Raw genomic sequence first — 279,740 nt, forward strand, 5'->3', positions numbered from 1 at the left:
ACTCTGTCATTAATTAAATGCCACAAAGTAGAGCTCAGCTAAAGGTTTGGGGGAAGCTGGTACAATTGTTTTTGTGAGGCCCTGGCAGAGAGAGGTGATGAGGCGACTTTGCTCAAATGGAAAAGTTGATAACAATCACTGATTATTTAAAGGCCGAGAACCTGAGCTAGGAGCTAAGTTAAAATGACAAATCAATGTTTGTTTACAGTCTGCGTATTAAAAAAAAATGTTGGCAGATGTTTCTGGCTCAGTATTTCAAATTGGAAGAATAATAGTAAGCATAAAGAAACTGAAAATGTGCAGCTCAGCATCAGGTAGCTATTAGTGTGTCCCTACCTGGTGTAGGGAACCTGCTTTGGCAGAGGGGTTGGACTTGATGACCTCTTGAGGTCCCTTCCAACCCCTATGATTCTATGATTCTGCGAAAGGTGAAAGCTGATTCAGGTTACACATTCATTGCAATATGAACAGAAACTAAAGGTTTTCCTTCCATATCCACAATTTCTTTGGGCTTCACAGTGGCAGTAGGCAACCATGGGTTGCTTATCGGTAACAGCTCCTCCCATGAAAAGGTTATTATCACGTTCTAGATTGCAAATCCGAGGAAAAAGTGATAAGTAATTGGATGGCGGATACAAAAGCCTTTCAGAGAGAACCTGCCCTTTCTGATGTAACTGAGGCATCCCACTAAAACCATGAACATTTAGACAAGGAAGAAAATAACATGAGCTCCCCGTGACCTTTCCCATAACACAGTATCTCATTTCATTTCTTGAAGATAGAGCGTGATGGCGGAGTGAATGCTTGGTTGGATGGCAGGGAAGGGAGTGGAGGGCAGCGCTGAGCTCTGCTCTGTGCGACAGCGACAGGGCGACAGGGAACGGCATGGAGCTGTGTCAGGGGAGGGGCAGCTGGGGGTTAGGGACAGGGTCTGCACCTGAGGGTGGTGGGTGTGGCATCAAGTCTTCAGGAAGCATTTGGACACCACTCTCAGACTGAGGGTTTGATTCTGGGTGGTGCTGTGCGGAGCCTGGAGTTGGGCTCCATGATTCTTGTGGGTCCCTTCTAACTTTAGATGTTCAATGATTTTGGGCCTGGGGAGCACCACGGTGGGTCTGCAACAGCTTAGCTTCATGCAGCAATGGTCAGGACCAGCCAGCCACAGCAGCCAGGCATTGTGTGCACTGAGTTCTGAACTTGGGGTGCCCATTGAATATCAAATTGACCTCAAAGCATACAGACCTGTGACTTCAGGAGGACATCAAAACAGAGCAGAGGTGTGTGTGTGTAAAGAGCCGAGCTGTGCTGGGCTGTCCCTCAGGAGCAGGCCGGCTGTCATCTGCAGCCCAGAGCAGAGGCAGCTCCTCTGGCGGGCTGCCTGTGCTCACAGTGTGTGGGTGCAGGGCAGAGAGGAAAGTAGGAAGGAGGGCTCAGACCTTTGTATAAATAAAGCAACTAAAGTAAGCTTTATTTACCTGGAGCCGCCCTGGTCTGATGCCAGAAACCTGTGGCTCATTAGCAGTGCCTGTGGCAACGAGCGGTTAACCAGGCAGGTGCAGACCTAGCAAGTTAATGGTACACAGTACATTGTAAAATCACTTCTGCCTAAAGTGTTTTGTTTTTTTTTTTCCTCAAAACACAGCTTGAGGTCAATAGCTCATCGTTAAGAGTGTTTATTTCCAGCTCGTTCACTCTCCAATAACATTGTCTTTTCTGTAGCACCAGCCATATTCCCCTGTAATTTATTGCCAAGGAGGGGGGGCAAGCAGCCCCACACGAGTATCACTGGGATTTGGGTGCCCTCCCCAAGACCAAGGAGTGTCCCTGCTCTGCTGGGGTTTCCCCCTCTTCCACTTCCTCCTCAAACCCATCTTGCATCATGACAGCAGCTCTGCTGGTGTTTCCCTCCTGGGGAATGTAATGGGAAGCTGTTCTGTGACTGAACAGGGGAAGTGGAAGTGCAGAACTATGAGGAAAACGCATAGACCACTGCAAGGAGGTGCTGAAGGCCTTGATTTCAGACTTGGAGATGCAAGCATCTCTTCCAGCCTTGAAATACCCTTGTGGTCTTGCCCTCAGCTTCCACCACACGCCAAAAACAGCAGGTATGGAGTGCAAGCACTGTGCTGTGTCTATGCGGAGCACCAGGAGAGAGGCTGGGCAAGCAGAAATGCACTGTGACCCCAAAGCTGCTGCCAGCCCTTGGGCAATGCCCTGCTGGGCCAGTGGGGCCCGGTATGCCAGTAAGGGCACTCCCAGCAGCTGCATAGGGCAGGCAAACAGGAGTGCTGGCTGAGTATGAAGGGTGGCTGGTGAGGGAAGTAGGGCACAGCTGGGGAATTCCTAACGCCAAGCCTCGATGGGGTTCTTCCTACTGGAGGGAAACAAGCAACCTGGCAGTGTATTTAAGGAAAAAAAAAACCCAGAAGTGTAAGTGTCCTGCACTCATTTGGAATTCAAGCCTTTCCCTGTACAGTGTGTGACCATGGGCAGTGCAGGTTTGCTGAGTGTCATTTCTCTAACACTGCTCTTCAATGAATAGTTTGTTTACTTTGTACATCCACAATGATATTTTTCTTTGAAAATTCAGATTCATGTTGAGATCTGCTATCTCTGAGTGAACATTTGAGCTTTTCAGTCTTATCTTCTAAAGTTTTATCTTCAGCATGTTTGTAAACAAACCGTACTTAGAATTTTTCCTAAGGATGGCACATCAGAGTCTCACCAGGACAACAGCTGCAAAGACAGGATGAACTGTCTTGTAAACTTATGCAACCAGTCTTACAAAATGAATCATGATGTTGACAGAAAAATGCAAGTACAATTGGCATCTCTTGACTGACCTGTGTTTTGACTCAGAAACATGTTAAAGACTGACAGAATCATAGCATGGCTTGGGTTGGAAGGGACCTCAAAGATCATCTAGTTCAAGCCCCCTACCATGGGCAGGGTTGCCAGCCAGTAGATCACAGGGCCTGGGAATCCATCCAACCTGTTCTTGAGCACCTCCAGGGATGGGGCACCACAGCTCCTCCTGGCAGCCTCTGAGTGGAGAATTTTTTCCTATCAGCTTAAAGTGACCCGGTGTTTAGGAACTGACGTGATCTGTCTTAGAGTTGTGGAGATTACAGTTCATTGGTGCACACCTTGATAGAGATTTTTTTTCCCCACATGTAAGACTGGATGCTCACATTTTCAAGGAGAAACATCCTGTGACACTGTGCATCATTTTTGGGGTGGCAGTTTATGTTTTTTATAATACTGTTCAAATCAGAAAATGATACATTACTTTTGATCTCAGTGATTATATTCTTATGATTATATTCAGGGTTTGCACTTACTTGAACTTACTCAACCCGTATTCCCAGTTAAGGGAAGGTGTTACTTTGAAGAAAAAATAGACCACTAACTGCTTCTTGCTCTTTACAAAGGCTTCTGAGTTAAACACTTCCAATACAAAGGTAAGGTTAGGACATAACAGTATAAACAACCTAAAAATACATCATGTTTGCATACAATATTTCACAAACCTGTTCCTACATGTCAGAGAAAACATGTTGTGGTTTACCCCATCCCTCAGCACTGTCAGTTCCCCAAGAAATGGGAGTTCTTCTGGGAGGGACCGCTGAGAGAGAGAGAGAGAGAGAAACAAGGAGTGTATTCCTGCACAGAAATCAGAAATGGGGTTCTGCCTCTCCAAATGCATTCAGTGTTCGTGGTGGAAGAAGTCAGACCAAGAGGTGGCCAAAGTGGCCGATCAATCGAATGAAAACACCAAATACAACCACGGAAACAGCACATCAAGTGTGGTGTTGCTACAGACACCGTGTTCTGATTATCCGGTGCTACCTAAGAGATTTGAAGGTACAACTGAAGTTTCAGGAGACTTTGGAAATTACTCAGACACCTGCAGCTGCCCAGCCCTGGGCTCTCTCTCTCCTCATCCGTGGTTTGCTCTTCTAATTATTGGAGTTTACAGCGTTTGTAGTTCATTCTCTTCTACAGCTTTTCCCAAAGAAGCAAGCTTTACAGAAAGGGCTGTGGTAAGCCTGGTGGTCTCACATCCAGGCAAGTCTTCTAAGATTTCAGATTGCTAAACCTGTACAGCAGATACACTGTATACAGAAATATTTTCTATAATGGAAACAATCCCTCATGATGCAAAATCAATGCAAAGCAACATTTCCCAACAACTTATGTTGAAAAGCAAAGAGAAGGCGGGGAAAAGGCATGCAAGCAGAATAAATGGTGATGGTTTCATTTGTTTGGGAACTGCTGTGGAACAGACCAGCCCTGTGGTGCTCTCTTACACAAACAAGTGATTACAGCTGGCCCTGAGCAAAGCTCTTTAACACGCTCCTAGCAAGATATCGATAAAGCTCTAAAAATAGGCAGCCGAGAACGGAAAGGCAAGTTGTTATGGAAAGGCCGTAGGACACCTGAGCACTTCTGTAACAGGCTCTACAATCACCACCAGAAAAGCAGGGCAGTGTACGCCTCACGGCTCACTTGGGCTGGAGGGGCTGAGAGTCAGTTTGTGCATCAGAAGTTAATTTGGGTTTATCCCTGCAAATCCACAGATGTTTCACATGGAGCAAGTAGCAGTACAGAGCCCACTTCTGTCTGATTTAATACTGGAGTCAAACTTACATATTTCAAATTTAAATTTACAACCTGAACTTGCATCTTGTTGTGAGAACACCGACCTTTATCAGTACCAACTACTAGCACATTGCTATAATGTTTACAAATACGATACTGATCAGAAATGCTTTCTTTTCCAAGTCGTGATGCTGCTACAGTAATAGCTGATGTCTTGTCCTGAAGGAGAAAGACCACATCTGCACATTTGTTCAATCACAGAAACATTTGGCTGCGTCCTCTCCTTGAGAAGCGGTTACATTACGCTGTATCTATAGAATGGGCCCCTACATACTGACCTCCTTTCAGGTAAATTAGGTTACCTATTTATTCTTGTTTCCCCAAACAACCTTTCCTCTACTTACTGGTATGTCCCAATGGGAGACATCCATAGACATGTTCGTCCTCCTGTAGGGACTGACTGACTCTGCCCTCTCTTTGAGTGGACCAGAAAACATGGCCAGAAGACGAGGTGTCATCTTTATCCTCCTCTTCCACTTATGTACCGTTTCTGGAGAGAAACTCTGCAGTTCCTGTTTGTCATGGGTCCTGCCAAATCCAATTCCTCTTCTTACTGTTATCAGATCACACAAACTCATAATGAGACCTCCTGGTTTGGGTTTGAGTTTTTTTTTTTCTGTAGTGCTCAGTCTGAACTTCCCTTTTTTTTTGCTCTGAACCACACCATGGTAAGACTCTGGCTAAATGGCTTGCTTGTGGGGAGGACAACTGCTTTTTGGCCAGAACAAGGAAATGGAGAAGACTGAAAAAACAGCATTCAGAGACAGGGCATTGCAGGTGGACTGGCAAGCAGAAAGACCTGCAGGCAGCCTGCCTAAAGGAAGGCTTTACCCACTGGAAACCATGGCAGGGCAGGCAGGACCAAGGATCAAGCAGCACCTCAGAAGACAACGGCTGGGAACGACCCAGCACGTGAGTGAGATTGTAAAGCTGAAAGGTTAGTCCTGGCAGGAGGGATACACTGCTCCTTGCTTATCTCTTTTCCCTCACAGGGTGGAACATGCATTGTTACTTCTGCTGTTATGCAATGCAGCTGTATACATTATGAAACTATTGCCCCATTCTGCCAACAGGCACTGCCACATTTTGTATCGGGGTGAAGTTGGAGCCACATAGATCACTTTTAAAATGACTTGGGATTATGGAGTGCTATTAAACTGCCATTTAGCTTTAATAGTAGCATCTGGGTTTTATTTTGTACATCAGATGACGTATTTTACAGTCGTGAGACAGAAGATAAAATGTGGCCACCATTCTGTGGCTCTGCTCTTCGTAGCTAAGAGGTTCTTGGGAGACAAGACTTCAGTGAGGGGGAAGCTGAGCACGAGGGATGGTCAGGAATGGCACTGTGACTGAAACAATAAGTTTTCCACTTCTTATATCACCCACAAATACTTTATATAAGATATCTATCAGTTATTAGTTATATCTGTTGCTACCACTATTACACTCTGCATGCATCTGGTTTTCCAGAATGTTGTTATGAAGTAGCTATGAAATGGAGCTAGTTAATGGCAACTAACATTAGCTAAAAAGCACCAGTGATTTCATGCTAGTATTCAGAACGTAGCTTCAGCTAAACATGGACCTAAAAAAAGACCATCAGCTGTGAGCTAGTGCATGCAGCCTCAGCTTGGTACCACAGCCGACACCAAGAAGTAGTTCAGAGAATAACATCTGCTAACTGCAATGAGTATCAGACAGAAGATGTTAAGACCTTTGGGACAGAGCACAAGTAGTAGTGAATGCAGTGGTTGGAGTGGGATTGAGAAATGGTTGAAGGGGATTAAGAATCTTTATCTCAGTTTCTAATCTGAATTGGCTTGGCTTCAGCATCCAATTGCTGTTGCGTTCTTTACCCAGATTTTAAAAGCCACACAGTACCCACCTTGCTCTTTGGTCTGGTTACTTCTTGTGTTTTACACTCCTCAATTTTTTGCTTGCCAATCCAAATAACCTCTCCTGGATCCCAAGCCACAGAAGATTTTTTTTTATCCCTCAAAACAGTTCTATGTCTTTTTCTCCTTATGCTCAGAAATTCCTGGTTTCAACACTTAGAGACTGCGACCTTCATTTTTACACACTTTAAGTTGGCATGATTCTTATTTTGTATTTTTGGCACTTTCTGTACTACCAGTTCAAGTGTTGAATAGTACCGCTTCTACACCGATATTTACTAGCAGAGTTGTGTGTGATTTTCCAGCAATGGACTCTGAAAATGTTTGCCAGATTGTTCTCCTGCACCTCGATTAGAAAGGGCTGCAGGAGGGGGTTGTAGAAAAACCATTGAGAAGGGTGATTCCACTCACGCTTCATTCAAACCAAAGAGGAAGCACAAGAAGTAGCAAGGGTTGAAGCATGTACTGATAACAGCAATCGAAGTAGTAAATGCTGAGGAATGTGCTGTCCGCATCAAGACCAGCAGGCCTGAGCTCCAATAGGGCTGCAGCTTGGTGACTTGTCAGCAGAAGACCTGAGCTCTGATAACAGGAGGATGGTGGTAAGGTTACAGCACATGGCAGAATACTTCCTGCTGTCCCAGCAGGAGGAAAGGCTGCAGCCATAAAGATACTCAAATGAGGAAACAGATAGCAACCTCCCTTGGGGCTTATGGGGGATGAGGTAAGCAAGGCTGAGGTAGAAGATCACTCAGTAACAACTGAAGGAGACAGCATCTGGCTGAAAAACTTTGTCGTTGCCAACAAAGTACCCACGTGGCAAGGCACGTGGCAAGGCTCATGAGGTAGCATTCTTTGTCTTCCACAGCTCTCCACAGGGCTATGCAGCAGGCTGCCATGTCCACCTGGAAACACCCATCTTGGTGCTTGGTTTGAGAACGGCACAGGTGAAATCTGAGGGAACCCGAGTGACAGAGATTAAATACCACCTCCCCTTTCCTTGTGGTCTTAAATTCAATTTTGTCAACTCTTTTGTTGATGAAAATTTGAGTTTCTGCTGATGAAGACAGCTGTCCGAGCAGGCCCATGCTCTGTATAAGCCTATCTTCAGTTCCTCTTCATTTGAATCTCACAATAGATCTCCTAGTGTCTGGGTTCCCACCGGTACCATGGCAACAAGAACACAATCCTCCCACACGGCCTTTTCCGAATATTGTGGCAATGTGAAGGAAATTCTTAAATTTCTGTACTCTGAAACCTCTTTCAAAGGAACATTATTAGCAGACCAGAACCAGCCAACTCTCACTGCACTTGGCTTCAATTTTTATGCCTGTAGGTACTGAATACCTCATAGAAATAAAGCTCCTTTTGGACTTCGTGGGATCTATAAAATATTTCATCACCTTCTCATGAAAAGCGGGTTTTCTTGACTGTTTCCCAGACAGAACACAAGCGTTTTCAGCATATCTCCACACTTAACCACCTGCTAGAAATGAGGCTATTTCAAAGCTTAGCCCACATTTCAGACAAATGCCTGGTTACCTTCAGTTGTGCGAGACAGATTCTTCTACTGACATTCCTTAGTATTCAGTATTTCATTCAGTACTTACATTCCTTAGTATTCAGTACTTCAGTTTCTATTTCCTCTTCTTTCCACTTAAATATTCCACTTAAAAAAAAAAAAATCATTAATCTATAACATTTCTTTAAGGCCACCCTGTCAGTTTTTAAAAATGTGATTTATACCACTGTCCTTGATCAATGAGCTGTTGAGATTTAGACTCCTCTGAAAGCGAGCAAAAATCTTATTTTGTGGTTATTGCAGCCACTTGGTAATAAATACCACTGCACTCTGATCACAGGTTCCTATGCATGTATAGTAATTATTTAACAGTAATAATCCAAAACGTTAAGACACAATGGTTTTCTAAAGGGTACTAAATAAGTATATTTCACTGCTAAGTGTGTGATACTTCAAGCACCTCTCTCAAAATGAGTGGGTTCTCCCCTCACTCATCCCTGCAGTGCGCAGGGCAAGTTAATTATCCAGTGCTGAGCTTTAACAATACAGACATTTGTCAATATATTGCTACTTTGTGCTTTACTTGTTAGCACATGGCTTCATTTCTCTTCCCGTGGTTCTGAGTCACTAGTATCTATCTCCAAACAGACACTATATTTTAGCGTAGGGTGTGACCTCCTCTATTTTGTCTTTCTCAAGCAAACTGTAAGTGGTTTAAAAAAACAAACACATAAAACCAAGGCATATAACCACACTGGGCACATATAAATAGATAGTTTCCAAGTTTTATGATGTATTTTTACAGTTGACTAGCACACAGGGATGAGAAATGTTTCAAATTATCCATGCAGAAGAAGGGTCCGTCACTTGAGATGAGAGAAAGTTTTAAGCAAACAGAAATAAAACCCAAACCCAATCCTCAAGGGACTGTTAATAGATGAATAGTTTTCTTTTTTTGTCACAAGCTAAATAGTAATGTTGACAACTCTTCCACTTTATTATCCAACTTATAAAAGGTGTCTGTCCCCTTACGTTCCTTGATATTATTATGGTTAAGGTGGCTACTAAATCCTCACTAAATCAAATATAGCTCTGAACTTCCCTCTCAATACACAGCGTTCACAGACTTCTCAGAGTTGTGGAATGAGCACTGAAGTGCAGTTTTGCTTAAGTAAGGTTCTTTCTTGCAGTTATCTGTATGCCCTTGAGAACTTATCAGTTTCATTTATAACTCATGCAATTGAAAATAAAAGACTAGTTACTTAATAGCTCTATCAGAAGTTTCAGCTCCCTCCATAGCTGTTTGTTTGAAGAATGTTGACTGGTGCAGAAGGACGATGCCAATTCCTGACCAGACTTCTTCCAGGCCTCAAATTCAATTTTTTCCATACACTAAATGCGCACTCAGTTATACTTATTCAGCTGTTCAAAGCACTTTCTTGTATACAGACAAATAACTCTTCCAGACAGATGGATCACAGAATCACAGAACTGTAGGGCTTGGAAGGGACCTCCAGAGACCATGGAGTCCAACCCCCTGCCACAGCAGCTCCCTAGCCCAGGTTGCACAGGTAGGCGTCCAGGCGGGTCTGGAACGTCTCCAGAGAAGGAGACTCCACCACCTCTCTGTGCAGCTGTGCCACTGCTCCCTCACTGCACTGGGAAGGAGTTCCCACACACATTTGTGCAGAACTTCCTATGCCTCAGGTTGTGGCCACTTCCCCTTGTCCTATCACCACACACTGCAGTGTTTTTTCCTCAAGTGCCTGAAAAAACATCTGACCTCACACTTGCATTAATCTGAAAACTACTGGTGTGAAGCTGATTAAATCAGCTGGGAAAAACCTTATATGACTATTGGCAACATATGAATTTGAGGCCATGCTATAGGAAATGAAAGTAAACAATATCAGAAAGCAAGGTGATTGCTACTGTCACGTGACGAAGAGTTTTGAAGACGTCCCCATATTAACTGTAATGGTGAAAATATCCTTTAGTGATTATAACATGCTCCTTGGGTCAAACAAGATCGACCCAAAACTGTTGTTTTAACTGATGACCTACAGTCCCTTTAGTACCAAGAAATACTAAGTATACCCTAGAAGCATCTTAAGGTGCAGAAAGTTGTTTTTATTTTATTCAAGCTTTCGTCTTTCAACACCTTTATGGGTAAACCTAAAATAAAAACCAGAGCACACAGTGAGAAAAGTAACTACTTTTTTCCTTTTAATATAGATGTAGTACAGAATGTTTAATTACAGCAGGACAGTGCTTCCAGTTAAATAAAATTAAAAACCTTTATTTCCCCCAAATATAAAATTACTAAATTAATGTCTTAAAAGAATAAGAATATGGAAAAAGCTTTAAATTATACCACCATTTACCACAGTAACCATAATCACCAATTACATACTCCATTGCTTTGGCAAAAAAGTATTTTTTCTTTTAATAACTGCATATAAACCTAACATAGCAAAGACTGTATACATCTTTATATTGCACTTATTTATATACATGAATAAATGAACAGTAAAATCTGCATATACTTGGAACGAGCCAGTTTTCACAATAACCTGAAAGCAGGATAAGAGCTGGTATGAATATTAAAAATGCTTAGAAATGTAATACATTTATGTACAGACTGTATGGGCTGTATTAACAAACAATATGTACATAACAGTTTACTACTATTGATAGTTTAGTATAACTCCGTGTTCATTAATACAGACCTTTGGTTGTATTCAGTTGTTTAAGATCCAAGCTCACACACTTCCAAAATGCAACAAGGTATAAAATAAAGCACAACAATTTGCCAAATGGTACAAAAACTACTACTGTCAGTTGCATTAAACCCAAAAAACTAGTGTCTCTGTCTAGTCCCAAAATAGTTCCTGTACTTGGAATCGATCTCTATGTGCCATACACAAAAAAGAACACCTGAATGTTACATATCTGCAAAATTACATCCCACAACACGTTTTGTAATGTGCAATTCATCTTAATAACACTTTCTAATGCAAAAAAGAAATTAACTTCAACTTTATAATTTCTCAATACGCACATCTGTGATGACACTGTGAATACTTCTAAGTGTTACCAGTAAGATAAAAAATGTGTGCCTCCCTTACTTACTCTAAAGACTATCGCTGTCTGCCTTGATATCTAAGTGTGCTCAGACTTTTTAATGCATTATGCAGCTTGCACGTGCCCAACATTTAGCTTCAGTATCATCCTGAGTGTGCACACAGTGAAGCAAATCCACATACTGAAGAAAAACTTAAATCCAACAAAAAAGCCCCACCATACTGTACAAAATCATGCAACTGAAGAAGAACTGGGCATCCCATGAACTGTTGTGCTTGTTGGAGTTCCACTTATGGCGTTGAAAATGTGTATCGAATTGGGCATAACGTTGGCCTTTTCTTCAACTGGAGTAATCTTAAAATGGAAAACATGCTTTTACCAAAACGTTCCAAAATGACATAAGCGTTTATAAAACATGTTAACACAGCTTTCAATAGTTCACCAAAAGGACTTCATTTTTAACATCACAGAATCACAGACTGCTTGAGTTGGAATCCCCCTTGACCAACTTTCTTGGCTCAAGCAGGGTCATCTCATAACACCTACTCACCTACAGGATGAATAAAGAGAGAGAGAGAGCAAAGTTGCTCAGGACAAGGTACACTTTTTATGATGAACATGAAGACTCAGCCTTAGCTTAAAGGAATTACATAGCTATTAGACCAACTAGGAGCAAAAGTAAAGAATACTAATTACCATCCCATCTGATATTTGCAAGCAGAGGAAAAAAAAAAAGAAAAACAAGTTAAGATTATTTTATACAATTTTCCGTACCAAACTTTTTGCAAATCTTTATAAACCATGCTACTGTAAGACAGCTACTAGTTATTGCTTTTTTCAATGACAGAACAAACACTGTGAGAAGCCTTTTCTGATTTTCTCCAAATACAGCAACAGGCAGGCACATAAGGGTCATATTTGTAAAGGCTTTGGTGAAGGCCTCTGTGATGTGATTAATTGAATTCTTCTTTATTTTTTACACAGAAGGTTTTAATTATTCAACTGAATAAGACCCACAATAGTAGGCTAACAGTACACATCACTGCACTCAGTGCTGCACATTTCATTTTCACTCACACTGTCTTACAGTGTCAATTGTTTGCCCCTTCTATTTATTTTTATCCAATATGATGCACTCCTAGAGTTACAAGCATGACATCTTTTCTCCTACTATCAAATCTTTGAAAACTCACACATGAACATTTTTTAAAGATCAGCAACTTGCTCTGAGTTCAAAGTATTTCTTCCTGTGTTCATTATATCCTTTTACTTTTTTTTCTGCACCAGGGTAAGATTACTTTTTTCTTTCATAATCATTACCACTATCTGTCCAAAACATTTTCCTCTCTTTCTGAAGGGATCTTCTGCACAATTGTCTAATTCTCCCATACACTTCATTTATTTTGATTGGCTGTCCAATCAGTTATTCTCCTTCCTAAACACCACTACTACCTTCTGCTTTTCAATACATTAAATTAAAGTATAGTCAAACTATCCTGTATTTTGTTAGCTCTTTTCCTGTTTGAGGAATCATTCAACACTTCATATTTGAAATAACCTTTTTTTTCCCTAAAAAAGTACAAAAGTGTGTTCTGACAAAATGGCATCACTCCCTACAAACCTTGTCTCACCACATTCCCCATTACCAGTGGTTCAAATACAGCTGTTTTTGTGTAAGCTTTTCTTTGTCGTGGTGTAACAAAAGAATAAGAGAATGAAAACAAATCCTGTGTACCTGCTGTATTCTTGTGCTTCACCAGAATCTAAAGCACAGAGCTACTCAGAGCATAGTACTTGAGAAGAAAAGAAACAAAACAGGAAAGTATGTGAACAGAGATCCACTCAACTGACAAACTGCTGAATGGAAAAAAAAAACTACCATAGAAATTTCGGATACTAGGTAGGCAAGCAAAGAAGAAAGACAACTCCCACATATGCATAAACTGTTATGCAGGTATGCAGAATGACTTTTTTAAGCAGCTGCTTCTTGGATCATAATAGACTAATTTGGACACGTCAAAAATAAAAAATAGGTAAAATCACTGTACTTAAGGACATAATCCTGAAAAAAGTAGGAAGATTAATAAATTAAGTGCCAACTAGACTGAATGCTTCAGGTAGGTCTTGAGTTTGACTTTTAATATATTGGATGTAAGGTGTAAGGATAAAGGAAACAAAGGGCTCCTCTTTGCACTGTCTGTAGTGAAAAGGAAAATGTGTTGAAATAACTCCTGAAAGATGTTTAACTCTTACTTGTGGAAGTAAAAAGAAAAAGAAGTAAATGCTTGCAACTCCAAAATGTAAATAAAGAAGGGTAAACTTGCAGATGAAATTCCCCTACAGTTATTAGGAAACATAGACTAAAATTAGGTATCTGGATCACTGAATGAAAGACATATTAATTATTCTTGACATATGTTTTCACATTATGAAATTTGTTTTTTATCTTTACTGTAACCTTACTCTCCTATGAAAATCAGGCTGGTACAAATGAGATTTATTTTTTTAATGAGCAGAATTTAATTCTGAAGGTAAAGAAAGCAGTGTAGAAAATAAATAATAAAAAAAAAAAACACAACCTGATGCAGCTCCAAAATTTCATGACAGGAAAGAGAAATGAAAGAAAAAATGAACACAATTCCCTAAGTAATGGATAATACATGCTCTTCCTACCGGATTCACATTTCAGCTACATTTTGAAGACTGGAATGCATAAATTCATTTCAGCACCTACTTGCTCATGCATTATTTCAGAAAGCTCTTTTGCCATTTCTCTGTAGTTGGCTTTCATTTCCTCTTGATATTCCAACTGATCTTCCTTTATAAGTCGCTCGTTTACACCAAGAGCATGCCCACAAGCTTCAACAAATTGCCTGATTTAGATAAAATAATAACAAAGGTCTCAAATAGGAATACAAAAACCAGATGAGTAATTAAAAATGCTATTTAAAAGTATTTTTGAAAGCCTTGTGTCAGTCTTGAATTTGTATTTGTTTTATTAAATAGCAAACCATCAAACATACCTAAACACTTCCTTTAGTAGCTTCACTTTATTGTCTGGATATCTTTTGGTGTTTGTGTCATCTAAGAAAGCTCGTGCATATGCTAGTGGACCAGCATTAACCTAAAAACAAGAATTACAAAACATGGTCAGCTCTCTAACTTACTGTCTTAGCAATAACAGGTATCAAAAGTGTCCTGCCATTCTCAGGAGAACACAATTATATATATATATATATATATATATAACAAAACCAATCAAACAAAAAAAATGAACAAAAAACCAAAAAATAAAACAAGTAATCCTGGACTTACTTCATAAGAAATAATTCTTAAGACCTGTACACATTGATTTCTATTTGCTAAAATTCACACATAATGTATCCAATTCTGGTGATTTCTTTTTACTATGTTCAGTCTTGCTTGCCTTAGGTAACAACAACAAACAAACAAACAAAACCCCCAAAACGTTGCACAGTGAGATTTTCTTCTATTATCCTTCTCCTGTATTTCAGCTCCCCCTTCATCCCCTTAAGTATCTTACCGAAATACAAAACCAGCAACAAATACACTGAACTAATGTGAGCAGACCTACAGCTGGGTAAAAAGTGATACTTCCAGCTCAGATGGGAAGTCACTATTTTATTCTAGTTTCAGACCACCATAGTTTCCAGAAACATAATCTGAACCCTTTCATAGAACCAAATGTCAAGTGATCAGTGTTTGTATGAAATATTTCTATTGCTTTTCCTGTTCTGGGAAAAACTACAGACAACAAGTATCTTACTGACTTTGGACATTCTTGAATCCGCAGAATGGAAAATGCTGCTTTGATAGGTCTGGAGCACAGGCCTTATGAGGAGTGGATGAGGGAGCTGGGATTGTTCAGTCTGGAGAAGAGGAGGCTCAGAGGAGACCTTATTGTTTTCTGTAACTACCTGAAGGGAGGTTGTGGTGAGCTCTCTTGTGTAACTGGCGACAGGACTAGAGGGAATGGCTTCAGGGTGTATCAGGGGAGATTCAGATTGGATGTTAGGAAATACTACTTTCCTGAAAGAGTGGTCAGGCACTGGAATGGGCTGCCCAGGGAGGTGGTGAAGTCATGGACCCTGGAGGTGTTCAAGGAATGTTCTGATGCTGTGTTGAGGAACATAGTTTAGTGAGAACTATTGGTGACAGGTGGATGGTTGGACTGAATGATCTTGCAGGTCTTTTCTAACCTTGGTGACTCTATGATCCTATCATCCTATACTTTTTCAGCGACAGAAATAAGCAAAATAACTGAATGGCAAAGTGTATGGTCTTACCTGAACACTGACACTTCCTTGTAGCTTCAACTGAAGTTTGATCATATCTACTTCAGCTGAAGCACAAAGCTGCCTGAGTTCTGCAACTTTTTTGCTCATTTCATCAATGGCTACTTCAATGGGGTTTAAATCAGTGTGGTGCTGGTACATTACTGGAATGCGCTTCTTCACATACGGGAAGCAATGTATAGCTACGGACAAAATAAGTTTAATAATGTTTTCAAAAGATATTTGAATGAGGTGAACTTTGATAGAACTGTAAGTGAAAATCTCATTTTGACATAACTCATCACCTACCTTAATAATACGTTATGTAATTAGAAACAATACTTGCACAGGAAAACAACATACTGAAAATTTAAATAAGCATAGCTTTACATGTATTAAAACACAGCAGCCTCGCTGTTATCACTATTATTAACAATAAACAAGAAAAAAAACATTAGAATTTAATTCATAGGAGAATTGTAGAAAGAATTTCTTGTCATCCACATAGCTCAAAGAGAAGAACTAAAGAATGGCAAAACTACATAATTTCCTCTTAAGTATTAGCTATGTAAACTGATAATATGAACTGATATAAAAAAAAAAGCTGATATTTTATTTTAGATAAAAGGAAAAAATCTTTCATAGCGATGGTGGTGAGGCACTGGAACTGTTTGCCAGTGATGGGGTTGATGCCCTTGGCGACTTTCAAGGTGAGGCTGGATCAGGCCCTGGGCAACCTGATCTAGCTGTGTTGCCCCTTTTCACTGCAGAGGAGTTGGACTACATGGCCTCCAGAGGTCCCTTCCAACTCTAAGGATTCTGGACTGATTCTATGAACTCACATAAGCCCAATTTACCTCTAACATTAAGGCAGGGATACGCAAGCTCACACTTTCAACAGTTACAAAACACAAAATAATCTTTTTCCAAGAACAAATGAAATGATTCCACATTTGTGGTTCTTGGAGCCTAAAGAAAAAACTATTTGAGGATTATTGCTTGAAGAAACCAATGGAAAGCCTAGTTTGGGTTAAAATATGGAAAACATTTTAACTGATAGATTTCACTCTCTTTTCCCAATGCTTAACTGAGAAATTATAAAACCATTGTATATTCTCAGACGGTCATTTGTAAGCGTGCTTCTGTGCAACAACTTTGAGTATTAGTTTGAAGTGTATACTCATCTTAAGAATTGTTTTACAAAACACTGTTTAAAACATTCTGATACACTTTGCAATTCTTGTAAACTTCAACAGCCATGGCTGAAATCTTCTAAAAGACTTTTTCAGACAAAATGTAAAACATACAGAAAAGCCTAGTGTAAAGAAGCAAATATGTTTGAAGAAGAGCAGTTTTCTTTTAAAGGAAATTTCCACCCAGTGAGTACCTGTCAGGATAGTCCGTCGTTTACACTGTTCTTCTACCCCTCCTTGTCTTTTACCAGCTTGAGTAAAAGGCATCTCAAACATAAAGCGACGAATGTTATGAGTCCTTTCAAAATCTGTTTTTCTTTCTTGCAGCTCTTTTTCTTCAAAGTAAGGAACTACATGTGTAACCTGAATATATGCATATTTTGAATCTAAATCCTTTGGATTTACCTTAAAAACATTAAAAAAAATGAAATGAAGTTACGTTGTGAATCAAGTGGATTTGATTGTAGTTACACACATTTCAGATATTATATTTGGTCTCAGTTTGTAAATTGCTCAAACATAGCAAATGTTAATGCACTCATGGACTTTTCTGACTTCAATTTCTAATTATTAAGAAGTTTGATACATTCACTGTGTCTTTTTAACGTATATTTATATAATGCATATATTATAGAATTATATAGCTATAATTATTTGCCATATGCAAAACTACAAAAAATAGTTTTATTCGTGCTTTACAGTAAATAGTGTATTTCAGAAGTTGGAGAATTAAATAAAATGAAGAAACAAATACTGCTGGCAAATCATGATGGCTGATACAAGAGGAGACTGGAGACCAGAACTAGCAATACACAAGAAGTTAATAGCTGAAAATAAAAACATATATTTTAGATATTCATTCATATAGTTCAGATATTACCACCAGAAGGCAATTTTATCAACCTGGCTGTCCCAGTTGCAACATCCTATGAGGCTCCCAAGCTGGGGCATTCACTGTGGGCTTCCTGTTCAGTTCAGAGTGACAAATTTTTACCTTGTCAAAAACGGTGACTAATCTCCAGTACCAGTAGATAAGTCCTCCTATAATCATTGCCCAACAGGGTCCCTAAATGGACCAAGAATATTTTTTCCCTCCCTCATTAGATAAAGAAGGCACCCTAAACTTGTGCAACTTTCTAAATGTTGTCACTTGCCACTTTAGTCCCACGTCCAACATTTGTTATCTCCGCCTGATTCTGAGCCATTTTACTTTTATAAACTGGAAAGCACTGATGCAAATATACACCGAAAGTCAGTGTTTAAATGCTGGAGCATATGTGGACAGATCTTATGTCTCCCATCTGCTATCAGTTTTTAATGGAACACGCTGCTTGATACAAAAATCTGCAATATTTTCCAATTTTTCAGTGAAAATTAAGTGGAATTTAAGTGGTAATTTATGTATTCATTCCAGCATTGTTGATAGAAAGGCACCCTACCCTACAAATTATAATTATGTGTAAAGAATTCAGTACATTCAAAGCCTTTATTTAGAGTACACTGGAAGAACTGTGAAAAACAGAGTACAATATAAATTTCATCAGCACATGAAATTAAACCCTTGCATAAGTTCTCTTTTCCTTTAAAGTTCCAGTTGGAGTAGTAGTATTGAGAAGCCCACCACGTGGACTTACTGCTGCATGTAAATGGTCGAGAAGCACAGCACTTTGTGATCTTGCCTAAACGACCAATGAACAGAAGAGACAAGAAATTACACTATGAGAAAATCAGTGTAGAGTCTGAAGCCTTGAACAAGCTAAGGAAGGGAATGAAAGGAATGCAGAAAGGCATCTTGTGCCTACTCAGCCTACGGGTTACCATAATCCTCTTTCATTTAAAGGTTCCAGCTATTCCTATGACAGTCACAGCTTAAAAGCAGCGAGACTACAGAAGCCAAAGTAGTTGCACTTGATGATCTCTGAAGATCCCTTCCAACAGAACTATTCTGTTCTAAAAAAGCAAATGGGAAATTTTATCTTATTTAACCAGGCTGTGGCAAGGTGATGGTAGATAACACTTTTACAGCACTGAACTTTATTAGATCCTTGACTTAACTAAGAGCAAGTTACAGGTAAAAATGACAACAGATGAGAATCTTGGGAGACCCACAGTTTATACCATACTGGCAACAATAATATGAACATGGTAATAATATGGTCGCCCTTAATCACAGAATGCTTGAGGTTGGAGAGGATCTCTGGAGAGCATCTTCTCCCAGTTCCCTAATGAAGCAGGGTCCCCTACAGCATAACAGAATCACAGACTGGATGAGGTTGGAAGGAGATTATTCTTCTATGCCCTTCAACCAGCAGAGCTTTTATACATGCATGTTGTGTACCGGATGAGTAAATGACAGTGATCCCACATTATTTCAAGTGGATCAGTGGAAAGAAATGATACACTGGAATCCTTTAGAGAGAATAAAAAACATACTTTGCCAGAATCCTGAATCATTTTGACATTTTCAGATCCAAATTTGTCAGAGTAGAGTTTTTGGAGTCTTTGAGAAATTTCTGAAAGAGGTGTGAGTTTAGGCTCTTTATAAATATATTCCTTTCCATCTTCATCCTCAAAGAATCCCTGCATTAAAAAAAACAATAAAGTAAACAAAAAATTGGAAAAAAATAAAAAGCAACACTGAACAATGATTAAGATGAACATGTTTGTGGTTCAGAGGAAACCAACACCAAATATCAGGTTTCAAGCAGATGTAAATAATTAAATACAATCTAAATTTAAAAAAAGGTTTCCTAAGAAAACTAAAAAGAGAAAAAACAACAGGAAAAAGAAAAATAATTCTCGACTACAGAATGAATGAAAGATAATGGAAACACACAGAGTTAAAATTGTAAGGTTTGTTGCAATTTTATGGTGTGCCAAGCCCTTGCTATCGAAGTATTTTCTTCACTTTTATTTAAAAAGTGAACTTTTAGCACCGTTTCACTTGCCAAAACAGAGATTTTGTTGCCTCGTACAACTATGTGATCCACAAGCAAGGATTTTGACAATAGTTAGGAATTTGATGTATGAAAATGTCTTAGTGTTGTACTATTGTGGCATATACTTCGTTATTTTCGTGACATAGAGCTTTGATTTTGAAGCCATAGCCGAATGTTACAAAGACTACATGGAAAGTGAAACGGGTGACTGATTTAAAACAAAAAGCCATGTCTGAAGTCATGTTTGAAATCAGAAAATGAATATTTTTGTCATAAAGTGTAACAGACAAAAGAGAAAAGCACAACATATCATATGTAAACACAAGCTAGATTGACAAAAATACCCACATCAAACTACAGTGAAATGCAGTAGTTTTTACTGCATTGCTTGCTGTATAAGCAGTTACATAATTACCTCAACATCTGTTTCACTGTCTGTAAACTGGTATTGCTATAAAGTTATAAAAGACAACAGAATACATGTAAAGTTATACTGCTCAGAGTACTTTACAATTCTCCATGCTCAGCTGAACAATTAACGACTGGGCTATGCATGTAGAAAGTGTATTATTTGATACTGCGTGCTACCATACTGATACATATGCAGTGTAAACACATACTAGAGGATGTGAAGCTGTTCAATACACAGCCATTTGTTTGAAGCATGCATACTGATGCATAGACAGGAATGGTTTGTTCTCCAAATGGAACTTAATGTTTTGGTTTTTTTAATTGCAGAGGCTCTGAATGCATACCAATCTAAGAAGCAGCCTTGCCAATCACACTGTAGCACTACAGACATTAAGTCAATGCATTGCTAAGAACTGACATTACAGAAAACTTACCGCTGCCTTAAGGTAGTAAATAAAAGAAGAAAGGAAAAAAAAGCAAAACATTTACTGAGGAAAATAAGAAAGAACTGTATTGGAATTGACAAATATTTCAAAGTAAGTTACTGACAGTGTTTAACTACTTATTTTAGAATATATTTCTTGTGCTTTTTATGTCATGGTATCAGCAAAAGTGACGAAACAGCACATCTTATAAAATAAAGGTTTTTCTTACTGCATACTGCAGTAATGATAAGTAATACTCACCTGTCCAAAGAATGCTACCCTGAAATAAGTTCCCAGCAGTCTCTTGCCTGTATGCATAACTTCTGTTACTTTACTGTATGCACGATGAAGAGTGTCATATAAATGAGCAAGCCTCTAAAAATTAAAGAAAGTAACAATGGGGTAACAGGATAAAAGGAACACTCCCATCTTGCAACAACTATGAATGATGCTCCTGTAGTTAATAACAATTAAAACGACTACTCTGATGAACAGTAGTGTGTTTAGCACCTTTACAACAGGACAATATGCAAGGTTAAATTCTAATAATTTATATTTATTTGAAAATCTCAGATTTACTTAAAATTAAAACAGAAACATTTCAACACATTCACATTTCAGTTACAGTACTGAGAATTTTAATACTTTTGTTCTATTACATATAATATTTCATGTAGTTAGACTAAAAAAAAGGTTTTTTCTCACTCAAATTTAATTCTAATGAATTTAGTACCTCAAAATCTCTCCTTTTTTCATAAATGGGAATTATAAGTTTATATATATCAGCAATCAGTTCATAGCGTTCTGCCTTCCAGAGTCCATCAGCACACTGCTCCAACAATTCCATCAGCACATCCTATAATGGGATACACATTTGGAAAAGAAAAAAAGTTTGGTGGTCATTAAAAGCATGTTATGGTATTACACCAGAATTCTTCCCAATCAAAAATGGACATACTGCCTCCAAAGAAAATTTTGTAAATGAAAATTATTGTTGCAATCTCAGTCCTCTTATAAAACACAAGAGGATCCAATATCCTCCTCTAGAACCCAAGAGTGAGACCTCCTGGTACCACTCCTGCATCATGACAGTCAAGCTAGAAACTGAAAATAACTCCTTTTACTCTCTGAAAAGATCAATGCTTCTGTATATCCTTCTTCCCTTTGGTAGAGGACTGAGACAGCATAAACACATCACTAAGAAAAGCCATCTTTAATTTAAGGAGAAAAAAAAAAAGACTGAAAAATACTGCCCTTGTTCATGTGCTGAAAGGATTCCTAAAAGTCTCCTCCTTTCCCCCAAACCTTTTGGGGCTGTACATACCCTCCACTGTTTTCATCCTTAGCAGCCATGGGATGAAAACTGAAGGATTCATGCCACTCCTGGACTACAAGAGATATCCACGAGTCTTAACTCAGACACAAGATGGCATCCAAACACAGCAAAATTCAATATGCCCACAGGAAAGGATACAAAGATCAAAAGTTGCATATGGGAAGTGCTGTACCTCATGATGCAGATTGCTAATGAAGAAACAAACACCTAGAACCCCGTGCTGGCTGAGGAGGGCAGGGCCCTCTGTGTCCCTGTGTCGCAGCCCCTGCTCCAGCAGCACCACCCAGAGCAGGGTGCCCAGGCCATGGCCAGGCGGCTTCTGGAGAGCTCCAGGGAGGAGACCCCACAGCCTCTGGGCAGCCTGTGCCAGTGCTCCGGCACCCACACTGTGCAGCACTGCTCCTGCTGTTCTGGGGGAACCTCCTGTATTTCAATTCCAAGAATGGCTCCAGACATTCACTAATTTAAACCTCTCTTTGTACTGGAATCTACTGCCTGGTGAATAGCCCACACTCAATAGTCATCTGCCTAACTGCCCTTGATTCTGAGAAACCGCCCAGAGTGAGAAAAAGCAAGATAAATGGTAGATGATTTTACCCCACTGTATACAGATGAATGAAAGTCTAATTATCATTTTTCTTAATCTACCAAATCACTAGGGAAAAAAAATTCTTGTCCACAGCAAGGTTATACCTCTGAGAATGTGTAAATGAAGCAATATGAAAGTATTTGCTGGCTGTGGAAAAGCTTCCCTTGGAGTAATACTGCACTACAAATTTATTCGTCACATTTATGTTTATGGATTCTGTTTGGTAAGAATAAAAGGCACTCATCTTGCTTTGAGTTGCGCTATGGTTTTCATTAAATAGATAGACCACAAAGATGACAGGAAAATTTTCTGGCATTTGAGATTCTAAGTTAGTTTTCCTATGTGGAAAGGGCTGCAGGGTCACAAAATGGTCTCCTTTATGTAAGCCATGCTGTGAAGCATTCACTTTCATTTACTGGTCTGAAGCTGGAATAATTTTTCACATGAATAGCCATAGTTAACAAGGCATCAGAACAACATCATCATCATCAACAACAACAAAAGTAAAAAGGTAGATAATGACTTAATGTTTGTGGTGGAACACTATTTGGGCAATTTTTATTTTGGAAAAAAACAACAAATCTGAGTTAACTTTTTCCGAGCTTCATTCTTCACGGAGTCTGGCACCAGACAGCAGTCTGTCAGCCATAGCTCAGAACTCTGACAGATGAACTGTTTACAGCAAAGCCTAGAATGGAAAGGATAATAGCTTCCAGGCTTTTGCTGTGCAATTTGTGACATCTAAAAGATTGTAATTCTACAAGGAGAATCTGGCTCGTGCTGATGAATCAGCCTGTCTGGCTACACAGCTGTTTTAATGAAATACATACAGTAACTGTTAAAAAACAGATCCTCCCCCACTCCACCTCCATCCCACCAGTTGCTATTTTGGAGATTTAATCCTGAACAGCAGTTACCAGATAGAAACTTCAAGCACAGATTCATTTAGTTCAGTAAGTAGTAAAGCAGAGCTTGAAGTATATATTTGCATTTTCCCATTACTCTACCCAACTGATCTCTTATATTATTTCTCTTCCTTAGACTACTACAGATTCCCTTAGTATAATAACATAGTGAAGTAACATTCTATATGTGATATATTCCTATCCATGAAGCAAATAGAATTCTTGAAGAACTTCTGTAAAGTACTGAGCATCTTAATTTATCCACAATTTTTAGACTCTTAAGAAGACTTTTTCTTTCATATTATTATTCTTCTCAGGATAAACTATAAGAAGTTACTTGAAAAATGTTAAATTTTTGTTTTTCGCTATTTAATCAGTTACACTTATACATAGCTAAGTTTAAAAAAAGGACTCCATAGAGGGAAAATGAAATCTGGCAAGGTCTGAACTCTTTGCAAGAGCCACAGGCTTGTAATTTCACCCTTGGCATATTTTTGCTCCATGGAAATACTGAGAGATGGAAATACATCTGGGCAGGGCTCAATGACTCAGAAAAAGCTGTATATTCTTTCTGCACTGACTGACTAATCAGAAGAAGAATAAAGACATTCCAGTTGAAAAACACAAAAGAATCAAGCTCTGATAAATGGTTTGTCAGGTAGACAAATGCTTTGTCAGGTAGACAGTGACAAGAGCTTCCAGCACAAGTTTCCACTGACTGTACTCAACAAAAATCCAACTCTTGGCTCAGTTAGAATAGCTTACACTTTTCTTTGAGAAACATGCGACATTCATGCTTGTTGAGGAGAATCCATGTTTTAAAGTGTATAACACATAATAATAATACAAGCCCCAGTATCTGTTTCTGGATGTCTTTGGAAACAAAAAGCACTATGTTTCTCATTTCAAATAATTACGACTTCTATCCTCACAGAAAAAGGCAAGTCTATGATCTTTCTTAAAACTAAAAACAAAGTAGTACCAGAACTTGTGAGTAAACTGCAGGTATCCTAGCTCTAAGTTCAAGGCTTAAAACCACTATCTCTATTCCTCCTCAGTCTGTTAAAAATGCTCTATTTGCAGACAAATAATTTTGTCACACACCTTCACCATATACAAATTAGAACACAAACTATTTTTTGTTCGTATAATTATGCTTATACACCACAGATTTTTTTCAACTCAGTTACTGCAACTTGTTTGTCCCTCACTCCCTCAACTATACTAGTAAATACAGCACGATCACAGCAATTTTTATACTGGTGTTTTATATAATATATATACATGTTGTAAATTCCCTAGAGCCTGGACAGCTCAGAGAATTATTATTATTTTAATTTCTCTACTGGGATAAGAATAGCGGCTAAGAAAGTGATAACAGTGTCTCAGGACTGAAACACAAAACCTGGAAAAATAAAAGGCACTTCTATGTTCATCAATTCTAACACGCTTACGTTTACTTACTTCATTGAAGTGAACATCTTGCATTCCAACATCCTCCATCATTGAAGCTTCTTCATCTATATTAGGTGTGATTACCCTGAAGGCAGTACAACCTTGCCTAAACATCCCTATCATTGAAGAGGAAAAACAGACAAATTTACTTCCTAAAAATTTTACTTTACTTTCAGCTAAAATGTTGGTTTTTAAACATGCAAGTATGCTCCTGTAAGTATGCTATACTTAAGTCAGATTTTTTTGCCTACAACTTCCTCAGGGAAACTACTGCTATTCCTAAACATAATGAAGAAGAAAAAGAAGAAACCACATTTAAGTAATACTTCAAAATCATACCTTTCCGTGTGAGATATTCTGCAACCAGTGCTGCTACATGAACATAGCACATTGCTGCCTAAAAGCAAAAACAGGAAGAGATTTATAAATTACAATCATAATGCGACACTGAAAATTAAGTATATAAGAAGAGCCCTACACTGGGATAATTTCTGAGGTTCTCCTTGTTGGCTGCTTTGAAGATGACTTGTGTGAGAATTCTCCACCTCACTTAGACAAAACAATAAGTGTGCAAGAATGCTCCTTTTTCACCAGAGCACTGAGTAGCACTCAGCTGGAGACTGAGCACTGTCCACAAGCTAATGACCTCATGCTGTAGTAAAAATAGGCAAATTTATTTTGGAAATATATTTTAAGAATCAAGTGAAACAAAAGAGCTATAACTACTTCAGATTTGATGGTTCTTCTGATAATCGTATTTATAGCCAAAAGGCAGACAAAGAGAACAAAATGAAGGAAAATAACTGGATTCAGACTGATATAATAGAGACATCAAGGCATACAAAAATCCCCACTCTCGCTTCTCCTTTTTCTTAGAATTAAATATTTAAATAGCATGGAGAAATCAGTTTGCTTTCTGTTTTTTAGCAACAAAGTTGACATTCATCAATGTTAAGTATATCAGGAGTTTTCTGGTAAGGCTTTTTGAAGAAAATCAAGATAATTCTGCAAAAGCAACCAGATAGGAATTCAGGGCATAGCTTCATGTGCTTTAGGCAACTGACAGCTGAAGAATATTAGTAAGCAGAAGGCCTGATTCTTCAATTGTTTACACTGAGCATTAGTAGCTTACCTGCTAGAGCATTCAAACATATTCCTTACCTTAATAATCAGAGCTGACTTAAAGATGCACTTAGGAAAAAACATCATCAGCTATTGAAATTAATCAACCATACAAAATTAAAAATAATTATTGTACAGAAACATTCACATAATGTATTTTCAACTTCAAGACTGTTAAGCTTAGATTTATTAAGAAGCTAAAAACGGTCTGATCTTTCTCTCACCTCTGAAAGATCCCCATTTTTAACATGGATCCTTGCCATGCTGTCCAACCACGTCTTCCTTAGTTCAGGTGTACTAGCATAAGACTTTGCCAAACTGTACTGGAGGTCTACAAGCATTTCTGGATCGTTCTCATGTTCCTTCATCTGAGCAGTAGCCATCAGTACTGTACGAATACGTTTTGTTAAATCCTTTACATCAGAAGGGAACGTAGTGTGCTAAAACACAGAAAAGTTTGTTTAGATACTACCTTCACTACATAACAGTAAAAGTTAAAATGTCATTGCAAAAGGCACTGTGAAAGAGTTTTCAAGCAGCCTTTCTGTGGTACAGGAAGAAGAATAAAGCCAGACCTTAATAATTTTGTCATGATTGGCACAATTATTGATGATGGATAGGGACTGCTGAAATCTAGTTCCTCCAATTCCAACAACATCAGCAATTAACTGGCTCACTGAAATAATAACCTTGACAGAAAGAAATATCTAGTTAGTGTATGAAATATCTTTGAAATGTACCTATCAAGCAATTACAAAGAAAGTTTTGTATTTTTAAATTGAAAGATTATTCCTTAAAATCCTTAATTATTCCTTAAAATTATTCCTTATAATTATTCCTTATAATTATTCCTTAAGATTCCTTAAAAAAGTAAAATGCTATTTGATAGACCTTTTTTTTCCCCCCTAAACAAACAAACATACATTTGTACAGCAAGACAAGCAAGAAAAAAGAGCCTTAGATAAATTTAATGCACAAGCATCATCTGGTCTAAAGACTGACAGGTGGGTGAATGAGCAGAGGTCAGAAAAGTCATGAACTATTTGTCCCCGGACTTGTCAAAACAATTTTTTATTTTTTATTATTATTTATTTTTAATGTCCTTTTGCATTATTTTAGACTTCTAGGTGTTTGCTGCTCCATTCCTTTCTCCTTCAGTGATGATGCCATATGCTATTTAATCAAAATGACATCTAAATAACGTACTTCCTACTCACAAATTCCTACAAAACACAGGGCCATTGAAATGCTTCACATTATTTCGTTGTATCAGATACACTCTCCTTACTCTTGGAATTGTACAGATTCTGCTCGAATAAAAGAAATATTTCTGTCTTTATCCAACAGGACTTGGCACTCTAGCATGTAATTGCCCACCTACAAGTACTGACCACGCAATATTTTAAAGCATGAAAAAAACAAAGAAGAAAGAATGTATACTAACTTGCAGATGTGTCCTGACAAAAGATTTCTTTCCTGTGTAATCAAAATTATTTCTCATTAAGAAGTACAGTAACTGCGAAGCTTCAGTACGAATTGAGCTCAGTTTGGAATTACAGTACTTCAGAATCTCATAGCACAGGGCAGAACACATATCAGCTCTACCCTCATAAAACGTAGAAGGAAACTGAGGAAAAAAGCAGAAAAGAAAGGAAGTATTAATTAACATTCTGTTCCTGACAAAATAAGCATGTTAAGAGAAATACAAGCATATAAATAGTCCCAAACAATTGAAAAAACAGTTGTAGTAGTTCACAAAACAAAAAAGGATAATTATTCCATGCTCTTTATGAATTTTAATTCGGAATTTTTAGTATTCAAACTTCTACATGGTGTACTTCTAACTATAAATCTGGATAAGTACTTGGAGATAAATTATTTTAAAACCCCTTACCTTAAAAATAAGTGCCCTTAAAGCAATGAAAACGTTTTTCAGTGCTGTTTCAGACTGATTCTTTTGAAGGAAGCAGAGGTATACATCAAATACTTTTTTCATTAGTGGATTATGTCCATGATCTGTCAGAAGCTGATTCTTTAAATTAATAGTGAGAATTTAGCAATTTTTGTACTGCAATACATTTATACCATTCTAAAAACATACATAGATTTTAAAAAAGCAGGACACGAATAAAAAAATCTGCATAGTATTACTGACACATTTAATACAAGCATAACTCAAATTTAATTAGATATTTCTACCATTTCATTGATCTTGTTTTTAAAGAAAGTGTTAGCTTCGAAAAGATGTACTGAACATGGTAAGTTATAGCAACTGTTAGTTAAATCAAGTTATTTAAGAAGTACGTGCAAAGTACTGACACACTTTGGTTGGCTTAAGCCAAACAATATACAGATAACTCAAACCTAAACAGCTAAGTCTATGTCCTAAAATATGCTAGGCTTATCAATTCATGGCAAAGTTATTGTTTTCTAACAAATCCCTGTCCTTTTCAGGAAATTGGGATAATATCCTTTTCTTCAGATATCCCAGCATGAGAGGTAGGAAGTTCACTCAAACAATCTTGATCAGAAGGAATTCACATAGGATCATTTTTTAAAAATCTACAGAGAAACAGACATAACTTGTGACTTCTCTTCTATAATAGAAAACAGAAATATGATCCCCACTGGTGAAAGATGACTGTAAACAGAAAAAAAAAAAAAAAAAAAACCAACTGTCTGGATTTCTCTTTGGCATGCTAATTACTCCTAAAGGAAGCAGACAGGTATTACGTATATATTAATGCAGTTCACTGAATAGAAATTACCAATCCTCCTACCTGTTTTGTTTGGATCGTGTACATTATTCTGGTTTATTTTTCTTGTAAACTATTTCTGTCTACCTTCCTAACTATTCCTAAGTACATTTTGAACAGACTACATATAAATAACCTTAAGAGACAAGCGGGATGGACAGCTGACGACTATAAGACTAATGCTCATTCCTCTGATTTTAAAACTAGGTATCTTCATTGTAAATAAGCTCATGTTTTCATAACTAGATTAAAGATAAGGCTTCTGAATGCTGAAAACAAAACAGGCAGGAGGAATATGCAAGTTAAAAAACTGCAGTAGTTCGTAAAACTATAGAAGTTTAATTCATGGACAAATTGGAATAAAGTAAAGAGAAAACAAGCAGACATAAATTGCTGTTAACTGATAAATAATTTCATATAAGAAGAGATCAAGTTTAATACACAAACCTAAGCCCGAGTGTGTCAAAATATCAATTATGGAACTGATACAGAAAATAAAGTTTTACCACTCATATTACGCAGACACTACGTTTTCCAGAAATATTTTTAGAAAGTTAGGATGAAGAAGGAGCTCTTCCAACAGAATACTGACAATCAATAAGGAGTCTGTGTACAATGGGTAACTGAAGCCAAAGCATTTTGCTGCAACAGGTTATGAGCTGTTAAATGCCACAACAATGAAACACCATACCAGAAATGCTAAAAAATGCCAAGTTACTGTACTACTGAGTACGCTACACAACTTAAAATAAAATCCTAAAAACAGTTATTCAAAAATAATTTTTCTGAAGTACTATTATAGGAGATGTTAACATTAAGAACAAACCTTAAAAGCCATTGTGAATAATGATAGAGTATCCAGAATGGTAAGGCAAACTTCAGTGGCAGTATTTGCTTCGAGTAAAGACTGGTGAAGAACATCTGCATCTGAATGGCCATAGCCTACAAAAATGAAAATAAAGTTAAGTGCTTAGTACAAAAATTCAAATGTATCTTATTTCCAAAAGACTTGCTCAACTATGAAAAGATTAACAAATATAAAGCCTGACAGAAGTTAATATTCAACACAGAAAAGTAATTAATATCCATTTAAATATTTGGCAAATATGTGCAAATAATTATTTTAGCATAATTTGCACAAAATTATAAAATAAGGTACAACTGTCAACAACAGAATGAATAAATAGCAATGAAAACATTAAAATGTCTGATGTTTCATATATATGTATGTATATACACAGATGAACATATAAATATATGTAGTTACATATACATATATACATACATACATACATATATTCATGAAATAAATGCCTCAGTAGCATGGAGTTACACCTGAAAATATGTACTGGTAACTTAGTGATGTTATAATGATATCAAATTCAATCATTATAGAAGTACAAAGCACCAAAGAAATACATGCACTTATACACAGTTGATGACCCAAGGAAGTATGCTCTGTAGGAATAGCATGCAATAACTCCACATTTAACCAGAATATTTTACTGCCTTTAATTCTGTAACGCAATCAAATGATTTTAAAAACATTGCATGCTTCAGTGATGAATAAAATGTGTTGCTTATATTTCCTAACAGTGATCTTTCAGAACTAGATTGACAGATGTGTTCTGGCTGCTTTACACAAATTTGGTGTGGATCATATTAAAATGTTAGATCAACTTAGCATAACTAAATCAATGAGAAGCATAACATGAACTCAATGAGTCTAAGACAAGAAGAGATGAGGTTCTTGTAAGCAATTTCTTTCTGCACCCTTTGTTACCCTAGCTGAACTACACAACTAAAGAGACTTTCTTTTCCTTCTTTCTTTATGAGTAAGTAGATCTACCATCAGGTATAGCTTAAAAAGAAAAGCCACGGTGTTTGTTTTTAAGAACAGAACTACGAAGAATGAACTTGAATCAAGCAAATAAAAGAGCTACTAAGTGTAGGAAAAAAGACTGCTAGAACCTGCACTAGTGTTTTCTGCATGGAAAGGAGCCAGAATAACCACCATTTTTTGCAGATTTATACATGTTTTTCGTTAGGAGGTATACATTTCTTTCCTATATATATGTATATATATTTGATATTCTCCGTCTCCACCTCTTCCGTTTTCTATTTTCTTTATAATTTCAGTTCCATTACCTCCTTCACCTCCATAATGGCAGAAACCAACTAACATTTTGAACGAGTTTTAACATAACAGCCACTTGCCAATATTTTCCTTTTTGTAAAAGTATTCTTTTTCTTAAATAAGCTCAAGAAAATTCCCTTTGCACACCAGTCACCTTTAGGTGACAAGTGGTCCTATAGTTCCAGTACCATTGAAGGTACCAAGAGATGATGACTATTTTGAAAACTTCATTAAGAACAGGAAAAATACTCTTTAAAGAAATAATTCGTTTGCTTTTCCAGATATAAAGAAAGGTAATTATAAATCCTATGTTCCAGAATTGTTCCAGTTTTCAGGAAGAGTAAAGACTAAAGACAACCTTGGTAATTACAGGCCTATCAGTCTCACTCCAGTGCCTGGTAAAATCAGAGAAAATTGTCCTGGAAGCCATTGAAATACACTTAAAAGATAATGCAGTCATTGGTATTGGCCAAAAAGTTTTCCCAAGGGAAAAATTCTGATTAACTACCTCTCCTTTTATGACAAAATTACTCATCGAGTTGACCAGGAGAAGCCAGCTGATGTAATTTTTTTTTAATTTTACTAAAGTTTTCAGTATTCTCACAGTATACTTCTGGACAAAATGTCCAGCATACAGGTAGACAAGTACACGATAGGATGGGAGAACAATTGTTTGACAGGTTGTACTCAGTGTTGTAATGAGTGGGGTTACAGCAGGCTGGCAGTCAGCCACAAGTGGGGATTCAGCTGTGCTTCATTTTAGGGCCAGTTCTTGTTAATGCTTTCTTAAGTAAGCTTAACACAGGAATTGAATGTATACCAAGATAGCTCACAGATGATACTAAATTACAAGAAACTGTTGACTCCCTCAAGGTTAGAAAGGCCTTGGAGAGATCTAGATGAAATAGCAGGCTGGGCAATCTCCAACTGTATGAAGTTCAACAAGAGCAAGTGACAGATTCTCCATCTGGGGCAGGGCAATCTTGGATATATGTACAGAATGGGAGATGAGAAGCTGGAGATCAGCTCCACAGAACAGGACCTGAGGATTTAGATCAATGGCATAATGAATACACATTAAATACACATTGTGCCCTAGCAGCCAGAAGGGCCAACTGCATTCTGGAGTGCATCAGACACAGCAGTGCCAGCCAGATGAGAGAAGGGATTGTCCTGCTCTGCTCTGTGCTCATTTGGCTGCACTGTAGAGCACTGGGTGCACTCTGGGACACATAAGACAGGACATACAACTACTAGATAGCATCCAAAGAAGAGCTATAAACATGACAAAGGGTCTAGACAGCAAGATGTACAAGGAGCAGTTGAGGTCGCTTTGTTTGTTCAGCTCAGGGAAAAGGAGACTAAGAAGCCTAATGGAAGCCTACAGCTTCCCCAGGAGGGGTTCAGAGGGTCAGACACTGATCTCTGCTCTCTGGTGGCAGTGACAAGACCCAAGGGAATGGCATGGAGCTGCGTTAGGGAGGGTCAAGTTTGGCATTAGGAAAAGGTTCTGGACCAGAGGGTGGTCAGGCATGGAACTGGTCAGGACAGTGGCCATATCCCCAAGCTCCTGGGGTTCAAGAAGTGTCTGGACAAGCTATCAGACACAGCGTTTGGATTTTGGGTGGTGGCACATGGAACTGGAATTGAGCTTGATGATTCTTGTGGGTCCCTTCCAACTCATGATCTTCTAAATCTTCTGAGCAGAAGCTATAGTCAATCCACAGCATTTCGAACAGTTCAATTTTTTTCTTTCCATAAGTAATTTAGAGTAAACTAGCCTTTGATTACACTGTGTTATTGCAGAAGCTTTTGGCAGGATGCAAAGTAGAACTCAGTTGAGCTCCATTAGAAGACTGATTTACCATATATGATATGGAGATCTGCCTGGATATGCATATGAACATGCAATTAAAACCATCTTAGGACTCTAAGAATAGAACTTTTAATGACTGAGCTTGACCAATAACTGTAAATTGCTACTACAGATCAAGGTATATCTCCTCTTATGTACATTTGTATGTCACTGTGTTATACTTAGCTTCCTCCTCTTCTCCAACACAGGTCACAGAATCACAGAACTGTAGGGGTTGGAAGGGACCTCTAGAGATCACGGAGTCCAACCCCCTGCCACAGCAGCTCCCTAGCCCAGGTTGCACAGGTAGGCGTCCAGGCGGGTCTGGAACGTCTCCAGAGAAGGAGACTCCACCACCTCTCTGTGCAGCTGTGCCACTGCTCCCTCACTGCACTGGGAAGAAGTTCCCATGCACATTTTTGCAGAACTTCCTATGCCTCAGTTTGTGGCCATTTCCCCTTGTCCTATTGCCACACACTGCTGAGAAGAGTTCAGCCTCATCCCTTTGCATCCTGCTCCTTAGATATTTATAGACATTGACTAGATCCCTTCTGAGTCTTATTTTCTCAAGGCTGAACAGACTCAGGTCACTCAGTCCTTCCTAATAAGAGAGGAATGTTACACATATAGATCAACCTTCTTACTGTTTCTCCTGAGGCTTCAGAAATTTCAATAAAAGTCTTAATTTCTTTCACACTTAGTCACAAAACTATACTGAAATTCCTCAGAGATCTGAAATATTACCTCTACCATGATATCAGCTCTTTTCCTTCGATAAATAATTAGAAAGGGAGAAATTAAGTTTATAAATTACATTTACAATGTTGTTTCTAAAATCATGATCTTTTGGCACAAGAGAAATAATTTTCATCAGATACATCCTAATTGTATGTGAACATACATCTAAAAGATTTATTAAAGTTCTGAACAGCTAGCAGTGAGCCTGGGTGGCTGAGAAGGCCAACAGCAACCTGATTTGTATCAGAAATAGTGTAGCTAGCAGGATGAGGGAGATGTGCCAGCGCTGGTGAGGCTGCACCTTGAGTACTGTGCTCAGTTTGGGGCCCCCACCACGAGAAGGTCCAATGCAGCATTGGAGCGTGTCCAGAGAAAGGCAACAAAGCTGTTAAGGGACAGAGCACAAGTCTTATGAGGAGTGGTTGAGGTATCTGAGATTTAGACTGGAGAAGAGGAGGCTCAGAGGAGACTTTATTGCTCCCTACAATGACCTGAAAGGAGGTTGTGGGGAGAGGTAAGGATTGGCCTCTTCTCCCAGGTAACAGTGACAGAACATGAGGTAATGGTGTCAAGTTGCAGCAGGGGAGGTTCATTTTGGAAATTAGGAAGCATTTTTTCTGTAAGAGTTGTCAGGCACTGGAAAAGGCTGCCCAGGGAAGTGGTGGAGTCACTGACCATGAATGTGTTTAAGGAAAGGGTAGATGTAGTATTTAGGGACATGGTTTAGTAGGAAATATTGGTGGTAGGAGGATACTGGACAGGATGATCTTAGAGGTCTTTTCCAACTTTAATGATTCTATGACTGTATTCTATGTAAATAATACAGACGGACTGACAACAACAAAACTAAAAGTCAGAAAACAAGATACAAAAGATATAAAAATCAATTTAACATTTGTTATGGCTTTCATAGCAACACGTTTTCACCTTACAAAATCATGGTCAATACAAAGCCTAACATCCTTTTATTCACTGAATGTACAACATTAAAAACACTGCTATCACTTAACTCAAAACTAACTGAATGAGACACTGCTCTTTGATAATTCCTTCAAACTAGTTGGAAAAGAACAAAAAGTTAATTCTTACATAAGCATGCGTTTATTAAAATCTTTCAGCTCACTGTCCTTAAAAATCAGTCAATTTCGTTCAGTTTTGCACATAAGGTCCAGAAGCAACCAGGTGATTTATTTCCCTCATAATTTTTTTTTTAAATCAGGCTTCCAATACAAAATATTTTACCATATCAAATATGTAGTCATACAGTGTGAAAGCTCTTTTGTGTATAAAAAAAAAAAAAATTGTAGAAGCAGAACTGATGCTGCATTGATACAGCAGCAGTAGTCTCCTTACATGAAAAAATATTTTCCACAACTATATATTTTTGTGAAGTATTTAATTCAAAGAATTACATGCTTTATATTTAAAAAGATACTGAAGTGCATTTAGAAGCAGACATTTTTTGTTTTGTATTGTTAGTTTTCCACTAAACTGCATGGTAAATCTTGTGTAATTATGTTAACCGTTGCTTTATGTTACAAATAATGAGCTAAAAGATTTTAAATCTGTAGGGGACAGTTAGATATGCTTTGGGAGATGAAGAAATGAGTATAGTGAACATACAGTTAAGTCAAATAACTGTTTTACTGCACACCACTCTTTTCAGTCCCAGTGTTTATTTTACTGGATTAGTCAACCAGTTTAATTGGTTTTGAAGCTGAAGATTGCAAAATGGAGCTTCAGAAAACTTTACATACAGCATAATTTGCAATTTAAGAGCAGCATATTTTAAAAGATAGGACATAAGCAGATTTAGTTTTCAATACAGCAGTCTTATAGAAGCTGACTTCAACCTGATTAAATCTTACCATTGTCTACAGAAATTCCAAGAATACTTGATATCTTTCTCACACTGAAAACAGAAAAATCACTTCATTATTGGACGCTTTTTTACTTCCAGACAAACTATATTATGGGCTTCACATTCTCTGCAGAAATTCTAAGAAGCTTATTTCTCCTTAGGAGATGTCAAAACATGGAGATATGGTCAAAGTGTTAATTTTTATTTTCAGATTAATCATAAGACTGAGTTGGGGAAAAAAAATGAAGATTTATGAAGCAAATAGAAAACAAGTAAATTCTGTAACTATGCGTCCAACAGAGTAGAAGTGCATGTAATTGAAAAGAAAAAAAAAATTAACACATTGTATAGTTAACCATGCTCCATGTTATGGCATCAGCCAGCATTAACAGTTTCATCACAAAGCAGGGATCAGACCATCGACATTTTCCAGTTATGCGTCTGACCTAGAATAATAAAAGTCATTGAAGTGCACTGGTGTGGCTCTGGGACCTGTCTGGTGTAGTGGTACTGGTTGAAGATGATGAATGTTACCATGTCATGAGACTTACTGTGGTTAAAAGTGAGAGAGTTATCCAGGCTGCTCAGCTGCTGTAATCTGGCATGCATCATTCCTGTTCTGTTACGGGAAACAGGCAATGTCTGAGATTTTCGATCATGAACTATGGGTCCCAACCCCTCCTGGTTCCTGCAAGATGGGTGAAATGGGATAGAAGCAAAAGTTAGACATGTCAATCAGCAGCGAGATAGGAAGTGTTAGTTAAGCAGCTACAGCACAAGAGGTTTTACAGAAGGAGTCATAATGCAACCTATATAATGTTTTACGTACAAAACAAAAATAGGTAGCTCAAAAAAAAAAGCATCACAGCAAAAGTTTTCCTGAAGATCTCAAAGCACGACAGCAAAAGCACACAAGTAGTCGCTCTGAAAACGCTAGGCTTACTTCAGAGCAAATATTGGAGAACACAAAGATTCCAAAGATATTTGGAACCCAAAACCTTATGTAAAAATTGGACAAGAAAAGCTAGAAAAAGACACATGGTGGTAAAATTAGAAAGCGTACATGCAACAGGGGAGAAGGAATTAACTGAGGTATTATCATGGACATCTTACCCAAGCAGGAAGGGAGAAGAGCCATACACTTTGTTAAACTTGCAGCGATCAAGTGAAGAGAACAGAAAGGTGATCTGTGTTAGCAATCAGTACAGCCTAAATTCCTATCGTGTACCACCACCAGAGCTAATGAAAAATGAAAACCAGTGCCTCAATAATTCCCTGTTCCCTTACATTTTGTGTTATTTGTGTATTTTAAAAGTATGTGCATTGATTGCCATATACTTTAGTGTAACAACAACATGAAAGACTAGAAAGCTACACTCATTGTGGAAATTCAGTACTCCTGGAGAACACAAGATGATTTCTTTAGCTTAAGTCTTATTTTTAGCATGACATGCACTACACAAACTAAGCCATCAGTAAACAAAAAGGAAGCAGGGTAGTCTGTTCTAAAAAATTAGTCAAAGGAATTAAAGATTTTGGTTGGTTGGTTGGTTGGTTTTGAAGTTTGGCTTTTGTTTTGTTTTTCTTTTTACAAAAAGCCTAAAAATGACAGACCTCTATAAATCCAGAGTTTCAATTATTCTTCAATATTAGAACACAAAGGTTAAAATCAAAGCCTTAGGAAAGACAGATGTGTTTTGGTCACTGACTATTATTATTTATTTTATGGATGACATTTTTTTCTGAAAAAAATTCCAGGAAGGCAGTTATGTTTGTTGTTTGTAGAAACACATTCACATACCACTAAACTTAAACCAAAATGCTAAGCATCTTAGAATACTTTACCCTCCAAGGTCTGCAATTACTCTCCCACCAAGCTCAAGAGAACCAGTATTTGAACCCCAAAAATTTAGTTATAGCAGGACTCCCATGTACACCACAGTGTAACAGTTTATATTTTACTCTCAAAAAAATTACTTTGCATGAAATAACACACTAATGCAAATATATTCAAACACTGAAATATAAGGCCTGGTCCAAAAGTAATGCCTCGTATTTTGTGATGTTAGCCCACAACACGAGAGACACATGGTGGCTGCATGGCAGCAGAGGCTGAACCTTCCCACCAATGTTCCATTACATGATGTGACCGTGTGACAGTCTGACAGAATGGTATCCGACATGGAAATGTGTATGAAGCAAAAAGGCGTCACTGAATCTCCCCATGCAGAAAAAATGGCACCCAGTGACATTCACTGATGCTTGCTGAACATTTCTGGAGACTACATGGCAGATGTGAGTACACTGAGGCGGTGGTGATGAGTATCTGCAGAGGCAACAGCATATCACCTCCACTGGTGCAGATTTTTACAAGTAAAGCATGCAGGCTCTTGTTCATTGCTGGTGAAAATGCACAGCTAACGGTGGTGACTGTTGAAAAACAATGTTTGGTAGCTGAGAATTTACTCTATCCGTGCTATTGTGCTTTTTGTACCTATTGTAGTTTCCATGAAATAAATAGGAGGGCATTACTTTGAAGTAAATACATACTACATACATATTTCTGAGATCTTCCCTTAAACAGACGCCAGTACAGGACTTTGAATTGAAAAACAGCAGTGTAGGAATGTCTACTACTCACCTTTCACTGAATACACTTTTTGAAATTTCTGTAACATTTTAACTGACATGGTTTTATGGCCAAGTGAATAAAATATTTCAAATTAATTTATAATAAACACAGCACACACCAGTCTGTATCCTATCAAAACATCTGATATCTATTTCAGAACTGTTAATATGGTAACTAGTTACTTCAAATACCCATTATTATTTTAGTGGATACATTACTGTACAGGCTATTATTCTTAGTGGACAAGACAGTAACATTTAAATTCCACACAGTACCTGGCTATGTATCGTTTTCCCATGTACTGGAACTGATGTAAGCATACTCTACAGAGAACACATAAAAAGTCAGAGAAATAACACAGAAATCCTTTGTAAGTTTTTGTTCATTGAAATTACTCAACTTTTTGATATTGTGGTCTAACTTTAAACTCTTATGCCACAAAACTTTTATTTCTCCAACCCTTAAAATTACTTTCCAGTTCCCAGCCAAGAATATCTAGACACAGGTCTCATGAACAGTTGCTGTTATAGTCAAACTGGGATTAGTACAAAAGAGCACACCAATCTCAACTTATCTGCATCAAAACAGCTAGTATGAATTTAGCAATGACAAGCTAGAAGAGTCAAAAAATGAAAAAACAGAGCACGTTAGAAAATGATTAACACCAAGTTCAAATGTTACATCACACAATCACAGAACAGCTGAGGTTGGAAGGAACGTTTAGAGGCCACCTGGTCTAACCTCTGTGTGGATGAGGCACTTACATAATTTACAGTGCACTTGGACTTGATCTTAAGGGTCATTTCTGTACTATGATTCTCAGATGGGAATTTCATTTTGTTTTGTATTCCTTAAACTGATACTGTGATGACAATTTTAGATTACTGATTAAATAAAAAAACAATTCTATCTAGCCCTTAAACAAGACGTCATTAGGGGAAAAAACAATGTTCACTGATTTTGTACAATTTATACCTCATGCTTCACTTTGCTACCTGTGCTCATGCTTCAGTTTACTACCTGTGCTCATTTACCTGCTCAGTTCTGTTCCCAGTGCAATCAATATAATGCCATCTGTACTCGATGGTTGAATTGAAATACTATTTATAACATATTTCTAAGATGAATTTTGAGTATCACATTACATAACAAATTAATATTGATATTACAGTGACTGATAGTGTAACAATGGAAACGAAGAAAACCAGATCAATGAAACAACAAGACATGCAGAAAGGCTTCTGTGTTGCATCACTTCCAGTCAATAGCACTTTCCTCATTTTCCATTTATTTATTGGTCAGTTCTCATGAACAAATAATACTAAATGTGAATAGGCTGAAATGTACAGTTAATGAGAAATAATGGATTCATCATATATTTTGCTTTCAAGATGCAAGATGAAAGCTAGGAAGACAGTTAATATCCCTTTGTTTCCAAAGTTATGATTCAAATAATTTTCATATGCAGCCATATCATTCCAGAAGTTTGTATTGCAAGATGCATTTGAAGGCAGGCAAGTCAACAAGAGAGTACATTCCTCTTGCACAAGCAATGAAATTCTGAGTACTACTTACTGTTTAGGAACCTTCTGAGGTCATTTCTGCATAGCCTAATTCCAGAAACTGTTATGGAGTTGGACAGACATGCAATTGTGCACATCAAGTTAAGGATTTCTAAATCAAGACTTCCTATGGTATTGCTTTTCAAATAATAAAGAGTTAACACATATACATTTACATCCATGCTTGATATTTTAACAGCATACAAAAATGTATGATTTTATAATAAACTCATTTAAAAAAATCTTACTCTGTAATTGTGAAGAAGTCCATGAGTTCAGATTTTGTAGCCTTGTTCCAATAAGTAAACAATGCATCTAGGTAAATGAAAGATATGAAAAACAAGACAAAGGCAGTAAGACCAATAAAGCATTAAGCAAAGAGTTAGAAAGCTCTTCTTGATTTTCAGGTAATTAGGATCTCATTAATCTAAAAATGGCTAGTGGGTATAAATGGCTACAAAGGGTATAAATTCATGTACATAAATACAATACATCATTACACATTTATGAAAAATAGGTGGAATTACCTACCTTCTGACATACTTCTTAAGATATGAAGGAAACACATGAGCAGGCTCTTGATCTCTGCTTGGTCAAGTTTGTCATATCGAACTACAGAACTTCCTAAAGTGCTGCTCTGTTGGTTCTGAAAGGAAAATAAACAGTCTGGCTGAAAGGTTCCTAAACTGATAATGAACTAAAATGTTCTAAATTGCTTTCTGAATTCCTGCAACAGAAAAAGGATCTCAGAATGGACACAAAAATATTTTATGTAGAGATAGGGCTCTAAAACACACTTTACACATGAAGTATACAAAATTAAACCTCTTCACTTTTGTTTATTTGCATTTTCTTCTTTACACAAATTTTTCCACAAGAAGGATGAGTAAAAGTTACCTAACAGTGACTGTAAATTGAGGCATTCCCTTTTTGCTTAGTGTATATACTCTAGAAATACATGCTGTTAGGCAACACATATATGCTTCTTTGCTTTTGAAGACTGAATGCTGAAATGGAGGCAGATCTGACTCCCCAAAATTCTACTGAAAAATGAAGTATCCCAAGGAAAACATACAAGTATGGGAATAATGTGCATTCTGGAAGACCATTTACTGATAAATTATCTGCCCTTGCCTTAAAAAAAAACCAAAAAAACCCAATCCTTTCTTCCCTTTTATAAAGTTTCTACACTTGTGAGAAGCTTATCTACAATACTCAGTACTGAATAAAATCAGAAAATCTGTCCAAAAAGAAAGAAAAATACATGACAACTTGACAACTTTCAAAATATTTACTCCATGAAGAGCTAAAAAGGAAAAAAAAAGAACTGAGAATATAGAAATAGAGCTTTAGGCAATTACCTATTGGTAAAATATTCATTTTTACATAACCGAGTGTTACAAAATCCTCAATAGGAAGCTGAATGTTTGTTTAAAGGACATATTCGTCCCTTTTCAGTGCCTTATTCCTCCCTTCCAATATGAGGCCAGTTATCCCAATGGCGGATGAACCAGACATTTAAACAATTTTCTGGAAAGTCAACATTCTGGCATAATTGATCTGTGCAACTGTGCAACAGTTTCCACATAGAAGCTTGATAACGTTGGACTCATTAAGTTTTTAAGGTCATGTACCGGTGTAAGAGGTAATTCTTTATATCAAAGTTAGAAAAACAAAAATGAAAATAAAAACAAAGACTTGAGGGAGAAAAGCAGTTGGTTTCTCAAACTGAGTTCCAATATTTCAAGGGCATAACAGTCCTTCCAGGAACACTCCTCAGCGAAAGCAAGAGAAATGCTAATCCATAACACTTTGCAGCACATGGATCAATTGACTACTGAGCCCTTTGTGATATTCCACATAAAAGGAAAGAACCACTATCCTAGAACAATATATGCAGTCTCTCATATACTAGCCACTGAATGGATATGCTATGAAACCACATGATGTTAAAATTAATACTAGACAGAAATTACTTTAATTTAGGAGGAACTAGACACCTGCATAAACCCAATCACTCCTGATTCTAAATGCCCCACAAACTGTTCATCTTAAATAAATAAAGAATCTCTAGTGAATAAGGAAGTACTACTGTACAGTTTTATGCAAACTGAAATAGGGTAGGCAATTAATGGGTGACAAAGCAGAAACTGATTTTTGAGTTGTCTATAATTTTGATACTGTTTAGAGATAGAATTCCCTCCAAAATTTGAAAATGTACACATATAAAACTAGTACTACAGCTACTTACAAGTTTAGTTTAAAATAATCTCATAAGCATATAAAGACAGAAAATATTAAAACAGAAATAATTTCCAGCAAATTCTGTTTCCACAAGGCTAACTCTACAGGGTATTTCTGAATGAAAATTAAGATAAAACCAAGCAACAAGCAAAAATTTGAAGATACATGCAGTGAACAACTGATCTAACAGGAAGTTTGGAAAGCAGAGAATAAGAAGCCAGAATTAAGTATTATTCACGTAAGATACTAACAGCATGCAAAACATGAACTCTCTACTACCTAAATTGGCAGACCAGAGCAGGATTTTCAAAGAATTTTTACTCCTTTGAAAACCCTTTTACTTAGTGAAAACACTGCACGTTAGTAATTAACAACATAAAAACTAAGTAATAGATGACAGCATTTCCATTTAGCAACAGACTGTACCCAAGGCATTTCTGTCAGAGAAGGCATATTTATATTAATATTTAGACATATTAAGAAACATAAGACTCAAATTCTGCTAATAGTTAAACTGACTGGATAGTTCTGACTTAACTAAATTACATACACGGATTATTACAGGTTGGGAATTCACTGTTAATTTATGTGATTGCTTTGTACATATTTGCCTTCAGATTCAGCTGTTGCAAAAGAAGTGGCAAAACTAGTGATCACGCACTTCACTCAGAAGCTTAACCATATCAAGCACAAAAAACAAATACTTCTTGTAACTGAAGAGAGAAAGCAGCATGCATAATTTTCTCTGGCAAAACTGGAATTGTCAGAAGCGAAAAATCCATAGTGACACGGTTTTTCTTTGCAGGGTGAGAATTGTCTTCTTCTCCTCCATTAGGACGCATAGCATGAGCAGAGTGCCTTCTGAGAAGCTTCTCTCTCTGCCACACGAAGGCATGTCAGGGTCAAGGGAAAAAGTTATCATGTTGTGACATGCACAACAGGAGCTAAGAAAATGAAACGTGATCAGCATAAATACAAGCTCTAGAAAGACACGACTGAATAACTCATAGCAACCAGAAACAAACTTCTACTTCGTATCAGGTTCAAAGTGAAATGGTTTGGAAAAGCCAAACTAACAAAAGTCTCTTGGAGAATGCACAGTAATTGATTTGTTCTTTTTTAAATATTCCACATATTGCATTGTTGAACAGATAGAGTGATGATCTCACCTAACCAGAGTTCAGTTCTCACAAGCAATATGGAATGCTCTTAACCTCATGCCCTACCTAAGGAAAAAACAACTGAGTGCTAATGTTTCTAAATCGAAAATCTGATTGCATTTTCTGCAGAACTCAGACAGTGTTAGAAGAGCTCACAGGATGCATGTTCCCCAAAAGGAAAAAAGATTACATAAAGATATATGTAAAACACTGCTCTGAAGTTATTCTTGAAAGCCCAGTTCCAGTGGAGATAACAAAAGTCAACTTGAAATTTTAGGAGTACACTTTATTGGGTATTGTTCTTGTTGTTTCTGAGGGGTTTTTTTTTGTTTGCTTGTTTGTTTTACCTTGTCAAGGGAATTGCTTTTGTCACTGTGCCTTTCAGGAAGACTGTTTCCTGAGTCTGTACTTATAAGAGAGCCTCTCGAGTCAGCATTCCTCACACAATTAATATTTGGAGTAGAAGTGGTATACGGAGAAGCTAAACAAAACAAAAAATAAGAATCTCAAACAATGCATACACTGTAAAAAGTCACACTATAGCCACACTTCTAAATCTACTATATATGTATATATTTCTTAAGAAGACAAATAATTCCATTTAAATACACTTAACAAAGATCAACTGATACATTTTCAGCAGAATATGTACATGAACACACTCGCAGATCTATGTAGAAATATAGATGTATCTAACAGCAGATCTATCATTATATACATATTTGCATGAAATGTGTTTGCAGAAACTTTCTTTTCCTCATCTTTTTTTAACTGACTAGTAACTGGTGCAACTGATTATAACATATAACAAGAAACAGAAAAACAAGTAAAAGAAAAGAGGATAGACACAGGTGTGCACAATGAGTATTCCACATAGAGGTGCTCATTTACAAAACCACAGTACTCTTGCCATGACTAACACTAGTCTTGTCTTTGCAGGCTGCAGAGAAGTACCATCTTTAACAGGGGAGATGGGGGTGGAGAAGCAGTTATTTCCAAAAACAGCTTTACTTTCAAACAGAAAAACAAAACAAAATAATAAACACAAATATATCTCATTTTCAGATTGAATTCTGGACTGCACAGAATAACTGACTGCATTAGGTTTTCACACAAGTACATACTTAAAAGCAGGACAACTAGTAAGAAAAGGAAAAGAAAACAACACCCTTTTTTTAAGTGCTTACCAATGTTTAAGTTTTTTTAAGTGCTTACCAATGCCAGAGATAACACCAAACAGATCTTTAGGAAGGTTATTATCCAATGTGTTTACTGTTTTTTGTGGTGTTACTAGCTGATTTGCAGTTGGCAAATTAAGCCCATCATCCTTTGCACTCTGCTTGGAATATTAAAAAAAAAAGAAAAAAGGAAAATATGGTTATTGTTTTCCAACGTTAAGGATTTAGTTAGTAATACATACTTTATTTTCAAAGGCAAAATGTCCTATACAGAATGAATCTTTTTTTTTTCCTCCACGCAGCTTTCCTGCCACACTACCCCTATCCTATAGCATTGCCTAGGGTCATTGTCACCAAAGTACAGGACCCTGCACTTGGTCTTGCTGAACCTCATATAACTGGACTCAGTCCACTCATCAATCCAGCCTGTCCAGATCCCTCTGAAGGGCCTTCCTACCCTAAGGCAGACCAACACTTCCTCCCAGCTCAAGACCTTCCCCGATACCAAAGTCAGGCTAACAGGTCTGTAGTTCCCCAGATCCTCCTTCTGATCCTTCTTATAGATGGGTGTCACATTCAGTAGTCTCCAGTTGTCTGGAACCTCCCTGGCTGATAAGGACGGTTGACAAATGATGCAAAGTAGCTTGGCAGGCACTTCTGCCAACTCTCCCTCAGTACCCTCGCGTAGATTTCACTCATGGGGATGGCCTGCTGCTGTGCCTTCCTGAGGAATGGCCAGCCTTAGTGGACATTGCCCTTCAGGACTGAATTCCAAGGGATTCTCCCAGCCAATGTTCTAAAGTTCAAAGTCTGCCCTCTGTTAGTCCAAGGTAGCAGTTTTGCTGAGTCCCCTCCTGACTTCACCAATAACGGAGAACTCAATCATTTCTTGGTCACTATGTCCAAGACAGCATCCAATCACCATGTTTCCCACCATTTCTTCTCTGTAAACAGCAGGCCTAATGGGGTGCCTCCCCTAGTAGGCTCTCTTGCCATCTGTGTCAGAAGAAATCTTCCGCACACTCCAGGAACCTCCTACTCTATCTTCTTTCTTATTGAATTTCTATTATCTATGCTTAAAAAGCATGGAATGAGATGTTTGTATACTTCCACAAGCCTGAGATACCCTCTAACTTAAAAGGCACTGTTTCTCTTTCTTAACTGGCAAATGGTTCACAGTAAAATATGGAGGGAAAAAAAATAAGTTCTTTAATTATTAAATCTCAGATTCAATAATTGTGTACAACTGTAATATTTCAGTACACTCCTGTCTAGTTTTTGTGTTCTTTTTCGTTAGCTTTAAAAGTAAAAAATAAAAGAACTTCAACAACATACTTCCTTCAACTTCTTTAGCTGCTCTTGTTAGAGCAGTCAAAAAGACGCACCAGGTCCAACCCTGTGAAGTCTACAGTTTTTAACAGAATGATAGAAGCATACAGAAATAGCAAGATGTTACACAGTATTATGAGCACTAGAAACATACTGTGTAAGTCTGCGGCCTGACATTCTCCAAAAATCTTCAAAGGGTCAATTGAATAACAAGTTACCATGCATTTATTGAATGTAGCCAGTGATGAAGTCAGGCATACCTTAACTGGACCAGGGGAAGGGCAATCAAAATCATAAAATGTAACTAAAACTTTTAAGCTAATATAAAGCAAAGAAAACAGACTCCAAGAAATCAGTCAATTATGGAACTTTCTCCTGAAAGTATGCATTATTTTTTATAGATGTACCAAGAAATTATGATAAAAATAATCAGAATATCAAATAGAAAGGGTCGCTCACGTTGCTGGAAGGATTAACAGGAAATGGAGATACATCTTTAACATTGATTCGTTGGACATTTTCTATAAGCAATCCAAAGAGTGGCAAATACATAGTGGCTATTCGTGCTTGATGGACCTAAATAAGAGTTTGAAAAGAACATTAAATAAATATTTGTTAAGCCAGAGTCCACATTCGTAAGCTCCTTGAGTGGCAAAAGCAGTGGTCATCTCTGTATTCACTATAATTTGCACAACACATTTTATTTATTGTTTCAATACAACACAGAAAAAAACCCTACATTAATATGACTTCAGCTAAGACTACCCAGTAAATTAATTTTACGTTAACTTTATAAACTCAGGACATCATTTTTCTTATATTCACTTTACCTGTAGTAGATAATATCTGACAACTGCCCATATATCAAGAGCTAACAGTTTATGAAATTAAGAGCTTTAAAAACAGTCATTATATATCGAAACACATTGGTTACCAAAATATATTAAAAAATGGCTACCAAAATATAATAAATAAATATAATTATTCTAAAAAGATTCCTTGTGGTCTTCTTTGGTGAAAGTATTGGGGCGTGCAAATTGTTTTTACTACAGACACCACACACTTTCATTACAGATACAGTCCAAACTCAAAACAGCATAGCTACAAATTAAGAGGTTTTGTGAAAGAGGAAAAAACTCTCTAAATGTATGCACACAGCACTTTGTACTACTAACATAGAAATACACTTACCCTGGAAGCATATCTATCATCAAAAGAATGCTTTATCATCAAATTCTTGAGCACACTAATAGCAATCTGTCGCACTTCTCTGAACTCTTGCAATGCATTTCCCACCTCCCTTAGAAGCAGCCCCACTAAGAAGTGATTCTTACAGAACTCATCTGTTAATGAATAATCCAGTTGAAGGTCTGAAAATAAATCAGAAATTCTATGTACAGAATGGTATAATTTAAACTAATTTATCAATTAAGGCTGAACAGAAAGGTTATTGACAAATTCATGTTCAGACATCTGCATGCATCTCTAACCCCTACAGCTCTGTGATTCTGTATTGGAGGGGAAGCGGAAGCTCAGTATCATATTCACACACACCCAGTTAACCACATAATTATGCATTAAACAATTGCAATTTTTATTCCATCACTAGAAGATACAGAAATATAAGCATATGAATGTATATATATATTCAAATTACATGTTCTTAAAATACTATCCTATACGTAAGAGTCTTCCTTCTAAGCCTACCAGGACCAGTTCTTTACAGCTATATACTAAGTAAGCTTAAGTCTGTATTCGTGCACTGACAAGGCACACACACAGCATAAACATCCTATCCTTCAGGAATTTGTGTGGTAGAAGAATTTAGATTTTATTCTGTAGTTCAGTCCCAAGTTAGTAAGCTTGAAAGGCTGCAAGCCAAACATGGACTAAGCAGTTTTAGATTTCTGTACTGTAGCTTTGAGTTCCTTCTTCATTATCTATCTTCCAAATACATCTGTTATGAATATAGACAATAAAGCCTGCTAACATCTGTGATCTCAGTTAATTCTTACTTTCTAAGAAAATAATCCCCCAAATTTGCTGTGGATATTAAAAGTGTAAGAGACAACAGATGCCTCACCTATTTCAATTGAAGCATTTTCTTCTCAATTTACATAGAAGAACATAAAAATATTTAAATAAATTAGCTTAAATATAAGTATATTAGAAATTCAGTAACACAGTAGACTTTTGTTGCTACATTCAATCAGAAGCATGTTTCTATGATTCTATGAAATGTACATAAGAACCAGTCACACCACCTGAGATCTCTTTTTCATGGGATACTAAAACAGGGCCAGAAAGATTTCAGATTATTCTGGCCAAAACCCTAAGTCACCAGGCACCAGGATTCTTTACTGTGTAATCAGAACCACTATTTTCTCAAGTCCTGCTGTTCCTTCAGAAATAAAAGGAAAAAGACAAAGACAAACACAAGCTCTGTGCCAATGTCTAGCTCTTACTGCCAAATCTTGTTCTGTCACCTTGATCAAAGTTTAATTACTACTCAAAACTTAATATCAGAACAGGAAAGGAAGGCAAGTGTCAAAAACATAACTTACCATATCTTCTAATGACTTTGTACAGACTATTTTACCTAAATTATTCTCCGGGTTTGAAGGAAGAGATTAAAACTTTCGGCTTCTATTTAAAACAGTGACATCTAAGAAACACAGCATATGCATCTTTGGAAGAGTTTACCTTGATATCTCTGAACTCTGCCTTTTCCAAATGGCATTGGTAGATTCAAAGGTATGTAATGCTCATGATTACAGACTACACGGAGAAATTCGAATTTGAATTCAAAAAGTGTCTGCAAAAATAATTTTAAAGTATGAATTAAACAACTGATCCAGTGTTTTGAATAACATTAGCAAGTCAGCTTTCTTACACACAAATGTGATTTCTTGCAACCTTGCAGTATGACGGATTAGAGACCTGTCACTGTTCTGCAACTCATCAAAATATACTTTTAGAACAACTCATATTTGAAAGTTGGATATGTTCTAATTATATCCTACTATGTCCAATGTTCCTTGGACATACAGCATATTATAACATATTATATACTGATTTAAGAGAAGATTCACAGAGGAAATCCTTTGTACCACTGGTACATGCTCTTCCCTCTACAGTAAACTAATAGAAACTTATTAGAGAAATCAAAGATCACATCTAACTCTTCCAACTTTAGCCTTGTGCATTCATGCTAAAAACTTCTGCTTAGTGTTGCACACTATCCTCTCTTTTTTAGAGGGCAATACATGCTATATTTAGCAAAAATATACATGCTTTATTTAGCAAAAATATACATGCTTTAGGGTGGTGAAGTTGTACCTGGAGATGGGAATCAAATGATGAAAAAGTGACTTCATGGGGAAAATAAATAAATAAATAAATACGCATAGAGATTTCTAAGTAACATGTTTAAATGTAGTCAGACATAAATCTGAATTCTTAATGTAAGACTCTACCCACATGCAACAAGAAGCAGCTTCTAAAATTAGTTTGTTTAAAAACGGAATACCTTTGGATCTCCTGGGGCAAAGCAGCTGATGTAGTTATTGATTTGCTTGAAAACAAAACCTCTATCCATAAAAGTAAAACACCTCTGGGGAAAAAATGCAAAAAAAAAAAAAAAAAAAAAAAAAAAAAAAACAAGATAGAACTGATTAAATATTGCTTCAGTATCCAGAAATTATATTTCTGTATTTTACTAGTTAATTTTCTGAACACATTATTGATATTTCAGTCAGTTTGCATATAATAAACAAAACAAACTAAATACATATATACACATACACATACCATGTTTTTCCTTAGAATTGAGACTGTAAACAAGTTACAAATAAAAGAGCTGTGAGAAGATAGATTTCTTATCTTGGCATAAACAAAAACAGCATGTCACTAGCAGCTTTATCTATCATTTTATTTCCCATCCTTTTTTTTCTCCCAGCTGGTTCTTGCTGGTTGAAAAAAAAGATACTGTAAGCCTGTCCATACAAAATCTATGTAAATTACAGGCTCTATTCAGTGCATGAAGATTTTGTTGGATTAGAGAGTACCACAATTATTTTTGAATGGGGGGAACAAAACAAGAAATAAAGTTTTGATAAAATACAAATTAATTATAATCAATCTTCTGAACAGGCATCTGCCTGCTCCAATACAGAAGACAAATCATACTTTAGTGCATTTTAACTTGACCATAGAATTAAACTTCAAAAGCACACTTCAAACTGCACACTCAGTTTTATGCAAGCTGACTTTAAAGTTCTTTAAAATCTATGGCAAAACAGTATTATAATAGAAAAAGTAATCACAAAACCCAAGTCAGTCATGTACCTACTTTTATGAAGGCAGCAAGGCTATGGTTTGCATTTTTTGAAGCCTCTGGGTTGTCTCTGTACTTCTGAGTGATGTGTGGCATTAACATATTGACAACAGTTTCAACTGCATGATGGAAGGAAGCTGAAAATCTCTGGTTTCGCAACAGCTAGTAGAAAAAATTCAGATATGCACTTAATCTGGCTTATAATGATAAAGTTGTTCAGAAGACTTATTTTATGTAAGATATAAATAACCTGACAGGGAAGGGAGAATGAAAGTTTTCAATTTTTTTTCTCATTGTACCTTAAAATAACATTTTCATTAAATTCAAGATTTTCTGCAGGCATTTTAAACTGAGGGGAAAAAAAGCGTGTTTGGTTGAAAGTAAATAATATAAAAATATATTTTTTGTTAAAAATTCATACAAACAAGTCTTTCCAGCTTGATGGACAAACCATATACATAAAAGTTTGTAGGTGTAAAGTATTAATGCTGTTCTAAAATAAAATACTTCTGACAAAAGAAGATAAGAATAAAAGGGAATCTTACAATTTTGCTGTTTTTCTTCCCAAAACAGTACCAGCTTACTCATGTATAATAGTTGCATTTTAAGACTTCCTTTTCTGTCATGAAAAACATATTTTGCTGTTCTGCAACTACGTTTTCCATAACTCTCGTGGACTTCAGCCACTGTGGAAACTGTCATTCATGTTTTTTTCTCTTGCTCATCAGCCACTTGAAATCTCAGCTCTTCCAGCCTTCAGAATCTTTCTTTCTTTCTTTTTTTTTTAAGATTCCAGTCAGAATTGTTTTCCCCTGCTTTCAAGTTCTTTGTCAATTAGCTTACCAGATTTCTTCTACATTCATGATTTACTTGTTTCTGGTGACTGTGCATTATCTTCAACAACAGTTTTATCAACTATTGGTCATAAGTTCATAAGTTCATAAGGTTGGAAAGGACCTATAAGATCATCTAGTCCAACCATCCTCCTATCACTATCTCTACCCAACTACTAAATTAAGTCCTTTAGCACCTCATCTAAACGCTTCTTGAACAGCGCTAGGGACGGTGCCTCAACCACCTCCCTAGGCAGGCCATTCCAGTGCCTGACCACTCTTTCAGAAAAGAAATGCTTCCTCAGGTCTAATCTAAATCTTCCCCGGCGCAACTTGTGGCCATTCCCTCTCGTCCTGTCATTACTTATCAGGGAGAAGAGGCCCACCCCCTCCTCACCACAACCCCCCTTCAGGAAGTGGTAGAGTGCAATAAGGTCTCCTCTGAGCCTCCTCTTCTCCAGACTGAACAATCCCAGCTCCCTCAGCCGCTCCTCATAAGACTTGTGCTCCAGGCCCCTCACCAGTTTTGTTGCCCTTCTCTGAACACGCTCCAGGGCCTCAATGTCCTTCTTGTAGTGAGGGTCACTGAGGTCTCTTCAGCATTTTGCCACTGTAGAGCCTCTTTTTTTTTTTTTTTACATCTTATAGTCTTGACTAGACTGTATTTTGTCTGAAGGGTCTTAATGACTGGTGGGGTGGGGCTGAAGGAGAAGCTGGCTTAAAAGCTGTTTAAACTGTATAGTCATTGTGACTTTTCTTTCTGAAATCTGTGAAATAAAAATATCCAATTGTTTTGAATACTTTGTTACTTGTATATCTTCTTGAACTAAACGGAAAGTGACACTCCTAGGCAGAACAAGACATTGGCAAAGAACAAGAACTGCATAAATCAACAATTACACAATTTGCTGTATTTGTGTCTGAACTGTGCTCCAAAATCTCTGGTTCTATCTTTTGAAAAATCAGGTTCCTAAATGTTAAGGTTGAAAATGATCCCTGTATAAATATCAACAGCATTCAAGAATAATATAACATTTAAAAATTAAATATTTCCATTGGTAGGTATGCTAGTCAGTCAATATTTTTGTAACTCGGCTTTTAGTGGACAGCATTTTTTTTTAAATGCCATAAAAAACTTGCTATAGAAATAATCTTGCTACACCTATAAGTGCAGTATTTTATCAGATCTGATAAGCAGGAAATCTGAATAGGTTCTGTTTATTAATTTATCCAATGAGACAGAAAAAAGCTAGTAAAAAAAATGCTTGATAATTTCAAGGGGCTTGTAAAGCAAAAAGTGATGTCAGGGAATGAAATTACTTGCAAACAAGAGGCGAGTTCTGCTCATTTTTTTCATGTCACAAAGAAGATGACAGTGAGGTTAGTTCTTAAAGAGGTGAAGTTCCTTTTTTGTTGTTAACTCCACATTAGATGTTAAATCTGCAGTGAAATTCACTCCAGCAGCTTTTTAGCCAAGAGCCTTATTATGAAATAATACTGTCAAGTGAGGAATGAGAAAGAACAGCAGTTCTGGGCAGAATACAGGAAAGCAGTAGAATTTAAAAGGTGCACGTTAAGAGAATTTGTTCCTATTGTACAATTGAATAGTTCCTATTTCAGGTTTGCTTTTGAAGATATTATCAAAAATGAACTAAAAAAATCCATCAGGTTCCTACACTAAAAAAATATACCTAACCCTAAGAAATTCAGTAAGGCCATGTGCAAGATGTTGAACGTGGGTTGGAGCAATCCCAGATGTGTGTACAGACTTGGAGAAGTCATTGAGAGCAGCCCTGCAGAGAAGGACTTGGGAGCAGTGATGCACTTGCAACTCAGAAGGCCAACAGTATTCTGGGACGCAACAAAAGAGGGGCAGCCAGCAGGGAGAAGGAGGTGGCTGATCCCCTTTATTCTGCCCTTGTGAGCCCCAAATAGAGTACTATTACACAGATGTTGTGGACCACAACACAGGAAAGAAGTGGAGCTGGTGAAACAGGTCCACATGAGGTCCACAGACAATAATAGGGCTGGGGCATCTCTCCGTGGGGCTTATTTAGCTTGCAGAAAAGAAGGTTCTAGGGAGATCTCATTGCTACCTTCCAGTATTCAAAAAGAGCCTATAAACAGGAGGGAGATCAACTTCTTACACAAGCAGGTAGTGAGTGATAAGACAGCTGAAATGGTTTTAAATGAACTGAGAGAACTAGATTAAATATTTGAAGAAATTCTTCACTATGAGGGTGGTGAAGCACTGGAGCCAATCTGGTTGCTTACTGCATGGCAACCCTGATCACTTATGGTCCCCTTCCGATCTACTCTGTGATTCTATGATACAGAAGAGAAACAATCTGAACCTACATGAAGTTCAATAATAAACTGGTACAGCAAGGAGTATAAACAAATATAAAATGGAAAAGTATTTTCCAGTACCAAGTTTAATTAGTTTGTTTTAAATTAAGTATGATTACTACACATTTCTACGACAGTATCTGTAAGTCCTAATAAAAATGCAGCAACAATTTGGTAGTTTCAATGCTGCATAAGAAAATCTCTATATGAGCTATTATCATTTTAGATTTATATCTATAGAACCTATTAAAATCTATGAAATCACTGTGCTTCTTTATGGAACGAAGACTCTTAAAAAGTGCAAAGTGCCATTGGTACTTGGACATTTGTGTGGTTTACCCAATTCTTTCTGGCAACTTAGAATCATAAATAAAATGCAATTAGCAGTCAGTACTTTCTTGGTGTTTTTGTCTGTTTTTTTTTCATGAACAGTATTTGTTCAGTCTGCCTTATTTATGATCATGCTGTACCAAGTAATCAAATCTATGTATATCTGGCATCTGTTGCTGACATACTGTTCCTTTACCAATTTGTTTTCCCCAAAATGAAATGTTAAATTGAATTTGCTCCTCAGATGCATGTGCTGGTGCTCTCCAAATATAATTTGTTTGTAGGATCACATGGGGTAGTAAAGGTTCATCAGCTTTGAGCAGATGAGTCACATGTGGAAGAAATAAATAATAATAAAACTTTTAGTAATGTGAATGCATCAATGGTAGCCATGGTAGCTCACCATGTAAGAGATGCAGATTCATGAAGAGAATACTAATATCACGGATATTGGTTGAGTCATTCTGAGAAGTGAATTGCATTTGTTTTCAGTTTGTTTACATAGACTGTTTTAAAAAAGATTATACTGTACCATATTTGTATACCATCCGATTTCAATTTAAAAATATAATCATTCTTGAAATAAATTGATAATTAAATTAAGGGTGCATCAAGCACGGTATTGCTAGCAGGTAGAATGAAGTGGCTGTCATATTCTGCACTGCTCTGGTACAGCCTCACCTTGAGTACTGTCTGCAGTTTTAGGTGCCACAGCACAAAAAAGGACATAAAACTATTACGTGTCCAAAGGAGGGCTATGAAGATAGTGAAGGGACTCTAGAGGGGAAAATATATGAGCAGCAGCTAAAATTCCTTAAGTTTGCTCACTACAGAGCAGAAGATCTGAGGGGAGTCCTGAGGGTGGCTGCAGCTCTCACACAGAGTAGAAGGCAGCGCTGAGCTTTGCTCTGTGTGACTGTGAGGGCCTGAGGGAATGGCATGGAGCTGTGTCAGGGAAGGGGCAGCTGGGGATCAGGGACAGGGTCTTCTCCAGAGGGCACAGGACATGGAATAGGTTGCACAGGGCAGGGGGCACAGCCCCAAGTGCCACAGTTCAATGTGCATTTGAACCCTACTCTCAGACATTTGGTCTGATTTTTGTGCAGAGCCGGGACCTGGACTCTGTGGCACTATGGGTCCCTTCAAACTCAGAATATTCTTGATTCTATTATTTTAGTTACAGTATCATTTTTCAAATTAAACAATTCTAATTAAATACCAGACATCTCAGGAAAATTTCAACTTGCAATAAAATGAATGTTTTCTGCATTATCAATTATTCATTTCCATTTAATTAATTAAATATATTAATATAATTAAGAAATTATAATAAACTCAAAATACACTGCGGTGAAATAAGAAATACTCAATTCATAGAATGAACAAAGGCAAAAACTCCTTCCTGAAGGACCATCAGTAAAGGAAATCTGAATCTATAGATTCTACTGCCTTCTAAATTCTCTGAATGTATTCCACTGAATTAGAAAAGAACAAAAAGGAGAATATCTGAATAATTTGCTCACTTTTGTTTAAATTAACAGCATTTCTGTTGACTAGCAGTTGATAAGTTTTGTCTTCTTGCTAGAAATTTCAAGGAATTTCCTAACAGCTGTTCAGTTAACACAAGTAAGAATTCTGATATCTTAAATCCAGAAGGATTTACTACACTACACACAAGGAAGCCCTCTTGTGCATATATCTAAAAAAAGCCAAAACAAGATACTTGTCACAGTTGCCTAGAGAGTTTATTTTTAAGAAGCCAGTGATTAAGGCTTACTCTGCCAAAATATATGTCTATCTGTAGCACTAGCACCATGTAAATGTCTCGCTCCCCTACCCAGCTAAAGATGCATTTCTAGATTAAGCAGTCTTCAAATACAAGGTTTATGGTCTCTAAACAGCATTTTTCACTGTACTCAGAGTCATTTAATACCACAGCTTCAATGCAGCTCACAAAGATTACCGCATATTTTTGGGTAGCTGTAGGGGAACTTAAACTGGTGACTGAGAACTTGGTGAAGGGTGTCACTGCCCCTGGGAGCACAGCCAAACTGTTCTCATCTGTGCTCTCCAGGGAACCAGAAAAGCTGGACCAAGGGTGGGGTCATCCTGGGCTCATATGGCCAGCTGCTGATGGGAGAGCACCTTTTGGACCTAGGACACTTCCTGAGAAGGGGTGTTGCAAAGTCAGAGTCCCTTCACCAGTTGGGTGAGTTCAACTGTTCTTTCTATATATAATTATTGGCCTATCAGTGAAATACTTTGCTTGGCATCACCAAGAACCTATCAGAAGCAATTTTGCTTCTTTGTGAGCAGAACAGTAGTACTTACATCAAAGTTCACAGAGATTTGACTATTGCTTCCAAAGTCACTGCACCATAAATACTAAGTGATCTTACTAAAAGGTCTAGTGATTTATGAAGACCACTCTAATATATAGAATAAGAGACTTCTGTCCTTTTAGAATACTTTTCTACATAGCACTATAGATTTTTCTTACTGCTTTCTCCTCCTGCTTTGTTCTCTCTCTCCTTTCCTTACAGCAGAAATCATATTTTAAAACTCTTTCTGTTCTAATATGTAATAAAAATATGATTTAAGAAGACACTGTATAAATTGCTAGAATAACTTCATTTTGCAGAAGTTGACATACCTTCACTTTAGAGTTTTCTATCAAATGCTGAGCCATTGATTTTATCAGAACTTCAAAGAAAAACCATGAATACTGCGGAGAAAAGAAAATACTCTGTAAAACTGCCATATGCATTGAACCAACAAAATTTATTCTTTATATTCAGTTATGATCAGATGAGACCATACAGTAAAAAGTATAGTTCAATATATACCTTAAGTAGCTTGTTGCTTGTAAGGAAGTCAGCAGATGGCTTCAGAATTGTTGTCATTGACTTTGTCAGTTCTTCATGTACTGTCTTATACTCAGAAGCAACATAGGGCTCAGCTTTATAGGCATACTTTGAGAGGAAATACAGAACATAATAGGAAACAATGACATAACGTGAAACAATTGAAGTTAAACAGATGCATCTATATATACTGCTTTTAGAATATACTTACTTTTAACTGACTTTTAAAACTTCGCTTACCTTGACATAAGACCTCAAGTAGCTATCCAAGCCTTCTTCATGACACTGAGCAACAATATGGATAATCACTCTAAATGGAAGTCAGAAATGAAAATCTAATAAAATCTCATGAAAAACTGTGATTGCAATAGCAAAAATGTTATTCAGTTAAAAGCTTGTGATAGGCCAGTCACCATTTAAACCCTATGAAGCACTTCAAATTCTTTACCTCGTCACATTAACTGCAACTTCCTCTTGGGTTGCTCTGGTAAGAACCCTAAACAACTGGTTGAGAACAGTTGGCAGGAAAGCTATCATCACATGGCCTTCCATAGCATGAAGACTCTGAAAGAAAGCAGTAATACCGTCACTACCTTGAAACAGAGACATCAAATCACCAGTTCTGAAAACAGAAAACTTACTGTATGTCTTCCAAAATATTGTGTTATTTGTGGATTACTTGAAATACAATTACATTGTAGACAACTGAAGAGTTTCCAACATAAATGTTTGGTAAATATTTTCAATGTTTAAATAACTTTAAAACTGAGTTTCATTAAAAACTGTTTTAGAAATATTACATACTTTTCTGTTGACATGCATACTACTTAATGTTCCACTGAAATGAATAACAGCGTAGCACAGCAAGGTTAAACCTACACTCTAACATACTTTGCTGTTTTATCCATGAATGCACTTAGCAAATAGAAATTCCACAAAACCATACAGATTGCCTACCTGCATCATTGTGTTACCTGCAGTGATAACTGCAATGGCAGTTACACTTGTAAGACATTCTAATTTTTAATAATTTAGTATATTGTTTTGCTATAAAGTCCGTCCTACCTAATGCTGGAAACTAGAGACTAGTAATTACTAACAATTCAACTAATTCAAGATATGCTGTCCATCTTGCATATATACAGACTTGATTACGGAACACCTCTAATCCTTGAGAGCACAGACTCTTTCTGCAGTATCTACAAAGATTTCACTTGGAAATCCTCTGTGTTATATCACAAGCAATATATATTGTAGACGATCATTAGGGCATAAGAGACAGTATATGGCAATTCACCAGATACAGTTTTATGCTACAAAATTTTCTGGAATTAAAAAAGTCTGCTGGGGTGGGGGAGGGGCATATTTGCTGAACATGCATATGGAAAATAAATTAAAATGTTTGAAATGTGTTAATTTATTGTTAAGTTTCTGTTTGTCTTTGAGCGTTTGCCTATATGCACATTCAAGACCTGAAGTGGTCTTCCTTCCTACAAGCACTTAGCTTCCTATTGGAAACAGCAGCCATACCGTACAGCATCTTTTCTGTAAGCCTTGAATATTAGAACAGGGTAAACACATGAATGGAATTTCAGATCACACCTTTGTCTAGAATGCAAACATTTTTGGGGAAGGTGGTGTTTTAAATAGATCTCTACCAGAAGTTGGCTTGTAAACTGGTGATGCCTTTAATTACTCAGTTACACTGAGATTGCTAGTAGCTGTGCCTCTTTTTTATCTCTGACAGCTGCACAGGTAACTTCAAGAAAATACATCAACTTCTGAGATATTAAGTGATGTTTGGGCTCATAAAATATGAAGGAGAGCATATTAAAATCTTGAATCAGGTGAGTTTCATAAATGTTATACAATTTTATAAAAAATCCTGTTTGGGAGGGGAAGAGGAGATAGAATAAACAAGAAAACAGTTTTCATGTTCTGCAATTCAGGCACTCTACCAGTGGCACGGCATTTCTGACTTGGTGGAAGAAATAAAATGCTTGCTACTTTAAGGTGTCATTGCTATGATAGCATAGGCTCAATCCATAGGAAATGATAGTCATAGAATCATAGAATGGCCTGGGTTGAAAAGGACCTCAAAGACGATCTAGTTTCAACCCCCCTGCCATGGGCAGGGTCACCAACCACTAGAGCAGGCTGCTCAGAGCTACATCCTGCCTGGCCTTGAATGATGACTGATGAATGAACAGATGGTATTTAATTACAAGAACAAACTTGTGTCTAAGAAAATCAGGAGTTACTTGTGATACCTCACAAGGATTTTAAGATGACTGAATTTGGGATTCCACATTAAAAATATGGCCTACTTGGTACATACTTGGTAAATTGCTGTAGGAACAATGCACTCTATTGATCTCATCTTGAAAGAGAACAACAGACATGATGCTCATGACCTCCTAAACAAAACTTTAGAAAATCAACAGTTACCAATTTTTCCTCGTTCCCATATTTGATTAATTTCACATTCTAAGCCATTGGTACTCTGAAGTTATCAGCCATAATGCTAACCAATACCATCTCATTTCCTTATAGCTTCATCTTATAATATACATTTATATAGTACAGGAAGCACCTTGTTCTTCATATACTTGCATATTGCATAAACAAGACCTAGATAATGTCTGAGGATCCTAGGTTTTAAAAAGGTATGAATCAAGAGTATTATTTGTTATTCACTGTCATTTTATACCTTAAGATATTTTACAAGTTCGGTTCCTAGTGCACGAGCTCCAGATTCAGTTTTCTGACAGTATTGAAAGAAATTATGCAAGTGCTGGTCCTGAGAAAGACAAAAAAGAAACACAAATTAAACAATATCTAACGTTACTTTCCATAAATCTTATCAGAACACATTAAAATATGGATTTGTATTTATATAAATATATATATGTGTGTATATAATTTTGGAAAATGAATCTAAGCGTGCTACTTTGAAGACTGACTTTGTCTCCATGTAACACTGATTGGAGCACTACTCCTATAAAGCAAAGCTGACAGAGCTGGGCTTATTCATCCTGGGAATGAGAAGGTTCTAGGAAGAACCTCACTGTGGCCTTCCAGTACTTAACTGGAAGGAGACCAACTTTTTACATGGGCAGGTAGTGATGGGACAAAGAGGAATGGCTTTAAACTGAAAAAGGGGAGATTTAGATTAGACAGAAGGAAGAAATTCCTCACTGTGAGGGGGACTCAGATTGTATGAATGACAGCTTTAGGCAACTGACTTGCATTTTATTTTTTTTATAGCTTCAGTTTAACATATGCTGATTTTCACAGCTGATGTGAAAGAAAGAAACCACATGAGCTGTTTAAGAGACAAAAACAGTAAAACAGCAGCTTACTGAGTTTAACAATCATACATCAATCTTAAAACAAATTAGAGTTTTGTAACTCACCTGAGTATACACAGTTGACACTAGATGAGTGGATATTTTTAACAGTTGTTTACCTCCATCTACCCATTTAATTTCAGGGCCGGAATGCTGAACACACATGTAGAGGAAAAGTAAAATAATGTAGTAGTATTACTAGAGTAAGACAGTGCTTTCTTATAGTGCCACAAACATTTTTTTTTCTATACAGGTTGAAATGTGTACAATGAATAAAGTCATTTAAAAAGAAAAGAAAGGAAAATTATGCAGGCAATATTACCTAAAGCATTTATGAAACGCAAGTGGATTTTTTTTGTTTTGTTTTGGTGTTTTGTTCGTTTCAAGTCCCACTGTGGTTATCTTACTGGCCAACAAAATTACTTCCCACAGTTAATGGTTCTCCTAAAATTGTGCAGAGAAATTTTTGGCTACAGAGAAATGGCTACTAGTTTTCTGAGAAAATAAATTTAAATAATTAACTACTGACATGGTTCAACATAGGTCACTGACAGGTAGCAGGCAGTGCTTCCTTCCCATTCCATTTGCAAAGAACTGAGAATGGGAAGGCTCAACTGTCAACCCTGACAATCAGAGACTTTACTGCTAAAATTACAGCTAATCATTTAAGTCCTAACCTCCTACATGTAGACGTGAGCAAAGATGAACAGCAGAGGCATAAAGAATATACCTACAATATGAAAAGATGAAAAATGTGAAGACATCAACGGCTGGAAAGCTTACAGTAAAGTTTAAAAAAGAAAAGGTGGCAGAATAGGAGGAGAGCAGCACCTCTTGCTCTTGATTTTTCCTCCAAAATGAATCAATTTTCTATCTACATTTCATTCAGTTAATCAAATCTCCTACCATATTTTACATTTTGTATTCTTCTTGGTTTTATTTTTATTACTATTAATTTTGCAAGCTTTCTGCTTTTGAAAAATACAACCATCAATTTTACTAGTGAAGTATAAGGATCACAAAAATTAAGATGTGAGAATAATATTTTTTTCAGGAATAAAGGACTTACTCAAAGGAGACAGCATGAAATGCTAAAAAAAATTTAGTAAAGGACTTGAGATTATTTGCATATCTTCATAAACTGAAAATAGTTTAATATACTTAAAAATTACTACAAAAATGAAACCAATTCATTTCCTGAATACATCAGCTAAACAATAACATAAATAAGCACTTAACACTTTACTTTAAAAACTACAATAGAGCAGGTGGATTCAAGTTATTTTATAAGTCAGAACTTAGGCACAAGTTTTGTTTCCAACTTGTGTTTGAGGGGTCACGATTTTTTTCTTTAAGTCAGATGTGTAACTTTTGCAAAACACTCCATTTCAACTACAGAAGAAAGAAACTTCCACTAGAAAAGAAATTAAAATATTATCAGACTGTGGAACTGCAGTTAATCCTTCTCATCATATATATTTTTATTTAATTAGAGCAATTTTATATACTGTACCTTTCCAACTCCCATTTCTTGATAATTAAGATAGCCTGATGGAAGATTTGCTGACACTGGAATGTGTTGGTCATTTGTCACCACTCTTCCATCTTTTATTAGTGGAAGCCAAGAATAGCCAACTATGGAACATGAAGGAAAAGTCATTTTAAATCCATTATGAATCTACACCTCTGATATGCAATTCATAAACCAGAAGAAGTTGGTCAAATAGACAAATGATTTGAACTCACACTATTAGAAATAATTGAAAAGGCAAACAAATTGTCAGTATGAATTTGTAAATGCATTCATGCTGTAGGCATTCCAAAACATTTACATTAGAAGAAATACTTAAAGATTTTTTTAAGTCAATAGAATATAATTAGAAAATATCATATAGATCAAGATAACAAAATCATAGCTTGCCAAATAAACACACCCCCCAGGAAGTACTGAAAGTAAACCATTAGTAGACAAACCTTGTGTTTCAACAACATCTTTCTTCTTTGTACTCCCTTTGCTTGAATTGTCACAGCTGACATGGTAGAAGGTGAACAGCAAATGATGCTTCTCATGCAACTGAGTGGGCAATTCTATTTTAATCTGAAAAGCAAAGAATCACAACCTTTGTAGAAGTCTAGAACAGTGACATGTCATACTGGTTCTGATTTAACTGAAATCATTAGCAAGACCTTCATGATCCTCAAACCTTTTCTACTCTTTGAAACTCACATAATGAAGTAGAAATGATTGTGAAAGGTAACTTACCTCATCATAAAACTCTGGATTTTGGTGGTGATGTAAAACAGCAGCAAATGCACTTCTAGTAAATACTGGACCACCTGGTCTACCATAGATACACTAACAATAGAAAAAAGAAATCTCAGACAAATATTTCACCTATAATTTGAAATGTTGTACCTTGCAATGCATCCTTAAATAAGGATTGGTGTTTTGTAATGTAATTTTTATGTATCAAAAGCATTTCTCTTTAAAAAATAGTCACAGATTTAACACGGGCATGTATTAGCAGCAATTAAGAACACATAATTCACCTAGTTCATCTTTTTTCAACTGTGAAATTTAGATAAATGTATTAAACATCTAATCAAATTGCTATGAAGTTGACGATACGAAGGATTGGAGCACTCCTGACTTGGCTGAAAAATAAATGTCAGGTCCTTTGATCAAGAATATTTAGGGAAAGTTAACAAAGAGACTTCAGAATGGTCTCTAGAATTTACCCACGTGTTGCTGTGATATTCTTTTACTAGAACCTATGTGGTCCTGACTTTCATTCCTGTTCCCTTAGCGAAGACATAAGACTACATGTCCTGTAATCTGCTTGCTGTGCAGCAGAGTGGACAAGTGTGGTTTCACCTCAGGACTCCTATGTCTTTCCTATTTCCTTTCTTTCAGGCATCTCCTGCTATACACTGTGGTAGCTCAGTAACAAATGCAGTTTGGTTCTGTATTTCATATAAAGCTTTATTGTTTTGTATTGGAATAGGTAGAAATCACTCGTTTGCAATAGTTCATTCTTGCAATTTTTGTTGATACAGAAAAGTAAATGCTCTTTAATACTCTTTTATTTCAGAAACAGACAACTTCTCATCTAGATAAGTTACGTCTATGCCAAATGCAACAAAGACATCTCAACCTAAATAAATTGAGTATTGTCATCCTGCTTAGCTGAGCCGTCACTATTTTCTTTAATCGCTCACAAAAATCAAAGACTAACCTTCAAAGGCAAGGAGTCCTCTTCATCAGAATCCTTGAACTCAATGCATACGGCAATATTTCTTGCCTAAAGTAGTATTTAAAAACAAGAACTCAAGCACTTAATTGGAAGGATCATCAGAGATATATATTATGTAAACAATCTTAAACTAGAAAAAAATAATATACTGTTTGTTGATACTCGCCTTTGCAAAAGACTTCTGACTGTCATATTTCAAGTGCTTCGGATAAACATAAAGATGATTGTTGTAGATGGTGAAAGGCTGAGTGTGTTTTGGTATACAAGGAACAAATTCCTCTATTTCAAACGTTATTAGTGTCTTGGTAGTGCTTTCAAACTGTTTTGTGGGAATGTACGATGAATTTACATAATCTGAAAGTATATTAAAAATCAATATAAAGTTCAAGTGAAAAAAATTGAATGTCTACTTTACAGTGCTTATTAATACTTACTTGGAAAATCTGGTGACACATTATCAATCGTAACATCCAGATTTCCTAAAATAACAGGAAGCTTGGCCATCTTTTCAGGTCTATAGGAATGGAGAAAAACAGAAAAAAAAGAAACACAAGAAAAAAAAAACAAAGTTGGGCTAAATATGCAAAGCTTTCAGAAATGCCAGGAAAAAAAAAGATAATAGGAAACAAGCAAAAGTAACATCCTGAAACTATTGCAGAGGAAACAGCTGCTAGATTTTCCCAAAACACTATCCTGTGCTCTGAAATAACTAATTCTGTTTGGAGTCTTGACTCTTACTCCAGTAGCTCAAGCCTGAGATGTTACAATCTCTTACTAAAATTCCCGTGAAATACTGTACACAATTGCACAAACAAGGTGTTATAATAACCAAAGGTATTTCTTCCATTCACAAAGTGAAGTGTTGTGGTAGGCAAATTTACTGTATTAATTTCAGAATCAATAATATCATTGCAAGCAATTTAAATACTATGTAAACTTTAATGAACGCTTGAAAAGCATGCTAAAATGGAGTTAAAACCCCCATTATGAACCTCCCCTTCTTGTCAGATTTGATAAGTAAGCATGAAATAAAGAAGACGTAGGAAATGCCTTTTGAGAATGTTCAAATTAATACAATTCTAGCTAACTGCTGTATAACAGAAGTGGAAATGCCTTTGCAAAGCAATTAAGATTGCTCTAATAAACCTAAATATTTTAGTTTGCTTAATATGGTCATTTGTCAGCAGGGAATTAAGCCTTGCACATACAGTACAGTCATTAGGGTCATTAGGAATACTTTTTATAAAAGAAAAAAAAAACAAAAAAGGATGACCAATCTACACCCCCAAGGAGAGCAGAACAGAGCAGAGACACTGACTTAAACTACTTTCCATGAGAGCTAGCATTCTCTTTCAAAGCTCAGTGAACACAATACGTGTTCATCTTTCTTTCTTTGAGAAGCAGAACAGTGTATTCTGCAGCCATAACTCCTAACATAGAGAAGGTATGAAGGCCTTGACTGCTTGCACAACTTCCATATTTGAAGTGAAAACATAAATATATAGATCAGAATATGATCTTCAACTGAAGCATCTAACAACAAAAACATTTATTTATTTTTAAGATAAAGCAAGAAAATGAAACTTACTTCCTGAAATCTGCTAGCAGTTTCAGCATGTCTTCATTTGAAAGTTTATTACTGTCTTGTCTGAACAGAGGAGAAAATCTTGCATTTTTGTCCAGCGTTCCTGAGGCATCTTTAAACAATGTCCTGAAAGTCAAAATTTGCTTTCAGACGTGTTAACACAAGTACTGCAATTCTCTTTACTACAAATCAGAACACGTTGTGCCTCCCTTTATACTAAGTATTGAATACACTTTCATTGTCCTTAGAATGTTTTTAACACAACCATTTCATTCTCAGTAAAATTGAAATCCTTGACAATGGAAAATGGTTCTCAATATTCAATAATTCGAGCAATAATGTGATGAACTTGTACCTCTTTTCCTATTACAAAGCTGAAGCCAGTTTGCTTTAAAGAAATCTTTGCTTATATCAAAGTAAAACAAAAAAAATGTTTATAGCAGATTAAGTTTTAAGGAGAGATGCAGAAGATAATGTTAAAGAAAAGATAAGAAAAAATACAGATTGGCAAGATCTGTCCTTACCTAGCTGCCCAGGCAAAAGGCATTCTGTATTGACCTAATCTCTGGCATGCCTGCTTAGCATTTTTCAAAACTTTCTGTGCAACCTGCAAGCGACAGAAGAAACAGCCAAGTTATAGAAGTATTTTTCATCATTAGTGTACAAGAAAAACCCACACATCAAAAGTGATATAAATCAGATGAATTAAAATACCCCTTAACTATTCATTTCAGGCTTGCTGATCTCACATTTCAAGGGATTTGATTTCAGCCTGCTTCAAAATGTAAATTTTCAATGACTGGTAATCAGAAAAGAGAGGGAGTAAGGCGATAAAGGGAACAAACCACCAAAGCAACTCGCTCCAATTATAAAATCACTCTACATATTCATTAATACCAAATCAACATCTGAGGCAAATCTTTTGATTCTGTAACATTTTAAACAACTACACTAATAGAATATTCAGATTAAAAAAATTAACATTCTATTTTTCAGTGACAGAATTAACATAATTATGAAAAAAGTGGCTAATAAGAAGAGTGTTCCTGATTATATACAAAACTCATATGAAAGCTAGAGCAGAATTGAACTGTTTTTTAGACAGAAGTACAACTCCAGACAGAAATAATTATTTTTCACCCACTTGCTCCCCTATTCACTCCCCACTCTGTGTACCAGAACATATTCCTGAAGATTATTAAAATACCCTGCCCATGGCTAGAGGGGTTGGAGCTTGATGATCTTTAAGGTCCTTTTCAAACTATTCTATGATTCAATGAAATATGATGCAATATTTGTACTACAAGTACATATAGCATATAAGAGAGGAATCATAAGAAGATCACATGGACAGTTCTAATCAAGTACATTGTTAAATTGCTCACATTAAGATTTTCAATTTTTGCTTCTGTAAATTGTTAAACTGTTCAGCATAACTTCTGTTATGCTGAACCAACAAACAGAGCTAGAAACCCACTCGTTGGAGACGGGTCAACACAGCTGAAATGTTTAAGCTGAAGCAGAACATTCTGACAGAGCAGTTAGTTTCTCTTTTCTAGAAATCAGCTTCCCATGTGTGCCAGTACAGAGTAAATTATTTGCTAGATGCAGAAAAACAATCCCTGATCTATGCTGTTGACATTATGAAGAATTGTTTCTACTGTATGTCCTTAGGGTCAACTCTCAATGATCTTTTCCTGTATAAAAGGGGGAAACTAAACTTAAAGTATGGAATCTTGATAAATAATTAATAATTAACAATACTAAGCATTTAAGGGAAGAAGAACAAGTAACTTCTTATCTACAAATTGTTTTGCTTCCATTTTCCCTTATTGACTGGAGTAGTAATTCTGCTCATTGCACAGACGTATGAGGGAGGCTGACACAGCTGGTCAGTACTGTTCTGCTTTTGTTTCTAACTAATAAATTCAGTATAATCCCAAATTCAAACTAAATGTTTAACTGTATAAAGTTATAAGCAAATGAAAACCAGAAATGGACAGTGCAAGTTAACATAACAATGAAATGTTCTTATTTGGTCATTCCTGTAACACAGGGCAATGCAATTCTAGCACTCAGCATTAAATTTTGGAAGTATTTGGGCTTAATTAACCCTCCTGCCTGGCTCAGGCACAACACCACCAGAAAGCAGTAGCAGTTTTGTTTTAACTCAGTAACAGCATGCATTTCCTAAAAAACAGATTCCTAAAATAAAATGCTGCTGTTTTCTAACGACAGCTACAAAAAGTCTCAAGTATTCCTGGAAAAGCAAATCAGTAGTCTGCTCTATATTAAGATCAGATGAAAAATACAGTTTAGATGTAGCTTAGCCAGAATTAAATCAGTAGGAAAGATGAAGGTATCCCTGTGGAAACTGAAAGTTAACCCTTCATTATTTTCACAAGCTGAAAACAGGAGATATGAATAGTACCCAGTGTTTCTCACAAAATCCTTCTCTCTTACTATCCTGATCCAACTATTTAAGCATTTCTGTTAGCCATGAAAATTAAAACAGTGTTGCTGCAGTGACAGACAAGAAGCAGCAACTGACAAAGTTCTTGTTGGGATGTTTCAATAAGTATTAAAATGGTACAACCTAGACCTCTGCCAACTTAAAATGTTTCAGTGGTTTACTTCCAAAGGTGATGTGGAGTTCTTTCAAACTTACAGAGCATTTTAAATGTAAAAGCAGTGGTTTAATGACACCAATGGTTCTGAAGAAAAGTAAGAGTGTAGATGTACAGTATCGTATGCTCACCAGAAACCAAGCCGAAGTCAGAAACAATTATTACAGTAAATGAGATGCATTAACTAAGAGAGACATATAGTTAATTTCTGACCTGTATTTAATATTTCATTGTTCAATAGTTTTCAACTCAATTATCACACTGAAGATATTTATTTCACTAGATCAGTCTATTCAAAGACATTAAAAATATATCATCGTTATAAAAAACTGAATAATTTTCATAAAAATATGCTAGAAATAAAATTTCAGTTAATAACAGTTGCTACTAATAACTAGAACTGACTATATCAAATCATCATCACCAATGGAGGAAGGAGGTTTCTGACTGATACTTATTAATTTCAAATCAATCCATCTCACCTCTGTATTTTTTTTCAGTGCCACAAAGAAGATAACATACCTTTGAAGAATCTGAACTTTTCATGTATGGTTCAGCACAGTGTGTAATACTTCCCTGTAATACTTTTTCTATTCTAGCCACAAGGAAAATGTCTGGATGAGGACACGTGACTGAGAATATTCCCTAAAAATAAAACATGAGATAAGTATAAAAGGAAAATGCATACACTCTTTTCATCACATAATGGAAAGCTATGTAAAGTATGAAGGAAAACTCTCCCCTTCTATAAAGAATTCAAGCCATGTCACTATAGTTCTTACCTGCTTTGGATACTGTAACATTGTTTCATAAGTGTCCTGAATCCTGTGTGAACCATCACCGCTGCCATTCATCATTTGCTGAGGTGCACTGCTTATCATGTGCCTTACTGAGTTGTGGTTCAAATCAACATGGAAATCTGCTGAAATCTTCCGATTGATTTTAATATCAAATAGTGATAATGTGACAAAGAAAGGTTCTACCTAGACATTTAAAAACATAATAATGTCATTGCTGGCATCTGTATTACTGTATAAGCCATGTATGAAAGGAAGATAAGCATTATTTCTATAAACAAAGGGATACTCAAGATAGTACTGAGAAGGCATAAAAGATAGTAAAAGAAAAACTGAACTTTCTACACCACGAGGGGGTTTGTAACAAAGCTACATCTTGTACAACTTAGGCTCTCATCTTGATTTAAGAGTAGAAAAAAACAATCCAAATATCTGAGTCATAGTAAGATACTCTGCCGTTGGGAACAGTGTCAAGAAAGCATTAAAGCCAATATTAACATAAAATAATTAATTATTTACATTCGTTGTTGGTCCTTCTTCATTTTCAGCAACACAGCTTTGCAAATTGAAAGACAAATCATTACACTTCACAAGTATTTTTTTTCCAAACTTCTCTTCAAATGGCTTCACTTCTGGTTCAATGCCAGAAAAATCAAGTTTCTTTGAAAAGACAAAAGAAAAGGAAAACTAAGTATGTTGGTTTTCATCCCGAAAGGATTAACAGCAAAGAAAATAACACACTTCACTGTAAAAAGTCTAACCTGAGCATCTGGATCCAAGGCAAAAAGTTTAACTCTGCTTTCACTTTTGAGCTTGATTTCTGCTTCTCTGGTGCTCTGTCCAAAACAAGAAAAAAGGTCTTAGTATCATGTTATCAAATGTAAATGTTTTTCTATTTCATTCCTTTTTTTTTTTTCTGTGATTTTCACAGCTTTAAATGTTTTTAGTTAATGCACTCTTCTCTCTCAAATTACACAACTCCTCCTTAGTTTAAAAGTGAGAAACAGTTCCTTTTCTTTTAGGTCCTTCCCTGTCACCAAAACTTGAAGAAGAGAAATCCACCACCAGCAGCAACATGTAAGTTTCCAAATTCATAGAAAGTATACTCCACTGCAGCTCATGTAACACTTTACTCAGAGCTGCAACGAGATGATATTACTCGGGAAGCAATAGGTTAGCTAAGTTAAAAACAGATTAGTCTTGCCCCCTCAACACCATTATCCTTTTTGGTTGTTGTTGTTTTTTTTTTTTTTCCTTGAACTTTACTGCCAAATAAGTGGTTTTCCTGTGGGTAGATGAAAACAAAACCAAAATCAAACCCAGTTCTTCCAAAAGACTAAACTCCCACACAGAAAAGTTACTTTGCAGAGCTAGGAGGTACATTGATCTTGCCCAGGATTTGTGGATACCTTCCTAGTAACAGTAAAATAAAACAAGTGGAACAAAATAGAAGGTGAAAACTGGTGTTATACATAGGCTACTTTTCCATAAAAAGGTATTATATGATTTTTAAAGTCACAAGAGCTGAGAAACGGATGTATCCCTGAGCCAAAATTAACAGGATAGTAGAGTTGCCATTTCTAGAGTATAGCTAAACAGGGATACGAAGTAGTACTTTACATACAAGAGTCTATCTTTGGGTCATACTGTACCAGTATAAAAAGTTTTACCAAACCAAAATGCTCATCGCTGACCATGAGCAGGAATGTGACATCTGCTTTGACAGAGGTTGAAGAAACTCCTAATATTCCTCAAGAAAACAAAAAGCAAACTACCAGCTCTAATAGCTCAAATCTTATTACAGGCTTATAATAATAATAAAAGTCAGACTAAAGGATGCATAACAGAAGATGAACTTTTGAGGTGTGATTTTGAATATGGATGGTTCAATGGCTTTAATTTACTATGATCTTCAGTGGACATAGGAGAAAAGGACAACAGTTGATGTGGAAGATACAAATAATGCACTCGATTCCAGAAAGTACTGGCAGATTCTGCTTGTTCAGCAGCTGGTTGAGATATACAAGACTTAACTGTGATTAAGTTTAAAGATGACAAGAAGTTAATAAGTATGTCTTGAAAAAAGAATAGTCAAAGACCAGAGCTGAAGAGAAAGGTGACCTAGTCATAACAACAAGACAGAAATTCCTTCAGCTAAAGCATATTAAGTGCTTTTAGATTTGTTACATGTGTTACTTGCTAAGGACAAGACAAAACCACACACTTTTGGTTTCATTCATAAGAAGTTGCTCAGAAGTCAAGAAATGAAACTGTGCCCTATGTACACAGTCATCAACTCTCCCTACAGCATGGCAGTGACTAATTCCATTTTCTCATCAGCATAACAGGGATAATGCTTCCCTACCTCAAGAAACACTGGGAAATGTAATAGTTAAGCAAGTGCTTGGTGACACTGACTATGACAGCAACACATGTATTTAAGACCAAGGTCTTGGTCATAGTTGTTCTGTTTTTTTATATATATACAAATATATACTAAATGAAGATTAAAAAAAAATCCATATTCACTATTGGTACTTAAATTTCAGATAAAAAGAACATGAAGTAGGTAGGAAAGAGACTTGGCTGTGTGTGCACAACTGCACGATGAACTGCATAAAACAATCTTATTTAATGTTATCAACTAACAGCTGTTGACTGGAAAAAGAAAGTTTCAGAGATTCACTCGCAAGATTTAAACATTTTCTATGAAGAAGGATTTTCCTTATTGTCAGGTGCTCTAAGATCATTCCTGAAGGAATTTCTCTTTCCTCATAAGGATACGGGGTCAGTTATTGTAATAATCTCCTCTGAGAACCAACAAAAATAATAGAACAACTTATCTAAAAGAAAGCTCAATGCCTTAAAAGTCTTCCACTGGGCAAAACAAAACAAAAATAAACCCCAAAAACAAGCCACAAATGATACTTGAGAAGACAATGCAAGAAAGAATAGAGGACAAAAATCCTCAAAGTACTTATATAAAATAATCAAGTTAAGGCATAAGTAACATACAAATGCAAGCAGGCAGAACTTTACTTGTCCCTCTTGGGGAAAAAAAAAGGGTAGAAAAATGCATTAGAGGAAATAGTAAAGACGAACTTGAATGGAAAAAACAAATAGTTTATTTTGAAGGAAACAGAAATTTAAATGGGTTGGCTCCACAGGAAAAATAAATACATTAAAAAAAAAAAAAAAGCTAGTGCTTAAAAAGTTGAGGAAAATAACATGCTAGAAAAATATCTAGCCTACAGGGTATGGAAAGGTCATGGAAACAGGAAGCAGCATTTATTTTACTAAAATCATATGCAGGTGCTACAGCTTTGAGTAAGAGTTCACACCAGAGGTTATATGGAACCAAACTACTCCAACAGCTCCAACTATAGAGAAAGAAAAGTCTTCTGTGTAATAAGAACATCTTTTTATATTTGTAACTGAAATTCTTTTTCCACCGCCTCATGTAACCATGCTATTTGATGCTTACAGCTCTTCCAAGGTAATTGTATGCACCAAAATGCCAATTAATTTCCAAATGCAGCTATAGCTGGAGTTAGCATAATAGCTTTCTATATGTATGTACTGAGTTGATTATAATATGGTTATATTAAGAATTGTCAGATAACCAGCTTGGGGGCTGTTGGCGTATTCTGAGTTTTTTGATGTGCTGGCAAATAGAGAGCATTTGTTTTACTGGTCTTGGTTCATATGCTGTAAAATCCTTCTGGAGTAGCAACTAGGTCAGACAGACTCTGGAAAGAAAGGGAGAGCACTGCAAGAAGAAAAGCTGCAAAATTACAGGTTGTGCAATACAAAAAAATAGTAAGGAGCCTGGATTCTACAACAGGAAAATATTACCAGCTTCAGTCCCTTGATAATCATCAAAAGTTTGTCCCATAGAGTATTCACAAAACGTACTATGTCACCTAAGCCACTGATATAATCAAGTCTGCAAATTGGCTATGAGAAAGTATCTATTATTTTCCTTGCATTTCTATTCAATTTCCTCCTTTTTCTTATTACTTATTAGACATTGTCACTATGGAAAAATATTCATATTCTCATAAAGCATTAGCTAAACAATCTTTTCGAGGTTTTTTGTGGATACGTAATAATGGAAAGGTCTATAGAGTTTCATCTCAAATGCAGTTCAGGAATCTACAACATTTCTATAAAAACAAAATTAAAATACAAGAACTATGCCAGTACAGGAAGTATCCATGATTTTGCAGCCTCACTACAAGCACAAGCACTTTGGAACACATTCACATCATCACTGTTACTGAGCTTCTCCAGAGTTGTAACTGCAAAAATAAAACCTGAGTATAACAAGATCACTTCTTCACAAGTGCTGTAGCACGCACCTGAAAGCAATAAAATAATACAAATTATGTAAAATGCAATACACTAATGAAATAATCAAAAGTGTTGCTTTTAGACACCATATAGAGCTGCTTTAAAGAAACTCTGAAGACACCAGCCAGGTTGCTTTCAATAGAGAAAAAATGAAGAAGCTCAATAACTACTCCAATTGACAGGAGCTAACTAATATGAACAAAACTGGAAGCAAACAATTCACCTTTACTGGGAGATCATATGACTAAGTATTACATTTAGCACTTCATATCCTGAGTAATCATTTACTATATAAATTACCTTTGTAATTTCAGGATAGTAACTGTCAAAACTACTTGATGAGCTTTCCATTTTGCTTTGTTCATCATCTGCAATTAAAAAACACATTAAAAAAAGACTTCTGATATTCTGTAGCAAAGCTATTTCTGAGTAGTTTATTTGTAACTCATGTTCTCTCAGAATAACAACTAACATAAACAGTTTGTAGTTGACTGCCATTTTACTTCGATGCAATGTAATCAGTAACATAAATTGGTAAACTAGCAGTTATTCCTAATCTTACCTAATTACCTTTCATACTAATTTAAATGTCTGCATGGTGAAAAAATATGCTCAATGAACACATTGCTACTCTTTCCACCATGAACTGTAACTTGATCTCAAAACAAGTCCCCTCTGTACTACTTTTCCAATGGTTACTGGAGTTACAAAGCAATCATTCTGTTATCTATAAGCATCTTCTGGTTCTAAGACCAGTTGGTGATCACTGACCAAAATGTCCTTCACAAATCTTCAGGCTTCTCTTTTTCTTAATTTGCTTTTGTTGCAAATGTATCATGCTAAGTTCTGACAATCTTCACCAAAACACACGCTAGCTAATTTTAAGTTCTATTTTTTTCCTTTGGCATACAGTGATATCTATAAGCAGATCAACTTTCTATTACCTCATCAGGATTCTTATGGGCAGGCATGCTTTTAGTTCAATACAAATTTTCCTTCCCCATCAACTGTCAAAACAGAAAATGCACAAGAGGACATACAGACTATCTTTTCATCACCCAACTATTAACTATAACTACAGCACACTCCTTACATATGTCTGGCTTATCCATACTTAAAGGATTCCAAGAGAAAATAAGCTACACCCAAGCAATCCTTATGGACTGCGTAAAGTGGTAGTGAAAGTTACATTTAAGTACCTCGCTGTTACCACAGTGCCCTGTTCTCCTGTCTAGAGTGGACACAAAACAGATTATTTCGTTCTCAGCAGTATTTTTATGCTTTTTTAAATAAGCCCCTCCTCAGTGTTCTCTCTTCCTTAAACTACCTTGGTGATGATTTTTCATTAGGGGCTCTGTTATCTGGACCTCTATCAGGTCATTATTCTCCTCTGGACTTAACTCAGGTCAAATTAACAAAGAATTTTGCTGTATCGATGCCAAAAGGCCAAACTTCTTATCATTACAACAAACAATGAAAAGACATACATTTTTTTAATGACCAAAAGGAAATTTACCAGCCTTGATTTCTGCATGCCTGTGCGTAGTCATTGTTGCCAGTGTTGCTAGAAACCCTGCTTACCTTCATGAGATTCTCCATTTCTCTTTTCTTGCATTGCAGCCTCGAAGTTAAGCTGAAGGATCTTGTTCAGAGTGTTTATCCATTCTTCCATTTCAAGTTCACTGTCTGCAGCTAAAAGGTAACTACTCTTGTCTTGCATCTTGAGTTCAAATGCAAAACGTCTGACTTTGTTGTTCTACAATAAAATAGAAGATCTTACAATGACATCTCTATACTCTTTCTACTGAGAAATCAAAAGAAACTATTTTATCTTACAATTCTGCATTTCAGATACTTTAACAAAAACAGTCTGTGTTTTGTACAACTGCATTACTATAATGTGGCAAAGCAAAGGGAAGTTCTATCAGAAAAGCAGAAGGAAAGATACACAATAAGAAATGGAAAACAAGGACTGCAAATGCATTTAGGAACCGTGCTTGATTGTTTCAAAAACATGAATGAAGCTAGCTGTAGTAGAACTGGCTGAAACTGTAAAGTAAAATAACTTGTGTAAATGTATGTATACAACTTGCAATATGAATAAATTTACTACAGGTACAGGACCTTTTATGTGAAGTGCCTATTAAGTATGTATACAAAAAATTATTCCAATATTTATAAAAGAAAATCCTTTGTAGAGCTGTTGTTTCTCTTTGCTTAAATCTTCAAATAATTTAATACTAAAAAAACCCCAAAAATTAAAAAAATGTGTTTTTTATTAAACTTTGCCTATTTCTATTAAACCTAACAAAACTCTAAAACCCAATGCTTTTTCTAGGTATGCTGTGCCCAACAAAACAGTTACATGATGTACTGTAAATACATAACAGAATCACAAAAAAAAAAAAAGAAAAGAAAACACCTCTTTTCTTTGGCACTTGCTGCAGACAAACATTTTTTTACCAAGGCCCATAACTTTTTCTAATAAAGAGAAGCACATACAAGTAATGTCATAAAGGTCAAATGAAAGCATCTGGAAGGATGACTGAATTTAATACAATTCCCACAACAGGAATCCCACACAAGAAGCTATGTAAAACATTTCACAGCCCATGTAAGAACAAAATGTAACTGAACTTCATGCTAATTTTCTTTGCAGTCATTACTTTGTCATAATTTCAGGGTGTTAATCGCATGTCCTCGCCTTAAATTTTTGTTTGATATTTTTGATAATACTTGACATCAACTAGTCATTTTTGCTGCCTTCAGAAAGATTTTTCAAAATCAGCTTCTTTCAATCTAAAACCTAGTTCACTGTTTTTGCAAGACACACCATGCGTAGTTGTTCATCTCCGTAACAGATGCTTATCTATGACCAAAGCTATCTGCATTTTTTGCATTTTTCTGAATTCATTTCACTTAACATGTACAATAACTTAAGAGCAAGCATAATAGTTACAGTTACCTGAACCACTCCCATGCATGAATCTAGAAATATAGATCCTTTTGGTTCTTTTGATATTTTTTCATCCTTGTAGAAATTGAGATTGTAGGAACCATCACCAAGTTGGATTAAGTGGAAAAATCTTCTTTTAAATGACTAGCAAAAAGAAAGGTGTAAAGAAAAAGAACAGTAGAATTAACCGGGTCCATATAATAAAGTACAGAATAATGGTTTACATAGTTATTTATAGAAGAAAAGCTTTTACTTGCATGTAACCTAATCAGTATAATTAGAAAACAAGGCTGAAATCGGGAATGCAAAAGAAAATTATTCAATCTTTCTTTAAATGAAAAGTCTGCAGCAAGAGTGTACTGTACTATCTGCAAGTTTTTTCTACCTCTTTGTATTTATAACAGACTCTACAGCGTTATATGTAAAATAGGTATTTATCATGATATCCATGAGAGCAAAGTTGGTTTCTAACTGAAGATGCAATACAAACAAGAATTTGTACTATGTTGCCCCTTTTGTACTACTAACATTCTAGGGCAATGTTGAGAAAGGTTTTTAAAACACTACGCTTCTCTCAACTCTCACAAACTTTTTAATTTTTTTTATTTTTAATGCATTTTTTATTTGGGTATAGTAAAATGACTTCACATCTATGCATTACATGCAACCATCTCTCTTTCATCCTATCCTATTTTTATTACAAGTTAAGCAAATGAAAATTGACTTCTCAACTGCACAGTGGTATTTTAATAAGAATGTTTATTCTCCATAATGCATATGACATTCGTAAACTTACTCTCATTGTCACACTGATTGCACTATTCATGTTGCCTTTGTACAGCCATCCTTGTTTTGTTATTCCACCCTTCTGAGACCCGAGAGATGCTGCATCCTGGAGATGAAGGAAGGAAGGAAAAAAAATTTGGCATCACAGACTGAACCTGCAAATTTCAGAACTTACTTTTTTAAAGATGGAATAGCTACATTCATAACGTAATGATAAAAATGTTCTAAAAAATTACTTATCTTTCTAATTCTAACTATTTTAAATAAAGACAAGGGATGAGACTGACCTCATCTAACTTTTGATATGCGACATGGCCACTTATATATATAGGTTTTCTCTTTTGCCAGCAGGATGACCCAAACAGACAGCTGATTAGATCTTTAGATAGCAAATGTTAGATAATATAAATTCCCCTGAGAAGGACTAAGGATAAAAACTCAGAAGAATTTACTCTGTAGCTTTCTTAGTGAATTCTAATTTATCAACATATGTTATCAGAAAGAACAACAGAAGTTCATGATTACCCAAAACTTCAAAAGACTTCTCAAACTATTTGTTTTATATATATTACTTCAAAGACACTTCTTTCTTAATAATTTCTTCTGTTTTTTAATTCATTCTGCTCTTTTATATATCAGAATCCAAGCTTTCTAAGACAAATAAGACCAAATTTGGCAGTAATGGCAAGTACAAAAACAGCAGATCTATGTATCAGACATCAAACTCACTGCCTGTACACTACTTCCATCTGCCAGTTTATGGAATTTAGAACTACATCCAAACCCACAGGACGGTACTAACTACTGAAAAGTAGTACTCTACTACTGAAACTGGTCAAAAGGACAGATTTACAACTTCCACATAATAAATATTAAATTATCAATTCAAGCAATTATTAAGAGCAGTACCAAGCAGACACTTCACCATGGTTTTTAGTTGAGGTAACCCATTCTGACACAACAAAAACATTATTTAGACTTGTAAAGTTTCAACCACCTACAAGAAAAACTCTTATCACAACTAACCATTCAAAATCAACCAAGTATCCAGTTAGAAACAAAACCACAAAAACTTCCTCAGCTCCCATCATCTACTTCTTCTAACTCCTTTCCTCACTTATTAAGAGAAAATAGCATAGAAAGTAATAACATGTGGGTGACAGTCATTAGTTCAACAGGTGAAACAGATTTGGAATAATATTCACTAATTTCTAGAATTAAATCAAGAAACATTCTACCAGAAGTCCCGAGCTAATTTATTTACAGCTTATTCTGTCTAGCTTGCACATTTATAGGCATATGCACAAGTGAACTTCAAAAATCTGCTAACAGAAGGCAAAAGTTGTGTTGATTTATTCCAGAAAAAAATACAATCTGCTTGAAAGTAAATCAGGTCCAGTAAGGATGACGTAGTTCCCAACTTTTATAACACCTGACAGGTGCCCTAGAAGCAAAGACTAAAAATACTAAATTTTCATATGCCTCCATAAATCTCCCTTTTTAATCAATGCAGCCTACTTGCTTCACATCTTCAGTTCATTAGCCCTCCTTCAATCTGTGCTTCATTACATAATTCTTCTTGCACCACAATTCAGATATGAAGAAAACAACTGAAGACACTGGGTTTACAGCTATGAGTCTCCTGCTATGCTGGTAGGAGTTATCCCCTCAGAAAGGATGGTTTAAAACCACAAGTCCAAGAAGATGAAGTGATTATGAGACCATCAGAACTTGGTTCTGTACAGCATGTCACATCATTATGAAATTACATATTTTCTGTGGTTTCAAAAACCACAAAAAGGACCACCTGATTTGACAAGATTTCCCTCATTACCTGTGTTAATAAAAATTCAGATTTGTCTCAATTAAGACTTTCCAATTCAAAGTCTCTGAAACATACTGTTTCCCAGCAGTGTTGAACTGCATGATACTTCTTATCAGTAAAACTGACCATCATCTGGGTCTCTCCAATTACACCATTGCTATAAAGTAGAATTTTTCCAGGTTACCATTTGTTAATCCAAAATAACACAAAGCTCACAGTCATTAACACATTACTTTCACAATGAAAACATATTTCCTGTTTCCAACTGATAAGTTAATTTCCTTGTTTTTATTATTACTGCTGAACATTATGCTTCACTTTTTTAATGATCTTTCCCACTAACACTGCTCCAAAATTTATTCCAACAATGACCATCTCAACAAAAAAAACTCCTTCTCTTGACCCCATATCCCTGACTGATTTAAAAAATTTCATTTATAAACATTAACTTCATGGCTTGATAGCATGAATTACATCTGCACAGGTAATTCTCCCCTTTTTAATAGGGTAAGCTTAAACTAAATCTTTATATGTTTTTCCTCCAATTTTAGTCTTTTTCTATCATTTCCTTAATAAATCATCTTTCAAAAAAAAAAAAAAAACTGTGGAGGATAAAAAAAAAGATAAAACAGCTTTCAATTTAAGATTTGCATATATGCTTTTTGGCAAACACATTAGTCAGTATTTGAAAGACAGGACTGTTAAATTTTTGAAATTATCTGAATATACAAAAAAAAAGCATCACTTTTGAAACAGCAAGGTATTCTTCCCAGAGGAAATGATCTGTTTTCCCCACCCTATTCCCATTAAACTCCCTTTTCTTCTCATTTCATTTCAAGTTCCTCTGCAACAGATGTCTTCTCTAGCAGCTCTGACTCTGGAAGAGCTATGATGTTACTGCCATTTTTTAACAGGATATTGGACAGAACGAAACAGGAAGTCCCCTCTGCTTATATCTGCATTACATGGAAGAAATGTACCTGGCAATACCCATGCTATATATTTCGTCACTATTTAGACTCTAGCCATAACCATATTTGCTAGTAACAATCACAGTAAACTCTACCTTCATCTATGTTTTTTATTTCTATATTTAACTCACTGTTTTATAATACACTTCTGATAGTGTGAATATTATAATATTTCTGACAAGTCTTAATTTCAGTATAATAGAGAGGATTATCTTACAAACTGAAAAAGCTGGGATACAGACGCATGAAAATATCCAAATATCACAATGCACATTAACTGTAACAGTAGAAAAATGGCATCCTGAGACTCTTTGGAAATCTGCCTGTTCAGACACATTCCCTCAACTACATCTTCACATTTAACCCAGGAAAACTTGTAAGAAGCTATCATCATTTCACATGCAGCAGTTTGGAATACAAGGAACTTATAAACAAAGTAATTATCAAGGATAAAAGCCGCAAAAAAATCATCTTATTTTGATTTTTTTGTATGATGCAAGAGTTCAAGTACTCATAAGAAAAGAAAGAACTGGCTTCTAACCAGTTTGTGTTCTGAAACAGGGTGTGGAAAAAATAAAGAAATCACATTAAATAACAGAAACAGTCATTCTTTCACATTCAAAACACAGTGGAAAACTACTTGAGAATATAGGTACCTCTGGCTTCCCTATGCCAATGACAAAATATGAAAATGCGCAAGATAAAGACTCTAATAAAACTCTATTAGCTTCCATTTATACCACATGTTTTCAGGACTTATCCTGCACCCAAACTCTTATCAATCTAATTTTAACTGAGACTATACTGTCATGTATTCTATATTGTTAGGCATCCTTCAGTGTGTACTTTCGGGCTGGAACAGGTTCACCTACGATTTTACTCAACTTTGCACAGCAACAGTGTAAATGGACTTTCTGAAAGCCCAAAGATGATTCTTCACCACAGTGAAAAAGCTTCTACATTTCCAACATCTGTCAAAACTTCTTTTAATCATATAAAGACCTCAGGAATAAAGGGCTATTTTAAAGGAGGTACAGTAACTACTTTTTTCTCCCCTAAATCGGGCTGTTAAGTATGCTATCTGGTTTTACTTACTGACATCAGCACTTAACTTATAACCTCTGCTTACCCTTTCTCAACATTCTTTACTGAAAGCAGAATGAAGAAATTATTATTATCTTACCTCATCTTTATCTGCTTCTTCATCCACTTCATATAAATGCACTGGAAGCTTCTCCGGTTTTGTCACTTTACTATGAAAGAAAAAGTTTCTATAATACTAGAAAATTGGTGATTGGGTATGTATATTCTATATGGAAACATAAAGATGTTATTTCCCTAGCTAAAGAGGAAAAAGTACAAGAACATCTGGCTAAAAACATACTTTTTCACCATCTCTCTTATCCTGCAATTTTCCTATCTTGCACATCTGGTCACACTGTTTCTATTGTTCTGCTAGTGTGTTGTATAATAGAGGAGAAACAAATGCCTTCTTGTTTGCTGCAATCCTAGTATCTTAGGCACAATACTTATCATCTGTAAAAAACTGCAATGCAAAAGGTCATCTGGACATACAAAGGAAAGAACAGATGAGAGCAGAAGCAATGCTGTTGTTTTGTTTGTCAATTTAAAAGGGACATTTTAGAAATAAATAAATAATATAAAAACCCCAGCAGTGTAAGCTTCTCCATCTCCACCTTCCTGTCAAAAAACTAATCCCTCTGTCAAAATAAGTTCATAAGTTCATAAGTTCATAAGGTTGGAAAGGACCTATAAGATCATCTAGTCCAACCATCCTCCTATCACTATCTCTACCCAACTACTAAATTAAGTCCTTAAGCACCTCATCTAAACGCTTCTTGAACAGCGCTAGGGATGGTGCCTCAACCACCTCCCTAGGCAGGCCATTCCAGTGCCTGACCACTCTTTCAGAAAAGAAATGCTTCCTGAGGTCTAATCTAAATCTTCCCTGGCGCAACTTGTGGCCATTCCCTCTCGTCCTGTCATTACTTATCAGGGAGAAGAGGCCTACCCCCTCCTCACCACAACCCCCCTTCAGGAAGTGGTAGAGTGCTATAAGGTCTCCTCTGAGCCTCCTCTTCTCCAGACTAAACAATCCCAGCTCCCTCAGCCGCTCCTCATAAGACTTGTGCTCCAGGCCCCTCACCAGTTTTGTTGCCCTTCTCTGAACACGCTCCAGGGCCTCAATGTCCTTCTTGTAGTGAGGGGCCCAAAACTGAACACAGTACTCGAGGTGCGGCCGTACCAGAGCTGAGTACAGGGGGATGATCACCTCCCTGCTCCTGCTGGCTACACTATTTCTAATACAGGCCAGGATGCTGTTGGCCTTCTTAGCCACCTGTGCACACTGCCGGCTCATGTTGAGCCGAGCATCAACCAACACCCCCAGGTCCTTTTCCTCTCTACATTCTTCAAGCCATTCTGCCCCAAGCCTATAGCATTGCATGGGGTTATTGTGGCCAAAGTGCAGGACCCGGCACTTGGTCTTATTGAACCTCATCCCATTTTGCTCAGCCCAGCTGTTCAGCCTATCCAAATCCCTCTGAAGGGCCTCCCTACCCTCAGGCAGTTTGACACATCCTCCCAGCTTTGTGTCATCTGCAAACTTACTGAGGGTACACTCAATTCCCTCATCTAGGTCATCAATAAAGATATTAAACAAGATGGGCCCCAAAACTGACCCTTGGGGGACACCACTCGTTACAGGACGCCAGCTGGACTTAACTCCATTAACCACTACCCTCTGGGCACGGCCCTCCAGCCAGTTCTCCACCCAGAGAAGAGTGAACCTGTCCACACCACGGGCTGCCAGTTTCCTTAGGAGAATACTGTGGGAGACCGTGTCAAAGGCCTTGCTGAAGTCCAGGTAGACTACATCAACAGCCTTTCCCTCATCTACCTGTCTGGTCACCCAGTCATAGAAGGAGATGAGGTTGGACAAGCACGACCTGCCCCTGGTGAACCCGTGCTGGCTGGGTCTGATCCCTTTATTGCCATGCACGTGTCGTGTGATCTCCCTCAATATCATCTGTTCCATAACTTTCCCTGATACCGAGGTCAGGCTGACAGGCCTGTAGTTCCCCGGGTCTTCCTTACGGCCTTTCTTGAAGATGGGAGTCACATCGGCAAGCCTCCAATCTTGTGGGACCTCTCCAGATAACCAGGAATGCTGATAGATGGCAGAAAGTGGCTCGGCAATCACCTCTGCTAGCTCCCTCAGCACCCTTGGGTGGATCCCATCTGGCCCCATGGACTTGTGGCAGTTCAGATGGAGGAGAAGATCTCTGACCGTCTCTGCTTGAATCACAGGGGGTGCATTATGCACCCCGTCCCGGACTTCCAGGTCAGGGCAAGTACCATTTGGATAACTGTCCTGTCTATTAAAGACAGATGTGAAGAAGGCATTGAGAACCTCAGCCTTTTCCTTATCATCTGTGGTTATATTGCCTGCCTCGTTGAGTAAAGGAGGGAAATTTTCCTTAGTTTTTCTCCTGCTGTTAATATATTTGTAAAAGGGTTTCCTGTTCTCCTTTACAGCAGTAGCCAGCCTAATTTCAAGCTGGGCTTTAGCATTTCTAATTTTCTGCCTGCAGATCTTGGCCAGTTCTCTGTAGTCACCCCAAGTAGCCTGACCCATCTTCCAGAGGACATAGACTCTCCTTTTCTCTCGGAGTCTCAACAAAAGATCCCGGTTCATCCACACTGGTCTTTTGCTCCTCCGGCTTGACTTACAGGACTCCGGGACTGCCTGCTCCTGTGCCTTTAAGATTTCCATCTTGAAGAGCATCCAGGCTTCCTGGACCCCTTTACCCTTCAGGAGCAAGTCCCAAGGGACCCTTGCAACAAGTGTCCTGAACAGGTCAAAGTCTGCCCTCCGGAAGTCCAAGGTAATAGTTTTGCTAGTCACCCTCTTGACGGCACCCAGAATAGCAAACTCCACCATTTCATGGTCACTCTGGCCAAGACAATCTCCAACCTTCACATCCCCTACTAGTCCTTCCCTGTTAGTGAAAAGTAGGTCAAGCAAGGCATCTCCCCTGGTAGGCTCTTGCACCAGCTGAGTCAGGAAGCAATCATCCACACATTCTAGAAATCTCAAGGACTGCTTCCTCTGCGCAGTATTGTATTTCCAGCATATATCAGGGAAGTTGAAGTCCCCCATGAGAACGAGTGCTGGCCATCGTGCAACATCTACGAGTTGTTTATAGAACATCTCATCTATTTCTTCATCCTGACTAGGTGGTCTGTAACAGACCCCCACCACGATGTCACTCCTAAGGACTATCCCCCTGATCCTTATCCATAGACACTCTACTTTGTCATTTCCAACCACTAGTTCTTCAACATCAAAACACTCTTTGATATAGAGAGCTATGCCACCACCCTTTCTTCCCTGTCTATCCCTTCTGAAGAGCTTGTAGCCATCAATCCCAGTATTCCAGTCATGGGAGAGGTCCCACCATGTTTCTGTAATAGCTACAAGGTCATAGTTAGCCTGCCTCACAATGGCTTCAAGCTCTTCTTGTTTATTGCCCATGCTGCGTGCATTGGTATAGATGCACTTCAGCTGAGATATCTGCCTCACCCCTTTTTTCAGCACAGCCTCCTTAGGCTCTTTACTGGAGAGCCCTGTTTTATCCCCTTCCCCCGTCACAGCTAGTTTAAAGCTCTCTCAATGAGTCCGGCTAGCTCCTGTGCTAGGATTCGTTTCCCCCTTTGGGATAGGTGTGTCCCATCAACAGATAACAGGCCAGGAGCCGAGTAAACTGTCCCATGGTCAAAAAACCCAAAGTGTCTATCTCTACACCAACCTCTCAGCCAGTTATTCATCACTTGTGTTTTCCTAGCCCATTCTGTGTCCTTCACCGCCCCAGAAGGTATGGAAGCAAACACCACTTGTGCTCCCACCCCTTGAACTAATCGCCCTAATCCCCTAAAATCTCTTTTCATAGTTCGCAGACTTCTCTGAGATATTTCATTGCAGTCTGCCTGAACTACTAGTAATGGGTAGTAGTCAGTGGGGCGTATCAAGTCCGGGAGTCTTCTAGTAATGTCCCTGATTCGAGCCCCAGGGAGACAGCACACTTCCCTGCGGTTTGGGTCTGGTCTGCAAATGGGGCCCTCAGTTCCCTTTAGAAGTGAGCCACCCACTACGATCACCTTCCTTTCTTTCTTAGTAGCAGCAGTCTCAATGCACGGAGGTGACTGCCTTGCCATTGGTGACCTCCTGCGGGAATCTTCCTGCACTTCACCCCTTATCACCTCTTCAACTTCCAATGCTGCAAATCTATTGCTTAGGGGTATCTGGGGGCACTGGGGAGGCAGAGGGGGAGATCGCCCACGGCACCGAGTAGGGACTCTCTGCCAGCCCTCCCTATCCCTCAGATATCCCCCTTCTGCCCTACGGGGACAGGTCAGGGAGTCCACCAGAAACTGTGGGGGATCTCCCTGGTACCTTTCTCTCTGGCACTCTAGGGAGTTACTCCACCAGTCAATCTCCCTCTCACAGTCCCTGATGGCCCTCAGTCTCTCAACCTCCTCCTTCAATTCAACCACCATGTTAAGCAGATCTTCCACCTGCTCACACCTTGCACAGGAGAACTGCTTAGCACCCTCATCTAGTAGTAGCAGGCTCTGACACTCCTTGCAACCAGAGACCTGTGTAGCCACACTTCTAGGCAGACCTTCTGTCTGGGTCGCCACAGCCTTCTTAAGGCAAGCCCTCTGTCTTGTAGAGACCATGACAGAAAAAAATAAAAACAAAGAAACGAAAAAAAAATTGAGAGTAAATAAATAAATAATGGTTTATAATAATATATATATAGATATGAATTGAATGTGATACTTCGCGGCCCTCCCTGAGCCCTTCAGGGATATACCCCTTCAGCCCTAATCAGCTGAGGAGTGTGGGCGAGGGCGCTGAAACCCTGGCAACGCCTATGCCTCGTTAACACCTACCTCGTTAACACCTGCGCCTCGTTAACGCTTTGTTAACCTCTCGCGAGAACAGCCGTTGGGACTGCCTGCTCTCACTCGGTTCCCGAGAGACTGGAACCTCCCGAAAACCCACCCTGTACCTCAAATGCTTTCTGGAATGGGAAGGAAGTCATTGGAAGGTTCATCTATACACCATAAATATAGCAAAGCTTTTCACTAATGGCAATAATATCTCCTAGTGAAATCAAATCATCTTCACATAAACTTTAAATAAAGTTTGTTCCAACGATTTCTACGGCTTTTACTGACGATTAATACAAACACAAAAATGAATGTCAATCATCCAAAGCAAAACTGAATTTGATCAAATATGTACTGAGAACTAAATCCGTAATTTCTCCTTTGTGCTGACAGCAAATTCATATCTGCAATTCTATTTTTATCTGAGAACTTTTCTGAAAGAGGCACATAACACCACAGCTAATTGCATTTCACTGAATACAAGTTTAAATATAGAAAAAAAAAACAACCATGATTTCAGAAAAGCAATGCTCACATTTCTCCTTGGATTTCTAGGCAACTCTTAAAACACTGTGCTTGTTAAGGGCATATATGCAGAGTTTTAGTACAACATTTGAACATACGTGTCCACCCCTCTCATTGAATAGACTATAATTATTTGTCTAGTCTACGTTCTATTCCTTAAGCTCCTAAGTAGAGTTCTAAAAGCTACCTCTGAAAATATAAGAACAATAAATCACCATTTTACCATTAAGTTTCATATATTATGTGTATTTGTTTTTATTCTCATATTTACTTATAAGTTGTCAATGATAAAAACTCTTGTAATGACCTCCCTATGAGTAAGGCAATGTTACTAAGGTGTCTTCCCAGGAAATGGTTTAACAAGATCTTAAAACTTCACATCCCGTATTATTTCCATCCTAGAAATCTTTATTATCTTTACTGCTAAACATTGGTATAGCACATAACTGGTTACACACATTACATTTAAATCTGTATTATACCAGTAGCTAACATACTTACTTTGGAAGCTGTCGAAACTCTGCTGAGTAATCTTCATATTTATAATTAACAACATGCCAGTCTGAATTGTAGGTTTTGATGCACTATGTTAATGGAAACCAAATATCAATATTAATTGGGAAACAATCAACTCTATAACAGCATTCCCTAGACACACAAACAAGAAAAACCTTCTCAGATTTGAACTATTATGATGACACAGTGATCTCTGAAAATTCTGCATACTTCCTTTTATTTAGCAATGCAGCTTTTTGTAATAAGTGATGTTTCAATAGGACATTATAATATAGATGTGTATCACATAAAACCAGAAAATGGCAAATACATTCAGCATCTGGATTAATGACCTTCAGTTGTCTGAAAAGTTAAAGCAGCATTTCACTGCAGCTGAAAACATGACTGATGTCTTAGAAAGCTCAGCATTACAAGACAGATGGATTACTAAAATAGAATATTGAATTTTGCATGTACTTTGACAGAGAAAATAAAAACCCCTTTTTCTTACATTTATGCTCAACATGCCTTCAGCTGTTGAAAAGCAATCGCCCTGGACTAGAACACAGGAAATACCGTCTTACTCCACCCATATTGCTAAAACATGAAAGTACTGATTTATCTTGGCTTTGAATGAAGTAACATATAACTGACAAAATCTGTTTAGAAGCCATGCAGCACAAAATTTTGTGTTACATTAACAGATTTACAGGCACACAAATACTGCATCTAATAGTTTGGAAATATTTTCTGTCTATTTCAAAATAGAACATTCATATTAGTAAAGCAGTTTGTTCTACAGAAAATCTTTGAATTCCCTACAGCACCTCCTCCCTCTTTGTGTATCACCATCAGATTTATGTAAGAGTTATTTGGGTTAAGTATTAAAGGTAGCTATTGCTATGGAGAAACCACTCTAAGGTTTAAAATAGATTAAGCTATTTGAAACTGTCAGCTTTCCTAAAATTACGATGAACACTTACTTGTTGTTTCAGGTGTTAAAATACAAGCTTGAAGTATATTAGTTGAAAAAACAGTACATAATATAAAAAAGACAGAAATTTTAAGCCTTCTGTTCTTAAGAGGCCTTGACAAGACACGAAGTGTCTTGTACAACAGTCAGAATCGAGGGAATGCCAGCACAAAAAAATGGTTAAGAGAAACTAAGTTTGAGAATGTGCCTCTTTTACACGAAGCATAGAAACTGAAGAATTTTGGCCTCTACGAACATTAATACTATGAATACCTCTGTTCCAGCAAACAACAGGATTATTGTGAATAAACTGAGAATGTCTGGAATGAAACAGTTTATCATAAAAAATAAGTCACACTGATTCATTCAGGTTCAATAACGCCATCAATATTATGTATGTGCATCATGCACATTCATCTGGGAAAGTCAAAAGCATGAAGAGAAGGTGGGAGGAGAACCATTCTCAAAAGTCAGTGATACAAGCTACACTAATCACAGCTATCCTGTAATCCTTTTCCAGCCATTGAAAAAGAAAATATACTTGATTTTCCAGGTAATTTTCCCTTGAGAAAACTAAAGAGCTAGTTTTCAGAACAAAATATTGAGAGCTACATGGCAGCAATTTTGTTTTTTCAGAGTATTTTTTCTGTGTGGTTTTTTTTTTGTTTTTTGTTTTTTAAACGATAAATGAAGCAGAAGAAGTACAGGTAAGGTATAATATTGCTATTAGACACAGACACATAAGTTCCAGTTTTACCTCAGTAACAAACAAGCTCTGAGCTTCCTTCTCTGCATTTTCAGGAACTGTTGAGTGAATGTATCGACTCTGTCGTTTCAATAATGCTGTCTGATAAATAACAACAACAAAATCAATGAAACTTGCAAGTAAAGGAAAGACAACACAGTATGACAACACTCGAGTTATATTGCTATAGACAGTAGAGAAGCTCAGCAGCAAGACATTCTGTGAATACAGGAAAGGAGAGCAGCCACTTAACAAGAATTTAGTTTCATTCAAACATTAGCAACTTGTTCCTTCCCTCACAGCAAGATCAAGGTGACAAGATTGGAATCTGGAAGCATTAGATACCGTAAGTAAGTCTTTTCCTCTACTATGTTAACAATGACAAGAGAATACTGGTAAAAATAATTTCACTTCGACAACATCAATTCTTTGAAGGCAGACATTAGGGTAGTGCTATTACTACATATAAAAATGATTGCTTAAGAAAATAACAACTTCATGCCAAAATAAGTATAGTTCAACTGCAGATCTCAGCAGGCAAAAAAAAAAAAAAAGAGACTTATGCTATTAAACTGAAGGTGAAAAAGAAGGCCTTGACCACTGTTATGTTCTGTCAGACGAAGCACGCTTACCAAAACAGAACTTACTTCCAGTCTATGCCAGAGTTCAGAGAAGAACAGCTGACAAAGAGGAAATGTCACTGTGACTATGAATTTCTGCTTCTAAAACCAAAGCTATACTAAGCCGTAGGCACTTTAAACCAGGAAGTGTAAAAGATGAAAACATTACAGAATCTTCTGGCCCACACATAAGGGAGTCCACAACAGAAATGATTTTGTACAGCACAGAAAACATTAAAAAGAATCACAGCTTATGTCATCAGAGATGGACAAGTGAGCTTCCATGGCCTGTGTTTGGAACAGGGCTATGACTCCTCACTTGTTACCCACACTTCAAGTATCACAGCACCACAAACTATCAGAGAAAAATGTGAAAATATGAAACAAAAAATATAAACAAAAAACTCTACATTCTAATGGTCAAGAGGAAGGGATATCCATCAGTATATTACCTTAACTTGTCCCTGTTGAGAGACTGATCCATGAGGTGATTATTCTGCTGTTATCAAAGGCCCTTCCCATTATCTGGGGATGGCTTTTGAAGTGTGAATATTCTAATACAGTAAAGGCTACGTTTTCTTTCCTTAAACCTATGTTCATGGTCAGCCAGTCATCTATTCCAGTACTCTACTGAAAAGCGACAATGCTAACTACTTGAGTATGAGAGGGGAAGAAACAAAACCAAAACTACAAAAAAAGAAAAACAACATTATGGAACTGACAAATCTTAAAATACATACTTAAAAACACCCACAGTAGGGATAACTGCTGAACTGTTAACTGGGTGCATGATTCAGTACTCTGAATTCTCAAAACATGTTCTTTATTAAGAAAATGCACTCATTTAAAATCCTATCAACTTTAAAATACTTGTTTTACACTTCAGGCTGTTGGTGAAAACATTTATAAAAAGCAATGTTGAAAAATGCAAAAATATACCAGGTTACCTAGCATGATTTCTACGTACAGTTTGGAACTGACATGAATCACATTGATGCTTTGGTAGAGGTCAGTTTCATTAGTCATTCTGATTTTAGCCTCAATTTAATTTCTCTTGTTTTTTTTTAATCGAATACGCAAATCTCGCTCATTTTACTTCAGCAGATGTTCATCATACTAAACATCCACGAATTCCTTGTCTATAACCTAACATGATTCTTTCGTTTTTCAGTAATCAAAAAGCAATTCAATAGATTTTATCTATCATTAACAGAAGTTTGAAGGTGAAGCTCAATTTGCTTCAAGTGAGAAAAACAATTTCCTGTTTGTCTTGGAAGACACCAGTGACGGTGAGGTACAGGTGAAATTCTGTGACTGTCATACACCCACAGCATGAACATATAGGCTTATTTATTTATTTATTTCCATTTGCAATCTAACTGAAAATACGATAATATTTTTATATACGCACGCATGTGTAACTTTTTATCTCAAAATACTTTTAGCATCGTTCACTGAATTAAAACAAATCTGAGAGATGTAAACATTCTATCATTTAAAAGCTACATAAGTAAGGCTGAGCATTCAAAGTGCAGAAAGTGGAAGGGAGGGGAATGCCAACATTTGGAGTGACGGCATTTGTCTTCCCAATGAACTGCTATGTGTGATGAGTCCTGATTTCCTGGAAATGGCTCAACATCTGCCTGTGGATGGGGAGCACTGAATGAATCCCTTGTTTTGCTTTGCTACTGCATGCAACTTTTCCTTCACCTAGCAGCTTTTTTTATCTCAACTCACGATTTCTTTTACTTTTATTTTCCATTTCTCTCCTCCATCCTACCCGGGGGGGGCTGAGCACAACAATCACTGAGCACAAGTAATAGGGAGAAGTAAAAAAAAAAAAAAAGTAAAACTAGAAAACCTAAAAAGCTTCTCCTCTTTCAAATTTGGTCTTCTCACATTACGAATTCATTAGATTCATTACAGGTAATTGCTGCAACGAATAAAATACACCTATTCTCCTACATTGAAGAAGCACAAGCAATGTAAAAAACAAAAAACAAAACAAACAAACAAAAAAAAAAAACAGGCATTAGCAGCAATAGGAGATAACGGACAGAATGATCATCAGTTCAGCCTGAAAATGTCTGTCAGTTCATAGAAAGACAAGAAAGACATCAACCAGCCCTGCACTATAGCAGGACTTGGTGGAATTGAGCTAGTGCAGATTCTGCTGTTCTGCTACACAACTACCAACACAATACTAACGATTTTTTTCGTCTTTCTCACATACAAGGTTTATCTTTTCATCCATAGCAAGATCAGTTACAAACCAGAAAAATTTATCAAACTCGTCCACATTATTAACTGATTAAATGTATACTGCCTCTTTGTCAAGATGTTATTCAGCTGCAGTAATCCATCTGAGAGCCAGGAAATGCAGCAAGCAACAATCGTAATCAAAGTACTGTAGGAGTTGCAAGGGACCTGTAGAGACCATGGAGTCCAACCCCCTGCCAAAGCAGCTCCCTAGCCCAGGTTGCACAGGTAGGCGTCCAGGCGGGTCTGGAACGTCTCCAGAGAAGGAGACTCCACCACCTCTCTGTGCAGCTGTGCCACTGCTCCCTCACTGCACTGGGAAGGAGTTCCCACACACAGAACTTCCTATGCTTCCGTTTGTGGCCATTTCCCCTTGTCCTATTGCCACACACTGCTGAGAAGAGTCCAGCATCATCCCTTTGCTTCCCACTCCTTAGATATTTAGAGACATGGATCAGATCCCCTCTGAGTCTTCTTTTCTCAAGGCTGAACAAACCCAGGTCTCTCAGCCTTTCCTAATAAGGGAGGTGCTCCACACCCTTTTATCATCTTTGTGGCCCTCTGCTGAACTCCTTCCAGGAGATCCCTGTCTTTTTTGTACTGGGGAGCCCAGAACTGGACACACTACTCCAGATGAGGCCTCACCAGGGATTAGTAGAAGGGGAGGATCACCTCCCTCAACCTGCTGCCCATGCTCTTTTTAATGCACCCCAGGATCCCATTGGCCTTCTTGGCCACAAGGGCACACTGCTGGATCATGGCCAACCTGTCATCCACCAGGACACCCAGGTCCCTCTCCTCAGTGATCCCCTCAAGCAGGACATACCCCAACCTGTACCAGTGCATGCGGTTTTTCCTCCCTGGGTGCAAGACACTTGCTCTTGTTAAACCTCATCTGGTTCCTCTCTGTCCAACCCTCCAGCCTGTCCAGGTCTCACTGAATGGCAGTACAGCCTTCAAGCGTGTCAGCCATTCCTCCCAGCTCTGTATCATCAGTAAACTTGCTGAGGGTGGACTCTATCCCCTCATCAAGGTCATTGATGAAGATATTGAACAGGATCAGACCCAGCACCACCCCCTGAGGAGCACTGCTAAGTACAGGCTTCCAACTGGACTCTGTGCCACTGATCACAACCCTCTGAGCTCTGCCAGTAAGCCACTTCTCAACCCACCTCACCATCCACTCATCTATTCCACACTTCCTCAATTTTGTTATAATCACTTTATTTAGAACAAACTCTTAGAAGTAATTTCCAAAGCACCAGAACAACAGTACTTTAAAATTCAAGCATTTGTATACATAAGCAGTATAAATCCAGTAGAAAAAGCAGGAAGAAAAAACAGTTTATTATACAATTCTTTTCCTGACATCTACATTGGTTGAACTGTTTTGTACAAATGACATGTTGGACAGCTCTTTGGGCTTGAATTGCCATTAGATTTACAGAAGCATCAGAAACTACAGGACGCTTGTCTCATGCTCTCCAAGAAGATCAAATCCTTTCAGAAACTTTGTTATCAAACTAAGGAAGAAAGCTTCTAAGATCAGCTATGTTTCCCACTGCTGAGGCACATAATCCAGCTCTCACTGACACTGCTTTCTGAGCAGTGTCGAGAGATTTAGGACAGCAGCACAATGCACTTAGGTTTCAGAGGGAGGCCACAGCAGAAAATATACTGAATCACACAGCCCATGAGTACTTGCCTTTAGTGTGCAATCTTTGACTCATTTTAGTCCTCCTTCCACATTCTTTACAGCAAAGTAACACCAAGATGACCAGGCTTCTTTTTAAGACAAACCTGCTTTCAGTTGGAACTAGGGTCAGCCAAGGATTTTGTTCTAGGGTGCCTTAACACAATGCGTATTTATATATTTAAAATAAATACAAATGTGCTACAAAGGTGGCTGACCCTCTTGCAGGTCACTGTTTGCAGCAATGACTTGTGATTAAAGTATCTATCAACTACAGATAGTCTTTAGTTTTATCAAAGTAAAAAGGGTATGAAAATTTTGCATACACAAAGTATTTAATTTGAACTTCAATTTTTATTGTGGGGTTTTTTTCATTTTTTTTAAATAAATCACACACCAAAGTAGTTGTCAAAATCACTCACTTCATTCTAGAAAATACGATGACAACACCAACACATCTATAGCAAAAACTACCTGGTGTAGGGAACCTGTTACCTGGTGTAGGGAACCTGCTTTGGCAGGGGGGTTGGACTCGATGATCTCTTGAGGTCCCTTTCAACCCCTATGATTCTATGAACTAAAGGCAGCTCCTCTTCAACCACCTTGAGTACTAGAGAAAACACATGACCTGTTCCTGAGCAATTCTACACTGAACAGCAGGAACCACACACTGGAATTTCAGAGGAAAGGAATACAGATGTAGGTGAGAGGCAGAAGCTTGAAGAACGTTGTGTGTTGGCCAGCCCACTGGGCCTGTCTTGAGGCCAACCAGATGTGCCTGCAAGCCCTAGTTTTGTTTTGTGAATCTTCAGCTTTTGTTTTTCCTCCTCTTAAAAGTTTTTAATCAGGGTTATAACATATTTTTCTCTACACGCTGGAGGTGTAAGAGACTATACCATAGCCTCAAAGTTTGCTGATGAACATGTCCAAACATTTCCAAGCTAGTCCTGGGCAAGGGTTGTGAAATCCTTTGTCTAAGGGACAAGCAGATGGGCATGTCCTGGGGCAATGAAGGAGAGATAAGCTGCAGCTGAGTGGCCGCTGAACACTCTTTTGTGTGGTACTCATCTCCGTGGGGAGATAGCCATCTCAGGAGATGCTTGCCTGGTATCCTAGCACGGGATTTGTCACATAGGCAAGAGAAATGGAGGATAAAAGAGGGATCGACCACCATGATTGTTGGTTGGTGTTCTTCCATGGGAAACCTCACGAGCTGATCCCTGCTGCTGAACTCCCTCCTGGGCCTGCTGCCTGGGACATGCTGCTTTCTCCTGGACCTCGCTGCTCCTTCGAGGTGTTCTACCATCTGAACCCTCACGAGCTGATCACTGTTGGCTGCTTCTCCGGTGCTGGCTGACTCTGTTCCTGGACTTTCCCCACGCTGTTTCTCCTGTGCTGACCCGGTGCCGCTTCTCCAGGACAGCTGCTTGCTGCTCAGGGCTGCCCGTCACTGCTGCTGTTCTCCCCGCTTCTGCCGCCCCTGCTCTTCTGCCTCGGACCATCGGAGCCGCTTGCAACCGGACCGCCCCTGGGATCCTGGCTGGTGACTTTCCCTGCGTTGTACATGCCCTTGCCTCTTTCATGTCTTTCCCATTGCTTGCCTCCCCTTCCCCATCTCCCGTATTGGTAACAGTGTCCGCCTTCCCCAGCTCCCTGATCAATATTGGTAATAAACTAGTCGGACCAACATTTGAACTGTTGCTTCTTAATCTCACACCGGGTATAAATATAATCTAAGAACCTCGTCTCCCTCCTTTATATTGGAGTGTGACATTTTTATTGGTGTAGTTGGCAGGATAACCTCCATGACTCGCCTCCCTCCTTTACATTGGAGCATGACAGGAGGTGACTAAGCGTTGTGAGCTTCTGAAAATGTTCTCTGTAAATTGTCTTCCTAGTGACAGCACTGTTATTCTACACTGGCCTCGGCAGCAACAGCAAACAAAAATATAAAGCATCACTGCAACACCACGTACTCCTTGCCAGCACCTGTTGGATTGTTCTTAGGTTTTTTTCCTCCTCTTCATAGGTTCTTCCTAGTGATGGTTGTTAAATAGGAGCTATCCAAATTTCCTGAATAGCTCACTTCACCCTACACTTCCCTTTAAAAATCCCTGACATTATGGTTACTGAGAGCTGGTTATTCAAAATAGTGGGAAAGGAGTTAAAAAAGAAAGCCATAAAGCTGCAAAGTAGAGAGACAAAGTACAGGAGGACGTTAATGTGTTGCATCTTGACACTAAAATAAGGACTGAAAAAATAAGGACATGAAAAACAGAAGACTGCAAAGTAAAATCTCAGTGGTCTTTTACCCACATTATCACACATTTTGGATGATGATTTATGAATGCAAATCTACAGGAAGTAGTGACAAATTGTTTTAAAAGACAATCAGTGGAAAAGGTGGCATGATGCGTGCTAGATGATGCCCTTCAGGATACTAGGTGTTAGAAGAGACTTGTCACCCACTTCATCCTCTAAAATGCATGAAATCTCTTGCTTGTTCCCTCTAATCAAGGGGGGCCGCCTTCTTCTGTAAAGCTGGCATGATATTTATTTCCAGAGGTACTTAACTTGCATTAACTAAAACTCTAAAGTTTTAAGTGAAAGCGTTCTAAATCTATTCAACCCAAAGCCAAAAGGAAGATAGCTTGAAAGCCAAGCACCAGAATGCCTTCAACATAAAAAACAGAGTTTAACTTCAGTAGGAACGCACCTAGTCTTAGCTACAAGCAAATTTATTCTGTACACAGAAAAACATCCCATTTCCTTCCCTCGGTTTCCCTCACTAGGGAAATAACTTCACTGGGGGAAAGGCAGAAAAGCAAGCAGCACATGGTTCAGAGAAATCAGTTTCTGTGGAAGTTTTTAAGTTTCTGATACAGACTTCAAGTTCTTATTAGTGCTTCTTTACTACCTAGCAACTCTGACACAGTAAATTACAAACTGAATTCAGCTTTAACAGTGAATTCAGAACATGATTTTAAATGAGTCTAACAAAACGGTGGGAAAATTCGGAAGCAAAAAATCAAAATGGAAAAGCAATTAGAAGCTGCTAGAATCAGTACAGGTCTGCACTGTTACAATTTCAACCCTTAGCTGTTAGAAAATTAGAATACTATTTTCTGTAACTTACTCAAGCAGAACTAACAGGAACTCAGTTACATAATCACTTGGCAATGAGAATCACAGTAGCAACATCAGCGTACTTCACATATTTCACTAAGTTACGCAAATCTCAAACATATTTGAAAATTGCGAAGAAAGTATAAAAACATTTTGCAAAACATTCTTTGTAATAAAATACAAACAGTTATTAAAAAGTAACTTTTTGTTACTAACTGTATGAAAAACATGCCCACAAAGTTATAGTTAACTAAAAGCATTGCCTGAAAAGACGTTATCTAAATTCATTACAAAGGCTTCCAATTTCTCCCAAAGTAATTTCAATTTTGACACAAACTCAGCAGTGCTATCATTCCACCTCTATAAACTATACAACTTCTAAATGTTATTAGATGACCAAAGAAGTGCTATCTGGTGCTACTTTTATGATCACACTGGTAACAAATAACCTTACTCCTAATGTCTTGAGAAATAACCAGGGCTTGGCTTCCTTTTTAGGCAAGTGTTTTTCAGATTGTAAACAGTTCAAACCTAAGCATGAGGAAAAGCTTCATAAAAATAAAATCAGAATGCTGTTAAGAGGAAATGGCTTGAACAGGCTTTTAAACAATGGCTTCCACCTATAAACTGTTCTAAGGGTGTATTCAGGCAGTTCTAAATATTGTAACCCATTGTTTTAAATTGATCTTATTGATGAGGGCAACACAAAGCGCATGAGTGGAGGCTCATCAAGAGCAGTTGTGTAACAGCAACAAATTAGGAAAAAGGAAATTAAGAAAACAGATGTGAAGCACAACGGCAAATACAGAAAATATGCCACCATTTAAGCGATTGAAAAGGTATTGGCAACCATACCAAGATTTAAGGTTTCAAAACTATAAATGATTATGGAAAAAAGGGTTATAAGGTTTAAATCGCTGAAGTACAAATGACATAAGAAGTTACTGTTTTCTGACAGTAATACCTTCTTAATCATAGACTAGAATCGTTTAAGTTGTAAGAGACCTTTAAAGGTCATCTAGTTCAACTCCTGTGCAATTCACAGGGACACCTACAGCTAGAGCAGGTTGCTCAGAGCTTGACCTTGAATATCTCCAGGGATGGGGCATTCACCATCACTCCAGACAACCTCTTCCATTGCTTGACTGTCCTTAGTGTAAAAATACTTCCTTATATGCAACCTAATTCTCCCCTCTTTTACTTTGAAACCATTTCTCCCTGTCCTATCACAACAGACTCTGCTAAACAGTCTGTTCCCTTCCTTCCTGCAGCTCCCAGGTCTCCCTGAAACCTCCTCTTCTCCAGGTTGAACAGTTTCAGCTCTTCCAGCCTGATCTCATAGGGGAGCTATTCCATCCCTCAGATTATTTTTGGTGGCCCTCCTCTGGATGCACTCCAATAGGTTCTTATCTGTCCTGTAATGAGGACTCCACAAGTGGATGTGGTACTCCAGGTGAGGCTTCACCAGTGCAGAGCAGAGGGGCAGGATCACCTCCCTTGCCCTGTTGGCCACACTTTTTTTTTCTTTCTTTTTTTTTTTTTTTTTTTTTTTTTTTTTTTAGGGGGGAGGGATGGGCATTAACATTAATATTTTTGGGTGGATTAACATTCATTAACAGACTCATATGCCCTTCACTGCTACAGAGGCAAAATAAATGACTTTGAAAGCTAAATTATGACAAAAAGCAGATCCTTTTTTTTTGAACCAATATCACTCATCTAGAAATTACTGATCGCCTACTTCAAAAGGCAGTTAACATTGCTGAGTTGCAGAGATAGACTTTATAATCTGAATAGATTAAGAAATTGTGCCTATTTCAACTATAACCTGACAGAATAAAGGGACTAATGGTAAATATTTTTTCCTTTATTCCCTATCTAGAGAACATTAAATAGCAAAGAAATACAAAGTTCTCATGACTACTGCTGCTAAAAATCTGATTTTTAAAAGGTGGAGGACAGGGTATTCAATTACCTGAAAGTCATCATAAGGGAACAGTAGCATCTCACGTAGAGCATCGTTCAGAATCTGTGTTTTCCTCTGGACAATGACATTTTCATAGTCTATTGGTTCTATGAGCTTTGGTTTTGCCTAGAAAGGAAAAGAAAAGAAATTCAAGTATACATTGAGGATAAATCACAAACTGTTGGCCATTGTAAGAAGGAGCTCTTTGAAATATTAGCAAAATTTGAGTTTTTCTACACCAAAAGCTGGTAGTATTCAAAATGTAGACCAAGTGACATGATATCATATGGATAACAGCAACTGCTAACACAGAAAAGCGAGCTACTCGCCCCAGAGAAAAAAAAAACAGTTTTCTAAAACACATTAAGGTGCAGAACAAACACCTGCACATTTTCCACTATTCACGAAACTATTTAAACTTTGCTTCATACTGTCCAAAGAACTCTGATCTGGGTCCAGCAGAGATTAAAACAGTCTTAGCTTTGAGGTCTGTTTTAATTCAATAACCTGCAGTAGGCATATGCTAAGTCACTTTCTTTTTTCTATATAGTTTTCTTTTTCTAGAATTCCCATAGTAATTTTTCTTCCTTAGTTGCCTGAGTACCTCTCTTCAGTTGCTATACACTAATACAACATTTAACTGCTGTACAGCTGTCAAGGCACTACAGCTGGCTGTACACAGAGAAAAATCTTCTCTTACCCTGCCAAATGGTCAGATGGTAAAACAGGTTTAGATAGAGCTCTGAATGATGAAGCACTCCAAAACCTTTATTTATTTTCAGCACGAATTCTCCAGCAATGGAGAATGTTTTATCACACAACATTACATATTGTGGCAACAGCTGTTAAAACTTTATCTACATCTAGGCACTGAATAATACTGTAAACTGAACAATTGAGCTGAAACATTTTCACACAATATCTCAGAATCATTACTCCATCTTGAAATCAGGTCTTTGCCTTTCACAGAATCACCAAGGTTGGAAAAGACCTACAAGATCATCCAGTCCAACTGGCCACCTATTACCAATATTTCCCACTAAACCATGTCCCTTAGAGCAACACCTAAACATTCCTTGAACACCTCCAGGGTCAGTGACTTCATTACCAATGCCTTGGGCAGCCCATTCCAGTGCCAGCAGACTCTTTCAGAAAAGAAATTTTTCCTAATATCCAATCTGAACCTCTCTTAGTGCAACTTCAAGCTATTACTGCTTACACAGGAGGTCAATCCCCACTCAATTCCCTCAGCCACTCCTGGTAAGACTTTTGATCCAGAGCCTTCACCAGCTTCACTGCCCTTCTTTTGTACATGCTTCAACAACACAATGCCTTTGTTGAAGTAAGGAACCCAACCCAGAATTCCTTGTTTCACAGCGTCAAATAAAAATGCTGTAGGGTTAATTACCCCATGCAATGCTATAGGCTTGGGGCAGAATGGCTTGAAGAATGTAGAGAGGAAAAGGACCTGGGGGTGTTGGTTGATGCTCAGCTTAACATGAGCCGGCAGTGTGCCCAGGTGGCCAAGAAGGCCAACAGCATCCTGGCCTGTATTAGAAATAGTGTAGCCAGCAGGAGCAGGGAGGTGATCATCCCCCTGTACTCAGCTCTGGTACGGCCGCACCTCGAGTACTGTGTTCAGTTTTGGGCCCCTCACTACAAGAAGGACATTGAGGCCCTGGAGCGTGTTCAGAGAAGGGCAACAAAACTGGTGAGGGGCCTGGAGCACAAGTCTTATGAGGAGCGGCTGAGGGAGCTGGGATTGTTTAGTCTGGAGAAGAGGAGGCTCAGAGGAGACCTTATTGCACTCTACCACTTCCTGAAGGGGGGTTGTGATGAGGAGGGGGTAGGCCTCTTCTCCCTGATAAATAATGACAGGACGAGAGGGAATGGCCAGTGTGCCAGGGAAGATTTAGATTAGACCTGAGGAAACATTTTTTCTCTGAAAGAGTGGTCAGGCACTGGAATGGCCTGCCTAGGGAGGTGGTTGAGGCACCATCCCTAGCGCTGTTCAAGAAGCGTTTAGATGAGGTGCTAAGGGATTTGATTTAGTAGTTCAGTGGGTAGGGATGGTGATAGGAGGATGGTTGGACTAGATGATCTTGTAGGTCCTTTCCAACCTTATGAACCTATGAACCTATAAAAAAAAAAAAGTTCAATCTATAAGCCCAGTTCAAAGATGATATGGGGTTTTCAAAAAAACTCAGTCTAAATTACAAAGCCTTGTATTGCTCATGAGATGCTTATTTGATGGTTCAGGTCCATTAAAAACACTTAAACATGCATCTCTCTGCTAAGTCAATGGGACACTGATACAGCTAGGGCTACCAAAATGCTCCACCACCTTCTTATTTAACCAGCAAAGCACTTGACACAGAAATAACTGTTTCTATAAAGACTCTTGAAGACTTTCCGTCTCCGAATTTCTCCAGAGTTACTCCTTTCTTTCTTAGTCATTTGTCAGATTCAAAAGGAAGAGGATGTTTTATCAGCTTAAACCAGATACAAAAAAGAAAACAATAAACAGCACACTAACTTGGCATTTAGCCAGACTTAAAACATCACAAAGAAGCAGATTCTCTCTCAAGCTCTCTTTCAGAAAAAAAAAGATTTGTCCGATCTAATTACTGCACATAATTCGAAGTATACTAGGTACATGCAGTGTTACTGAATAAGATTTATGGACCTGCTGACACACGCAAAACAGCCTGGTCAAGACTGCACAACTAAGTCTCTCAAACAAGACTTAACATTTCCCATTGATTTGCTACAAGCTATGTTTTTCTTTCAGTAAGATATCGCTAAGATACTGCTAAGAGCGTGGGGTTTCACGGTGTCCAGCACTTGAGCTAGCCATTGCCATGTCTGTCAAAGCCAGAACAGAGGAAAGGATCATGCAGTGCATCACTCCATTTTTGCCAGTGTCCTACAGGCATGGAAATATATCAGAAATAAGAAGCATCTCTTAAATATTACATGACATTATCCCCTTCAATGACTGAAACCTTGAGGCAGTGGGAACTTCTGTGGCTCTATGTAAAGATCACATTACCACTATGCATATTTTTAACCAACATTATACTTTCATTAATAAGTTCATAACTTTTAAGCCTCTGAGACATGAAAAAACAAAATGCACTTTAAGTCACCTGTTTTCATGCTGACGTAAATGGAGCAGAAGTATTTACCCAAGCTACAGACAAAGAACCACCCATACAAAGAATAGACAGTTGTATACGCTTTAATTATTGTTTTTTAAGGAAACACTGTGCAAAAAAAAAATGTTTTGGTTTGCTTGTTTAAATAGAAACTCTGAAAATTCTCATTCTATTGTCATAAGAGAGCTGCCACAGAAAAGAGTGAGCTCTTCCAAAGCTCAGTGAGCATAGTCTAAATTATTGTGTTTTATTCATCAGATGTACTCAGTTGATGGTTTGGGCAAAACCATCTTCAAAACAAGAACACTTTTCAGAAGCCAAACATTTTGATCCAACCTTCTGAATTGTCAGTATTTATGTCAAGATTTTAATAGAGACACAGTTCCAGTTATTTGAATTCTAGCTTCCTCTGTAAACCTTCAGAAACAATGTGGGGATGTTGTATCCTGTTAAGTTCTCCTATCAGCACAGAAACTTCTACCAATAGATTTAGGCGCTGCTCTGTTAGACAGAAGAGCTCAGATGTCTTTGTTTTTCATACTTCCAGTTTACTTCCAAGAAGTAGTTCTGGTTTCCCAGAAATATGTCCTGATTTGATAAGCAACTACTACTTGTGAATGACTATTGAAGTGCAGCTGGACAGCATGCATACTAATCTGGTGACTCTGACAACAGCTAGTGCGACAACAGTTCATCCCAAGAAAGGACACCACACAGAAATCTAAAGGCTTCTTCCATAGGCTATTCTTGCTCGGTACCTCAAAAGTAAATATACAACATGATCTAACTCAAACCACAGGAAAACAAGAGTGCAGACCCTTCAGTTCACTGAAAACAGCATATGATTCCATTATCTGAATTCCATTATATGTTCTCTGCTATCATTCTTGGGGAAAAAATACAGTAAGAAGGTAATTATTTTAAAGAAAAAATAACCAGGGAATAAAGTTTTGGTTAAAAACATAAGGCTTTATTTTTTTCTAAATACTTTTCATAGAAGTCTAACTTAATTCATCTTGCTATCCAGTGTTAATGCAGGAAAGACAGCAGAGCAATAGGTACAGATGTCCAGGTGGGAAGGCACCTCCAGGTCCGCCTGCTCCCAGCCCTGCTTCAGCAGGGACACCCAGAGCAGGGTGCACTCAGTTTTATTTTAGCAAGTATTTACTTCAGCAATAAATAAACAAGAACTATTCTTTTCATCATCCCCCTCCTATAGGCAAAATAAATAAATATATAAAATGAAAATCGAAAATAAATTGAGGCATAATGCTTGATCAAGTAACGTTGTTTCAGTATCACTTGACGTTCACTGTTGTAGGCATTCAGTTTTCCAAGTACTGTAGCAGACAGTGAATTTCAAGAATCAAACGTCTTTCAAAAACACTCCTTGCTTCCTTGAAGTCTCGATGGTCCTGTTTTTATTGTGAGTACTCGGAAAACTGAAGCGCTAAGTAAACCACATCTCAGTCCTCCATACATAACGTACATCTCCACCTGAAAGAACGTTGGCCACATCCTAAACCAAGGAGTATTCCTACAGTAAAAATCAAAAGCCCTGTTTCCAAAAGCAATTCTCAAAATACAATCTAGTACAGTTCTGAGGTTTCTAATCCAGAAAGAAAAGTAAATTCAGTGATACCAACTACCAAATGTACCCACCTTGATAATTGCCTTACCCACACCCCATACCAGCAAGAAAACACCTACTTTTGCTACGGCAGTGAATATCTACTGCAATATTTCAGCCCAATGAAATGGAAATGGCACCAAATGTTATTGTGGAACGAAATCCACCATCTTAAGTTTTGCTTTCCATCTAGCAGCACACATGGTGCAAGGCATCCTTGTACCATTTCATCCAGTTCCCCTCAAAACAAGACAAAAAACGGATATCATAGCTTCTCTAATTATGTGCCATATATACACTTGTCTGTATGTGTAACAGATTAAGACAAAATTAGCAACTGAAAGGAAAACGAAGACATTTTTTATGTGACCTATGTGGAAACTAAACAATCTCCTTTAAAATACAGACCTCTGCTTTGAATGCATCCCCTTTACCCAAAAACAGCAGATTGGTAGTATATCAACCCACGAATACTAAAACTTAGCAGTACCTGGAAAATTAAAAGTATATCCTTCATAAAAGGTTATGAACAAAAGATTGATATATATTTTTTTTCTTTCTTTTTTTTTTTTTAATTAAAGTAAGTGCATATGGTCACTGAACAACTGCAGCACTCTACGTATCTGCAGAAACACTAAATATCCTCTCAGAGTATTCATGGGGGAATAAAAACAGTTCTAAATAAAGTTAAACATTCCAAAGTCAGGAAAGCACACATGAGATTAGCTCATATTGTACTGATGAAAATCTGGACCAGAAAGCAGAACACACCCATGCAGAAAAAACATGCTTTACTAACAACTGCTCCGAGTAGAGGGAAACTAAAAAAAAAACAGTGTAAAGGAAAAGCAAATTTGTGTTACTAACACACATGTAAGCTTCCAGCTATGTACAGTAACAATTCCCATAAAGCTACAGATGTACATTAGTACATATGCCAAAATGTTAGAGCCTTGAATGCACACAGTATGGAACTCAAATCAGGGCAGGGAGGACATAGATTGGGATCACAGCTCCCATTAAATTCAACTTCAGCCAGACAACAAGAAGATACTCTGAGCCTTTTACTCAGCAATCAGGAATGGGATAACATTAAGTAAAACCTGAATTTTAATAAGAATGATTTATGTACTTCTTCCTACCGATACATGCTTAACAACTCTCCTCTGTTGGTTGAGGTTCATTGCCCTGGCTGCAGTCTGTTGGTGGATACAGTACATTACATTGCTTATTATGTTCTCTTGTTGTATTATTTCAACTTCAGAAGAGCTAGTTTGTAGCAATATAATAATAAAAAAAGATTTTATTTTATCATCTCCCTCACATACATGAATATCCCCTTCCCCCTCACTTGAAGTTAACTTTAAAACTCTAAATTCCCAAACAATGTGCACTGAAGACATGTTTTTCACACGCCCTACTCTTTAAGTGCACCTGAATTTAGACAGATATTGGAAAATTTTAAGAAAATTTAACCATTACACACATAGTTTTTAGAGAGTTCACATATACTTCAAATGCTAGAATGGATTTTGAAATGCAAGTAGTATTCAACCCTAGGCTTGAATAACTATACAGCTACACTAGACCAACAAACACCAAAATGCAGCCAGTAAGAGAAGTCCAAAATCACACTCTGAGGGAACCAAAGACTTGCTGAACCACAACCATAACAATTAATTAAAAAGGCAAACAACACACAAAGAACAGAAAACAAAACTGAAATACACCTACACAAGTAAGAGCACTGGAACTTCTCGTCAGCAGGAAATCGAGCAGTTTTTCAGGCAGAACTGAAATTACTAGAGAGGAGAGACAGCTTGTTCAAACAGTTCTTACCAGAACTACCACAGGACTGTCCACTTCTGCTTCACAAAGACCTGCATCCTTGCGCTGCTGCGGAGACTCTATAACAAGGTCTTTTTTAGGATTTCTGTTTGTTCTTGCCTGCATCCTTTAATTGGAAATACGAAGGACGGCACAACTGTTTGCGTTTTGGCATCAAAATAATTAACATGCCAGTGATCCAGTGAAAACAATAGCTTTTTCCCAACACAAGCAGCAGAAAGTATGAACTAGTCTGACTTCTCAGCTGCAGTTTGCTAAATCTGTCATGGTGGGAATGCATGACAGACAAAGGCCAGCCCCCAAGCACGTTGTATTCCCCAGGGTGGGGGGGGAAAGAAGGTGGATCCACTTTAATGCCTTACAGTTATGAATCAAACACAAAAAAGAATGTACATTTCTAAAATGACAACATGAAACAGCCCAAGCCTTTTACAGCTCTTATAAAAGACTCAAATCTTTTTACTGTAAAATTTCTTTCTATACTTTAAAAGTATAACACAGTTTTGCTTTTGTCTTCTGATACTAGTATCACTTACTCAGGTGCTATCAACAACCAGCCACTAGGCAAGTATGCAGCCTCGGAGCAATGCCCTCACACACATTTGCTGTCAGTTCATTCCTCCCCCTCTTCCGAACCCTCTGGCATTTCAGATGTTGATGACCAATTGCCAAGAAAACACTGAGGAGACAACGCAACAAAATCTTTACTCCTCTTAAATGAAGTCACTTGAGAAAACCTCAGCTGTGCAGCCAGGAGGAGCAGTCAGCCAGTACTAACTGGCTTTGCCTTCTGTGTGGCTTCCTCGTAGTATCTGATGACACAAGAGAATGGAGCAGGCGATCTTCCATCTTCCCTGTCCCGTGAGGTTTGCAGAAGCATCTCTTGGCCTCGTGATTCAAGACCAGATAGCACTTAGTGGTTGGTATCTTTCATCCCCAGGCTTAACTGTAACATGAACTCAAGTTATGCTTCGCTTTTGCTTTCGTATACCAACCCAATCTTGCGCTTTACCACTACTCAGAGGTACCATTCAGCAGTTACATACTCCCAAAGTAAGTGACAGTGACTTGCCAGGATTGTTGTACAACGCTTTAGTCAGAGTGCAAAACAATTTTGTAAGCAACTTAGTTGAATGTTTTGGTAGTTCTGAAGGTTTGAAAAACCTAGCTCCCTCACAGAGTAATTTTAATGCATGACTGCATGCTAAGCTCATCAGTTCACACTACTTCAGGAGGAACAGCGTTCTTCAGGTTGAAAGAGATATTTTAGTTTTCGTTTTGCTAATTTTCAACACTAAGAAGTTATAAACTCCAAATGTGCAAACCTCGGTGGATGTATTTACCTGTGAAAAACACATCTGAGAGAGAATCCAATTTCAAAGTGAAGTACATCCCTAATTTAGGCTCCTTGCCCATTTATCCGATGAGACAGCTTCAGAAACCAAGTCACTACCTTCATTCAGTTCTCAACTCTGCTCCACTTCCTCGGGCAATTAATTATCTCACTTCAGTATAACTGACACCTAAAAACTGATGTCAAGTTAAATTTAATCTCTTACAGAAAAAAAAAGTCACTTTATGATGAAGAAAGCAGATCAACCTGTAGAGAAGCTCAAATATCCTCTTTTTTGGCTAGTATTTGTAAGAAGGCACAGCTTCAGGAACAGATTTCTCACCCTTCAGGTCGAACTTAAAACACTATTATTCCTTTCTCTTCCCCTCCTCCCCCACCATTCCCTCAGCTCTCATGCCTGTGAGAGATAACCCTATTTCACTTTACCGCAGTTGTGACCATCTGCAGAGCCTGACCAACAGCCTGCCCACCCCATCTGTGACACTTGCCCGTTTCAATGAGTCAGCAGAAAGAAACAAGACAGTTAAATTAATATTAATCAAGAGAATCATGATTTCTTATAAATTATTTTATTGATTAATGAAACAACTCCAGAAAAGACAAGAAAATTCTCTAGGATTAAGGTCCTTAACATTGAGGCACTGTAGACAACAGCCTACAAAGCTTCTTTAAGAGTTAAAAGAAGGAAACGAGCAGTTTATTCAAATTTACAAAAACATATCTTCCGGACTAAGTCAACTTAGACAATAGCTCAAGAACATTTAGTTACACTTCTATAGTGCACCAGCTCCTTTTGTTTTCAGAAAACGGAAGCACGGCACAGCTTGAGACTAAATTATACCATTACTTGAGGATGCAGCTGCCAAACAGGAATTTGTTTCACTGAGATGGGTCGTGATCATACTTAACTGAAGCCAGAAACGCACAGCATTATTATGCACAAAGCACTTCCAAATACTCGCTAATAAAGAGTTAAAAGTACCGTGCACGCGACAAAGAGTTTCTCCTGGTTAATGTAACATCACAAATACAAAAAGACCGTCACTGTACAAAAGTTATTTGACTGCACTCCCAATGCAACTCCCAGAATTGCAGGAAATTATTAGCTAATAGAGACCTACCTGAAAAATAATTCAGATTGTTATGGAAACAATACATTTCGTCGTCTTAAAAACACAGTGCCTTGAAGAACTTTCCACAGTGGTTTTACCAACAGTACTTTTCATATTACTTTCAAGCGTCAAATATTTGGCTCCTTCCTTTCATCACTTTCCCTGAAGGGGTTACCTATGTAATTACAAAATTACATGGGTAAAAGAAGTCCTCAGTGTTCCCAGGATATCTCAGTGTCTCACGCAGCAGATTTACTGCTCAGAAGACAAGTTTTCCACATAAACACTCTTATTCTCCCAATCACTTTTCATTCCAAGCGCTGACTTTTCTGATGTAAAATATTACTCAATGAAGAACCAGTAATGAAAAGAATGGGCATTTTCTCTGAACTCAGATGGAAAGGAAAAAAGGACACCTACGCAGTGTCACTGCAAATGCAGACAAAAAAGAGAGTAGCTTATGGGCACTTCTTTAGCTTTAAGTCCCATTTACAATCTACATAAAAGTGACTAAACTAAACTCAATGTAGATGCCTTCCAACTGAACTCCTCTAATTCCGATTCTAATAATTCCCACTGAGTGGCCAACATCAGCATTCACTGTACCTACCAGCCATAATTACAGCCAAACTCATCTCTGTCAGCACTTTTAGGGAAAGAACTGGTGCTTAACCTGTAGTAACAGAGGGCCAAGGGGAGAAGGGGAAATAATAATCCTGCTTTGAGTTTGTATATCCTGTCCATTAGAAAATTTACTTAAACTCCATATCTCCCCCTCTGTTCCTTTGGGGATCTTTAAATGGCCTCACAGCTCACAGCACCTCTTAACAGTTAACTTTCAAAAATGAGAAGGAAGGATGGATTGCTAATGGTGTTTTGAAGCTTTGCTGTCCTGCAATTATCTTGTTTGAGGGATTTTGGTTGGTTCCTGTTTTAGGATACTCATTCTAGTGAAAAAAATGGACCCACTTAAATAGAATGATAACCACTATTAAAAGCCAGTATTTCTAGCTGTCATCTGTATCAGTAAGAGATACTCTAGGATTGCCTCCCACACTTGGCATCCTGCCTTGCAGCTGTGTTAAAAGCATAACATTTTGCAAGTCAGTGGAAGAGTCAGTCTTATAGCTAAATGCATCTCATAACTGCCAAGTTTCTTAAGTGATTAACAAAGATGTATCTGCCCTGGAAAAATATGCTGAAACATTCAAGAGAAAGGCTCAGTGAGCTAACAGCTAACAGATGGAATACAGCACACAGTTCACCTGGCAGTTCCTTGACATACACATTACATCCAGATTAAATAGAAAAGGTCACCAAAAAGTCAGTTAGAAAGACTCATTCCTTCTAGGAATGGACAAAGAATGGTTTGGGTTGGGAGAGATTTAAAAACCAACCAGCTCCAACCTCCTTGCTATACACAGGGCACCATCTACTAGATGAAGCTGGCCAGCTTCTCCAGACAAACTGTTCCAGTTCCTCACCTTCCTCAATAGTGAAGAATTTCTACCTTACATCTCATCTAAATCGACCCTCTTTTAGTTTAAAGCCATTCCTCACCCTATCTTCCCTTCTAGGGTCCTTCCAGCTTTCCTGTGGACACTCTTTATGTACTAGAAAGCCACAATGAGGTCTCCCTGAAGACTTCTCTTCTACAGGCTGAAGAACCCCACCTCCCTCAGCTTGTCTTTGTAGGAGAGATGCTTCAGTCCTCTGATCACTCTTGTGAACTCCTCTGGATCCTCTCCAACAGCTCCACATCCTTCTCATGCTGGAGTCTCCAGAGCTGAACACAGTACAGCACATGGAGTCTCAGGAGAGTGGGACAGAGGGGACAGTCACCTTCCCTACTCTGCTAGCCACCCATCTTTTGATGCAGCCTGGGATACAGTCAGCTTTCAAGGCTGCAAATGCACATTGTCAGCTGACATTCTGGTTTTTGCTCACCAATATCCCCTAAGTCCTTCTCCATAGGACTGCTCTCAATCCACTCATTGCTCAATCTACATTTGTGCTTGGGATTGCTCCAGCTTAGGACCCTGTTGAACCTCATAAGATTCAGATGGGTCTACCTCTCAAGCCTATCAGGGTCCCTTTGAATGGCTTCCCTTCACTCCAGTACATCAACTACACCACACAGCTTGGTGCTGTCCACAGACTTGCACCTTGCAGTCAACCCCACTGTTCGTATCACTGACAAAGATTAAACAGTGCCAATACCAGTCACCAAAGAACACTTGTCACTAGTTCACTTCAACATTGAGTGCAACTCTTGAGTGTGAGAAATAATGATAAGGATGTCATGCAAGACAGCATCAAATGCTTTGTACAAACCCAGGTAGATGACATCAGTTGCTCTTCCCTTATCTACCACTGATCTCCTCCTTTGACTGAGTGACCCATCTGGTGGATAAGGAAAAGGCTGTTGACATACTCTACCTAGACTTCAGCAAAGCCTTTGACACCACCCCACAGTATTCTCTTGGAGAAGCTGGCAGCCCATGGCTTCAACAGGTATAACTCTTGGTTGGGTAAAGAACAGGCTGGAGGGCCGGGCCCAGAGAGTGGTGGTGAATGGAGTTAAATCCAGCTGGTGATCAGCGGTATTTCCAAAGGGTTGGTACTGGGGCCTGTCCTGTTTAATATTTTTATGGATGAACTGGATCGAGGGATTGAGTACACCCTCATTATGTTTGCAGATGTCACCAGGCTGAGAGGAAGAGTTGATTTGCCTGGGGGTAGGAGGGCCTACAGAGGGATCTGTACAGGCTGGATCACTAAACTGAGGCTGATGGGATGAAGTTATGGGATGAAGTTCAACAAGACAAAGTGCTGGTCCCGCACTTCGGTCACAATGACCCCAGGCAATGCAACAAGCTTGGGCCAGTATGGCTGGAAGACCATGCAGAGAGAACAGGCCTGTGGATGGTGGTAGGCTGTCAGATGAACATGAGCCAGCAGTGTGCCACGGTGGCCAAGAAAGCCAATGGCATCCTGTAACAGAAAATAGTAGTAACAGAAAACATTGTAACAGAAATAGTGCTGCCAGCAGAAGAATGACAGTAATCAATTCCCTGTACTCAGCTCTGGCAAGGCCACACTGAGTACTGTGTTCAGTTTGGGCCACTCATTACAAGAAAGACATTGACACCCTGGAGCAGGGAAGGGCAACAAGGCTGGTGAGGGAACTGAAGCACAAGCCTTATAAGAAGCAGCTGAGAGAAGGGGGGTTGTATATTCTGGAGTGGAGAAGGATCCGGGGAGGCATTATTGCTCTCTACAAGGACCTGAAAGAAGGTTGTGGTGAGGTGGGTATCAGCCTATTCTCCCATCTGACAAGCAATAGAATGAGAGGAAATGGCCTCAAGTTGTGCCAGGGGACACTCAGGCTGGATATTAGGAAAAATTTCTACTCAGAGAGAGCGGTCACATGTTGCAATGGGCTGCCCAGGGAGGTGGTTGATTCACTGCCCCTAGAGGTGCTTAAGAAATGCTCAGTAAGGGGCACGGTTTAATGGGCAATATTAGCTGTAGGTGAACAGCTGGACTAGATGACCTTGGAGGTCTTTTCCAACCTTGGTGATTCTATGATCACTGCTGTAATCCCACTGTAAAGGCCACCAGATTTGTCAGGTATGAATTGCCCTTACTGAAGCTATGTTGCCTGTTTATAATTGTATCTCTGTTTTTCATGTGTCTTAACAGAGTTTCAGCAAGATCAGCTCCATGATCTTGCTGGGCATATAGGTGAGACTCACTGGCTTCAAGCTCCCTAGGCCTCCCTCAGCAGCATCATCTTCTGTTACCCCCATCACGTTCGGGAAAATGTGTACTAGATACTAAGCAACTTTTCACGTAGTCAACATTCTAATTAAAATAACCCAAAATCACTGATTTTGCATGGCTAGGTCACATCCAGTAAAACAAGAATTAAGTCCATTCTGAAATAACTAGAATCACAATCCTTCCAAGTTTCTTTTTGGAGAAGCAGCTGTATATAAAAATGAATCACACAAATCTCAAATACATGTCCAACCTATGGCCTGCAGGCTGAGGCAGAGTCACGTGGCCCCACAAGAATGTAAACTTGCAACATTATGATGTGGATTTTTAGCAATATTTTTCACAACTCACTGGCACACAGCTTGAGTGTGGACTGCGAAAGCGACAACAGAATGCTGCAGAGGGGAAGGGTGCAACGCAGCACTGCCTCTCATGCCCACCATACACACAGTCCAGTAACAACTTGTGTGCATTACACATCCCATGCACTTGTGCCTCTTGGCAAGTAAAATAAAGTGACTGCCATTAATATCTCAGCCTACCTACATGTGGTGTGCCTGTGAAGACATGTTTTTTGTTATTAAGCAGACATTTAAGTTTTCCAATGTAGTTATTACACTTGGGCTTCTGTTATTTCATAAAGTAAGTTAACACGTTCATTAGTGTCACAAAAACAAGGTCAAATATCCCACTAGTTTTATGTTCCTGTTGGCCTCTTATGTTTTAACTAAAAATATTTTTTTATTTGTTACTTGTATACATTAACTATATATATACATTTTATTTGTGCATCAAGACGACAACTCTTCACTCAGAGCAGCTCAAGCAGCCCAAAAGGTTTGACACTCATGCTTTAGAGTTTTTGTTGAGTTTAACTCCTGTTTTAAAAGCAGGATGTTCAGCTCTCCCAAGATCTCCTGATGCTGTTTTCAAAGCAAAGGTATTTTCCACCTGGACTCTGTCTTTTTTTTTTTTTCCCCAGCTGCTTTTTTTTTTTTTTCCGTCTGGTTCAGCCTATCTTGCTATGGAAGAACAATAACTTAACACATACAGACTCAGAACGACCATCCCCAGCTTTCATCCTCAGTCTTAAATACCTTTTCCTGAGCACACAGTGTCTAAGCTTATCTATTGCACGCCACTGCACTGAGTGCTGGCCAACCTATATCTACTGTCTCACAGGCATCTTACAGTGACTTTCATTTTTTTCAGGAACTATGTGTTTGGTGAATTTAATCTCTATTTTTTCTTCCTGAGAGGCTAGAGAGATACTCCATTTGGACACTCAGGTATTCTCTTAAGAGTTTAAAGAGAGGTTAAAAAAAAAAAAAAAACCCTGAAAATGCTACAAGATCCATCAGGAGATTAAGCCAAAACTAATGTCAACACATAAGATACAAGACTTTCATTACCCAAAGCAGAAAGATGAAAGGAGATTAAAAAGTGTTCTCATTACAAGGGACACAGGAAAAGCCATGGAACAGTTAAGATGTTGTAATCAGACAGGTCTGCTTCTTCTTTTATTAATAGGTCTAACAAGACCTAATGCTCTGGGTGCTGATGGATGAAAGCTAATTTTAATACAATTGCAAGCTTAAGCATGATATGACAGCAGCCTAACAGAGTAAGCCACACAAATCACCTGCACACCACAAGGGAATTGCTGTGTAAGCTGTTTAAGCACATAAGCAAATGAATAAAAATAAATTCCACTCACTCAACCGTCTCACTTCCCTACAGCCTTCTCTTCTCCATATTTCTACATTGTTTCTACTGAACTTTACCACTCTGAACAAACAAGTTGATATTAACTTACTAAGTCAGACAGCAAGGACACAAAGCCTTTTAGTAATGAACTTTATAAGCATGCTGTGTGATGAATTAAGAAAACAAACATTTTTTAATATTAAATTACTTGAATTTTCTTCTGAAATAAAAACATTTCCAATTTAAAGAACTATTGTGGAGATTATTTCCAGAATGATATAGCTTTCTACTGTCATTGATCAACCTTCCAATATGCAGACTTGAGTATACTCCAAAGATGTCCCAGTTCATTATGAACAAAATGACTCATGAGCAGCACAGAAAGTGCAGCCACACAAATTCAGTAAGGCCTAATAATGATGTTGCTGTAAAGTCAACAGGTTACACAGACTAAGAAACTGCAGTTACTATAACAGAAGGTTGCTCGTTCTGTTACCAGAAAACAAACAAATGCATCCTTTTTAAAGCTTGACATACACTATTTCAAAATGCCTTGATTTCTTCTCGGAAATTTTTTAAGTACAAATTAAGTAACTGTTATTCAAATTAGAGGTTTTTTTTTCCACATCAGGTTTAATAAAATTTAAAAAGCTATTTAAATTATGAGTTTCAATAGGGCCAAGTGTCAGGTACTTCATTTTGGTCACAGCAACCCAAAGGCCACCCTACAGGGGTGGGGAGGAGGGGCTGGAAAGCTGCCTGATGGAGAGGGACCTTGGTGTGCTAATGGACAGTCAGCTGAACATGAGCCAGCAGTGTGCCCAGATGGTCAAGAAGGCCAATGGCATCCTGGCTTGTAACAGGAATGGTGTGAGCAGGACTAGGGAAGTAACCCTGCCCCTGTACGCGGCCTTGGTGAGGCCTCAGCTCGAGGACTGCGTTCAGTTTGGGGCACCTCAGTACAGAAAGGACATTGAGGTGCTGGAGCAGGTCCAAAGAAGGGCAACAAGGCTTGTGAAGGGCTTGGAGAGTATGCAACATTCAGACATACAAAATTACTGTCCACGGCTCAGCCTGTGTCACTTCAGAAGTTTGTCTTCTCCATTGGCCTTACCAGTGCAGCGTTACCCTCCTTCATTCACTCGATATGTCTACAGCTTATTAGCAAAACTAATTCTAGTTCTTGTTGGTTTTCTCATACCCAAATCACCATTTTCCCATGCTCATTTTTCACCTTTATCTACCACCGTTAACAGATGTTTAGGCCCTAAGCAATAGAGTAACATTTTCCTCCTAGATAATTGTTGGTCATACTACAATTGCAAATAAAATACAATCTAAGAATAAAGGCCATGAAAAAATAAAAACCTCCTAACTTCAAGATACTGAAACATCAGAAATAACACTTTCAGAAACAACACTTGTTCAGAGAAGGACAACAAAACTGGTGAGGGGTCTGGAGCACAAGTCTTATGAGGAGCAGCTGAGGGAGCTGGGATTGTTTAGTCTGGAGAAGAGGAGGCTCGGAGGAGACCTTATTGCACTCTACCACTTCCTGAAGGGGGGTTGTGGTGAGGAGGGGGTGGGCCTCTTCTCCCTGATAAATAACGACAGGACGAGAGGGAATGGCCACAAGTTGTGCCGGGGAAGATTTAGATTAGACCTGAGGAAACACGTTTTCTCTGAAAGAGTGGTCAGGCACTGGAATGGCCTGCCTAGGGAGGTGGTTGAGGCACCATCCCTAGCGCTGTTCAAGAAGCGTTTAGATGAGGTGCTAAGGGATTTGATTTAGTAGTTTAGTGGGTAGGGATGGTGATAGGAGGATGGTTGGACTAGATGATCTTGTAGGTCCTTTCCAACCTCATGTATCTATGAATCTATGAACACAATACTATGCTGAGAATGGACTAAAAAAAGTCACAGGAAAACCAGAACTAAGTACTGTAATTTTGAAATTAGACCAAAATCGCAGAAATTATATATTTATTTTGACTTTCATAGAAACATAGAATCAGTTTTACATTAGGAAAGGCCTTCAAGATCATCAAATCCCAGCATAAGTCTGACCTACTGAGTCCCATTGTTAAGCTACATCCCTTAATGCCACACCACAATGCCTCCAGGGACGGTGATTCCAACACTTCCTTGGGCAGCCTCTTCCAGTGCTTGACATCTCTCCATGAAGAAATTCTTCCAATTCTTCCTAATGTTCAACCTAATCCTCCTCTGATGCAACTTGAAGCCATTTCCTTGTGCTGAAAAATTTCCTTAACCTGAGAAAAGAGCTCAACCTCCTCCTAGCTGCAACTTCCTTCCAGGTAGTTTTAGAGGGCAATGAGGTATCACCTCAGCTTCCTCTTCTCCAGACTCAACAGTTACAACTCTCTCAGCCATTCATTGTAAGTTTCACATCCTTAACTTAACAATAAAACTAAGCAAATTAGAACATCTCCTCAAAAATTACAAAAAATTACAAAAAACAAATATGCCCTGGAAAGACACTTGAAGGAAATATGGTTCCACTGATTCCGTTGTTAAAAGTTGCATCATCTCAAACTAAATTTATAATCTTATGAAAACATTGGTTAGTAGTCAAATGAACAGAGATCGTGTGAGGTCCTGTAAACTCTGATGTAGAATAAGATAAAGTGTATGTGACAAACTAGAAATGTTCCTATATGAATGATAAGATATAGCACTTTCATTGCAGGATCAAATAATCTCAGATAGATCAGAATTTTCTGTATTCCCAAGAAGGACTTTCTCACCCAGCCTTCATTTTATTCTTAATAGAATTACAAACTTGTCTTCACTTCACTCAGCTAAACCAAAGTCACAAAGTCATACAAATATAAATATTTATATGGAAAATATAAAGAAATAAGCAACATCAAAGGTAGACCCTCATTATGTTATTGAAAAGCATTTACAACTTTCGGGGTAGGAAAAAAAGCTCGATTAATAGAGCTGGAACTTCAGTTGTACTTCAAAGACCAAGGATATTTTGTGTTAATCTTGCTACTCCGCTAACCAATTCTCTAAAATTATACTCTAAAATTCTCATCTAACTACTTGTGTAACAGAAGGCCAGTAAAGGTGCTGGGTCCTAAATTCAAAGGACTGCTAAAGCTATTTAGAACTAGTCACTGTCCAGCACGTAACAAGCATCTAATAACCATCCATATGAGGCCAACCTTAAAATGTCTTAACAGCATAAAGAAGCTTCTAATACCTCAAAGAAGCCATTTTATTTTTAATAGCAAACAACATTAAGAATTTATGAAAAGCAATACTATCACAAAAGGCAATACACATATATATGGTCAGTTATTTTAAGCATCCAAAGATAGTTCAGGTTCATTCCAGGAAACTACGTGATGTGTGTATAGACAGAAATGTATACACAAACGCATCTATATATTGCACATACACATGTGTATACATGCATGTATACACGTGTGCGCATTTACTCTTTGCTGAAATTTTACTTGCATATAAATACACATACCCACCACACAAACAAATCCCTTTTTTTCCTCATCTTTGAGTTCAACAAGATTGAAGCTGAGCAGCATAAAGGCAACAGCTTTGTGATATTTCTGAAGGCTTTCCGTAACTGCAACTGCACAGCGTGGGCATGCCAGCAGGCACTACAAGCTTCTCTAAATTTCAAGGTACCACACCCCTCTTATTCCAACTACCTTGTTGGAGAGATTGCAATTAACAAGCCACCTAAAATTATTTAAAATAAATATTTAAGTCCTTAATTCATCCAATTCTGAAGCAAGCTGTGCTCGTTAGCTATTGCAATTCCACCCCCTCAAGTCTAAATGTAATATATCTGACGCATGTATGCGTCATTAACCTGGGGGTACAAAGAAGACAGTCTCACTTTAAAGCAGGTTCTTTTTGCATCAGGCAAAACCTAAAAAAGCCTTTGGAAGCAAAGAAGGTTCAGAAAACAGTTACTGCTTCCTTTAACCATTTTTTCTTCTAGAATGCTCCTGTACACATTCCAGAAACTGAAATAGAAACAGAATGTTTTCAGAGCAGAAAAAAACTAGTCAAATGCATCTGAAAAAGAAACCTTAAATCCTGTGTTAGCATTTTCCCAGCAATGCATTCCTTAGTTTTTCCAAATAATGTAATCATCTGTGCTCCATTTGAAGTGTCAAATATATTCCAAGAGCACGTTAAGAAAGATTTAACATAAGATCATCTGTACCATTTACAGAAAGCAAAGTCTTCATGCTACTAATACAAAACTAAATGATATAATGAGTACGAAGCCTAAGTTTTGATGTTACAGCTGCATGCACACACACATTACATGTCACATACATGCACTAGCATGCTATGCTATGCTATCCAGGCAAGGCATACCGAGTCTGTACATAGTAGACATTAAATAAGCAAGGTATCCTGTTTTTTAGTTTAGCTTTCAATTGGCAGATTAAATTATTATTGAAACAAGTTTGTATTTACCAGAGATGAATGGACCAATATTCCTGAATCTTCATCTGACAAGCTGAATGCTGCATATTCAAGGGCATTGTTTTCCCCTTGCTGTTTGCAAATATAACCACAGTTTCTCTCAAAAACTGTTCGGATGCCTTTAAACAGAACCACACTTGTAGTGCAACCCATTCCAAATGCAGTGAATTTTGCATCTCTAGCAGCCCTGATTGCATTTGCAGAATGCCGGCTTCCTTTGCTCAGCTCGGATAATCTTCCCGTGCTTTGCAGAAATATTTCTCTGTTCAACCTTCATTATGTTCGATGCTTAGTATGTTCCTCAACTAGAAGCCATCAGCTACTGAAATGTAATCCTATTTGTTCAAGCCAAGCACTGCCAAAAATCCAGTCGCTGAAGACAAAAATCAGAGTGATGAAAAGCAAAGGATACCTCAGCTGAAAAAGATGAGAGGCTTTCAGCATGTGCTGTACTCCATGAGAGAGATGAAAAGATATCGCAGAGGGTCTGGGAAACAGCTCCTAGATTTCACAGATCCTCAGAACATAATCAAAGATGAAAGGAAACTGCAAAGATACTGCTGCAGTTTCTGCTGCCAGCCACAAAGAATCCTCATCTGCTGCAAGAAAGCACTCTCCCAGAATGCCTAGCACAGAGTTCCTACTAGCAAACACTTCTTGCCTTGACCTATTTGTGCTTTTTAATGTTTAAAAGCAGAAACGGCAAATGCAAGGGCTCAAAAATGAAGGGTGATTATTAAGTTACTGCTGCTAGTGAAAAACAAAACCCTTCAATCTGAGCTACGTGTTATCAGCATGCTGTTCTCAGTTCATGCAAACCACGAGGGAGCTGGATGCTGACAACTGTCGTTATTTCTTTTCTCCCTCACACACAGAAGTAACCACTCGGAGTAGTAAGTTCCCATCTGCCAGAACTGACTTTATGAAGTCACTGATAGCAAATAGTTAGCTGTACTCTCTTGTACAATATTTAATGACTATATGACTATGTAATTCAGGTAACATCCACTTCTTAAATGCATCTATATATATGAAATTTAAAATATACAAATTTCTCAGTTGTACAGTGAATTGCATCCGAGCTGATCACTTCTATCACTACAGGATTCTGTTCAAGAAAGGAAAAAAATATATATATCAATATTTGACAGTGGTCCAAGTAGTCCCTTCCAGACCTGTATTCTCCAGGGCAGTCGTCATCATGCTCCATACATTGTAAGGAACAGTGTTACAATAGTTTCGTAAATAAGGAATAGTTTTGGGCAGAGGAAAAAGAGGATGAAGTATTTGGCACAAATTGTAGTCACTTCACAGCAGCTTATGGTGCATTAGACAGTTCTTTCAAATGCTGTGAAAAACGGCCTCATTTTTAAAGCACCACGTAGGATGTGGAAACACACCAAGAAAAAGAGAGTTCATTGAGGAAGACAAACAAGATGACAGAATCACAGAATGAGTCAGGTAGGAAGTGCCCTCAGGAGGTGTTCTAATTCAAACCTGATAAAGAGCAAATTTAATTATGACTGCATCTTGAATAAATTTGGCATCATGTTCCTACAGTATTTTAGAAAAGGCAACTGAAACTGACTCGGATCAATACAGAGCTGATAACCATGATACAAAAAGCATTCCAAACTGAGCCTGAAAGGGAGATAAATATAAGCTCATACGGGATGGGAAGAATCAAGAGAAAGGAGGAGCTTGAACAGGTGCTTAAATATTAATAGTGTGAGAAATGTGAATACATGAAGCAGACGGCCAACAAGCTGTCTTTTTCCTATGAGATTATTCTGGAGCAAAGCAGAGATTCCCAGCTTAACAACGGAAATTCCTGCAATTGTGATGAGCACCCTGTGCTGAACAAAGCAGTGAACACGCAGACAGAAATGTGGCACAACTGTAATATATCCATTAGCAGACTTAACATATCAAAGTGAAATCAGGATGATGGAAAAATCCTGGTGAAGGCTTGACAGAACTTTCTCTACCGAGAGAAGAGAGCTAAAGGACAGCCTGAGTTAGCTAAAAGTTTTAATCCAATGGGTAGCAAGTAAACTAAAACAACAACTACAAAAAAACATACGAACAAGACTGTATTGTTTATTATATGAGCAGCAAACTGAACAATGCAAACTGTCTTTAGCCAAACATGGTTTATAGGAAGGTCCCTCTCCCAAAGGGCAGGAAAAGAGGGTTGTGGAAAGGGGACACCACCGATGTCACTTCTCTTTGTGAAAAAAGCCCTGCATGCAGACTTCCAGAGTTATTCAAATTAACACATATAGTAAATATTACATTCCTGGAGTAGACTGCCTATTTTATATGGGATGCAATGAGCTTCCCCTTGCTATGTAGTATTTTGAACTAGTACTAACTGCACTACAAGATTCTTGAACTTAAAAAGCTGAAATAGCTGCTCTGAGTTGGTTCTTCAGAAGGACATGTCCTTCTAAGACACGGGCAGATAATACAGAATCACAGAATTGTAGGGGTTGGAAAGGACCTAAAGAGACCATGGAGTCCAACCCCCTGCCACAGCAGCTCCCTAGCCCAGGTTGCACAGGTAGGCGTCCAGGCGGGTCTGGAACGTCTCCAGAGAAGGAGACTCCACCACCTCTCTGTGCAGCTGTGCCACTGCTCCCTCACTGCACTGGGAAGGAGTTCCCGTGAACATTTGTGTAGAACTTCCTATGCTTCAGTTTGTGAGCGTTTCTCCCCATCCTATCACCACACACTGCTGAGAAGAGTCCAGCCTTGTCCCTTCGCCTCCTGCACCTTAGATATTTATAGACATGGAACAGATCTCCTCTGAGTCCACTTTTTTCAAGGCTGAAAAACTGTAGGCACCTTCCAAAATAATTATTGGGAACTGCTTAACAGAGGCTCCATAATTACTTTAATAGCCCAACCATCAGTCCTCCACTCACTATAGCAAATGCCTAACGATCACTTTTCACTGGAGTACTGGAGGACCTGGCTTCAAAATAATAAGCAGCCCTATTACAACCAAGTGAGTTCCAGCAAGCAGAATCTCACAGGTACAAAGTAAGCAGGTGCCAGAAATCACACAATTTTAAGCAATGCTTGCAAGTTGCAGTTTGACACTGGTTAGCAGGTTCAAAGAGAGAAGTCTCCTTAAGGAGAAGCTACCTGCATTGATTTAAAATCACCTTGTAAAACTCAGTAAGAATTTGCTAGATGCAGCTAGACAGAAATCAAACTAAGGAGAGCTCCCAGTCAAGTCTGTTACCACAGAACAACACAGACGTACTGTGTTCAGACGTGCCACCACTAAAGGAAAGTATTTCATAAAGACACAAGGCCCTATCTGCAGAAGACTGTAATTCAGTGAGGACTTTAGCATCCAGGCACTTAAGGCACAAAAATATGCTTAATCCCTTAGAACATTTGAAGTACTTTAAATTTTACCAAAGAAATTGTCCATGACACTTAACGTACCCAAACCGATGCCATCTTGACAAGAGTGAACATCTGGTTTCTGAGCAATTTTAACACATACTGACTGAACTCAGCTTTGCACAAAACCTGACAGCATCTGTAGGTGGAGCACCACCTTCCTTCCATCTGGCAGCTGTCTGTGGATCAGCTCAAAACGCTAGAGATGTGTGCCCAAAGCCTCCTGAGCCCACAGGGACTACTAAACCAGTTACAGTGCACCTTTGGAGTGCCTTAACAACCAGATATTAGCCTATCCAGACCAAGGTACTGGCTTTGGCTGATAAAGCTGCAGGAAAAGAATTGGGATCCACAAGCCCTGCAAGAGGGAGAAGAATAAACAACAGCTCATATTTACCAGTATGTTCCTAGAAGAGAAGAAGAAAATTCAGGTTCTGGTTCCTGATGTAAGGACTGCTGAGACCTTGGATCATTCAGCCTAAAGCAAATGCTCAAAGGAGATCTTACTGCCATCCACAACCACCTCACAGGAAGATTAAGAGAGCACGGAGCCAGGCTCTCCTTGGTGGCAGTCACACGGCAAGAGATAATACATGGAGTATTTAATTCATATGCAAGGAGTTTTTGATGCGTATATATATTTTTAACCATGAGAGTAGACAAATATTGAAACTAACCAATCTCTCCATCTGTGGATAGTTAAACTGGACTGGCATAGTCTCTAAGCAACCAGACCTACTTCGAGCAGGGAACTGGACTAAGTAACTCAAGAGATGTCCTTCAGCCCATGCCCTCCATGATTCTCTGGCACTGCATCAGGTAGCCACACACTAACCACAGAAACAGAGAAAAGACCCAAGAGAATTCTGCACTTCAGAAGAAAGACAGTATGCTTACTCCAGGAGATAATCTTGACAATAGCATGTAATTTTGAATGAGAATCTGCACGCTCAGCAAGGCCCTAAGAAGAGATACACATCAAAGAGAAATGAAAAAGCCACTGTAGCATTAGAAAGGCTAAATACAACACCAGGCTGAAGACCAGAAGTGAGTTTATCGTGCATATCATACATCAAAAAGTCGAAAATCAGACTTAGGAAGACTGGAGCCATGGAAGCTTGTCATGGCTGACTAATAACCTAAGTTTATGATCACTCCCTTGTTTGTAGATTAAAATATCTATTATGCCTTTTTTACATCTGAGCAAGTGGGAAGGAGGCCTAAATGATGCAACCCATGGAGTGGTAATTCAGAGATTTTAATCTTGCATACACAGTATCACAAAGTGCTGATGGAAAGATGCACACATTTAAAACACCACTAGTTACAAAACACTAAATGCCCTATCTAATAGTTTCCTGTCACATAACTGAGAGCTGCAGAAAGGTCAGCCTTCTCACAAGCCCATTCTGTATGGGTAATAACACATTCTCATCCACAAGTGAACATGACGAATAACCAGCAAGACACACGTCTTCAATTCAAGCTTAACTCAAGCATATCTTGAGGACAGCCATAACAACAACAACCCAGAGAACTCCAGGAGGATGCCCAACTCAAACTAAACTGAGCAAATGAACTTCCATTAGTAACCACGAGACATAAGACACCTATGGCTCTTTTAACTATCCTATGTTTCAAACCACAACATAGGATTCTGGTATGAAATATGCTCACATGACTCCATCTAGTGGTTACACAACTTGCAGATTTCTGGGTTTGACATTTTTACTCTGGGCTTTTTAAACAACTGATGTGACAGCCACAACATACACATTTTATTATTGAGCACAGAATGCATCACTAATGCTAGGATATTATTTTCAGGAATGCCAATGGAAGCATGCTAAAGTACAATCAAAGTACAGCAGATCAGAAAAAAAAAACAGTTAAAGCCCAGTTTGAGTACTTACACTGGGTTCAGCAAAGAGTATCAGAAACTTCAGGGCTCACATATACTTTTATTCCCTCCACAAAGGTTACTCAGATGCAGGTTATTCTCCTTCCCTCTGTTACTAGTTCATTAAGGAACAAGTTCCAAGTTCCCTCCAGCATATCACTAGCTGCCAAAAACTATGCTGGAAGCACTGTCCCTTGAAATGTACCAGTGAAACCATACACAGTGAGAATTCTTTTTTTTCCCTTTCTGTGTTTTTTTTTTTTTTTTAACCTCACATTTCACAGGAGAAAACCCTTCCAGATCATGCTCTGGCCAGAAAAAATTTCATAAGCCATGTTCATGGGCCATCTGAGGCCATACATAATGCCAGGCAAATCACTCCATGGTGATAACAGGCCTGGCAAGGAAAACTCCCAAGACAATTTTGAAGGAAACTAAAATAGCATCCTCCAAATAATAATGACGTGTGTTGTCTCTTCATTAACCTGAATGCTCTTTTTAGACTGACTCAAATCTGAGGTTCAGCAAGAACTCAAGATCCCCTTTGGACTAGCAAACACTAAGAGCAAAGCCTACTTGAACATTCTTAAAGGCAAACACACACAACAACGACCTTCAGCTAAACCACCTACTGAATCAGCTGTAAAAGTATTGGTGTCAGTCAGTGCAAGAGGGTGCAAATATCTGAAGCATCACTTAACATCACTGTTCTGGAGCACGTGAGGATGCTAGATGATGCAAATTATGGCCTGATTTTCACAAAGCTTCAGTTCTCCGTGAAGCAAACACCACAGCCTGGCTGCAGTCACTTTGAAGCAGGCCTACAGAGGAGCCTAGGAAGGGATCAGGTGAAGGGCAAGACTCTGTCAGTATCAGCACTCTGGGGAGGAATGGAACTTCTTCAGGCACCAAAGGGTAAAAACCATCACGTAACATTAGGGAACATCAAGTAGCACTGGCAATGCCCTCAGACTGGAAACTGGATGAGTACCTTCCAAGCAGTTCAAAAACAAAGCTATTTTTAATTACTTTTCTTTTAAGTCCACAATGACAGCATTTCCATTTAACTTCCAATTTCTTCACAAATCTGTTAAAAATAGACCAAGAGCTATCTTACTGTCCTTTTCCTTTCCCACTGAACATACCTAACTCTTTCTATGGAGCACACATTAGAACATAAGCACACAAACACAGGCTCTGGATGGATGTGCAAGCTGACAACTGACATTTCTACAGATCTACATGCACCGAGTCCTAGGCCCCTGATATCAACTCCACTTATGATTTCACTGACGATAACACAGAAATTGTAATATATTACACTACACACTGGTGTAAATGGATATTTAAATCCCTTCCCTACTTAATAATATGAAAGCATTACCCATTCTGAGTATAACATGTAGTTAGTTCTTGTTGGAGGGTTAAGCATATAGCAGTAGAAACAGAAACTACTTGGAATTCATGAAGTAACTCCTTCCCATCCACAGAGCACCTAAATGTAGTAGAAGCAGTTTAGCCTGTGACTCAAATTTCCAAAGCTAGATCAGCATCTGTCACCATGCTATCGCTTTTGAAGTCTACAGCTACAGCTCAGTATCAAAAAGCAACCACAAGAACACAAAGCAGCAGCTAAGGATTATTTATTTACATGACAGCTCTATATTACAGGCCTTCCCGTATTCTGGCAGCTCTGAATCAGCATTACTCCTTCTCAGCTTTGTTGTGACTAAACTTTAATCCTTAAGGTTTTTTAAATCTATTTTGGTTATTCAGTTAATTTTATGTCACAGAATCATAGAATGGTTTGGGTTAGATGATCTTAAAGGTCCCTTCTAGCTCCAACTCCCCCGAGCAACCTGTCCGTTTCTCACTACCCACACAGTAAATAATTTAGACTAGATATTAGGAAGAAATCTAGTTTCTTCCAGGTTAAAGCCATTTCCCCTCATTCTGTCATGACATGCCCTTATGAAAAGTCCCTTCCCAGCTTTCATGTAGGCCTCCTTCAAGTCTTCTTCAAGACTCCTCAGGGTCTTCTCTTTTTTAGGCTGAAGAGCCCCAGCTCTCTCAGCCTGTCCTCATAGGGGTGGTGCTCCAGCTCCCTGACAGCCCTTGTGTCCCTCCTCTGGACCTACTCCAACAACTCCATCTCAAGCCAGTCAATACTCCCACTGTGTGAATAACTATGTTTCTTAGTAGAAGAAACTACAAAAGGGACTATTTAATTTCAGCTGGTAGGGACTACAACACTGTTTATGCACAAACTTGATGATCCCCAACCATTCCAAGCCTTCCAAAGAGTTGTTAGTTTTGGTGGTTTTTTGCCCCATATGTTTTAATTTCCAGTATTCTTTCCTAGAATTAACAAAAGAAGAAATTTTCCAGAGTACTACCAAGGCAGTACAGAGAGAAAAAGAAAAAAAAATAAAAAGAGAAACTCCTTCCTTGATTTTCTCAGAATTATGAAGTTGACGTTACTTGAACTACTGGTATCCACAATATTGTACATAACAAGGTCACCTTTACATTTGACCTCTCAGTAGAAATCCTATGAATCAGATTTTTCAGATGATGCTCTGCCTCAAAGGACTTACTTCTCCTTACTTATTGTCGCATACAGAAAAATTACCCAGAACTGCTGGTTTTGGACACAATATAAAAGGGGCTGAATAACAGATTTCCCTGTTAAAACACCTGATATCCTTTCCTTCTCATGGTGAGCAGAAAGAAATTCCAGTTGGTCCTGGAATATGAATGTGTTTTTTTCCCTTTAGAGAAGGCTCCAAACCAAAGGTTGGCCTTGGGCCTAGTGACTTGGAAGTAGAACTCCAGCTGAGGTTTGGATACACACTGATACACCAGTCTGAATCAGTCTGCAATCTGCTTGCTTGCTTGGGATGCAGAGCTAAGATTAATTTGTTCTTAAAAAGCAATCTAACATCTTAGTTCAAGTTCATAAAAGTGTGAGAGAAGGACAGCATCCCTCTCCACCACACCCCTGGAGATATCTTTCTCACTGTCTTCTTTTTGCTCTGGATACCCAACAGTAGCTCTGAGCAGATGCCACCACCTAAAATAAAGCACAAGCTTACAGAATAGAGACACGAGATGGCTGAAGTTTGAACAGGCTGCCTGAAGTCTCACCAGACTGAGGTGTGAGATCCAGGAAGCTTTCAACAAAAGTCCTAAGTCACGTCTTCCCAGTTTTTCCCATTTTACCTGCCAGAGTCTTCAAGACAGACAACAAGCTTTGGAGCCAGCAGCAGAATGCACAAGACAATAATCTTAATTCCCCATTCCGCCTTTCACACCTGAATCATCAGAGGGGAGGAGATGACAAAGCACTCTGACAGATGCACTAACTCATCTTTACTCCGACCAAGAATCCCATTCCCCGCCACTGCAGTCAGATTATTTTCTTACTGTGTCTGCAGCAAAGCCAGTGTTTCTTTCAACAAGCAGTAATACTATCAGCAACAGATGTTGGATTTCTTTTCACAAATGTTTGTGCTCCAAGCAGGTTTTCTTCATAAAAACCCCTTCAGAGTTTATGCTCAACTTTCTGAAGACCTCTGTATGCCTCTCTTATTCCTTTTTCCAAAGCAGAGTCCGTTGTACCCATGGAAGTCTGGTCATTGTTTAACACACGAAGTAAACCACATTGCTTTCACAGCTCTTAAGACTGTTTTTTCATTTGTTTGTTTTGTTTTTAATACTGTGGGATACCTCTACTCTGAGTTAATACATGCTCACTTTCATTGTTACCAAAATAACTTCAAGTACTTTCACAGGAAAAAAACAAATCCCACAGCATTCTCACGATGTGATACCTTAGATTATTTCACAGTATCTTAATCATGTACGTACATCAAGTGCCTGTGGAGTAAAACAGAATGCAAACCTTTCTCCACAAACCTGCCTATCCTCTGTATTAACGTCTCAGATAAGTTTACACGCTCCAAATAATTAGAGTATCTTCTCATCTTCAGGCATGCTATTTCCAAAATCTTTCAATGAAAAAAGCATTGTGCAATACACAGATTACTTATGCAGCTTTATGCATTTTACTCCCTGCATAATTAATGCTTTTGATGGACACAGATAGTCTAAGGGGAACATGGAGAGACACAAGAATGAATCTTTCTTCTCTCAAATGAAGCTTTGCCTTCAGTACTCACATCAAGTAACACACCCAAGATCAATCAACCCCAGAAACAGAACTAAATACTAGCTAAGGAGAAGAAATTTCTGTATATTTTTATACACTGTATTTTCAAAATCAGTGAGTTAGGTACGTTCTTCCAACTCCACTGAAAGTTTCAGTTTCTTGGACCCAGCAATGAAGATGAGACATTATCTCCACAGTGAGCCACTGGCACCCAACCCCCTCTTGGTACTTACAGAAATTCCAAGTAAAAACAACACATGCAATGCATTCCTCAGATCAACACTCTCAAGTTTTCTGCTACCTGAAAAGCAACACCCCTTATTTCCTCCAATGAGTTACCCGTACCTTTATTAACAATTTTCAAAGCAAATGTGTGAATTTTGCAGTCTTAAAGCTACCTCAAAAATACAAAATCAGGTTAAACGGTCAAATTCACCAATTATCCAGTTTCATATGAAAGTGCCGATATGTGATGGTTACCTAATCTCAGGCACACTCAAAGGCAAATGACCACTCAACCCAATAGCCACATACACTTAACAGTAATTTGAGCAACAACACCTATGCAATAACAATAAAAGTTGATATTAAAGGTGTAGTTTTCATAACTAGTAATTACAGACTTTTTTGAAACATTGGCATAGGTCACAATGCAGCATAAGCAAACGTGACTTTAAGCTGGATATAATGTTTTAAGTTTATTGTGTAAGATGGGGGGGGGAAATAATCACTGTTGTGAAATTCTCATGTTTCATTTCAGGTGTGATAAGTTACACTGCTATGGAGATACAAACATGTGATTCCACTTGGGCTTTTAAGGGCATGAGTAGGAGGGGGAGAAGAAAAACCCCGCAGTATTCTGCAACTGCTGTTGCCACCACAGATTTCAAGCCCAATCCACCCTAAATCAGACGTTTGCTGTATTAGAAGCAACAATTTTTAAAGCATTTACTCCCATTTCAAACAATTATCCTTACCTCTGGGGTAGGAAAAGACCTAGGGAAAAATAAAGAAATAAGATGCAGCTAACAAGAATGATCTGCTGCTTGGGTTAAATGTTTCTGTTCACACAAGAATTTTTCCCCTCACAATCTCTTTCTGAAGAAGCTTACTGACATTTAAAATTTATTCAAGTTTTAAGCTATTTATTAATAGAAACTTCAGTGCTATAGTCCAGCCTCTGAATCTTCCCAACCACAAAAATGTCTCCTACCAAGTCTCCTTAGTAGCACCAGACCTGCCAGAAGCAACTGTTTCATTACTAGGATACTAATCTTGCCTCCAATTGAAAAGGGTTTTCAAGCCTTCAGCATATTTATCACAAAGATCACATACTCAGCCAATTTTTATTTCCTTTAGGAAACGTAAGTGATGCACGCTATAAACTAAAACAACATCTTCAGGTTTGAGCGTCATCTCCTCCTCCCTTCCCCCTGCCACTAAGTTCAATAGTTCAGACACTGAGCACTACAATTCACACCAAGCTCCTTCAGGGTGAGGCATCTTGGGATGATGCTCTGCTGGTAGCAACTGTTTTTCTTCGAAAATCCTTAGTGTCAGCTCTCACCCCCTTGCTTTCACTCGCCCATTCATAACAATTAGCTTCTTACAAAACCACTGCGTACTAGTTTCATGTTCCACTTACAGAAAGCTCAAAGCTTCATCCATGCTTCCACCTTTACAGCACCCATCAGCTCTAAACTGTTCCACTCCCTGCTCTCTACCTCAGCATCCCTCCAGCATTACATATCACTTTCTCAGTTGATGGATTGCTTTAGGAAAAGAGAGAACTATTTATTTCTATACAACACAGCAGCTAAAAATCTCACCATTGATGAGGTTTCAAATACTCCATTCACCATACCCAGAGAAAACACTGCAGAAAAGCACACAGATCCTCTCTGTGTGCAGGACACATGAAAGGATACACCAATCAGACAAAAAATACCAAGCCAAAAAGAATACTGCATAATCCTCCAAGTAGCGGTGCTCTTGGAGAAGCAGCATATTATATTATTACTGCGCTTTAACAAAGATCAGGATTGCAAAGACAGAGTTGACATCATGTTCAAGTCAAGTTTCCTAAAAACAAAAAGCAACCAATCAAACAACAAAACTCTGTTGATCCAATGTTTGGGGTTTTTTTTCCAGAGATCCAAGTACTGTTTTTATTACACACTGACCTTCCTCTACATTTGAAAAGCTGAATTCCTGCAAGACTTTTTACTGTAAGTACTTGGTAGAGGTCTTAAGTTGTACATACAAAGCCCCAGAATGACTACTTTGGCCTTCAAATACTCAAACCTACTTTGTAGTTTTGAAAACTGCAGAAGATAATGTGAGCAGCACTGAAGTTTCATACCATTTTCCCATACCTCCAGTTTCTTGTGTACAATGTTGATTTATATATAATGGAAACAACATTTGCCAAGTTATTTGGTACACGTAAACCTATTAACTGCATGCATGATAATGGCATTTTATTGACAACTTGGCATGCTGTTCTCCTGGTTGCTTGTTTATCCATCCTTAAACATAAGGTTCATTTGGCGTAAGGTGCAACGCATCGTTTTGTCACTACAATGATTTATCATTACCGTATCACTGAATGAGACACCAAACTTCATTCTCTCCTGATCTGTAGAGGGCATGTTTTAGGTAAAGTAGCACCACTTCAAGAAAGCTGGCTGAAAGTCACTGGCATTCAGCTCCAATGAAAAGCAATATGAAAATATGAGCTATATCATACTATCCTACTGATGTAGGATATTATGTATGATATAATGCTGTTTTCAGTCCTCTTTCACAAATATGATTCTTGGAACATTTATACAGCAGAAAAGATAAGTGTGTTTTAGAAGTGCTATATAGTAAGCCTCATTTAAACATGGGAGATGCTTTTGTATTTAATATAGTGCAAGACAGACTGTGTTGTCAATGGTAAAAACGGACGGACTTGTTAACTGGAAGCTACCATAAAGAGCTGGTAGCAACTGCTTTTCTTTGAAAATCCTTAGTGCCAGCTCTCACCCCCTTGCTTTCACTCATCCATTCATAACAATACACGGATTTTGCTTTGTGTGCCAAGCTAACAAAAAACAATCACAAACCTGTCCTGATTAGCAAATCATTAGCTTTGCTTTCAAAAACAAAGAGGGAAGACCTTCTGCAGGGTAAGACTGAGCCAGTACTCATTAAACATCACTTCTCTCAGCTCCTTAGAACTCTGCGGAATGATGTGTTGTGGCAAAAATACTTTGAACATTAATGAATAGCACCACCTTATGTATTTGATCAACCTGAAGAAATTAAAGAATGAATCCAACTCTGCTCAATGACACCAGTTATAAGTGAACTTGGGAAAATACTTCCAAAGGATAGGGGCAAAGGGCCTAGTTTGTTGGGGCGATGGAAGGTAGGAAGATGTTGCTGAATACTGCAAAAGCAGCCTTACTTCTGTTGTGACATATTTCATACTTGCATCCCCTTCATGCCCCCTCCCTCATTTCCCTCTTCTTAGGGGACAGGTGATCCCTGGAGAAGTGTTAATATCGAGCAGATGTTCAGTGCCTGCACTGGCGTCCTGTGGAAAGCTGTCAGTCAGACAGACACTGCACGGCTCTATTAGCACCTGTGTTATATAGTCCTCGATCCACATTTATACGAAGAGCAAGCTAAAACGATGGCTGTGAAATTAAATAAGCATGCCTCTGAAGTACAGTGCAGCACATAGTGCGGTTGTGGATAGGTACATGCGAGAGAAGCTGTTCTGACAAGCATAGAGAAGCGAAGACCCCCACTTGGCATTAACAAGACTGAAAGCAAACAAGGCAGAGCAGCTTCCAGCATCGGGAATCCCAACACTGAAATCTCCCAACTTACACAGGGACAAGAGAGAAGCACTGACCAACCCTGCGAGGCCACCTAAGCTGTCACCAGCCGAGCGCAGCCAGGCCAAAAAGCTACAGCCCTGTGCCACAGCTCCGTCTGGCACAAACTCTCGCTCGGCACTGCAGGTTAGATCAATGCAGCACACCGTGAGCCAGCGAGAGCGGCACAGGCGGCGGGGCCGCGCAGCACGCTCAGCCAGGCGCTATCCGCCAGCGGCCCCGTCCCTCGCGAAACAAAGGGCACCAAATAACAACGGGAAGGAGCAGGGCGGCCTGCGGGTCACCGGGGAAAGCACCCGCCCCCCCCTCCAGCCGGCACTGCCCTCGGAGGATCCGGCACGGGGGCAGCGCGCAGCCGTGCCCGCCGGGCCCCGCCGCCTCCCCCGCGCCCCGCGGTCACCCGAGGCCCCATCCCCGCCCCGGGGCCGCCGCCCGCCTCTTTCCCGCGCCGCGGTTGCCCCCCCCGCCCGCAGCCGCCGGTGCCGCGCCGCGCTCACCACCACGACGGAGCCGCGCACCACCTCCGAGACGCTCTGCCGCAGCTCGGCCGCCGTGCCGGGCTTGCTCAGCGCCCGCGTGAACTTGCGAGTCTCCGGCGCCGCCAGCGCCATGGCGGCCGCCGCCGCCGGCCCGTCCCGCTCCGCTCACGATCCGGCCGCCGGGTGGACCCGCGTGCGGCGGCACTTGGGGCGCGGGAGCCCCGCCGGGGGGTGTCGCCGCTCCTGTCAGGTAGCCCCGCCCCCCGGCAGGGCCCGCCGGGCGGGGGCAAGGGAGCTCCGCCGCCGCCGAGGCCGATTGGCACGGCGCGCCCTGGCCCCGCCCCCACCTGTCCCCGGGCGGCTTTGTGATTGGGCGGCCGATTACCTGCCCGACGCCACTCCCCACCCTCATTGGCTCAGCGCGGAGCCGAGGACGAGGCGAGGGGCGGGGTCGGCAGGAGGCGGAAGTTGCCGCCCCCTGCGAGCGGGCCCCGCCCTCGTGGGCGGGCGGTGCCGCGTTACGGCGGCGAGGGAGGTTCCGTCAGGACGGGCTGGCTCCGTGCGGCCGGATCCTGAGCGGGCAGGGAGGCGCGGGCTGGTCAACCGCGTTAAACGTGCCTCCTTAAGTAATGGCCGTGCACTGCTTTACAAATCCACCTTCTGTCTGTGAGCCAGTGTTTAAGCTGATGCATCGGGGCATTGAGAGCCGATGTGAACGCGGTGCTGGGCGAGCAGCCCTGCGGAGCTTTACCTGGGCTCACCGCTGTGAGCTCGATTAGCATCAGCAGGCTTCATTTTCTGCATCAGTCTCTGGGGTGCGTCTAGATTGCAAACTTGCGCAGGTAAACGTGCCTTGGATTTTATATAAATAATAGATGACCTTTTTTCCAAAATAAAATATGTCGCTGTCAGAGCAATTGGATAAGCCCCAATTCTGACAAGAAAAAAAAGAAAAAGAAAAAGGATGACTCATCTACTGAACTTAGGGTTGCTTGAATGTAAAGTGGCATAATTTAATCACAATTTCTTGATATATGTCCTATATATACTGCACAGCCTTGATAGAGAAACGGTTTTCCAGATCTACAGAGAACTTTGAATGATGCTTGTTTAAGTAAACGTAGGTAAGAAAAATACATAAAATATTGGTAACTTATTCAGGAACACTATACAGGATACCCAAAGATGACATTACCACAGTCATCGATTTTTTTAATTCAGCTGAATGCATTTACTTGAAGACAGAAAGAGAAACCATACAAAAACATAAAAAGAGCTACAAAGATGATAAAGGGCCTGGAATACCTCTCTTATGAAGAAAGGCTGAGAGACCTGGGTCTGTTCAGCCTTGAGAAAAGAAGACTCAGAGGGGATCTGATCCATGTCTCTAAATATTTAAGGAGCAGGAGGCAAAGGGACGAGGCTGGACTATTCTCAGCAGTGTGTGGCAATAGGACAAGGGGAAATGGCCACAAACGGAAGCATAGGAAGTTCTGCACAAATGTGCATGGGAACTCCTTCCCAGTGCAGTGAGGGAGCAGTGGCACAGCTGCACAGGGAGGTGGTGGAGTCTCCTTCTCTGGAGATGTTCCAGACCCGCCTGGACGCCTACCTGTGCAACCTGGGCTAGGGAGCTGCTTTGGCAGGGGGGTGGACTCCATGATCTCTACAGGTCCCCTCCAATCCCTGCAATTCTGTGATTTTCATTGTTTAATGGATGGCTAGATTCAGCAATACCTCTTGGATCTAATTGCACATTCAATAATTATCTAAGAAGGATGCTATATAGCAGCAGAAAAAGAGAATAATTTAAACTTTCAGAAACAACTAAATAATATCCTATAAGTATACAAGCATTGGCTTAAGGATTATGAGATGTTCATATGGACAATCAACCTATCTGGGTTAGTTCCAGAAATCAGAGAAATAGACTTATTTTGTGCATATTAGAAATGTAAAGTAAGAGATCGTTACTGCTAAAATAACATAATCACAGGGGATTGGAAGGGACCTCCAGAGATCATGGAGTCCAACCCCCTGCCAAAGCAGCTCCCTAGCCCAGGTTGCACAGGTAGGCGTCCAGGCGGGTCTTGAATATCTCCAGAGAAGAAGATTCCACCACCTCTCTGGTCAAATAATGAGAATCTCTGGCAAAATTTTAGAAAGCCAAGCGTGATTCACATGTAAGAATTCAATAATTGTCTCATATCTACTACTAGCAGGATTTAGTGGGATTTAGGCCTCTCATTTGCGGTGATCAGTATTCTGCCTTGCAAAGTAAATACAGATTCTGAGCTGCTACAAAGACATTATGCCATTCAATATTCTATTTAAAAATCACTTTTATACAGAATGTACAATATGTCAAGCACTGGAACAGACTGCCCAGGTAATGTGAATATATGGCACTGAGGGGCATGGTGGGGACAGACTGATGGTTGGACTTGATGGTCTTGGAGATCCTTTTTAATTTTAATGATTCTATGATTCTATACAACAGTTATTTATCTGAATAAACAGAATTAGCCAGCACATCTCTGAAGTAATTATCTCTTGATAAGCATAATTGAATAGAGACCTGCTTAGTCTTTGATTTTGTTATGGTGCTTTCATTGTCTTCATTATATGTAAAGAAAACACAGAATATTTCTTAACAAAAGTTTGTAAATGCAGAGATGGAGCAGTAAATGTAAGAGGGGAGGAAGTTGGGTGGAAATAGGTTTTAACAAACTATTTTAATGCAAATGAGCATAAAGGCATCAAAGTAAAAAGAATATTTTAAAGCAAATTGTAATGCTGGTTTTGTATGGTTATGATCCACTCAAAAAGTTTCATGCTTATGGTACAAAACTTGGCAATAGAAGCAGAGAAATACTATGAAGTAGTAGTAATGCTGCTAAACGTGGCATTCCTCAAATAATTTCTGAACTAGTAGCACCACATTTCAATACAAATAGCTGACAAATTGTAAAAGCCATGAAAATCTGCCTTCCAGTGAGAGTCTGAAGAAGCATCTTGAATCTGTCAGATGAGATGACAGTAACTGGCAGGTGAAATTACATTCATTTAGCATAAGCGTAAGATCCTTTTATTTTAAGAATAATCATTTGGTATAATATCCCTGAGGACCCACTAACCTCTGTCTCCCAAATTCTAAACCAAACACAAAGATGCAGTGTCTTTTCTGAATGCTGGGCTCATTGTCATCCCTCAAATTATGGACTCAAAGCAAAGTGCACTTCATAAAATTTCTTGGCTTATATTGCTGTAGAGGTTGAGCTAGGTGATCATAGCAGCCTTTCTTGTCTTCACATCCATTCAGTTAAGAAAAGAGCTGACAAGACCACCAAATCATAACAAATGATGTAGTCAGAAGAAGTGTTAAAAGAAAAGAGGAGGTGTGGGAGAACTCACTAAACGTTAGGTATACAGACAGTCTGGATGTTTTACAGATAATAAGCAACTTAGAACTGAATCTTAAAATGTCTGGATTTCTTTTTTTTTTTTTTTTTTTTGTGCTTTCAAAGACAAAAGGATAAAAAGCTACATTTTGTCAGTATTTTACTTCAAAATGAGCTACTAATTCTGCATACTTGTAAAATTAAAGTAAAATAGTGCTGCTGGTGGATGGCTTTCTTAGCATCTTAGGACATACAAACCCATTAAACCGTGTGCTCAAGTGTGTTCATTTGAGCTCCATTTTAAAATTCTCCCAGTGCCAGAAAGGCATTATGAAGTGGGTTTTTCTTCTGCATCTGGCTAAGGCTGACTTTCTCCTAGATACAGCTAATCCATCCTTCCCAAAAGCTACACAGGCAGCTCACACAAATAATTCTGTATAGCAACTTCTAGACCCCCCCTTATTTTCCTGTGGAATGTAATTATGCTGAAGAGTATGTACAGAAATGTACGAACACATACATTTTGATATTACTTTGATTATGCAATTCTGATAAACTCATTGAACACAGAAGCACTATTCGTAAGATAACATATATTTTTATATATATTTATATATATATATATATATATATATATTTTAATCAGACAGTATCTTCAGGTGTACAAAATCTTTTATTCATCTTAATTTCAAATGCCTGGAACTTGTTATTTAGGATAAATTATATTCAAGATGTATTTCCTCTAAGCAGATGCATCATGAGCATCTTTGATGTCTTCTTTGATTGTATTCATAAGGAAGAGCATAAATGTGTATGCGCCTCTGTTGCTCATAAACAGAAATGCAAAAATTACTTTGTTAGGCCTTATGTGGAAAAATGGCTGTATTGCGCGGCAAAGGGCAAGAAGACTTAGTGGAAGTTTCTCAGTAAAATGTTAGCAACATGTCTGTTCCTAAAACTATATGCATCATTCATTACCTGCTTTGTAAAATGATGTTTCAATGGAACTTTGTGTTTCCAACTTGACTATTGCAACCCTGCCAACAGAAACTTTGAGGAAGGATCACGTAAATGCATATTGAACTTTCTGCCCATTCAGATGCAAACTCTAGAAGCTCATTTGTTCCAGTTATACTTCTAATGTTCAGTGGCAGTGCTGAAGGATTAATACGGGTGACTAAATCTTTCTTTACAATGACACACTACATAAGTATAGCCTCTTTTTCTTAAAAGCAAAGGTGGTGTAAACTCTCATGCCCTGGCTGACTTCCAATTGTGTAATTACAGTTATATATAAATAAATTCCTATACAAGTTCAGTACAATATGGAAAAATTTGCTCAGTAGTGACGAAGATTTCCAGGTAAGCTGGAGTACATGCCAATTTCTGGATTTTTTTATCTGGAATCACAGAATACTCTGAGTTGCAAGAGACCCACGAGGATTACTGAGTCCATCTCCTGGTCCCATGCAGGACCACCCAAAATTCAAAGCTTATGTCTGAAAGTGTTGTCCAAACTTCCCTTGAACTCCAGAAGCTTGGGGCTGTGCCCACTGCCCTGGGCAGCCTGTTGCATGTCCACCACCTTCTGGTGCAGAACCTTTTCCCAGTCCCCAGCCTGACCCTCTCCCAATGTAGCTCCATGCCATTCTTTCAGGCCCTGTCACTGTCACTAGAAAGAAGAGATCAGCACCTGCCTCTCTTCTTCCTCTGCTAATGGGAATATTTCTTGGTGTTGTCAAGCATTCCACTGAAACTGCAGAATGATTGTTACTTTAATTCTTCAAGGTTCACATACAATATTCCTTATTAAAAGACTAAATCCCTTTCTACACAAGCCAGTAATATATTTTTTGAAATGCAAATATTTGTGACTCTGCAGCCAGTTTAAACTAAAAAGAGCGTGAAAAAATGGCTGGTATCCACCTAAGACATAAAAGTACTGACAGAGCTCCTGTAGACATTTTAATTCAAAGTAGTCTTTATGACTACAAATCCTCCATTATAGACTTGGCTGTTCATTCTTTTAATTTGGCGTAGCTTCCATTTCTTTCATGCTGAGTCGGTAACTTCTTGATACACTTATAATTTGGATAAATGTTCCTTGTTTCAAGGCCAGTTTATATGCAACTCCAAGGCATGCACAGAAAAATAAGTAATATGATGTGAGCTGTATTCAGCTGAAATGTTCAAGCAGTGATTGTTCACAGTGTATGCAAGTCTGAAAGCTCATAGTTTTTATCTCCATGCCACAATAACTGAAGCAGCAGAGATCTTTGCTGGCACACAGAGACAATTCTTACCATATGCTGTTCACGAGAAAAGGAGAACAGAATTTCTTGAACAGTCCATGCTTGTCCACTACGGTACTGTATTTAGAAGCTTGATACTCCAGTATAAATATATATTCCAAAATAATAGACTTCTTAATTGGAACTATGCTTTCTTTCTTATCAATTTATCTAGTTGTCATGAAAAATAATCATAGCAGTTGTACTGTCATAAATAAAACCTAGTAATAAAGTAATCCATATAATGTGCTTTTATTTTTATTAGCTGCATAAATGCTAATTTTTACTGACTAAAGCTTTGACAGTTACACAAACTGTTTGCTGTCCTTCGGTTGACTTAAAGTAAGTCAGTGAAAGCAGTTTTTAAAGTTACTCTTAAATAGCTGGAGAATAATCTAAGTAAATAAATAAAAAGAATACATGTCCAGAAACAGAAGACAAAGAAATTATATAAAGGGTTTGAAAGTTTCCTGTCCCTTTATAATTTCTGCATATTTGTAGACCATGATGGTATACCATAACAATAAGCCTCATTCATATGGGTAACCACAATGAAACAACTAGAAATAATCACATGAGGAACAGCTGCAGGAGTGAATTTGTGGATGTGGTGTGAATAAGAAAATCAGAAACCAGAATTCTGAAGTTATTGTGTGTAATACAGAAATGAATGGAAAATCATTTCCAAGAAATAAACACTTTATAATCCATTGTGGACTATTTTGCTTTTGCATGTCTAACTGTGTGCAATACTACCTAAAAGCAACACCTCTTGATCTAGGTATTTTTATTCATATGATTACTTGAAACCTCTCAAATGTGACCATTGAGTGTTATAATAAAACACAGCTTTCTTAGCAATTAGAATTTGTGAAGCTGTCAGCACAGTGACACTGGAGGAGGATCCCCACGTGTGAATAAATACAGAGCAGCTCAGGATGTCTTCTGTCTGTCTCCTGTTTTTCCTATGAAACATGATGAATGGAAATGAACATTGCTCATCCTTCCTCTCTGCATAACGAAGGGAAAAATGTTAATTTTAGACTTTCTTTCCCAGGTCTTGCTGATGTGCTGTTTAGAATATATTTATACTGTTTCAAAAATATACATTACCAAAAAAGAGATGAAATTTACACTGGGACCTGTTCTTACATACTACAGAGTATTCAGATCTCTTAGACTGTGCTCCTCTCTGTTCCAAAAATTATCAAACTATCCTTACTTTTGTTAAATTTGGTTTTAATTGTATCTGTGAACAAAATAAGTTGCCAACAAAATGATCAAGTTTTTGTCTACATGCAAGCTACAGATATTCTGTTCCACATAGAGTTAGCAACCTCAGCATCTAAAAGCCTGTATTTTTTTTCCCCATGGAAAAAAGAAGTGTGTTTGCTGGAAGGTTTTGAAGTTCTTAATACATATTCCATGAATCCTTCCATCCATTCTTATTTTTCTTAAGTTATACCAGAATATTGAACAAAAGACAACTTTGCGTGCTACGGAAAATGAGGCAGTGGTGTAGAGTGGGGGAGATCATTCCAGATGGAAGGTCCCATCTCCTCTACTGAAAGTCTGCTCTTTGTGGAAAAATCTAATCTCTTAGAAGACAGAATAGCCAAGCAGTTTTATATGGGAGAATTTTGTCCTCAGGTTCTCTCCTAAACTCAGTCACAGCTGTCTGCTAAACCGATAAATCCTTCAGAAGCTATCATGGCTTATACTCCAAATAGAAATGCAGATGTAAGGAGATTCGAGGCCACAGATTTACTGGTACATTCCAGTGGATACAAAAGTGTTAAATTGTCTGTAAACCTCATATTTGCTATACAAACAACCATGTAAACATAACTTTAATATTACATATAAATATACATTAGCAAACATATAAAACTTGGTGACATTTCTTGTGATGCAAGCTTTGCAACTGCACCCGCTTCAAACAAACTTGGCTTTTACTTTGGAAAGAACTTCATAGTCTGTTGAGTAGTGAAAAATAAGTCTTCAGTCCTTATCATCTTTCAGATCCATGCAGTCAAAGAAATTGTCCACTGTCTCTGTTGTAGCTCAGCCAGCATTCCTGTCCTGTTGTTCTTACTGTCTCAAGGTCATCTCCTTGCATCTTAGTTTTAAGAAAAGGAGTCATCTGAGTTTGTGGAGCACAGATCTGTTTGGGATACCATCTGCCTTGTGCTATCATTCCTAGAGTCTTTATTTACTGAGCCTTTTCAAATTGTGCTTCCATTTCCTTGTTCAGATTTGCATTTTGCTTCAGTTATTTGCAGCCGTATTGTCTACATTATTATTTTAGGAAAAATCCTGATGTCTTCCTTCCAACTGAATCCACCCATTGCCTTCTTCTCTTTCTTTAACTTGTAAGTCTGTTTCAGCTTTGTTCCTTAGAGCAAATATTGTTTTTATTGGTCTTATCACAGACTTTCCTGCTTACATTCTTTGGATTACTGACCATTTCATTAGTATCCATATTTTAGAATCCATACTTCATATCCATTAGAAATGAATACAAAAGTTGTCTGCAACCTGCTCTAAAAATTGGGTATACTCATAGTAAATTTAAAGGAGAGACTCCTTTAAACAGGAAGGATGGCGAGAGAATGCTGCTGTATGTAGATTATACAGTATAAGGTAACAGTCCAAAACAAATACTTGCAGGTTGAAGTGGGAAAATGGGAAAATGGGAAAATGGGAAAATGGGAAAATGGGAAAATGGGAAAATGGGAAAATGGGAAAATGGGAGGGGAGGGGAGGGGAGGGGAGGGGAGGGGAGGGGAGGGGAGGGGAGGGGAGGGGAGGGGAGGGGAGGGGAGGGGAGGGGAGGGGAGGGGAGGGGAGGGGAGGGGAGGGGAGGGGAGGGGAGGGGAGGGGAGGGGAGGGGAGGGGAGGGGAGGGGAGGGGAGGGGAGGGGAGGGGAGGGGAGGGGAGGGGAGGGGAGGGGAGGGGAGGGGAGGGGAGGGGAGGGGAGGGGAGGGGAGGGGAGGGGAGGGGAGGGGAGGGGAGGGGAGGGGAGGGGAGGGGAGGGGAGGGGAGGGGAGGGGAGGGGAGGGGAGGGGAGGGGAGAGGAGAGGAGAGGAGAGGAGAGGAGAGGAGAGGAGAGGAGAGGAGAGGAGAGGAGAGGAGAGGAGAGGAGAGGAGAGGAGAGGAGAGGAGAGGAGAGGAGAGGAGAGGAGAGGAGAGGAGAGGAGAGGAGAGGAGAGGAGAGGAGAGGAGAGGAGAGGAGAGGAGAGGAGAGGAGAGGAGAGGAGAGGAGAGGAGAGGAGAGGAGAGGAGAGGAGAGGAGAGGAGAGGAGAGGAGAGGAGAGGAGAGGAGAGGAGAGGAGAGGAGAGGAGAGGAGAGGAGGAAAAGAAAAACATCTCACATACCAATATAATGTACAAAAAAAAAAAAAGAATAAAGTATTTAAGCCAGCTAATTCTGTGATATCCAGATAGGACTAAGCATAAAAGGAATAGGGTAAAGGAAATTCTGACTTCCAGTTAACAATTCTGCTGCAGCAGTTTTAACTTCTTGTAATTGTAACCTAATAGTTTCCTGGAAACTCCTAGCGGAAACACATTCAGCCTATTGAAAGGCAAGATTTTCAAGCCAGCCTTCTACATACCACTAAAGTGAACTGAAAACTTGAATTTATTCCTTTTTTTTTTTTCTTGTGTATTGCATAGTGAACTAAGCTAAATGGTTACAGTACTTGCAACTGTTAGCTTAAAAATAAACAAACTCATCAATTAGAAATATATATATGTATATACGTACATAATTTTGTTTCAGGAAGAAGTACTATGTCATCTTGTCCTTCAGAAGTTAACTATTCCCTGTCCACAAGTCAGGATGAGTTTAGAAAAGAATTAATAACTAATTTAATGAGCAGTACAACTAAGTGTCCCAGAAAACTCAGACTGCCTTTTCACTCAGAAGAGTATTTCGTTCTGTCAGCCAGAGGAACCACAGAACAGAACTGTCAGTTCCCTGAATGTGGGTATAAGTGCTGCTCCTGCCCTGTCTCAGCATCATACCCACCAGCTCCCCCTGGAAGCTGCTGGCTGACACACCACTTTCAGTCTCTGTAGCGACTGCACAGATAAGCTTCCCTAAAGCTGCACCTTGTTTCAGCTCCAGCTGTGGTATAAAACTCTAGCAGTGTATAAAGCTCTATTGTAGAAAAGTTGATCTGGGCTGCAGCAACTCATGGAAAGAGACACTGTGCCATGCCAGAAGTAACATATTGATGCAAAATGTTAAGGAAAGGCCTACTCTAATGACTGATGAAAAATCTGATCTTCAGCTAGTAGCTTCTACCTCAGCCAGAAATAGCTGTAGGTAGCAGTTGACACACCAGAGGGAAGGGATGCCATTCAGAGGGACCTAGACAGGCTTGAGCAGCGGGCCCAGGAGAACCCTGAGTACAGCAAATCCAAGTGCAAGGTCTTGCACCTGGGTTGAGGCAACACTCGCTACTAACACAAGCTGGTCAATATAAGGAATGAGTATATCCCTGCTGAAAAAGACCTGAGGGTACTGGTGGATGAGAAGCTGGACATGATTCAGCAGTGTGCCCTCATGGCCCAGAAAGCAACTGTATCCTGGGCTGCATCAAAAGCAGCATGGCCAGCAGGGCGAGGGAGGTGATCCTGCCCCTCTGCTCTGCACTGGTGAAGCCTCACCTGGAGTACTGCATCCACATGTGGAGTCTTCAGTACAGATAGACCTGCTGAAGCGCAGCCACAGGAGGGCCACAGAAATGGTCCATGGAATGGAACACCTCCCCTGCAAGGACAGGATGAGAGAGCATGGAGAAGGCTGCAAGGTGACCTGATAACGGCCTTTCAGTATCTAAGGGGAGATACAGGAAAGGAGACAGACTCTTTAGCAGGATCTGTGGTGACAGGACAAGGGAAAATGGCTTCAAGCTTAAAGAGAGTAGATTTAGTTTGGATATAAGAAAAAAATATTTCACAGTGAGGGTGATGAGGCACTGTTACAGGTTGCCAGTGATGTGGTTGATGCCCTGTCCCCAGAGACTTTCAAGGTGAGGCTGGATCAGGCCCTGGGCAACCTGATCTAGCTGTGGTGTTCCTTTTCATTGCAGGGGAGCTGGACTGCATGGCCTTCAGAGGTCCCTTCCAACTCTAAGGATTCCATGCTTCTGATTGTATGAAATACTGTTCAGGTGGCACAGGGTTGGCAGAATGGTCTCCTGTCATAAAATATCTCCAGAGGGATGTTCATTTGCTCTACTTTAGCCATTTAGCTTAGCATGAGAGGATTGCTCCCTGGAGATGTCGCCTTATGGCCATCCACACTAAAGGAGGTACAATGCAAGTAGTGCATACAGCTATCTAGCTTTTAGATACCTAAATATTCTTTGTGCTATTGTCCTGTGTGAGTCAGAAGCAGGAGGCTGAGGGAGGATGAAAATACAGAAGTGAAATTTCAGCAAGGATGCTGATGGAATATGTTTGCACCACAATCAAAATTAATTTTAGAGCTCTTTAAAATCAGGATGGCTTTTAATCTGTCTGTGAGTTTTCAACAGATGTGTCTCCACAATGCAAGAAAATCCAAGTTTCAATTGTAATTTCCTTAGCTATTGCCAACAGTTTCAGGTTTACTTGGTCACAGAGGTGGAGCTGTCCTCTTACTGCAGGATAGCTTTTCTAGTTGTACAGCTGTGTCAGTGAGGTCACTACAATGTATGCAGTCTGTGAGCTTTGCAAGTCACAGGATTCTGACTGGAACTTTTCTTGAGTCCTGATTTCCTTTGTCACTCCAAAATGCATTGATTATCATTTTAATTAGGAGATAAAAATGATATAAACCTTTTCATATTTTGTACTTGAATTAAGACTACACGTAAACAAAAGACACTCCCCCTGTAGCCTTTATTTGGGATTCCTTAGATCAGCTGTCTATATTACATTTATCAAAAAATAAAAATAAAAAAAAAAGGGGGGGGAAGGTTGAGGGACAACGGTATTCTAACCTTGCCCTTCTCAACAGCATTCTTCCTTTTGAAAGTCTGCATCACCCAAAATATACATTTCAGTTCTCATTGATTCAGCAGCTGTTAGGGTTGCCATAGACTGTCAGGGTTGCCATAACTGTGGCACTTCAATTACTTTATTTCCTGCCTACCATTTCCTTTTCTCATTAAAGCTGAATATGCAGCTTTAGAAGAAGAAGCTCTTACAGCGTGCTCTACATGGTACGCAGAGGTATGAATGAAATAGCTGGCAATGTTGATAGTCCCTGTGAAAGCTTTGCACTGATGTTTGAAAGACTGCAGTGGTTTCTTATTTGTCACTGTTTGCATATCACAGTGCTGCAATTGGATCTGTAAAGTGCTATGTGGTCTGAACCATACCTATTTACAATGCTACTTCCATCCCAGTGACGGCTGAGATAATCACATCTGCTTTGGTTTGCAGGACAGATACTATTAGGAGACTAAAATAGTAAAAAGAAAAGGGGAAAAAGGCTACAAAAGCCCACCTTCAGGCTGGTGTCAGGTCCTTGAATCTTTCAGCAGTTGATCCAATGGAGTCAAAGGGCACGTCACAGAAATGAAAATAACCATGTTTTAAAATGTCTGCTGTCATACTTGAGATAGCATGAGTTTATCTAAGGCTTTGTGACTAAAACAATTGTTTTGTTTCAGGCAATACTGAGGTGGGACCTGGAGCTGACCGTAGCCACATCCAGACGTTGTCAGGAAAAAGAAGTTGCTTTGTTTTTCTTGCAAGAACTATGGTTCTTTTAAAAACTCTCCACACAGATACCATTACTGGGTGGAAGTGAACTCAACGACAGCATCAGCTGAGGTTGATATTCCCATCCTAAATAACAGAAGTGCACAGAGCAGGCTGTATCACCATTTAGCTTCCTCTGCAGTGATGGACCTGCAGGAATCTATGGCACTAAGAAAGAAATAGGACTGTCAGTTTTGTGTGGGTGCCACTTCTCAAAAGCTTACCATTACTTTTTTTCTCTGTTAAGAAGAAACATTAACAGGAATGTTCTGTTCTTCCTGGTAACATAATTATCTAATGGCTTGGAGCTGAGTAATAGATAACGTGCAATTGCAAGATGTTCCCAAAATGCTGCCCTCTGCCATAAAAAGGCTGCTAAGGAGTGAAGTCTGCTAAGTGGGTTATCATGGATAACTACCCAAAGCTTCTCCTTTTCTTCTGTGAATTCTGGCATATCCTTATATGATTTTTCTTCTATCCCATCTGAACAAAAAGACTGTTACAGTCAAATAAGAATTCTTCCTTTTCTGGAGTCAATCAAAGCTTCGGAAAGTGCGAGATCAACATGCACTGAAATAGAGCTTGGTCAGCTGAATGCTGTGGGATGAAGAGTCAGTCAATGTGGTTATAGATACCTGTAGCACCTGTATGGATCATATATGCAATGCAAATGCATAAGGTTGGGTGAATGTAGTGCTAAGGGTATGGCTTGTATATAGTTTATTCACTTTAGGTGCATAGGCTGTTCAATGACTATTCAATGACTGTCCAAAAGTGGCCAGCTGACAGGAAAACATAGGAAAATCCACACCTGGTCTAGGACAGCACTGGAGGTCCTCTAAAGTACACAGCAATCTTAGCCTTGGCTGATCAGCCTCACGCTGAGTTTCTGTAGCCTCCCAGTCCTTTACAAAGGCACCTTTCTTCTGGCAGGTTTTTCTACATTCCCCACTCTCTGGAGGTAAAGCTGCAGTTTCACCATTTTGGATTCAGTCCCTACATGTCAGCCCTCTCGCCGTCCCCAGCTATGCTGATGTGTTAGCTTCCAAGGCCATCTGCAGCTGGTAAATACTTCTCTCTAGGAATCTGTGACCAGGGCCTTACTGAAGTGACTCTGAAAATATCCCTTCAACTAGCTAGAATGTCAACTCACCTAGAGATAGAGCGATGAGAAAAAAATAAAAAGATATGCCATTAGTCTCCTGCCTGAAGGGTTTTAGTGTTTGTTGTCCTTGTTGCACAAATAGGGACTTCAGATCCCCTACAGCCTCATCCTCTGCCACGTGACTTTCCTTAAGGAAGTTCACCTCCTTTACTGGCGATCAGCCAAGCCAGATTTTCCCTTGCCAACCTTTTATTGCTGTCGATTTTTCCTAAGTTCAGTGTCATTGCCTCTGGCATCACAGTGGCTTGAACACCTGAGAGCAAATTCTTCATTTGTTTTCAGAACAATGCTTCATTCTTCCTTTTATTGTTTCCCTGGCTCATTCATTCCCTGTTGTGAGGGAGCCATTCTTTTACAAAGAATTCCTCTGAGCGGGTAGGGCTGTTGTCATTCCCTCTGAGCCTGCTGTGCACAACCTGCTACTGCTGGCAAACTTTGCACGAGTGATGTCATCTTTTTCAGACCTTACACCACCATTCAGATGCCAGACATTGTGTTGGCTTGTGTTGTTTGTTACAGTGTGTTTAGCTCCTTAATTTATTTTCTTAAAGGATTTGAAATTTGATCCATACTTGTCTTTCTGCATCTAGTCCTTTCTGTGTGAGGGCCCTGAGATCCCTGTGTTGGCCTCTGTGCAAAACCATTGTCCTTCCTACTTAAGTTCCAGCTGGGCTAGGTAACTTCCTTTGTTTCACAAATTCTAGTTGTTTTGTTAACATTTAAGCCGTCTTTCAGCTTTCCAACTCGGAATCTTTTGTTGAAATCCAAGTAGCCTTGCCTGTTTCAACTGCTCAAAACAGCAAGACTGGATATTCAGCCCCAGACCAGCCTGCCTGCTCCAGCATTTCACTCCCTTTATTTACCTACCGAACGAAACGCATTCCTTAAGCGTGCTTCGATTTACTTTAACGTTTTCACATTTTGTAATACTCTTCCATAATTCATCAGCCTGGTTTCAGATGTATTAAGTGCTTTGGCTCCTTGCCAGAAACAAAACTATGACCTGGCCACTGTCCACTTTGCTGCAGTTGTAGTATTGTTGCAGCCCTGCCCGAGCACACAGGCAAAAAGAACTTTGTAACTAGAAACGATACCTTTCCCTGCCTTTACTGGCACTTCATTTCTTCTCACATACACAGGTCAAAAACGTCTCCACTTCTCTACGTTTCTGGGGATTTCCAGCATTAGTGAAATAAAGTACAGCTCCACTATTCTGCTCTGACATTTTCTTATTTTTTTTTCAGTTCATGACAGTGTTTGCTCAGCAATGACTCAGAAGAGAGAAGTGTGAAAGAGGTCAACCTATTTCAGGTCCACAGCCTGGAAAGGGTGCAGTTATCCACACCAGCAGGAAATTCAGGACTTCCTTGTGAATGGATGCTATTGAAGGATAGAGGTTACAATAGCCACAGAACCTTGAGCTAGCATGTATGCAAGATGAATTGACACAAATTAATTAAATTCATTTAGTGAAGGTGAGAATCTTCCTTGGTCTAAATATTCAGAAAAAAAAAAAGCATTTACAGACTGCCCTAAGAGTAATCTGAAAAGTATTTGTTCCTTTTCTGGTTACCTAAAAGCCAGTGCATTTGTGTCAATAGCCTGGAAGGGACTGGAGCAGGAACCCTCTCGCTAGCTCCATGCTAACCTTTAAAGGTTAGAAAGGTGATTGGTTCGGGCTCTGAGTAGATAAATAACTTCAGGTGTAAGACTTATATGTTGCTGAATGAGACAATATAAGCCAGTCAGGTAACACCTGTAAAACCACAGATACTCCAACTGTACTCATAATGTACTTTACACAGAAGTTCTGAGCACTGATGAGGTATAAAGGAATATTCCTCTTCCCTTTGAGCACATCAGATTTGTTTAACTTTAAAAGAACAATTACTGAGTACTATGAATACCTGTTTCCTCAGCTGTGCTGCTCACTTCTGAACAGGATATTTTAACTTCAGACTCATTCTCTTTTCTCAGGTGACAAGTGATAGGATTTGAGGAGGTGGTCTTCAGTTATGCTAGGGGTGAATTAGACTGAGTGTTATAAGGAACATCTTCATCGAGAGGTGGCCAAGCATTGGAAGGGACTGCTCAGGGAAGTGGTGGAGGCTTCATTCCTGGAGGCATTTAAGAGATGTATGGATGTGGCACTAAGGGATGTGATTTAGTGATGGGACTCAGCTCAGGTTGACGGTTGAATTTACTGATCTGGAATATATTCTCCAACCTAGAAGATTCTATACTGCAATATTATGAATATAATATAATATTCATAGGTACTTAAGTCACACTTTAAGTGTTGCAGGTGCTTTCTCAATTCTATTAATAAATCATTATCTGACTGTCATTGAGTGATTATACTTTAGTGAAGAAAAGGTAGGGTAGTTTGCCTACAGTAACAGGAGTCATTGGTGGAATGAGGATTACAACACAGGATTTCCTGCCTCCCAAATACACTCTGGTTCTTCCAGGTGAGGCTGCCACCTAAGCAGGTAATTACATATATATCAGTCACACCTTTTATAATTTTCTTATCTTCATTTATGAGCAGTGATTCTCCTACTTAACTCAGTTACACTCCAAGTATTAATTAGCTTTACAAAAAAAAAAATCAGAGAGATTTTACATTTGCATGTTCCTGAAGTCTGTTCCAAGAAAGGTGTTAACTGAGACTCCCACAAGGCGAGTCAGAAGAAAGATCTGTTATAATATACTTAAATGGTGCTTAGCTCTTTGCAGACCAAAAATGGCAAAGCTGTTTAATAACCCACAACTGTGAGGGCAAATTAGTCACAAGAAAATTATAGGTACGTATATTGTGTGTGTTCAGGCAAGAGAACTGCATGCTGAAGCAAAATGTACTTAAATGCAGTTAAAATAATCTCATTTTCTAAGTGAGTTGCTTTTACATAAAGTGTTAAGGAGAAGCTGTATCTGTGTTCAGTTGTGGAGGAAGAACAAGCCAGAACCTCAACTGCCAAGTGTTTTGGTTCAAGGGAATGAATGGATGCAGCTAGATCAACTCAATCCGTCTAAAGACCTGCATCCAATGTTTTTATAACTGAAACGTATGAGACTTTCAACTCTGGAAGCCGTTTTGAGAGGTGGAGAGAAAATGGTCATATCAAAGGCAATCTTCCTTACACATGGGGGAACTTGATGGCCAGTTTTCTTAGATTTGTTGTATATTTCATTTCTGTGTTATTGGACAAGTCTGCTCTCCATTCCTGTCACAGAATCACAGAACTGTGTCCTGAAGTATTTTATCATTTGAGGTTGATTCTTTTGTTACTGATTATTATTATTATTGTTATAATTATTATTTAGCTTGGATATTGTTGCGTGCCACAAGTGTAATTGGTATGGACCAGTGGGCAGAGTGCACTGCTAACTAAAGATAGTGATGCTTTATAGTTTTTTATTGATACGGGTGGTTGCATAGATGAAGTAGGGCAGAGGGTGGCCCCACATAGCTCAGCTGATTCAATTTCTCAAAAAACATGAGTCAGTCTCCCTAGATAATGAAGCTGACTTATGGACATTCCAGAAGCACCTTTAGTGATTTTTGGAGATTTCTTTCTGAATCTCTGTGTCAATTTTGCATCATGCTTCTCACATCATCCTCACAATGATAAGTGCTCAAAAAATTTCCTTTGGAAAACTAAGCAGGGAGCTTCAGAAAGCCTCAGAATTTCAGTTCTTATGTTAAAGAAGAGTACAAAAAATATTAAGTCTCACCATAGAACTATGTGATGCTGTAATACATCTGTGCTGCTTTCTCATCGTGAAGCCCCGGCAGTGCTGAGGCAGAATGGCAAAGATGGTGCTGAAAAATGACTGTTGCTGGCCTGTTTGCACTTGCATTGCAGACATGTAATTCCATGCTCCAGGGCTCTAAGTCATGATGTGCAAAATATATGCATTTGTAAATGTACTATACATTTGAATTTGAATTGGAGTTCATATGAATGTGAAAGGAGACTCAAACCTTTATGTTTGCATAATTTTTGAGTATTTGTCTGCATAAAGTCAAAACTGAAAAGGGAGGGGAAAGAAAGGGAGAGAAAGAAAGAGAAACAGAGAGAAAAAGGAAATGGAGTCAGCACATAGCTACGTGGTTTACAGGCAGGGGAAAATTCTGATCATCACCTGAACTATTGACCTATAATACAGAAAGAGTCCATACTGAGCCCAGCAGTCACAGGTCAGGTGTTGCTTCAGTCTGTGTGAGTAATAAAACAGCTGAGCTCCACGGTCTCAGGGACACAGTCCTTGTGAAGGAAATAGCGAAGGTAACAGCGAGGTGGATGAGTGAGCACTCCAGCCCCTCTGGACAAATCCCCAGCTACAGAGAGACATCTGCTCTCGCTTGTGAATCTGAACTTTGGAGCAGTCTTTTTAGCACCTGTAAAGCTTGTTTCCGGCATGTTCAGAGATGTTTAGATGCCTCTTGGTTTCTTTTGTCACTTGTGGCTGCAACATATCAGTGGCTGGAATCCATGCCTTCAGACTCTGCAGCTTTCCTTTTTATTATAATTCCAGCTGGGGATCATGTACTCTTTCTCTTCTAAGGAAGAATTCTTGGAAACAGTGGTCATTCTGGATCCCTTTTCATAATCTGAGAGAATACCAAACTCCCGGATCATGTAACGCCTCAAAATCATTCCTAAAATGGACACGACTAGCCAGAGACAATCACGATTCATTCATTCTTGAGTTTATTTTTTTCCTGGATCCCTGTGTCAACCCTTCCTTTTTTTTATGAGTGGCCTAGTAAATTCTAAACCTTTTGTGTGAGACTGGTTTTCCACCACTGTGCATCCATTCTAATCAGGTTTGACAGCAAGTCACTAAACTAACTATTGCTGGCTGGTAAATAGAAGTTATGAAAAATTCCACCAAACCTGTTTCCACAAAGGAAAAACCTGAAATAACCACTGCTAGAATGTTGCTGTGTATGAAATGATGGCATAGAAACTTGCTGGTGTATTGTGTTTATTCTGTGTAAGATTACACTAAACCTCAAGATAACTTCTCTTGCAAAACAGGGAAGTCCATGCAGAGGGAAGTTATAAAATAGTTATTAAACTCTAAATGTGTCCCATACCTGTGACACAAGAGTTTCCACATGGAGATGAGCCTTAGGTCACTCGACATAGGAAGATGAGGCATTTGTCCCCAGGCACTCTCGTCACACAGTATATGAGGCCAGATCTGCATTTAGTCTTTGGAAACGACATAATTTAGTTGTTAATCATTTAATCATTAACCATTTAATCATTTAATTAGGCTCCTCTCTTGCCATGAAGTAGCGTGACCAGTTGAAAGACTAAATATCCTTGCAAAGAAATTATGGTACATCTATAGCAACAGCCAGGTCCTTCATACTTGGGAAACATGAATATGCAGAGTGAGTCAATTAAATTATGAACACTCTCACAGCAAGGAAGAGGCAAAATAATCCCTGCTGGGTCAGGAGACAGTTTGGTTATGCAAGAAGTTCATCTAGAAGCAAATATTCCTAGGCACGGAACTGATTTAACAGACAGATTGCCCTGCATTTCTATCATACTGTAAATAAAAAAATCTAAACACTTATTTGCAGGCTGTGATTTAAGGGAAAAGGGTCAGTTGTCAATAAACCTTTCTAGGAGACAAGAACAGCTGTTGTTTAATCATCCCTTAAATAGGACAGTATCTAGAATCTCTTCCAAACATACTTACATTTTTTGCTCGATTAAATCATTATTTGCAAATATATTCAAATGTCCTTAATTGCTAGGGTCCTTGGGAAAGTCAGACAGGATGCTGATAGAGGGATCCTAATTACTGTTCTCTCACCGAGGCAATATCACTGGGTTTTCATAGTACAGTCACTGGGTTTCTCACACTCACTGACTTTACTGTTGGATTTGACAGCACAGAAAAAAAGAAAACCGCACTCCCACCTTTATCTCTGTCCACTGTGAAAAGCTTTCTGATTTTTCCCACACTCTGATTAAATTCTTGAAAGTCTTCATTCAGCAGTGAGTAATCTAATTTCTGTTTGGATCTCAGTTCTGTTCTTAAAGGTCTAAAACACTCTTATCTTGAATCCAGGCCAATGCCTTATTAATTATGCCTGTGTCTGAGAAGATCATCTTGGTTGTGGCTGCATCAGCCAGACAAAATGAAGAAATGCAGTATGTGATGAAAGACACTCCCTTTATAATTTTCCACCGTGGTGAAGTGTTTCTCCGGCCTCACCCTAAATTCTTACCATAGGTGGTTACACGATTTCATTTGAATCCAATGATCCACTTATTGATTTTCTTCCTTGAGTGTCTTTCAAACGAGGGGGAAGTCAGGTTGCATAGCCTGAGTATTTAGAAAGTATTAGCCTTCTATTTGCAAAGAACTTTGATACTTCCTTATGACTGCTTGTAGCCGTCACCGCTCTGGTGGCTTACCAACTTTCAGTTCAAAGTGTATGTAATTCAGTTTTGAATTATATTAGGATTAATTGTGACAGCACAATTAGATCTGTTCCCATTTTCTGCTTGTATCAGGTAGGGATTCATTCTATTAGGCTGGAGCTGCTCATGTGGCTTTTCTGCATATATCATTACTTCTGATTACTGTGAAATAGCCATATGATGATTTGTCCAGGTTTCCATTAAGTGCTTTCCACCACAGAAGCACCAGTAATAGACAACTATTATTATTATTTATTTATTTATTTACCTTTCTTCTTTGGTGAGAGCAGTACAGCAACCTCTTTAGCTGACCTCCAAACACCTCCTTGGTTTTGCCTACAGACAGTGAGTCAGATTGGGTAGGTTATGTCTATGGATGTGCACGTACACAGTATTAACTGACAAGCACTCCCCCAAAAAATCGACTTCTCTGCACATTAACTGAAGGGTTTGGGCATGTGTTGCCCACAGTCACATGTACAAACTCAGAAGATCCTGTACAATTAAGATTTTGCAGAGGTTCATTTTTGTACCTTTTATGCCTTGTGCAAAGCACAAGGGTATTGATGATACAGGACAGCGTAGTCAGACAGCACGGATCATTTAGTTGCATTAACTTACAGAAAAAAAGATAGTGGATTCAACACACAGGGCAACAGGAATTCTTCAAGATCATTCACCAACTGTTCTTTTGCTATTTTTCTTTATCTCATTTCCTCTGTTTTTTAGTTATTGTTCTACTGTGCGCACACCAGCTGGCCTTGATCTTACCGATGTTATCATTTTTGCCAACCACTCTTGCCATGTCGCATCCTCTGAGCGTTTTACGGGTTCTTCTTCTGTCAGTAACACATTCAAGGCCTGACAAGTTGTGTAACTCCAGCTGTGCTGTTTTTTCCCTCATCTCTTGCTCCACCCCGTGCTAATTCCTCACATTCCACCCAGCCTTCTATAACCACTCCCTTCTTTTTTTCCCTCAAGTTAATACCTTCTTTCATGCCATTACCATACACAAAGAGCAAGCATAGCCTCCCACTTTATGTTAACTATGTATCCCCCCCCCATTCCTGTTTCAAAACAAACCAAAAATGCTGCAGAGCCCATCTGTGCTGTGAATCATCCCCATCTATAATGAGCACTTTCCATCTGCCTCAGTTTAGCCTTGCACTAGCTGCAGTTTTAAAGTTCAGAGTGCACCAAGCTCCCTGGACATTGCTGGGGCTCTTATCTTCTGAATTCAGAAGGCTTGGACACGCAGCCATAGTCGCCTCAGGTTGCCCAGCCATGTTGTTTCTAAGTGACACGCAGCTGTGGCCACCTTGAGCCACCTTGATGTGTCCACCCTCAACTTCATTCGTCCTGTGGAGCCCAGGAGTTGGATGATGGTCCTTGTGGGTCCCTTCTCATATGGGATATCCTATGACTCAGATTACAACATGGTTGGGGCAAACTTATCATTACTGTGTTTCGGGTGTTGTTGTTTTTTTTTTCTTTCTAATTTGTGGGGTTATTTACTGATTTTAAGTGCAAGTACTTAAGCCCCAAATTACCAAGGCACCTGCTCAAAAGGGGTTCTTCTCCTGGCCATACTGTTTACCTTTTTATGCCGTGACCCACAGGAAAAATAGTTTACCCACAAGGAAGCACATCTTCTGGGCTTTGTATGACTTCCAAGTACAGCCTCCGAGGCAAGGATTAATTTTTGCCCACACAGCCCCCAAGCTGCTTTTCTTGCACATACAAACACACAGGTTCTCACTCACAATGACTGGATAATATGTTGAAATCAGTAGCCACTGAGATCCCAACCATGTTATTGCAGAGGACAGAACTGCACTGAATGTGGGGATCAAAGTCACAGCTGAAAACATTTTCTTCTCAATATACTCTCTCATATAAAATGAATCAAAGTGTCTTGTCCAGTAGTCTTACGAGTGTCTTCCAAGAGCCGAGTTGTGAAACCAAGGCTCTGTGGGCAGGCCACAGGCAGCACACTGACAAGTCTGCAAGCCTTCACTGCCCAGACGTTGGGGATTTTTGCTTCCAGTATCATGATGGCTTGAAATTCAGCACCTGTTTCTCCAGTTTAACATCCTGGTAAATCCTTTCACTGTAGCTCACTGTAAAACCACCTTCCTTTTTTTTTTTATTATTTTTTAGTGGATAGTAAGTAGAAAATAGCATCATCTCCCCCTCGTGGTGTGGGGTGAGGTCTCATGGAGAAGAGAAAAAGCCCCAGATGGCCATGTGCTGAGAGCAGACCTAGGAAGCCCCTCCACACCAGGAAGGCCTGCTGTGCCCAGAGGTGATGCCTGCTGCAGCTGCCTCCCCAGCAGCAGAGTTCTTTGTGGTCACACCTCCACCTCAGACTATTTTTTGCATTTAATTACTTCTATATTAGACCAGATCTAATCCCCAGTTTTAGACATCTTACTAGCTACAATGGGTTTGTAGCAGGAAGCAGAAAAAGGTCCATGCCAGAACAAGTGTAAAATAGCAGAAAGAAGAATTGTAACTGTGTTTATAATAGCTCTGCTGAATTTAAATGTGATTTGTCAATGAACTGTTTTTTTTTTTTGTTTTGTTTTGTTTTGCTTTTGTTTTTACAACAGTTCATCTTTCAAGAAGAGTGGTGGGCAAAATGTTATACTTTCATATGATACAGATTTCTTTTGCATCAAATTTGGGCATCATTAAAATTTTTAGAGGAGAAAAAAAAAAGAAAAAAAACTCAAGGAATGCCTATTTCCTGGAGGCATACTGACTTCTATTGCAAATATCATGCAAGTACATTTCTGGGGTGGACATTCTTTAACTTCTTACAAGTTCTTCTGAGGGACCATTGTATTCCAATGAAATCACATGAACACAAGTATCCTTTGATATGGGTAATTATAGCTGAGGGAAAAAAGACTGCATTATCCCTTCATGTGCAAATTGAAGTTTAATGCATACAAAGTAATGCTACCGGGGAGAAGAACTCTTTGGCTCTATTACTAGTGTTAAGCCACCGGCCTGATAACATCATGGTGTGGGTGGCCACGTGTTCTCTTAAACACAGATTTGCCTCTGAGTGTAAACATGGGAGATTAATAACCTTTACACCATGTGGTGAAACACAGCACTGTAATGTGAAGCAAGAGGAGGAGGAGGATGTCTGGGAAATATTGATAGGTATCAGGGAGGGGAAAAAAATCCTTAAAAAATACTCCTCTAAATGTTTGGGTTTTAAAATCCAATTTTCATTAACAGTCAATTTCAACACAGCCACACTAGCATGCAGCAATATAAGTTCATAAGTTCATAAGGTTGGAAAGGACCTATAAGATCATCTAGTCCAACCATCCTCCTATCACTATCTCAACCCAACTACTAAATTAAATCCTTTAGCACCTCATCTAAACGCTTCTTGAACAGCGCTAGGGATGGTGCCTCAACCACCTCCCTAGGCAGGCCATTCCAGTGCCTGATCACTCTTTCAGAAAAGAAATGCTTCCTCAGGTCTAATCTAAATCTTCCCCGGTGCAACTTGTGGCCATTCCCTCTCATCCTGATATAAGTTGCTTTCTGCATTTTAAAGACTTAAATCCCCATTAGTTGTTTGGAGTAATTAAGCATCATACTCCAGATCACAAAGGTACAATTTGGCATAAATTAAATGTGCGTGAACTCTAGTGTGCATTATGGGGTATAGATATGCCAAGTATGTTGCTATACTTCATATTTTGTATGCTGTACAATGCTACCCATAATATTTTGCCCTTCTAATGGATTACTCAATTGAGTCTCTTATGCACTATGCTTATACCTCACCATTTCACTGATGCTTACTGATTTTTCCCAATTTTCCTTGTAGCAAATTAATGCCCTTCAGTTGAGTGAGCTAAAATCCAGCGAGCTGCTCAGCCAAAGAGAGTTGGAAAAGTGTATTTGCAATACAAGAATGAAGTCTCGCCTAAGTTAAATAAAACACTAACATACAACAGTAAATATGAAAGCTGAGATCAATGTAATCAATTAAGAAATATCAGAATCAATTTGCCTAATTCTTTTTTAATATGTTTGCATTAGGACCTAGTTCCAGGTTATACTAGCTACCGTATGCTCTTCTTTTTCACAGGATCCTAACCTTCTTTGAAATAAAAAACCTGGCTCCTGTGCTGATCAAATGCTTGGTGCTGCATGCAGTGCTCTTCTTCTCTCATACACATTTGGAAGGCACAGCATAAACCTAGGAGGAAGCAGATACAACATATTTCTGGTGATTTGCTGGGACAAAATAGGGATAATTGTTGGAAAGTGGCTGGGGATGGAAGTGAGCAATGCAAGGAGTGGGAGGTTGTGGCTGCTAGTGACCACCAGCTGGTGACTTGGCTCTGCTCCAAGTAAGCCAGTCCCTTAAACACGCTGTACTATGACTGCATCCCATTCTGAGGTTCTAGCTGGAAAAACAGGAAGGTGATGTTTGAGTTATTGAAAGAACAGTTACTCACATATTACTATACATCAATATGGAGTTCGAGTTTATCGCTGTATTAGAAATTTTGCAGAACATCTCACTGTTATGGCTAAATCCCTAACAGGTAGAAAACATTTGAGCACTCTCTAAATTGTTCGTAATAGTGTGATGCAGTCAATTGCCAATATCAAAGGAAACAAAAAACAATATTCTTGCCTTTACTTTGCATGCTCCTGAACACCTAAAAGTTTCTCCTTTAGCCACTCAAATTCTCCTCACACTAATTCTAAGCTTTGCATGGACAAAACTCATCTAGAAAATATTCCATATCTTCAATCTGTAGTAAAAAAACAGTCAGTGTAATAGAACGAACCCACTACAGTTCAAGAGGACAGGCAGGTCTGCTGTGCTACAAAACATTATTCATTTCCAAGGGAGTGAGAAATTATGCAGTCCTGGAAAGGCATAGGATCTATTAGGTTGATTTCAGCCCACTGAATCTCTCTGCCTTCTTTCCATCCACCTCCTCTCACATCTCCTCTGCAGAGTATGTATGGAGCACGGCTTTCTTCTTTACTTTCTTCTGCGGCTGAAGATAAGGGTTGGGAACTGTTAGTTAGTGAAGAAGTTATTGAAATCATTAAGTCTAACATTAACTTATTTCCAGGCATCTGTGAATATTTCCAGGAGCTGTAATAGCTGCAGGTGCTATACTGTGAAAGCCACAGAAACCTCGGACACGAGGGACCATCTCACTTGAATCTGCAGAATCCTGATAGCACTGAGTTAAGACAGCAGATTCCTGAGTGAGGTGTTACATTTCCATCCTGTTCTACTCTGCCACTATCCTTCATTCTTCATGGCAGGGGAGCACCTGACTCTTGGAGATTAATTAGTAATTAAGAGTTAGTTTAAAAACACTGCAAGTTCAAAGAAGAAAGAGAACAAATCATATTAGAAAAGAAAAATAGAATTTCTGGTCTCCTGGGATTTTTTTCTTTTTTTCTTTGAGCACGATATCTAAATAAGTTTATTTTGAACATACCAAACTGACCTCGCTAACTAGATGTGAAAAACAAATGCAGTTATTTAAGCTGACATTTGAGCAGTGTCAAAGCCTTCTAAGCTTGTTCTGAGTAGATTAGCAGATAAGTGCTAGCTTTCCTATTCTGGGATATGTTCCAAGGCAAGCACAAGGACTGATGATTTCATTTAACTCCGAAGTGGACAACACTTCATATTTAGATAATGCAAATCATTTACATAATTCTTATGACAAGCTATCAGGAAAGCTCTCTTCTTTAATGAAGTCTCTGACTGACACTGAGTCTGAAGGCAAAAGCTACATATCCTGTACCATTCAATTGGTACGTGAAAGTAGAATTATTAGCACTGGGTACATAGTTTTCTCAGAAACACATTATGCATCTCATCTGATCTAATCTCAGAAAAAATAACTCAATTTTTCTTTTGAAACAGAGATATCAGATGCTAGATCCTTAGCTACTTTATAGACTCAGTAGTATATTTGTAGACTTAAATAAAATAGCACAGAAATCCAGAGCTAGCTCCCAGTATCTCAGCAGTATTGACAGATCTGCATGTATGTGTTATGGTACAATGCTGCACTACTGCTTCCTACTCATTCAGTATCTGTGATAGCAAGTCCACAGAGCTGCTTTCAAAAGAGAACTTCAGCGTTTGCCCAAATTGATCCTTATTCAGCAGAATATGTATTTAAGACTCTTGGATGTTTAATGACTGACCTCCATCCAATACCAGTGCTGAATGTTGCAGAGCAGAATCTCTCTAATATGACATGATATGGGAACATAAAACAAGGGAAATCATCAAAGCTGAGGCTAAATAATGAGACCTTCAGGATCTCAGTTCTAAGTTCACAGACATCGTCCTCTTTCTTCCTGATACTTACATCTGTGACACAGAGCAGAGTGCTATCTACCTCCTTCCAAATGCTTTGTTTAACTTATTCCAGTAAACTCTGGTTTCTGTGTGGACTTGAACATTTCACCAAAGTTTGGTGCCCCAGTAGTTTCTACCTCATTATACCACATTTGAATGCAATTGAGGGTGGATTTTGCCTCATCCTACCTTAAATGTTGATACCTATATACAAGCAAGGCTTATAACACACTGTTACAGTTAGAGGCTCTCTGATCAATAATGGCTGGCCTCTAGGGAGTAGTTCATTTAATTCCAAAACAGACACATTCCTCTGATCATCTGAAACACTCTCCAGTCACCACTGAATGTACAGACTGTGCCTCTGTTAGCTGTAATGAGCACGTGCACATGGCTGTTGTGTAGACACGCTTTGGGCTCCTGGGATGAGCCAGGCATCACCAAAATGTACAGAGACTGAGGTGCCCTCAAAGTAACCACTGATTTCAAATTTATTTCATCTTTAGAAAGATGCAAGTAATGAGATAGAAATAAGTGGATGAACATACATAGTATCAGTCTAGCACTGCCTGACCTCCCCCATGCCTGGAATGTGTTGACTCTGCACTCTGACAGGAGTGGTGATGAGCAGCTGTGAACAGGGCTGTCTTCTGCTGTGGCCTCAAGATGTCCCCTGCTGCTGCTTGTGGTCTGGCCTATACGTGCCTTCTGAATCTGCCCAATGTCTGCAGGTTAATTAAACCTGTGCACTTTGCCTGTTCTGGTTACCGTATATCCCCCCCTTCACTAAATGGAAGATGCATTGAGAGAAGGGCAAAGCTCTGGGTCTCCCGTCACTAGAAGGACATGGAGCTGTTGGAGCAGGTCCAGAGGAAAACCATGAGGATGATCAGAGGGCTGGAGCACCTCTCCAGAGCTGACAGGTTGAGGGCTAGTTCAGCCTGGAGAAGAAATCATCATAGAATCATAGAATCATAGAATCACAGGGGTTGGAAAGGACCTCAAGAGATCATTGAGTCCAACCCCCCTGCCAAAGCAGGTTCCCTACACCAGGTAGCACAGGTAGGCGTCCAGGCGGGTCTTGAATATCTCCAGAGAAGGAGACTCCACAACCCCCCTGTGCAGCTGTGCCACTGCTCCGTCACCCTCACCGTAAAGAAGTTCTTGTGCACATTCATGCAGAACCTCCTGTGCTGCAGTTTCTGTCCGTTCCCCCTTGTCCTGTCTCCACACACTGCTGAAAAGAGTCTGGCCTCGCCACTTTGTCCCCCACACCTCAGATATTTATAAACCTGGATCAGGTTCCCTCTCAGTCTTCTTTTCTCAAGGCTAAAGAGACCCAGTTCACTTGGCCTTTCTTCATAGGGGAGATCCTCCAGGCCTTACATTCACCATCTTTGTGGCCCTGCGCTGGACTCTTTCCTAGAGATCCCTGTCTTTTTTATAGTGGGAAGCCCAGCTCTGGGGAGAGCTCACTGCAGCCTTCCAGTACCTGAGGGGGCCTACAGGAAAGCTGGGGAGGGACTCTTTGTCAGGGATTGTAGTGAATAAGACAAGGGAGCTGGTACAGCTGCCCAGAGAGCCATGGTGCCCTATCCCTGGAGGGGCTCAAGGCCTCCAGGCCCTGGTCAGCCTGAACTGCTGGGTGACAGCCTTGCCCACGGCACGGGGTTGGTGCTGCGTGGGCTCTGAGTTCCCATCCAGCCTAAACCACTCGGTGCTGTGTGACGGCCGTACTGCGAAAATCTCATCCACGGTGTTGTCCTGAACACATACCTCCCGGTGGTGCACCCCGCCTCCCCGGTCCCAACACGACGCCCGCTACAGCGCGCCCCCTCCCGGCTGCCCTCACCCGCACCCGGCGGGCCCGGTAGGGGGCGCTGCCCGCTCGCCGGCGGCGGCGTTTGGCCCATCGCGGCCGCCTTACCCGCGCGTCCCCAGGCCCTCCGCGGGGTTTGTCCGGCCTCCGGGGGTTCCGCCAGCGGCGCCCGCCGCGGCAGGGCCCCTCCGGGCCGCCGCCATGTTCACCAGCACCGGCTCCAATGGGCTCTGTGAGTACCGGGAGGAAGGGGCCGGGGCGGCGGCTGGGGTCGGGCCGGGCCGGGCCGTTTCTCTTCGGCGGCGCCGGGGCCGAGATCCGCCTGCCGCGGCGGGTGCTGCCTGAGCCACGGGGGCCCTGCGGGGCGGGGTCCGGTAGCGCCGCGAGCTGCCGTGGTCACAGACGTCCGCGCAGGGACGCGGGGCTCCGCGGAGATGCCGCTCTGCTGGTGCAGTGTGCGGAGCTCAACCTCCTTGGTTTCTGTCACAAGAAGCTGGTACGAAGTGCGCTCCTAACGAGCTCACCCCGGGTACAACAACCCGGCTCTTGGTTTGACCTAGTTGTGTTGGTTTTATCTCTCTCACAGGAAGGGTTTTAGCGCCTTCTGACATGCCAGAAGCGCCAGTGGTTACTGCATTCTGTCCCGTTGCCTTGGCACTCCTTCCAGCTGAATTCTCGTCCTTAGCAATACCAACACTAACAACCAGTGACCCCAGAGCTCCACTGGGTGTTGGTAAGGCGAGTCTGAATGGGCTCCTTATGCAGAGTGTTCCAACAGCGGTGCCAGTGACAGTTTTCTAGGAGCAATTCTGTACTGGTTTAGCCCTTTTTAAAGAACTTTTTTATTCTGAAACTTTTTACTGGGGCTTAAATAGTTCTTTAACTCATCTGAAGTTCATTGGTTCTTGTAAAAAGTGTTTAATCCTCATCTGACAGAGATGGGAGAATAACGGTTGACTCCTAGTGGCAGCAGTTGCAGCTGGCTTTAAGCTTTTTACTCCATCTGGTGATGATCTAATAAAGGTCGATAGCATCTTGGACTCTGATGTTATTATCTTTGTTCTTTGAAGTCTTTGTTTATTATTTACTTTGCTAATTTTGGGAATAAACCAAAATAAGTAACTGTGGACTACTGCAGACACCAGAAATGTTAACAAAGACACAAGAATGAGTTTAATAGTTTGTGTTGCCATGAGAGAAGCAGTTTAATAATTATGTTGTATTCAGTTCAAATTCAGAATCATTGTCATAAAAAACCTAAAAAACCCATAAAAAAACCAAAGGTGATCTGAGACAGCAAGCATGGCTCCACCAGGGCCAGGTCTTGCCTGACCAATCTGGTGGCCTTCTATGATGGAGTGACGGCATCCATGGACAGGGAAGGGTGACAGATGTCATCTATCTGGACTTCTGCAAAGTCTTTGACAGCTCCTCACGACATCCTTCTCTCTAAGTTGGAGAGGTATGGATTTGAAGGATGAACTGTTCAGTGGATTCAGAACTGGGTGGCTGGTCACAGCTAAAGGGTTGCGATCAAAGGTTCTGTGTCTGGGTGGAGGCTGGTCATGAGTAGTGTCCCCCAAGGGTCAGTCTTGGGACCGGTGCTTCATCAGTGACATAGACAGTGGAATCAAGTGCATCCTCAGCAAGTTTGTGGATGACACCAAGCTGAGCAGCATAGTCAATACATCGGAGGGAAGAGAAGCCATCCAGAGGGACCTGGACAGGCTGGAGAAGTGAGCCCATGTGAACCTAATGAGGTTCAACAAAACCAAGTGCAAGGTGCTGCACTTGGGCCTGGGCAATCCCAGGTATTTATACAGACTGGGGGGAAGAACTCCTGGAGAACAACCCTGTGGAGAAGGACTTGGGGGTCCTGGTGGATGAGAAGCTGAATGTGAGTCACCAGTGGGCACTTGCAGCCTGGAGGGTTGACTATATCATGGGCTGCATTAGAAAAGGGGTGGCCAGCAGGGAGAGGGAGGTTATTGTCCACCTCAGCACTTGGGAGGCTCCAACTGCAGTACTGAGTCCTGGGGCCCCCAGCACAAGAAACTGGTCCAGAGGAGGGCCACTGAAATGATCAGAGGGCTGGAGCACCTCTCCTGTGAGGAAAGGTTGAGGGCACTGGGCTTGTTCAGCTTGGAGAAGAGAGGGCTCCAGGGAGGCCTCACTGTGGTCTTCCACTAATTGAAGGGGGTGTATAAGCAGGAGGGGGAATGATTGTTTACATGGGTTAATAATGATAGGAGAAGAGGGAATGGTTTTAAACTAAGCCAGGGGAGATTTAAGTTAGATGTTAGGAGGAGGTTTTTCACTCAGAGAGGGATGATGCACTGGTTGCCCTGAGAGGCTGTGGATGCCCCATCCCTGGAGACATTCAAGGCAGGGTTGGGCAGCCTGGTCTAGTGGTTGGTGACCTTGAACTTAGATGTAAGGGTTTCCTCTAATGCAACTTAGACATTTACCTCTCTGTGAACCTTGTGGTGCAATGCTCAGTTGATTGAATTATCCCCAAGGCAGGAGCACAGTAATGTGCTCCTCAGCTTGTGTAACTGAAATGTGCTGTGTGCAGGCATTGGGAAAAATAGTTAAGATACATAAGCTGATGTCCTGTGGTGTGACTGATGGAAAAATGAAGTATGTATTGAGTATGTCAGGCTTGTGTGCATGACAGTTTTAGGCAGAATAGTCCTGTCTGGGAAAAAAATTTAGCTTGTACAACAGCATGCTAGAGTGCAACATAGTTCAAAACATGAGCTTGAGTCCTGGGAATGGTGCAGCCACAGGAGCTCAATTAGCCAGTCATTGCATGCTACAAAAATGTGGCTGTTGCACTTCTGCCACAGAGCTAGCTAATTTCAGACCGCCTTGGGGATCTCTGCAGCACCGTGGTGTACCTGATGTCTCTAGCACTGTATATTAATAGTTGTGGAGTAGTGTGCTCTGTGGCTGGGAGGAAGAAGAGACTGCTCAACTAGTTAAGCACTGTTTCACTTTCTATTTTTTTTCCAAATGTTCCATTTAAATCATATTTTCTTTTCTTTTTTTTTTTAATCTGCTGTAGTTTGTGACCTAGGCAAAAACCAACTGCTTCTTGACAGCAAGTGTATAGGTTACAGTTTTGATTACAGTCCTACCAATGTCTTGTAAAAACAGATTTAAAATGTGGTCACAGTTGTTTTTTTTTCTGACTTTCTTCCTGGCAAATGTGTTTCTGCTGCAGGACTGAAATCCTTTGGTTTTGTGGAGCGTAAGAGTAAACCAGGAGTGCAGGCTGGATTTTTCTTGTCATGTTAAGCATATGTGTATTAAGGTTCTGCACTAAGTTCATAAGCTTCTGGTGAGAATCCATTTCTGTAGTGATACTCTTGTGAGTATCTGCATTGCATTCACTTGCAGATATCATGATGGTTAACCACCAGAGTACACCTTGACGTGGCAGTCTGAGCAGAATGTCCCCTTCCTGTGCTGTGTGCCTGGGGGCAGGATATTTCATTCAGTCATATAATTCTTGCTGGCAACAATAACTTCAGTATTTTTGCAGGATCTTCTTGTGTTGCATGTTCTATTCCAAAGGATGAAGCACTGGAAAAATAATTAAACTGGATCAACTAAGCTAAAAAGTGATCACTTGGCAGAGTTCAGGCTTCAGAGCTGGTGTTCCGCCTTGGGACATCTTCCACATTCCTCCAACAGTATTACACGTGTCAGTATCTCTTGTCCTCCCTCTGTGGCATGCTCTGATTTGCTCTCAGCTGCTGTTCAGCCACAAACTGAAGCATAAGAAGTTCTGCACAAATGTGTGTGGGAGCTTCTTCACAGTGCAGTGACGGAGCACTGGCACAGCTGCACAGAGAGGTGGTGGAGTCTCCATCTCTGGAGATGTCCAAGACCCACCTGGACGCCTACCTGTGCAACCTGAGCTAGGGAGCTGCTTTGGCAGGGGGTTGGACTCCATGGTCGCTAGAGGTCCCCTCCAATCCCTAAAGTTCTGTGATAGGCTTTACTCCTCAGATCTGGTATGATTACTCCAGTTTCCCAGAAGCACGTGGTGTCTAGTAAACACTTAAAATATTTGGATATGAATTTATAATAATGATTATAATGATATATATAATATAATTATAATTTATAATAATCATTATAATGATAGTGGGTTTCAACGACCATTGCAGTAAAGGATAAACTTCCAATTACTCAAAATGAACTGGTCATAGTAGAAGTGGTACTTCTGTCTGATGTGCTAGCAGACTTGCATCTGAAGGGAGAAAAGTAAGAGTCCTTGAAAACCATTTTGCAATGCCACTTTAGGCAATTGGGCCTGCTGCTGGTTCTTGTTCACATCATGCAGTGCAGTGGATGGATACCTGAATGACAGCCGTAGTCTCCACAAACTATAGACCCCTCCAATGCATTTGATATGGGAGGAACTGCGCATTCAGATTACGATTTGAAAAACTCACGTTTCTTGTGTATAGTCATTAACGGATAGTTCATGTGTATTTCATGCCATTGTTGCAGCCCCCAGCAGTATGTATGGAAATGATGTGGCTGCCTCAAACAGCTGGCTTGGAGAATTTCCAGATGACAGTTTAAAAAGCTGTTACACATCATCATGTTTCTTCTGCAGCTTCAGTGTGTGTTCACTTGGGATTGGCAGAGAAATGTCCTCAGCTAACCTGAGCTTCTGCGGCCACTGCCCATCAACTGGAGGGGCAGCAAGGTTCTCGCACAAGTCAGCACTTGAGTCTTGAGCTCAGAATAGCGGTCTAAGGAGTTAAGTTGTTCCCTGAAAAGCCATTCTGGAGCACCAGCTTAGTCTTGCTGCCTCTTTTGGTAAACTCAGCTGCTGCATCTCCTCAGCAATGAGTGCTGAACAGACAGGGAACAGAAAAGCATTTCAAAAACTCTAGCTGTTACTATTACCGCAGCTCTCAACCTTCTTCATACAGTGGTGGCTTCTGAATCTGCAACAGCTTGTGCAGTCAGCCTCCTCCCTGTGACAGATCATAGAATCCTTAGGGTTGGAAGGGATCCCTGAAGGCCATACAGTCCAGCTCCCCTGCCATGAACAGGGACACCACAGCTAGATCAGGTTGCCCAGGGCCTGATCCAGCCTCACCTTGAAAGTCTTCAGGGACACCTCTGTTCCTCAGTTCTGTCCTTTGAAAGTGGTACTGGCAGCCAGGAAAGTGGTAGGCTGTGATGCTTGCCTGGGAGATTATGTAGGTGATTTTGGGGGGGACTTCTCCAGTGCACCAGAGAGAAGCACAGATCTGCAGTGAGAAATGTTTTTATGCTCTTCATGATAGTACTGACATGCTTCGCTGGTCTTACAAAATTGCTCTGTTCGCTTTATGATATCTGGATCTGTCTGTTGCAGCATCAATGCTGTTACTGCCTGTTGCTTGGATGAATTGTCACTTAAACAGTATTTTGGGATTGCAAATGTATTCCAGGTTCTTTGAAGATAATATTTGATGCATTTTAGCTTTTCACTGTCAAAGTGAGAGTTTATTCTTTCATTCTATGTTCTCTATGTGACACAGAAGCACTGTGTGTTTTCCTCCATGTGCATGTTTGTTAGTGTTGCCTGTAGACACCAATACTGGGTGGGCTGGCAGGACACATTTGCATGGTGTTGCAGATCTATCAGACCAGAATTTTGTTTCCTAAGTGCTACCTTTCCATTCTAATTAAGGCATTAATAATTTGATGTCAGATTGCCTAGTTGTGCAGCGTCGTGCTCCTTGAGCCATTTTTGGTCTTACAGGTAGAGGCAGATGGTACTGCACAGCAGTAGGGATGTTTTCTCATTGGTGACCTCACAGCAGCAGTCCTCGTGAGGATCTATATGGTGCTGTATGGTAAAGCAAACTACTGGCTTATACCCAGAATCACTTGGGGAAAAAAAATATTTTGGAAGTTATGTTGTTTATCTGAAACAGTTATCTTTCTTCATTTAACTGGACAGGAATACACTTCTCAAGCAGGATGACATTTTGAGAGGCTTGAGAATAGAAGTTTCTGTTACTCATGTGACTTTCCCTGTGGGGGATTGTCACATTAATGGCTTGGTTACTTATGTGGTTTTTCACTTGGTGATGAGCCTAGAAGTTAAATATTATCCTCTGTAATAGGGTTTAAAGTGTATCATCTGAAAGCTAAAAGGGATTGTGATAAAGAGGCATGTTTGCATTTTTGGATAGGTTTCTGTGGGTGATTTTTGAACACCTGAAAATTAGAAAGGAACTTGATATGATAAAGTATTGTAATTTTGTATTAATTGTAAAGTAATGTTAAGCACTGGAATGGGCTGCCCAGGGAGCTGGTGGAGTCACCATCCCTGGAGGTGTTCAAGTAATGTTTAGATGTTGTACTGAGGGACATGGTTTAGTAGGAAATACTGGTAGTAGGTGGATGGTTGGAGTGGATGGTCTTGAAGGTCTTTTCCAGCCTTGGGGATTCTATGATTGTAATAACAATATAAAGGCATGGAAAATTACAGTGAAATCTAAAAACAGATATAAAACCTGTGTAGGAATATAAAGCTATGGAGGGATATCTAATGATTAGCTTATTGTGTTTCTTATGGTAACAGGATTGTTATGTATACATCATTATAGAATTAACGAGTTCTTGTGGGATGTATTTAAGTGCATTCAATAATATAAATGTATCTAGTAAAATGCTAAGTGTTATCAGACTGGTTCAGGAATGTCTACCATTGTGACTACTCTAATGGGTCTGATCAGTCTTTGCTTTCAACTTTCTGATGTATTCTGGTTATAAAACTGGCCTTTTCACATTAAGAAGTACTATCAAGTTAAGTTTGCAAGTGGAACGCTGGCTTTTTTCTTTCTTTCTTTTGTTAAGCATTAAAGTAAATCAGATGAATGAATAATGAAAAAAGGACATCTGAAGATTATAAAAGACCACAATATTAGAGAGAGAAAAAAAAAAGTGGGTAGAGAGTAAATTGAAAGGTGGATAATTTTCCTACATTAAAAAACTGAAAATCAATGACCAGACTCGCCATCCTCCTGATAAAATTCACAAAGAAAATCTGTTTGTAGTAACAGCCTGAGTTGTTCCAAGTCACTGCCTAGTTTCTCCAAAAGGATAGTACTTCAAAGGCATTGATTATTTAAATGGAGTAAGGAAAGTGAGTCTGTAAATGATGAACTCGGAAGTATGACTGGGATCTGAAATAATAGTCACAAGAACAATTAGATATTATGACACACATAGGAAGATGTTTCTCTTACCTGGTGTTGGAAGACTGAAGATCTCAAGGTGGTGTGGGCTGCAGACAGATAACAGAAAGTTCTTGAAACCATCAGTTAACACTTGGATGAGAATCCAGCTTAAATTACTCAGTAATAGCCTATTTTTGATGGTAGTGAGATTGTGCTATGATTAAAATGTTAGCTTTGGTGGCTCTTACCATCTTCCTTTTCTTGCAGCTCAGTCCTCTGGTATGTGGCAGATGTTGACTGAATCATTTATGGTGGCTTACCTGGATAAGCTAAGTGATTACTGTGTTACACTTCTAATGCAGTTCTGTTCTTCCTCAGCTCCCATTCTTTACTTCCCTTTAGAAGTTTTAAAGTAATCATGTTATTCCTTTTGTTATCTAAGAGTGGTGACAGCAGAGCTACATGTTTCGAGATAATACCCCGTAAAAAGCGGCACAGAACCTACTGATCTATGGACAGCTATAACTGGGATGCTGGGAAAGAAGTAAAACTGATAAAAATTGCATCTGTGAAAAAGGGAAAATGCTAAGAATGGTTTTTCAGAGATTTTGTATTGGCTTGAATGGCTGTATCAGATACCTGTTTTTTTTTGCAGCAGCTACACCAAGAATGTCTGATGTATATTTATTTGTCATTAGTATCTCCAAAGACTTGCTTGGCTTCTATTTGCGAGAGAAGTTGATCAGATAAAAACTGAGACAATGCACTATTGTTTTCTAATGATCTGAATAAATATGTCACTTCTTAAATGGAAGAGATTTTCCTCTAAAGTGTTCATCTGTTTGTTTGTTTTCTGTCTTTAAGATAAAGCACCTTTGTCGAAGGGTCTGTTATTAGTCCCAAGTGCCATCTCGATTCTGTTGACTCTGCTCTTCCAACATTACCAGAAGTTCTTTGCATATAACCTACAAGCTATAAAAGAAGATTTTCAGGTAAGGATCAGTTAATTTTCCATGGAAAGAGACTGCAAATTACTCTCTTCTGTGCACTTCTTCCTTTCTTTTCTCCTGTGGTTCTTTACCTTTGTTTACTGCTGTAGACCAGCTTGTTCTTAGCTTTGAAGTCACCCCAGTAGGCCGCAGAGGTAGCAGACCATTACCTGCTTTTTGTTTGAAGTGAGAAAAACTGATCTGAAACTGTCAACATAAGCCTTTCACTTCTTTCTTTTGTCTGGGAAATGATTGTTTGTGTCATCTCTCCTTGCAGCCACTGATAGTTGGGAAGCTTGCTGTGAGTGAAGTGTGACTCAACCCATGTAATAATGGAAGTATTTTGATTTGAATGTCAATATTCTTTTGTACTTAGGTTTTTTTGTTGTTGTTTTTTCTGGTTGTTGGGTTGTTTTGGTTTTTTTTTGGAGGCTGAAGAGGGCTATTTTGATCAGCTACTCTTGACAACCTACTATTCATTATAACAACAGAGAACATAAATTTCACACTGTAACTTCAGCTATAGTGAATTGTGAGAAACTGAGATTTTCCTGTTGAAGACAACTGCTGTTTCTCATCTACAAGCCTTAAAAATGAGAGACCTAGCTAGTGATTCTGCATGTTGTTGCACTCAGTGATCTTTCTTCTCAAGTACAAGCTGCATTACAAGGAAATTTTGTGAGTTTGGAGGCTTTTTTCTGAAGTTTGCTTTTAGAAAAGTCTTCTCTTTCCACTTACCTGCGCTGCTGCAAAAAGTCAGTAGCTGTGTTTAGAAGCTATGGTATTTTTATTGTGATGCTTTGGGGAATTTGTGATATTTTTCTCTCCTAAAATTACTGTTTTTTTTTATTGGCATAGTAAGCTATATAATAAGTAATCGTGTGTCTCCAAGATCAGAGAGAAAATAACCTATTTTTCCTAATAACCTGGTGCTAATATTCAAATAAGAACACTGAAAGAAAGTTTGTCTTAGAGTACATTCATCCTCAGAGTCACATTAAATGGAATAAAGTCTTTCCAGTGGCCAAACAGTAATTTTGGAAATTGTTACAGCTGATACAGAGCATAAGAAATAAAGCATGTAGTTTGAGGGTGTTTTTGATTTGGAAGGCGAAGCATATATTGTTGAGAACTAGAAGACCTTTGTTTCCACTGAAGAGCAATGAAGAAGCTGTGCATAAAATTAGGATCTTCTTACTCTAGATCGATGTATTTTTTAGGCTAGGTGAAATAAAGAGCAGCTCAACTGCACTGCATCCATGGTGATGAGAAAGAGGTTGACCAGATCTTCTCCTAGATCTGCAGCCTAAAGAGCCTTAACACCTAGCTGTACCAAAGGAAGATCAGATCATCTCAGCTTGTCTGATTGGGAAATGAAGGTACCCATGATAGCAAAAGTTGAAAGCTTGGCACCAGGATGGTTGCTCTAAGTTTACTCTACCTTCAGATTTACATCTGCCTATTAGAATCAGAGCCCCTGTAGCAGATGCATGGCTGAGAGATCATCTAGTGAAGCAGCCAAGCTGATTGAGTATTATTATGCAACAGCACCAGGAGGAAATGACAAGGGAAGGTAGTAGATGGTTGTCTCTTGTGTGGGAACAGAGGCCTGTGTCTGCTATCCTGGCTTGTTGTCTAGGGAGTTGTACTGCTTGCTAGAGGCTCACATTTGAGACATGATGAGAAAAATATTGAGGCTTGTCAAAGCTTCCAACTGCTGTCTTTGGCTGATGTTCCATGTGGAGATCAATAAAACTCAGTACTTAAATAAATGGTATCTACAGGACAGCATTATGTGGAGCACTCATACATTTTCTGGGAAGTCAACACAACTGAAGTGCCTTTCTGAAGTGTGTTTATGCTAATGTGTGCAGCATGCAGAACAAATAAGAGTAATTAAAGGTCATATGCCTTTAATGCACCGTAATCTCATTGGAGTCCTGGTGGTGTGACAGGAGTGCTGCAACAGGCAGATTCAGGCTCCTTAGGAAGAACAGGCCAGGCAGGCAAGGAGGGGAATTGCCCTTTGTGCAAAAGATGAGTGGGACTGCACAGAACTTTGTCTTGGGACAGATGATGTGGAAGATGGGAATTTGTGGGTCAGGATTAGTGGGCAGACCAGTACAGGCAACTTTGTTTGTGGTCTTTGCTACAAACCATCTGATAATGAAGTAGATGAGGTCTTCAGACAGTTGAGAGAAGCCTTTTGTTGTCAGTCCCGTTCTCGCAGAGTGCTTCAACTATCCTGATACATAGCTAAGGGGGGCAGTACAGTAGGGTGTAAACAATCCATGAAGTTTCTTAAGTGCACTGGCAACGAATTCCTATCACAGATATGCAATGAAGTGATGAGGGAAGATGTTTTTGGCTAGATCTCTTTCTTAAAACCAATGAAGATCTGACTGGGGATGTGAAGAACAGGTGCAGCCTTGGTTGCAGTGACCATGAGATGATGGAATTCAGGGTCCTGAGAGGAGAGAATAAGGTAAGTTGCACAACTGCAAACCTGGACTGCAGGAGAGCAAACTTGGAGGAAACCTACAGTGTATAATATCCATCAGGAGGAGTTTGAGTGGGACTCTCATTCCCTTCTTCTCAGCCCTGGTGAAGACATATCTAGAGTGCTGTTTCTTGTTCTAGATTTGTGATTATAAGATATAACTGGGTACACTGGGCATAGTCAGGAGACTGGATCATTTGACTTACAAGAAGGGGCTGGGATTGCTTAGCCTGAAGAAGAAAAGGCTTAGGGTGGAATTTCCAATATGTGTAAATACCTAATGGGAGAAGGAGGGATCATGATGAGGGTGCCAGACTCTTCTCAGTGCTGTTTATTTATGTAACAAGAGGTGATGGGCATTAAGTAAGTGAAATTTGTTGTATTTCAAAGGGAAATCTATTTTACAGGATCTGATAGAATGGAGGAAGAGGTTTCCCAAACAAGTTGCATAGTCTCTATCCTTCAAAGTATTCAAAACCAGTCTGGAGATGGCCAGTTAACATCCCCCTTCTAGCTGACTTTGCTTTGAAGAAGTATGTTGAACTGGACCGTCTCACCTCTACTATTCTCTGTTTCTATGAAACAGTGCCTGACAAAATGATTACTTTCTTTGTATGAGGCAAGTGGTACTATAAATAAGGAGAAATTAATGGATTTTGTACACCATGACTTTAAGCAAGGCTTTTAATTCTGTCTCCCATTGTGTCCTTGAAGCCAAATGGGTGAGGTATGTACTGAATAATTGGATTAATAGATTGGTGGAAAATTGGTGCTGTGATCATTGGTGCAAAGTCCCCCTGGCATGTAGTACAGGGCTCCTCAGGGCTCAGTACTGGAACCTGTAGTTAAGTGTCTTCATTAACCACCTGGATGATGGGATGAACTGAAATCTCAGCAAGTTAGTGGGTGACCCCAGTTGTGGGGTATGGACAATATGCTGGAAGACAAGGCTGCTGTTGAGAAGAATTGGGAACTTCGTGAAGTAGAAAGTCCTACTTCTGGGATAGAATAACTCCAGACAGTAAAAGTGCAGGCTGGAGAGCAAGTGCTTGGGAAGCTCTGTAGAGGAGACCTACAGATCTTGGTGGACAACAGGATAAACAGTAGTAAGAAGAATACCAACCAGTTCCTGGGCTGTGTTAGTGAGAGTGTGGCAGCAGATCCAGACTTCCCTGCTAGCTGGCACAGCACTCCAGTTGTGGTCTCACAAGTACACAGTTCTGGGATCATCAGTGCAGGAAACACAGGAACGCACTGAAGTGGGTCCACCAAGAAGGACAGAGTGTTGGAGCATGTGATATACAAGGAAAGACTGAGAGAACTTGGTGTGCCCAGCCTTAAGAAAAGAAGGAAGAGAGGAAATACCATAATCCTGTCTGCAAAGTACCTGATATAAAACTATACAGGAGCTGGACTCTGCTTGGAAGTGCACTTTGGTTAGAACAAGAGGTAACAAACACAAGTTGGAACTTGGGAAATTCTGCCTAGATAAAAATAATTGGTTTATTTTTCTGAGCTGTGAGATTGGCCAGGTACTGCAACAAGTTGTCAGGGAAGTTGTGGAGCTTCCACTCTTGTGAGTGTTCAAGTCTTGACTGGACAAAGTTTCAAGTAGACTCAACTGATTAAACCTACTTCAAGCAGTACATTGGATTACGTGATCTCTGGAGGTCATTTGATTTGTTTGTGTATTTTTAATAACTCTGGTGTTTCAGTTTTTATTTGTAAATCCGAACTAGGATAATGAAAATTGTAACTCACTTGATTTAAATTGTAGATCTGTTCTAGCAGATAGACTTCTTGTTTGAAAATATTTTTAAACAGACTTTTTAAGATGTCTATAGCATTCTAGTTCTTTATATCCCTCTTTAAATGCTGTACTGCCTTCTTGCTGTCTGACTTCAGTCATATTCCTTCACTCTTGAGCACAAATCCTCTGAAGAATTTCTGTGAAGGTAGGGAGACTTAACGTAACTATTTTTAACCTTCTAGATTTGGAGACTTGTGTGTGGGAGAGCAATATGCCTCGATCTGAAAGATACATTCTGCAGCAGTCTGCTCATTTACAACTTTAGAATATTTGAAAGAAGATATGGCAGCAGAAAATTTTCAGTAAGTTTTGGAGTTGCTGTTTTCCTTTTATCAGAAATTGCTTTCTACACTGTTTTGAATCTTATAGTCTTGGATTAATATTGCCATTTGTATTACTTATATTCCATATAGAAATATACATTAAAGAGTTTTGAAGTGAATTGGATTTCCGTAAATCAGAATTTAAATTCATCTTGCAGTCAATGAATTATTCTGAGTTTGCATCTCTATCAGCTGAAAGTTACTACACCAACAGAATTTATTTTTGGTAACAAATCAAACTCTTTTTCATTCTTCTGTATCTAAACATTTACATCTCAGTTTATGCTGCATGAAATGTTACATTTATCTTGATTGAACTAGTGATTTTCTTATTTATTGATGTATATTCAAGTCTAATTTTTAAAGTATTGAATTAATTCAAGTTAACCTTTTTCTTTCTAGTCCTTTTTACTGGGTGCTTGGACGCTGTCAGCTTTGTTTGATTTTCTCCTGGTAGAAGCTGCTCAGTATGTATTTGGCATCACCATCAACAGCTTGCCTTCTGGTTTGTAAGTAGCTCCTAGTGGATTGGTTATTATAGATATGGTTTTAAGGGAAATTTTGTGTATTTGAATTTAAAAGCCTTTCTTCATGTAACTTTTGAAATTAAGTATAATCCTCTTTTGAACTTCAGTGTAAATGTTTGTGGTATAAATATTGTATTTTCTAACACTCATTTGCTAATTGTGATCTGGGGTCAAGGTACTTAAAATTTATCTGTTTGACAATGACTTTCCATTCTGTTAGCACCAGATCTGTTGTCAGCATGACTGAGAAGTGGCTTGCAGTGCACAAATTAACACCATGTTTATTTTTGTTGTAGTCAATAAACCTGTAACTGAAATCAGGTTGGTCCTGATTTCTTCCTTAAATGCCAAAGATAGCTTAGCTCTAATTCATATCTTTATGTACGTCTTTAAATGCATGGGCAGTTATCTGATATTTCATATGTGTGTATTTCAAGAAGTTGAGCATGTTTAGAGCTTGCATTTAAAGTTCGTAAAGCTTTAAGGTACTTAGTGATTGAGTTTTGTGTTACCTGTGTTTGACGTCTCTACCATTAATAATAGGAGATGTATTTGTTAGGGTCGAACCATAGAGCTTGCAGAGCCTTTGTGGCTAAGGGACATCAGCCTCATGTAGATTTGAGTTTCCATATGTCATGTGCTCTTAGCTATTAATAGAAGCCCTTGAGGCAAGACTTCAAAAGGCTGAGCTAGTAACAAAGATAAAGCCTGTGTTTTATTGTTACAAGACTACATTCCTTGTGATGTGTGAGTGTTCAAAAGGAGTTTGAAGCTTGAGTAACACTTCAATGTTTTTGTGCTGGGTCACGCAGCTGCTAGGTGCACATAAGCTGTTAGAGTATCCAAACAAAGTTAGCATTTTCATCTGTGTAAAAAGATACTTCATGCAAGTGTGGAGCGTAATAAGTGTGCATAGCACACAGTGAGCTAATGAGCACTTCAGCTACTACGCTTTTGACTTTTTTTCTATGACTGCATAAGCTGTTAGAAAGAAATCTGCGTCAAATAAATTTTTAGGTGAAATATTTGTATATTCTCTTTTAAGTCATACTGGCATTGGTCGGAAGAGAATGAAGCTGATTTTAGAAGTGTAGGTTATACAGTAGTTTAGGATTGTTGGACTGTGCAAATATAAACAATTAATATATGATACCTTGCATCACAGTTTTTCAGTGTTAGTGCTTTATTACACTAATGGTTATTTCTTGTTTGGCAGTAGTTACAATTTGTTAAGGTGACAAAAGGGGTGGGCAGTTTTAACACCGATACGAAGTTCTAGTTCATGTCAGATTTACAAAGGCTGTTGAGCATTATCATTGTACATCTCTCACAGTTACAGCACAACGAACATCTGTTACTTCTGGGTATGGAACGTTTGCCAATGTAGCCAAAATGCTGGAATTTAGAAGGATAATCACATATTTACATTAGAGAATTCCTCTAATGTTTTTATTCCTTTTTCATATCATTTCGCTGTTGATATTGTTGAGTGATCTTACACTTGCAGTTCGAAAACTCTTCCTGCGCACGCTTCGGAGGTAATTGCGATAAAGGATGACACTGATGACTCTAGCCTGAAATTGTTTAGAAACAATATAGTACAGTATAACGTCCAAGCAGGTACTGAGGTTCATGAGGAAGGTGGTAAAGGCTGCCCACGGATTGTAACTTGTACCTTCATTCAACATCATGAGGGCAAAGCAAATGTGGAAGGGTACAAAGCAGACAAGTACCTGAGCAATCAAAGTAACTATGATTCTTATGGATCTCTCCTTGGCCTTAGGCTTCAATTTGGAAGTCTTGCCATGGATAAAATTGTAAATAATGACTAGGTAGCACCCCATCATGATAATCAAGGGAATCAAAAAGAAAAATATCAAGCGAGAAAAGTTCAACATATTTACTTCCTTTAAATGGATGATATCGAGCATTTTCATGCAGGTGGTGAAATTGAAGGCTTTGTCTGGATCAGAGCGTAGAAAGAGAAGTGGGGAAGTTGTTGCAAGGGTCATTATCCAGATTCCTGTACAAGCCAGCAGAGCTTTTTTTGTATTTTTCAGTTCTTTGACATGTTTGGGCTGGACAATAGCCATAAATCTGTCTACACTTATGAAAGCAAGCAACCACAGAGCAATGGCTGGATAAAATACAGTGAAAGCGCTGATAATCCGACAGAATGCATCTCCAAAAGGCCATGTTTCTTTGCCATGGTAGATTATCCGAAAAGGCAAAGAAAGTATAAAAGTTATGTCAAGTAATGCTACATTCATCATGTATATAGTTATAGTGGTTCTCTTCTTGGTAGTGCAGCTGAAAACCCATAGTGCCGTGGCATTCACTAACAGTCCTACTGTGAATACAAAACTGTAGAAGACCAGTGATGAAATCCTGTATTCTTCAGGGTAGTGATTCTCAGGCATCATACTGTAATTGGTTTTAGGAATAGTTGTTGCACCCCATTAAAACCCTGAAAATAGATGGCATAAAAATTATTCTCCTTCAAGTAAAATCTTTCTTTAAAAAACAAAGAAGAATTTCTGTAGAATGGGATTGTATAGTGGGAAAAAATATGCTACTTTTATTGCTTTCTCTGACTACGAATGCATACTGTGCCATGAAAAAGATACATGTCCTGTCAAACTTAAGTAGTTTTGATAAGCTCTATTAACTAAATATGGAATTGCTTAAGAGGAATGAGAAACTCAGGATTGCTCAACTATTTTTGAGTGTGTTCCAGTAGCTGATAATTAGATAGAAACAGCTGTAATTGGAGTAAAATAACTATTTTCTAAAGAAAATATTTCTTCAAGTTGTCCCTGTTGAAAAAATGAGTAACTAGTTATACAAATAAGTGAGCATGGCATGTAGTGACATTTGGATATGCTAAGTGAAGTATTTACTTTACATTTTAATTGTGTTGGAACTTCATAGATCCCAAAAGAACAGGTATGTGCATGCTGTTGCTCATAAGAGACATTAAAAATCTATCTTAATAACTCTGTAGGGTGAATGAAGTCTTTATTCCCAGAGCTTCAGAGAGAACCATCCACTGTTCCTTCTTTCAGCTGAGAGTCTGAAATCTCAGATTTCACTGTGCAGATTCAACTGATAAGATTGTCCACTGTCTTATTCTGGAGCCACTTGAGGAAGCCAGATGTTACCTGATACTTGCAGGGGTGTCTTTGTGAGCCCAACCTTCCCCCTCTTTCCTGGTTCTCTGTTTTTTTGCACTCTGACTTCATGTGGGGGAGCTCCTCTGGTTTGGCCTTTTACCCAACCCTGTGGCAACTTTCTGAGGAGGAGGAGGAAAGAGTGAGTTAGCTGTTTGACTGTTCCTCCTATTTGTGACAAGCACTTAAATAACTCCAGCAGCGTAATTTCATAGAATCACAGAATGGTGTGGGTTGGGAGAGATGTCAAAGCCCCAACCCCATGCCATGAGTAGGGCTGCTACCAACTAGCTCAGGCTGCCCAGAGCCCAGTCCAACCTGGCCTTGAGTGCCTACAGAGATGGAGTGCCCATCCACTTAATCATCCTTTGAGTAAAGAATCTCCTCCTAACATCTAACCTAAATCTCCCCACTTTCAGTATAAAACCATTCCCCCTTGTCCTGAGGCAGCAGAACTTTCTCAAGAGGTGGGGAATGCAGAGTTCCTATATGCTTATACTCCGAAGTGGAGAATGTGTTAAAGTAAAAATTCTTTAATACTGCTCCACTATTTTATGCCTTCATTGCAATGCTTACAAGGCACTTTATACAGTGGTTTAGGAACTTCACCTATCGGATTGAACCAGTGTCTATTTTGGGTAGATGGCATATGCGTGACAGAAAATACTGTAGCACGTGCTTGTAGCACATTTGAAGTAATATTTATTGTACTGTCCCAGTTTTATTACTGTTACATAAATTTGTCCACATATTGCAAGAAAAAATCCCACACATTTAAGTAAGTTCTTTTTGCATTGTTGGAAATGATTCAGAATCCTTATTTCAAAACAGTTTTTTCAGCAAAGTTCTGTGACTGTGTATAGTCATGCTGATGTTTAATGTTGAAAATATTCTTAAAACTATGAAATCAAAGTCTTCTTAAGCTTTAATTTAAAAAAATATCAATTTTTTCCCTAGTATTTCCTATCGCTGATGGTTGTTTATGACTCTGTCATTACTACCTATATCCAGATCCTGACCAATTTGGAAACTGAGTACTAACATATAAAACAGGTAGAAGAATTCAATTTTTACAGGTGAATGTTATTTATACATTTATATAGTTAAGAATCAATTATGTTTGGGGGAAAAATAAAATACCCCTCTGTGTTTATACATAAGTACAGTGATTCAGTGATTTTTGTGTTTTTCTCCTATTGGTACTCGTCTGCCTGGATTTCAGGTTGACATCTCACAGCTCAGCCCAAGTAGGTCTTCATGTACCTCTGGTTGGACAGTTTTGCTTGAGTTGCTATCTTTCATGACAGGAGCATTTCATTATTTTTGTTTATAAAAGTGTTTAGAATCATAGAATCATTTGAGTTGAAAAAGACCCTTAAATGTTATCTATTCCAACTTCCCTGCAGTGAACATGGACATGCATAGATAGATCAGGTCGCTCAGAGCCCCATCTGTAAGGACGGGACATCCACTGCCTCCCTGGGCAGCCTGTTCCAGTGCCTTACCACCCTCATTGTAAATAACTTCTTCCTTATACCCAATCTAAACCTAAATTTTGGCTGAAGTTCTTAGGCTTCACAATTCTTGTTACTTACTATCTAGATGCCATGAGCAAGAACAGAGGTTTTCAGGACAAAACTAGAATTCATTATTTTCCTTTTGAGTTTTACTATGTGTTAGGAAACAGCAATACCATTTAAAGGTTTTTCTGTGTATCTGTCTTCCCAAACCCTCAGTTCTCCCCCTGCTTTTTTTTTTCCCCTTTTTCTATCCCTTACAGTTCCTCACATTTCATCAGGAAGGACATGGCCTTCAGTGGATCATAGAGAAACCAAGCAACAAGACTGTTCTGTTTTTCATTTAATGAGCACAAGGATTTTTTTTTCTTTATTTAACATGCTTACTGTTTTAGTTATTACATATTTTTAAATTCATTGTAAAAAAAATCCTGAGCAACAATGATTACAGGACTATATTTTATATAAACACATTCATTTTGCTTTGAACATTATTTAGAGAATGCTGCTCATAGTTTGAAGGTGTTAAGTGCAATAAAGAATTACATTTCAGTTCATTACTCCCAGAATATACACCTGCGTAAATCATAGCACTGCAGATAAACATCCAAGTTACTTTACTGATGCAATGTAATGGTTTGCGACTTACCTTTTGTGCAGTACAAAGTGTCTGCTGAGATGCTTGTTTCATAGCCCCTCATCTGTAGAAGCTTTAGACTTCCTCTTCTCTGCTCAGCCTCACTATGCTATAAAATAGCTCTTCACTGGCAGGAAGCAGTGACGCAATTTAGTTAGTTTTGAGCTTGCTATTGGTCATACTTGAAAGTGTCTTGTTAGTATTTCGTACACGTACAAGTTAACTTGCAGTGTCTGAGACCTGATAGTTTTCATACCTTTTCTAATATTTCCAGTGTGGCCAAACTGGGTAATTGTACTATAATTTTAAAATACATTTTTAATTGTTTGTGATAAAAGCCAGGCTGGATGGGGCTGTGAGCAACCTGCTCTAGAGGGAGGTATCCCTGCCTATAGCAGTGGGTTGGAAGAAGAGGATCTTAAAGGTCCCTTCCAACCCAAACCATTCTATGATTCTATTGTAAGAGGGAAGCCCACTTTAGGTTGATATGTATACACAAGGGTAAGGGCAAGAATAGACATCTTGGTTATGAAAAGTTACTAACAAGCACAATGCTAAAGAGTTCTCTGTAGACTGCAGTCATTTTCATGGAAACCCCCATTTTATTTTAATTGGCTGGGGTAGTAGTCAGCCTGAAAGTGACAGGAGCTCACTGTGTTTGAAATGAGAAGTTTGATTCACTTGAAGACATTGCTTGGTTTATATCTGCACTGACCATAATTTACTAACACAGCAGCAATGCCTTGCTGTCTGAAAAATAATAGATTTCCTGTTTTACAGCTCTGCAGCAAAAGGCTTTGTAAAGAGTGTTTAGCCATTATTGAAATGGAATAAAGTCTATCAGCTGTGTCACAACAAACAGGTGTGGTGGGATGGGAATATTCTCAGTGGCTAATAGCTAGGGGTCAAGAGTCAGTCAAAAGAAGAGAGAAACTTTCAGAGAGCCATTTGGAGAAGGGTATTCCAGATTCTTTGCAGAGTGGTCATCAAGTGGCAGTTCCCAGACTGTCTTTAGGATGTTGAAGCATGCCATGGAGAGCTTGTTACTTCTCTTTGCCTCCATTTTTTCCCCTGCAAATCAAGGAACAGGAAGTGCATGTTGAGGAAGGGAACAGTAATATTTCAGTTCCCTTCTGACATGCAGTGTAGAATTTGCTGGGATTGCACGTGGTTCCAGAAGTTACAAAAGTCCTACAGCTCAGATGGAGCCAGAATCAGGCCTGTTTTATGGGGTCACCCTTCTTCACTGACTGGAAGAGTGTCAGCAGGTGATCCTCACATAGTTCTAAAAGTAACTTCTGTGGCATATATGCTTTGTCCTGGAGTCATGTAATCTATGTCTGTTCAATGGGCTTGTGGTACTGCATAGATATTTGCACACATCAGTGACAGGTGACCTAACCACAGGGTGGGGTTTGGCATAGTTTTCAGTGTGTGATATCTTTAAATATTTGGACTTTCCTTCTCAGACGAACTGGTACTTAATTTTTGTAATAATTTCAAAGATCTCTCAGATGCAACGAGCTGTAAATCCTGCCCAGTCCATCCAATAGAAATATAAATATAAAGCACTGCTTAATGTTTTTGGGTTAAAGAGCATCTTAAAAAGACGTGTTTTACAGAGAACACGTGAAGGACTGAACAGTGTTGAAAATGAAGTGGCTTTGTCCTTAGCATAACAACTCTGGAGCATGCTCCAGAAGGATGAATCAGTCATGCTGTTTTCGTGTGTAGTGAAAGGTCACTGAAATCCAGTGACACGGATATTTTTGAAAGGTTTAAGAAAAGAGTATGCAGCTCCTGAAAAAGATTGCCTTGGCTTTTCAGCTCTTGTGGACAAGAGCCTTTTCGTTTTTGGTAACCAATCTGTGCTACTCCTGAGGTACCTTCAACCCAAGCTGTGCTATGGGTGTACTTGAACAAGCAAATGGAGAGACACTGGAGCTAAAGTTTCCTGGAGCTAAAGAGGGAGCACAAAATTAGTTCTGAGTGCATGCTGGGTGTGAACACTTGCACTAGCTGTGGTTTCAGAGAGGTAGCTGGCCTCTGCTAAGCTGAGTTCTCTGGTGCTGCAGCTTCTGTTTAGGAAGCACCTGCTGCTCTTTCTGTTTGCCTCTTATTCTGTACTTTTTTGTCAGCTAGAGATGAGTCTCTCACAGTGGTTTTCCTGAGAAGGGAGTGTTTTCTGAAATGAATGCTCAGTCCCATCCAGGGCTGGTTTTGTGTTTTGTTTTGTTCTGATGTTCAAGGAAAATGCTACCTTCTGTTAAAGCCACCTTTGAGTAGTTCAAAGCCAAGCCAACGTGCTTCATGTCTGAGAGTAAGGCAGAGTGCATGTGTGGTCTGCAGCCCTGACTTTGCTAGCAGCTGGTAAGCCTTAAAAGAAATCAGTCTGATGGCTTGCAGCGACGTCAAAGTGCATCACTGAGGGGATTGTCTTTGTGCTGTTTTTCTTGCAGGAGTCAGGTAGTGCTTGGTTTTCTTTCTCTGTGGTTCTGTCATGATACAGCAGAGTGCATCTTGCCTGTCCACTTATCACATCATGTAAGCTTTACCCATTCGATATAGAAAAGTTCTGCACTAGAGGGGCAGAATAATTACCCTCTGCTTTGTCTTGAGCTCGTGTTCTCCGTTTCTTTCCGAACTTGGCATCGTTTGGACTGGTAGAAAAGAATGAACTGAAGCTTCTTGCACAGCCAGTGGTACAGGAAGCAGCTGTCCCCGTGAGCCAGTCTGTTCACTTACCAGCCTGCCGTTGTGGGTGAGTTCACAAATACAATTTTGGTTACAGTTCTCAGTCTCGATGAAATTGTTCCTCACCTTTTATACCCGTATTGTGTTGTTCCATGGTGAAAGATGTGAATAAGAGTAGGCCACCAGTTGAAAGTTGTGGTGGCAGTAAATGCTTAAGTTTCTTGCAGGTTTTTTCCCAACTTTGGCATGTGCACATTTCACAGAGGCTGGGTTCTGGCACAGCTGTCCCTCTTCTCTTGTGCAACAACACGGAGTAAATATAAATGCTGTGTGCAGCAGAGCTGATGGGATTGGAAACGAAGCAGCTGAAGGGGGCTGCAGCCTATCTAACAGTACCTGGCATGTTCTGCTTGCTGTTGTGTATTGCTTTCCATTCTGAGTTTAGCTAAAATTTGGTGTAATTTGAGGAAGGACTTCCTGTTTTTTCCTTTTGAAAAAATCAGTAGTGAAATTGTCCTTCTGTATTTCTCCTAAGGTTTTGTTTGTTTGTTCCTGTGCAGCCAGGACACATCCCATGTCACTAAATACCCTAAAAATACACAGTGCATCAAACTGTCAGTTCCTCTGTTCACCAGCATCAGCCTTTAAATAAGCACTACTTCAAAAAATTGAAATGTATTGAAAGTTGCAACTCTGAGATGTCTGGTAGTGGACTGGAGACAGCATTTTGTTACACTGCAGCAATCTCACCATCTGTGTAGTCGCATATGGTGCCCCATCCCTGGAGACTTCCAAGGCAAGGCTGGATCAGGCCCTGGGCTGTCTGAACTATGTGGGTGTCCTTGTTCATTGCAGAGGAGTTGGACTAGATTGCCTTTAAAAGGTCCCTTCCAACTCCTAAGGGTTCTCTGATATTACCTCATGCCAAATACCAGAACAGTTCCATGCTTGTTGATGAAATCCTTATTGCCTTTGGCAGATTTCTTGAAATGTTGTCTGTGTTCTGCTCACCACCTTCGTTCTGTTACATTGAGAAACAGCTTTTCTTTAGCCAAAAGTACAGATTTCCCATCACAGGTATTCTGTAATTATTAAAAATCTAGATGAATATTCAGATTTTTTTTAAATGAGTGAAAATGTCATGGATATGCTATGCAGTGAGGTAGTTGTTCCTGTTAGAAACTGTCCAGGAGACTACTTTCAAATATTCCTTCTGGTCTGAGTGTGCAGCATGTGATATTTTTACTGTTGAACTGCTCAGGTGCGTAGGAGTAGTGTTTAGAAACTCAATATGCCTCCCAGGCATGGAGTTAATGTTTCAAAAGAAATTTCTTTATTGAGAGCTGTTATATTCAAGATTTTCAATGGAGTGTGGTGCAGAAGGTAGGGGGAAAAAAATCATTTTGACTCCTCCATAGCTCAGGAGCTTGGACAACCTCTGCTCAGTTACCAACTGGAGGATATATATAATTTTAATTACTTAATTTATAAAGTGCTCCATATCCACTAAGTAGCACTGACATGCTAAACATGTCAGTGAAGTGCCAGAAATCAGAGTGAGCTGCAGAATTAGAACAAGCAGTGTCCTTTAAGTTCAAGGACACCTTGTTCCTTGTGGCATTCTTGTGCACGGTGCCCAGCCCTGGCAGGTAGCTTGCTGTCGTGAAGTGACAGTCTTCTGTCACTTCTGTGCTATTCTGTCCATGCCACCTGTCTCTGGCACAGATTAATGAATATAGAGATGTGTTGAGGTTGCAAAGCTCGGTTTGTTGCAGTGGGTGAGGTTGAGCTGACGTGAAAAAGGGTATTCAAGAGGGGAGGGGTTGTTGCTAACCATATGGACAGGCTGTAACAGCTCATATCCTGCCACGGAGCAGCAGGCCTTTGCAGAGCAGGTTTGCTTGGTGTGTCCTGAGCATTGTTCTTGGAGAGGAGTGGAAGATAAGGTGAGCACAAGTGTGCTCAGGGCATGAAACAGGCGTCTGGGCACCAGGACAGATCCAGCTGACGCTGAGAGCTGGCAAAGAAAGACAGCAGAGCTGGCTGCTGGCAGATGGTTTCACAGAAGTCACTGTCTTTGCACCTGACATACAGACGTGCCATTCTGTCGATCCCCTTTTGCTGTTAATGTTTTGTGAAAAGTGCCAACAGAGATGTGCTACTCAAATGCACGATGACGGCTGATTATTTGCGTGCCATTATTTTTTGCACTTTGAAATGCACTTAAGCTTTAGGCGAGAAGTAAAGGCCATTAACACTTTCTCCATACTTTCCTACCAAGTATTCACTTACAGATCTGAGAGAGAGGGAGGAGGCAAAACCCCTGAGGTTTATTGCAACAAGAAGCTTAGCACAATAAGGCAGGACATGGATTTTAAGTTCAACATTGTAAGCAGAGTTTTGTTGCGAAAACACTGTGTTGGTAAAGATGGCAATAAGAAAGGAAGGGCAGATAAAGCTCAGCTTGTGTAACTGTCCTTTTCTGAACACATTCATCCTGTGCATTTTCATTTTTGTCCTAGAACATGTGGTATATTGTTAAACAGAAGATCCTGAGTTGTGTCCAGTTCTGAGCCCCAGGGTACAAGAGAAACTTGGGCATAATTGCAGGAAGCCCAAGGGAGGGCTGTCAAAGTGATCAGGGTACTGGGACGTCTATTAAAAATGCTGTGAGAGCTGGAACTGCCTAGCCTGGAGAAGAGGAGGCTCAGGGAGATCTCATCAATGTCTATAAACACCTGAAGGGAGGTTACATCAAGAGCAGAGACAGTCTCTTTTCAGAGATGCTCTGTGCCATGGGCACAAACTGGAGCCCAGAAGGCTCCCTCTGAACAGCAGGAGCAGTGCTGCACAGTGTGGGTGCCGGAGCACTGGCACAGGCTGCCCAGAGGCTGTGGGGTCTCCTCCCTGGAGCTCTCCAGAAGCCGCCTGGCCATGGCCTGGGCACCCTGCTCTGGGTGGTGCTGCTGCAGCAAGTGGGTCCAGAGCTCCCTGCCAGCCTCAGACATCATGTGAGTCTGTGGTTGTTTTCAGTTGCCTGTAATCGAGCTCTGAGCTGTGTGATGGTGGAACTCAAACGACACTGCATCAGGAAGAAGTGCAAAGCTCTATTTTGAATTAGATGCAGTAAAGGTGAGGGGATGTGGGACATGTGTTCCTTCTTCTTTCTAATTAGGCAGCATGCATAGGTAATCAAGAAATATACCAGTTGTCCGTAGTGGTTAATATTATCTGATGATGTATTTTGTTTCCAAGATGATAGTGTTACAGTTATTTGACTGTTTAAAGTAGTGGTGTTGAATCTGGCTTTTCCTTATTGCCATACAGTTCATAGCTTGATTTTTATATTGCCTGGTGCTAATATATTTGAAAGTTGGAGACAGGGTTTAGCATCCAATAAGAGACAGTGTGAAATGCATTTTGACCTACAGTGTGGTGATGATTAATTACTGTGTCAATGCTGCCATCTATGGATCTTAAGCTAGTGTAGCAACAGATCTTTGGCACAGCAGAAAACAGGTATAATTAATAGGTCATTCCTTTATGCACCTCTTCTACTTAGCCAATTATGTAGGAAAACCAATTAAAAAGACTGAAAACCATTTTGACCATCCTGGGAAAGGGAGCTATGTCGTTATTTGTAACCTTAGAATTTGCAGTGGTGGAATTGCAAATTCTTTTACTGTTCAAAGAGTTCTATTTCTCATCCTACAACAGTTCACCTTCTTGCATTTTGGTTTTGGATAATAAGATACAGTCTTGAGAGTGAGTTGTAGGTGAGTACATCCTTACTTATTGTCTGAATTTGCCCCATAAAAGTGGAGAATTAGAAGGTGCTTTGTTGAGGAAGGGGAAAAGAAGGGGAAAACAGTGTTTTATCGTTCTTCTTCTGAAGTTGTTATGTAACATAAAGATAAATAAATTAAACCACCTTGAGCTTTGAAAGCCAGCCATCCCCAGGTTTTGTTTTATCTTGTTTCTCTGATAAGTCTCTATCAAAATCAGGTGCCGCAACAACAACTTTCTTAACGCAGCACATTGCTTTCCTGGAAGACTGGTGTTTTCATGAAATAATTAATATTTTTTGGATGGAAAGGAATTATGCTTTCTTTCTTACTAATGGAAATAGGAGGCCAGCACTTGATTCTTAAAGGTTATATTCAGTCCACCTGGGGATGGTTAACTGTAAGAAAATAACTTTTTCTGCTCTTACTGTCAGCACAGTTGTTTTTTTTACCCTTTCTCTTCCTCTTTCGGGAAGTAGCAGCACCTTGTTTGTTTCTAATGTTCAACCCCAGTAAAGGAAGACAGGAAAATGGAAGTCCCTTTGGAATTCAGAAGGAAATCCTGTAGCTAATTGTGGATGTCTGTGCCAAACAATTCTGAACAAATGATAATTTTGGCTATTGTTTGTAACTTGGCTTAATGATGGTAGTGCCCCATGTTGCTTTGAAAACAGTCTTGTAGTAGTCGTTGCATTCTAAAAATACTAGTTGTCTGATATTGGTACAAGTTCTGCTATGAGCATGGTTTGCTAGAATGTTTTTGTAGTAAGGATCCTGCTATCCTTTTGTAAAGCAGGTAAAATATCTCTCACCATCCCAAAATGATCTGCCTTCATTCAGATGATGGTCTGTGACTCTTCCTTCCCTCTTCTCTGAGGGCAGTAATTTGTTTGGGGTATCTAATTATTTGATTGGGTAGGGGGAAGAAGGAAAGGAAGGATGGGTAATTCTTCAAAGCAGTTGGAGATGTTATTAGTATTAGGGAATACTGTTTTGCATGTTTAAAGTGTATACGATTGCTGTCTTGAGGCAGAGAGGGTGATGGAGCGACTTCACAAAGGAGGGCTTGTAGTGAGGGATTCCTTATAAGAACTCTTGATTTGTCAGATAAGCTGATTCACTAAGTTCATTGGTTTTCTGAGGAGGCACAGCTATATGATTGAGTCTTTAATAAATAGTCGTGAGGCAAGACAATGCATATTGGTGTAGTAACAAAACTACTGTGGTTGCTCCACTGAAGTATTAAGAAATTAGAATGTGTCTTTTTTAGAATTAAGGGACTTTGCAGACCCTATGTACAAAGAACAATGTGTGACTTTATTTTAAAGTTTCCTCCTTACTTACTAAATATACTTGTTGTGCATAGTCATCACTTTTGCTTCAACACCTGGGTCTGTAGCTGAAATAAATAAATAAATAAATGACTTGGTGGTCTTAATGGGGAAGTGTTTTTGCGAAGAAATCACTTCTTTGACACAGCTTTTCTATTTTGTTTCTATTTTGTCATGAACAAGCTAAATGGTTTCCTGCCAGCGGCTTGGGCCTTAGAATATCCAGAGAGTTGTCTTTGTAAAAAGAAAAGATGAGCTAAAGTCAGAGACCAAAACAAAGTGTGAAAGGTCTTAACGGAAGAAAAAACACACACAAAAAAACAACCCACCAGAGAAACCTGACAACAACAAAACCACCCCAACAATGCAGCAAGCACTGATTTTCAGGTACTGTGGAACTAGCAAACTGAGTAAAATGAGCATTAAAACCTCTTCTTACTAGTCCTTAGCTTTCGAAAAAATGCTACAGTATCTGTTAAAATGTACTGATTATAATGTGATAAGTTACGAGAAGAGATTTGATTTCCTGTTTGACCAATTTTAAAAAAGTCTTGCCCAAGAAATGATGAATTATATTTACTGTAGAAGAATATCAAGGTGTAGCCAATTACTGTACTGCTCTACAGGATTGCACTCAGAATCTTGAATGGAGGTTCAATGGAATGTATCAGTCTCAGTTTCATCATCATGTCTCAGTAGTTAGCTCCAATGTATTGTTACCACAAGTGCCATAATAAATGGTACAAAAATAGCTTCTGTGGTTGGCAGCAAGGTCATCGTGAACTTCTGTCCTTTGTGGCTTTGCTCTATGCAAGCTTTACACTAAATACAGAATCTGGTGAAAGTTATTCAGTGCTGAAATCAGTGAGGAGTTGAGAGTATAGACCCTCTTCAACTCATCATGTAACTGGGTGTTCCCTTGCCTTGCTTGGGTGTGGACTAGGTGACGTGCTGGCTGTATGGAATCAGGAGAGCTCAGAGAACTGGTGTGTCTGTGCTGGAACACGAGGCCTGGCAGCACAGTCCAGGATCAGGTGTCAGAGGCTGAAAGGGAAGTCCAAAGTTGTCATTTATTTGTGGTGCCCATCCCTCTTTGCGTAGTTCACACGTCTGTCGGACTTATCTGTGCAAATAGTTCTAGGAGGTTGAAAAAGCAATCCCTATTACAGATTGGACCATTCCTGGTGAAAGGTTCTGCTTTAAAAGCTACGTGCTTCTCAAAGACCTATTGAAGTAGCTGTCTTAAATGAAGAAAAGTTGCCCTCTCTTTTTGATTCAGTAGGGTGGCTCACGAGGGGCAGCTTACCCCATTAAGTGCCATGGCCTTGAACAACTGCTGGACTGGTCTCTGCTCTTTAGATTCATAAAAATATAAAAGCCTCAGCTGACCTTCATAGAAACATGATTTTTATTATTACTAGTTTATACTTGTTATACTTTCTGCTTTGTTTTTTTCCCCCAGACTTGAAGGATGTTTTTACTCAGGCTCCAGTGTATGCCAACACATCCCTGTGGACTTGAGTAGCTTTAGTGAGCCACATTGCAATATGGCCATGCATGATGCTTTTCTTATCACACACTGGACCTGTCAGTTTGAATTGTTTCAAAGAGCGTATCACAGTGATAATTCATGTGTCTGCAGGATTAAAGCCTCTTGTTTTCAGGCATTTTCAGATATATAGTCACAGATTTCTATTACCTGAGCTAGGGAGTTTACTCTCATTCTTCAAAAGGAGTGGAGGCCTTGGATATTGAGTTTCTCAGTGCATGTGCCAGATTAGTTCAGTAGGTGCAGATTAGGTGGGATAGATAATCCTTCTGGCCATTAATATTCAATTACTGCTTAGTGATAGCTGACAGTACCATGGTGTGTTGCATACACACGAAGAGTAACATATCACCCTCTTTCTTTGCCCTTCAATTGATGGAACTTAGTTTACTTACTGGCAAATTGTTGAGTGGGATTTGAGTGCTTAAGTCAAGTGTGTCATGAGCAGATAGATAATCAGAGGTGACTTCTCAAAGCTATTTTTTAAAAATGTTATCTTCTATTATAGAGACAGTCAGACTTGAGGTCACCTTTTCCAATTTTCTGATAATACAGAAAAATGGAGCAAGATGCAGATGAATTAATTATGATGGCACCACTCTATCTGAGAGACAGCTTTGGTCCAAAGGCTGTCTCAGCTAACAAAGCAGCCATTCCGAATCTACCTCTTTCACAGAGTCACAGAACAGTAGGGGTTGGAAGGGACCTCCAGAGACCATGGAGTCCAACCCCCTGCCACAGCAGCTCCCTAGCCCAGGTTGCACAGGTAGGCGTCCAGGCGGGTCTGGAACGTCTCCAGAGAAGGAGACTCCACCACCTCTCTGTGCAGCTGTGCCACTGCTCCCTCACTGCACTGGGAAGAAGTTCCAACACAGAACTTCCTATGCTTCAGTTTGTGGCCATTTCCCCTTGTCCTATTGCCACACACTGCTGAGAAGAGTCCAGCATCATCCCTTTGCTTCCTGCTCCTTAGGTATTTATAGAACTGGACATAATGCTCCAGGTGAGGCCTCACCAGGGCAGAGTAGAGGGGGAGGATCACCTCCCTTGACCTGCTGGCCATGCTCTTTTGAATGCACCCCAGGATCCCATTGGCCTTCTTAGCCACCAGGGCACACTGCTGGCTCATGGCCAACCTGTCATCCACCAGGACACCCAGGTCCCTCTCTACAGAGCTCCTCTCCAGCAGGTCATCCCCCAATCTGTGCCGGTGAATGCAGTTATTCCTCCCTAGGTGCAAGACTCTAAACTTGCTCTTGTTAAACCTCATCCAGTTTCTCTCTGCTCAACTCTTTGCCCAACTCTAGCTGAATGGCAGCACAGCCTTCCAGTGTGTTTCTTTTTTGCCACTGCTTTTTGGCGTGGGAAAAGATTTTGAGATTGGTAAAGCACATACACTACACTCTGGTAGGAAACTGCCAGTGAAAAAGAAGTTATTTTTTTGCAGCTCCAAAATAGGCCAATATTACCTTGGTGTATTACAAAATACTTCGTGTGTTTTAAAACTTTTTTTCTTCTTTAAAAAAAAAAACTTATTTAGATTTTTATTTAAGTGTCCTGTAAACTTAAGAAAATAAAGCCATATCCATAAAGAGATGTTCAAAATAATGTGTGCTTTTCTGTGGATAGCTTTTCTGTAACTGGTTGCAATTCATTTCTTCAAGGACTTGATGAAAGAAAGTTTTGTTGTTTGTTTTCTTTCACTTAATGATCTTTTCCATAGTGAGATGTTAATTTGGTTATGTACTTCTTCACACCATGGTTCTCTGGGTCTGATTACATTTTTTTTAATTTACCTTTTGATTAACATAGTGTTTTAGTAGCTGTGCACTCTGACAGAAGTGTGAAAGAACATTCAAGCCTACGTTGTTGAAGCAGTATAGCACCTTCTGCTTTCCCTGTTTTCTTCTTAACGTTTTACCCAGAATTCAATGTAAATTCCTGCATCACTTCTCAGAAATCAGTCTGCTTGATATTTCATCTAAGTTCATATATTTCACAGTGTCACAATCTCTGGGTGAATGAGTCTGGGAGCTCTGGACCCAAGCAAAGCAGGGTGCCCAGGCCCATGGCCAGGCAGCTTCTGGAGAGCTCCAGGGAGGAGTGCAATGAAGGTCTTAATACATGGAGCAGAAGGGCCTGAACAGTGCTTAAAGAAAAAAAAGTAGTATTTAAAAAAATAGTTATAAATGCAAAGTGCCACATTATCTGTGTAAGTGAACCTAGCCACCCAGACTCTGTCCTGAGGGTTCTGATGTATTTGGCTGATGGAAGGAGCTGTGTTAATTCAAAACATAATTATCAGTTCCTCAGCTGTGTTCTCCACCCCTCTACCAGAGCCTTCTAAAGGAGTCAGCAAGAATAAACATGTGGTTTTTCCTCACCTACTGAAGGTGCAGTTTTAATGTGTGGATGAGCTGCTGAAGTGCAAGCTGCCGCTTATGGAGCCATGCAGCCTGCACTTCCCTGTCTACAACTTGCAGTGCAAGTCATCTGATTTCATACAGGCAGTAGTTAAAGGGAGATAAAATAATGTAAAAAGACAGAAGCACAGACATTCTTGTAGGAATCATTCTGCTCTGTGTGAAGTTTCTGAACCTTCTCACTTGTGAATGGATGAATGCCAGGGCATAAGCAAGGAAAGCAATGGGAGCACGTAGCTGGAAGGCAGAGGAGGGATTTTCACCCTTTGTGACTGTACCACAAGATTCAGGTTTGATTGCTAGGATGCTTGTTGTTATAGCATTGATAGCACCAGTAACCTTTGCCAGAGGGGGGAGACAGATAAGGAAGAACACTATGACCTGCCCAACCATAGGGTTCTACACATTTTATCACTACAAACCCTGTATTTAAGGATGATAAGAGACCAAAATGCTGTTATCAACCGTTATCTCTGGTATGCAAAGCTGTGTCATCTGAGATGTTAGGCTTGTTTCTGTGTTGCTGATACCACGCTTCTCAAATGGGCACATGTATGTGTACACAAAATATCCAGTTGGATAACATTAAGAGAAAGGAAGCTGGAGCAGGTATTTTGACAAAAAGGTGTTGCAAATGCTTGAATGAATCTAGAAGCAAGACAGTGCACCTTTGACAGCTTTTTCCTTTGATGAGCTGCCCCCTTTAACTTCATAGAATCATTTTGTTTGCACTGTCCAACCATCAGCTGGACCTTCTGAGCACCAGTGCTAAAATACGTCCCTTTGTGCCACATCCCCAAGGTCTCTTCAATGGCTCCAGGCATGGGGCCTCCTCCACTTCACTGGGCAGCCTGTCCCAAAACTTGAGGAAATGGGGAGAAATTCGTTGTAATAATATTCAATCAAATCCTACCCTGGCACACCTCCATTTCATGTCATTTGTCACCTGAGAAAAGAGATTGACACCCTTATCGCCACAGCTTTCTTTCAGGTAGTCGTAGAGTACAGCAAGGTCTCCCCTCAAGCTTCTTTTCTCCACACTAATTAACCCCAGTTAATGCAGCCATTCCTCATCAGTCGTGTGTCCAGTCTCTTGACCAGCTTCAGTATGCTTCTTACATGTGCTGAAGCAATTCAGTATGGTTCTTGTAGTGAGGGGCTCAGAACTGAACACAGCACTTGAAGTGCTGTCTCACCAGTGCTGCATACAAGGGGCAGTCACTTCCCTGGTACTTCTGGCTGCTATTTCTGATGCTGACAGATGCAAGCAGAGAGTACTAAGTGGCATTTGTATCTGCAGGCAGACACTCAGAAAAGTAGGTGTCTCTCACACTTGCTTTTTTCTGTTGCTTTTATCAGTGACAAGTGACAAGGATGTTATTATTAGAGCTCTGTGAAGTGAGTGTAATTATTCAAGTTGGAAATATTTTATTTTAAGGGGAAACTGGCCTGCACTGCAGGAGGTTTAAATCGCTGCAGTTGGTATTCTGTAAGCAGCTTATGGAGATAAACATTACGTGAGCCTTTGCCAACTTAGTTAAACATTGCCAGCTGTCTTAACCCTTTCTAAAAATAAATGAGTTGTAATTGCATTTCCATACTGGATAGTTTTAAACAAAGATTATTGGAAGAACAAGTAATTGTTAAAAGAAACTGCACTACGTGTATTGTTGTGATACTACTTTTCATCTCTCTGAATGGTTTATTACTTGTCTATCAGAATCAGAGTAGCCAATAGAGAGGAATATGAGATTGAGAGAAGAGGAAAAATAAATGGATGGTTAATATATTCTATACTTCTATTAAACTTTCTGAAGTTTAATAACTTCAGATACTTTCTCTAAAAATGTTAAGTAATTGCTATATTTTTGTGTATTTGTTGGCCATCCTTATCACCCTAATAGATGGGAGTATTTTTAACATCCAGATTTTATGGTTTTGTTTTCTTACAGCCATTGCTTCATTCCAGTTTTTCTCAGAGGCAGCACTGCTTGAAACTCTCTCAAATTTTAGGATAGCTTACTGTTATGTTCTCCATTATGTGCAATTTGCTTGCTTTTTTTTTTCTTCTATATTCTCTACAAAGCCGTATCATTAGTTTGGTTCTATTTGCAACAAAAATCCATTCATTTAATTTTTTAACCTAGTCACTTTGGTCTTTTTGATTTGAAAGAATAATTATAATTTTTGGATAGAAAGAATTGTAATTATCATTCTGGTGTTACAGTTAGAAGAGTGATAAATGAAAACCAAGCATTGTGCATCAGGGAGAGGCTGGTTCTTTCTGCTTCCTTGTAAGGAAGGCTCAAACACCTACAAAGCAGGTAGGTGTAGCCTTACTAGCCAAGAAAAGCTAAAAACAAGTGATGAAACCTTACGTCTCTTCAGATGCTGAGAGCCCTGAGTTGATACGGGCATTGAATGGACCTTTGGTCATAGCCCTTCTGTGGTGAGGTTCACCGGCTCTGAGATAACCAGTGTTTCTGCAGAGTCTTTCTCATGGTGCAGACTGCTGTCACCAGCAGCCTAGAGTGAGGACTTAGCTTTTCAGACTCCCTTGGACAGTATGCTCTATTATTCTTGTCTCATTGATAAAGCTACAGTCCTAGAACAAATGTGTATGATCTGCATTTCATATGGAGAAGGCAATATATTATACCTGTACTTATGATTAAATGTGCATTGACTACATGTACACTGACAAATTATGCATTGCCTTTGCACACGCTGGTTAATTATACTATTGATTACAGAATCACAGAACTGTAGGGGTTGGAAGGGATCTGCAGAGATCACGGAGTCCAGTCCCCCTGCCAAAGCAGCTCCCTAGTCCAGGTTGCACAGGTAGGCGTCCAGGCAGGTCTTGAACATCTCCAGAGGAGACTCCACCTTGATTAAATAGTAGTTCCATGGTGTCTTTGAGGTGTACCTGGATTAGCAGTTATGTGGTTCACTCACTCTTTATGGAGCAGTTGTCCACTGCTGGCTTCTACAACAGTAAAACAAATAATTACTGGTGAAGTTACCTCTGTAATTTGATTCAAAGTTCTGCTCGTTTTTTGATGCCTTATGAATCAGAAGTGTTGCTGTTCTAAGCAAAGGTCACTGAAGACCCTAACCTTTACTTCTTAACTGATTTGCAATTTTTTGTGCATCTTACTGATACACCATGATATTTTTCCCCTTTCCTCTCCTTAGCAACTGCTGTCATTGTTATCTGCATGGAAGAGTTCTGCTGGGAATAGGTGAATTAGATGGAGCATAAATCATAGTTCTTATTTTGAGCTTCTTCTTCTTTTTTTTTTTTTTTTTTTGAGATGCTGGTAGTTTCTGAAGAGGGTAACAAAATTTTCTTCTACCCAAACGTGTCTGTGGCCAATGAGGCACACTTGTTTCCTGTTTTTGTTTGGAAATAGAAAGTGGCACCTTGTGAAAGAGCATTAGAATCAGATTTCTGAGAAGAGAGTTCAGGGTTCAAACTTCATCGTTTTGCCCTGATATTTGCATCACTTTTGACAGAGGATATAAATTAATAGTAAACGTTGCTCTCTCTTGGAAAACTGATTCAAACTGTAAAGACAATCACCACTTACAACAAATAAATGTTTGAAGAAATTATCTTAGACTGCTTGCTGATGAGGCTTCATCTGTCATCTGTCACAGAATCACAGAAGGGTTGTGGTTGGAAGGAATCTTAAAGTGGGTGACCCACTGCTGTGGGTGAGGCTGCCCCTCACTCGATCAGGGCCCATCCAACCTGATCTTGAGCATCTCCAGGGATGGGGCACCACAGCTTCTCCAGGCAGACTGTTCCAGTGCAAAATATATTATGTTACTAAGTCTTTATTGATATCTGTTCCAAAAATATTTTAATGGACATTATTACAGTTCTAAACATCAGTCATTTAATTTCAGCAGGAATTTGCAAGCTGTAGCACAAGAAGCACTGCACAGGGTGGTGCTCGGCTGCTTGAGTGGAGATGCTGAGCTGTACAGTAAGTGCCTACTCATCACCAGCAATGAATTTACTCTATTAGGAATGCAGAACTACAGCCAGAGGAACTGATTTTTCCAAGTTCAACTTGCACACGCAGCAGAAGACTGGAGGAAAGGAATAGAGGCCTTTAATGGAGGCAGTAAAATGAGTTTGAGCAACAGGAGGCATTTCCCTGACCTTAGTTTGATCGTCTGTGTTGGTCCATGGGGTGGTCTGTCTAGCTGTGTAGGTTTCCTTAGCTGTGGCAGCTCTCCTGGTGCTCCTGTATGCAGAGGCTGCTTGATGCCCAAGGCATGGGATGAGGGTACTGGCTGAATGACTTTAATTGTGCAGGAGAAAAGCAGCAGAAGAGGATGAAAAGGCATCATAGCTGTGCCCAGAATTGAAAGCTTCTCATTTTGTAGCCATCGATAGTGTTTGTGGTCACTAGTTCCACTCGCCAGTATCAGAGCATGCTGGTTCTTATTCTGCTCTAGCTTGTGGGTTAAGGAGGAGTTAAAGATGTAAGATCCTTCTTTGGTGATATTTATGCAAACATAATCTGTTATGCCAACAAATTCAGATGGCTTGATTTTTTTTTCCATAGAACTGAGATACTTTCTTCCAGACCACATTTTTGTTAGTGTCACACAGTGTATTGTGTTTTTAAAGACCTCTAGCAAGATATCCTGTCTGATAAATTACATTGCTTTTTGTCTAGAACGAAAATGAGGAGAGATATTGAGATGTTGTCAAGAATCAAAGATACAGAAACAGAAACATAGAATCACTTAGGTTTGAAAAGATCTTTAAAATCATAACAACAGAGAAGTTCTTTGGAAAAAAAAAGTAAGTACAAAGAACAGAGTCATATAGAAATGATTATAGTTGGAAAGACAGAAAGCAGAGGTTCTGTTTGTTTTACCATAAAACGTTGCTCAAACAAATGGTATGTCTCCAGGCTTTAACTTGGATTTTCAACTTTGAGCTCTTGTGGAATTAAAGTGGTGATTTAGGAGAAAACCCAAATGATGGAATCATCCCATATTCTAAACTAATATCATAGAATCATAGAATGGTCTGGCTTGAAAAGGACCTCAAAGATCATCCAGTTTCAACCCCTCTGCTGTGGGCAGAGTCACCAACCACTAGAGCAGGCTGCCCAGAGCCACATCCAGCTTGAACGCCTTCAGGGACGGGGCATCCACAACCTCTCTGGACAGCACTGTTCTAGTGCATCACCGCCATCTGAGTGAAAAACTTCCTCATAACATCTAACCTAATCCTCCCCGTCTTAGTTTAAAACCATTGCCTCTTGTCCTGTCACTATCAACCTGTGTAAACAGTTGTTCCCCCTGCTGCTTATATGCTCCATTCAACTACTGGAAGGCCACAGTGAGGTCTCCCTGGAGCCTTCTCCAGGCTGAACAAGCCCAGTTCCCTCAACCTTTCCTCACAGGAGAGGTTCTCCAGCCCTCTGATCTTTTTAGTGGCCCTCCTCTGGACCTGTTCCAAGAGCTCTTAGTCTTGTGCTGAGGCCCCCAGGCACTGATGCAGTACTGCAGATGGGGCTTCACAAGAGCTGAGCCCTTTTTTAATGCAGCCCAGGATATAGTTTGCCCTCTGGGCTGCAAGCACACACTGTTGACTCATGTCCGGCTTCTCATCCATCAGAATATGAGTATGAAACTTAGCCCACTTGTCCTCTTTTAGCATAAATGAGATATTATATATTTTTCTTATTTGCTAGCCCAGGCACATTTAAAATATGGGCATCTGTATTGTTTCAAATAGCTTCCATTGAAAATACACTATACTTTCTAGATTTTTTTTTGGCATGCAAGAACCACTTGTCCTGGAGTCTTCATTTCTTTTACTGTCAAAAGTACCTCATACATGCTGCTGGCACAGCTGCTTCATCTCCTCCTGTGCTACTGGGCACAGTGATCTATGTTGCTATTACAACTAGACAGAATTATTGTTAACTCCCCATACTGAGAAATTGCAGTATGAAAGTTTAATCAGATTCTGAGCTGCTTAATATCAACTGCTACCAAAACATTATCTGCCTGCTCAGTAGCCTAGTAAGTTGAGAATAATCAGTTTCCAACATCTCTATATTTAAAGTAGGCTGCATCGATGTGCCTTGTGCTGACAAACCACAACTTCCCTCGAAAGTTACATGCCACAGGAAGGATGAAACTGCTATGTCTAGCTTATTAGAGTGAGGAACATATTTCTCCTTGTGCGTGTTATAAAACTGCATACTTTTCTGGAGCGGGTAGGATAACCACAAATGTTGCTGCCTTCAGAACAGGTGCAAAGCTTGCTTTTTTAGTTTAGCACTTTGCACAATATCTGTCACAAGTGTGGAAAAGAAAAGAGGAAGAAGAGAAACTTATATTTTTGCGCTGAGAAGAAAAATGAATACAGCCTTTTGGAAAGAAATGTAAGCTGTGTGTTGACCATCTTTATTTTTATTTTTATTTTAGGAGGACACCAGTGACAGTGAGCTTAGAAGACAAGACTAGACAATACTTTCAGTTATCATTTCCTAGTTATACCCCAAGAACAGTGAGTTTCATGCTGCTCTCTTGTCTGACTTAATCAAAGCTTTAAGCAAATCTGTTACAGTCATAAAAGGATGCAGGTTGGAAGGAATTTCAGGAGGTTGTCTTGCCTTGCTAATACTGATTTAGTCAGACCTGTATCCAGTAGATGCTGAAAATCTCTTAAGGACAGAAACTGCACAGCATTTCTGTGCCACCTTTTTCACTTGCTAATGTCATGGTGAAAAGATGCTGCCTACTATCTGAAGATTGTTACTTATTGCAGCTGTGTCTCCATCTTTGCTTTGCCCCTGAGGAGCATAACAAGGGTCACAGGACTCCAGGCATGATGTCACATTTACTGAATAGAGGATTGCTTCCCTTGATATTCTTTCTAACATGGTCCAGTACATATTTGGCTAAGAGATCACAGTACTGACTCCTTTTGAACCTACAGTCCACCAAGACCCCAAGCCGTTTTTGCCAAGCTGCCCTCCATCCAGTCAGTGCCCAGCCTGCTCTGATGTACAATTCCATGTCAGATGCAGGACTTCATATTAGACTTATTGGATTTTCTTGAAATTTCTTTGAGCGTATTTTTCTGGACATTTGAGATCCAGTTCTTCTTTATTTGATGCATTTGAGGAAGATAATCCAAATTTGGCAGTAATGTGTTGGCATCCCAGATTCACCCATGTGCTGCTGTGGTATTAAAAATAAGATGGTGTACTATTGGTTTCCTTTGTGTAGAGATACCCTACTCTCTTCTTCCACCAGCTCTAACACATTTGGATTTGCATTTTTTCTGTGTTTTGGCCTTCTTTCCTTCTCTCTGTAATTTAGATGGAAGTGACCAGTAGCTTGGAGTTCATGGGAAAAGAGATTATATGACTTGAAGGAAGGGGTTTCATTGTATGTCTGAGATCATAAGGAATGTGGACTGGGTAAATATATAGTCAACGTATTCACTCATTTCCAGTGCGGCAAACAGGGGACTTCAGATGAAACTTGCAGGTGTCATGGGCAAGACGAAATGACCCTAGACACCATGTACAGAGTGGAGCTTCTAGCTTCAAGATGCTGCAGACTTTTATGTGAGTTCAAAAAGGGGCCAGACAAACTGAGAGAAGAAAGACTGATCATGGATATATGCAAAAATAAGATATCTGCCTCAGTAGGTCCAAAGTTAGTCATTGCAGGAAACCAAGGCAGTATTCTGAGAGGGGGAAAAAAAAAAGAGGAAATGCATTTGAGCATTTATTACAGAAACCCTAGTTTTTCTTCAGAGAAGAATTGCAGCTTGGTTGTGTTCATTTTATACCATAGCCTTAGTCTGCAGATGGTACTAGGAGATGTTCTCTAAAATTAATTTGATGTATTTCAAGATTATTGGTGTCCTTACCTTGTTTGTACTGAGACAGCATAGAAAGGTACTGCTAAAATACAAACACTTGAGCTTTGTCTTGAGTTCTTCTGCCCTGTATCACAGGCAGGGAGGTAGAAGAGACAGACTATATCCCTGCTTTTCAGGTCCTCCAAGACTGATTATATAAAGCAGAGTTTCTTTTTTCATCCTCTTCAGCTGTGCTACATTCATTTTCACTTTATTAGAGGTTCATAGTTTTCATGGAGTCTGTTCGTTCCTTGCTTGCCTGAAAGCTTTTGAATTTCAGAACTAGATTAGTCTTTACAGCAATGTTTGTTTAAAAAAGAACAAAAAACCTTTTTAGGCTAATAAGCTGACTGGTAAAAGAGGAGTCATTAAGCAGCATCAGGAGCTGTGTTATTTATGGTAGCATGTTTGCTGTTTCACACAGCTGCTGTTACTGGCTTTTGCTAAGAGATGAGTGTCTCTGACAAGTTCCTCATCTGCGTAGCTTTCGGGACAATAGCAAGAGTTAGGTAGTGATTCCTATAGGAGATGGTGTCCTGAAGCTCTCCTGAGTACAGTTACAATCACTGATGGACGTGCTACCCTCATTCTTCCACTCTGAAGTTGTCATTTTGAGTCAGCAGGGTTTTGTGGGAACCATTGCAACTTGTTTGACAAAGACTGGTTTCTTTTAGGCTAACTCTAAGGCAGATGGTGTTGCTAGCCACAGTTTTGATGGCTGGTGTTTTTTTGTTTGTTTTGGTTTGGTATTTTAATTGATTCTTAAGTTTTCTTCCATTAGACTACTAGACTACTACTACTAGAAAGACCTACTAAGGTCTGTCTAATGTCTTTGATTCTGTCCAAGCTGAATGTCAGTTTGTCTCCAGACAAGGTTCCAAAAAGCCACTGAGTATTCAGGTATCACAACTAGGTCCTCCTAGGTTTCTCCCCTAATGGTGACCAACTGCTTTTGCATTGCTTTTTTTTTTTCTTCACCTCTTGAAATAGGCTTTGTCAACTTGCAAGTCCTTTTCTTGGAGTAGTTATCTGTCCCCAGATTGATAACCAAATCCATGAATGGATAGAAACATCCAAACAATGTTTGAAAGGAGTTTGAATATGGAGGATGCCTCCAGCTCTGTCTGTTTGGTCAGTGAGTGTACTGATGTAGAAGCTAAGTGCAGATTATATATCAATGTCTTGGAGCAAGGCTTCCAGATAGGCCTGTGTGGTGGCTTGGCACCTGGCAGTAGCTAAACACCCATGCTGCTGCTGGCTCATTCTTTCCTCCCCATATGGATAGTGAAGAGAATAGGAAGAGTAAAAGCGAGAAAACTCATGGGTGGAGGTGAAGACGATTCATAAGTGAGAAAAAAACAAGCAGTGCAACAGCGGTCGCTCACCACCTGCCCCAAACAGACTGATGTCCACCCAGTCTCTGAACAGACACCTTGGAAGGCAAAACACCCTGCTTCTCTCTTTCCCTACTTTTTTGATTTGGTTATTTAAAACCATTACTGTGATGTATGTTAACAAACTGCATCATATGAGATCTTCTCAGTCCTGAATAGAAACAGTACCTATTTGGAGATATTTGTGTCCCTTCTGCCAGCTTTCCAGGAGCTTTGAATACTCCAACAGAAAGGCTTGGCATAACTCAGTTTCATTTCACTATCTAGTGAATCTGTCTGTTTGGGAACCCGGAATACTATTCTGCTTTTACCAGGCCTGCTTTCTGCCAGGGTTGCAGATCTTCACCCAAGTCTAAAATGTTTTCCCTTCACTACCTGAATGCTGGACATCTCAGGAAAGTCCCTTTCCAGTAAGAAACAGCAAAAAGAACTTCTTGTTCTGAATTAGCCAAGAGACTTGTAAAATTATGGTTCTTTGAAGTTGTCCTCCCCGTCATTGACTCTTCCATTTACCCTAAAGAAACCTTTTATACAAGCTCATTTAAGTCCTCTTAGCAGCTGCCCTAGACATGTCCTGCTAAGTCTTGAATTGAAAGGTGTTCCATCATTTTATCATGAACAGTTTTAATGTCCTGTCTGGACTTTCCCCTCCAAATAGGGACTCTGTCCATAGAACTTCATTCAGATCCTCCTGAGTTAAGCCACTTGAACCTGATGCTGCTTGTCAACTGCTTGCTTTATCTGTGAAAAGAGAGAACTAGATTCAGGTCTGTACAAACAATTCCCAGCTTGTCACACAAAAAAGCTCATCAAAACCTTTTACCAAAGATGGTTTCTAGTTTTCTCTTGAAAAGTTCATGCTGCTTCAGCCACATGTTATGTAACGTGTTCTCTTTTCAGACCGATAAAATCAGGTCTTTCCTTTTTCTTTGTGGAAAGTACAAAGATCCAAGGGAATCTTACGCTCTTCATGACGTGTCTTGCATTTACATATCTGTCTCATTAGAAAATACGATGTTCCTTGATATCTCAAACAAGAAATACAGAAGTAGTTTGAAGCTCCTACCCAGTGAGAAACACAGGCAGCTGATATTTCCTGGACGTCTACCAGTGCCAGTCATGTTTACTAAATGTTATGTGCTACCTTTGGAATAACCGTTTGCCAATCTTCATTTTGCTCCAGGAATTTGCTGGTGTGAACTTCCTCAGTGTTAATGACTAACCTTTCGAAGGAAAAAGTAGGATGCTTGATTTTAATTGTTTTGTTTCAATGGTCTGTTTATGTGTTCAAAGTCCTTTCACTTCCTACTCTCTCAGCATGTTATATACTCATGTTGGAGAGGAGAAGAGATATCAAATACAGTTTTAGTCCCTTTATTAATGTGTGAGGCATGCAGGAGTGGAAGGACTTGAGGTGTGCCTCTGTGGGTAAAAATTCTGTTCTAAAATATTCCAACAAACAATACCAAGGGAAGGGTGCCTGCAGAATGAATGGAAAAAGACTTCTTGAAGAAAACCATTCATTAGGGAAGAGCTGCAAGCTTTCAGAATTAGTGGCCTCCCTTGCTCCCATGCAGCAGCTTGTTAACACCTCTCTGGTGATAGCCCCACATTGCAACTGGTAGAAGAAAGACAGGTGCTCTCTAAGCTCGCTTGAAACAGTCGTAGGCAGCTGAAACCACCACCTCTACTTTTGGCAGTTTCAGGTAGGCACTTATAGAAGAGTCTCACTAATATGAGTTTGCATGATCTGTTAAGTACTGATGAGCATTGAGGGGAAGCAGTGGCATCAGCTACCTCAGCTGTAAATCGTCACTTTGTCTTTATGACTTTTATCAGGAAGCTGAGCCTGTCTTTTAAGTTTTTATTATTTTTTCTATTTTTTTTAATTATTAATCTTTTGTTCAGTATCTGAGAAATATTAAAATGAGAAAATAAGGCGAAAAAAAAAAAAAAAAAACAGTATCCAGCTAGACCAATGCCCTAAGGCTTACTTGAGCAAAAGCTGTATTTTTGTATGAAGTTAGCTGTTTGTCAACATTCTCAAAGCCTGGACTTGAAAATAACAGAATTGCTAACAAGAGAAAACAGGGACAGAGAAACTGAAGTTGTCAGTACAGCCCTTCACTTTGTTTCTTCTTAGAAATGAGTAAATACGTGCATTGTGTGGTGTTGTGATATATACTTGAGTTATATTTTATAGATTTCTAGCCTCAAGGCTTTATGACTATACATATATGTATATATATAGATATATGACTATACATATATGTATATATATAGATACAAGCCAGAAGTAAAAAAATATCCAAAAGAAACCAGACATCAGTAGAGTAAAAAAAGCTTGTAATGCTATGGTGTTAATAATGCACATTGTTTATTTTTACAACTTCTAGGCAATCAAGAATAATCTGTCTGTGATTTTATCAGGTTATCATTTATTTACTCCTATAGCAACAAATTCTTAAATAATATTTCAAAATGGCTTATTAAAAAAACTGTCTAGAACAGAACTGCTATAATATACAGAACTAAATGAAACTTCCCGTGTTAAAAACAAATTTTCTTATTCCACTTTACTGTGGCAACATAGTGTCTTCTGTAAGTGAAAATTCAATTTTGACAGTCTAGGTGGTATGAAATATAGGATCTTTTGCTTTTCCTTTCCCATAATAAAGTAATTGTTAATTAATTTTTCCGTATTGCTGTTCAGTTACAGCCTTCCATGTTTGCGGGTAGGTGGAGGTCAACACCTGAGGAAGTAAGAAATTGCAAAGATGGCAGATGTAACTGTTTATTTGGTGACTTTTCAGAGCAGTCTCAATGTTGGAGAGATATAGCTGCAATAAATGAAAATTATTCTGACATCTGGCCTACCTTTTGCCAGTAATTATCAGGCATTCTTTAGATTTCCTTTTTTATCACATGGTGCAATTACCAAGTTGTATTGGCATGTGGAGGTATATTAATAAGACAGAAGACAAAGGAAAAGACATGGGGGACAGAAATAAAGCAGGGAAGGAAATTGACATGTTACGGAAGGGCATGACAGCAGGAACCCAAGACCTGCATCCTGGATGTATGTTGGTAGTCAGCCAACTCCAGTAGGACGTGTTTATGTCATTTGGTCACTTCAGGCACCATTTCATTGTGCCCAAGTGCATTCCAGACGTGCTCTGTGAAGGCATGATGGAAAAGTTTGTTCTTTCCCACCCAATCCTACTGATCCCATTTATCAACCATAGAATCATAGAATATCCCAAGTCAGAAGGGACCCACCTGTGAAGATCAAGTCCAACTCCCCGCTCTGCACAGGACCACAAGAAAATCAGACCTTATGTCTAAAAGCAGTGCTCCATTAACTCCAGCAGCTTGAGGCCTTGCCCAGTGCCCTGTGCAGCCCGTTCCATGCCCACCACCCTCAGGTGCAGACCCTGTCCCTAACCCCCAGCTGCCCCTCCTCTGACAGCTCCATGCCGTTCCCTCGGGCCCTGTCGCTGTCACACAGAGCAGAGCTCAGTGCTGCCCCTCCGCTCCCTGGGAGAGCTGCAGCCGCCATCAGGCCTCCCCTCAGCTCCTCTGCTCTGTGCTGAGCACACCCAGGGAAGTCAGCTGCTCCTCGTGCATCTTCCTCTTTAGACCTTTTACCACTGTTGTAGCCTTTGCAGATGAACAATGCTTACCCCATTTAAGATAATCTGTTAGATTACTTTTCGGTAGTTTCAACAGTGAACTTTTATTCCTGTTTCTAGAACATTCATCTCATGTCTGAGACTCTGACCTCAGCAGAAGTTCCGAAGAAGCATGTATCCGTGTTCTTTTAACCAAAACAGTGCACTTGTGTTTCAGTCTCTAGCATCAACTTATTTTTGTGTTCATAAATAATTTATATACAACTTAGAGTCTCTTTATAATACATATTCAAAAGAAAAGTTCTCTCTTAAAAAAAGGATTCACCTTGAAAAGATGAGTGATTTAATGTATGGGGCATGGTGAGTATTGGGGAGAACCAAAGAGTTCGTTAAATTTTCATCTATTATATTTAACAAAAGTGTCTCTGAGAATTTTCCAGTAAGACATACGTAATCTATATAGTACTATATAATCTTTAAGTACTATAAAATGCACTTTTACCTCCAAATGACTATAAACAAGCACTTGCAATAGCCAGACTGTGCACAGAAGCTGTCCATTGTTTCTTTGATTGCTTAACTTGTGTGTTTGGGATAACAAACCCATTGATGTACTTGTAGCTCATCTACAGCCCTTGTAATTTACAGATGTTCTAGTTGTTGTAACTGAGTTCTAAGCTATTTTTGGTTTAATCCTGTCTCAGGCATCCAGTTAAAGAGAGTCAAGTCTTTGCTTGAGTTAATGACGTCCAGGAGTATATATGTGCAGTATGGAATTTGGACATTCACAACGATGTGCATTTCCTGGAAAAAGTAATGAGATCAGTCAAAATGATGTAGCTAGGAAGTTGTAATTTTGAGTCTTCCTGCTGTCGTGAGATAATCCTTTTTTGGTCTAACATCAGTCCTTGATTTCCTCACATCCTGAGAAACAGAATCTTCCTAAAGCTACTGTACGGGGAATGCTAAGGATTTTTATCATGAATCCAGGACTTTTAAGCCCACTTCACTGCAGTCTACTACAGACTTGATTTATCAGGTAGCTTCCCATTGGCAGATTTTGCGAGTACCATCATTTGTGTTTCTCCCACATCGCGTGAGCTTTCTTCATGGTGTGATCTGACAGCACTTGAAATTGATACGCTCACTTGTCGCCTCAGTATTTTCAGTACAGTCCTTTTGTATCCTTTGCATGCAAAGAAATAGATGAAAGGGTCTAGACAGCAATTAAAATTCATCAGAAACACAGTATAATGGAGTGACTTCTGGAAAATTTGGGTTTCATTGCATAAGGGTTGATACTGAAGCTTCTTAATCATGTGTTGTATGATTGCAACATGATAAGGGGTAAAGCAGATGATGAACACTACAATTACAAATAGGATTGTATTGATAGCTTTTTTGTTTATCCCTGATTTTTCAGTCAGTGGATTTTCCTTGGCTGTTTGAAAAAGTTTGCAGCTAATTTGAGAATAACAAAATAGTATAATTCCAAGAGGAATAAGGTATCCTACTAAACAGGCAGCAAGAAGTATAAATGGTAAATGGGCTATTTTTTCAAAGTTTGGATATTCCATACATGTAGTCCTTTCATTTTCTTCATGTGTCATGGGCTGTATAAGCAGTGGGAAAGTTTGACTGAACACAAGAAACCAGATAAATACGCAGATGCCCTTGGCGTATGTAATCCTTCTGATCTTGTATCGGAATGGATGGACGACAGCAAAAAATCTGTCAATACTCAGACATGTCATGAAGTTCACACCTGCATAAGTGTTAATGTAAAACAAGAGAGCAGTTATTCGACATAATGCTTCTCCAAATGGCCAGTGGAATCCCAGGGCATAGTAGGCTATCCTTGTAGGCAGGGCAATACAGAACAGTAGATCTGAGAGGACGAGATTTGTTGAATAGAGGGTAGTAGAGTTAATCTTCTTTCTGTTTTTAAAAATGACAGTGAGGGCAATTGTGTTTCCAAGTACTCCAAGAATTAAGATGAGGCTGTAGAACACAGATAGGAGTATCCTTGCTGTGTCTTTATGTTCATACAAGTCACAGGTGGAACTGTTTGTCTGAGAAGTTGTGAAAGTGTCCATTTCTGCAACTGATGTTTCTGCAGGAAGCTCAGTGGACCTTACATGAAAAAAACAAAAGGGGACATTTTGTAATAAATGTAGATAAACTACTTCTGCATAGCAGTGGCCAACCTATATCAGAAAAAGCAAGATTCTAAAAAGCTGAAATGAAACTTCAGAGTGCTGAAATATTTTTTTCAAGCCTGCTTCCAAAAACAAACAAAAAGATGACTTTCCCTGGCTTTTATAGTTTGATCACAATCCCTTCTATACTGAAAAAAAATAAAATCAGACAACAGGCAAAATAATATGCCGGAGATGTGATGTACTTGGATGTGAAGCTAACAGATGATAAGGAGGTAGACAACTAGTGAAACCAATATGAGAGGAAAAAGGAGTCTAAAGAAATTATGTGATAAATGATTATATGAAATCCCCAAGTGTCAGATATGAAAATAAAATCTTTCAGTGTATTGCAGTTACTTTTTGGGACAGTTTTTTGTTTCTAAAGATTCACTTTGCAATAACTTAAATTGTTTGGAGAAACTTTTTTCAGTGTTGTTGCTTATCATACTGGCATTATCATAGAATCATCGAATCCTTAGAGTTGGAAGGGACCTCTGAAGGCCATGCAGTCCAGCTCCCCTGCAATGAACAGGGACACCACAGCTAGATCAGGTTGCCCAGGGCCTGATCCAGTCTCACCTTGAAAGTCTCTGGGGATGGGGCATCATCCACAACACTAGGCAGCCTGTTCCAGTGCCTCACCACCCTCACTGTAAGATAATTGTTTCTTATATCTAACCTAAATCTATCCCTTTTGAGCTTGAAGCCATTTCCCCTTGTTCTGTCACCACACACCCTGCTAAAGAATCTGCCCTCTTCTTTCCTGTAGCTTCCCATTAGACACTGAAAGGCTGCAATCAGGTCACCTTGGAGCCTTCTCTTCTCCAGGCTGAACAGCCCCAACTCTTCCAGCCTGAAAATTACATGATTATAAATGATTATGATTATAATTGTATGATTATAATCATAGAGTCATTAAAGATTTGTAAAATACCTTTCAGATCACTTAGTCCAGCTGTCAGTCCATCCCACCATACCACTGACCCGTGTCCCTCAGTGCCATATCTCCATGTTTCTTGAACACCTCCCAGGGATGGTGACTCCACCACATCCCTGGGCAGCCTGTTCCAGAGCTTGAATAATAATAATTCAGCCTATTTAGTACTAGTGCTAAGAACTGACTTTTGAAATCAAATTCACATATTGTTTGTATACATGAACTCCTAAGACTACTACTTCAGTCTCTTTTTAGTGGTGCTGCAAAAGAGATAAAACCTGTCTAAAATATTTCACATACATTGTAATTTAGCAGATTTTAGAAAGTGTTTAATCTGCGTACTCAAAAATTACAAGGAAGATCTGCAAAGTGGCAGTGACTTGGGGAACTTAAAATATAAAAAAAATGACTTAGAATTTTAGAAGTGGAAAGGGCCCCATCTTGTTGATATTGCTTCTGGTGCAGAATGCTTTTTTGTGTGTTGTTATACCTGACAGTTGCACAGCACAAGCCTGTGTCAGAAATGATGGGGGCATCCAATGGATGTTACTCCTTGAGCAGCTGTTCTGCAAAATATTACCTAAAGTCTGAAGAGTTTAGCTAACAAATCAAAGTGAGCAATCTGATGTTGATTAGCACTGTCCTTAAGGTATCTGTCATTTTCATGGTATTCATTCTTAGTTGTTCTTAACTCAAAATGTCACATACTTGATCATGGTGAGTTTTTAAACAGAAGGCCTGTTTCCCACTCTTTGTCTCTTTGAAGAGTGGTTGTGTCTTTCGGTTCCTGGTGGTGAGACTGCTTGTGAAAAGAAGTGAGATGATTTAATTTCCTGCACGCTCTAAAAAGCCTTCAGGAAAACTTCCAATAGCCAACCAAGCACATGGCAATCTTAGACTTTTTATATGTGTTCATATCCAGTTGTAAGAAGGTGACTGCTGGAGAACATTGTAAATGTCTCTCAACGCTGTTGAAACCGCCATAACTTCAGATTTACATGATACCCTATTATATACTTCAAACAAATTAACAAACAAAAAACTAAATTAATTATTCTTATAGACTACAGTCTTAGCATGCTTTCAGCAGTCATGCTAGCTAGTCCTTTTCAAATTCTTTAGGCTGCTTGTGTTGTTATGACTCTAATGGAGAGAGGTGGCTACGTTTCTAGAGATAGTAAATATTAATGCTAGTTTTGATATCAGACATATTTTCCATCTGGATGACTCATAAAAACTGTCAGCCTGTTTATCTGCACTAAGTTAAAATAGGAGTCATGATTGCTTCTGCTTCAATGCAGAGTATTATCTGGAGTTGAAAGCTGTTTTAAACTGAATTTTAAATCCGTGTAGTATCTTTAATTAAAGTATCTGGATTATTTAGAAGGATCTGCCTTTCAACAGTCAATGTTAACAAACAGCTACAACCTTCTGTGCCTTAAAAAAGACTTCCAGTAAAACACCTCTCAGTTTTTGGGGTTTTAAGCTACGCCTTTTATGAAGTGTTCATTACCTTTTTATTAACTTATAGAAGCACTAAGAGATTAGTATCTAATTTCATGTTTCAATGAGATTTCAGGTTGTTCACAGTTAACTTGCCTGCAGCGCTTTTTGAGTTATATGGTTTGGTAAGACTTTGGCTAAGGTTGGCAGGGGCATGCAAGGTTCTCTGTAAGGAGTAAACTTGGAGATGGGTGGCAATGGATCTTAAAGCCCGATCTTTATATCACTATAGACTCAATGTATTAAGATACATGAGTAGGTTACATTACATGTGGTAGGAGGAAATGCAGAGTACAGATACTCTATCAGGTCTACACTTGCACAGGCTGTAGGATAGACAGGTGAGAGATTTCTGATTGATAAATGTACAGTGTTCTGCTTCTTAAACATCTCAAGGAAGTATGTAGCACGTCAAGAAATGCAAACGCTGCTTTCAGGGTTGGAAGTCAAATCTGAACTGGGAGTATTGTGCCTTGAATAGAGAAACTGAACTGCTAATTATCAACTCTGTGACTGCTGTGCAGATTTAAGAATATCTGTAATGCCTAAATGTGTCTCTTTATAGAAGCATGCAGCATGGCTTGGTTTACTAAAGTGTTAACAGGCTGCTTTTCATAGAAAGTCATTTGGGTTTGTGCAGGCCTCTGGATAAGAGTCAGTGAGGTATTCCAGTTTGTTCTCTTATTTGAATGCTTCTCATTACTTGCTCAGATTCCCAGCGTGACATCTGTTTTCTACCCCTGACTCCCTTGATATTTAGGTAAAACCATTTCTTATACAACTTCTCTTTGCACATGTTTAACGTTTATGATAAACTGTTTTATTGCAGTGGCTGCTACAGTGCACTCACAGCATAATTTTATTTTCTGTTCTCTGTAAAGTTGTGGTAGTTTTTGCTCATAAATAATGTTCTATATTTGTCACATTCCTTCTTTTGTCTGTCAGTGTTTGTATGGTTTTAGGCAAAGTTCTGTAATTTCAGTTCTTTCTTTTTTTTTTTTTTTTTGACATCAACAGTAGAATTTTATAAAGCCTTATCTACTTTGTGCTGTAAAATAGGATCATCTTCTTTAATGTTATAAGGTCACCTAGAAGTTACTTGCTCACAGTAGGATGTTCACCCTTGCACAGAAACACAGCTCTGCTGAAAAAGAGTTGCAGCCAGGAGAGTGCTTGTGTCCATCCCTGGTGGATGGACACACACGGGGAGCAGCCGTCTCAGTCAGTTCTTCCTTCTCTTTACTCTCTGACTGAAGGCCAGCAGAGCTATGTTCTCGGTTCCTAATGAAGTTCTTTAGTTCCACAGTGGGACAAACTGGCCACAAGCAGATGTGAAGAGTGCCAAAGAACCACAGGTAATGTACCTCCCAGATGCACACATTGGTGCTCCTTGAAGAAGGATGTCATCATGCTCTTCTACTGGATGTGGGAGTCAGCCCTGGGCAAGGGGACCATTTGATCTTTTACTATCCCCAAAGTATTTTGCATGTTAATGTCGGGTACACATTTTACAATATTCTAGATGAGTAATAGTATTCTGTTTGTATATGGGTATGTACAGACATTTTTGAGTAGTCACCATCATGTCTTGGTGTTACATTTCCTGAATGTATTTAATATTTCTTAAAAACCCTTGAGATTCTACATCCATCTTGGAGCTCTAGCAGATGATAAAGTTGCTGCCATCTGAAAATCTAATGTACATCAGCTGAGCTTCTTTGTACACCTGAGCTCTCACTGTTGACAGATGAACTCTATTGACATCAGCAAGTTTTTCAGCTTTTCTTGTCAGCCTTGAACAGGGCTGCACTTAATTTCTTCATAGTGTCTGTACTATTAAGTAAAACAAAGTTTTTTTGAGTCTTATGTTTTCTATCAAGTCAGTATTTCTTGGCAGCAATTCTTTGTGATCAATCTATTATACTTACAGAACATATCCATCTTCCACAGAATGTATCTGAAGAAAACCAACTCCAATTTGAGTAGTACTTGTGTTTTTTAGATTCTTAGTGCAAAACTTGAGTATGTTACCTCCTTATTGCTGCAAACTTCACTCCAGCTAAACTGGGCATTGACTTGATTCTTAGTGGTGTTACTGAGTTGTATGCCCTGGCAGTACTTTATGAGAACATAAATTAATTTCCCAATTTAATAATTTAGTAAGATATTGCCTCCCCCCCCTTTTTTTTTTTTTTTTGCATGGGGCACATAATTTTAAGGCATTAAGTGTTTTAAATTCTTGTCTATTTATCAGTATTGTAGAGAACATTGTTTAGGTTTGTACTCTTCTGAGTCTACAGATATGCAGTATTCAAAGACACTGATAAAGCTCTAATGCAGAAAGACCACTTACTCACTGATTACACAAGAAGTCAGTATTAATGTTTTAGTTATTTGTGTAGAGATACCACTAGCTATTTATTCATTTAAAGTATATTTTCCACAGGGGTGTTTATTCTTGATTTGGAGCCCTTGAGAGAAGGAGAATTAGCTCTTTGTACTGTAGCAGTGTTTAGTCAGCCTCCCTCTTAAATCATGGTTGTCACTTATTTAAATTTCTCCAAAAGCAGTTTGCAGTTGCTGTTTTTGTTGAGCCTTTCCTCATAGAGTAAAGACTGCTTTAATAGCCCCTGTCCACCCCCAAGAGTGTTTATACAGCCTCACTGTTTTGACAATTCAAGGTAAGCTTCTCAAATGTCTTGCAGTAAGGCAGAATAATCTTGTGACTTCTGCTCCAGGGAGGGAGAATGAGGCTCCAGGAGACTCTCAACTTTCATAAAACATGTGCACCACTGTGATCTCACTTTTTCTGCTCAGTGGACTAGGTGTCTGAGAAGGAGTTGGGCAGCACTATACTGGGAGCTTATGGCATGATCCGCCTGCAATTCTAAGTGTTTCCTGGATTCGCTGGGTGTTGGGATAACTTCACTCTATGGCATAGCTCTTGTTTTATGCTTCAACCTGGGAGGAACATGCACCTGGGAGAGTGTAAAGTTAATATCATGCCCAGACTTCCAACCAGTGCCATTTGTTCCTTCACATTCTGTCTCTTGCCCTTTTCCAGTTTTAGCGTCACATTTGCTTTCTGATCATGGGTGGAAAATTGTTGAAATACACCCACTCAGTGTAGTGGTTTTTTCTTTAGCCAGTGACTTGATGAGATTTGTTAGATGGCTTGCTTTTAACCTGTTCTATGTGGTTGATGGATATTTTATAGCAATAACAACCACTCAGAAAAAAGGAACAAGTTGAGCTTCTTATAAAATCTCGAATGTGTCACATCTGTGCAGGTGCCTTTTATCAGCTGGATACGTAATCTCATCAAAGAAGGAAATTAGTTGCTCTAGGAGATAGCTTTTTTGTAAAAACATTTGACTGGCATTATGCATTTGTTTTGTGTTTGTAATGCAGCATGCAGGGGCCCGGCTCGGAGTAGATTCCCCACTGTGAGGGCTGTGGCTCCAGCCTGGAAGCACATCACCCCAAGCCTGGCTTCCTTCACCTGTTTACTTGTGATAGCCTTTACACATAGAATACCATGTTGCATTCACTTAACTATGGAAGTGGTAAACCTGAGCTATGAGCCCACAGTTGTGGTGTTACAAACTTAAGACTACAGGGTTTAAATTACGTCCAGTGATACAAAGCTCTCTATGTGAGCTAAATGAGATTTCTCCTTGCTTTCATCTCCTACTTTTGGTAGAGGAGCACCGTCTGTGTTTTTGTTGTTGTTATTTGCTTGTTTTATTTTTTTCCTCACTGTGGGTGGAAAATTTTATAAAAGGCTTTAACTGTGTATTGTAATGTAATGTGTGATTTGTCTGTCTGTCTCTAATAATTTTTACCTTTTGAGATAAATCCCTGGTCCATCTGCCCAATGTCTAGTATAAGAGGGATATAACTACCTTCTTGGTAAGGCATGGCAGATGATTAGCAACATCGTTCCTTGCTCTACACATAGCACGATTTACTCACTTTGAGATAGATGAACATTATTTCGTTAACAAACTGTATTGGGGAACAAAATTTGGGGGTATAAAATATTTAAGAGTTGGGAAAGAGATTTCTAATTCATTGCAATGCCTAACCTGAGGACTTTACTGAGCTTTACGGCTCTTTATAGGTGGAAGCTGTTTAAGTTTTAGAGAGCTTAAAAAACAATGGAAGATGGAAAATACGCAATGCTGTGGTAGTGTGTTTAACTTTTTCCTTATTTTCCAAAATTAATAGTTTTCTTTTGACTGGTAATATTTTCTGTCTCAACTTCTAATTCACCATACTTGTGATCTTCATTGCATTATGTGTTTTATATTTTTGAGAAATTTTTTTTCCAACTATATTATGCATATTAACAAGTGTGCATGCCAAGTAGCACACCAGAATGCTTTGTAAATATGGAGACACGTTTGTCTGAGAAAGCTGCATTTGTCTGGGCTTGGGACTACACGTGGCTTCATAAAAGCTGAGGCAAGAGACAGGCATTTCCTAAAGCTTCCTGTTTCTTTCTAGTGCTGTAATTCTCGTGTTCTTTTAGTACATTATTTTCAAAGCTGTTGAGTTTCATGTCCAAACTTAGGAGTAAGCCTGATGACTGAATCCTCAGGTCACTACTCGTGGCTGATTTTGGTGAGATAGTTCTAGTCTAGTACTTTTTTGTAGTATAAATCCAGGTTGGTTGGAATACTAAAGCAGAATTTGTAAACCACACTACAGAGAATCCAAAGCCTGCGTTGCAGAGTTAAATTCTCTGTTGAGTAGTAGGAAGAATTAAAATATTCTTAAAGTGAATTCTGTAACAGAATTTTTGGATGCATGCTATATAAGGTCTTTAGCTTTTATCTATTATTACCTGCTCTACCAAATTGCATGACAATTGCATTTTGTATTCTAAATAATAACAGCCACAGTAAAATAAGTGAAATGGAAATGAAGGAGTTGAAATGCTACATAAATAGTTGAAGTAGTGTGTGTGTCTAGCTTTTATCTGTTGGATCTTCCTTTCCAAATGTCATAGCTTAGAAAAGTACAAGAATTATCTGACCTAAATCATATTGACCATAGATGCGTGTTAGTGTTTACTGCAATGCTGGTGCTGAGAACATTAGCATTCCTTCAGTTTACTTGCTCAAGTCTACTCAATGTGAAAAGGAGAGGGTCTGAAATATACCAAATAAATAAAACAAAACCCTGAACCACCTGCAATTATACTCTTTCAAGTAGAAAGGGAAAAAATGGTCTATTAAGATGTAAATAATGACTTTGTATCTTAGAAACTAGAAAAGTGCACATCTTAAATGAAGGAGTGATATGTACAGGTGCCGGCTTTAATTAATTTTAGGGATTAAAACTTCATAACTTTAACTTAAATTTATTATTCATTGCATGTATACGTACAACCTATCTGATTTTACCAGTATAATATGAAAAAGTATCATATTTAGCAGGAAGATGTATAGAAATCAAACTGCTTGTAATATTTGTGTAGTTTTGTGGCACGAAGATCAGTAATAAGGGGAAATATATTTTGGGAATATATTTGGGCAGAAAAAGTCTGCCTTCTGAAAACTTTGAAAGAAATGGTGGAAGAAGAATTAGCTCATAACATTGTGGATTCTTAAAATGCTGCAATATTCAGACGTGGGAAGAGCGACTGAGGAGCTCTTGAGCTGAGACTAGAGACAGGGAACACATGAATGAGCAAGCTGTGGATTCATTTCCATGGTACAGGTTTGTTTTAGGATCTCTCCTAATATTTAAGTATCCTGCAGGGTTCAGCAAATGACTTAAGAACTTCAGTGTCCCACTTACTATTTCAACAGCAGTTCTTCTGTATTAGTTTGATTTAAATTACTGATACTAAATAAAACCCTGAGATAATATAGTATCAAATGTTTCTTTCTGATTGTCAAAATAATTAGAAATATTCTTATAAGAAATTGGTATTATAAGAAAGCATTAGAAATAACTTGATATTGTGGATCATCAGTCTTTAAATGAAAATTAATAAGAAGCATTCTAAGGTAGCAGTATGAAATAAGACAGAATTTCCTCCACAAGACTTGTCTCTCCTGCCACATGAAAATGTTCAGTATAATGCAAAAAGAAATAATCTTTCTGGAGTTGTTTGCTAGCATGAAAAAAAGAAAAAATACATATCTTTTCTGTACTTACATATCTGCAGCTTCTTAGGTCCTGTGAGCAGTTAGTTAAGGGCATTAGCAGGATAGCCTGACTGTGAAAGTTTACCCTTGCACATTGTTTTCAAGAGTGATTACGTGAGTCCCTTTTGTGGGAGGGGTAGACTTTTTTCATGTGCTTCAAAAAAAACTTGTGTGTATGCTGGTCTTGATTTGCTGGCTACTGTCATATGGGATGTGAAAGTGTCTATTTTTAATTCTTTTACAATTAGTCTGCTCAAAGAGAGCAATTAGGAGCACCTCCCCTCCTCCCCCAGCCCACGAGTTGCGCATTACTGAGTGTCATAGAAGGGACTTTACCCAGAAGTTTACTTGACCAACCAAAAAATCCTGAGTGAAAAACCTTGTTGGTATGACGTCTGCATTAAAAAAAAAGCTTACATTTACCCTGGAGTAGAATCATGTGATCAGTACACACTTTCACGCTGGTCACTAAGGATAAGATCTGACACAGCCCAAGAAAACCTCAGAATTGAAATATATTATATCTCTATTAAGTAAGGCTTAAAGCTTGAGGTAAAGAATTGGATCATCAGTACCCACTTTCAAATGGATCCCTCCTGATAAGACCTGACACAGCATAAAAAAGTCAAGCTTTAGGCATATTGATAGGCTGTGTAAAAACAGACATCTCAACAGCCCATGTACATTCCCAGCACAGTTTTAGTATCATAATGATGAAGCTTTACAGAAACGCCCATTGAAAATAGATGAGGGTCATTCTAGACATTAGTGAGGCTGTGTGCCTGAGTAACTTGATTGTGTTTTGAGCAAGGTTACAGATAATCATGGTAGTAGTATGCACGTAACGCAAACGCGTTAAAATAAATAAGTGACTTTTAAAACACAGATGTGATGCTGATAAAAATATATTGATGCATATAGATGAGAATGGGGAGAGGAATGGAATGCCAAATTGTGAGGTACCCTGTTGGTACCTGGAAGAACATTGTTTGTGGATGTAGAGCCTTGACTTGTCAGTGAAATGGTGGTCATTCATCCACAAGTCTGGATGTTGATCTGGGCAGCCTGGTCTAGTGGTTGGCGCCCCTGCCCATGGCAGAGGAGGTTGAAACTACGTGATCTTTGAGGTCCTTTTCAACCCAGGCCATTCTATGATTCTATGGTGTGTTTGCTAAGAAGGCTGAGATAGATCAGAGATAGATGGAAAACCCTGCCATTTGCTGTCAGAGACAGTGGCAGGGAGTTACCTGGGATTTTCCCCACAAACTCATACTGATCATTCGTGACTACAAAAGACAGTTTGTGTTTCAAGTGGCCTCATTTAGCATCCTGATTCTCAAAAATGAGCAAGTGGGCATGATGATGCTGGTGTTGGTGGCTCCAGCCAATGGAGAGTTGGAATGCTGCTTTGGGAAGGCTTGGCTGCACTCACAGGACAAACTGCTGCTGATGCTGCCATGCTAGAGGTGTGCAGAGATCAGATCTTGAGTAACACATCTGTCTCATCAGGAAGTCTTAAGTAACTGCAGATTTAGTGACAAAATTAAACTTTTTAAACACACCTTGTCTTATGGGAAATGTTCTTGCTATCGCAAAATAAATAGAGCCTCACTAGATGCTTCATGCATACTTGAATGTGATTTTCAGTGCTGAACCCCCACTGCAGACGTGACTTGGTTCTCCTGAGATGCCAGGGAGCTGAGCTGCTTCAAGTATTTCCAGCTCCTCAGTTGTTGCAGAGCACTTCTCTTCCAAAACCTGGTTGAGGAAGTCTTTCACAGAACTTACTGGGCTTACTGTAGACTTATTCCTCGTTTTTTAAGTATTTTAAATTGAATTATTTTCAATTATCTTCATCGCAGAGTAGAATCTCTTCAGATGATTTAATGAGAATTGACTACTGTTTGAAGGAAAACTGCATAGGGAACTTGCTCAGTGCATCATAAAGTAATACCACAATGTGGTTCTCTGTCCAACAGCAAAAGATTTGTGGTAGAAATGAGAAATTTCTTGAGACTTGTAGTGGTCTTTGCTCAAGGACTGACATTAATAACACAGCTTCACATTAAGGGAAATGTTTATCTCAAAATACCTTTAGCATTATAAAAATAATACCAATTTGTGCTTCCTGCTTTGATCAGATAAAATTAAATGCTAACTTTTTTGGTTAAGATGCATTACTAGATTGTGCCCATGGAGCCACGCATATATGTTAGCCACCAGTCCAGCCCTATGGGATGTTAATTGAGCAGAATGGCACCAATTGCATCCTTCCGCTCCGTGCAACTGTCCCAGAATGTGAAGATTTAAGCCAAAAAGTGACATGTGTCGAAAAGCGTGATTTGTTTGTTTTTGTCATTGGAATGCATGAGTTTCCTGTTTTGCTTTTGGCACACGAGGAGAGTAACATATCAGTTAATACACTAATATGTTACTTTCAAAGTTGATTACACTTAAACAGTGCAGTGAATATTTTGATGGCTGTGTTATGATGCCTACAGTAATTTATTTTTCTCTCTGCTTGCTTAGCCCGTGCTCTGTTTGAGCAGTTTACAAAAGATACTGGATTTAGCTTTACAGTTCTGTATCTGTATAGCTACTATGCAAGGTAAGAAGTGCCTTCTGAAATTATGCATGGTATTTATGGATCAGAAAATGCACTTAGCCAGCCTGAGTCACAGCTCAGTTTCCTTACTGAAAAACTGCCTTTCTTTCCAAAATCAACTACTTTTTTTTTCTAGGTGAGTTCAGGTGTCTCAAATTAATGTGCAGCTGAATCCTGTCCTTTTGCAGACAAACATTATTTCTCAAGTGACTTGAGTTTGGGGAACAGTACACGATGACTCCTTGGTGAGTCATGGTCTTACTTGCTGTCTGCTCTCCAGAGGCCAGACAAAATGTGTTAGGTTAAACTGGATAAAGATGTAGTTAAACGCCCAAGCCAAATGAACTTGTGACGTTAAAAATTTCAGTATGGTTGTCTGATTATACTTCTCCACCAAAATAGCCATCTCAACCCCTTTGGTGTTTTCTTGTGCCTTCATATGTCTTCTGCCTACTTCCTTCTGTGCTAGATTTGGTCACGCATGGGATTCACTGGGAGAGCCTGCCTTTTGGGAGGGCACAGGCTCCTCTTGTTTGCTGAACTCAGATTTCAGTCAGAGCTGCCTGGTAAGCTGTCACTACCAGTCACTTGCTGCAGATGTGTGATGCAAGGCAGCAACTGTCAGTGTGTAGGCAGAGGTAGCTGACTGTAACACCTAGTTGATACTACCAGGGATGATAGTGTTGCTGTGATACTGTCCTCAGCTGGGGTGCATGGTTTGGGCAGTTATACCTCTCGGTTCCATTGGTATTCCCCAGAACTGGTTGGTTTTGGCCTTCATGTGGATGGCAGCATTCTAATCATAATAAAGAAACAACAGGGACCTTGGTTATTTTTTTTTAATCTGGTAGTACAGAAGCAGCCACGTACCCTCAGTCAGCCAGCAGTATCTAACAGGGCAATGGAGAACGGTTTTGTGAAAGAGCAGCAGATATTATCTTAAGCTTTGCACAACAAAGGTTGAGGGGAGATATTAACTGATGTTTATAGAAATTGATAAAGGGCAATAGTAACATCTTACTAACGATAAATAAAACTGGAATTAAAACTAAGTTTCTTGCCAGCAGAAGAGGAAAGTTCTTAATTAATCATCTTGCTGATGGTAAGGGAGAGAAAAAAAGGTGACACTGGTTTAAAATGGAACCAAGCAGCTTATGGAATAAATTGTTGCATAGTCTTTAAGAGGTAAAGCTTTTCATAGAAGCAGTAGATGTCTGCATTCTGTTGGTTCATTGGTCACATGTTTTAGCGAGCCCAACATTGCAGTTGTTCCACAGAATAACTGGAAACTCTCTTTTCCCCTCAGGATGCACAGCTGCACTTAAGGTTTTTATTTGGTTGTCTTGTTCGGGGTAGCTTTTTTTCCTCTCCATTTTCCTTCATCCCTACAAAATATTGGCAGTCAGATACAGCATTGGGTCGTGTAACATTCTGGTTTTACACACGTGTGGCAGAAAGGTTGTGTGAAATAGATGGTGCTTATCATCCTGGGCCCCATCAGTGAGAGGATTGTAGCTGTCATATGTCAGGGAGCAATGCAGTTTTAAGAAATGTTATCAAGAAAGTTTAACATTTTCAGAATCAAGGCTGCCACCTTACGCATAGTCTGGCAGTGTCTGGGCAGCCTGTAAGAATATAGAGCACTGAATACACTTGGTAACTTGAGTTACTGATAAAGCACACTGTTTTTACTCTCTCTGTATTATGTGCAGCTGCTTTTAAAGCTGATATTTTCAGTCCCCCCAAAAAAACATCTACGCGGTTGTGGGTTTGTTGGGCTTATGTTTCTATAAAAGAACTTAAATAATGTGAACTAAAGAAAAATACAGTTCCGCAGCTAGTAAACGTAGTGAGTCATTCTGAATAAAATAACAGGTTGTTTCTGCAAATTTTAATCCCACAGAACTTCCATTGACAACAGCAGATATTTTTGCAGAAGTAACTTGTAGCTAGCTACCCGCTTATTCTTATAGTTTAAAACCATTATTTCCTATATTTTGTGCATATACTAACTAATATCAAATGTTTTAATCTGCTTTTAATATTCACCCTTTTAAACTCTGAGTTACTCATTTCTCTCAGTGCTGAATCCTTATCCTTGAGTCTTTGTCAGTAGTCTGGACAGTAATGGATACAGGTGCTTTCTTTCCAGCATTATTGTTTCTTAATTTTTTTCCTCCATGAGGAAGTTCCCTTCTGTTTTGCTGTGTTGTTTTATTCTCACTGCACATGCTGAAATCTAACGTGCTTCAAAATGAGTGCATAATCATTCCAGAGCCTATTACTACGAGTAGACCTTTGAGGTGGACGTTGTGTTCATAGAAAGTGTTCAGACTTCAGCATTTATTTTTTTGGGACTTATTTTGTTATGTTTGAAAATGTTCTTTTCTAACCCACGTGACTGAAACTAATTTCCTAAACATGAGGTGGGCGTAAAGTGACGTTCGAGTCACCATATGTTTGCATCTGCATCCCTTCTTTGCACGTGAATATCTCAAGTTTCTAGTAGAAGCTAATTGGCAGGGTGCTAATTAACCATGTTGTTCCTGATATTTTTGTCACTATCAGGAGCAAAAGGCTGGAACCTTGAAAGTAAAGAGAAAAAAAAGGGAAAGGAGATTAAAAGAGATTAAGAGAAAAACAAAGAGAAGAGGGAACCAACCCTTGGAAACAACTGGAACAGGTTACAAAGCACTGTGTCCATTTGAATCTTGACTATCAGTTGATTCTACCTCTAAGCAGCTTGGTAAAGTACTGGACCATCATTACCCTCTGCTGGATTTGCTCCAGTATGTCAATGCCTTTCTTGTAGTGAGGAGCCCAAAAGTGGGCACAGTGGTTAAGGTCACTTAGATGTGTTTTCATCTGATGACTACATGCTTGCCAATACAAACCAAGGCCATCCCTGCAAGAATTAACTGCTGACTAATGGTGATTTTCCAGCTTCTTTTCTGCCTATCTGCAGTCAGGAAAGTTTATACTGCTGCAGAAGGTTATTCCAACACTAGTGAAAGATTTCACAGTTGCTTCTGTCAGCACATTTCTCTGTTGAGATGTACCTGTATGCAGCCTTGTTCCAGTGTGTTGACTGTTGTCCATAGTGCTGGTCACCTCATCATAGAAACTAATCAGATTGATTGGACATGGGTTGACATTGGTAAACCAACACAGCTATCAGTTTGTCCTTTGCATGTCTGGAAATGACTGCTAAGAGAATTGCTCTGTAACTTTTCCAGGGACTGAGGTGAGGTTGATAGCTACCTGAATCATCTTCCTGCCCTCCTTGAGGATGGCGGTGGCATTTGCATTTTTCCTGTCATTGGGACCTGACCACCATGACATGTCAGTGATAATGAGTACAACCTGACAGTAATATTGGCCATCTCCCTCTGCACTTTTGGGATAACTGAATGGGTATTTATGTAATACCTGTTTATAGTAGATGAGAACTCTTTCTAAAAATAAGTAATTTTATAAAAATCTATCTGTCTGGTAACTTACTATTTTAGGAAAAAATCTGTTGTTACGTTTCCTCAAGCTCCTCAAGATTATTAGGTACAGAACAGTGTCAAACACTGGACTTCGAGCTACTCAGATCACTACCCTGATCTGGGATGGTGGTTTCTATGTTTTTTGCTGACGTTAGTGGTGAATATTAACACTGAGTAAACCTTTCAACATTCTGTAATCTCTTTCTAAAATACAACTCTAGGCATGATAAGTTCTCTTTTGTATTTTCCCATTCTATGATTGAGTGCACTCTTGCATGCAAAATCTCTTAATCTGAGTCACTGTTCATCGCAGGGAGGATAAAACCTGCAAAGCATGCCATGATTTTGGTACTCCCTCAGGTAATTTGGTAAGAATAGAAAGAATCACGTTCTGTACACAGAAATTTTAATGACTTTTCTAAGAGCAGAAAAGTTCTTTTTTCTTTGTTTTTCTTCTCTCTTTGCTTTTGAGTCCTGATTTACTTTGGCAAATATTGTTGACGGTAGAAGCAGCTCTGGTGAAGAGTTATTTTTTATGTGGCAGTCGCGTAGCTGTGTCTTATCAACCCCTACAACTTAAATAATGTGGGTTTATTTCAAGAATGTGTTATGTGTTTATACAGGTGCTTTCAGTTTACGTAAGGGGGATCCTCTGTAAAACTGAACATTTTTCAGTAGTTCCTGAGTTTGTATCCTCCATGCATCCACGTGCACCTGACCTTATCTGAAACACATGATACTAAAATTATTTCTAACGTCCTTCATCTAAACAACATTTAAGTGCTCAGAGAGGAAGGTTTCCAGCAAGCTAAACTTCAAATACAGCAATCAAAATGATGACAAAATATTCTTAAGCCACTGCCCATTTAAATGAGTAAAAGTATTTGAACTGTGTACTTAATCATTAGATTTTCTTCGTAGCTGTGGGTGTTGTATTTGGCAGTTATCCAGGAAATGAAAGTTTTAATATTCAGACCATCATTTCACGTAGCATTACTCCTATCAGTAGCTCCCCTAGAAGGGAAATGTGTTTCTGAGTTGAGTGAACGCTTCTGGTTTTTTGTATCCTGATTTATGCTGTGTGTGGAAATCCCACTGAGAATAATAAGATCCCTGTCCCATAAACGTCTTTGGAAACTGTAAGTCTTGAAGCCTTTGATAAGCTGGTAGATGAGGTAAAATTCTGCTTTGATCCCTGTTCTGTCAGAAGAAGCGGTGCGGAGCCAGCTGGGGAGGATGTGTGCTTTGCCCCTCAGCCAGCTGTTGGCTGGAGATCAATGTCCCTGGTGCTGCTCCCCCTGCACTGCAGCAAGGTGCACTAGGGAACATCACCAGGACTGCTCAAATGTCAGGGGATGGCGGGAATTCAACTGGATGGGACCTTTGTTCTCAGGATATAGTAGCCTGGGCAGAGCAGTATTCTGGCAAACTTGTGCAAACAGTGCTTTGGGATGGAGAGTGTCAAGTTATAGCAAGGGGCTAAGCCCTGTGGGAGGCAGGGAAAAGCTCTCTCTTCATAGTCTGAAATGGGGGCTGGTAGTGTCTTGCATACAGATGTGCCATCCACCCCATTGGAATCTAAATGCATTTTCCTTCACTGACCTTTCTTTCCCATCTCCATCGTAGGTGTTTCTAGAGCCACAGGTTGCTGACAGAATGGAAGTTAAATCAAATAGTTGATTGTCCCATTTGAGATACTGCGTTCTGTTTTCAATACTGTAACATCTTAAACCCGGGTGAATAATGGGAGCTCAGCTTCATATGCGAAGTGATTTCCCTGACCTTTGGGTATATATTTAATCCTTTTGTTCAGATGAAATACATTTTCTTCTGATGCAGAAGACTGCTGCTGGTTTTTTTGTGGGCTGCATTTTATGGGAACAATCAGCTATTAAAACAAAAATGTTACCTTCTCTGCTGCCTCCTGTTCTGAACACTTGGAAATAAGATGCTTTTCATCACCTGTTTCTTCTTTGCAAGCTCATTTGCCAAAGATAATAGTAGATTATTTGCTAGTGAATCTGTTATTCTGAATGCCACAGATTACCAAGTCACCGGTTCCCAAGGAAGACCCTTTTTTGCAAGGCAGTGTTATATTTTTGTTCATCACGTACAGAGGATTAATTACTTTTTGTTGTTACATTCTGTTATTACTAGTATCATTCTTACTAACCATCTGTATCTTTCTGTTTGCAGCTTGGGTCCTGTGTTTGCTCTGTTTGTACCGTTTTATTGCTCCATTCCACGAGTGCAGGTGACACAAGTACTAGGCTATTTTTCTATTACAAACAAGACACTGGTCTATGTACTGGGTTTACAGGTATGGTATGTATTTGCTTGTTCATCTTTTAGTGACTTAATAGCAATTTGTATCTCTGTATGTGTGATTTTGATGCTTCCAGGTGCATGATTCCATATGTCTAACTAATGCTTTCCCATGGACTACAATATGGAACAATATATTCTGATTTATGTTTTGGATGGAAGTGGTGGGCAGATTATCTGTCTTTCTATTGTCTTCAATCTTGACTGTCATGCATAAGAAAATAGAAAACGAAAGTTCTATATATTTGAGGGGTTGAGGGGGACTTACTGAGATGAGCCAGATGAAAACAGGACTTGGTACAAACACATTCTTATTTTTTACCTTTCTAATTTGCTTGTGTTTTTGTTTATTCTTGCCTTGTCTGATATTGCTCAAGCAAAGCTGTAGATAGAATACAGTATTTTTCTATGGTTAAGACTATTAATAAATAATCAAGGATTTGGTTGAATTATGCTTTCATATAAATTTCTTATTTTTATACCAAGCATTGCCATATGACAGATAATTCAGTGTAATGTAGAGCACAGCACTTTCAAGTTCAGAATGTATAGTAAGCCCCCAGCAGCCTAGAAATGACTCTAATGTTACAATCTGAATTGTACATCAGGAGGTGTGTGAAATTAAGAGAAATTGCACTCATTTTATATAATCCAGGGACACAAAAATAGCTCTAAAACTAGCAGTGGAAAGCACCATCACTACATGATGTGGTACAGAGTGTTTTAGAGTGAGCGGTCAGTTTCAGAACTGTGGTTGCTCTACTTGAGCATTTCATTCATCTGCATTGCTCTTCAACATTTGGATTCTGTTGATTTCTGCTCCAGCACCCAGTTTTCTTGAACCATTAGAAGTATTGTTTCTTCTCTCCCAAAACCATCAACACCACATTAACTCCAATCCTTGTGAAAACGATAATACTGTCTGAGCTCTTTTCCATCGTGTCCTTTGCCTCTTTCTTTCATACACACAAGACCAGGTATTCATCACTGCATCTCCACAGGGTCTTTCCCTCCTGCATGCAGAACCATCACTGCCGTCACACAGAGGTCAAAGGAAACTCATTTGCCTTTTCCTCATTTGTAAACTCTGCCCTTATCTCAAGTCACTCTTTCCGTAGTAAGCCTAGAGAGAAGGTGTTCTCACAATTCAGGCAGCATCTCACAGAGCTATTTTCGTAACCAGTATCAGGCTAATTTTCAGCCTGTCTTCCCAACTAAGAATAACCTTCTCCAGGTAATGAGTCACGTACACTTTACAAGAAAGGGTGGGCCACCCTGTTAACATATCTAGATTTTTTTTAAATTCACTTTGACCAGTTTCTGTGACTTCATGCCTGCATGTGTGTCACTGGGTGAGAGCTTTAATTGTTTAATTTCGATGCTCATGCCTCATCTTTCTGTGGCTGTATGCCTGAGAGCTTAACTTGCACTGCCCAGCTTGGAACTCTTCTTCTTCTGCTGCTGAGTCATTTCCTTTGCTTCAGTCTGTCTTTCAGACTTGTTTTTCTGTGCAGCCTATAACTGACATCCTGTTATACTTAGTATGCTGTATGAAAATAAAACGTATTGTTTTGTAGAAGAAGAACAATTGTTGAATCCCTGTGTTTTTGTGATTTTTTTTTCTTTCTTTCCAGTTCTGCTACTTCTGGAATGTATATTTGTTAATGTTAAACATAATTTTCATAGAAATAAATGTGTGACTTTCCCCATTGTCATGATAGGTATATAGCCTGTATAATGTTGCACATAGTAGCTCAGGCAACATCAGCTATATAAAATTAAAGTTTTGACTTGCTACTCTTACCTTCTAGCTCTTAACCTCTGGTTCCTACATCTGGATTTTAGCCTTAAGTGGATTGGTAAGTCTTACTGATTTAAAAATTGTGTCATCTACATCACTATGTTATATGTACAATCAGTGCAGCACATTTGGACTCAAAAAGAGCTGCAATTATTAAGGGATGCTTTTTGTTCTAACAGTAAATAGAAGGTTTGTCTTTTACTTCAAAAGTGTAAAGCACCGACTGGCTGGTGATAAACTGACATACAGCAAAAGAGATGGTTAATAGTTGCAGTTTGCCAGTGTTACCTGACCCCTGCATTTAAGTTTATTGTCACAGGCACAGACCCACAGTTATAAAAGAAACTTGTTGAAATGGCACAAATGCCCATTACAATACTGTGTGACTGTATACTTTATTTACCCTGGTGTTTATCCTTTTTTAGCAAGCCTCAAGTGTATTCCAGAAAGCAGTTTTTAACTTCTTCTGGTGGGATTTCATGTTTTGCTTTCCTCCTAGAGCACGTGTTTATAGCCATTTCATACTGTGGTAGAGACAGAGTGGGAAATCACTTTATTTGTGTCATTCAGATAGTTGATGTGGTCTATCTTTTTTCCTTTCTGACTCTGTTCTTAGTACTAAAGCACTTACTGCTAAAACACACAGTACTAACTTTCTGAGATTGCTGAATGCTGATAAGCTTTTTTCAAAATTTTACAGACTTACAAATTAGGAGCTCTGCCTGTGATTTATTGACTCAAAATACTGTTCGCTTTTCAAACAGTGAAAGTGCCTCCTCTTCCAAAGTAGATCACTTTCATAAGGACATGAAGTGACAGTGAAAGGAAATGGTTCTAAACTGGAAGAGAGTAGATTTAGACCAGATATGAAGAAGAAATTCTTTACTGTGAGGTTGGTGAGACACTGGAATAGGTTGCTCAGTGAGGTTGTGGATGCCCCCTCTCTGGAGGCATTCAAGGCCAGGCTGGATGGGGCTCTGAGCAAACTGGTCCAGAGGTAGGTGTCCCTACCTATAGCAGGGGGTTGGAACTGGATGACCTTAAAGGTCCTTTCCAACCCAAACCATTCTGTGATTCTGTGATTATTATGTTGATGCAATCTTACAAATAACTAAAATTCTACCCTTGCTTTTAGAACCTACTGATTTGAATTTAGGTAAACTCAAGAGTGAAATGTCTGTGAATATGTCACATGTTGCTGCTCTAATTCAGTGGTTTGCTCTCTTACCATTTTTATGGACTCCAAATGCTCTGTGAGCTAGAAGGAGGACTGACATGAGTGATGGAGCTCTACATAGTGTAGTCTGCTCAGCAGTTTGGTCTTACCATAAATACAGATGAAAACAGCACAACTAACAAACCAGAATTCCTCTCCTGGAGACCATCACAGTCCTCTGAGCCCCATTAAGAATCTCTAACTTCCTCTGAACACTCTACCCTTCCTGTTACTCTTCTGGTTCTTTTAATAGCCCTTCCTTTCAAACAGGTGTTCGCTATGGAGGAAGGGAAAGGAGAGGAGAGGAAAAGAAAAAGCATTTCAACCCCCTCTTTCCTGGTACTAGGAGCTGTGTGCATACTTATACAGGCTTTGAAAGAGTGGATCAAGCTTTTTTTTTTCATTCCAGTTCTTATTTTAATTGCCTTTTAATGTACAGCTTTATTCAGGTATATAATGCAGCTTTCTTAGGATTCATTTTCTTAAATGATCATTTTTTAATTGCAGATTAGCAGTATGTTCTACATAGGTATAAGCCCTCAGGAATAAACTGAGCTTTCTGTGTGTCACAGGAAGGCTTAAAAAAAGATATTTAAAGTTTCATATTACTTCATTCAGGACGAATTAAGTCATCATCAGGCTCTTTTCAGTCTCAGGTTTGTTTTCTGCAACTGGCAGATATCTGCACTCTGCCGTAGTAAGTGCAGTTAAGTTGTAAGTACTGCAGTTTGGAAAAAGGTTCATGTTATGAATTTCAGCCATTTTTACACAGCATATCTATCATGCTTTTGTGAATAGGAAGTCTTATTTTCTCTTAGGTTAGTGATGATAATTCAGCGTCTCTTGAGAAAGCAGATAAAGGAGTGATGTTTCCTAGTGCACTGAGTAGTCTGAAGAGGAATGTGAGACACTATATGGCCACCTTTTAGCACTACAAATGTAGATTCTTAGTAACACATATATGTGTACAATGACAGAACTGCTTGGGTTGCCAGATCTATGTTAAGTCATTCCAAGTACCCATGTATTTTTGTAATTGTTTCTGCTGTTGGCATTACTATACTTTACTGAATTAAATTTTCATGTTGAACAGGCTTAGCAAATACACAAATACCAATTCAGGTTTGAGATGTAGTCACTTCTTCACTGCTGGTTAGACACTTCACTATCACTTACACACTCATATGACTGAATGTATGGCCTGTTCTGCCATTTAGCTTTCACTGCACTTCTGCCTATCTGGAATATTAAAATGAATGGTGCCTGCATGATTTCTGAATTGTTTTCAGTTTCCCACTTTCTCCTCAGGATGTTCCCATTTTAGGTTTATTGAAATTCTCACTTTGTATACTTCTAACATACAGTGAATGCTCTTAAATGAAACCTGGCTTTTTATTTACAAGACATGGCAATGCAGATTTCTGAATTCATTTTTGCTAATGCTCTTTATAAATCTGAGGATGTAAAAGAATGTAATGAGTTCATGTTTTCTGTGGTTTAGAGCAATCCATCACTTTTAAAAAATGTTTTTGTATGTGTTTGTAGGTGTATATGACTGTAGGCATATGACAGGTAGGCACTGTATTAACACGCCTGCTGATAGGGAATTTTAGAGTTATCAGAATACAGAAGGTCTGGTGTGACTGTCTTGACATAAGATGTATCTTCCTAGGTCACTACCTTTGGATCAACATATGAATTCTCTGTTTAAGTCAACTTTTTACTCTCCATATGAAGTTGTAGTACCTCTTAATTTCCATTCTTTCTGTATGACAGTGCAACCCTAGTAGTTTCCATTGCAGGTATGTTGTGTGAAGCATGCTGTATAAATATGTAGTGTTCATTTAAAAAAAAAAAAAAGTATACTGTAAACAAATTCACATATCTTGGGCATTCACATATCTAATAAGTAACATGCATTGTTAGTCTTCTTACTTTTTTCTTCCTTATGACTCTTAGTTTCTTGCAGCTTGCTTTGCCAGGAATATACCATACTCAGCACATATAGTCTGGATTTGTTTCTTATGATAAGTCTTTTAATGTCATAAAGTTACGGAGCTTCAGATTAGAGATGCAGGTATATCATGAAAGCCAGATACAGCCTAATTCCATTTCATTTGAAACCAGGAGTTCTGTAATCATTAGCTGATTACAGAAGTGTTTCCCTGTAGTACATATCACTTAGCTTAGTGAAGCTCAGAAAAAAAGCTTAGTGAAGCTCAGAAAAAAAAAAAAAGCCTATTTTTAGTTTAAATCAGTCAAAACAACTTAGAAAGCAGTATCAATTTTAATGTTTAACTGGATGCATATATACATCAGCCCATCCCCTCTCCCTCTTTTCCACATAAAAGAATAAATAATGAAGTTCCCAGGTTCTCACATTTCTCATTGGAGCAATTTTGCAGGAGTGAAATGTGACGTATTTTGTCAGGTTGTAGTTCTCAGATTCTTTGAAAAGTAGCACTGAGGTTGACATCTGGTCCAACCCTCCAAATGTGGCAGAATCAGGTACAGCAGGTTGTTCAGCACCATGTCTCATTAGATTTTGAGTATTTCCAAGGAAGGAAATACCACAACTTTTCCAGGTAACCTGTTCTAGTTTTTTTTACCATCTTCACAGTAAAAAAATTTGTTTCTGTGTTCAGATGAAATGTCATGGACTTTAATTTGTGTCCACTGGCTCTTGTCCTGTCACTGAGCACTACTGAGAAGAAAATGGCTCCCTGTCTTCATTCCCTACCTTCAGGCTTTCGTATACCCTGATAAAATCCCCCGTGTTTTTTCTTCTCCAAGACAAACTGTCTCAGCTCTCTGAGCCTAGTGCCCTGTGAAAGACACTCTGATTTCCTAATCATCATCCTGGACCTGTGCTGGACTTACTCCAGCCAGCCTGTATCTTCCTTGTACTTAGGAGTGCAATATTCCAGATGCGTCCTCATCAAAGTTGAGAGTGGAAAGATCACTTCCCTTGACCTGCTGGCAACTATTCAGGAAGTTCAGCACTAGAGTAAGAGGGATTAGGAAATGAGGAAGAAACATTGTCTGTTTGTTTGTGCTAAGTTCTGGACAGGTACAGATATCCAAATATCCACCTAGATTTGCTGAGTCCCACCCAAAACTAACATGAAATGACTGTGTTTAGGTGATGGTTGATATACAGTTGAGTGACCATAGGTGTCTGACTTTGAGGCGTGATCAGCTCACTTTATTGACTTGATCTCCTTTGTAGTGAGAGCTTAGACACCTTGCTCGTGTCTGGACAGCTAGCTGACAACATATACTCCTACATTAGGTACATTTCATCTGGAAAGAAAAATAATTGATTCATCTGTTATACATGGGATCTTAGTCTGGAAATGATGTCATATTTGTTTGTGAAGGAGAGTATGCAGATTCTTCCAGTTCCAGAAGAAGGAGAAAGTATTGGGAGTGGAGAAGGTAATGACAGTGTGATAGTGTCTATCATAAGATACTCCATTTTATATCCATGACTTTTGAGATCCTCTAAAAAAATAAATTTTAGCTTTCAGTGTTAAGTTTCAATTTCTCTCTAAGATCTGAGGAAGAATTTGTGTGCACGATGTCTGGTCCACATTGCCAGTTGTGCCATTTGGTTCAGGAAGTGGCATACTGCTTCCTGAACCTTCCTCAGCTGTGCATTTAAATCACTATGAATACAGTGCTATGGTTAGCTTAGGACGAGGTGAGTTGTGTCCCAGAAGCATTCACATCTTCACTGATTTGACAAGGAATCCATGAAAGTAATTCAGCTGGGTGTGCATTTTGAAGACTTCTGCTGTAGAATGAGTCACGTCTCAGCAACTTCTGTTTCTCTTCATCCACTATAAAGCCAGCTTTAAATTACTAGCTCATATGTTGACTTTTAAATGGGAGATGTCTGCATTGAGGCATTGACAGTTTTTTAACAGTAACATTTTAAAAAATTAAATGTTTTTAGCAGTACGATGTCTATTGCCTGTAGAGCTGAAGCAACAACACAAGGGAAACCTATCCACAGGTCAGAAGTACAAGTTAGGATAGATATGCTGTGCTGAAAAGGCAGTGCATCTATGCCTGCAGATACAGAAAAAATGTTTTGAGATCTTAAAATGTTTGTGCTTGTCCATGAAGGTAAATAATTCTGTCAAGCTCTAACCATAGTTAGAATAGTTCTTCACATAATTTTGATACCAATCTGCCTGACTTTTCTTTGTTTGATTTTCTCAATAATGTCAATCAAGTAAAGAATTTAAAACGTCTCATTTAGTAGTGTGTATGTGTCTTTGTCTTGTAAAATCTTGGAGAGCTTCCGTGTTTGGTGTACCTAATGAAAAAGAGTAACTAAACTTACTTCCTTTTTCTTAAAAATGTCTCTTTGGAGAGACATGAGGGAAGGGGAGAGGAAGTTGACCTTTCTTATAGGGATGGGAAGAAAACGATCAAACGTTCATTCTATGTTGCAAGCCAAAATTTCTCCATTTTATCAGTGTGAACTTAACTGCCACGTCTTCCCTTGATGACTTTCTAGAGCCTAAAACACTCTGGATGATCATCTGTTTGGGGAAGGTACCCCATTAACCTGATGTACAGTGTTCAAATCAAGATATAATGACATCATCTTACATTATTTGAATAAGCAAAGCTGGTTTATTTAAACCTTTTATACTAGAAATACACTGCATCCATGGCAAAAACTGGTGTAAGAAGTAACTTTACACTTCATCAAAGCTTGTTTTTTTTTTTTCTAATGACACATACAAAGTTCTGCATATGAAACAGATAAAGAGGAAGTTCCTTGGAAATACTTGACATTAAGATGAATATATGACACTAAACCAGACTGAATCACAAGGCATAATTTAACTACGTATGCCTCCATTTTGGGTTTATTGGAAATATGCAAATACGTATCTCTTTGTCACTACATGAAACTTATTGACAATTTTTTAAAGCTGAGCACAGCATTTGAACTTTCTTACTTTTATGTGAAATAGGTTTACAATTGGAGTAGAAAATCAAGGGAAAGGGGGAGTGACACTGAGATCCTAGCAAATGTGAAAGTAACAAGATGGATTTAGGCAGTGTACACATAGTGCCTTTCACAGCTGGATCTGTCCTTCCATCTGTTTTTATTTACAAAGAATTGCAGTAGGAGATATGCAGATAAACAGATTTGTTTTCTTCCTTCACCAGATTCTTTTTATTTCAGATTTAACTGTGAACTTCATATTGTCAGACTTCTTGACTTTCTACTCTCTGAGCACTGAAAAATTTAAAATCAAAAACACTAAAATTTAGTCTTATAAAGCCTTTTCTTCTGATTAAATTCTCTTGAAAGACTAGCTGTCTCTACTTAGAAAAATATGAGAATACGCATTTCCGCTTCTGAGACAAACAAATCCCAAAGTACTGGCACAACGGCGTGCTGGTGCTATCCTATTTGCTGCATTTTCTGTGTTGAGTTATATGAGAATAATTCTGTTTGTGGTTAACGTGTTCAGACACGTGTCAAGATTTGTCACACGTTCAAGGAGATGTAGTTTTTCCTATCGCTGCTTGCACTGTTTCGTTCCTGTGACTTTCTGAACTCTATATAGAGTATGGTGCCCTGAAAACTTTAGACCTTCACAAAGGACTGTAGGTGATCAGTGGGCAGAGATTAATAGTTGGGAGGGACATCTGAAAGAGTTGAAGGAATCCTGGTCTGAGAAAGTATTTTGTGTGAGAGCTCTGTTTTTTTCTCCCCTACTTTTCCTTGCAAAATTTCTGGGACCAAAGGCAGAACCTGGCTTTGTAGCCTAATGACACAGGGTGGGTGGAAGGAAGGTACTGTGGAGGCTGTAGTGCTGCTTTTGCTTTTTGCATCTCTGAAATCATGAGACAGAATTTTATATAGTATTTGCAGTCAGGTTCAGTAGTTATTGCTTTCCTGAAGAGTGACCTTCCTGGTAGCTGTACAATCAAGGTATTCTTGAGTGAGAAGCCTATATACACTGACCCTCTTGGTAGCTGGTTGCTAGCTTCTGAGGGATCTTCTTTGCTGGGTAGGTACCTGAAGTACTACATGCCAAAAGTAGATATTCACAGAAGCAGTACAAATACTGCTTTTCATAAGTATTCATTGGAGATCATAGTTTTATCTTAGTTTCCAGATGATGTGCCCAAGTTTCAGTCATGGGTTTACAGTCTTCTGGAACAGTTTCACTAGAGCTGAGGAGAGAACTGAGGTCATGAAGAAACTTTTGTTCCAGTGCCCTGTCATTCCTGGAGTCCTTTGAGAACCTTTCTTTACATACAGGCATATTTTGTTCAAGGCTGCCTTCACTAAGGTGCCATATATGATGGCCTTCCTCTTATTAAATCTCATTTAACTTCTCCATAGCATGGATAAGGGGGTTATAGCAATATAGCATATCAGCTCCATATATATAGCTCCATAGCATGATAAGGGGTTAAGAGAAATCTTTTTTTTTCTCATTTAAGAACTATAGCCTGTGTTTGGTGTCACATCCAACCCTATGAGAAGTCATAAAATACCATAGAATAAAATGAAAATCCGTATTTCCCACAGCAAAACTCAAATGTATTTTTCTAAAAGTATAATTTTCTTACTAGATAGTTAACAACCTTGTAAATAACCTGAAAAAGATTCCTGTTCCAAAAAGTATTGTTTTTTTCTAAACTGTCTCCCTTTGTATTTGCAGCAATGAAATGCTTTCTCTTAAGTGAGATAAAATAAGCATCCTTAAATAAATAAATTGCCCAGACATCAAGTTTCTACATGTTTTTAATGTAATTGCACTGATTTGATGTATCGCATTTGTATATTTTGGAGGGTTCATATCTCTTCCTGTTAATTTTGCTCTGCTGTCTAGCATAATTCTTGAGTGTAGCATATGCTAAATAGTCATAAATACAGAAAGGAAGCATAAAGCAGAATGACAGAATGTGAGGAAGAACTTGATCTTTTTAAGTACCACTTTGGCCTTCAGAGTTTTGCAGTGGGATTAAAAGTGGTGCTTGAGAGATGACAGTAGATCATCCTGCAACACAGGGATTTCTGTTGCTCCTTCTGAATCTGGAATGAAATCAAGTCCCAAAGCAGGAATGAGTGTGAACACAGGAATGTTGTTTTTTTTTTTTTTTTTCCTTATAGGTGGGAGAAGGACACCACAAAGGCTGATTTTCTTCAATGTCAGTTTTTAATGAACTGCTCTTTCTTTTTTCTTTTTTTTCTTTTTCTTAAAAGGCAGATTGGAAAAGGCCTGTGCTCTGCATTTAACTTTAAATCACTATTTTACTTTTGTCTTTACTGGAAGGGCAGATTTGGGAATGGTGACAGAAGTCATGAGGGAGTTGGTTCACCATCCTCAAAAGCAGCCTTAGTCTTCTCAGGTCAGCACACATCACATTCTGACCAGTTCCTGTACTAGAAATCAAAATTTTATTTGAATATAAGAAACTTTTCTCAGCATGATTGAGAAACAGTCACTTGGTTTGGATTCAAATTCTGAACAACAACAAAAAAAAACCAACAACTTTCTGAGTCACAGAAAAGGCAGTACACAGATTCTGAAATCTAATAGTCTGTAGTTGTGAGGAAGTTGGAGGTAAAGAAATCCCCTATTCTTAGTTCTTGACCAAAGACTCTGGGTAACAACATTAAAAAGTGCATTTAAAATAGAAAGGCCATCTGTTATCTGTACAAAGTAAATTTGCTGTATTTAAAAGCTTTGTTTTTTTAACGTTTCGTTTTTGCTTTTAGATTTCTGGGATTTGCTACAATAGCAGTATATTAAAAGTTCATCGAATTCTTTGTGTACCCAGCTGGGTAGCAAAGATATTTTCCTGGACTCTTGAACCAATCTTCTCATCTGCGGAACCAACAAATGAAATCCGAGTGGGAATGGGAGCAACAGTTGACATCCAGAGGCAGCAGAGAATGGAGCTACTGGATCGACAAATCATGATGTCTCAGGTTGCCCAAATGAGGAGACAAAGGCAGCAGCAGGTATTGTTAACATGCTTCATAAAGACTATGTTATGGGAACATATGTTTTCAGTTGGTATGTTTTGAGGTTTCTGTTGGATGTATTCTCCATTGGTCTCTCATCCACTGGCTAATAGCCATTTAGGTATTTGTATAGCTTTGCATGTTAAAACTGCTTCACGAGGTAGAAGCAGAGTGTCAGACAGTTGTGTAAGGATATTAGTACATCTGGCATTTCTTTCACCAGAAGTGAGCCTGAAAAGTAAAGTGCCCATCTATCCATGATCTTTAGTAAGAGCTATTGTTGAAGGTTAGCAAGTCTTCTGATTGTTCTGAGTATTTGTATTGTTTATATCCTTTTCAGAGGAAATTGTCTACATGATAACTTTATTTGCAGATGTACTGTGAATACAGCTTGCATCTATGAGAAAGTTCTGAAATTCAGTTGTCTAACTTTCCTACAGAGGTCAACCACAGGAACTTTCTCTTTGCTGCATTTAGTGTTCATTTTATTTCCTTAATGAATGGAATAGCAGAGCCCTTTATTTTCTCTGTTTTAGTGAAGGCAGTGAAAGGTGTTCACACGCTTTTTGTAGGGCAGTAAAACAAGGCAGACAATGTCTCAGATAACTTCTTCCTATATCTTAAAAACATACATTGCTACTCTGTCAAACTTAGTGGACAATATGGGCCTTACATTTCTCTATGTGAGTATATGTTGGTCATAATTTTGTTACAGCCTGGCAATTCACAATCTTTATTGAGATGAAATGGTAAAAAAAAGACAAAACAGGATAGTTTCAGTCTCAATATTCAAAACTTGAACTTGTGCAGTTCTTTTGCTTTTAGAGCCTATCATTTGAAGACAGTGGAGTTGAACACTTCACATTGCAGATGGAGTTTAGATGGTATTGCTCCCCATGGGAGTGAAGGTGGTAAAGAATGCCAGGCAGTGTCTTCAGGTGGTTTTTTGTGAAACAAAAACAGTAATGAAAGCTGTGAAGTGTATCAGTCAAGTTAGGAAATACAATTATGAGTTATATTGCCAGAGAATATCGTGCAGATTTTTGGCATCTCAATATGCTGTCTATAGGTGAGATAAATGAACATTTTCTCTCCTGCTTTCCATGTTGTTTTCCAAGGAAAGGGAACTTTTAACTTTCCTCTGTGTGTCATTTTGCAACTGTTTTCTTGTTATCCCTTGGGAAGGCGTTCTGTTTGTTCCTCCTTTTCCTTTATTCTTCAGTTCTTCTGTTTGGGAAGAGACAAAGCACTTTCCCTGCGTATTGTTGACATACAGAGAACACCAGAACACAATGTGTGGTTTTAACAGTGCTCTGTTGTCCTGCAGGATGTGGCAAACTGTCTCCTGGCTATAAAGAAGCTCCTTTCCTAAATGGGCCCTTTTTATACTAAGCTCACTATTCAGCTTTGCACAAGAAATTCAGAAGAACATGAGCTTGGTGATACAAAAAGAGGAAAAACTTAAAAACAGCAGCAAAAAAATTAAGTTGTTTATACTATATCTCTAAGCTACTAAAATATAGAGGGTTTTTTTTTTTTTCCTAATGATCAGTGAGCTTTTTTATCTGAAACATAATTTATTTTGGATGTTTTCTACAGGAAAAAAGCAAAATCAAAAGCAAACACAGAATTTCCTTGCTGGCAGTTCTTAGAGCTTTGCCTTGCCCAGTCTTTCTCCCGCAGCACTGCAGTTGCCCACAGGAGGCTGAGGCAGAGAGGTGTCCATGTGACTGCTGGGTTGTCAGACACTCACAGCTTCCAGGAGCAGGCTGAGCATAAGCCACCAGCTTCGTGACTTGATGTACACCGTTTTGACTTAGCACTGAGATGTGCAGTGATACTGTGTTTGAACGTGTTGTTAGAAACCGAAAAATTACCTTACGTTGCTAGTTTCGCAGGGGAGTGTGGTTACACGGTGTCTGATTTTTGTCTTGCTTTCTAGTTGCTATGGATACAGTCCTTAACCGTGTGGTGGTGTACATGTTGAAAACTTTTTGTCCTTTTCTCCCTCTGATGAGCCTGAGAAATTCTGAACTTGTCACAGAGGATTACTGAACATCGCCTTCATCCGCCTTCTGAGACAGTTCAATATGTGCCATGCGTATTCATACCCTCAGAAAATATCAGCTTGCTGTGTTTTGCTTTTTAAACTCCAGTTTCTTAATTCTTTTCTTTCTCTCTTTTGCCAATCCTCTTTTCTCATTTTAGTAATGTATCTTCCTGTTTTCCTTTTTTTTCCCCTATAAATCTGATCTTTTTCTTTTCTTTGCATCATTTACACATTTTCATTCCCCACTATGTCATTTTCCTCCCAAATTTTCATCCCTTCCCCTCCATTTCCATTGTTTCCCATACTTTGTTTCCTCCTCTACATCCTTCTTTGCTGTGGAGGAGATTCTTTCTCATCACATCTTACTCATCAGTCGGCATTTGCAATGCATCCTAAAGGCGCAGATGCAACTTCCTTTTCTCTCACTCCCAACAGGAGATAGTTTATGTCTTTAGGCACTATTTTATCCTTTTGACATTGTAATATCAATGGGACTTTTTGGTCTTTCTCTCCTGACTTTCGTATTTCTTAATCTGTTTCATTTCCCAGCACTTTTCTGAAGTTTATCTTTCTGTAAACCAAATGAAAGCCCTGGTGGGAAAGGGGAAGAAATTGCTGCCTGTGTGCACCAGGGAGCAGCTTGACTTTCACTTCCCATTGACAAGCTTGGAGGGAGGCTGCAGACAACCAAACTAAAAAGATGAGGGAGGAATGTGTTCATAGATGCTGCTGGCAGCACTGCTGTTACTGGGTTATAGGAAGATTGCGGAAAAGGTGGTCAGCACCTTCCCTTGGCTATTTGATACCGCTTCTCCTTTTAGTGCTCATTCCTGTGCCCATTCTGTGTATGGGGTTGGAAATGAACCCTGGTCCATTCATCTTGAAAAAATGCTCTCTGCATCTTTCATTCACTTTGAGCTTGTTAAAGACACTGTGTTGCCTGCCTCTTGGTTTCTCTTAACTTTCTGGTTCAGAAAAGAGTTTCATTGAGGTGCTCAAGGTGATAAACCTGCAGCAATATATGAAAATCTTTTCTACTATTTCCTCTACTTTTAAGCTTTTTTGGGGAGTGGGTCTTTTTCCTTCTGTCTTTGTTTTTCTGTTCCAACTCCTCATACTTTTTAGTGAGTCCAGACCCCCTTTGATTCATATCACTGATTCTCCTGCTTGCAGAGACCAGACTTCTGTAACAATGCCACTTCCCCTAATTGTTCATTCTCTGGATGTCTTCCTCCTGGGACACTGGAGAGATGCTCTGTGGGGAGATGCATTGAGTGTCTTTATTGTTACGGGGCGTCTCATATCCTGAGAAATTTGCTACTTATTTCGTGAGCTAAGGACTGCGAGGCAAGATAGCTGATTTACCTTTTGGTTATATTTAAGTAGTAAACTTCTGACCTCAGAAAACAGAATTTAACAGAGCAATGACTTTCCTAAGACAAGAATTCTTCCTCAGGAATGTTGTCTTTACTCATGATGCTAGAGATAAATCCCTCAGTGAACATACAGCCTTCTTGAGAAGAACCACATAAGTTCTCACACTGATGCAGAGGTGCTACTTTGTCAAAGTCTTCAGAAATAGCTCTAGAAGCTTGAGTACCAACAACAAATGCTTCAAGAGGCCTCTTGGGCCCTAAATATGTCTTGCAACCTTAACACCTTGCGAGGTCCCTGGAAATTCATAGAATCATAGAATCACAGAACCATAGAACGGCCTGGATTGAAAAAGATCTCAAAGATCATGTGATTTCAATCTCCCAGGGTAGCCAACCACTAGAGCAGGCTGCCCAGAGCCACATCCAGCCTTACCTTGAATGCCTCCAGGGATGGGGCATCCACAGCCTCTCTGGGCAGCCTGTTCTTGTGCATCACCACCCTCTGAGTGAAAAACTTCCTCCTAACATCTAACCTAAACCTCCCCTGGGTTAGTGTAAAACCATTCCCCTTTATCTGATCACTATCAACGCATGTAAAAATTGTTAAATTCCCACAGAACTTTGGATGGAAGGAGCTTCTTCATATTGACCCATAGATGTAAGTGTCACTCCTAGGGAAGAGTGTACAAGACAACTTTACCTGAATAAATGAGTGAGGTTTTCAGCCCAGTGTTAATGCAAAATCCTTTTCTCTGATTCAGCTTCCATTCCAACTAATGTGTGTTACCTGTGGCTACTCTGGAATTTTGTGATGTAATGGAATAGAAAGTGTCTTTTATAACACTGCCATAAACTTTAAACACAACTAAAGGTAGGGTACTCAAAGAATTAAAAAGTTACTTCAGCTCTCATCCCTGAGGTATGTTTCTACAGAGTTTTCATCATATTTTTAAGAATTCTGTTAATAAGTGATCTAGGGTTTATTCCAGCCCATGAATAAAGCTGTTATGCTGCAGCAGTAATCATCTGGCAAGTTGAGAATCCATCTTCCCTTGTTTGTTCCCTTGTAGACATACCATCAGCCTTTATTTTCCATTTTTGCAAAGAGATCTTTTGTTATCTTATCTTTTGTTGACCTCAGTGAGCCGTTAACTGATCCTTTGCTTTTTGACATTCTGGTATTTTCTAATCTTGGTGAAGGTTTTTTGTTTTTTGGTTTTTGTTTTTTTTTTTCCTGTAGTACTTTAAAAGTTTTCTCTGTGTTAAGAATAATGCTTGTTTGTACTTCAAAATGCAAGCCTTATGCTTAGAGATTGCTAGTTATAAAGCTGTGTATTCAGCTGATGTTGTTGTACATTAACTCTTCTTTACTGCTTCATTTTGATAACATCATTGCAGCAGGCGATAAACCCTGCTATCTATATATTCCTGTGTTGTTTTGTTTTGTTCTTTTTTTATTTTTAATAACATTTTCATGGATTTGACATCATTAAAATTGTTGCATTTCCAGGGTGCTGATCCAGGTAATGAGTTGATGACTGTTTCCTCTACAGATCTGCTTTGTATCTTCTGTCTTTTTCATGGAAATCCGCAGTGTCTGATGCATCAACAGACAGCTGTCACAATTGCAAGTCTGTGTCTGACTCTTACTCCTGCCCTCACACTGAACTATCGTTGTTTTTTTTTTTTTTTTGGACTGGAATTATTCAGTTCTTTTTCTGTCTGACTTCTGAGCTGTAGCCTTTAGAAAATGATTAAATTTGAGTTAGCATTTGCAATCAGTTTCCCTGCAGAAGCAATGATTGGACAGCTTCCTACAGCAAAACAAAGCAACTGATTTGTGAGATAGAGATTATGAGATTGTTCTATATTCTCCGACAATTTATTTTGAGGTAATCCCCATTAAAAAAGTTCACAGCCAAAAAATGTTTCCATACGTTTTGAGACTATTTAAATAAATTCTCTGTTGACTGATCCACCACTGTACAAAGAAGGCAAGTTTCTTCTTAGCTGTTTGTGTTCTTCCATATGCAGCTTCAAGCATGGGCAAATAAGACATCCAGTTTTGGGGCTGAGAAGTCAGTAGCTTTTTCTGTTATGATTCATCTGCACTGAGAGAAGTCTTGCTTGGAAGTCATTTCTTCCTCTAAGTCTCTTCTTTCATAGATTATAGAAGATGAGAAGCTTGTAATTCACATAGTGTGTGATCCATCCTAGTGTTCAGTTTTTCTGATTGAACTCTGATAACAGCACATAACAATTACATGTCTGTGTCACTGGTTGTTTCTAAAGCCTGTTGAAGCACAATAGACATGAAGGTTTTGCCAAGCAGTATTGCCAGTATGACACCTTGAATGTTAACTATCGGATGTCAGCAAATGGAAGCTCTTCCCATTTACAGCTGAATCTTTGCTCTGTAAAATGGGATACTAATTTTTTTTTCTCCTCCTGCATGATGGCCCTTTCTGTACCCAAGTATTTGTTTATGCTAGTATATTAGAGATATTGGTTTTGAGGTTTCTTTGTACCCAGTGTTTGCTAGCTAAGCTTCTCAAATCAAAACAGTTTTCAAAATCTAATTTCTCACTTATGTTTGAAAATGTCTGTGCACAGGAAGTGAGTGAGGTATTATCAGTCTAATCATCCATCATGCTTTAATAAGCCAGTTGTCACCAGTTTGCATCCAAAGAGCCATATAAGAAGGGTTAGAACTGCCCCTGCTTTGTTTACGGTGTCTAAAATGGAGTAACAGATTGTTTCCTTAAATCCAGAGAGGATGCTCTTGTTGGTGGACCTGCTTTCAGCATTTGACACAGTGGACTGCCAAACCCTGGTTGTCTTACTTAGCAAGTATTAAAGGACCAACGTAAGAACAGCTCCAAATCATTCAGTTACTTAAAATTCAGGTTGTGATTATGACAGATGGCTGATGTAGCTGTGACCACATCTGTGATGTTGCAGACCCCAGTTTGGATGGCGAGCAGCTGATGCAGGCATGCGGGAATGGAGTCAGGAAGTCCACAAATGGAGGTGCTTTGAAAAGATGGTCCAAGCCTTACCTCTCCTGCCTCGACAAGTTCAAAATCCCCATTTATTAGTGCAGACAAAGTATGAGATCCCTGCTCAACGCTTCTCTAATTTTGGGTGAACTAATAACATCTGTTCTCAAAAATGCCATCTTTCAGCATCTGACTGATATTAAGTATCTTTCTTTCTTGTTGGTGTGGCTAACCATCACTTTCCAGCTGAAGTGTTGCATCACAGCGGTACTGAAATGTGACTGTTATAATGACATGCAGTTTGGTACAGAATAGGTGTTTGACCACACTACTGAGTTGAATGCTGAGCTTTTGTCTCTCTCACTGTCGTGAGCTAACTTGCAGTTCTAGGGAGCACCGTCATAGCTTCTCACTTACTACTGCCAGTTGTGTACCCGAGTCACATAACAACACCTCTTCCTGTAATATGTGGCAAGCAGACTACAAGGCCAAAAGCTTGGGCCTGCACAAGTACACTAAGAAGCATTCAGAACTCTCTACACCTCCCTGGAGCCCAACAGCAGAAGCAGCTGTGCCCGTTCATGTCCCAGGGCTAACAGATAGGCCTGCCACTTGGTATCTCTGGCATCTGCTACTGTGAATGCTTTGTGCCTGAGCTGAAGTCTCTTCCATTGTTTCTCTAGCAGCTTCAGAGGCCAGACTGAGGTGTTCCTCCTGGATTTCAAAGGAAATAAGTGATCAGGCTTCAGAAAAGACCACATGTGGATTTGTGAATTTTTGTGACACACGAGCTCCACTGGGAGCATGCAGACATCAAAGCTCAGGATACAGCAAATAAGAGTTGGAGACAAAGCCTCTGGGCTAAGGAGACTTGTCTGTAGCATAAATTTCCAGAGGAAATTGGAATATGTTTAGAAATGGCTGCACTATTTTCCATGGTGAAAAAACCTTTCCGTCGTTACAAATGATGCTCACAGCACCAATACAATTACATTTCTACTCCCTTTCAAGAAAGAATGTTATTAAGGTTAAAAAAAAAGGCCTTTAAATAAACCTCAATAACAGTTTTTACCTCACAAAAGAGACAGGCCAGACATTTTCAGTAAGTCCACTGCAGTAGTAAGTCCACTGGAAATTTTACCATTGCCATTGATCTTTTTTGCAGTGTTCAGATTCTGAGGCAGCTGGTATCAGTGTGTCACTCGTGGACACATTTTTTATTTATGTTATCAGTACACATACTTCAGGGTCAGTAATTTTAACACAAAGATTATGTCTGAAAGGCAAATGTTTTTTGTTTCTTAGAACAAATCTATATATGAATGAAGTAAGGCAGCATTTATACTTACACCAAGTAATGACTTCTAAGCAAACTAAAAATGTTAAAAATGTTACTTTAAAAGATGAAATGCAAAGCAATTTCCTTTTTTTTTTTTTTTTTACTGTGGTTGTTGTGTTAAGAAAAGGTGAACAGGACAGATATCAGGAGGCGTTTCCTGTTTGTGCAAACAGATGGCAAGTTGGCATTAACCATATGCAGGAGATAACAATATCAAAAAAATCTTAACCACATGAAGAATTATCAAGAGGACTTCTATAAGGCATTTTCAATTCTGCTGAAATTAATCTAATTGAAATACATGCACATGTGGTAGCTACTTCAGTGAATATTTGTTAGTGGTCTGTGATACGCGTTTATTTACCAAACTTTGTGTAAGAATTGCTTTATAGAATATGCTACGGCAAGTATGTCAACGGGAAGCAGGGAGAGCTGCCTTGGTGTGAAAAAAGTTATGTAATTGGGATTTCAGCAAGTTATACCAATATTTGCTAGCTCTAAACTGATATGAATGTCTTGTTCTGCAGGAAAAGGGGATACTCTTTTCCTTGTTAACAGTATTGTCCCAGACACCATTTAGGAAAAAAAAAATCAAGGATGTGACCTAAGAAGGAACAACTTAAGCACTGACAGTTACCAAGAATAATTCATCAATATAGTATTTCCTTATAATATTTTCTATCATGGATAGGTGCCATTTTCCCATTCCCTTAATCTACCCCATTCCTCCATCTCCTTGTTTGGTCATCTGAAGCTTGTGACTAATTTGTTGTTTTCCCGTAACAGAAGTTCCAACATCACCAGGGTTTTCCTTATCCACTTTTATTACTGATGTAACAGAGATTGATAGGTGGTCTTGTTGATTTGTTTGTCTCCTGTCAGATAGTAACAAAGAATTTGCCATCAACCAGTTCACCCAGTCTTTGTACTGACAGCATCGAAGGAAATTGCTGTTTTCTTTAGTTAAAAAATTACAGCTGTAGAGGAATGGAGTGGGGAGAGCTTACAGGCCTTTCCTTAAATGTGTCCATCATCCTTCTCTTTGACTACTGGATGAAGCATTCTTTCTGACATGAGTTTTCCCTGATGACTTCTGGAAGACTGTGCGGCAGGCAGAGCTCAGGGCCCATCACCAGTTTGTACAAAATATTTGTATGAATGGTAGTTTGTAGACTGATTTTCTCAGTGATTGCCTTCCTCTATTAAAGGAGCAGAAAATCTTCATGAAATTGGTCATGAAAGATTTGAACTAAGAAAGAAAGCATGAACGAGAAGTCCTACCTTTGTGTGGGTAACGTGATGAGTGGTTTCTGTCTGCCCAGAGCACTGACTAGGGGAAGCAGTTGGTTTATCAGTCGTGACCCTGAGCAGACCAAGAGGCTTTCCAGGGTTGCGTTGCCTTTGCTGAGGGCCACCTCTGACATAGTACAACTCTTCAGCCTTGGAGCAGACTTGTGAAAAAGAGCTGTGGTCAAAAACGTCTGTGAGAAGTCTTGGGGCCTCACCCACCTCAACTGGGAATTAGCTGCTTTTGAGTTCGTATCCAGGTCCTAAGCCACTGATTTGACTCCTGGTCTTGATCTTGGACCTGCCTCATCACTGTGGATTTGCTTGCTTGGTGATCTGGTCTTTGAGCTGACTGTGGTTACCATCACTGGTAGTACAGCTTTAGAAATTTTTTTCAAGTCGCCTGTAAAAGGCATACATGTTTACCAATCTCCAGTAGGGACTTTTGGATGGCTTGGAAACATTGCTTAAATAAATTCAACAGTTTGGGAATCTTCATGTGAAATATTCCTGACATTTCTCAGAGTAAGTTTCTTATCATGGACAAAAACCCCACTAAAACAGGATGCATCTTAAAATTGTGAATGGAAGGTCTGCAGAATAAATTCTGGGAGGCAAGGCAGAGTATTGACCTGGAAATCTCTGCACATTTTTAACTGGCATTTGAGAGGTTTGGTTAATGTAAGACATTTTTTGCAGTTCACTTTGAATTAGATTAAAAATTAGGTCTTAGTGTATTTTTTGCTGTGATAATAACATTGCCCAAAGGCACTGTGTACACTGGAAATCCTTAGCCTTGATCTCCATTTTCTATGGATCTGAGACATTCGCAGCAGTTCCTGCTGTTTTCTTATTTTTAGGGAATGGCCCACAGTAGCAGTTCCCACTGCAACTCCCTCGATCTCTGCTCTTTTAAATCTGACTTTGTAGATGTCCATCGTGTAGCTAGAGGCAAGCCCACAAGAAGAAACAACTTCCTTGCATTAACAGATCAAGAAGCATAACGTACATACATGGTTTAGGTGCAGCCTGGGAAATAATACACAGTTGAGAAATAGACTCTCCAAAATAAGTTGTAAATAATCCTAAAGATCAGTGTTCGTACAGCATTAAGACTTTTAGCCTTCTCTAGTTGTACTTTAGATATTCTTTCATCACTGATGTAGTCAAGAGCTGATGTTTGTCACAGTTTCCAGAAGTAATTGAAATATTCTGAAGACAACTGAAAAGGACCCTTTCATAGGTATTTTGATCCAGTTTGCCTAGTCTATTTCTTATTTCTGGGAGCGAGTTAGCAAGCTTTACCTGAAGCTGTTCTGAATTCATCCATCCCTGTCTGTGCTTCATCCAGTTATCCATAATGAACCTCCTAAACTACGTAGCTACTTTACTAGGGAATCTGGATTTCTCACTGCAGGTAATGCATTTGGTGCACATTAATTTAAAATGTTAAGTTTAAGATAAAGAGGCAGATGTCTTTGTAGTGTTACGTGTCAGCACACAGGACAGGGTGAAGTAGGTAGCTTGGTGGTGAAGCTGGGAGCACAGCTGGAAACCCCATTTATTTCAGTCTTCAGATGCATCAGCATACTGATAAATTAATGGCTGTGTTGTAGATTTTATATTTAAAATGCATTATTCTCTGTGAATTCTGGTGTTACAAAAAACGTGCCGTGATCCTGTTGGCATTTTTCAATCCACCAGTTTTATGTGAATGACCCTTGGAAGTGTTATTTTCTCCTCCTCGGGTCTTTGAAATGATCACACATAGGTAAAGCAGCGTCAGTTCAGCGTTCTTGCTGAACTATAGAGCTTAGTAGGCTTCCAGAAATTCAAAATTAATGAATTAAAACTCAAAATAATTCTGAGCTAGGAGAAACTAGAGATGGGGAAGTACATGACATGTGATTTTCCAAGACCACAGAGGAGCGTGGCTTGTCAGTAGGAGGTGTGAGATCCCTCTCCAGGTTTAAGCTAGAAACCAGTTCTTCCTTTTGCTGCACTATACTGTTTGGCTAACACAAGGCTTATGTGATATCCTTCAAGATAAAATCTTTTAAATAGATGCTTAATGCAGTGTGTAAAGTAGAAATGTGGATATGTGATAGTGTCTTGAAGTCCAAATTGCTCATAGTGGAAACTTTGTGTTGAAGATAAGTGACTCATAGATGGTGTGTATCTTCTTAGGGAAGATCAGCACTGTGCCATAAGACACTGGAACACTTTGCAATCTAACAGGTCACATCTCATGACTCCCCAGCTGTTTTTTCAAGTGTGCTCTTGCACTGCCCCCTGTGGTGTCTGAGCTGGCTGGGTCTCACAGGGAGACAATGAAAGAGAACAAAGGAAAGGGCAGGAAAACAAAATAAATGATTTTGTGTGTGTGTGTGTGTCTGGGAGCAGGTTGAGCTGCTGCTGATCTGATCAAGAGGAGAGCTTTTAATGCTGCAGGAGCACATAAAGGCAGGAAGAGCCCCAGCTGAGAGAAGAAAAAAACTCTAAAGAGGAAGGTCTTCTGAGAAACGACAGCACAGACCTAAAACAGAGCAACTAGAGGAAGGAAGTCCTTGTCCTATATATACTGAAAGGGAGGGGGATCTTCTCCATGGTAACAGAGGGAGCAGGTCAGGAGGAGAAGGACACCAGCTGCACTGCAGAGAACAGAGGGAGTGAGTGGTGCTGCTCTTGCCCATTTGCAGGTTCTGGTGTGATACCACATCCCTTCCAAAATGTTTGTGCAAGCTTGTGAAAGGAAGGTGGATCATTCCCAGGCAATGATAAAGCTTGCACTTTGCATTCTATGTGTCTTACTGTTGTAAAGCTCCAAGCTGGGTTGTTAAAGTTTCAGTTCAGTGATTTATGCCATACTTACGTTACTGCTGTGTGTTTACGTTAGTACCATGTAGTTAGGAAATGGTTTGGCACTGGCGTGTAGCTAGGTTTTGCAGCACTAGTAATACAGTGAAGTTAGGTGTGGGGTAAATAACTCCCAAGCATGGTACTTCACAAAGAAATAATATAGATGATGGTATATTTTGAGTAGTTCTATATAGATAGGATACAAATAATACAAAAGAGAAGATGGTTCACCTTCAGGATGACAAGGCTCACAGGGGACTCCACATGGGAGGGATCTCCAAGAAGAGATCCTTCCCTGGTGGTGGTCAGCCCTTAAATGGGGTTTGGGAGAGGTGGAGCCAGGCTCCACCCCTTCCACTCACACAGGTATATCACCTTCACCTGTGCCCCTATGGCTGACTTGATGCTCACCTCAGGTGACCAATCAGTGGTTCAGGTCGTGATTCAGCAGTTCCCATACGTTAGGTAAGTCTGAAAGTCTGTCACAGTCATACTGGTGTCACAGAAATAATCACTGACATGGAAAGTCTATCACGGGTATCCTGCAAGTTGGGCTTGTGATCGGCAGCACGTGCTCTGAGTTTCCTGATGTGTTTTTGTGGATGCAGGGACAAGCATCTTTACTTTTTCTCCCTGCTTCTTTATTTCACTCTTACTCATTTAAAGCAAGCACGTGCAGGACATGCTGTTGCATCCCTTGCCAGACAAGTCACGAAGAGAGCGGGGTCTTCAGCCTCAGAAACCTATCACTGTATTGAGCCATGTCATCCACAGTGAATGGGAAATGTGAAGTATTACCAAGAAATCACACAGTCCTTTCTTCCCTTTATTGCCACTTTTCCTGAGCTTACAGCAACTACTTTCAGTAGCTAGGAAAGCAGTGACAAGTCCCAGTTTTGACTTCACAAAAGGGTTCAGCAGCTCTTGTTGTTTGAGAGAAGCATTTTGCTCAAATGTTTGCCCTTCCTGTTATGTGGGGTGGATGGTCTTGATGTGTAAAAGTACCTGTAGTTCTTTTTGAAAAGACTGACAGCAGTGTCTGGTTTCAGGGTGGTATGATTAACTGGAATAGACTGTTTCCTCCTTTACGTCATAGACACAATGAGAATTATCAGGATCATCACCCATCTGATCAAGACACGCCTCCACCTACCGAAGTTTCTGAAGAGCAGGTAATTATTATTTTTAATTATTTCATTAAAAAAACTGCTGTGGATTACCTCTGTTTTTTTTTTTTATTGTCTGTTGACACAACTTCTTAATCATTCTCTGCAGCAGCATAAATAGAAATCTCATGAACAGTCACAATACAGGGACAGTAACTTGTTATCATCTTTCAAACTAGAGTTTGCATGTCAAATTGGGAATTACTGCTTTTATATTTAAAGGTTAGACAGGTCACAAGTGGGGCTAATATGTGTTTCAAATAAAGGAAGAATGACAAATAGATTTCATCATTTTCCCTGTAGATATGCAACTTTTCCTTCACTGAGGTCTCCAGCTTAGGTTTCCAGTTTGATTACATGGCTGTTTGGAAAAGAAAATGTTGTGCCAGCCTTGGGCTGCAGCAGACATTTGTTGGGTGTTTCCCTTCATAACATGGTTGACTGATTTTGTGTACTGTTGCCACAGAGAAGTTTGTCTTTTTTTGCCTAGTACAGATTTAGACCTATAGTGTAGATTTAGACTTTTGTAGGTAGTTTGTTGTCTCAGAAGTGAGGATTTACTAGGAAAATTAAGAACTGAATATTAATCTTGTTTCTGTATTCAGGATTTGTTTTATACAGTCAAGTTCTCTTGAGTTTTACCCCATCTGCAGTTAGCTGCATTGACCTTTTTATTGTCTAAGGTCTCTGCTATTCTTCAACAACAACAGGTTCCAAGGATTAATTTCTCTTTCCCTTTTTCCTTTTTTAAGGAGACAAATCAATACCTGCTAATGCCATGCTGTTATTTCCAGTTAGTTTAAAATGAGATTGTTCTAAAGAGAAATCTTTACAGTGATCCAGTTTCTACTTTTGATTCAGTGTTAGATTATGTTCAAAATTAACTGCACCAGTGGTTTTGATTGAAAACTTGCTGACTTACATCATAGAAGTTAAATAAAATAAAATAATAAAAAAAACCCCAACAAACAACGATGAATGAAAAAAAGGAAGTCTGGTGGACAAGAAGCTGGACATGAGTCATCAGTGCATGCTTGCAGCCTGGAGGGCCAACTACGTCCTGGGCTGCATTGAAAAAGAAGTGGCCAGCAGGTGATTGTCCCCTTCTAGTGAGGCCCCATCTGCAGTACTGCGTCCAGGCTGGGACCCGTAGCTCAAGAAAGAAGCAGAGCTCTTGGAGTGGGTCTAGGGGAGGGCCACTAGAAGGACAGAGGGCTGGAGCACCTCTCCTGTGAGGAAAGGTTGAGGGAACTGGGCTTGTTCAGCCTGGAGAAGGCTCCAGGGAGACCTCACTGTGGCCTTCCAGTAGCTGAAGGGAGCGAATAAACAGGAAGGGGAATGACTGTTTACACAGGTTGATAGTGATTGGACAAGGGGGAATGGTTTTAAGATAAGCCAGGGGAGATTTAGGTTAGATATTAGGAGGAAGTTTTTCACTCGGAGGGTGGTATTTCACTGGAACGTGTTGCCCAGAGAGGCTGTGGATGCCCCATCTCTGGAGGCATTCAAGGCCAGGCTGGATGTGGCTCTGGGCAGCCTGCTCTAGTGGTTGGTGACTCTGCCCAAAGCAGAGAGATTGAAACCGCATGATCTTTGAGCCATTCTGTGATTGATCCTTTTCAAGCCAGGCCATTCTGTGACTCTATGACAAGAAACTCTCCCACTAAAGAGCACCATCTTAGACCAGTCTAAAATTTTGACCAGCCTAAAAAGCCTATTCAGTGCCAGGAATAAAGTGACAAATTCTGTATGTCTAGTTTTTGTTGTTGGGCTGTAACTCATGTAATAATTATTAGTCCAACTCGTGCTGTCTTCGAACTCCAAACCTGGCCCAGGCTCAGCTGTATGAAAGCACTTCAATATATGCTTACATTTTCTAATGCATTGAAGGGATCACCTGGTTGCTGTCATCTGAAATGCTGTCTAGTTGCCTTGCAAGGCAGAAAGTAATCCAAGTACCTTTGGTTTTTCAGGTTTGTGCTGATAAATCTATAAATTGTCTTAGAATGGTAGAAGTGCAAGGTTAGTATCTGTTCTTCAGGTTCAAATTTGCAAGTATTACCAACGTCTGGTGGAAACATCTCTGCTTGTCTTGTGCATTTTTTAGTACCTTCAGTTACTGTTACCAGCACACTACTCTGTTTCCTGCTGGATTCAACTTCTGTGATTAAAATACACTCAGATAAAAAGAGCTTTTTGTTGTTAAAATTGATTTCCCATCGTGCCCTCTGGATGTTTCTGCAAATGGGAACATTGAAACTCCATCCACCACTTCTTGAAAGTCAAAGTTAGAGTTCATGGCCACTGCTATAAAAACCTTTTGTCTGAAGTGTATTGCTGTGGTTAGCTTTTATTTCCATTGCCTGGCCTCTTTCTCATAAAAATCATTATCTTAGGTGAAAAGTCAGAAATAGGGAACTTCAGAAAGTTACTGGTTATGAGATCCAGTTTGATGTTGCAGTGATGTTGAAAGTAATGATTTGTTTCTCTCTCTACAAGAAGGTGAGAAACTGGGGCTGGGTGATGAAGCGAGAAGGGGAAATGCAAAAAAAAAAAAAAAAAAAAAAAGATGGTACAATTTTTTGTATTCTGACAGCCAAGGTAGCAGTTTTCAAACATTTTGTAACGGTGTATTTAGATCAAGGGAACCAGAACACCCACCTCCAGGCACACCTAGCAGGGTGTATTTCTCAATAAGCCACCAAATCAGGGGAGGTTGAAAATCCTGAATCCTTTCTTCCAAAAGGCATTGCAGATACCACCGCACGTCGCTAACGTGTCCCCGAATGCAGAGGGGCTGCACTCCTGCTTGCTTGGTTCTGTGCAACGGGCTCTGTGCCAGCCTTCAGAGAGCCACCAGTGCTCCCAGTCCGCTCCTGAGCCCACGGCTCCCATCTCACAGCCCACCCGTGGGCACAGGCAGGGTGGAGAGTGCCTCCTGCTGCCCGTGCCGTGCTTCATTCTGCTTGGTCTTCACATCTGCTGTAAGATCCCCCTTTTGGCTCAGGGTTGGGCTCTCGAGGGCATGTTCTTCTCAAGGGCAGTGAACCCTGCCGTCAGGGTGCCCTTGTCATGTAAGGCGCCAAAGTGAAAAGCAGAAAAAATGCCAGCCAGACAGCAAAGCTTTCTTTCTAGTTCACTCCTTTCAAAACTGGGCCAGGGTTGAAAACACAGCAAAAGGCTGGTTCTGAATAAGCAGTCACAGAGCACTCGTCTCTCTCTCTCTCTCTCTGGCAGTGTTTTCAGGCATGCTGGTGCAGGTACATCTTCATGGTGGTCCAGAGCTGTGCTTGCCTGCTCTTCACGCAAATACGCTGCAGAACAGATCAGCAGTGGAAAAAAAGTGATAGGTAATGCATGCATCGTCTTAATAAAACTGTTGTTTCAGTAGTTCTATGTTATTTCTCTTACAGGTTGCACGACTTATGGAGATGGGATTTTCCAGGGGAGACGCTCTGGAAGCTTTGAGGGCTTCAAATAATGACTTAAATGTAGCCACTAATTTTCTACTGCAGCACTGATGATTTTCAGTGATGAAGGGACTCTCCCCACGGGTTTGTATGTGTCTGAAGAGGACACAGCCACCTGCTGGACAGACTGGTGCAGGTCGGCCCCGCCGCGCCGGCAGGAAGGAGGAGTGGGCTCCGCGTGACTGCTTGCTGGATGATGTGAGCTGTTCCCAAGCCTTCAAATCAACCCGTGGTTTCTATTCTGGTTATCCTTTTCAAAGTAAATTTAGTTTCTACTTATTACTGGATATCACCTAAATTTATTTTTTAAATAAAGTAGGTGTTTTTTTTCCTGTAAATCGTTGTTAGACATGTTATCAGACTGAATGACTAAGAAAACGTGCTCCAACAACCTCAGCAACCAGATTCACCCATCAAGGAACATTGTGTTTTCTTTGTTGACCCCTCTGATTTCTCTAGCTTACATGTTACGTTACAGTACTTGATTTCTGACTACAGTAATAAGGTGTTCGACGGTCACTTCATGTTCAACTCACTAAAGTGTTATGAAATTATTACGTCACTCCAGAAAGTTTTATTAATGCCTGTAATATTTTATTTCCTGGATTCCTTTTAAAATAAAAGCTGTCATTCAGCACATAATACTGCACAGATAGGATACAAGTATTACAAGTGATGGTTAAGTGACCACTGTACACTTAAATTTTACAAATGGAGTAAATTGCTGTTCAGACACAGGGCATGAGGATACTCACTGGAAGCAATAAAGGTGAATTGAATGATACAACGAGGTCAGAAATGCAATGATTTGAATGATTTCCACGTCTGATTCAGACAGGCTTCTGTATCAATGGACGTGTGCTGTGTCTGCTGCGCCAGGTTCTTATTTTGAGCTGACTACGTGCCATCTGAAAGGCAAAATATAAAAGCTACCTTTTCTATGTGGTTCTAGTTTTCTACTTTCAGAGCTGCGGATGATCCACGTTTCCTGAACCCTCTCTGTCTGAAGCAATTGATCACAGATGGAATACCGACCATAAGTGTGGTTCAGAGTAATGCAGGAGCTGACAGGACGCTGCTGCCAAGGTAGTGTAATGCTGGCTTTGAAGTTTAGAAGGATAAATAAACTTGTTTGGCTTGACTCTCAGCAGTGCTGACTGTGAGCAGCTCAGGAGCTTTAGGAGGTGGGGTATGACACTAAGCTGAACTAATAGTAGTATTAGTTCAGCTTACTGAACACAGTATTCCAAACTGTGACTCCATGAAACCCCTCCATATGCATGTCTCAGGTCTGTTGGTATACGTGTGCTTTTGTTGGTATATTGGGTGTATCTGTGTCTATTTATGTACACACAGGCACATTTAACACATACATGTGTTCAGAATAAGGTACATGGCCTCGGGAGCATGACAGAGGCCATAGTGGGTGAGGAGGGAATGAGGTGAAAGAACACTGGAAAGAGAAGGGTGTTTGGGAAATCCAGCAGGACGTGTGTGTACCAAAGTACAAAGATCTGTGCAGTCACACTTCTCGTGGATTATTCACTGGGGAATTTCAGCACAATATTAGAGACTAAGAGATACGTGGGGATTTCTGTTGTTGTTTGTTTGAGGGGTTTTTTTAATCGTCTGAGAAGTCTGAAAAGAATTCTTCTGGCATCCAAGTCCTCATCCAGACCTAAGATCAAACTTACTCATCTTTAGGCACATACCATACTTCTGTAATAAAGTCATTGTCATGTGCATGTGTGCAGGCTGGGGGTGTTCCCATACCCAAATAGCTGGAAGCTGGCTGCTTTAGGAAAGGCAAGTGCTGGAATATCTGCTAAAAAATATACAATAATTACTGTAGGCAAACGTTAAGTGGTATGAAACAAGTACATGCTTTAATTGTGAAACATACAGGCTCTTCTTCCACAAATGTTTTCTCATAATCAGCAATAAAGGCTATACATTATTTCAGATGTAACATTTTCTCTGAAGGAAATAAAGGTGCACCTTCCGTGGGTGCGTTGAACAGGACACATGGACACGTGCCCTGCTCTGGGGACAGGCACAACGAGCATTTCTTCCATGGAATTTTAAAGCATAAAAGAGGCATCTAGGGCACACTGGTGGATATTGTCTAAGTCGTAGTCCTTGGCTGCTGTTATCTATACAGAGGATATCCGAAGGCCGTGCTCTGGAAAGCCCCGTTTCACAACACACAGTCAAACATGAGGGGTGAAGTTCAGATCTCGGTGATATCAGCTGGAAACCTGACTTCTGTAGAGAGTTTTTGCTCAGAATTCTCCCAGGGCTGTGATTTCCAATCAGGGGAAAAAAAAAAAAGTAGTGAAAGGAGGGGTCCCTGGTGCAGCTGAGCAGGGTTTCTGTTTTGTACAAGAAAGCTCCATGTGCCAGAGCTGGGGAGGGCCTCAGTCTCCTCTTGATTGTGACACATCTGTGAGCATGAGGAGCATGCTCCTTCCAGTCTTCAGTCTGCGTGCCTGGTGCAGCTTTAAATGTCACTGTACAGTTCCTTTTTGAGGTGTGATACAAAGATATGTTTAGGCAGCGAGACAGGATTTTAAGTCCCTAGGAAATTCACAGTGACCTCAGTGAAGGCAGGATTTGGTGCTTTGCAGTAACGGTAGCTGCTTTTCAGACTTCTCTAGCAGCCTGGGAGTGTCATCTTGAGATGACATCGCTATAATTTACTGGGGACTTTCCTAGATGGCTGTGGGACTTTGAAATACGCCCGCAGATGTTTGCACTTGTGGAAATCTGCCTGGCGAGCAGTTCTCAAGCCCTAGCTCATTGCTGAGAAGCAGAGTAGTTGGGCTCTGTACCTCACCCAAACTTTTCTCTCTCCCAAAGCCAAGGCCGTGTGCTGCTGAGGTGAGCAGGTGGGCGCCGGGGCCAGTACCTCCCATGTGGTCCAGGAGCACGTGATGGATGTCTTGTGGCTTCTGTCTGAAACAGAACCAAGCGAGCAAGCATAGTGCAAGGTAGTGGAATTGAGTGGGTGCAGTTGATTTCTTGTATGTGTTTTCCTAAAGTTCTTGGTTTAACTCTTGGTGGTATTCTGTTCCTCCTGAGATAGGAAGAGGGCCCTTGGCTGCAGAAAGGGCACCCAGCTCTACGCTAAAATTCAAGAGGTGTGCACCAGCAGGTGTCACCAGCCCAACCGTAAGATTGGGAGTGGTGATGGGGACAGGGACTGCACGGCTGAACTGAAGTCATCATCTGGCCTTCTGGACAGGGAGTGTGCAAAATACAAATGTTGGAAACCCCAGCAAGGTCCCGGCTCCCCCATCAGCAGAGGTTGCGCTGCCAGGTGCAGCCATGGCCCGCTGCAGCCACTTCCCTGATGTTATCTTGGCAGGTGCCTGCAAGTGCAGGCATCCCTCATCGGGGCAGCAGCATGGTGCTGGGTGCGGGCATGTTTGCACTGAGAAGGATGTCAGGAAGGGAGCAGAAGCTGTGGCAATGCAGTTAGCGATAGGAGCTGATAAGAGGAGGGATGAAACGTTCTCAGCGAGTTCACACGAGTGAGGTGAGTAGCAGGAAACATGCACTACTCTGCTGCTGCGCAAACGTGCTGGCTGAGGCAAGCGTTGTGCAATGAATGAAATGTAGAGAAAGTGCTCTGTGCCCGTGGAAGAGGACTCTGTGAATGTCTCATTGTGCTGAAATGCCCCATTTTCACACTTCTTCACCAGCTGTGGAGCAGGGCACCAGGAGTACTTCCATGGGAGGGGATACAGCGCAGTGACACCTCTGCATGGGAGCCCCTCCTTGCAACCCCTGATCCCCTGCTGGACAGAGCCACAGGCACCCACCTCGTGTGCATGGTGGCCCAGCTCCCAGCAGGCAGTGTGCTGGGGGTCCACACCAGGCTTCTTCGCAGTGCTCAGACCAGAAATACCCCTCAGTTACTGCCCACCAGGTCTTCTGTGCCCGTTATAATGTTGGTTTTGGCTCCCTTCAGACCAGCACTGAGGTTAGACCGCTGGGAGCAGGGCTCAGGTACCCTGCAGGGCTCTGCTGGAGGCCCTTCCAACCTTTGGTACTCTGCACCCCCCTGAGCTGCACTGCAGTCACCTGTGTGCAGGTGAAACTGTTGTCATCCACAAGATAACTCATGCACACTTAAAGGGCTGTGCACACCTGTATTATTAACCTTCAAGCAACAAACAAATGTTCTTGCCCCCAAGAATGAATTCTAATCAAAAGATCATTAATAGAACTGCTTTAAAGTTAAGCAAAAAGAAAGCTGTTTTTCCTTCTCTTCATGTCTCTGTGCATGTCTGTCCTTTCCAGCCTCCAGCACAATCCCAGGCATCATGAAATCTGGTTTGCTTGTGCCCAGCAGCTTCAGAGCAGAGCTGTGGAGCTCCGTGGTCACACCCACCTTCTCCTTGCTGCATGGGTTTCGATGGGAACCAGATGCCCCCGTGAGGGGCTCTGGTGAGGGTCATGTGTGACCTGTCCATAGCAAGACCCCAGGACCAGCCTGGGCTGGCTCATGCTCCAGGTCCTCAGGTTCAAGGGAAGGTCAGCCAAGGCTGTGCAAGACCACCTTTATGGGAAGGGTGGGGTGAAGATTTCCTGGACAGCATTGCAGGGAACCCTGCACTCCTCCCAGTGCCACGGAGGAGACCAGGCTCTGCTCACAGGGTACCCACTTGCCACCCACCCCGTGCAGTGTGTGGTGGAGGAACAGCAGCAAGCTGCTTTTCATCCCTGCAGGGAAGGAGCTGCAGGCAGCAGCTAGGTTGGTGCTGGGTTGGCTGTGTGAGTGCCCCTCGCTCCAGGCAGAGAGCAGTGGGGTCTGGTCCTGCTGTGTGGCCTGGCCTCACTGCTGCTGCAGGGAATGGTCCACGTGCTGCCGGGTGGAGAGAACGGGAGGGTCACGCTGCTAGACAGAGCTGGAGCCGGGTGGCTGGCTGTTGCTGTTGCTCTCAGAGGGGGTCTTGGCTGTGGAGGAGGTGGCTGTGGAGCCACTGTTCCTGAAGATGCGGAGCAGCCTCCGCTTGTAGCCTCGGAAGGCGAAGAAGTAGATGATGGGGTCGATGCAGCAGTTGAAGTTCATGAATGCCACGGTGACTTGCAGGGACATCTTGAAGGCCTGCTGCTCGCGGCAGGACGGCTGGTGGAGGATCTTCCTGACCATGAACTGGACGATGTTGATGTGGTAGGGGCTGAAGCAGAGCAGGAGGGCCAGCAGCACCACCAAGATGACCGTGAAGGCCCGGTGATGGTGCCCGTTCCTCACTGTCAGTGGGTTCTCCTTGGCGGTCTGGCAAAGCTTGAGGTTGATCCGAACATAGCACACCAAAATGATGCCCACGGGCAGGAAGAAGCCGAGCACACACGCTGCCAGGAGCAGGTAGGGCAGCTTGGGAATCTCCTCGAAGTTGAAGTACTCCATGCATGTCAGCTTGTCGCCCATCAGGCGCGTCATGGGCCGCAGCAGCAGCGGTGCGGTCTGCAGGAACACCAGGAACCAGACGAGGGCGCATACAGCCCTGGCACGGCTAACCCTGCGGGTCCTGCCAGGGTGCCTGGTGCGCACCACAGCGATGTAGCGGTCCACGCTGACACAGGTCATGAAGTAGATGCTCACGTAGGTGTTCATGTAGAAGACAAAGGCGGTGACCCGGCAGAACCAGTCCCCGAAGGGCCAATCAAACTCCAGGACATAGTAGGCGATCCTGCCAGGCAGCGCCAGCGTGAAGAGGGCATCAGACAGGGCCAGGTTCACGAGGTAGAGGTCGGTGGAGTTGAGTTTCTTCTTCCTTCGCTGGAAGGTGATGCAGAGGGCCAGGATGTTGCCACAGGCGCCAAACACCAGCAGGGCAGTGTAGAAGAGGGAGAAGGTGACCTTGGCGGAGAAGTGGTGGTTGTGCACGTTGCAGCTGCTCTGGTTGGAGCTGAGGTTGGCAGGTGGGAGCGTGGTCACCACAGCAACCATTCTGGGGTGTCTCGTGAGCCTTCTCTCTGAGGAGAGAACAGATGTAAAACCCCAGCAGAAGAAGCAGCACCCTCAGGCCAGTCCCTTGGTGCTCCCCGCCACCACCTGGCCTGTCCCTCCTGCTCCCTGCCACCCTCAGCAGCACGCAGCCCCAGTCATTTGGAAAAATGCATCTCTCGTGATTTTGGTGTGAGCGGCGGAACAAAGGCTGTGTCAGCAGAACAAAACTCATTTGTGTGAGCGGCGGAACAAAACTCATTGTCTTCCTTCTGCTTCTTGTCACTATCTCCTCTTGTATTTTTTATTTTTTTCTCATCCAAGCAATACCAGAAAGGATGGGAGCGTGTGGGGACAATAGTTGCATCTTGTGCAAACGACGTCCCAAACTCATCCTGTGGCATTGATTTGTTACTGTGGGGGCAGTGGGGAGATTCATTGAGGAAACAGCTGGACAGAGATGGGGCTGGGGGTGCTCTGGGGGACAGGCACGAGTGGCAAGGAGCAGAAGGAGAAACAAAATATTCAATGAAAAGAAAAATTCCAGTCGTCCTCATGCACACAATGCCCCATGCCATGCAGAGACTGTAGCAAGGCGCTACCAAACAACACACCCTTCTTCTCCTTGATGTGCTTTGGGCTGCGGGGTCGGTGTCTCTGAGTCCTCCCTCACACTGCCCCATTCCAAGCAGCCCCGTCTATCCGCATCCCAGCCATCCCTGTCTGTTCCCTTCCACTCCATCCCCCTCCCATCCATCCCTGTCCTCTTCCACCCCATCCCCATCCTGCCCAACCCCATCCTGCCCATCTCCATTCCACCCACCCCTGCCCATTCCCGTCCCACCCTTCCCTGTCCCATTCTGTCCTATCCATCCCAGTCCATCCCCACCCCATCCATCCTATGCAGCCACCGCTCACCTCCTGCTGCTGCTGTGAGGTCACGTCCCGTGTCCTGTTGCACCGTGGGTGCACAGCCCCACACCACCTCCCACTCCCGATGGCTGAGGTGTGAACAGACAGAACTACACAGGCACACTGCTTCACCCTCCTCCTCCCCTTCCTCTTGCCCCAGCACAGGCAGTGAGGACCCTCCCTGCCGGGCTCCCGCTGTGTGAGTGAGCGCCTCTCGGTATTGGCTCACGCTATAAAAGCACCGGGAGGTTTGGGCTTTTTTTTTTTTTCCTCTCTTAGATTTAGTAAAACTGTATGTTCTTGCTGGGCTTTTTTTTTTTTTTCCCTTTCTCGATGTGTGAGAGGCATTCGGCTGCTGCGGGGTTATTCGTGGTAGAGGCATATAAATGACTGTACCTGAGCAGCAATCGCTCCTGACATCTCAGCCGACTTTGGGTTTTACTCTGAAAACGCAAAATGCAAGTGAGCCAGGAGAACAGCTCCAGCCCTGCTTCACACCTCAGCCCCTCAGCCACAGCCACGGAAGCCTGATGGGACCCCAACAAAGCCTGGACAAACCCCAGTGCAGAACCTCCCAGGCTGCTCCTCATTGCCCCTGGGGGGCAAATCTCCCTCTTCTGAGGGATGGAGAGAACAGCAGGCATTGCTCCTTGAGGCACAATCTGGAAGTTAGATTATTTGCCATTATTGGAAGAATATATTTCTTAGGCTGCTGCTGGTGGGATGGGCTTCCCCATTTACTGGAGACTGCTGGAGCTTTAAAATCCCAGGAGGATTTCACTCTTCTCTGGTTTGGGGTTTTTCCTTGGTGGTGGTGATGATCTGGCTCGTTTTCTTTGTTTTCCTCCTTCCAAAAACACCCAAAAAGAAAATTCCCACCAAGGGGTATTCAGGGAGGTACTGGAAAACACTGAGGCTGATAAAAGTCGAGGTTAAGGTCACAGTTAAACTTAAATTACCCTTCATTGTAGTAAAGCTCAATCAATTCTTCAATTGCATAATATTTGTAATGCTTTACAACAGAGCGGCATTAAACTCAGCACTCATCTGTGTATTTGTGGATGGTGAGTCATGCGTATTGAAATTACAGTGAGTGGTATTGCCATGAACCACTGTGACTTAAAGACTAATAATGAAAATTGGCTCGCAACCATCTGTGAATGGATATACTTCTGTCGCTCAGGGGTCTATATTGCTTGAGGGGAAGGGTCTGTTGAGGAGGCAGTGTTCCTTAGTAAGACGGGTTTTCTACCTGAGCAGTTGGCAATAGTTAAGCCACCCAAACCTGTATGGTTCTCAGTTGTCCTTCAGCTTCTCCATCATGGCAGTGCCCAGAGGAGGTAACACTGCAAAGAGTTCTCCTGAACGCACACCCGATTTGGGACTGTTCATTATCCATTGTGTTGCTGAAGTGCAGCGTGGGCTGAGGTCACCAGGGTGAGTGCTGCCTGGCCCAGGAGAGATTCCTGGCTGCACTCCTGGTACGTGTATCAGTAGAGCTTCCTGTGGAAAACCTGAAAGAATCATCCCCAGGCCAGACCTGCCATCCTCATCCATCCCCAGGGCTGCTTGATGGGTGCAAAAAGCCACATCAACGCCAGAACGGTGGGTGGAGGCCAAAGATCTCCTCAGGGAAGGGGAGGCTGGAGGAGGGACGGGCCCTGCTGGCACCACCAGCCTCAATCACAAGCCAGCAAGCCCAAAAGTTCCTCAGTTTCTTCCAGAGCTAGTGCACATGTGCTTGGGAATAAGGAGGGTGAAAACAATGCACTCCACCTGATTTTATTGTATTTTTTTTCAATGCAGAAGAAAGGAAGTGGCTTCTTCTGTGCAAAACACGCTCCTGCCCTGCATGCAGCAGGTGCAGCCTACAGGCATGCAACCCAGCCCCACCCTCTGCACAGCCCCACCAAGCCCCACCATGCTGCACCCACAGCTCCTTCAGGCCAGAAACCTCTCTGATGGAGCTCCTGCCTCTGAAGCACCTGTGAGGTGCAGGGCTGGTGAGGCATGGCAGCTCCAGGGCAGCCAGAGATGCTGAGCCCACCATGGGTGTTACCTACCCTCCAATCTTCCTTTCATGTAAAGCCCTGGACATGAAGGCATGCTATGCGGGCTGCAAGCTGGCCCAGGTATTCTGGGGCTCCCTGCAGCCCCTCTTGGATCCTATGTGCTCTGTGCTGCCCAGTGGAAGGGCCCACTGGTGGCTCCTCCGGGAGCTGGTCCCTCAGGCTGGTGTCATACATGTCACCATCACTTGGCCCCTCAAGGCTGGTCTGCTAGTCCCACTCATGTCTGGCTCCATCAGTCACTGTGGTCGCTTTCATGGAATCATTAAGGTTGGAAAAGCCCTCTAAGATCATGTAGTCCAACCACCAGCCCTTCCCCACCATGCCCACTGACCACATCCCTCAGTGCCTCATATACATGGTTCTCAAACACCTCCAGGGATGGTGACTCCACCACCTCCCTGGGCAGCCTGTGTTTCACCACCCTCCCTGAGAAATTTTTCCTAATATCCAGCCTTCTCACACCAGAGCCCCTGTGCTCCCCCACCAAGAGCCACCATTATCTCCATCCCCCTCTTGTCCCGCAGGCTGCTGGGACTCACTGGGAAGAGCTTACGAAGGCCTCGCATGTACAGACACCAGGCTTGGTGCACTTGTGATCTCCATACCCAAACCAGTGTTGCTGGTAGGGCCTGTCCCAGGGCCCCGAGGTGAGCAGGCAGCATCCCCTCCTGCCAGGGGCGGCAGGAAGCTTTGCGCTTTCTTTCCATTGTATCATCACCTCTCCCAGCTTCCTCCACACTTAAGCTGCTGCTTTTGTCTTCAGGTGCAAAACATTGTCAGGAAGCTCGGGGTTCAGACACAAAATCTCCCATCCAGGAGCTTTCGGTTTCAGTGCGAGAGGCAGGGATTTCCCCCCCTGGGCGAGGAGCAGGACCCTGAGAAAAGAGCTGATTCGGGCAGCAGTGTGCCCACCGAGGGCAGCAGCTGTGGGGGCAGCGTGGCTCCTGGGGGGCTTCAACTCGAGATGAAGGAAACTGCAGGACCTACGCTGAGGTTCTTAACCACTGTGTGAAGAAAATCTGGAGAAAATAATTGGGTATTCCCGAAACCTAATCTCATCCTAACTCTTCAATGGGAAAAACGTGTCACGAGATGAAATCTGCTCTGGGAGATGACACTGCAGCCCCACACAGCGCAGAGGATCGCTGAGGGGCAGCACGCAGCGCTGCGTAGGGCTGCAGTGGGTGTCCCGAGGCCCGGCAGCACTCAGCCCTGTGCTCCCAGCATTAGGAGGCAGCTTTCTCTGCTGAGTGCGAGCGCTGCCGCTCCCACACTGCCCCGCTGCTGAGAAGCTCCATTTTGATTCTGCAGGAATGAGATGAAAGTTGTCTGGGTATCTGATTTCTGTGGTTAAAAACAATGTTTAAACGTTTGTTTTTTTGTTTTTTTTTTTTTTTAAAGTGCAATCAGAAGGCAGGTTTGGAGATCAGAGGTCCTATTTTTATCTGTTTTTCCTTACAGTGGGGCCACACACGCTTATGCGTGCACACACACTAGTAGGGTGCAGCTGTGGCACCAGTGAGAGCAGCACGGTGCTGGAGAGCTGGGCACCCCGTGCTGCAGAGCGGCCTGCAGCTCCGTTGGGCTTGGCTGCCTGGATGGTGTGTGGGCTTGCCACTTGTTGGTGCTGCCCTCTGTGCCTTGCTGTGGGGGAGGGGCACCTCATAGAATTGTAGAATTGTTTGAGTTGGAAGGGGCCCTTAGGACCCCCACAGCTCGATCAGGTTGCTCAGAGCCCCGTCCATCCTGACCCTGAGTGACTCCAGGGATGGGGCTTCCACCGCCACTCTGGGCAGCCCGTTCCAGTGCCTCACCATGCTTATCATAAACAACTTTTTCCTTATATACAATCTCATGCTGCACGGTGGCTCCCGAACGGCCAGGAGCTGGCGGCCATGTCTCTGTGAGCACCCTGCCCCAGCAAGGTGCTCTCCCTCAGGGGCCTGCACCTCCCTTCAAAACCACAGCATTGTTGTTTTTATGTCTGAAAATGGAACGTTTCTCTTGAATTATAGTGGGACAAATTGCTAATCTGTTTTTTGGCAGAATTTCCCAGCAGCATTCATCCCCGAGCCGTGTTTCCACAACAGCCCCGACCCAAACAATAGCTGCTGGGCCAAAGCTGTGCAGAACAGAAAGACGTCACATAACAGAAAGTGCTGGGGAAGTGTAACCACAGAGTGTGCTGCAGCCCAACCTCCCGCCCTGCTCCCAGAGCAGAGGATGCTCCTGCTTGTGCGTGTGTATGTACACATCTCACGTAGGTTCCTACCCAATTCTGGGCTCTCCAGTACAGGAGAGATATGGAGTTACTGGAGAGTCCAGCAAAGAGCCGTGAGGGTGATGAAGGGAATGCAGCATCTCCCTCATGGGAAAAGGCTGAGAGAGCTGGGACTGCAGCAGGGGAGCCTCAGGAGGATCTTACGAATCATCTTTCATTAATTAATTCATTTTCATTAATTACAGCATTGTATTAGCATTAATGAGTTTCCCCCAGAACAGCAGGAGCAGTGCTGCACAGTGTGGGTGCCGGAGCACTGGCACAGGCTGCCCAGAGGCTGTGGGGTCTCCTCCCTGGAGCTCTCCAGAAGCCGCCTGGCCATGGCCTGGGCATCCAGGTTCCCACATTTCCCCACAGTTCCCTCCCCTGGCTGGGTTGTTGCTGTGCTGACCACCTCAGATGGACAGAGCACTTCATTCAAACAGCCCCCATGCCCCTTCTGTCCCTCACGATTCTGTGCATCTACCCAAGAAAATGTCCCATTTTAGCTACACTGATTTTAAATCCATACATTTAATCATTTCAGGGTTTTTTGGTAATGACTTAAACATCTGGATTACATTGAAGGATTTCTTTTCCAGTCTGCAAATTATGCTCTTTAGGGCTTTACTTGTAAGACCAGATAGATCTTAAACATTACAACTTTAAACAACCACTGGATTTGCTGCCTAAACATTGTTTCCATGCATTCATTATACACCTTTCCTCCTCCCTGATGTCTGCTGAGCCCACACTGCAGCTGCTCTCCTGCCTCGCATTCCCAGGAATGTGGTTACCAAATTATTCCCTTCACAGTGGGATTTTTGCTTCCTGGGGAGTTTCACTCTCTGCATATGTACTAACGTTTTAGCTGCTAATGCTTATTGAAAACACTTGGCTCTCTGAGCTCTAATATTGCTACATTCGATGCATGGTGCTTTGAATGATTTGTGACCTAAAAGAGTTTGGTTTAACAGTGTAATTGCAAGTAGAACAACTTCTGAAAACCCCATAAAAATTAATAATAATATAGTAATAAATTATATAAGCTTTTGCATCCTCAGGTGAACTTTCTGTGTGCTTGGTAGGCATGGAAAATAGTCCTCCAAAGGAAGGTTGCTCATCCCAGGAGGCTGTGAGCCTCACCTGATCCAGGCCAACAGATGCCTTGGCCCAGTGTCAGCAGGGGAAGAAAATGGGCTCTTCACAGCACGGGTGAGAGTGCTAACCCAGCAAACCCTGCAAAGGGCTCACGGGGATGGGGGTGCCCCTGCCCCCACTGCTGCTCACAGCCTGCGCTCACACCCGAGTGTCTGCACAGATTGCACCTCCGTCACCAGACGGAGCACGTGGGATCTCACAGGTGGCAATCAGATCTCTTATACAAGAGATCTGATTACGGTCTGGCATTACGCAGCCGGAAACCTTACAGTGGGACCGCGCCTGTGTGCCACGCTGGAACTTCCTAGTGGCTCTTAGAACGGTGAATCTGCTTTCACGGTCGTATTCACTGAGCATTTCAGCCGTTCTGCTGAGTGTGCCGTGCAAGAGAGCTGGCAGCTCCTGCGCCTGGCTGCCCGCCAGCAGGGCTCGTCTGCAGCAACCAGCACTGCTTGTCGCACAGTGTCATTCTGAAACACTCAGTCGGAGGGAAGCGTTTGGTTCTTCACCCCCCCCCCCCCCCCCCGCCCCGATCAAAGCCTGACCTCAAAGGTGTTTAAAATCGCGGTTACTTTTAAATAGCGTTCAAATGCAGGAACGGGACCCCATCCTCGCACAGCTGAGGCGCCTGCGCTCTTGTGGCATCCCACCTGTTCTTCAGCAGCACCCAGTGCCCCATGCAGCGTTACCTGGGGATGCCACCTCTGCAGAGGGAGTCATTTGTGCCCCTGTGCGTGGAAGGCTCTACCATCGGGTCCCTCCTGTGCCTGGAGGGGAGCTGGGGCCGCTCCGGGTGCTGGTGGTCAGCATCATGACGGGTCAGAGCTGGTCTGATGACAAATGGGAATCACACAGAATAGTTCTGAAAGGACAGGAAACAAAGGGGGTTTCTGAGGGAAACTTGAAGGGGACAGTAATTTCGCGTCTCTCCAGAGCTGCAGTCATCTGATTACTTTGGTTGGCCTTGACCATTGATCACTAAACACGGAACTTCACATGAGATGACCAATGTGCCTTATTAGCACTTTCGGAAAACACATCCAGTCAGGCTGTGACAGTAGAGTCACCGTCCTAATCTGATACGAACACCAACTTCTAGGAAGGATAAACTCAATACTTGCTAGAAATGAAGATAGCATTGTTTCAGCAGCCAGCCTTACTCACTCTCTGGGAGGTGCAGATGAGGATCTTAGAATCACAGAGTCAGAGAATTACAGAAGCGTAGAATGGCCCGGGTTGGAAGAGACCTCAAAGATCATCAAATTCCAGCTCCCTGCCACAGGCAGCATTGCCAGCTGCTAGATCAAGTACGAGATCAGATTGCTCAGGGCCCCATTCAGCCTGGCCTTGAACACCTCCAGGGATGGGGCATCCACAAGCTCTCTGGGCAGCCTCTTCCAGCACCTCACAACTCTCTCCATGACAAATTTCCCCCTGACATCTAATCTAAATGTCCCCTCCTTTCACTTAAAACCATTCCCCCTTGTCCTATCACTCATGTAAAAAGTTGATTTCCCTCCTGTTTATAAACTCCCTTTATATACTGGAATACTGGAAGGTGATCACACTGGTTTCACATATTAGCAGTCTGGACGTGGCTGTCTGTCTCTCTCTCTCTCTCTGAAAAAGCAATTTCTGCTTTCGTCTCCTCATAACAGGGCTACTGGGCAACCACCACCAGCAGAACTGTCCACGGAAAAGTGCCCATGTCACAGGGCACTTTTTCCCATATGATCCACATTGACAGTGGAGTTTGCATTTGTAATTGGTTGTGGACTGGGGCGAGGAGGTGGGTGAAGGTGATTTTATGCTCAGAAATGTGATTTATCCTTGAGATGTGGATATGTTCACCATGCCTGTGGGTGGATTCCATGCAGCCAGGTGGATGGATGTAGGAGCTCACACGAGGTTGTTATGAAAGGAGAAAGTCTTTGAGAAGGCACTAAGCTAAATAGGAGAAGAGTGTGCACAGCTGGGATGCAATACACCAGAAAGCAGTCTGAGGTAAAAGAGAGGTTCCACATTGAGGTCTCTTAGCAAGGTCCACTGAGCAAAGTGTTAATGAGGTTCATCCTCAAAATAAATATCCCCAAGCAAGAGACCACACTCTGCAAGACAAGGGCAGAGAGTGGATCCACCGGGCAGTCAGTTTGGGATTAGGCAGCAGCTGCGATGAGGTGCTGGATTAATCTCCGTTTACCGAGAGAACCAGAGTTTTGAACAGGACAAACAGGGGAGCAGCTCGCACAAAGCCGTCTGCACGAGACCTTCGCTGCGCTGAGGAGAAAGAGCGGCTTCCCCACTAGAGGTCACCGTCCGTACAACGGAGCGGGCACGCGGCGCCTTCGGGAACGCTGCGGGATGCCCGGGATGGCTGCCCAACTCAAAAAAGGGAAAAAAAACCTCCGAGAGCGACGAGCTCTCGGCTTATTTTGCGTGGATGTTGATGGGCTGCTGTCAGCCGTTAGCAGCGTGATTAAGTAGTTTGATGAAATCTCATCGTAGCAGCGGTTGGGGTGTTTATCTGTGCCCCAGGGCTTCCCCAACCTCCTTCCTTCAGTGCTTTCATCGCCCTCGAGTTTGGGCCTCAGCCTCTCGGGGGTGGTGGGCCTCCATTTGCATGCCTCAAACCTTGCTGGGTAGGGTGAAGCCTGCAAGCGAGTCCCCACTGTGATCCGAGCCTTGTTTCGCTTTGAATGTGTGGGTTGCCTCAAAGCAAAACTGAGGCAAAGCCCTCGGGCCAACTCGCATGGTCTTAAGGCCTGGACCTTCACAATGTGCTCATTGCTGCAGGGAAATCACGTGCGGCCCTTTCACCCCAACAGTGCTCCTGTCACAACCAGACACGACACCCTCGGTTTTGGGGTGAAACTGAGAGCGGGGTTAGCTGTCAGTGGCCAAATCTGCTTCTTGCTGGCGGAAATGCTGGCAGCAATCACGGCTGACATCCAGCAAACCCCACTCTCACTTTCCAGCCCCGTGCTGGTGCTGCGTGGGGAGGAGGGCACGCAGGGCCCCACAGCACAGGGAAGGCACTGCCCTACACGGACCCCAGCGTCCCCCATTGGAACTGCTGGGGTCTGTGTTCCCACAGCTTTACCAATGTGCTCCTGAGCTTTGCAGGCACATCTTAACCACCTGCTTTTGTACAGGCGGCCACAGGTTCTGCAGCTGCTGGGCAGCCCATGGGGGTGCACAGGGAGGGACAATGGTGGGGGGGAATAGGTAGAAGAGGGTTTACTGCTGCCTCAATTTGCAAAGGGGAAAGTGGCAGCCGTGTCCCCTACGCCGGGCACGGACCCCATGTCCCCAGGCACCAAGTAGGCCCCAGCAGCCGAGCAGGAGCAGTGCTGGGCTGCAACAGCTGGAGGACTGTCACTCTTTACCTCCATTAACATTATAAGAGAGCTTGTGTTGCTTCTTGGTAAAGCAGAAAGGTGCTGGTTCGCTGCTGTGTTTGAATTTATTGTCAGGGATAGCCCTGGTGGAGAAGGAAGGAAAGAGGACACACACCCTTAAGGGCAGCAGGATCAGTGCACGGTGCATCACATAAAGCCCTTCCCAGTGTCCGTTGCAGGGGAAGACCACGAGTGCTGGGCTGTGCAGTACTCCCTCTCCACTCGTACAGGGAGACCTCCTGCAGCAGCTGTGGAGAATCAATAGGAAAATGTTGCTAATAAACCCTGTGAACCATGGGACTGAAATTATCAAAAGCCAGTGCAGCTTTACTGCATTTTATGTCAATTTGATAAAATCTGCTTCTCATCTACCCTTGGAGGTGCGTGACCGGAGTTGTTGATTGAAAGCAGGCCAGGAGAAGCCTGAATGAAAAACCCACTGTGGGTGTGGGACAAACTCCAGTACAGGGAAGTAGGTGCTGATTAGAGACCATAAACACCTGAAGTGAAATAACAGGGTGAGCTGAGGCGATTGGACATGCATTGCTCTTGGGAACCGTATGAGAAGGTGAATTGTAAGGAAGTGCAGGCTGATAGGAGTCTGCTCCCAGCACCAGATGGCTACGGAGGGGCCTTTCCACATCGTGTTTGCTATTCAGCGAGGTCTGGGGAGTCATTTCTTAAGCCAACATTTACGTAGCACAGGGATCTTGGTGCAGTTTATCTTTGCATCGCTTCTGACTGTTCTGTCAATAACCACGGCAAGATCTAAGCCAGGAAAAGGTTAAGAGATAGCACAGGTGCTTGGCTGTGTTTAGGGAAATATATGACTGTTTTGAAATACAGAGGTACAGCATGAATGTTTCTTGCATGAAACCATTACATTTGTCCAGTGAGAGTCGGTGTCTCTGGGTGCATCACCTATGCTCAGATATCTGCAGAGCAGGTGTGTTCGGGTGAGAAACAAAAGTAACTCTAATGTTGTTGATGGAGACCCAACCAGTGCAGCTTCTGGAGTCTCAGGTGTGGAAAAGAAAGTAGGGAAAGTTGAATCTGAGAGCAATATTGGGTACGGTCTTGTAGCTTGGTCAGTGAATTTTAAATCGGCTTATATTTCTTAAACTTGAGACATAATCTTGCTCTGATTTGAGTCAATGGGAGTTTTGCTGTTGACTTTGGTGGGACAAGAATCAGGACTTTGTCTGCTCCAGACCTGACTGTTTTATTTGGAAATCTAACTTTTTAAAACACACACTTTCCTCTTAAAAAGCTACAAAGTAGAGCAAGTAATTACATTAGGCTATACCTGAAGCTCCAGAGAATTAATACAAAGGCTGTTTGGCTCTTGCCAACTTTCACTGTTAGTTTTACTAGCGCCATATGCAGCACTACCTTACCTGCTTGTTTCACTTAGGGAACTCAATGGAGCTTTCGTTATTTTTTTTTAAAGGAGCTTACAATATACACAAACAAGAGCTCCAGGGAGTGAGGACCAGCTTGGTGGCCTGCATGGTGTCCATATCAAAGCAATTAGAGCTGGAGCAGGTCTGCTTGCTCTGTGACCCCATCCTTTCTGCAGACGTGGCTCAGGAAAGCTCTTGTTTGGGTGGTTTGTGTGGCTCGCTGTCAGGCAAGAGCCTGTGAAGTGAAATTTACAGCATTATTTGGAACACTGCAATGGCCCAGGAGGTTGCTGGGAGCTGGAAGAGGAGAGGCAGCAGCAGCCCAGGGCTGTGGGAAGACTGGGGTCAGTCAGGAAAGGGTTTGAGGACACTTCATCAAGGATGGCTGGGAAGCAGTGTGTGCAGAGGAGAGGTTCTGCTAGAAAAAGCACATCCTGTGATTCTCACACCGCTAATCCAAGAGAAGAACTGAATGTGAATTTAGCACCAGTGCAAATCATACAGTCAAATGTTCACACAGAGTCCAAGGCAGGGATTGTCCTCTAACAAATGACTTTGCTCAAGCAGAGGAAAAGTTTCCGCATGCAGTCAGTCTCAGTCTGATGGCTGGGAAATAGAAGTGATGTCTAGGCAGAAAAGGACAAGAGATTTGTTACCGTGAGACTTAAAAATGAAGCAAAGCCTTGCCTGCACCATGCCAGTAAGTGGCAGAAAAAGGAAAGGTGGCAAACAAGGGGCATCCAAGTTGTTCCTCAAAATGGGGTTTGGTATTTTACTACAGTATGTGGATAACTTTTGCCCTGTACAGAGATTTGTCTTAACAAAAGCTCCATCACTGGGCTCCGACCTAGTTCAGACTGTCACAAAGCAAATTTTTGTTGTCAGAAGATAATAGATTCATAGAATGGTTTGGGTTGGAAGGGACCTTTAAGATCACCTAGTTCCAACTCCCTGCTACAGGCAGGGACACTTCCCTCTAGACCAGGTTGTCCAAAGCCCCATCCAGCCTGGCCTTGAATGCTTCCAGGGAGGGGGCATCCACAACCTCTCTGAGCAACCTGTTCCAGTGTCTCACCACCCTCACAGTAAAGAATTTCTTCCTTGTATCTAGTCTAAATCTACCCTCTTCCAGTTTAGAATCATTTCCCCTGACCCTGTCACTACATGTCCTTATGAAAAGGCCCTCCCCAGCTGTCCTGTAGGCCCCCTTCAGGTACTGGAAAGTTGCTATAAAGTCTCCCTGGAGCCTTTGGTTCTCTGGGCTGAACAACCCCAGCTCTCTCATCCTGTCCTTGTAGGGGAAGTGCTCCAGCGCTCTGATCATCTTCACAGCCTCCTTCTGGACCTGTTCCAACAGCTCTATGTCCTTCTTGTGTTGGGGACCCCAGAGCTGGACACAATACTCCAGGTGGGGTCTCACTAGAGCTAAGTAGAGGAGTGGAATCACCTCTCTCTATTCCTAGTCAGAGACAAATGCAAGGATTTGCAAGGAAAGTATGAAGGTTACACATTGAAAGAACAACATCCTGCGTTATTTACAGTTTCCTGCAACTTAGCCTACAGCGAATATGGATTTAGGAGATTCCTTGCCTGTTCTCTATATTGAAGTGCTGAAATACATTCAGATGTGACCATTGCAAGGCGTAGCCATGTGGAAGTCAGAAACTTTAGCGGCTATAAAACACTGGCTTGCTAAAGCCGACTTGTTTCTGAACCCTGATATAACTTAACAGACAACTGAGTAGGTGCTAGTCTGGAGCCAGCCCTCAGGAGCAAGGATCTGGTAGAGCTGCTTTCTCCCTCTGATGGGATGAGCTGATGTGGTTTGGGATCTGCTTCTCCCTTGCTCTGGAGAGAAAGACTACAGTCACTGAAATGCTGCTGGGATGGAACTGCTGGAGATCACCTGGTCCGAAGGACACTTGAAGCAGGATTACACCTGTATTACAACAGTAGGTCAGCTGGAGCTTTATCTGGCCAAGCTGTGAAGACCCCAAGAAAGGATCCTTCACAGCCTCTCTGTGGGACCCGTCCTCATGCTGTACAGTCCTCCCGGTGGAGAAGGATTTCCTAATGTGAAGCCTGACCCCCCCCCATCTGCCATGTGTGGCCCCCTGTTACATCCTCCGGCACCACCAAGAAGAGCGTGGCCCTACTCTCTTTGTATCTGCCCCCCCAGGCAGCCCCAGGCTGCTGCCGGACCACCCTCAGGCTCCTCTTCACCACACAAAATGGGGCTGGATCCTTCCAGCAGCTGCACTCAAGGCCATGGATCACGGTGGCAGCCCTCAAGTGTGGAAATCTTTCTGGTTTCCCACATCCCCCTTGAAGTGAAGACCCCAAAGCAGGATGCTGTGCTGCAAGCTGAGGACGTACCAGCCCTCAGGGCCTTCCCCTCAGAGAGGGCAAGTATATGGTGGCAGCTCTTTGAGCCACAGCTGTGCCTAGTAGGCCAACGCTTGGTGCCCACCACCCACAGCCCCACTGCTGGCTGTCAAAGGACTTCTAACTGGTTGATCTAAACTAGGAGAAACAGGGCAGTTTGAGTTACAGCTAGAGCTTGGGTGTCAAAGCCTCACAGCATTCTCTCCTAGGGATGTGTACACCATTAGCTGTACCTACTCAGTAAACCAGAGCAGCGCCCAACTTACGTTCTCTTGTTTCTCGAGTTCACTTAGCAAAACATAGTTTTATATGCTAATTTCCTTACAGTAAAACCCTTACTGTATGTCGTTCGTTGACATCAAGCAGTGTACATGCAAGAGTAGACTAATATTATGTATATATTAACAATTTTATGGCTTCGAGAATTACAGTGTGCTTGCTTTATTTAGGTGGTAAACTTTTTTTTAATGAGTCTGGAGGGTGCTTTACATAAAAGTAGTGACTCTATCTTGAAATCTCTTTCCATGTTTATTAGAAATGTGTTTCACTTTACCACGAGAAAAGCCAAGGAAACATGCAGCCTTAAAGTCTAATGAAGTAGTTACTCGTGCAGTCAAAGTTCATAAATTTTAAATACATTCAATTTATAAATTGAAAACACAGCCTGTGCTGGCTTTTTCAAGATTATTACTTTCCACAGGGGTCTCAGGATAGTTGTCGGGTCAAGCTTGTTGCCTCTTTTCTTTCAACACTGAGGCTAGATCTTCACAATTCACACACAATCACACTGATGCTTTTTGGGAAAAATAAAATAAAATAAAATGTAAAAAGTCAGATATCTGGAATATTAAAAATTGCAATCCAGCCCGTGGCCTCTTTGTTCTCCACTCAGATGAGATTTGCTTTGGCGCTGACACTTTAATAGAGAGCTCTTTCTCCCGGTGAGAAACCCTTTGTCCCCTGGAGATCTCTTTTCGGAGCTAATTGCTCAGTGTGTTACCCGCAGCAGCAGCCTGAGCCTGACTCTGGTCTCACACCAATAAAACCCGGGTACCAGCCTGGGTCAAGAGCCCAGCCCCGGGAAGAGAGAATTTAGGGAAGGGGAGAAACAAAGACCGCAGCTCCTCGCTTTTGTTCTCTGCCCTCTGCGGTTGCTCATCTGTCCCTCATGAGACATTTAGAACAAGCTCTGCCATAATCAGCCTTATTTGCAAAGCAGTCTCGGGCACAAAGCATGCTGTAGGATGCAGGGCACTCAGTTGTCCTCTGACTGCATCAGGAGGAAGCCAGGTTTCCACTCGGCACCTGTGGGGCGTCCTGAAGGATGGTGAGGCAGCAACTTGCCAGTGGCTGCGGGATCAGGACAGCTACTTGGTGGCTGGGAGACCAGGGAGGTCAGTGCTGGGGTTGCACGTCATTTTCTGGAGCTGTTACAAAAAACAGAATTTGTCTATGGTGTGAAGCCTGCCACATCCGAAATCGTGATTTTGGTGTTAAATTTGGGTTCCCTTTGACTGTAATGCTATGAAAAGAAGCTTTAGGGGATGTTGTCCTTGGGAACTGAAGGGTATCCAAACAGGTCAGTTATACCCAAGCCATTTCAAAATGTTGTTTTCCTATTTGGCCTTCAGTGATGGACACTCCACAGTACCTTCAGTACTCCAATGCTTCAGTGTCCTATATCAGCTGAAGTCTTTTCTAACAGGTAGTTCCCATCAGGGCCACCACTGTACCATTCACCCAGGTGACTCCATCCTCAGCCATGAGGACAATGTCAAGGGCTTCTGCCAAAGAGAGCTGCAAGGTGACGCCACCAGAAATCCCATTCTGCCCCTGTTCTGCACCGCCGTGCCTCCCACCTCCTCCACCCCTCAACCCAAAGCCCCTGTGTAGCTGCAGAGCCATCAGCACACATCAGACCTGGCCAGCACAGGGAGCAGGGCTGCTAATTGGAAAGGGGAATTGCAAAGCAGCAAAGCTCATCAGAAAACAGCTGGGGAGAGCTCAGCATGCTTCCTTGGGGCCCAGAGTCCCAAGGGGGTTTGTAGCCTCTTGCTTGGCAGGATGGCAAGGATGTGTGCGGCTGCTCTGCTTGGGGCAGCATGGAAACAGAAAACCAGCACAGCTCTGTGCTTAGGGCACCCACAGTCCCCTGATTGTTTTGGGGTAGCCTTAGGCAAAAGACACAGCACAGGCAGCTATTTTCTGAGGTATGCTTTACTCATTAACAGGATAGTCTAATTTTAGCTCCAACAAGAGCAGGCAAGGGATGGCTGGCTTTTTGTGCAGCCCTCCCAACCATTGACATGCAGACTCCTGCCCAAGTGATACCAATTAATCAGTCTCTTGGTGCCACCAACAAGGGTAAACTCGGGACTTCAAAGCCCAAATCCTTAAGCAGGAATTATTCTCCCTCACTGTCAGGATGGGTTCATCAGGAGCTCCTCACCGGTCCTCAACCAACACTGCCTCCCTCATTCAAAATAGTAGCAAGTGGAGAAGAGCAAAGGCTCCTGCAGGAGTTATGTCTGCCCTTCCCTCTTCCCAGTTACACAGGAGTTGAAAAAGGTGGGTAAATTTACACTTCCGTGGTGCTACATGAAGCTGCTCCAACAAGGAAATGGTTGTTTGCAGATTTTTTATCATACTCAGGTAAAAGAATACGGTTATGGTCTCTTGCTTGTTGAAATACAATGTCACTTGACAATTTATTGCTGATTTCAGTTTTTGGAGTGAACATGAGATTCCACTTCCTACACCTAGAGTAACTTCCTTGCTTACTATTATAATACCTGAAGCAGCACAGTGTACTATAGAGACATAAAAGCATGTAAGTATCACAACACCTTCATCAGAAGTAATCTGCCTTTCAGTGAATGGCCTCACATTCATCCTCCTTTGCCCCCTGGTAATTTTTCTCCATAGCTGGAAATATAACCCTCTGTTTGTTCTCTTGAGAGAAAGGTATGAGACAAAAAGATACAGTGAGCAAATATGTGGTGGCAAAGCCAAAGGAGTGATGTTCTTTTGAGATAAAATTCTCTTTACTTACAGCTGAGTAGACAGAGATTAACTTATAAGGATTCCGGGCTCCTTGCCAATTCCTCCCCATCTGCTTGTCAAGAACAAATGCTTTGTTATTCAGCTCGATGCAGGAGCAAAGAGCGGGAGAGAGGGCAGTGGGCCATGGCCATGCCTTCCTGTAGGCAGTTCTCCACCCGTGGGAGCTGCTCTTCTCTGAAAACTCCAGTCCAATGCTTCCTATCAGTGACAGAGAGAGGGCCAGAGTTGGCTTGTCAGCAGTGGTGCACGATGGGGGCACCATTCAGGGAAGAATGTGTGGACAGAGGAGGAATGAAGGTGCTTATATGAGGCTTCTAAAAATCAAAGGCAGGTATGGGAAATCGAGACAGAAAGAACAGAATAGAGATTTTCCATGTCCCTGGGAGATCAAGGCAGTTACGGTATCATGAGATACAGGCCCAGAGACTACTGGAGCCATTGGAAGATGTAGTTCCTGGAGCTGTGTCACAATGTCAACAGGACCCTGTGAAAAAAAAAAAAACATTATTAAAAAAATACATTATTAAAAGATCAAGCCTATGAACCACATACCCTTATGACAGCAGCAGCAGCAGCAGTCTCTGCATCTTGTCTCATGCGTCAGAAGGCAACCCACAGTGAGAAGCAGCTCTGAATGAGCAGCAGACAGCTGTGTGACACTGCCTGCCATGGTCGTACATTTGGAAGTGAAGAAGTCTGGACTATATGTCTGTTGGATGATCTGAATGTCTGTTGCTGTCAAGTGGTTTGAAAATGGCTCAGACCACCAGGCTCAAAGGGCAATTATCAACTGATTGTCTGGCTGAGAATTGCTCTTATTTTGTCTTGCAAAGCCCCTGGACACTTTGGGATTGTGCCACCTTTCATCATGGTGGTGATACTGCACTGTATTCCTTCTTGTTCAAATCCAAAAATGGCAAACAAACGTCTCTTCCTGAGCATCCCAAAGCAACCTGTACAGACCTACTCACCTCATAGGACCATTTACTGATGATTTTTTGCTTTCAAGTGTCATGAGATTTGCCTTGTTAGCAAACTAACACATCAGGTGAGATTCTTTTTCACAACAGTCTCTATTTTCTGCTCATACATGGTGATCACATGAGGCATGCCAGGTGATCCTCCCAGTGTTTGGTGGGAATCTACTAGCTTTGGTGGGGTAGGGAATGCATAAATTGGAATTTCATTTCAAGAGCCTAGAATTCCTTTAATTTATAATAAACTTGCTACACACAACAAAGATAACTCTCCTGGCTGAAGTTTCACACCAGTTTTTGACGTTCTAATCTCACTGATTTAACTTTTAGAGTAACCTTCATTTCATTTCTGACAGGGACATAACGATAAAAATCTTACAAGAGTGTGAAGTTATGGCTGGGCCCTGTTCTAACGAGATCTTTTACACAAGTGAATAGGGGGACCACCTGCTCCTGGCACTCTCCTCCTGACATCAAAGCACTCCTCACAAACTGCTTTGCAAAGGACAAAGACTGCACCTATGAAAGAAGTCCGGTTGCAGATGAGGTCAAAATCATTACTATCATATTATGTATCATTACAAAATCATTATCAGTTTGAGGGTGGGAGGTGACAAAAGTATTTCCTGCAGAACCCCTACAGTTCACCCATTAAAAAAATGCACCTCGTGATTTATTTAATCATTCAAATGTTGGCATTCAGAGATCCCACCCTTCAGAATGTAAACTCTTCATCACTGGAGCAGTTGCAATAGTTTTTCTGGGGTTTCTCCCTCATCTGAGGAAACATAAGGCTTTATGGAAAGGATCTTAAAAAATCCGGTACCCTGATTTGTGCTGTCTTCCCTCTCTTTCTTCCTCTTGTGTCTCCCACACACTTACCCGATCCTTTGCCTTCTCTTTCCCACTTCACAGTAGTTTAATGAGGACCACATTTCCCCAGCACATCCATGAGAGTGTCACGTGGGACGCCGCTAAAAACTTCACCTGTAGTGCCTCACGCAGAAATGAAGCCACCTTTTGCACCACCACTCTCATCATCAGGTCATTAAAGATCTTCCGTTGCAGCTGCCGTGGTCTCTCACCACACTTGCTGCATCACAGCAGTTTTTCGTCGGATATTCAGTGTCTCTTTTAGGAACAGACAGTTCTCCAGGGCACCTTTTCCCATTAAAATTCCTTTCCACAAGACTGCATTTACCAATTCTTGGAGTGGGTTGAAGTCTTCTGTTTTAAGTTCATTATGTCATTGCATTCACTCCCTTCCCTCCTGAAGCATAAGAGCTGTGCTGATTTGCAACCACTTCCACCCAGATGGCCTTCCTCCAGCAGCAGCCTTGCAACCAGTTTTCCCACATTAAACAGCAGCAATCTTAAAGCCAGCAAGTACAGCCTCCTGTCACTGGGCACTCACTGTGCCAAAAAGACACTCTTTCCCCCCGGAACTTCAGGGACAAAGAGTGAGTTTTTGGCCCTCCCAAACATGTAACTGGGACAGAGTCTGATGCTGTTAGACATACCCTACAGCTGGGGTGTGCACCACTTCCTACAGCCATGGAGTGTAAGCCTGCTGAATGCTGGGACCTAGCCCAGGGAATCTGCTCACTGCAGCTGAAGTGATGGGCTCACAGCTCTGTGTGAGACTTTCAAGAAGGAAACTCCTGTAGGAACTGAGAGCCAGCTTTAACTTAACGCTTTAGCTCTGTGCTGTCCTCTGTTCCTGTAAGACATGGCATGTAACTGTAAGATCTGTGAGCTCTAATGCTGCGTTGACATCCCGTTGACCCCTGAGTTGAATGTGCTTTGTTTCCCAGTAGTCAAACAATCAGATGTGGTTGCCAGTTTTGCTTGGTTCTCATCTTGGATGCTGAACTTCTCTCTGAAGTTCAGGGAAGTGGCACCAGCAACACCAAAAGTCAAATGCAGGTTTTCTTAAGAAAGGGCAACAACAAAATCACAGCCTATCACTTCTGAAATGCAGAACTTAGGGAAAAAAAAAAAGGGCCTGCATTTCTCCCAGAAAAAGCCCCTATTTGTCTTTGCTAGGGCGAAGACAGAGAAAATTATCTTCCAGTTCTACCCACATCATCATACATGGCATTTTAAACATGGCAATATAAAAACTCACCATAATTTTTCACTTCCAGCTGTAAAATTCTCTTACTTCTTTTATTTCCAAGCATAAGTTTTAAAACAGTTAAGTTGAACCCTTTTAAGTGTTGGATTCCACCAGAATTAGAGGGTTAGGTGTACTGAATTACCAGCACCATTTAACACGCACGCTGCCTCTTGCTGCTCTCCGTCCTGCTTTTGCTCTTCTCTGGCCATTTATTACCTTCTTTCCCGTCCCCACTTTCTATTTCAGGCTGCAAAGAGGAGAGCAGAGTCTGACCCCCGCAACGAAATGCTTCACCTGCAGAGCCTGCTGAGAGTGAAATTGATAAAGTGCAGCACCAGCTCAGGCAATTTCGCTCACAGCGGGCACTTGCAGGTGAAGCACTACCATAAAATGGAGCAAGGTTACTCGCTCACCACCTTCCAGCACAAATCACCAGCTGATACCTGTGTCTCACAATCTTTCCAGCCGTTTCCTGCCAGGCACCAGTTGTTCTGACCCCAGAGCAAGAGGTTTAAATCGGCCGTGTGTGGCAGCCCTCCCCAGGCCACCTTCCCACCACCGGCATCCTGGGGAGGTCTGCGGCTCGGCTGCCCCCCAGAGTGTCACAACAGTGCCACAGAGCTGTGCCCACCACAGATGGGATAGAGATGACCCATAGCCATTTCTGTAGCGTCTCGAGAGGGTACCAGCCTGATGCTTGGCATAATTTGGGGTAACCTATGCATCATTTTAGATGGTGCTCCTGCAGTGCTCTTGCAGCACATGTTAGGTCCCAAGGGATAGATAGGAAGGGGCAACACCATGCACACCAGCATCACTTTGCCCTGATACCACTTCCTCTGCTGCTGGGAAATGCGGGGTATTAGAGGACAACTTTTCAAAAAGGTGGGTTGTTTTTTTTTTATTTTATTTTGATGGGAATATTCCTCAGATTTGGCACTGGGGTTGAGATTTTTCCCCCACATGGATGGCGTATGGAGCAGTCATGAGAGAGGCATGGTGATGCAGAGTAGGCAAACTGGACTCTGCCATCTCCTCTCATTTCCAACACTGCACTGGAAGTTAGGGATGAATCTGGAACAGCTCCAGATTTAAAACAAATAATCCAATTAAAGAAAAAATAAATCATAATTTATCTGTCAATCTAAGATACATTGCTTCATACCTGAGATCAAAGTACTGAAATCTAGGAAAGCTTAAACCATTATTGGAAACAATCATGCTTGCAGTTAGATCACACGGATAAAGCAGAGTAAGAAGCTATTACAGATAAATCTTCTCATACTTCAGAGCATAGAATTGCAGAAATAAAGAGATTCCTGAGAAAATCCCTTTCTAAACAGCCCTTCCTATGGAGCACTCTACAGTCCTTGGTGGAGACAGAAGACTAGACAGCATCAGGCATCTAATAGAGCAATCCCTGTAGTACCGGCTAGGGGGAATTGTTATAATAAATACCTTCTATATGAGTCAAAAAATGCCCCTTCACAAAATTCAAGGACTGAAATTAAGACCTAAGAAGCAAAATGCGCACTCAGTGTTCCTGAACAGTTGGCTCCTAATTTGCCACGTAACTCCCAACTGAAATTCACAGAACTCATGTCTCAAAAGCACTTAACTGCTTCAACTTGTTCACAGACCTCGTCTAGCCCAGTTGCAGCCCAAATTGGCTCTGCAGCTTTTACAGCATTGTTCCAGAAGGTTTCTCATAACTTGAATTCACAAACATGATTTGTTTTACAATGATGCAAAAACTCAGTTCCAGGATCTGAATTTGGGTAAATCTTTGTCCATGAATGTGGCAACCGAATGTGCTAATACATTCTGCCACAGAAGTACAAAGAGCAATGATAAAATACTGCAAAAATTTACCCACAGGTTACTTGGAAATAACCAAATGGTGTCTGTCTGTCTGCGCGTTTCCACTTATGGAAGAGAATAATTCCAGATTGATTATTACACAACATTTTTCTTGCAGCTTTTTTCAAAAATCCTGTTTAACTCTTGTCTAAGATCCAAGAAGAGATAGTTCAGGAGGAAAACAAATCTGTGGCCAGTTCATAGACACCCTCTGGACAGCATTCAGCTTCTTCTAGCTTCCTTCACGGACTGACTGAAGCCCACTCCCAGATGCTCTAGAGCAGGTCAGTACCCAGATCTGAAGTCTCTCAGAAAGCAGTGATCACCAGGAGTGGTATTTAAGCTTGGAATGGCAGAGAAACTACTAATTACTGACCGTGCTGACTGCTTAGCACATAACCAGCTTAATTGATTTGGAGGTCATAGAGCTATTAAAAGAAAGCACTCCCCTTTGGTTTATCCACAAACATATTCTACTTTCTCCTGTATAAAGGTTTGTTTCTTTCTAATTCCTGTAATTGGTACTAATGGTAAAAACAATTACGTTATTACACCCTGAGGGCTGAACAGGCTAATTGGTGTAGACCTGCTCCAAACATGGCAGACGTGGGCTACACAGGCAGCAATCTTCCCACACTTTCTTTTGCGCTGGTTTAAAATTCACCAGAGACACCACAGAAACCTTACATAGAGTAACTGCTGAAAATGGTCATAAATTCAGCTGCTCCCAAGGCCATTACCACTCAGACTGTGCTAGCTGGTGCCACGTGCCTCTTCTTCCACCTGGAGGAGCCTGTTTTATGTTTGCAAGGCATTGCCACATCTCCTTTGGCACACTTACTTGTCTGAAGGCTCCACCCTACTGCCTGGGCAAAGTGGTCAGCTGGACTGAATTTTACCTTAATATGGAACGATGGCTGCATAATCTTTTCAGCATTTTCTGTTTAGATTTACTAGTAGACTCTACCTGACAAATCTTCTTTTTAATTTGTCAAGTCAGATATCAGTCTTCTAGCACGTTTCTTGCATCATCTGAAAGAGTGTGAAAAAGGACATAGGTCTTTGGGTAGCATAGCAAAAGCTGAATGCATCTGTGTTAAATATTAATCTGAGGCAGTTCATAAAGACACAGAAGGTGCTGAAGTTAATTCCTGAGCAAAGATTAAAAAAAAAAAGTGACCAACGGATGTGCAAGCTGTAAAACTAAACAAACACAGCAGTGGCAGAACCAGCTAGGTTTCTGCATTCTGTGTAGTTAGTCTGAATGCTGTGCTGACTGTTTATCTAGGTAAATAGGAAGTGAATTGGCTTCAGAGGAGGATAGGCTTTTCCTGGTGCATAGCTGCCATGCCCTGATCCACGCAAGTATATGTCACACACCACCAAGCCCAGTATTGTGTTCCAAGGTTGCAGTACAGCTGCTGCAATGGTCCCGAGCCAACACCTACATGCTGGAGAACTGTGCCTTAGGAAAGAGGGCACAAAGCCAGCAGGATCTCTGCCCAGCACCTTGATGGAAATGTTGCTATCCATTTTTATGAGCTGGAGTCATAAAGGTGGCTGGAGCTCAAGCCATGCCTCCATTCCCGTCAGACCCAGAAGTAACATGGTTAATGACACTTCCTTATTGCCAAGGTAGCTTTAGATCTACAGGATGAAGGCACTTCATGTGCTCATCTTCCTCTTCAGCTGCAACCCTGCTCTGCTGTCATCTCACTGAGGAAGCACAGAGTCCACCCCATTTTTAGGGCCAAAGAGCCCTAAAAACTGGCCTCCAATCATTTGCAGAAGTACCTTACACTCAGTAGGACTGCATTGTTCAAGTCTCCTCAAGCCAAGCTAGCATCAGGCTTCACAAACCATAATCCTTTACCTTCTCCATCTGCAAGAAGTTCTCAGGCACACTTGATACACTGTAATGTCATCTCTATCACTGCATTGTCATCTGGAACACAGGAGACTTTAAATACATTTCTGTCTTTGCCCAATGATATTCTCTCCCATACCATTCATCCTAGAAAAATAACCATAATACCACTCTAAGGGCTACTTATTAGCAGGGTGTTTTCCTAAAAAATAAATTTATCATGCAGTTGCTATAGCTGATTTTTTCAGGAGAGAAAAAGAGAGCAGTCATTTCCAAGACACTTTCTACATTCCGTGTATTTCTATATAGCAGAACTAGTCTGTAAGAAGGAAAATTTGGGTTCTAGTTGCTGTTGCAAATACTGTTTGCAATAAAGTAGGTGTCATCCTCCTGTCTGTGCCCTAAACACTAGGCAGGAAAGTAATCCTTAACTGTGTTCTCACACTCTCCACTGCAGATAATGTTTATCTGTTCCACACAAAGTGGAGCAGCCTCCCTACAGCTTGATGTATAAGACATTACTGTGAGAAAAGCAGGTTTCAGAGCCTCCAAGCAAAGGAGGGAATATATTGTGAGAGTGCACTAGCCAATGACAGGTAGTGTATAAGGGCCTTTTAAAAGTTTGTTTTTGAAGTGAACAACTAAACTACAGAAGTCGTGAATCCCCATAAGAAGAAGGCACTCCTTGCAGTCCAGAGATAAGCAGCAAAAGTTGTCAACAACAACAGTAATGAAAGTTATTCTGAAGAGTTTCTGATAACAAAAAGGATAATATTTTTCAGTGTCAGACATTTATCTTTCCAGCAGTTTGTGACAACCCGATATTCTTTTATTTGCATTTTCTCATTATAAAGAAATTCTGAGTGAAACAACTTCTTCTGCTTTAACTTCTATTGATCTACTAATCTGTGGAATAGTAGCTCTCTGGTGTCCTGCATAATCTTGGCATTTCCTGTAATAAAACCTGTGATACTTGTTCTTCTGGTGCTAAAAACACACCCAACTGTATTGTGACCAATGGCTGTGAAACCTGCAGCAGAGAAGTCCAAGAAGGGAAAATGTCAACCAAATTCCCACTGAAGTTCTCGTTAACTTAGAAGTCTCATCCAGGGAAAAAATGGATCTCATGAACCATAGCTATTTCTGGGATACAACACATGGTTACAGCTGTTCTAAAAGAGCCACTATATTGAACAAATAATGCAGGCCACAAACTGGTTTTCCATCTCACCTTTGCAGGGCCAGAAAGGAGGGAGCATCATAGCATACAGTATCATGTGCACCCCAATGTTCCATGGACCAAGAGGCAGAGCACCCACTACAATTCCTTTGAATCATCAGGCTTCGTAGTCATGGAGGTAGAGTAAATGAGGGATTTAGGCAGATCACAAAGCACACCATGACTCCTGCTTATGAAGTGTTCTCAAGGAAGATGAGGATTAAATGGGCAAAGGCTTTTAAATATTCTCTCATGTAAAGGAATGGAATTAGGCCCACAAAACTAATTTGCTTGGAATATTAACCTGGGAAAAGGGAGCTACGTTTGAACTCTCTTGTGGCAGAAAAGAAACTGAACCTGGATCATTTACAACCTGATTACCCTAACCATGAGTAATTTGAAATAAAAAGAGAGAACTGGGATTTCTTCTCCAGCCGTGCTTGTCACAAGCCTTGATCTTATAATTGTGCTCTTAGGATAGCTACAGGATGAGACAAGCAGGAATTAGACTTAGGAATAAGAAAGTTACATGAACAACTTAGATTTTAAATTTGTTGTGTTCATAAATATTTAACATACAGTATTTTCATTATAAATTATCATGTGTTTTATATTTAACTAAGAATGGCACATGTTATGTAGAAAATCTTTTAAAATAAATTAAAATAACCTAAAGTAATATCTTATTATGTGATCTAAGTCCCCAATGCTGGGTCTGGTCAGACACTGGGTGAACATTGGGTGACACTGGCTGACACTGGTCTGTCCTGCCTGCTCCCTATCC

The 279,740-nt window shown here is 40.3% G+C and overlaps 5 protein-coding genes and 1 long non-coding RNA gene across 16 annotated transcripts; 1 reads left to right on the plus strand and 5 right to left on the minus strand.

The window, feature by feature from the left end:
- Nucleotides 1-10,285: 10,285 nt before the first annotated feature.
- DOCK9 (dedicator of cytokinesis 9) lies at nt 10,286-130,020 on the minus strand. 11 transcript variants are annotated; one of them, XM_065740798.1, is made up of 53 exons: nt 129,847-130,019; nt 96,895-97,011; nt 87,234-87,323; nt 85,510-85,592; nt 79,688-79,757; nt 75,719-75,814; nt 74,932-75,066; nt 73,548-73,722; nt 72,267-72,334; nt 68,375-68,449; nt 68,133-68,273; nt 67,599-67,799; nt 67,339-67,461; nt 64,714-64,796; nt 64,193-64,315; nt 63,039-63,118; nt 62,771-62,958; nt 62,587-62,652; nt 61,614-61,706; nt 61,325-61,448; nt 60,864-60,985; nt 59,417-59,503; nt 58,711-58,800; nt 56,449-56,564; nt 56,241-56,310; nt 55,983-56,108; nt 55,790-55,861; nt 49,640-49,786; nt 48,818-48,901; nt 47,992-48,103; nt 46,480-46,658; nt 45,748-45,864; nt 43,997-44,117; nt 43,129-43,262; nt 39,909-40,023; nt 39,626-39,692; nt 38,091-38,138; nt 35,191-35,234; nt 29,419-29,534; nt 27,731-27,868; nt 27,281-27,463; nt 26,412-26,525; nt 26,061-26,276; nt 25,054-25,111; nt 24,724-24,830; nt 21,163-21,285; nt 20,691-20,804; nt 19,088-19,234; nt 16,849-17,059; nt 15,474-15,664; nt 14,190-14,290; nt 13,901-14,039; nt 10,286-11,520 (listed from the first exon to the last, which is right to left on the minus strand). In XM_065740798.1, exons 1-53 carry the CDS (start codon nt 129,958-129,960, stop codon nt 11,398-11,400), a joined length of 6,177 nt encoding a protein of 2,058 aa, XP_065596870.1. In that variant the 5' UTR covers nt 129,961-130,019; the 3' UTR covers nt 10,286-11,397. The 11 variants fall into 11 exon arrangements, with proteins under 11 accessions (XP_065596870.1, XP_065596868.1, XP_065596863.1 ...); XM_065740796.1 differs by lacking the exon at nt 35,191-35,234 and adding an exon at nt 35,735-35,802; XM_065740791.1 differs by lacking the exon at nt 35,191-35,234 and adding an exon at nt 35,735-35,871.
- Nucleotides 130,021-152,503: 22,483 nt separating this feature from the next.
- LOC136051401 (uncharacterized) lies at nt 152,504-158,286 on the minus strand. The gene is made up of 3 exons (XR_010622465.1): nt 158,212-158,286; nt 154,001-154,133; nt 152,504-152,800 (listed from the first exon to the last, which is right to left on the minus strand). It is a non-coding gene; the product is annotated as an uncharacterized LOC136051401 (long non-coding RNA).
- On the plus strand, nt 158,257-248,475 carry UBAC2 (UBA domain containing 2). The gene is made up of 9 exons (XM_065740830.1): nt 158,257-158,335; nt 166,170-166,297; nt 170,787-170,906; nt 171,330-171,436; nt 220,599-220,722; nt 222,539-222,586; nt 231,510-231,755; nt 244,718-244,840; nt 248,248-248,475. The coding sequence occupies exons 1-9, from the start codon at nt 158,305-158,307 to the stop codon at nt 248,353-248,355; spliced, it is 1,035 nt and encodes a 344-aa protein (XP_065596902.1). The 5' UTR covers nt 158,257-158,304; the 3' UTR covers nt 248,356-248,475.
- Nucleotides 172,620-176,865, minus strand: GPR18 (G protein-coupled receptor 18). Its single transcript, XM_065740754.1, is given in 3 exon segments — nt 172,620-173,909; nt 173,912-173,921; nt 176,791-176,865. Coding segments are annotated over 3 exon segments (1,047 nt in total). The 5' UTR covers nt 176,833-176,865; the 3' UTR covers nt 172,620-172,914.
- Nucleotides 201,532-212,441, minus strand: GPR183 (G protein-coupled receptor 183). Its single transcript, XM_065740757.1, has 2 exons — nt 212,317-212,441; nt 201,532-203,637 (listed from the first exon to the last, which is right to left on the minus strand). Coding segments are annotated over exons 1-2 (1,116 nt in total). The 5' UTR covers nt 212,319-212,441; the 3' UTR covers nt 201,532-202,523.
- A 4,185-nt stretch (nt 248,476-252,660) lies between the features above and the next one.
- On the minus strand, nt 252,661-255,281 carry LOC136052772 (G-protein coupled receptor 183-like). Its single transcript, XM_065743136.1, has 2 exons — nt 255,179-255,281; nt 252,661-254,287 (listed from the first exon to the last, which is right to left on the minus strand). The coding sequence occupies exon 2, from the start codon at nt 254,261-254,263 to the stop codon at nt 253,208-253,210; it is 1,056 nt and encodes a 351-aa protein (XP_065599208.1). The 5' UTR covers nt 254,264-254,287; nt 255,179-255,281; the 3' UTR covers nt 252,661-253,207.
- Between the last annotated feature and the right edge of the window lie 24,459 nt (nt 255,282-279,740).

The sequence above is a fragment of the Cyrtonyx montezumae genome, unplaced genomic scaffold, assembly GCF_038088225.1.
Source record: "Cyrtonyx montezumae isolate F1298 unplaced genomic scaffold, pur_monq_1.0 scaffold_3, whole genome shotgun sequence".
Taxonomy (NCBI): Eukaryota; Metazoa; Chordata; class Aves; order Galliformes; family Odontophoridae; genus Cyrtonyx; species Cyrtonyx montezumae.

Coding starts and splice junctions, on each gene's coding strand:
- DOCK9 (XM_065740790.1), bottom strand. CDS start 129,960: ATGGCGCTGGCGGCGCCGGAGACTCGCAAGTTCACGCGGGCGCTGAGC. Junction 56,311..56,448: donor GTTGCAGTTAATGTGACGAG/GTAAAGAATTTG, acceptor ACTTCCATTTAG/AGTGATTATCCATATTGTTG. Junction 46,659..47,991: donor CAGAGTTCAGAGATATCAAG/GTAAACTCTTCC, acceptor ATTTATTTTCAG/ACCTTCAACTGGATTATTCA.
- UBAC2 (XM_065740830.1), top strand. CDS start 158,305: ATGTTCACCAGCACCGGCTCCAATGGGCTCT. Junction 170,907..171,329: donor ATGGCAGCAGAAAATTTTCA/GTAAGTTTTGGA, acceptor TTTTCTTTCTAG/TCCTTTTTACTGGGTGCTTG. Junction 222,587..231,509: donor TTTTAGCCTTAAGTGGATTG/GTAAGTCTTACT, acceptor TTTTGCTTTTAG/ATTTCTGGGATTTGCTACAA.
- LOC136052772 (XM_065743136.1), bottom strand. CDS start 254,263: ATGGTTGCTGTGGTGACCACGCTCCCACCTGCCAACCTCAGCTCCAAC.